At 40.7% G+C, this 283,772-nt stretch overlaps 23 protein-coding genes and 1 long non-coding RNA gene across 32 annotated transcripts in view; 14 read left to right on the forward strand and 10 right to left on the reverse strand.

Annotated features, from left to right (window-relative positions):
- The first annotated feature begins 16,245 nt into the window (after positions 1-16,245).
- Positions 16,246-18,224, forward strand: LOC307259320 (zymogen granule membrane protein 16-like). Its single transcript, XM_080039119.1, has 5 exons — positions 16,246-16,324; positions 16,476-16,602; positions 16,847-16,946; positions 17,558-17,650; positions 17,735-18,224. Exons 1-5 carry the CDS (start codon positions 16,273-16,275, stop codon positions 17,837-17,839), a joined length of 477 nt encoding a protein of 158 aa, XP_079895245.1. The 5' UTR covers positions 16,246-16,272; the 3' UTR covers positions 17,840-18,224.
- A 17,843-nt stretch (positions 18,225-36,067) lies between these two features.
- LOC307259335 (zymogen granule membrane protein 16-like) lies at positions 36,068-37,712 on the forward strand. The gene is made up of 6 exons (XM_080039139.1): positions 36,068-36,089; positions 36,374-36,455; positions 36,589-36,715; positions 36,859-36,958; positions 37,098-37,187; positions 37,276-37,712. The coding sequence occupies exons 2-6, from the start codon at positions 36,404-36,406 to the stop codon at positions 37,417-37,419; spliced, it is 513 nt and encodes a 170-aa protein (XP_079895265.1). The 5' UTR covers positions 36,068-36,089; positions 36,374-36,403; the 3' UTR covers positions 37,420-37,712.
- A 141-nt stretch (positions 37,713-37,853) lies between these two features.
- cmtm8b (CKLF-like MARVEL transmembrane domain containing 8b) lies at positions 37,854-42,454 on the reverse strand (the record flags this gene model as incomplete). The annotated part of the gene is made up of 4 exons (XM_080038842.1): positions 37,854-38,267; positions 40,270-40,389; positions 40,524-40,697; positions 42,323-42,454. 4 exons carry the CDS (start codon positions 42,452-42,454, stop codon positions 38,169-38,171), a joined length of 525 nt encoding a protein of 174 aa, XP_079894968.1. The 3' UTR covers positions 37,854-38,168.
- Positions 42,455-51,469: 9,015 nt separating this feature from the next.
- On the reverse strand, positions 51,470-63,306 carry hpn (hepsin; the record flags this gene model as incomplete). Its single annotated transcript, XM_080039306.1, has 12 exons — positions 51,470-51,514; positions 51,744-51,908; positions 52,141-52,283; positions 52,484-52,579; positions 54,442-54,632; positions 54,920-55,085; positions 55,313-55,353; positions 55,559-55,678; positions 55,764-55,893; positions 56,426-56,467; positions 56,633-56,740; positions 63,270-63,306. The coding sequence occupies 12 exons, from the start codon at positions 63,304-63,306 to the stop codon at positions 51,470-51,472; spliced, it is 1,284 nt and encodes a 427-aa protein (XP_079895432.1).
- Positions 61,645-71,034, forward strand: LOC307259454 (neuronal growth regulator 1-like). 2 transcript variants are annotated; one of them, XM_080039303.1, is made up of 10 exons: positions 61,645-61,801; positions 62,494-62,659; positions 64,613-65,480; positions 66,039-66,181; positions 66,411-66,469; positions 66,570-66,775; positions 67,636-67,899; positions 68,592-68,888; positions 69,193-69,295; positions 69,812-71,034. In XM_080039303.1, exons 3-10 carry the CDS (start codon positions 65,426-65,428, stop codon positions 69,873-69,875), a joined length of 1,191 nt encoding a protein of 396 aa, XP_079895429.1. In that variant the 5' UTR covers positions 61,645-61,801; positions 62,494-62,659; positions 64,613-65,425; the 3' UTR covers positions 69,876-71,034. The 2 variants fall into 2 exon arrangements, with proteins under 2 accessions (XP_079895429.1, XP_079895430.1); XM_080039304.1 differs by lacking the exon at positions 62,494-62,659.
- A 121-nt stretch (positions 71,035-71,155) lies between these two features.
- LOC307259455 (B-cell receptor CD22-like) lies at positions 71,156-74,144 on the reverse strand. Its single transcript, XM_080039305.1, has 7 exons — positions 74,096-74,144; positions 73,349-73,693; positions 73,026-73,250; positions 72,374-72,658; positions 72,025-72,106; positions 71,872-71,908; positions 71,156-71,786 (listed from the first exon to the last, which is right to left on the reverse strand). Exons 1-7 carry the CDS (start codon positions 74,130-74,132, stop codon positions 71,703-71,705), a joined length of 1,095 nt encoding a protein of 364 aa, XP_079895431.1. The 5' UTR covers positions 74,133-74,144; the 3' UTR covers positions 71,156-71,702.
- A 1,134-nt stretch (positions 74,145-75,278) lies between these two features.
- LOC307259481 (uncharacterized protein) lies at positions 75,279-80,179 on the forward strand. Its single transcript, XM_080039345.1, has 6 exons — positions 75,279-75,482; positions 76,199-76,340; positions 77,258-77,475; positions 78,069-78,216; positions 78,742-78,864; positions 78,964-80,179. The coding sequence occupies exons 2-6, from the start codon at positions 76,262-76,264 to the stop codon at positions 79,008-79,010; spliced, it is 615 nt and encodes a 204-aa protein (XP_079895471.1). The 5' UTR covers positions 75,279-75,482; positions 76,199-76,261; the 3' UTR covers positions 79,011-80,179.
- A 3,707-nt stretch (positions 80,180-83,886) lies between these two features.
- On the forward strand, positions 83,887-88,601 carry LOC307260114. The gene is made up of 7 exons (XR_013845177.1): positions 83,887-83,946; positions 85,885-85,928; positions 86,355-86,387; positions 87,267-87,281; positions 87,460-87,534; positions 87,786-87,810; positions 87,993-88,601. It is a non-coding gene; the product is annotated as an uncharacterized lncRNA (long non-coding RNA).
- A 480-nt stretch (positions 88,602-89,081) lies between these two features.
- fxyd3 (FXYD domain containing ion transport regulator 3) lies at positions 89,082-103,436 on the forward strand. The gene is made up of 8 exons (XM_080039331.1): positions 89,082-89,218; positions 100,013-100,068; positions 100,850-100,882; positions 101,206-101,232; positions 101,381-101,455; positions 101,564-101,600; positions 101,745-101,785; positions 103,132-103,436. The coding sequence occupies exons 2-8, from the start codon at positions 100,035-100,037 to the stop codon at positions 103,149-103,151; spliced, it is 267 nt and encodes an 88-aa protein (XP_079895457.1). The 5' UTR covers positions 89,082-89,218; positions 100,013-100,034; the 3' UTR covers positions 103,152-103,436.
- Positions 103,437-107,668: 4,232 nt separating this feature from the next.
- LOC307259420 (uncharacterized protein) lies at positions 107,669-143,971 on the forward strand. 3 transcript variants are annotated; one of them, XM_080039254.1, is made up of 4 exons: positions 107,669-108,037; positions 109,202-109,432; positions 143,050-143,178; positions 143,722-143,971. In XM_080039254.1, exons 1-4 carry the CDS (start codon positions 107,849-107,851, stop codon positions 143,728-143,730), a joined length of 558 nt encoding a protein of 185 aa, XP_079895380.1. In that variant the 5' UTR covers positions 107,669-107,848; the 3' UTR covers positions 143,731-143,971. The 3 variants fall into 3 exon arrangements, with proteins under 3 accessions (XP_079895380.1, XP_079895379.1, XP_079895381.1); XM_080039255.1 differs by having other exon boundaries at positions 107,670-108,037; positions 143,050-143,175; XM_080039253.1 differs by having other exon boundaries at positions 143,050-143,971.
- Positions 143,972-149,168: 5,197 nt separating this feature from the next.
- Positions 149,169-159,994, reverse strand: sdha (succinate dehydrogenase complex, subunit A, flavoprotein (Fp)). The gene is made up of 15 exons (XM_080039049.1): positions 159,886-159,994; positions 159,086-159,169; positions 158,331-158,492; positions 158,017-158,160; positions 156,203-156,367; positions 155,933-156,081; positions 155,611-155,735; positions 154,240-154,408; positions 153,906-154,101; positions 153,627-153,798; positions 152,066-152,184; positions 151,818-151,929; positions 151,561-151,691; positions 151,145-151,258; positions 149,169-150,024 (listed from the first exon to the last, which is right to left on the reverse strand). Exons 1-15 carry the CDS (start codon positions 159,949-159,951, stop codon positions 149,938-149,940), a joined length of 1,995 nt encoding a protein of 664 aa, XP_079895175.1. The 5' UTR covers positions 159,952-159,994; the 3' UTR covers positions 149,169-149,937.
- A 207-nt stretch (positions 159,995-160,201) lies between these two features.
- LOC307259567 (coiled-coil domain-containing protein 127-like) lies at positions 160,202-164,071 on the forward strand. Of its 3 annotated transcripts, none has more exons than XM_080039505.1 (4): positions 160,202-160,299; positions 160,824-160,961; positions 161,639-161,883; positions 162,431-164,071. In XM_080039505.1, the coding sequence occupies exons 2-4, from the start codon at positions 160,832-160,834 to the stop codon at positions 162,875-162,877; spliced, it is 822 nt and encodes a 273-aa protein (XP_079895631.1). In that variant the 5' UTR covers positions 160,202-160,299; positions 160,824-160,831; the 3' UTR covers positions 162,878-164,071. The 3 variants fall into 3 exon arrangements, with proteins under 3 accessions (XP_079895631.1, XP_079895633.1, XP_079895632.1); XM_080039507.1 differs by having other exon boundaries at positions 160,259-160,299; positions 160,827-160,961; XM_080039506.1 differs by having other exon boundaries at positions 160,266-160,377.
- Positions 164,072-164,538: 467 nt separating this feature from the next.
- On the reverse strand, positions 164,539-165,809 carry LOC307259956 (uncharacterized protein). Its single transcript, XM_080040051.1, has 2 exons — positions 165,621-165,809; positions 164,539-165,222 (listed from the first exon to the last, which is right to left on the reverse strand). Exons 1-2 carry the CDS (start codon positions 165,752-165,754, stop codon positions 164,871-164,873), a joined length of 486 nt encoding a protein of 161 aa, XP_079896177.1. The 5' UTR covers positions 165,755-165,809; the 3' UTR covers positions 164,539-164,870.
- Positions 165,810-167,330: 1,521 nt separating this feature from the next.
- Positions 167,331-169,284, reverse strand: mrpl32 (mitochondrial ribosomal protein L32). Its single transcript, XM_080040194.1, has 3 exons — positions 169,133-169,284; positions 168,635-168,831; positions 167,331-167,902 (listed from the first exon to the last, which is right to left on the reverse strand). The coding sequence occupies exons 1-3, from the start codon at positions 169,227-169,229 to the stop codon at positions 167,654-167,656; spliced, it is 543 nt and encodes a 180-aa protein (XP_079896320.1). The 5' UTR covers positions 169,230-169,284; the 3' UTR covers positions 167,331-167,653.
- Positions 169,285-169,987: 703 nt separating this feature from the next.
- Positions 169,988-174,406, forward strand: psma2a (proteasome 20S subunit alpha 2a). The gene is made up of 8 exons (XM_080040024.1): positions 169,988-170,041; positions 170,543-170,619; positions 172,113-172,245; positions 172,485-172,607; positions 172,718-172,799; positions 172,985-173,058; positions 173,396-173,453; positions 173,547-174,406. Exons 1-8 carry the CDS (start codon positions 170,001-170,003, stop codon positions 173,661-173,663), a joined length of 705 nt encoding a protein of 234 aa, XP_079896150.1. The 5' UTR covers positions 169,988-170,000; the 3' UTR covers positions 173,664-174,406.
- Positions 174,407-174,812: 406 nt separating this feature from the next.
- On the forward strand, positions 174,813-190,303 carry atad2 (ATPase family AAA domain containing 2). Of its 4 annotated transcripts, none has more exons than XM_080038864.1 (30): positions 174,813-175,163; positions 175,992-176,149; positions 176,565-176,620; positions 176,746-176,935; positions 177,114-177,195; positions 177,347-177,431; positions 177,720-177,893; positions 178,296-178,416; positions 178,637-178,651; positions 179,051-179,158; positions 180,591-180,699; positions 182,646-182,761; positions 183,028-183,202; positions 183,454-183,542; positions 183,870-184,029; positions 184,217-184,307; positions 184,637-184,814; positions 184,944-185,080; positions 185,252-185,384; positions 185,712-185,898; positions 186,285-186,470; positions 186,602-186,737; positions 186,942-187,138; positions 187,326-187,485; positions 187,617-187,739; positions 188,154-188,321; positions 188,413-189,123; positions 189,316-189,449; positions 189,644-189,772; positions 190,138-190,303. In XM_080038864.1, exons 1-30 carry the CDS (start codon positions 174,960-174,962, stop codon positions 190,168-190,170), a joined length of 4,545 nt encoding a protein of 1,514 aa, XP_079894990.1. In that variant the 5' UTR covers positions 174,813-174,959; the 3' UTR covers positions 190,171-190,303. The 4 variants fall into 4 exon arrangements, with proteins under 4 accessions (XP_079894990.1, XP_079894991.1, XP_079894992.1 ...); XM_080038865.1 differs by having other exon boundaries at positions 177,350-177,431; XM_080038866.1 differs by lacking the exon at positions 178,637-178,651.
- A 1,056-nt stretch (positions 190,304-191,359) lies between these two features.
- Positions 191,360-205,550, forward strand: zhx1 (zinc fingers and homeoboxes 1). Its single transcript, XM_080039793.1, has 8 exons — positions 191,360-191,767; positions 193,313-193,636; positions 194,127-194,575; positions 195,086-195,289; positions 195,563-195,778; positions 196,364-196,528; positions 197,415-198,662; positions 199,959-205,550. Exons 2-8 carry the CDS (start codon positions 193,435-193,437, stop codon positions 200,253-200,255), a joined length of 2,781 nt encoding a protein of 926 aa, XP_079895919.1. The 5' UTR covers positions 191,360-191,767; positions 193,313-193,434; the 3' UTR covers positions 200,256-205,550.
- A 7,379-nt stretch (positions 205,551-212,929) lies between these two features.
- On the forward strand, positions 212,930-218,670 carry LOC307260009 (uncharacterized protein). The gene is made up of 9 exons (XM_080040109.1): positions 212,930-212,998; positions 213,151-213,226; positions 213,555-213,572; positions 213,678-213,939; positions 215,598-215,731; positions 216,519-216,783; positions 216,954-217,099; positions 217,667-218,009; positions 218,452-218,670. Exons 2-9 carry the CDS (start codon positions 213,193-213,195, stop codon positions 218,459-218,461), a joined length of 1,212 nt encoding a protein of 403 aa, XP_079896235.1. The 5' UTR covers positions 212,930-212,998; positions 213,151-213,192; the 3' UTR covers positions 218,462-218,670.
- A 17,455-nt stretch (positions 218,671-236,125) lies between these two features.
- Positions 236,126-240,934, forward strand: cUnh8orf76 (chromosome Un C8orf76 homolog). Its single transcript, XM_080039107.1, has 8 exons — positions 236,126-236,365; positions 237,235-237,336; positions 237,581-237,724; positions 238,228-238,278; positions 238,430-238,574; positions 238,752-238,893; positions 239,311-239,443; positions 240,121-240,934. Exons 1-8 carry the CDS (start codon positions 236,261-236,263, stop codon positions 240,286-240,288), a joined length of 990 nt encoding a protein of 329 aa, XP_079895233.1. The 5' UTR covers positions 236,126-236,260; the 3' UTR covers positions 240,289-240,934.
- A 5,291-nt stretch (positions 240,935-246,225) lies between these two features.
- On the reverse strand, positions 246,226-251,547 carry fam83a (family with sequence similarity 83 member A). The gene is made up of 6 exons (XM_080039153.1): positions 251,137-251,547; positions 250,858-250,995; positions 250,195-250,298; positions 249,791-249,958; positions 248,087-248,211; positions 246,226-247,891 (listed from the first exon to the last, which is right to left on the reverse strand). Exons 1-6 carry the CDS (start codon positions 251,435-251,437, stop codon positions 246,910-246,912), a joined length of 1,818 nt encoding a protein of 605 aa, XP_079895279.1. The 5' UTR covers positions 251,438-251,547; the 3' UTR covers positions 246,226-246,909.
- A 1,038-nt stretch (positions 251,548-252,585) lies between these two features.
- On the reverse strand, positions 252,586-262,614 carry tbc1d31 (TBC1 domain family, member 31). The gene is made up of 23 exons (XM_080039671.1): positions 262,362-262,614; positions 261,180-261,320; positions 260,792-260,907; positions 260,469-260,647; positions 260,163-260,314; positions 259,833-259,992; positions 259,536-259,736; positions 259,243-259,413; positions 259,073-259,152; positions 258,813-258,959; positions 258,499-258,632; positions 258,007-258,140; positions 257,242-257,421; positions 256,928-257,160; positions 256,707-256,779; positions 256,503-256,582; positions 256,268-256,403; positions 255,992-256,084; positions 255,593-255,721; positions 255,207-255,401; positions 254,586-254,655; positions 253,848-254,051; positions 252,586-253,350 (listed from the first exon to the last, which is right to left on the reverse strand). The coding sequence occupies exons 1-23, from the start codon at positions 262,430-262,432 to the stop codon at positions 253,196-253,198; spliced, it is 3,234 nt and encodes a 1,077-aa protein (XP_079895797.1). The 5' UTR covers positions 262,433-262,614; the 3' UTR covers positions 252,586-253,195.
- Positions 262,615-270,456: 7,842 nt separating this feature from the next.
- LOC307259729 (tubulin alpha-1C chain-like) lies at positions 270,457-271,969 on the reverse strand (the record flags this gene model as incomplete). The annotated part of the gene is made up of 3 exons (XM_080039676.1): positions 271,750-271,969; positions 271,511-271,659; positions 270,457-271,431 (listed from the first exon to the last, which is right to left on the reverse strand). Exons 1-3 carry the CDS (start codon positions 271,868-271,870, stop codon positions 270,457-270,459), a joined length of 1,245 nt encoding a protein of 414 aa, XP_079895802.1. The 5' UTR covers positions 271,871-271,969.
- Positions 271,970-275,325: 3,356 nt separating this feature from the next.
- Positions 275,326-277,002, reverse strand: LOC307259727 (tubulin alpha-1C chain-like; the record flags this gene model as incomplete). Its single annotated transcript, XM_080039674.1, has 4 exons — positions 276,952-277,002; positions 276,619-276,841; positions 276,380-276,528; positions 275,326-276,300 (listed from the first exon to the last, which is right to left on the reverse strand). The coding sequence occupies exons 1-4, from the start codon at positions 276,952-276,954 to the stop codon at positions 275,326-275,328; spliced, it is 1,350 nt and encodes a 449-aa protein (XP_079895800.1). The 5' UTR covers positions 276,955-277,002.
- A 4,376-nt stretch (positions 277,003-281,378) lies between these two features.
- derl1 (derlin 1) overlaps positions 281,379-283,772 on the forward strand; it is a 4,637-nt gene continuing 2,243 nt past the window's right edge. Inside the window, exons 1-3 of the mRNA XM_080039675.1 lie at positions 281,379-281,680; positions 282,981-283,092; positions 283,200-283,264. Of these exons, the coding sequence (XP_079895801.1) occupies positions 281,528-281,680; positions 282,981-283,092; positions 283,200-283,264 (330 nt within the window). The 5' untranslated portion in view covers positions 281,379-281,527. The remainder of the gene's footprint in view (positions 281,681-282,980; positions 283,093-283,199; positions 283,265-283,772) is intronic.

Consider the following 283,772-nt stretch of genomic DNA (forward strand, 5'->3'; position numbering starts at 1 on the left):
TGTTTGACCAGATGTTTAAGCATTATTGACGTCCATTCGTCCAAGGGATTACAATTTGCCCTAAGAGACATTTCACTTAAAAAAACCCACAAATGTCCATTTGATGTTGAAGCTTGAGGGAAAGTCAGGAAATCATCGACATCTTAAGAATGCATCTCCAAGGAATCATGCAGGTCTGTACAAAGGATATGCTTCAAGCTATCTTGGGCTGTCTAGAGAGTAAATGTTGAGATATTTGATTGGATAAGTGAAAACTTTCAAACACTGGTGGTGCTTTAAGAATAGTCATGGGATTACAAAAGTGATCCGGGTTCATTCTCTTGGTACCATAGATGTCTGTATCCTTCTTTTAGTTTCGGACACATATATCAGCCAGGGCCTTAACATAGCCATTGAAAGACAGAATTAATTATTCATGAGTAACATCACAGGTAGAGACCAACCTACCTGCTGTGTTCCTCAGTCACTTGAGTCAGGTACATATGCCAAGCACATGTCAGTCTGAATCTACCGGTCCTTCTCCATGTCCATCCTTCGGGAGGCATTCTCTGGGATCTGGTGGCTATTACAACCAGGTGAAGAGCGCTAGAGCCTTCATAAGTATCCCAGGACCTGTTAAAGCTACTCAGCTCTGCACTGCACTGAAACATACTAAAGCTCCGGGGCCTCTGAATGGATTACCAGCTGGACTGTTTACGGTTATGGGTTTTTTCACACACTCACAGGCGGCCATGAGCATAAAGATTTGGTTTTATTGTAGATAGTTATGGTGGGGGCTGTTTAATTTGTATTGTCTGCCTTTGTTTTATTTCGGGGGTTCTTTGTTTATGGTAAAGTGCATGTCAAGAGTGTGGTTTGCTAGTTACTGGAAGAGGAGGTTTATCTGTGGAGAGTAGAATTAGATTGCGCCCCCAACTTAGAGTTCAAAATGACTCTGTCAGTGGTCATGTTGCTTGTTGCTGACCATGCTACAAATTCAAACCACTTTCACTCCGGGATTTGTATCACTTTGTTGACTCCCTAAATGTTATTTACAGCCAGCCCTGTGTGTTAATGTGAATGTATTTTATATTGAATACCTTAACGTGAATGAGGCAGCAATATGTGTATTTGTAACTTGTGTTTAAGTGAGTAAGCCTGTACATGTTCATACATAAAGTGCATTAATTTTCCCCCGTTGGGTCTGAGTCAGTTTGTGGAGCTCATGCCAAACGTCTGTGTAAATAATGGTGATGTTCCTCACAGAGCAATATGGTGTCCTGCCTTAACTAACACCTTCCGTAAGGCGGCAATGTATACAGCCTCGGGCGAATCCCACGCCGCCACAATTATATGGCAATCAAAAGAGCTTTTACTCAAAGTCGTATCTCCATCAGGTTGGAATGAGCCCAGGAACAGAGATGGATGGAGAGATGTCTGGGGAAGGATGAATAGGCTGTTATGAAATAGGCTATTATTATAGAGTAGCGCTATAAGATTCAATTAAAATATATAAACAAAACCTGTATGGACCTACTTGATAAGTAATTCAACCTACATCATAACTGCATGCCAACATAGACTACAGCATATCCGCATCTTTAGGTAAGCTTAGGCTATACAAATTATTAAATACTTTTAGTGCCAAGCGTTTCATAGTGAATATGTGTGGGTTTTTCGGATTACTGAGCTTTATTTCTAAGTGTGACCATCGAGCGCCGCTGATTCCCCAGGTCGAAAAACTTTGCGGGAGCTCTACACATGGGTTAAAGTTGGTGTGGGAATACAGACATTTTTTTGCATAGAATCTTTCTACCAACGTTTCCAGCTTAACCTCAGCATTCAGTGAGTTTTCTGAATAAAGTGCTGACCTTGGGTGGGCAAAGACGTTACATGGGACTGACTCTTTGTTGTAGTAATTTAACATGACTTAAAGAAAATATATATTGTGTTTTTTTTTATTTAGTTTTTATTATTTCTTTTGCTCCCCTCTCTTATCTTTAAAACAGTATTTAAATATTTTTCCCCAGTCTGGTTCTGCAGCTGCATAGCCAGGTCTGTTATTTCATCCAGATTCCTGTTGGACTCCTCCGGTGTGGAGCCCTCACACGGTGTGTCCCTGCACAAAACAGAAGATGGCCATTGTTGAGTACTGGAATACACAATAAGCACTATAGAAATATTTCTCCTCAAAAAACTTCATTACTATGATTTACTAATAAATTGTATTCATTGTGGCAAATTGCACAGGTAATGTGGTCAGAGAAATATCTAAAATACACAATTCTAGGGATATTATTCCTGCACCACACTGTACATTCTTATAACTTATTTAATGCTGGTTGAATGTATATTTAAAAATAAAGAGGTATTTGCTGAATTGACAGCAAATTATTTTCAAAAGATCCGCTATTCGCAGCTAGGGACTAACTAGCTTAATGCTATATCCTTTTTCTTTCAAAGGTTTTTTTATTAAGTGACAGTTGCAAAAAAATTGCAGCACAATGGAATACAAATTTTTTCCCCTTTTTTAACCCCGCACACACCCCACCCACCCTTACACCCAACCACACACAATCCGACACAAAACAAAATACACACTTCCAAGAAACAAAAACAAACAATCAACATGAAACAAAAAACATAAAGAAATAAAATGTTATTAAATAAAAGAGGGGAGGGGGCAGCTACTCTTCTATTGTTGTCGTTGTTTTTTAAAAATAATTTAAGAAGGGGCGCCAAATTCTGTCAAATTTATTCTCAGATCCCTGGGTAGTGTAACGTATCTTCTCTAGATTCATGCATGACATAATGTCTCTAATCCAATGTGAGTGGGAAGGAGGAGCAGGATCTTTCCACTTAAGATAACCCTACGAGCAAGTAATGAAGTAAAGGCCAGTACCTTCAGCTTCACTTTAGGCAAGCCCGGATTTGGAGCAATGCCAAAAATTGCAGTGAAAGGGTTCGGCTCTATTTGATGCTGAAGTACTTCAGAAATTGTTTGAAAAACTGATGTCCAGAACTCAGTCAAGGTGGGACACAACCAGTAAATGTGAAAGAGTGATGCCGGTGCGCTCTTACAGCTATCACAGGTCGGGTCTACATCGGGGAACATACGAGCTAATTTAGTTTTAGATATGTGGATACGATGTACTACTTTAAATTGCACAAGAGCATGTCGGGCGCACATGGAGGTAGAGTGTATCCGATCCAGGACTGAATCCCACATGTGATCTGTGAAGGCAGAACCTAGGTCCTGCTCCCACAGGGTTCTTATAGCTGCTAATGAGGGGCTATGCAACTTTGAAATAAGGTTGAAAAACACAGAAATTTAGCCTTTTAATGTGGGGTTTACAGAAAGAAACAAATCGACATGATTGGCTGGCGGTTTATAAGGGAATTGGGGAATTAACTTCTGCGTAAAATGCCTGATTTGCAGAAATCGGAAAAAATTAGTCTTTTCGATACCAAAATGTTTTGTCAATTGAGAAAAACTAGCAAATAGATCATTAATAAATAAATCACCGATGCATTTTAAGCCTTTTTTATGCCAGATCTTGAATGCACCATCCACCGTCGAGGGAGTAAACAAATGATTAGCTGCAATTGGGCTGAAAAGTGAAAAATTCTGCATTCCAAAATTCTTCCTAAATTGGGTCCAGATTCGAAGGGAGTGCTTAATCACGGGATTACTGTTGGGAATAGCCGAAGAGAGTGGAAGTGCGGCGCTTAAGAGGGCAGATAGAGACAATGGGCTAATAGCGCTGGACTCCATTGTTACCCAGACTGGGGCTGAGTCGTCAAGGTGAAAATGCACCCAATACACTAAAGAACGGATATTAGCAGCCCAGTAATAGTATTGGAAATTAGGGAGGGCCATCCATTGTTTGGGTCTTTGAAGAAAAGCTTTCCGTAACCGAGGGTGTTTACCATTCCAAATATAATGTATCATTAAAGAGTCAAGGGCCTGAAAAAAGGATTTGGGGAGAAAGATGGGGAGACATTGGAATAGATATAGGAACTTTGGGAGTAATGTCATTTTAATTGAATGTATTCTACCTATGAGAGAGAAAGCCAGAGGAGACCACTTCGATAATATTTGCTTCGCCTGATCCAATAATTTGAGGAAGTTCGATTTAAATAGGTTTTTAAAATTTCTGGTAAAACATACCCCAAGGTAACTCAGATGATCTGTCACCACTTTGAGTGGGAGAGCTGTATAATCAAGTTTAAGAGCTTCTTTATTAATCGGAAAGAGTTTGCTCTTACTCAAGTTAAGTTTATAGCCAGAAAACTGACTAAAGACCTCCAACACAGAAAGTGCCTCCGGTAAGGAGGTGGCTGGCTTGGCGACAAACAAAATTAAGTCATCGGCGTATAATGATACCTTATGTTCAATTCTTCCTCTCCATAATGCTATATCCTTTAGAAGATGATGATTGATCATTTAATCAGATTAATCACAGGATTCTGTGGATTATCACGATTAATCATGATTCATTTTACCATTCGAAATATGCCCGAAAAATTCGAATTTTCTCTGTATATTGTTGTATGAACGGAAAGATAAATGACAGAAGGTGGATATGTAGATTTAAAATGAGTATTTTTACTAATTGAAAATCCAAATGATGGTTTTAATAGCCTACTGAAAATACATTTAAATCAAACTAAAATATATACCTACCTCACCATAATTCAATTGGTCTGTCTTTTTACTATGTCTTTGGGCAAATATAGGCTATATAATGGCATTTATTTGGCAAATCTATAGGTTGTGCAGCGGCGGTTCAGGGCAGCGTTCGAGCCTGGCCGAAGGGGGGGGCGCCAAGGAAGCGGGGCTGGCGGTCGGCGCCGGGGGGCCCGTACTTTTAAATCTCCGCGGGACTTTCTAGTATTAATATACTGTATTAGTACAAAGTGCTGCCATTACAGAAACCTCCCTGTGTGCAGCCTGGGAAACACTGATTGGTACAATCTCAAATTACTATATGATTATTACTATCAGCAGGCAAATATCTGTATACCTACCCAAGCAATTTAATAAGATGACGATGCCGAAGCGCCACAGACACTCGCCCCCCTCAGGGCCTGCACTGTCAATCGAATCAATCAATATTGAAGGATTTTCCAGTTGTAAGGCAGACATACTAGCGACATATGCTTTGACATAGCAACCAAGATGGAGAGGAAGTCGAAACCGGGCTCGAGTCGAAACACCTGACCCTGATCCACGATGCCAAACTGCCTAAATCTTTCCACAGCGCCAGATGGAAACGAGGATACAACCCAGACCTTGTTTGTGTGAGCAGCGAACTATCATCCAGAGCTGTGAAAGAGGTCCTGGACCCTATCCCCCACACGCAACACCGGCCAATCACCATAACCATCCGATCCGTTCTCCAAGCAACAACCGTCCCCTTCCGCACCAACTGGATGTCATTCCAAAAGGAGACTGAAGACTCCATCCCAGCCATTTCACCACACCCAAACAACTATACCATGTTCACAGAACTGCTGAAAAGGTCAGCCAGGCGACACATACCAAGAGGATGCCAGACTTTGTACATCCCCCGGGCTGTCGGAAACATCCAGCGATCTACTGGAAGCCTACCACAGGCCATACAACGAGGACCCTTTCTCCTCCACCACCTCCTGAACGCAGTCGGGGAAGAGCGGAGGCAAGTCTGGAAGGAGCCGATAGAAAACACCAACATGACCAATAATAGCAGGAAGGCATGGGCCACAATCCGCCGCCTCGGTTAAGACTATACCGCACCACCCACGCTCACAACAGTCACAGCGAACTCAGTTGCAGCACAGCTGGTGGAAAACGGTCGCAGCCAAGACCGGCGCAGACCCACAGGAGAATACCACCGGACAGCGGTACCAGACTGCCAACAACCAGCCAGCGCTCTCACCAAGCCCTTTGACCTAGAAGAACTCGAAATTGCAATGAGCATGCTGAAACCTGGGAAAGCAGCAGGAATCGATGACATCCTGACGGAAATGATACAGCACCTGGGACCTAAAGCGAAGACCTGGCTCCTGGAAATGCTGAACTCATGCATGGCATAGAAAACCATCCCACCAGTATGGAGAAAGGCCAAGACTGTCGCAATTCCCAAACTTGGAAAGGACCCATCATCCCCAAAGAGCTACAGACCCATCTCCCTCCTCTGCGTCACCTACAAGCTCTACAAGAGGCTATTACTCCAACGCCTTATGCCACTCATAGACCCCAAGCTGACTCAAGACCAAGCTGGCTTCCGCCCTGGCCGCTCCTGTGCTGGGCAGCTATTGAACCCCACCCAACACATCGAGGACGGTTTTAAGCGCAAACTCATCACCGGAGCAGCTTTCATAGACCTCACTGCTGCCTACGACACTGTCCAGCTAAGCACCATGATCAGGAAACTTTTGGACATGACTGGTGACCTCGACCTGTGCCAAGTCATGAAAAGCCTCCTCAACAACAGGCGCTATAAGAAGAGCAAATGGAAAGCTCAAAAGAACGGCCTACCACAATGCAGCGTACTGACCCCCCTCCTCTTCAACATCTACACCAACGACCAACCACTCCCCCCACAAAGCTGCCGTTTCATCTATGCTGATGACCTCTGCATCACCACCCAACCAGATAACTTCCAAAAGATCGAGTCTGTCCTGGAAAGCGCCCTCCAAGAGATGTCAACCTACTACAATAACAACCACCTGAAACCCAACCCTTCAAAAACCCAACTATGCAGCTTCCATCTAAAAAATCGAGATGCAGGAAAAGAACTGAGCATCTCATGGATGGCCACAGCCTCTCAAACCTCTCCCACCCTGTGGACCTCGGAGTCACACTCGACAGGACACTCTCTTCCAAAGCCCACCTCCAGAACACCAAAGCCAAGGTCAACACCCGCAACAACATCCTGCGCAAACTGGTTAACTCCAAGTGGGTGGGGCGCTGATCCACCAACCATTTGTGCAACTGCCCTAGCCATGTGCTTCTCCACAGCTGGATATGCGTGCTCTAGCTGGAGCCGCAGTCATCACACCAAACTTGTTGACACAGCCCTCAACGACACCTGCCGCATTATCACGGGATGCATTAAAGGTGAAGTAAGCGGTTTATTTATGTTAATATAAGTGTTAAATCGCTCTTTATTCATACAGTGATCACTTTCATAATGTGTGCGTTTCATTAAGCCGATCTCTCAGTCAGCTGCTCTGCATGTAATCGGCTAATAAACTTTTCGGGGGATCCCGAAATTAATTTCCAATCATAAGAGAGAACGCTACAAACCGACACCCGTCTCACTCATGATCTCACTGCCGGTGCACGCCAGAGCGACAGATGGGTGAATTTATGCGCCTACAAGGTAAAAATCCTTCCCAATGTCGGTTTTGATGATTTTTATCATGTTTTTAATCACACTTATGGATCCGAGATGATGCTAGATAACTCTCTGCTTGAAGACTGCAGTGCATTAATGTGGTGACGTAGGGACGAGCGAGGGGACTGCTAACTGCAGTAATTGACAGGAAGTTAGCTAAAAGAACCATTCCGCTTACAGCACCTTTAAGCTGGTTGCACCAACTGGGTTTAAGGCCCTTTCCCACCGCCGCGCGGCAACGTGCCGCCTCCATTCATTTCAATGAGGGAAGGGCGGCTGAGGGGAGGCGGCATGGGAGGCGGTACAGCCGCGGCGGTTTGACCAGGAAGTGGTTGCCGCCCACGTGAACGCGCGCAGATTTTTCCCAACCGCTCAGCTTTCCCCGTGTCGAAACATTCAGCGGCAGCCGCCCGGCGGCAAGTCGGTTATACAAGGCATCGTTGCAAACGGAGTATACATTTATATATTTATATACAGACATAAACAACACAGCTCTACCATGTATTAACTCAATGTTAAAGTGTCTGTCATTTAAAAAAGATTGGATATATATTTGACGTTGAACACAAACATGTATAACCAGTGATTGAAGCCGATTTTCTAGGGGAATAATTTTTTATACGGAACTGTATTTTCTCTCTGTACTTTTATTCTTCATAAAAGCTCATATAGAGAGACTATAACATCGTTATACGAGAGAGAAAGAGATAAATAAGTGTGGTGGACTTCTGGTCGGGCTATCCCAACGATACGATCACCGAAGCATCTCGCTGTCATTGCCGCCGAGGCAGCAGCCGCTTTTAAAAACGCCGGGCTCACCGGTGGAGTCCTCCAGCAAGGAGGCGGTTGAGAGGGCGGTTGCCGCGCGGCGGTGGGAAAGGCCCTTTAGCGTTCCCTTCACTGAGACCAGGCTTAAATCTTAGCTTAGTCAGGGGAAAGTGTAAAGTCAAAATTCTAAGCTGTTTCTATACCAATAACATCCAATCCATCCAGCTAGACAATGGCACTGATTTTTCAATGTTGTGTCAACAAAAGCCAAGGTTTGAGATGATATGAGAAGCCTATTGAATGCGCACCGACCAAAATTACGTGCCATATGCAAGTTACCCTTTAATCAGCCTCTCACTCAATCAAAAGATCAAACTGATTAGTAGGCCCGCCTATTGGCCTACAGGTATCTGTCTACGTCACACCATGAGCGCCCCCAGTCATTGCACTATTTAGAATGTGTTTAATGCATATACTACTTATCTCACCCTATTGCATCCTGGGTCAGAGAGAAACATATTTTCGATTCCTCTGTATGTCTGGCACAGGATTGACAATAAAGTTGACTTGATTTAATAACCTGTTTTTGCTGGTGTTTCATGGTTTTACGATGGCATGCCAGACACTTCTTTAGGCAAGCTCTTCAAATAGGCAACGTCTTGCACTTGACAGTGTTGCATAACACCAGGGTGTGGTGACGCAAACCAGGGTGTGGTGACACTAACCACAACATGTCCTGCATTCTCTAATGCCGTAACTTGATATGCTCACCGTCACAGACTATTAATCATAATAGAAAAAACAAAGGGCTCAAAATAGAATAGGGCGAGTGTTATTTTATTAGGCCTTAGAGAACCAATGGAAAACAAACTTTCATTATGCATGATAAATGAATGAAATGAAACAGAGGCATCATCACTTCATTTTAGATAGTAAGAAAGACCTTTGTTGATCATGCAATAGACTTTTAGATTTCATTATTTTCGAACACTCTCAAAGAAGCAGCAGAAACATATATTTGATTTATAATAAAACACCATGATGATCCAGGCCATTTCTTTACATATTAATACAGTAACATTAATGTTATGTACTTTCATTAATGCATGGCACCATCATTTGTACATTGCATCTAACTATATGTATTGTTTTCTGTATTTACTATTATTATTTTTTTTATAATTTATTTTAATAATTTTCAGAAAAACTACTGTGGTGCAATAGTTGTTTAGACTTGCTCATGGCCTATACCAGGGGTGTCAAACTCATTTTCACAAAGGGCCACTCTACGATATGATAATCACACTAAGGGCCAGACTGACATAACTTATTTTTAATCGAAAAATAAAAAGAACATATCTAAGTAAGTATATAAACTGCGGCGTACAATGGCTAGTTTTCGCTTCAGCATTTTCGGGGGACAAATTATAGGTGGGGGGTATGGGGGTGCTCCCCCCGAAATTTTGGAATGTCAAACACTTAATTTCCTGAATTCTGGTGGATTTGTCTTAATTTTTGTAAAGGAAAAGACAACATTCAGGTTCCTGGTGAAACAATTATAAAGGACTATAATGCAGTAAGGCATTCTGGATTGAGCCACAATATTTATTCTGGATTTTTAAAAACTTTCTGCACATTCAAAACATATCACATGTTTTGTTTTTTTAGGAATCATGACGCAGCACCAGTGTTAGCTATTTATGACACTTTACATTGGTAATGAAATACCAAGCCACCATTGGAAACGAAATGGGTGGGCTATCAGCAGCTAGCTAACGTTAGCTAGTTGGCTATATTGTAACTTAAAGCAAAAGTTAGAAACCAGATAATTTTGGCATTAATCCTTAGACACTTGACACAATCAATCATCAATATTATTGGCATGCTATTTAGCCTCATATATTGGCCTATTTACAGCCCTCAGAAAACTGACAGCAAGTTCATCAATTCATGGCTCAAAATCCTGAGCTGTGGAACTTTCAGCAGATATTCCTAGCTGTAAGCCACGTAAGTTTCCAGTTGGGAGCGTATGTGACGTGCGGATATGGCACAGGCTCCATGAAGAATAAAAAAAAAGAAAAAAACTTTTTTTCAGAATTGATTCGCGGGCCAGATCAAAACGTGTCGCGGGCCAGATGAGTTTGACACGTGGCCTATACACATCAGCTATGTATAAAGTACACTGTGTAATGAAACTTATCTAAGACTGGTCCAGTAAAACCAGTTGAGTCAATGCTGTGGAATATTACTATTATGGCATTGTCTTGTTTCCGGTGACGTTGAAGAAAGCCATGTGTTCACAGCAGATCTCCTTCTATTGATTTTTTTATTTGCACATTAGTTACTGGTTTGTATACATTAAAATTCATGATAAAGAGTATATAAAAGTATACAATTCAGAAACAAAACTTTCTGACTCTGATGCATTTTGGGTTTGGAGCCAGTATGAGGTATGAAGCACCTGCAGGGTAGGCCTACAGAGATAATGCATTCCTGAAATTGTATCAAGCATTCAGACAGATGTGGAGATTACATTCATCTAATGTGTGTCTATGTGTTGTTTCTGAAATCTACAATCATGCTCATTTTCTTCACAAACACACCCACAGATCATCCATGGCTTCACTGTGCCACTGCTTAAATGTCCACACCCCTTACAGAGATTACATTTTTTGCATGTAGGGATCAGCTGGGCCATGACATTTTGTACATTTTATAATTTTATATGTTTTTAAAAAGCACTCAGCCAATAGCAGGTTATTATACAGCCTCCTTAGTCCATAGTTAGTGCAGATAAGGAGTCCATTAGCTTAGTTAATATGTCCAGCCATGGTAATCTTCATAGTGCAGACAACCAGACTGATTGTTTGATTTACAACATTAAACCTGTCGCTGCCCCATGCAAATCAAGATAACTTTATTATCATCTCCATCACTGGAAGTGGAAGCGGGTTAAGGTCCCAGAAAGAAAAGATTTGGTGAAGACTTTCAAAATGAAACATCTAAAGTAATCACTACCCTTCACCACGACATATGCCGGCAATATCAATTCAATAAATGTTTTTCCGATTAATACACATATACCTAAACTATTAACTACTACTATTACATTACATTTTAATTATTGACTATTATTCGATACCCTTATGTCCGGCCAAAGGGAATCCTGATCACGCAGGGTCTGGTTGAAAGTCAGAAAATACTTGACTTGACTTGACTTCTTGACCTGACCTGAGGAGAAAAAAGACTACTCTATTTTGAAATATAAAGGTTTGTTTGTTTGTTTGTTTGTTTGTTTGTTTGTTTGTTTGTTTAGGAATTCCTGCCATATAACTAAGCACCCAGAAAAAATATATACAGTAGCTAACTGTATATCCTGTGGACGAACACTTTCAGCTGTTCTGAATATGTAAATCATAACACATGATCTTTGTCTGGTGAAATGTTTTACAGAGTCTATTTCCAAGGATTCCAGGATTGGACTTTGAACCTTCACCTTTCAGCCAATGTGGATAAGAAGTCCTAAAAATTTGACTATAAATCATGTATTATGATAAATGTTCCATTAGCGCTGACCACTCCTCAATTTCTCCCTCCCCTGCAGGTTAGAAGGCTGGGTGTCATCCTTGACAGCATCATTCAAAGCTGACATTAATAATGTCACAAACCACTAACTGCCTCCGGCCATCCCTCACACCCAACAGGAGTGCCAGTATTGTTTACACCCTAGTTACATTGTGCATTGATAACTGCAACTCCCTTCTCTTTGGTCTCCCTCTCAATTCCATAAACTTCAACTGGTCAAGAACTCTGCTGCTCGCATCACCTCCAGAACCCCCTCCATTTTTCACATCACTCATGTCCTTCAAAGGCTTTACTTGCTCACAGTCAAATATCACATTGATTTCAGGATTGTGCTCCTCACCTTAAGGCCATCCACAACATAGCTCCTCTGTACATCTAAAGTCAACGCATCCACCCATACTCAACTGGTTTAGCCATTGTTCAGCTGTCAGAGGAATGTGTGTGTGTGTGTGTGTGTGTGTGTGTGTGTGTGAGGGAGGTATAGATATAAAAGTCTGAGTTTCACCTCATCCTATCCTCATGCCTCAGGACACGAGTGCAGGTGAGTTTGAGCATCTGTATCTGTGGGTTTTAGCTATGTGGGTCGTAACTCCTTTCACAATGACCAACTTTTATATAATTTCTCTGTCATACTGAGGTGCTCTTGGGACGTTTTTGTCCTTTCGCTCTTTCTTTACGCTCTTTTTTGTGTATAACTTTGGCTGTGCTTATGTTAACTGAATACATTTTGGCCAGGGATTTTTTTTTCAAATATTTTGTGAATTTCTACTCAGCAACTTTGTACCATATATATTGTTTTTTTCAATGATTTTATTTATTTATTTATTATTATTCTTCCGGACAATTACACACAATACACAATTTTCTCTTTGCATATTCACACATATTACTTTGTGTTATCGTCTGAAGGGTGGCAGGAGAAGCCAAAGGCTTATCAGGTCCCGCCCCCACTGCCATAAGATTCAGATACACAGATACACAGCTACTGATACAGTTAAAACTGTTTTTTTTTTTTTTTTTTTTTGTTTGTTTTTTAAGAAGATGCATTCCAATACACAGACAATTTTAGGTCTCCTTATTCATTGACAGTGTACAATGCAGATAGTGATATGGCCTTGTCCATTTCTTCTCTGGTAGTCTGAACACATTTGCAAAAGTATTCAAAACAGTCAGTCTGTCTGCTGACCTCGGCTGCAGGCCCATAACATGCAGTGTATTTACAAATTCTTCAGTCAGTGAATGAGGTTTTTAAGTAAATCAATGTTTGTATCCCCACAGATAAATATCTTCTTTTGATTTTATGCATCAAAATTTATAATTTTCAACACCATCGCCATTTTGAGCCATTTCCCTATATTTGGCATTGGGTTGAATTACAAGCAATTTGCCAGGTTGTCGGTCCTGCCCCCCACAGTGCAATAGAAAAAAAAGTGTGTTGGTAGGGATTAGGGTTGCAAAATTCCGGGAATTTTCAAAGTTGGAAACTTTCCATGGGAATTAACGGGAATTTATGGGAATTAACGGGAATTTTGGGAATTAACGGGAATAAACGGGAATTTACCAAATTTAAAGCCACCCAAATGCAATAAATTCTCCTAACTATGTTATTTCAGTCCAGGCAAACGTTCTAGACTGTAAAAAGCTGTTTTTTCAACTAAGTTTTAATACATTTATGAACATTTAATTTCAAATCAGATTTTTTTTAAAGTTTATTGAGACACCCAACTTGATATCATATATTGATTTGACTATACCAGGTTTACAGAGGCTTAAACTGTGATTTTACATATAGTTGGGGACAATATATTTTAGCATAATCTTGACTAAAACAACCAGATTTTATGCAAGTACACTTGGCAAATTGCACTTAGCACACATCCTACTGCAGGGGTAGGGGAGAACGGGGTAATATGTCACACGGGTTGGTTTTCACAATCGTTATATCTTGGAACCAGAAGGCGCTGTCTGTGAAATTTTGGTATGTAAATATCCAGAATTGGGATCATAATCTTCCTTGGAGTTAGACTGCTGAATTTGAGGTGAGAGGACTGTTTGTGTCAAATTGAAAATATTTAGCTCCTCAGTATTTTTCTTCTAGGCTTTTACACAATGGGTTTATAACAAAACACTTGTTACCCATACAAAGTGTGAAGGGTAAACTATAGTTTAGATTGTGGTTAGCAAGCTAATTGGTTGTCAGATGGTTGTTGGCCTTGATGCTAGCAAGAAATTCAAGTTGGGGTTGGTCGTCACATTTTTGGGGGGTTGGTTGTCACATGTTATCCAAAGGCTGCAGCCAGAAAAGGAACCCAATAACGAAAGAAGTTGTCAACCTGTATCCTCACTGGCACCCCAGAGAAGGAAAGAATAGAGCAGGAAAAGGCAGCTAGCATGCAAAAGAAAAAAGGGCAACAAAAAAAAACAGTGCATCCCAAACTAGACCAGCTGCCAAGGCTACAGTAAGTTATGTAGGCCTATTTGTCAACTTGACAATGCAATTAAACTTTCAAATTTAGTTCTACTTTCCTTCTTTTTAAGATTATTCCCATTAAGATAACATTATGAAAAACAACCCCATAGTGTGTGACAACTGACTCCTTGATGGGGTTGGTTGTCACAATGTGTAAGGGTGTCTTTGATGATTAATTTCTTCTTTATTACAATAAGATAGAAAAAGTTAGGGGTACACATTTCAAGCCAACACCTTAAGCTTCAATTTAATGTAGGAATGACTATTGAAAGATCTTTTACGTGATGAGCAATTCTCACTAGAGTAAAAAGTGTGCCTACTTACCCCGTTCTCCCCTACTGAGGCCATGCCCCCTACATGCTCTGTGCATTCCTCCATCACATGGGGGGCATTTGACTTTATTTATTGAATGGTTGGGTTCAGACAGATGAGTAATATTTAACTCAACATTCATCTTTTTGTTGTTCAGTGAAATTATTGATTGTTCATAAAATAATCAAAACTTGATCAGTTCTTCTTACAAATAAATCTGTTCAAATGTAATGTTTTTTTAATTGTATTATTTTGCATGTCTGTCTGCCTATGACCAAACATAGTGTTTAAATGTTTAGATTTATGTTTGGATGTGAAAAAAAAAATTAAATTACCGACATTTAGTTAATTCCTATAATTTCCAATTTTGAATATTCCCAAAATTCCCGAGCGAAAGTTCCCGTGGAAAGTTTCCGGAAACTTTCCGGTAATTTACCGGAAACTTTCCACCCCTTTGCAACCCTAGTAGGGATGCTAGTGTGTGGTGCACATGTGTATATTGAGAAAATATAGTGTGTGTGTTTGTGTACACACAGCCAAACTTTACAAACTCAAACTTGTGTGGAAAATGCCCTAATTTGAAAGCATAAAATCCTGTAAAAACGTTGTTTTTTCAAACCATAGCCATAATGACACACACATGTGAGTTTGATGATATTAGGCAATAATCCAAAACTTAAGACACCAAAATTGCTTTTTTAGCCCTATCTAGCTCAATAATTTATTTCCTCCTGTTTTTAATGAGGATCAAATGTGCTCCTTAAAACCATTTTTGTACTTTTTTGTAATTCTTTAGAGTTGCAGGCCTAAACATAAGGAATAAGAGAAATTAATGGAAAGTGTGGATCCATATGGATACCTTAGGGTTATGTCTGTGTGTGTGTTGTGAAATTACTGTGTGTATGTGTGTGTGTCTTTGTGCGCATGCATATGTGTGCAGCTATAAGGTGCAATTTGTAGGTTTTCAGGTGGCTGCAGGTTCACAGTACTTTGTTGGCATCATCAAAGAAACTGGAATTAAAAGGGTCAAAAGCAACTGACCATGAATGAATATTTGATATACATGTAAAGTGGTCAAGTGGGATAAAAGGTTTTCAAAAAAAAAGAAAAAAATATTACTGTAGGCCTATAATGTTTTTAGGGCAGTTTATAGGGAGGGGACGTTTTTGTCCTCTAGGGTCATGAGAGGGAGTATTTATTTGCATCTGTGACTGCACAAATACTAAACATGTATCAAAAGCAGTTTTAATGCAAATCATTAACATATCGTAGAGTCTAATTATCCCACTCAACAAAATCCACTTTGCATCTATTATATGAGAACTTTTTCAATTATTGTGTTTTTTTTAATAAAAATGGCTCACGTCATCACATAAGTTTGCATGTAAAGGGTTAAAAGCAATTACAAATGAATGAATATTTGATATGTATGTTAAGACGTCAAGTGAGATAAAAGGTTTGTAAAAAAAAAATTAAAAAAATATTACTGTATAATGTTTTTATGGCAGTTTATAAGGAGAGGACGGTTTTGTCCTATGGGTCATGAGAGTAGCACAAAAGTTAAGGTCACACAAGGGTTAAATACTTATGATTGTAATATGTTTAACGCTGACTTTGAATCATGTAGAGAGAGTTGAGTGATTGCTTCAAAAAATCCTGTCAGATTGTTTTCATGTAACCAATAGGGCTGTCGATAATTAGATGCTGATGATAATGTTTAATGAATTGGTTTTCTGATTCCAGTGTTGTCTCCGGACGCCTTCACACACCAGAATGTTTTCCATCCTGTTATTTGCCGTGCTTTGCATCAGTTGCCTGGCAAAACGTAAGAAGTTCAGCCATCTGTTGAGTCTTTCTGACAGCAGTTCTATATTATTTTTGCACAAACATATAGCTTCCGTTAAGGTCAAGTCAAGTTGGGTCAAGAAACCGTATCTCCATCTTGTCCTTCACATTATGAATCTTTTCCTCTGCAGCTGCCTCAGTGAACTACTCCTACTGCATTGCCGTTGGTAAAGGTTCTGGCACGTCCTTCTCCACTGACGGAGAGGGAAGCGTCACAGCTGTCCGGGTCTGGGAGAATGTTAACGCTTACATCATTGGGTCAGTCTCTCCTTCTTCTTGTCCAGATAATTAATAAATAAAAGTGTTCTATGTTATTTGGATAATCCAATATGCAATTTGGTGGATTTTGTGAAAGGTATTGCTTCTTTAACAACTTTAAAAAAGGTATAACATTTTTAAAATATTGCCCTATGTTTTCGGTCAAATAGTTATTCTTTCATTAACTACCTGTGTTCCGTAATTTAACAGGTGTGTTTTCTCTCTCCTGTTTCTGTCTCTGCAGAATCCAGTTGCGCTACCATTTCATTTGGTCTGAAAGGGTTGGCCGCGAAGTTGGCAAAGTGAACGAGATTGAACTGTTTGAGGGAGAGACCATTATTCAGGTCTGAGTTTACATTCTCAAATATTAGTGTTGGAGCCATTATGCTACTTTACTGTTTGGTTTATTTGGTGACATGTTGTTTTATGTTTGACCACTGGGTGGAGCTTTTGGCTCTTCAGAAGTGATAAATGTAATCACCTGGCACGGCCAGGTGTGTGTAATTTGGATAGCAAACAGTTTTGTACCGAGAGCGTGGCGTGACATGTCAGTATATTTGTTTGGACTGCATAGAACCAATGGAAAGGAATGAACTATGTATGAAACTAACTGGATGGTGAGCATGCACCGACAGCAAGAATAATGGGTTACAGCACCCAAAGATACAAATGAATTGGACATTTATTATTGGCACCACAGAACACGCGTACGGCCGAGTTCTCCCACACCACACCAAACAGGCCTAATGCAGAGCCGGTTAGTTGGCTCTACAATTAGTTTGTTATTATGAGACCATTGTGTCTCAGAAAAGCTTTTTTTGGCGCTTAAAAATATCTGATGTATTAGAAAAATTATTGCAGACATACAAGAATATAACTTTAAATATAACATACAGAGTTTGTTTACTTACCTAGTAAACAAAACCATATTAACGTGTTCACTGTCGTCTTTCAGATTTCTGGGAAATATAACAACGCCAACTACATCTATCAGGTGATATTTGTGACCTCCAAGGGACGCTCTCTGATTGTTGGCCAGCCTTCCAAGGTCTTTTACCTTCTTTCTTTTCTGTTTGTTACAATTATCAATACTAGTGATCATTAATTCATTCATTCTTTTGTTTTGTTACAGACCTCCTTTAACTTCTACCCAAAGCATCAGGAAGCAGAGCTCTTAGCACTGAGTGGCCGCTACAATGGCAATGGGATAACTTCACTGGGAGCACACTGGGGATAAGCTAATATGGAACGAAGCAACAGCACCAACATTAGCACATGTTGAACGACTAAAATACTGCTAAATCGTTTAATACTGATTCATAATCATAAACTGTGAACAATCAAGCTTTTTATGTCACAGGTGTGCACACACCCTGAGCTAAACATTTAAACTATAGCCAATAGTCTTTGGTATCAAATGAAGGATCTTTAATTAACAGTATTTTGCACATATGCAGCGCTAATGGAAACTAAGCTATTCATGTATGCCCCCCGGGAGATTTTTTTAACCTTTTTTAAAGTGAAATGCATGAATCTGGTGCAGAAAAATTAAGAGGCTAAATCTGAGAAATGTTGTGTGAACAAATAATTTGGAGACACCGGGTCAGATGAATTAGAAGATATTGAAGGACACATGGATTTTCCATAACAATATTAATATAAAATAAAATATTATGGAGGGTCCTCTGGGTTGGGCTTGGAGCTCTTTTTCTTTTACGGGACAATGAGAGGAACGAAGCTGAAGAACTCTGTTATCCAGCTACTGCATCTTTTTTTCCACAGACGAGGCTGAAATAGGATATAGACTATACACAGTGCATGGGCAACTGAGGGTAGCCCCATTTCCAATTGTTCTTAAATAAACTCAATACACACTGTGCATGGATGTGAACGTGACATGATCAGATAATTTCGGATTACCTCCCAGATGAACTGATTACATTTTTAGGCTATCAATTATCTAGACCAAAACAATGTATTCCTTTTTTTGTATGATAACTTACATTTGCATAATATGATGTTAATATCAAACACACAAACAAAAAATATATATTTTGGAGGGGGCCCCCCTGGCGGACAGGGGCCCTAAGCGACCGCTTAGTTCGCTTATGCATCGGGCCGGCTCGGTACAATGCTACTGCAAACTAACAATGTGTAAGGTCGCACTAACCTTTGACCATGTCTTAAACCTTGAGTCAAAGTTGACATTTGTGTAGGCTTTGAAGAAAATCCCTCAAAGTGTTATTTTTTTTCAATTATGATTTTTTATTATTTCCTTCATAGGCAATCAGAGATTAATCAGCAGTGTTTTACATTTTGTTTACCAAAGAACGAAAACCTCAGCCTAAAAACACAACACCATCATGTGTGGATAAAATTAAATAAAAAAGGCAAGTCCACCTTCAATTAAATGAGCAAATGAGAAAATAAGAAAATAATCAGAGCAATATCAGTACATTGAACATAAACATATTGTATTCATACATTCAGACCCAAACACGCTGACAACATACGTATAACATACATGGTAAACACTTTACCTAGAAGAAAACTATTTTCTCCCCCCCTATAATTCCCTCCCCATCCCGCCCGCCCCGCCAGTCGAACATGGTGCACTGTAGGTTATTTTAAAATATAATGTACATCAGGTTTCTCGTTACTCAAATCTCCCTGCCCTGTGATAGAAATGGTTCCCAGACTTCTGTATATATGTCAATTTTCCCATTTATTTTGTATATTAGTCGCTCGTAAGAGGCAGTTTCGGATAAGGCCGTGAACCATTCAGAGAAAGAAGGGTTGTTACCCAGTGCCTCAATATCACCCTTTTAGCTGTAGTAATTGCGACCTTTAGCCACTGGGCCTTTTTCAGGCTTATTCTCTCGTGTCCTTTTAAGGCCAGGACACACCAGCCCGATAATCGCCGTCGTCAAAAAAAATGGAGTCGCCGTTTCAGGAAGCTCCAGCTTCCCGTCGCTGCTAAAGAACACACCGAGACGACTGTTTATTTTCCGTACGCTCGCGGGACGTAATGTCTCCACAACAGCAGGCGGCGCTAATCTGTATTGTGGCCCGAAAAAATACGAAAGCCGGAAATGATTGGACATCTCTCTAGAGCATAAACATAGATAGAAATACGTATTTATATTTATGGACCATAAGAGCACAATTTTTAGCAGAGAGTGTCGAGCATGGTGTCAAGCAGTCAACAAGGGTTGATGCATGTGAGTACTCTCAAAACGAAACGAACAAACACATTAAAACGATGGCTAGCTGTTGTTAGCTGTTTGTGCTACCCGCCTCACTTCCGGGCTTCACTGATTCGCTAGCCCTCCACCAATCAAATTGCTCCAAATGAAAGACGGTCGGCCGCCGATTGAACATGTTCAATCGGCGGCCGACAGGCTCAAAACAAGCCCGACGACCTCTACGTCGGCCGACGTCACGGCACACACCAAACAGATTCGTCTTTTTTTTTGACGACGGCGATTATCGGGCTGGTGTGTCCTGGCCTTTAGACTGTTCAGGAGGCATAGAGCAGGAGTGAGGTCCACATTCACACCTAGACTGTCAGTGATCTTTTGCATAACCCTCTGCCAATAGGTGGCAAGGCTGGGGCAATTCAAAAACATGTGGACAACATCACATCGTTCAGCCTGGCATCGCCAGCATAGGTCCGAAAGACTCAAACCAGCCCTATGCTTTCTCACCGGTGTCCAATAGAGTCTGTTTAGTATTTTAAATTGAATAAATTTAGACCTTGCATCTCTCATTGGGTTCAACATCTCCTTCACTAATCTATTCCATTCCTCATCTTCAAACAGTACCCCTAAATCTTTCTCCCACACAGCTTTTAGACCCGAGGTAGTGCCCTTAAAACCATCAATGAGATATTTGTACATTTGACCCGACAGGTGTGGAAGTTCACTGAGCAATTTCAATTTAGACCCTATGGGAGATTGAGTAGATAACTCCCTACCTGTTGAGTTCAATTTAGAAAAGCAATCTCTAAACTGGAGAAATTTCCAGAAATCCGTCCTCTGCAAATTGTAAATTTCTCTCAGTTCATCAAAAGTTCTGAAAGTATTATGTGGTAGAGGCATCCAATATGTTTAACACCCTTAATGTACCAGTCTCTCCAAAAGAACAACTTCCCTCCTATTTTCAGTTTTGGATTATTCCATGTTGAGGCTGATGCTACTAGGAATGGGGACAAACCCTCCTTCTTATGCATCTGAAGCCAGATATCCCTAGTGTGAGAGATTATTGGGTTCAGAACATTATTTTTTGGACATTGACTCAAGTAGTCTGCTGCACTAAATGGGGTGTTTAATTCTTCCTCCAAATCTACCCACAAGGGTCTGTCCTCCTTACATGAAAAAAGGGAGGCTAGCTGAGCCCCTGTGAACGCTTCTTGGTAAAGTCTAATATTAGGAAGTCGCAGTCCCCCACATTCTGTTTTAGCCTGTAGTCTTGTTAGCTTCATTCTAGGCCTTTTCCCTGCCCAAATAAATTGACTAAACATTTTATCTATAGTCTGGAATGTGGTTCCTGGAACACCAAGAGGCAACATACTTAGAAGGTAATTCAATTTTGGGGCTATGACCATTTTTATTGCTTGTATTCTTCCCCATAATGAAATCTGCAATTTGTCCCAACCCTTGAGGATAAGTTGTATTTTATTTAAGACAGGGTCAAAATTATCAGGCATCATGTTATCAAGTCCTGGGTTAAGAAGTATCCCCAAATATTTAAGATTTTTTGGAACCCATTGAAATTTCCAATTTTTAAAATGACTTCTAAAACAGCATTTGGAAAGTGGCATCACCTCAGACTTAGTCCAGTTTATTTTGTAACCCGAAATATCAGAGAATGAGTTAACCAAATCCAACATAGGTGGCACAGATGTCTGCGGATCTGACATCAGAACCAAAATATCATCAGCAAATATTAACATTTTGTGTTCGCGGCTGCCCATGGTAATGCTTTTAACAGCTCTATTTACTCTTATAGCCTCTGCAAGCGGCTCCAGTGCAATAATAAACAAAAGCGGTGAGAGTGGACAGCCTTGCTTTGTTCCACGTCCCACGGGAAAAGCAGATGACCTCAGACCATTAGTTGTTACCATGGATTTAGGCTGATTATATATAAGCTTTACAATACTCTGAAATACAGGGACAAATCCAAATTCTTTCAGAGTGCAGATAAGATAACTCCAGCTAACTCGATCAAATGCTTTTTCCGCATCTAAAGACAAAGCAGCTATCGGAGTATTCATGTCTTTTATTTTCCAGATTAAATGTAAAAGGCGCCTGAGATTGTCAGAGGAGGTCCTGTCCTTCACAAACCCAACCTGGTCTGGATGTATAATTGTTCTTATCACATTATTGACTCTCAATGCAAAAATCTTTGTAAAGAGCTTGCCATCACAACACAGAAGGCTAATGGGTCGATAACTTCCACATTCTAGGGGGTCTTTTCCTTTTTTTAATATAAGGGTAATTATTGACTCGGTCATTGAAGTCGGGAGTTTCCCTGTATCTATAGTTGCATTGAATGTTTTTAAAATTTCAGGACTAAGTTCCTCAACAAACTTCTTATAAAATTCGCTAGGAATTCCGTCCACACCTGGGGTTGGTAACAGTTTGATTGTTTTATTCAGTTCCTCAAGAGTTATTGGTCGTTCCAGATTCCTCATGTTCTCCTCCGAGAGCTTAGGGAGGTTTAGTTTAGCAAAAAATTATCTTCCTTTATTTACATCCATCTGCCCCTCTGATCTGTACAGCTCCTCATAAAACTCTTTAAACACGCTGTTAATCTGTTTGTGACTAGTGACCAAATTCCCATTTTTGTCTCTAATTCCCCCAATTTGACTTGCAGCATCTCTGGCAGGCTAGCAGTTTACTAGCTTTGTCCCCTGACTCATACCATTTTTGTTTTAGTCTATATAGAGAATATTCTGCCTTTTTGGTAAAAATAGTGTTTAGTTCGTATTTGATCTTGACTAGCCTCTCTAGGCTCATTTCGTTGGGATTTTCCCAGTATTCCTTTTCCAGTATCTTAAGTTCTTCTTCATATTTAGATATACGTAATTTATCCTGTTTTTTTGTCAATGCAGTTTGTTGGATAAGAATTCCCCGTATATAAGCTTTAAAAGCATCCCACACATTGACCTGAGCAGCTGTTCCATTATTAACTTCAAAAAAAGTGCTAATATGGTCTCTAAAGTTAACAAAAAACCCCTCATTCTGTAGAACACTGGTATTCATCCGCCAACCTTTAGATCTTTCTTGTGCCACTCCCAATGATACAACGAGGTCAATGGGGGCATGATCTGTCATAGCTATTGTGCCTATGCTGCATGCATGTTTTCAATAAGAGCATGTGAGATCAAAAAATAATCAATACGAGAATAGACAGAGTGTCTATTTGAAAAAAAAGTGTAGTCCCGTGAGGAAGGATTTAGAAGCCTCCATGCATCGTATAGTCCCATATTATTGCATAAGACCTTAATAGCATCCAGAGTCCTGGACGGTATAACAGTTCTACGTCCTGATCTATCCAAGAACACATCCAGCACTTGGTTGTAATCACCACCCAGGATCACAGGGAAGTCCCCAAAGTCTAAAATAATTTTGCTGAGATGTAGAAAGAAGTCTGAATCCTCCACATTAGGTGCATAGAGATTTCCTAATATTAGAGTTTGTCCTGATAAATTCACCAAAAGAATAATTATTCGTCCATTTTTGTCCCTGAATTCTTTCTCTACCTTTACATTTAATTTCTTAGAAAATAGTATAGATACCCCCTGTTTTTCTTTGGTTAAAAGTGTTGTGATAGGCCAAGCCAATCCATCTATCATGAATTCTAAGGGTGTCTTTTTCCAAAAGATGTGTTTCCTGAAGCATCACCACGTCTGAGTTCCTTTGTTTCAGGTAGGTTAGCACTTTGCGCCTTTTAACATATGAACCCAGACCATTTACATTCCAGGATGATATTTTGATTATACAGTATTAGTTCCCATAGGTTTCTAATTTGGTATGATAATCCAACATGTGCATCCAGGTCATAACTTTAAGCCGTACAGCTCTCATAATCCCACAGTGCAGAACCGAGCAAACAAAACATGACTGGCGTTCCCTCCCTTTACAAATAACAACAACCCCCACATAACAGTCCCCCCATTTCTGCCCCCCTCCCACCCCCACAAACAAAACCTTAGTCCACATGACGTGTCCCGAGTAGAAGATGGCCTGAGAGAATAAAAAACAACAAAAAATAAGAATTATAAAATGTACCTTAATTTAAGTGCCCTAGTGCAAGACCCAGTGAGATCGACAATTAGAATAATAATGAAATGTATACATTATATTATATACATAAATAAAAACAAAGGAAGGGCGTACAGATCAAGAAAAAATTAAATAAAAGCTAATCATAGCATAAAATTAAAAAAATTAAATCAAGACGTGACTAATCAGCTTGTCATATCAATATATAAATCACCCCATAGCCACATGTATGTAGCCAAATCGAATGAACTCTGTACTTACATAGTGTCCCTTTTTCTTTCCTCTTTTTTTTAAACAACTTTAAGTAGGATGGGCCACAGTGTATGACACTTTCAGAGTCCGCTTAGGTCTATTCAGCTTCCTCGGCTGGATGGTAATTATCGACCCACTTCTTTGCCGCTGCTGCGTCCTCGAACCGTTGCCTTGTTCCGTCCACAGTGACCCAAAACACCACTGGATACTGCATGGAATATTGCAGCCCCCGCTTCATGCATATGCGCCTGACCTCCGTGAATTTGCCTCTCCGATTCTGAACGTCCTTGGTGAAGTCCGGGAAAAAGTCCACCTTAGCACCCTTCCATTGAAATGTGCCAAGTTCCTTAGCTCGGAGTCGTACTTTCTCTCTGTCAGCAAACCGTAGAAATCTCACCAGAATGTGGCGGGGTCCGGTGGCGCGCCGATCTTGTGGGTTGACGTTAAGAGCCAAGGGGGTCCGGTGCGCCCTTTCAATAATCATGTCAGCTACGTCCTCCGAAGCATCGATAAACAGACATTGCAGCATGTCTTTCACGCAGTGTGTCACGTTATGACCCTTTTCTGTGCCTTCGGGCACTCCCTTAATCCTGAGATTGTTTCTTCTGCTGTAGTTTTCCTGATATTCAACGCGGGCCTCTAGCTGTGTGATCTTGCCGTCCATGCTTTGTGTTAAGTTAAGCAGGCGAGTGTTATCGTCTTCCAGATGAGAGATTCTTGTCTCTGCCTCACTGGTTCTGGAACATAGTTTAGCCACATCTGACTTCAGTGAGTCCAGATTGTCTTTAATGGCAGTCACATCGTCTCCCACCTTTTGTATTTTCTGTTGGATATCTTGATTCATGCTGCGGATTTCTTGCAATATCTCAGCGTTGACTCCAGTCGCCGTGCTCTCCATGTCTGCGCTGCTAGCTTCGCTGCTAGTAGCTACTATGCTAGCTGGAGACCGTGTCAGGAATTCGCTAATTGTCGGACCGGGAGTGTTTTTTGCACGCGTCTTTTTCTTGGGGCTCATGAGTTCTATCTCTCAGGCAACATTTACGAGTAGAAAATATCAGATTTGGCGTATATTATTTAGCAAATAAAGTTGAAGCGTCACTGCCTCTTCAGCACGCTGCCGTTCCTCGCCGCATTGTCACTGGAAGTCCCCTCAAAGTGTTCTTGATATATTGCTTTCACAATATGCAAGGTCACAATGACCTTGACCTCCAAGCAATACATTTTTTACTATTCGGAAATCCTTAAAGCGTTGTTAAGATATTACAGTATCTCCATGTGGTCACATTGACCCTGACATTTGACCTCTAAAAAATCTAATCAGTTGAATTAGAGTTGACATTTGTGAAATTTGACACAAGGGCTTTAGAGCAAATCACAGGCTGAAGCAACAAAAATTAAATCACAGAAATTCTACCGAATACGCCTCAAATTTTTCTAACTATCTTGACACAAGTTGACACATATGATAACTAAAACCTGGAGAAGGTCAGGGGAACTTGGGAATCAAATTCACTGTACGTGCTGAAAAGGGTTCAGTTCTTTAAAACATACATGCAATTCGATATAATTTTTAAATTTGGGAAGGTGAAATTGAGATTTGTCATTATAAGCCAGGCCCACATAACCAGAAACTTTAGGAGATTACTTTGGAGACTTAAAAAAAGGCAGACTCAATTTCTCCTCTTGATTTTGTGTCCTGTATCTACTGTTTTTATCCACATCAGGGCCAAAGTGCACACAATTATATATAAAAAGAAAAGATTGTAGACAAACTTGCTGCTCCTTCGTGTATGTGACACCACATTACTTTAGTTTTTCTTCCTGTTGACATTTAGCTCTGTTGAATTCCAAATTTTTTTCACTGATTTGCATGATCAATGAACTCAACTATACTACTGTTAAGTCACAGATTTCACAAAAGCATGTTCAGCTCAAAAGTGTTCCCGCATCTGCCTCTACATCCACCTGCTAAAAATATGACATGCACCTCAGGTATGCCATCATCATCATATTTGCATTTTCTCTATACACCTTTTCATTTTACTGAAGCCTCTTCCTGGTCTGAAGTTAGATCTCCATCACACAAGTTCATCAGAAGTTGTATTAAGACTATGGTTCCTCTTCTGGGCTTTTCAAAGTTCAGTAGCTCAGGTAACTGCTTCGTGCTTGGCACGGTGTGGTCAGAAAGGCAAAGAAGTTGAACTGAAAAGCATAAAACATGAGGTAGTGAAACGATGAGGGGAATAAAGGAGCAGAGGAAAATCGATAGGGACATGGAAACAAGGTCAAGTGGTGAAGTTTAATTTCAATATATTAAAGGCATAATTTATTCTAAACAGCAAAATTCACTCTTAGTATCTTCTCACTACAATTCAAAGCAAAGTGTGTGTATACATAATACACAAGTGATGTATTCACAGTACATGGTAGCCTACTTTAAAACCACTGACCAGGCTGGATAAACCCATACTAGAGCCTTAAAATCAGTTGAAGGTAAATATTGGCCTCTGCTTTGGATAACACGCGTAATTTTGCAAATTTGTTTTTCTGCTCTTATTGTGTGTAGAGTGGACAAACAAACACATTTTTTGGATACGGATGGATAACTAAAAAATATATTTCTTTATGGAAAAACATTTGCCTGAACTGATCATGTTGACAGAAGTGCTCTTACTGAGGATGCCGCCCAGCAGTTGTAGTTGTGTCGCCCCCTAATGGCCTGGTTGACTGAGAGAGCATCTGCTACTACAGTCACCAAGTACAGGTGAGGTCATTTTTGGAAATTGAGGAGAAACGAACCTCACACCTGGAGGAGAGGAACATAAAACCTTATAAATATTGATTTACCTCTGAGTGAAATAAGAAAAAAATAAAATCCATGAAGAAAAGATAAAATTAGAAAAAGCAAGACTAGAGGAGAGACAAATGTGGGTTAGGTTTTTTTATTTTTTTTATTATATAAACATCGATTAAAGAAAGATGTTGGTGTCCAATTGTTATAATTTGAACTTTAAGTCACGTACGGTGTCCTTCTTTATTTGTTTATTTAGCAGGGACAATGCACAGCTCATTAGCAGTACCAGAGAAAAAAAATACCACACAATTTCACAACAGTAAAACACAACATAGCATAGTACGACAATAAAATCACAACATTAGGACACCACAACAACAACCCTTTAAATGTTGACCATCATTCATTCATTTGAGCCATGCTTTTTGGTGTGGCCATAATAGAGAAATAGATATACACTGCAATAGATATCTCAAGGTTTAAAATAAATGCTTAGTCAATTTATTAAGCTTTAACCAATCATTAACTAACAGTTAATGAATGTACCCTTATTGAAAAGCACATATTGTTCCTTTTTTATAATTCAACTCGATACAACATGTGTAATGACTGTGGGGGGGGGGGGGGGGGGGGGGGCGTTGGGACACAGGTGCGGACCCAGGGGTGTCTGAAAGTTATCCCCGCAGGGATAACCACTAAATTCCTAATGCGAATATGGGGAAGGGGCTAAAAAAAAACAGAGCTGTAAAGGGCCACACAGGCTACCTTTTAATATAACACACTAAAACAACAAACTAAACCACCACCTTCAAGCAGCTGAAAGCATACACAAAGAACTCAACAGTTTTCGCTCGAAGTCAAAACTCAGAGAACACTAATGCTGTGTCCACACCAAACGCTCCGCACAAACCGCGTGATAATCACAGCGGGACCACACGCGAATAGATGCGTGAGATGAATATTTCCCGCGAATTTCTCGTGTTTGCGCCACGGCAAGCGCATCATTCACGCAGCGCGAGAAGAATTTGCGTCTATTCGCGTCTGTACATTGACTTTGTATGTAAAGTGAACGCCCCTTCCGCCCCAAACGCGTTTGGTGTGGACGCAGCATAAGAGAGAGAGCCTCTCACAAACCCAGAGGGCGAGACAATGAGCAGCCCAGAGCACTGGGTTCTCAGGGCATATATAACCTCTTCACACCTGGGCTCAATTAGCCAATCAGTGCCACACACACCTGATTGTATTGAGTGAATCAGTCACCATTCTCACAGAGCCAAAATATTCCATGCCCTCACGACTGAAATATTCCGTGTCCTCACAACATGTCTCTTTCTTCACTGAAAATGTCATTCTCCGTGTTCACTGGTGGGTTTATGATCACATCTCACTAGCTGCAAACTACTTATGATGCCATAAATCATACTTATGGGGCAATAAAGAAATCCTCACCCTGTCAAATGTGTGTCCCTGCTGCAGTGCAGTTATGGAGGCAGTGAGTTGCTTTAACCAGTGGGTGGCAGTAGTTAAACATGGAGAAAAAGTTAATATCTTTTAAGAGGAAACAGCAGAGTAGAAGGACAAAAGATACAATGGTTGCGTTCCGAATCGCATACTCTTTCTTTTTTCTATTCTACATACTACATCCGACGATAAAGAGAATCTAGTTAGGATGCAGTAGGCATACTATTGGGACATACTTTACTCTCTTATTTCATCATAACATTGCGCCTGGATCTTGCCTCTTGTTTTTATATCCGTCGCATCCCCGTTTGTTTTCATATGGAGGCTTCGTCGATGTGACGTCACTTCACGTGCGCACTGGATTGTGGGTCAGACTCGCCCCAAATAGGATGCAGTTTTCAACACTAGCAATCTTGGCCGCATGAAGTAGGACATCTGGGTACTAACCCTAACCCTAACCATCCTAAATCTGGCCACAAGAATCGGGACATCCTAAATCTTTTTTCTACATACTATATAGTAGAAAGTATGCGATTCGGAACGCAACCAATGTTAAGGCCAAGAAGATGCACTGTGCTGATCAACTATTGCCACTGTTGGTTTACTTGTTTTTACTCATTTATTCTTTAGATTTAATTTTTAATAAGATGAAGGCAGCATTACGGTCTTGATTCAACTGATTTGCTGAATCCTTATACACAGAACTGGCCCAAGCCTTCATGGGGCCCTAAGCAGAATTTAATTAGGGGGGCCCTGTCCAATGTTAGCGCTGCCCAAATGATTGACTATTGTTAAAGGTAATTCACAGACCCAGTGTTTTCTGCTAGTGCCTCCAATTTCCAGTTGGCTGAAAATAGTAGCCAGCCGAGATCCCTTGAGATTTTTTTTAACCTTTTTTAAAGTGAAATGCATGAATCTGGTGCACTTTGATAGGAAAATTAAGAGGCTAAATCTGAGGAATTTTGTGTAAACAAATAATTTTGAGACACTGGGTTGGATGAATTAGAAGCTATTGAAGAAAGACACATGGATTTTCCATAAAAAGATAAAAAAACAAAATAGAATATTATGCAGGGTCCTCTGGGTTGGACTTGGTGCTCTTTTTCTTTTATGGGACATATTTCTCTGCAATATAATGATGATGCAGTGAAAGGAACAGAGCAGAAGAACTCTGTTGTCCAGCTATCTTTTTTTCACAGACGAGGCTGAAATAGACTATATACAGTGCATGGGCAACTGAGGGCAGCCCCATTTATTTATTTTTTAAATAAACTCAATAATGTCTGAATAGATTAAATCATAGTATATTTCTGACATCAGAATACTGAGGAAAGTTGAAAGAATAAAAAACATGTTCATTATTTCCTCTCCTCTCCTCTATGTCACTGCTAAAGGGAGGAGGGGCTGCTACACTGGTCTCAGTGCCAGTCTATGCATTATTAGGCTATGTTATGATTCGTGGCAAACTAAGCTGATTGATTAGATGACAGACAGCTTTATTTTTTTAGCTAGTTAATTGCTGAGCTAGCTTGCTGACGTAATTCACGTCAACTCTGGTCCTCAAGAAATTAGCGTATTTCACCAAAAAGCTTGTCCACCGTGAGTGATGCACCGCGAGTGCATGCTTGTGTTCGTGTATTTGTGCACCGCTTAGAGACACACAGCTCAGCGTGGAGCGGGCAGATTCTTTAAAGAGGACCTATTATACTACTTTTCTGGTCTTAATTTCTTGTTTTACACTGCTATAGAGCAACCTGACACGAATCACATCACAAAAAACTATGTAGATTTTCGGGAAGCTCTTTCTCTTATTTTGGCGATCCAGCACATCCTGTCAACACTTGAGTATGTGTGCTTCGGCAATCTCCGCTCCCTCCGCCTGTGCATCGGCCATCTCCGCTACCCTCCCCCCCCCTCTTGCAAACCCCACTCCGTTGTGATTGGTTACCTTCCTTCCGGAACACTTTCAGTGGCGGGAAGCGCGAGCATGGACCTATAATGGCGCGAGGCAGACGCAAACAGGGAAGTGACAGCATTACCATACATGGAAACATCCGCGTGGTCACGTCACGAATTTTTATGCGATGTCACGAATTATGAAAGGGTAGACCGCTTTGAAGACGTGACTTCTCGACTGGCTAGAATAGTGTTTAGTGCTCTGCACAGACACCCCAGACGGTCAGCAGGGAATACGTCGAAATGCATGTAAGTCATTATTTGATAATTTAGTATGGTTAAGCATGACTATGAATCATCATAACAACGTTTATAGGTCATAAAAGTCAAAAAGCATCATAGGTCCTCTTCAAAGACGCAAGACCTTATTGCGGAATCCCATTTTTGTCTTCTTTCTTCTCTCCTCTCCTGGGGGATATGTCCTCTTTTGGACATGCCTTCTGCATCTTTTAGTTAACCTCGGATTACTTCCCAGATGAACTGATTCAATTATTAGGCTTATTTACTATCCAGACCAAAACATTGAATTCCTTTTTTTGTGTGATTACTTACATTTGCATGGTAATATCAAACATACAAACTCAAAACAAATGAAAAAATAATATATATTTTTTATTAAACCTTATGCTACTCAATAGACTTCTTTCTCTCCGCTGAGCAGACTCTGCTCACTGCATCAATCTTAACTCTGCATCACTCTCCCCCTTCATGTATTCAACCAACAGTTTGCTTTATTGTCTACCCTGTGACTGCCAGTGGCTACATTTAATACAACAAAAAACAGCAAACCTTTACAAAGTATTGTTGTATGTGGGATAGGCAGCCTTCACCCATAGACATCAGTTTTTCTTCAAGACCAATATATTTTCCATTAGCTGTCTAAAGCCCAGTTCAGACCAAAGATTCGCCTTGCAACTGCTTGCAACTGCAACTCCTTGCGACGAGACCGCCGAAACGTTCTAAAACTGGACCTTGCGATTTGACATGTTAAATCTTCTGCGACGCCTTGCAACGGCTTGCAACGCGCTGCGACGAGCAGTTCACACTGCTGCGATTTATCCCCTGCGACGTTCTAAAACCGTCTCGTCGCAAGCAGTTGCAAGGTGAATCTTTGGTCTGAACTGGGCTTAAGAGTTTATTAGCAAAGATGAACTGTGTTCATTGTACTTTCATTCCATTAATTCAAAATAGAAAAACAGACATATTGAATTTAAGCACCTCCAGAAAGTTTGAGATTACCCATTTTGGAATTGCTGTACTTGTCATACATTTACTTCCTTGTTGTGAATAGAGGTTTGGACAGGGATTCGGACAGTGATCTGAGGGGAAGTTATTAAATTATTTGTGCTTTTTTTTTTTTTTTTTTTTTTTTTTATTCGGTTTTGTTTATTTAGTTAACAGCACAGTCATAAAACTCAACATGATTGCGGCTATTCATTTGTGAGACAGAAAAAAAATACTTTTTACAATTTAAATTGGATTAATTATAGTTTTCAGCCAATGCCCAGCTCATTTTGAATTGCTCTCAAGCAACCATTTCCTCTGTGTTTTTGTACCCCAACAAAGCCCTTAAATGTGTAAAATGAATAATTTTGGAAGGATAACAGATATTAAGAGATGTATAACTTTACTGGGCATTTGAAGCCTCCCTTAAAGCCTCTGGAAAATTAGTCTACAATAATAAAAATCGTAATATTATATTTATGGAGGGCTTCATAAGCTTTTACAAAAATCAGATTGAAAATAAATGTTCATAAATATTATAAAACTTAGTTAAAATAATAGCTTTTTTACTGTCTACATCGTTTGACAGGACTCTGTGGGCGTGTCTGTATAAAACGGTCTGTATAAAACGGCCTCCATGGCAACAACAGTCACTGTTTTTATTTAGAATGCTTGGGCAGAGAACTGCTGTGATTGGTTCAAATACTAAATGTGTCATTGGAACCACAGTTTAGCCCGCCTCATCTTAACTGAATTTCTTTTTTGTGAACAATTGTTTTTTATTTCAAATTCACAAAACAAAACATTGTAATAAACATTTTACCCTTTTTTCTTCCCTCCCCCCACCCCGTTTCCCCCCTCCCGCTGGCGGCCCCTATCCCCCCTCCCTCCCTCCCTTTACCTCGGTTTAGCCTTACACTAAAATGTTAACAAATTATGCAATTTCTACTTTTTAAGTAGGTCTGTTATAACAGAGGCAGCCTCTTTCCACATTTCCAACGTAGTGGCCTTAGCTTTGTTTACCCGGGCTGTGGTTATTTGTGCTTTTAACACTAACAATGTCAGGGCTGCTCTCTTAGAAATGCAGGTTAACAATATTTGACATTTAGGTAAAACATCAAACCAGAGCCCTTTAAACACAACTGTTACGGGCCCTTTGCAAAAGACAATGCATGCCAAGCAATGGCTTTTGTCAAACTGGTTTCCCTGCAAGATAGAAAAAAGGCTCCGACAGTCTTTGGGAATTTGTCACACAACATGTTGAAAGGCCCATTTCCTCCACAGCAAAAAAAATGCACTACACTCATCAACAGCAGTGGTAGATATGTATTTTATAAACAGCTAACCGTTTTGATGTTCATTGATGCACTTGAAACCTGTGTGTCTGAGCGTAACCGTATCACAATTTCAACACAATTAAACACAATGTTACAATAATTACTTAGACAAGAGATTTTCTTTTCATAAATTAATTTCTTTCTTTTTTTGCTGGTGAACAACAAAGTGTTTTAATGGTTTCCTGATGGAGTTCCAGACACTTTGTGCAGGACATTTACACTGTGCAGCTTCTTGGGGTCAACAGGGTTGTCATGGTTTCGGATGGAAATAGCAGGGTGTGATGTTTTCAGGTAACACTATAGCCCGCAAGACTTTCTTCAGAAGGAGATAACAAGGGTGTGACGTTCTCCGGCAACACTATACCCACAAGACTTTCTGCATTCTTTAATGTCTGAGTTTAGATATGTTTCCCGCCACAGAATATTTCCTTTCCTTTACTTACTCGAAGTGACTATGACTACGAGTTACGGTACTTTTAAGTGTTTATGTAACACACTACTTTAAATGTTTACGAAACAGTTATTTTTTTACTCTGATGATCATATATGACCTGTAGCAGCAAACAAGACCATCCTGGCCAACTCAGACAAAATGTTTTACGGAAGGAAGACCCAAAAATCCTGTTTCCCAAACGTTATATATTCAAAGTGATGCTTCACCATCATCATTTCGCCCTCATAATATCAAGGTCTGCTTTTTATCTTGATTTAACGCTGAATTTAATTTCCATAGTTAATCAAGATTAATCTAAAGATTTTATCACATGTTTACATTTCTACTACTTCGGATTTTACAACGGTTTTATGTACATATTAAAAATGTAAAGCAATTCTTACCAGTGTATTTTGATTGGAAATAAAAAGAATGCGAATGAAGATACTTCACGAGCTAAACTTTCAGATTTCTTTCAAATCAAAGTGCAATGAGTCCTTGGTAACACAATGTCTAGTTCAAAAATGTAGCTTGCCTTCATCAACAAATAAATGCTACCACAACAGTGTGGTCTTGAGGTAGGTGATGAAGTGCTAATACTATGAAATAAAGTTTTTGGAAGGATTACACTGTTCTACATTGATAAATATACGGCCATGATAAAAAATGGATGACCAAAAAACATAGAACCGCTGCTTTAATGTAAATAAAACCTGTGTTGATCAATCATGCAGAAGACGTTTTGTAAATGTAATTATTTTCTGACAGCCTTTTGCAAAGAAGTGTAGTACAGCAGAAATGTGTTATTGATTTATCACAAAACACCATTATGATCCTGAGCAGTTATTTTCTTTACATATTTATACAGTAACATTTAGGAAAAGTTCTATATAGTTGCTCGGAATTTGATAAATTCAATGCAGTCTCAGTAATTCATTGCCCCATCATTTGCAAGTTGCACCTTTATTATTGTATAAATTTTTATTCTTTGCTGTTTCATTTAAGTATGTCTAATATATTTTTATAAGTATCAATCGTATCAATAAGTATATTTATCAAGTGTTATATTATCGGCAAAAAACTACTGTGAATGGCAATGTCTGTTTTTCTGCATTCTATCAGCTCATGACAAACATCAGCACAATGTTCCAGTAGAACCAGTTGAATCCACGCTGTGGGACTTTCCTCTCATTTTATTGTTTAGTTCCAGGTGACGTTGAAAGAAAGCCATGTGTTCACATCATATCTTCATTCCACGGTAGTTCAATCATTTCTTTTAACACAACATGGTTGTTCCACTCTGGTGAGGATCCTTTAATTATTTAGGCATAGTTCCTGATATGAGAAACATTAAAAAAAAATAACGAGGAACACTCTTTATTTACTGAAATGACATGACATAAAGGACCGGGTCAGACACAACTGAATGGTCTGCATTCAGTTCTGCACAGTCAAGTATATAGATGGAATATGAATAGAACAAATACAGTCATATCTGTTTTTAGTCTATCTAGTTTGTGCAGGAGAGTGGATAATGTTGGCCAAATGTATGAATGTGAAAGGTTAATGATATCAAGTACAACGAACACGTGCAGGGTAAATAATTCACTCCTGAAAATGTAATGTAAGGCTTTCAGTGTTGAGCAGGTTGTTCTGTCTGCACCAGGTCATCACATCAATCTCCCACCTGTAGGCTGACTCATCCAGAGATTAGTCCTGTAAGGGTTGGTGTAGATGGCAAACTTTAGGAGTTTAGCAGGCTGGTCACTGGAGGTGCAGCTGTTGGTTTGGAGGGAGAACAGTATAAGGGCACAGCCTCGAGGGGAACCAATGAGGAGGCCCGGGAGTCTTAAAAGTTTTTCCCACTTTTTCTTGCAGCTTCCCATCACACAGAAAGTGATGTCATCCACTTACAGGTGGGCAGCTTGTCCTGCAAGTGAGCATAGTACTTTACTAAGGTTCAGGAACTTTCGGGGCCACACAACCTGTGACTACTGCGCTTGTGTCGGCCTTTTTTTATTTATTTTTATTTTATTTTAGAGCAGCAACACAGCGTGCTTTGCTTTAGAAAGACTGTCTTTTTTATAAAAAATGTTAAGGTTGTGTTTGTTGTGTTTTGGGAAATCCTGGCGTGTGTAACTAAGCATCCAGAAAAATGAAAAAATAAATCTCAACTTCCATTTGTTAGATGTTCGGAAGATTTTCTAAAGATCTTGGTGATAGCATTTACACATTGCAGGGACTTCTCAACCATGCTATTTCAAAATTCAGGATTGGACCTTTTGACATCAACTTTTCAGCCAATGTGGATGATAAGTCCTAATAGAACATGTATTATATCGCTCATGTGATATGATAGAACACCTCAATAGCACACCTGTACGCAGTTTAACTTATTGAGGTATAATATGATCACATGCAGATTCATGACAGATGGCATAAACACATTTTTTCAAACTGGTTGAGGCGGTACACTTGTAACAGATATGACTTTCCGCCTTGGTAAGCAGAACTTATGACAAACTTAAAAGTATTTTTTCTTCCTGGTTCAAATTCAGATTCCCAGAAGCATGCCATTGTTCCACTGTCAGAGACTGCCAAGCAGGAATGTACAGTAAGTGTGTCTGTGGTGAGGGAGGGAGGGAGGGAGGGAGGGAGGGAGGGAGGGAAGGAAGGATGGGTATAAAGGTCTCATCCTATGCTCAGGACTCCAAACCTGTCTCAGGAGATCACAAGTCAAGGTGAGTTTGAACATCTCTCAGGCTTTTTCAACTATGTGGGTGGAAACTCCTTTCACAATGACCAACATTTATTTAATCTCTCTGTGTCATACAGAGAGATTAAATACTGATGCTTTTATTTTCTTAAACGCTGAACACGCTGAATTTAAGTCATGTAGAGATAATTGAGTGATTGCTTCTAAAAAAAAATAATTACAGATTAGTTTCATGTATAATGAAAAAAAAGCACTGTTGATAATTATATGTTGATGATCATGTTTAATGAATTGGTTTTCTGATTACAGTGTTGCTTCTGGACGCCTTCACACACCAGAATGTTTTCAGTACTGTTCTTCGCCGTGCTTTTCGTCAGTTGCCTGGCAGGACGTAAGAAGTTCAGCCATCTGTTGAGTCCTTCTGACACCAGATCTATACTTGATGATACAAATATTGAGTTGAGTTGAGTCAACAAGCAGTGGTTTCATAATGTTCTTTACATTATTAATCTTTTCCTCTACAGCTGGCATGGTGAACTACTCCTACTCCGTGGCTGTTGGTACTGGTGCTGGCACGTCCTTCTCCACCGTTGGACAGGGAAGGATCACGGCCGTCCGGGTCTGGGAGGCTAATAACGCTTACATCACTGGGTCAGTCTCTATGTCTTCTTGTTCGGATGTATTTATGTGATTAACGGCCATGAGAGCCGTTTCGTTTACTGCCCTCATCTATTCTGATATAATCTGTGGTATATAACAGCTGTGTTTTCTCTCTCTTGTGTCTGTCTTTGTAGATTCCAGCTGCGCTACGGTTACATTTGGTCGGCAAGGGTTGGCCGTGAACTTGGCCCAGCGAATGAGATTGAACTGTTTGAGGGAGAGAAAATAATTCAGGTCAGAAATTAAACCGATTCTAAAATATTAGTCTGTTATTGATCGGAAGTCTGATAAGACCATTTTGTCTCAGAAAACTAACGATTCCTTTGTCATGACTAAATAAAAAACATTATGTGTTCACACTGTCATATTTTAGATTTCTGGAAAATATCACTCCAACTACATCTATCAGCTGAGATTTGTGACCTCCTTGGGGCGCTCTCTGACTGTCGGCCAGCCAATCACGGTATTTACCTTCTACCTTTTTAGTTTTGGCCTCACAATTATTAATAATCATGATAATTTATAACTTTTTTTTTTTGCATTTGTTACAGACCTCCTTTAACTTCTACCCAAAGCATCAGGACTCAGAGCTCAGACTGCTGAGTGGCCGCTTCAATAGTGCTGGGATCGTTTCACTGGGAGCTCACTGGGGATCAATCTATATCGACCAAGGCAACAGCACCGATAGCTCATAATGGACGTCTGGAAAAACTGATTAAGATGTTGATTCATAAATGTGAATGATCAACCTTTTTATGGCACATGAGCACATATCATGTACTACACTTTTTGGTATCAAATGAAGGTTCTTTAATTAACTGCATTTTGCACATCTGCTGCGTTGAAGGAAACAAGGAGATTTCTCTCACTTGGAATGCTATAGCTCTAAGAATTGCAAGTGAATATACAAATGTCTTTTTGATGTATACTTCTGTATGATTGTAATTGTAATTAAATTGAAATATAAAATAATTTTTCATGCAACAAACTCTTGTATTTCATTAAAGGAAAGATTTTGACTTGTGACCTTGTGGCAAATATGCACAAAAAAAAACAAGAGAGCAAGAGGTACTTGGTTGTATACATTAATAATGAAGAAAAACATTTGAAAATCATTTGATACTCAAACTTTTAAAAAGATTGTAGACACACTGGCTGCTCATTCATGTGGGTGAAACCACAGTTAAACCTGTTTGTCCTGTTGACATTTAGCTTAGTTTTTAAACTGACTTTTTCAATGAACTCGACTTTAGTACAGTTTAGTCACACATTTCACAAAAGCTTGTTCAGAGCAAAAGTGTCCCCCCTCTGCCTCTAGATCTAGCTGCCTGCAAGGCATGACATACAACCATAGTAAAAGTATTTCTATACAAGTTTTCATTTGACTGAAGCCTTGGTCGAAGTTGGATCTCCATCAGACCTGTTCCTCAGATGTTTCATTCCATCAGTATGTACAGGTAGTGTCCCTCTTCTGGGTTTTCCAGATACGGTAGCTCAGGTAACTGCTTCCTGCATAGCACAGTGTGGTCAGAAAGGCAAAGAACTGAAGAGCATGATAGGCGGGGTTGAAAGGATGAGGGGAATAAAATGGAGAGAGGAAAATAGATAGGGACAGAGAAACAAGGTCAAGTGGTGCAGTTTAATGTTAAACTTCACACAGTATCTTCCCACTACAAGTCAAAGCAAAGTGTGTGTATAAATAAAACCCATGTAATGTAGCCACAGTGCATGGTAGCCTACTTTAAAACCACTGACAAGGATGGTGACTCACACATGATCAAAACGTTTTAGTCAGAAGTAACAACAATAAGCCTGAAACTACTGAAGTCTAATATTATGAACTAAAGGACATCACCTTATTTTAGTGACGCTGTATTATTGTTGTATTATATTAAGCGTTTTTTTTTCTTAATAGACGCTCATTAACATTAATAGGCTTTATTTAGACTATTTAACTGTTAATATTATCATAGGTAACTGCACTTAACAATTCACAAAAAGTTAATCATCTTATTTGCAGCTCCCGGATCTAAAGCGAGAACAATGCGTTATTAAAGGTTAAAGGTAACATATTATGCACTTTGCTGTCAATTTTATATGGTCTAAGTAGTCCCTAATACTTATTTTTTTAGATGTTTGCTGAAAAACCCATTCAGATCATTTATTGTAGCAAGCCTCTATACCCTGATTGTCCTCTGGTCTCAGGATGACCTATATTTGTGCGATCTGGCTGGCCCCTCCCACCTCTCTGCCGGGCTTTCTTTATATGGCCATGGGGCTCTCCCACCGTCTCTGCCGTGCTCTCGCGATACTAGAGAGACACTACGTGAGTCGTGACTGCGAGTGTTTACTAGGAGGCTCCGGGCCGGAGCTAAGCTAAGAGAACAGTTTGACATGACCTGACATGATGACATGATTAAAACCAGTGAAAACAGTAGCTTCAAAGTTTGATTTCTAAAAACGAGTCATTTTCAGACTGCTGTGGGGAGTATAAACAGCGTGTTATGAGCAAAACTTGGTGCTACAACAGAAGCTACATGGGCGCTAACGCTAAAAATAAGACTCAGACGATAAAATAAACTAAAAGTACCACACAAATCAGTGAAAAAAATATTTTCAAAATTGACTTCCACACTATTAAGTTACAATCCTTTGTCCTGATAAAAACGAGGCATTTCCAGACTAGTGTGGGTAAAATAATTATGTTTTTATGAGCAAAAGCTGAATGCTTGTCCCAAAGCTAAATAGCTATACACCAGTCAGGGAAAAATACCAATAAAAACATTTCTTTCAGTTTCACTGTTTGCAAAAACCCACAAGTAGCTTCCTATCCGTTGTGTTATTAAAAACGAGGCATAGACTGCTGTGGCTAAGATAAATTAGTGGAGTATGAGCAAAAGCATTCTGTGTTGGTGTATTTAACATTCAGGCTGTAGGCTATGGGCATCTTGTCGCTTAGCGGGGAAAGCAACATGGCTGTCGGTCGGAAAATTTTCCACAAGATCTCATGGGATCTCGGGCACGGGATCTCGGGGCCGTGGACCAATAAGAAATGGGGGGGGGGGGGGTTATCATAGACTACTGCACGGTGGACATTTCTGGTTACTAATGTGGGGGGGATGCATCGGAAGCATGGACATATTTAGAAAATATGGGGATGTGGCTGTGCAGTTTATGACGTCATAAACCGCGAGAATTATGAACGGAGTATATTGGGGGGGAGGGGTGGGGGTTTCAGAGAGGGGGAGAGTGAGAAAAGGAGAGATTGTTTTTTTTTAAATATTTTGGCAGTCTCTAGGCACACCGTGGCCTCATGGATATGTTAGAACACATTTAAAAAGTGCATTTAGCATAATATGTGACCTTTAATACCTCCTGTACTGTGAATTATAATCATTTGACATCTATGTTTTCGCATCTCCCAAACATGCTGAAGCAAGTGTGTCCTTGTTGTGTGTAGTGTGGACTTACAAATACAAATAAAAATAGACAGTTGCAAAATCTTCCTTTTTTGACAAACATTAGCCTGACAGAAGTGCTCTTACTGAGGATGCCGCCCAGCAGTTGTAGTTGTGTCGCCCCCTAATGGCCTGGTTGACTGAGAGAGCATCTGCTACTGCAGTCACCAGGTACAGAGCCGTGGCACTACAGTTAAAACACAGTGACTGGAGGAAAGGAAGACACAAAGTAAATGATGTATACACAATACAAAGCAGTCAGACTATTATGTGTTGAAACACAAAGTTAGATGAAAAAAAGGGTGCATGTGTGTGCGTGTGAGCATGCGTTCGTGTGTTACCAGTGTAGTCCAGGGGACCTGTGGTTTCCTGTTGTGGGCTCCAGTCAGGTAAATTAAAAACAGGCAAATGGTCAGAACCCAGTAGAGGACAGCAACAAACATCACCCAGCAGAGAGCAGACAGATGAAAGTACTCTGTGCCCCCCACCAGAATCCACACCAGCATACCACACACCTGGAGGAGAGGAGAGGAGACTTTAACAAACTACTTCTTTTACTTCTCAATGAGAAAATGGTCTTGGATTTCTCCAATGCCTTTCACACAATCCAGCCTATACGCCGCTGCATGAAAAGCTCCAAGAGAGGCAGGTAGATGCCTCAACAATGTCCTGGATTATGACCTGACGGACAGACCACAGTTTGTGCGGCCGAGGATGCATGTCTGAACAGGTGAATAGCAGCACAAGAGCATCGCAGGGGACCGTCCTCTGTGTGTGTTTGTGTGTGTGTAGGTGTGTGTGTAGGTGTGTGTGTTTGTGTGTGTGTGTAGGTGTGTGTGTGTGTGTGTGTGTGTGTGTGTGTGTGTGTGTGTGTGTGTGTGTGTGTGCGTGCATGCGTTGGGGTATTTTTCCACTGACCGACTCACACACACAGTACATATCTACACTGACTACAACATTATTTTCTTCAATTAAAAACTGACAGAGAAATTCAGGACAAAGTCTGCAATGTTTTCCCTAGTTAAATGTGGTGAGTAGCTTTGTCACTTTCCGCCCCAACACTAATCCCAACACGCCCTTCCTGTTTCACAACAAAAGATTCCTGCCGGATGTTTTATGTCGCAGGAAGACAATTTCTGGTGGTGCGAAATATGACTTGAAGCAGGGTTGGTTTCTTTTCAAATTAAATATTATGGGTTACCAATTTAACATCATAATCTGCCAGGTATTTTCAGAGCAGCTGTCATATTCATTTAACCCCCAAACCAGAATCTGTTAAAGTACCACTTTAAGAATTTGATTTCTATTGTCTCATCATCATCTAATGTGTATGTGGTTTCAAGGAATGCATGGTTTGATCCCATAATCTGTTATTTAAAAGGGGGAAACAGCTTTGTAGAGTGTCTACAAGTACATTCAAATTATTTTAGAACTTGCTGAAATCAGATTAATCCTACTGGGGCCTTCCCAGATTCTGCATGGCAGCCATCCAGACTGTGTTTAGAATAAGCCTGTCCTCACTCCTTCCCTCAGCTGATTTGGGAAGGAAGAGACACAATGAGGGAAATAATTGAGGAAGAGATGCTTTGCTTGCTGTGTTTTGGGTTAACTTCCTATTTTCATAGAAAATAGTTCCTAACACTTTAATTATATTGTATGTAGTCTAAGAATACGACTAATTCATTACTTAGTCATTATGCATTTTAGATGTATTCTATAGAAACAAATAGGTATTGATGAATCTCTTTTGTTCTAACACAAAACCTGCCTTTGTGTGTGTGTGTGTGTGTGTGTGTGTGTATGTGTGTGTGTAGACTCAAAATGGACAAAACAGATTAATTTGTCTTTAGTCTTTACTTATGTGTGTATCTGCATCACTTCAGAAGCACACACCTATCAGCCCAGGAATAACCACTATAACTGTCTGTACGTACTTTTATAATGTATTATTAATGTCTCTCATAAGCATCATAATTGTAACCTTCTGATAATGATAACCACATTTATAATCAGTCATTCTAATGGTAACTTTGTTTTTAACTCTGTGTGATAATAAAAGTTCCATATCAGAACTACTGAGTATTTCCTAATGATACAGTCTTCAAACATTGATCATCCTTAAATCCATATTCACACTTACTATCTCAGTCAGGAGGAGTATTCCTCTGGCTGTTGTGGTGAAGTGCTGGTCGAAGGCCAAGGTGGAGGTTGAGCTGTTGCATTCTGGTCCTGAGGGAGTCCTGCTGGTGGACACCACGGTGGTTCTGTCCATGGTGCACTGACACACACAGCCTGCGTGCTCTCTGTCAGGTTGTCTCTGTTGCAGAGGAAGTTGTGTTCCTGTCCCTGACTCCAACAAGGCCACCCCTCTTTGAGCTGACAAATACTGTACACCAGCTGACTTTTTACCAACGATTTCCAACATTTAAATTGTGCCTGTCTCATTTGCCTTCATTTAGAAATCACTGCCTCAAGAAAAGTTAACTTTTTTTTCTAATCAATATTTAAAAGGTTTACAAATGTACACTGAAGGGCCCATTTGGTACTTATTATTGATGATCTGTGTCCTTTTATGATTAATTAAATTAATTGACATTCATTTTTGTAAAATTTTGAAATGATTTGGTCTGACCTAAATGATTTGGATGAATTTGTGTTCCCCTCTACATAATGAATGGGGGGGAAATAATCACATTTGTTAAGGGTGTCCACTAAAGTGCATGTCCCTATTCTTTCATATCTCATACATACAAATAAAGCAAGCTTTTTTAGGAAGGTGTACTAAAAACACAGAATCTGCACTGAAGTTATAAATAATGTAAGCCACTTGTCGACGGGCGACTGTGGCTCAGTTGGTAGAGCGGGTCGGCTGATGATCAAAGGGTTGGAGGTTTGATCCCCGCCCTGCCACCTGTGTCATGGTTATTGTGTCCTTGGGCAAGACACTTCACCCACTTTGCCTCGTGTAAATGGCGATAGTTAGCCTGCAATCGGTGTATGAATGTGTGTGTGAATGGTAACGTGGGAAAGGAAAACAGGTCTCCCTTGTAAAAGAGTCTTTGGTCTCAATGGGATTTACCTGTATAAATAAAGGTTAAAAAAAAAAAAAAAAAAGATGTGCTCACATCAGACATGACTCTCTCCCCAGCCGCACTTGCGAGCAAAACTTGATTGATGACATGGTCGATTGGAGTTGCTCTAAAGTTATTTGAGAGCTTTTCCTAATCATTGAATACAGCTCCAGCTCCCTCCTACCTTACTCCTGCTAGAGCCAATACAAAACTTTACCATGTCTCCTTTTACATTTCCCATCATTTGGTGCCATTGTTTGTCCCAGCAGTATACTGCCTTCATAAAGCAATTGTGATATTTCAGTTAATCATTTGTGATTTGAATTGCATGTGTCAGTTGCATGGTCCAGTTATGCCACCCTGTGGATAAGTGAGGCCAGCTGTGTTGGCCACCTAGAGAAACATCTATTGTATGGAAGTGACCTCTGTTCAAATGTCTGTCAAATAAGAAAAGATTCAGTTGAAAATAAGTTTTAAGATATTTCTTACTCACTTACTAAATATTTGATGAAATTTAGTTTATAGGGGAGAACGGGGGAATCTGAGGCATCGGGTAATGTGAGCCACCCCCTGTATCTAGGCAACGGAAAACATTTGTTGTCATGTGAGATATATGTTTTCAAGCCCCTCTCATTTCCACATGGCCCTGAAAGAGAGGACCTCATGGTGCTGTGATAAGCATGTTTTTTTCACCAAAATAGGTATTTTGCATGTAAAAGTAAATTATCTTGCTGTCAACTTGATCAACTGTTGTGCCCAAGCAAATGTATTCACGTAGAAAAACTTATATCGTACGTGTTGATGAACTACCAACATATAAAAACCATGTGATTATTAGCTAAAGATTAGCCTGAAATGCTAAGAGAGGTAGTTTTTTCTCAAATTGTGGTGGTGGGGGAAAGTGAGCCAAATGCTGTGGGGGAAAGTGAGACAGTGTCTCACCATGAGGCACAAGTTAAGTTTAGTCTTAAACATATTCTAATGTAATATGACATAACATATATTTTATTTTAATGTCATACACATTGTAGAAAAGCCATCATGCCAAGGAAATACACCAGGAAGACGACCTGGGGCAACCACAAGGAAAGAGCACCTTCTCATCTTTCCCTGTAACCTTCAGGGCTGGAATGTAGAGTAGGCCTAGTTGTAGAGTATGACAGGCTGATGTTATAATCCAGTTGGGTCTTCTCCTGTGTTCTGAGTCCCAGGCTGTTCTCGCTGGTTCTGATTTTCCTATGCTTTGACCCCCAGACACTAGCTGGCTCTAAGGGTCCTGTGTTCTGACCCCCAGACTGTGTTCAATCTAACTGGTTCTATCTTTCATTTGAATCTTATTAAAACCTTTTGAATTATAATATGTTGTATTTGATTTTGTTCAGAGTTATTTTCAAGTGTTTAGAAAATTTGCTTCGCTTAATCGACCAAACCCCATCATTCTTTTACTAGTCCGACAATACCAATTGGACAATTTTTAGACACCTTAGGAATAAGTGCACAGCCATGGTCAGGAAAGCCAAATCTGAATACGACCTTGAATTAATCTCAAACTGCTACTCTAACCCTGCACTATTTTGGAAAGCTGTGAACTATAATAAAAACAATTCTAGCACAGTTCCCACTCAGATCAAATTAAATGGTCATACTCTCAATGATCAAAAAGAGATTGGCTTAGCTTTTAATAAACATTTTGTAGCTACTGGTCAACTCTTTCAGAATGGAGGATATAGGCCTTCTACCACCAGTAGTAACGTACCGCCTGTCTCTCAAACTCCTCTTTTCAGCCTTGATCTTCTTCCCACAAGTGTTGTTGTAGATGCGCTCCTCGCCATCAACCCCAAGAAGTACATGGGAGAGGACAATTTGGACCCGTTTTCAATCAAGCTCTCTACACATATAATATCAAAACAAATTACCCATATTTTTAATCTTTCCATCTCCTCTGGAATAGTTCCTAAAATTTGGAAAAAAGCTCATGTAATTCCTTTACATAAAGGTGGTGACAAAAATAATCTTAATAACTACAGGCCAATTTCCAAACTCCCATGCCTCGCAAAAATTCTAGAATCACTTATTAATAATCAGTTAAAAACATTTCTAACTAGTGCTTCCATTTTGAGCCCATTCCAATCTGGTTTTAGGGCAGGTCACAGTACTGTCTCTGCTGTGACTTTGGTTGTAGACAACATTGTTACAGCATTAGACAAGAAAAAGCACTGTGCAGCACTTTTTATTGATCTTTCAAAGGCCTTTGATACTGTTGACCACCATTTGCTTTTACAGAGGCTGCATGACATTGGCTTTGATCAGTCTGCATGTAGCTGGTTTAGGGATTATCTCTCTGATAGACAGCAGTCAGTTAAACTGGGAAGATACCAGTCTGAGTTTTTAACTGTTACAAATGGTGTCCCACAGGGCTCAATTTTAGGTCCAGTTCTTTTCACAATTTATATAAATAACATTGTTTCATCGCTAATAAACTGTCACGCCCATCTATACGCTGACGACACAGTACTGTATTGCATTTCCGATTCGGTGCACCAATCTATTGAGAACCTACAAAGCTCTTTTAACACCCTGCAGGATTGTCTAGTGGACCTCAGGCTTGTTCTTAATACAGACAAAACCAAATATATGTGTTTCTCCAGAGCAAAAACTATATATTTTAATGATCTTATTATTCACACAAATAATGGATCTCATATTGAAAGAGTCACTGAATATAAATATCTTGGCATCTGGATAGATGAAAAACTCTCTTTTACATTTCACATAAAAAATCTTGTCTGTCGTCTGCGACAAAAGATTGGATATTTTTATAGGAATAAAGCCACCTTCCCGTTGTTCAGTAGGAAAAGGATTATTGAGGCAGTTTTTATGTCTGTCCTTGATTACGGTGATGTGGTCTACCGGCATGCATCACATTCATGTCTAAAACTCCTAGACTCAGTTTTTCACTCTGCTTTAAGGTTCATCACAGGAGATGCTTATGACACACACCATTGTCTTTTATATGAGAAGGTTGGGTGGCCCTCCCTTAAAGAGAGACGTGATGCACATTGGCATGTTTTTATTTACAAAGCCTTGACTGGGAAGCTTCCTCGTTATTTAACAGAAATGCTGCTTGTTTCAGATGGGCTTTATCAGACCCGCTCCACTGACATGCTTATGCTTTATGTCCCACAAGCCCGGTCTGAGCTGGGAAAGACAGCTTTTAGCTTCAGTGCACCTGACTCCTGGAACAACTTACAGCTAAAAATTAAACTAAATACATTCATATCCTTTGGCCAATTTAAACAGACTATCTTGGATCTGCCAAACTCTACTTGTAACTGTTTTAATTAGACTATATTGTACTGTATGCCTTTTAATTGCTGCCACTCTTCCCCACTCTGTAAATGTTTCAATCGTTTTGTTTTTTCTTCTCTTCACTTGTTGTGTATTTGATGTTTTTGCATTGAATATTTTGTTTGTATTGTTGTTTTGAATTTGTTTTGACTCGACGTCATTGAAAATGAGGGTCACCCCTCAATTGGTCTCTCGAGGATAAATAAAAGTCAAATGAAATGAAAATTAAAAATTAGTTCTGGAATGTGTGGCTAGCTTTCAGGATTCTTACTGTTACAATATGTGTTGTTATGGTAGTTTCAGAGTGGAAAAAGTAAGTGGATCAGTTTACTCCACAGCTGGGGTAAAGTGAGCCACATGACAACTTTTTTTAAAACAATCATATTTTCACTGCCCTTTGTCTTGAAAAAATTCTGCTAATGCCCATTTCTAGGAAACATCCTGAATTAATGGGAAATGTGTAAATTTGAGTGATAAATCATTTTAGCTCGCTTAGAGGGGAGCAAATGTAAAAAGTGGCTCAGATTACCCCGTACTCCCCTATATATATATATATATGTTTTAGATCATCAAACTAATTTTAATTTTAATCAAAGATAACCTGAGTAAATACCAAATGCAGTTTTTAAATGATGATTTAATTTATTAAGTGTAAAAATCTATTCAACCGTACCTAGCCCTATGTGAAAAAGTAATTGCCCCCTTTAATAAATCAATCAATTGACCACATATTTTGGAATGTTGGGTTTAATTTAATGACAACACCCAGGCCTGATTACTGCCAGACCTGTAGAATCTATAAATCACATAAATAGAACCTGTCTGACACAGTGAAGTTGACTAAAAGATCTCAAAAAGCAGCACATGATGCCACGATCAAAAGAAATTCAAGAACAGATGAGAAACAAAGTCATTGTTATCTATAAGTCTAGAAAGGATTACAAAACCATTCTAAGGCTTTGGGACTCCAGCAAACCACAGTGAGAGCCATAATTTATGAATGGAGAAAACTTGGAACAGTGGTGAACCTTCCCAGGAGTGGCCAGCCTTCCAAAAACCCTCCAAGAGCTCATCGACGACTCATCCAGGAGGTCAGAAACGAACCCAGACTAAAGAACTGCAGGCCTCACTTGCCTCAGTTAAGATCAGTGTTCATGATTCCACCATAAGACACTTGGCAAAAATGGGATCCATGAGAGAGTTCCAAGGCGAAAGCTTCTGCTGACCAAAAAGAACACAAAGGCTTGTCTCACATTTGTCAAACAACATCTTGATGATCCCCAAGACCTTTGGGGAAATATTCGATGGACTGACGAGTCAAAAGTGGAACTTTTTGGAAGGCCTGGTTCCTGTTACATCTGGGGTAAAGCTAACACAGCATTCCACCATAAGAACATCATACCAACAGTCAAACATGGTGGTGGTGGTGTGATGGTCTGGGGCTGCTTTGCTGCTTCAGGACCTGGATAGCTTGCCATAATTGATGGAACTATGAATTCTGCTCTCTACCAGAACATCATGAAGGAGAATGTCCGGCCATAAGTTTGTCACCTCAAGCTCAAGAGAACTTGGGTGATGCAGAATGGCTCAGAAAAAACAAAATAAAATGTTTGGAGTGGCTTAGTCAAAGTCCGGACTTAAAACCGATTGAGATGCTGTGGTGTGACCTTAAACAGGCAGTTCATGTTTGGAAACCCTCCAATGTGGCCGAATTAAAAAATTCTGCAAAGAAGATAGGGCCAAAATTTCACCAGAGCGATGTAAAAGACTCATTGCCAGTGATCACAAACATTTGGTTGCAGTTGTTGCGGCCAAGGGTGGCAAAACCAGTTATTAGGTCTAGGGGGCAAATACTTTTTCACATGGGTGTAATAGGTTCTGGTTAACAATTTACATTCAATAAAAAGAATGAAAATTCAAAAGCTGTATTCTGATTTCAATTGAGTTGTCTTTGTCTTAAATTACAAATTGTTTGATGATCTGAAACAAATAAGTGTGACAAACAAGCAAAAACAGAAGAATTTAGAAAGGGGGCAAATACTTTTTCACAGCACTGTATATATATATATATATATATATACATATACATATATATATATATATATATATATATATATATATATATATATATATATATATATATATATATATATATATATATATATATAGGGGAAGGTGGGGTGATTTGTGCAACTTTTTACTCAAAGTGATTTTAAAGTCAGGCCTTGACAGTTATGTCTCCAACTCAAATATGTACATATATTTCAGGATGTTGTGCATCCCTGGCAATAAAAACTTTGGATCTGGAATAAACTGTTTAAAAAATATAGCTTTCGGAAAAAAAGTTGTCTTGTCGCACAAATCACCCCACTACGTGGGGTGATTTGTGCGTCATTGTGTCACAATGACAAAGTCACCATCATCATCTTTCTGGCCATCTGAACTCTCATCAGTGGTGTCGTTAAGTGGAATTGAGATGTCACCCTCTTCTGAGCTACTGTAGACAATCACTTTCTTTTGGTGACCAGCGTATACAGCCATGCCACTGGCACAACTCTCAGAAATGTACTTTGCACTAGTTGCTCCGTGCTTGTGGAACCAACTGCCACCTGACAAATGTGATTCCCCCTACATTTCTGCCTTTAAATCAAGGCTCAAAACCCATATGTACACCCTGGTGTTTCCTCCCCATTAACCTCTGCACTACTTACTTACCTCTGCACTACTATCTGTGTTTATGTGGATGTATGGGCTTTACGTCTTTTATTTTGGTTATTGTTATTTTACCTTCATTGTTTACCTACTGAATGCACTATGTACAGCACTTTGGACAGTGCAAACTGTCATAAATGTGCTTTTATAAATACATTTTACTTACTTACTTACTTATAACTCACCCAGGCCCTTGCGCACAAATCACCCCATCCCCAGAATTTTGGATAATAGGCATGATGCAGCAATTTAGGGTTGACATTGTGCTAACTATATAGACTCAAAGTATAGCATACCAAAGCACTAAAACATGTGTCAAATGTTTTCAAACGTGTCTATAATTGTTCAGACACAATAATCAAAAAACCTTGATCATGGAAATTTTACTTTGAAAGGCAAAACACAGTTTTTTGAGCTTAAATGTGCTTATATCTTATTCCTTGTGTCTCCCTTCTTTACAGGATGAGTCAAATGGATGGCTCTTCTTAAATATGTGGTCACATTTCCAATTTCTTCCACGGTTTTCTAGAAACAAGGGGTTTTGCAACTTCCAAAATGCACAAATCACCCCACCTTCCCCTATATATTATATATACTATATATTTATATATATAGAAAAAAATAAAAAGTTATATTATTACACATTGACTGTGGGCAAGTAGCTTTTTTAATTAGGGCTTTATTTCAATACAATACTCTATTGACATTTTACAAAAGGTATTTCTCTTCAACATATCGTACTTGCTGTAAATGTACATGAATTTCATCTCTAAGGGGGGAACTGGTGGTGAGTAATACAAGATACAATTTCAGAGATATCTACAATAACATTATTCTGCATTATATAGTTTGCTTATGTATCTTAATTGTCGGATTGTTAATATTGCATACGTTTACCTAAAGTTGCTTTTGTCTTTTTATTCCAATGTGTGAGTTTATTGCCTTGTAAAAGAAATATACAGTGACACAGCGACCTCTTTGTGTCCACTGGTCACTGTCATCAGAACCATGCGAGCAAAGAAGTAACAATCCAAACTGAAGCATATTAATGTTTTTTGGCTTATGTTGAATATGGTTGACGGAATTTTAGTATACAATACTTTACCTTGGTTACACACTCATTACATGGTGGTTTATGTGATGAGACGTTATTACCGTTTGAAATATGGTAATAAATATGTGCTGCACTAAATATCCATTACTAAGATAGTTATTGCACTCTTGGCTATAAGATCGATCATCAATACATCTGTTAACACATCTCAAATAAACATATACATACACACAGGAAACTAATATTTACAACAAAGTATTTCAATATAAGCTTCATCTTCACCAGTTCATGTAGGAATTTTGATAAAGTAGTCAATGTATGAATCATTATTTTTCATACAAAAGACTGCATATAAAAAAACACGATACGAATCATACAAGTAAGAGTTTAGTTCCCAAGTGAGATGCTTGATGTGAAAGGTTTGATGTAATGTAAAAGAATAAAGCCCACTAGGGAATGTTTGTTATTTTTAGCATAACTGATAAAATACCATAATTTGATATATCTTATTGTTTGTGTGCATTTGTTTTACACAATTTGAAAGTACTTTTCACAAGATCTTTGCTGATGTTTACACTACATCAAAGGTGTAGGCTGCTCTCGTTGCAATCATGCTTTAGATGAACCTACACATTTACACTTGAGTATGTACTGTATGTAAAAAGAAGAAAGAGAAGACAAAAAACTCATTGCAGAAAAATAATCTCATACTTTACAAAACTGGCAATCTTAAAATCTGTTAAAGTGATTCTAACAACATATCACATTTATCAGAATTTAACTTCATAGTAACAAAGCTAAACCTCAGCAATTCGTCGCTGATTAGTTTGAAGCTTCAAGTCTCTTTGAGAGCTTTGTCTGTGTATCCGTGCAAAGATTTAGGCCATATACTCAGAAGTGTGATATTGGTAGACATTGGTAGACAGGATATGGTTCAATCCTCAATGAAAAAAGGGTTTAGGTAAGAATGGTAATCTGGAACTTTGATATGAGAGAAAACAGTCTTTCATCCCACTGTCGAACAGCCCCCGATGACATCTACAAGCTCTTTTGATATTACCATCCAAGAGTAGAAAATGTTGAAATTTTTGATGCAGGAATCTCATGTCCGCGCCATTTTGTGAACCCCTGGTGAGTTGAGATAGTTCTGGATGAGAGAGATGAAAGCAGAGCATTTGGTAAAACACCTTTAATGTCACAAGTTTAAATTATAGACGTAGATTTCTAAAACTTTTCGAAACATGTTTGTTACAATTATTATGTCAATCTGAGCATATAGTATTAGCATACATTAAAGACATGTTGATTCGTTCATATGGCCATTCCATGTTTTATTTGGTAGAGAGAATAAGAACAAAAAGAGTTCAGTATCTCACCCTCATGGCTGTAGATATCCAGGGCAGAAATCGTGAGACTCTGGTGTAGACGCCAGGTTTCTTGGCCATGGCACAGCCTGTCCCCCAGCTCACCACCCCCAGCAGACGATACCGACTGCTCTTAGACAGGCAGTCGTCTGCTACAAACGGGCCACCGCTGTCTCCCTGAAACCACAGAGGATTATACATTCTAACAACCCATTTCAGGCAAGCACATACAGAAAGGCAAGTGAATGGCCATGTAATGACGTATCAAGCAAGCAGGTATATGCATTCAGATTATAGGCATAAACACAGAAGATATATCAGAGAATACAGTTCCCTAATTAGAAACAAAAACAACACAAACACACCAGCTCGTATGCACCAGAAAGCATAAACACAGGCACACCCTGACCTGGCAGGCATCAGTGCCTCCTTTCTCATAGCCAGCACAGAACATACTGGTGGTGATCTGATTGTCATAGTAATCAGGACCGTTACAGACATTGTCACTGATGATGGGGACATTTGCTTCCTGGAGAACATCTGCTAGATGACCTGCAGGTGAGAAATATCAGAGATACATTAAAGTAAAGGGGGTATTGTCTAAAAAGTAGCATTTATGTAGCAACTGCTATCTGTCCTTCTAAATAATGCAATTGTCAAGACTAGAATACTCTATTGTCACCTATAAAAAACATGATCAGAGTGTATACTGGTACTGCAGCTGGTACAGCTGTAATGAACTGTAGACTCACCATAATATCCCACATTTCCCCAGCCTGTCACTGTTCCCATCTGTCCATCTATCAGTCTTTGACCGTGCGCTGGAAGGCAAATAGGCTGGATGTACTCTACACACAAACACATGAGATACAAGCAAAAACTGAATTATATTTCACCATCAAATACACACAATCATCCAAACTTCTTCCCGTCTGTACGCAGGATGAAGCAGAACAAGTCTCAGTGTGCCATGCTGTCTAAGTGAATTGGTGGGAATAAATTGAGTTCATGCTGTGGTTGTAATTATGAATGCCAAACACTAGATGTCAGACATGACCTACTGAAGTAATGCTTGTTCTACCACTAGTTTCTCCTACTGCATAATACCACTTGTAAGTAATCGTCATTGAATACCTGATGAGAACATTACTTTGTGTCACATTTTCAAATGTGATGTTGTCCTGTCGTCCATATGTCTACACAGGAATTGTACGTTCTCTTCTTTGTTAGTACAGATCATGTTAATACATTTCACATACCCCTTTAAGTATGTTGAAAATGTTAGTTAGAAGCTGAGCCCTGTTTCAGGTAGCAGGTTTTACAAACTCTGGGTTTAATCCTGCGCTCTGAGTTGGTCAACTCAGGGCGCAGGGTTGATGAGCAACTCTGGGTTTTCGGTTTCAGAACAGTGGATCAGCGTTGGGTCAATCAACTCTGAGCGTGTTCACTCTGGGTTGAGCGCGTGTCTAAAAGCCATCGTCAATGGATCGCTGATAACATGATTCACCATGGAAACAGGAGAAACAAATGCTTGATCCTCCCACTTCTCCACTTCTCAAAAAAACTACAGTTAGAAATATTAACGAATGGGTTTATGGTATGGAGAAGAATTAACGGGATATTATCTCATAACTCTGATCTAATCACCTCGGCCATTCAGAAAAAAACAGGGGAAAACATTTTTCTCTATAGAATCATTACGCTTCCACATGAGAAGCAATCTATTTTAAGAATTAAGTTACGCATATCAGCAGCAGCAAAAGTAGGCTATTAAGCTTGCGCTGCACATCATTGCTGACAGTGTTTTATATTCGCTGTATTATGTAGGCAAGCTATAATAGCCTACTGTGCAGTAAACAGACTTTCGCTTCTTTTAAATGGGGAGTGAAAGACATTACGTACGTTTACGTTTGACACATTAGATGACAGTTTCCATTGTAGAGCCTGAATGATTTATTACCAGATCCCTTGTCCTCAAGTGATCACAGTTTAAATTATTATATTATTTCTATATATTCATATAAGGCTATTTAACGAAGCTCGTTTAACGAATTACATTTCAACCTGACAGACATCTGTTCAGTTGCATAGACGTTAAAGGTTAGAGCCACGGCGTATGTTGCCGCAGTAACTGACTCTCGGTTGCGCTGAACCTGCTACCTGAAACGGAAAACCGAGAGTTTCCACTAACTCAGAGCGAACAAACTCTGGGTTGCCTCAAAACCAGCTACCTGAAACAGGGCTCTGGACTGTTTAACATGTTTGTAGGGCCTTGACATACAATTTTACACAAAGCTAACGTTTATTTTCTTCTCTTCTTCTTTTCAATGCCTGAACAGTTTAGAATAACATTACAGTAGAGGATAAATTACAATTCTCAGAACTACTGTACTTTACTCATACTGAAAGTGTGGATATTTTACTAGAGGACTCCTGGGCCTCGAGGACAGACAAAAGAAGAACTATTGGTGGCATCCTGTTCAGTGCTGATAAAATGATGTTAAATAAAATAACTTTTGTCCTGCTGACTTGAATCTGGGAAACATGAAACCTGCAGCAGTCAAATTACCATAATGACTGACTGTGTCTTTCTGGCTCTCTTCATTTTGTAACCATTCCTCCTCATCTTTAATCATTGTCATCATGCAATCCAATACTCAGGAGTGTTTAGACAAGAGTGTTTCTCATTTGATGAATATGTGTGTCCTACCGTTGAAAACAAGGGGCTGGCTGAGGGCAAGAACAGCGATGTCCCTGCTGTTGTCATCAATGTTAGCGTCTACAAAGGGCAGGTAGCTGCTGTGGTAAACGATGGTCTTCACCTCCGCCACATTGGCGTTGACTGGTTTATTGTAGATGGAGCCCAGCAGCACACGCCAGCGATTAACAAAACGATAGCGCCTAGCATGGGAGGAAAGAGGGAGACGTGAGGATGTTTCACTCAAGTTTTACTCATTCAGATCATTTAAGCGTTTGTTTCTCAACAAAATAGTGTTTTTTAGTTTTTAATTGTTTTGGGGTTTGTAGTACATTCACAAAATTAATTACAAAGTGAATAATCTAAAAGTGCAAGAATACATTTGGTCTGATCCGCGGATCCTGATGTTCCCTGTTATGAAATGTTAATAAAATCCAATTTGCCCAGCACGTAAAGAGAATTCTATACACATTCAGGGTTGATTATTTACTCGGGGAAGCAGTGTGCTGCGGAGACAATCCAGCGGTCTGAGATGATGGATCCTCCACACTGATGAACCCCATCATACTGCAGGCTGACCTGCCAAGGCCAACTGCCCTGCCTGGCATCCACACCACCCACTATACGGTCTGCTGCAAAACTACGCCTGCCACAGTCTGCAAAGACACAGGAGGCAAGAGTGAGAACGAGTGAATAAAAGAGGACAAAGCCAGAGAAATATAGAAATATGTGACTGTGAGATAAACAGAAAGACGTAGAGAAATAATGACAAAAGAAAAAGCCAAAAGAGAGCATGAAAGAAGAAAAGGCACATAGCAAGGTGTATGGGAGATTGAGAGGTTGGTTAAGGCATCAGAGAATAAAGTGTGAGCTCACACCTTACCTTGGCACACCAGTGTGAGAACCTCCCTGCTCTCACAGTCACTGCAACAAAGACATACAGCGTAAGTAACAGCTTGACACAGGAAAAGAAAACATCCAAAGTTCCTGTCCTACTTTCTCTTCCTCTCTATGTTGATCCAGTAGACAAGTGAAATTAAAGTTAGGAGGAGCAACAGAGAGGACAGTGTAGTAGAAGGTTAGACCGCTGTGAGACAGGTACAGGATCAAACAGACAGGTGTTTATTACCATGGGAACAATGAGTCTTTGATTTTCTTGCCGTGGCTGAGCTCTGCCTCTCTGACACAGTAGAACTCCCCAGCATCTCCACTAGCCTCCGGCACAGATGCCACTGAGTAATTCGCCACACTAAAACAAACACACACACACGCTTTAGACATGTATCACGCTAAGCTGTTGAACACATTAAGTTAATAGTGTTAGACTGTCTCACCTGATGAAGCCCACTTCTTCACAGCTGATGCTGGCCAGCAGCTCATTGGCTGAGGAGGAACACACCTGACTCCACCTCCTCTGGGCGGAGTCAAAGACTCTGAGACGTTGGTCAGCAGAATTAACCTGGACTGCAGGGAATGATGAGTTACTTCTTAAGCATGCTTGGAACAACACATTGCTTACATGTATATCTGTTTTCTTTTCTCACTGATCATTTGTCTAATGTTTTAAGAGTGCAGAGATAGTTGTTTGTTATTTTCCGCTCCTATTGAGCAACATTGACCTAGAAATTACCACAAACCTTTTCAAGGTGGTTTGTTATATCTTGACCTGAATCTGCATTAAAAATCATACAGGTAACTGCAGTATTACCCTGTCACAAAAAGATCCTGGATCTGCATCAAAATCAATCCCTTTTTCTTGGCTCATGGCCAAACTGTAAGGTTTTGTTTTGTTTCACCTGTGACACAAAAAGGTCCCGTATCCTCCTTGGCAGAATTAAAAATATATGTAATTCATGATCTGGTAGCATTTTTTTCTCAATATAATATTGAGAAATAACTTTTGTAGACAATAACACTAGTGAGGTCTCAGTGGTATCTGCCGTTGATTATACCATCCATGAATATAAAAACCATCCCCTATTCCTCTCCGACTCACCATCATACAGTCCTGTGTCTTCTTCCATTGTGCAGTAAGAAACTACATACATGTAACAGAAAACAGCAGTCATATGTTAGTGTATGTCGGGAAATTATGTTAAACTTTTGATCATCAGATGAAAATATTAACAGCTTGAAATCAAAAACTATAGATTAAAGTGACTGATAAAAATGAGTGTTTCTATGTGTAAGAATGTTGTCTGACCCACGGCCCAGACGGCTGTTCCAATGGCTCCCAAGGTCATCAGCATCGCACACACCCCGATCACCCGGCAGGGGGTCAACAGGCAGGTCAGAGAGATTCCCCTGCTCCCTGCAGACACACACACACACATACATGAGTGTCCATGCACTCATTTGACGATACTGTAAACTTGGACACGCACATGATCGCAAACATGCCAGTGCACATACAATAGCACTTAACCGACTGAAGGGATGGCTTGATGGCATCATATATGATCAAATAAAACATGGCAAGAGTTTGAACTGCTTGTATTTTATCTAGGCTCTTTTTTGTGCCCTTAATCGACTTGCAACAAAAATCATCAAAATGAACACTTCCCCCTCACAGTCCCAATGTGAAGGGGCATACAGCACATTCCCTGGCACGGTCTGAAAAGTACAAGGGACATTGATTGGATCAATAGTCTAAAGTCTAGCATTCCCCCAGGAGGCCAGAACAAACTGTTGTACCAGGATATGGTGCCATTTATTTGCCGTGTGCACGGACAGTGTGTCTGTGCACTTGCATGTAAGTGTTGTTCTCACTGTGTCCCTTTCTGCCCCCGTTATCCGCTCTGCTCTGCTCTGAGCAGTTTGTCAACTTGACCCACAGCCTAGAGTTAATACACATTTTTACAAAAAGTGTTCTAGATTACAATCGCTTAGCATGCTTTTCATCTCTTATTCCCTTTTGTCTTTTTTGTGTTTTTGAGATGACGTGTGAGCTAATGTGAGTTTGTATTGTCTTTAACTAACGTGTGTACTAGAAGATGTTTTGAACATACAAACATATTTCTCCAAATTAACTTGAAGCCTGTCATTCACTTCACAGATCATACACTTCTACTCAGCTCATTTCACTTCCCAACACAAACAATTTACACAGGTCCACAGTCAGTCACCATCATCATCGTCAAAGTTAAAGCAACAGTGCAGATGAAAGCAGTAAGAAAGATTACACCTCCTCAGTCAGATTAAACTAGATCACAAATGTAAAAGTTGGTCAGCAACCAGTACTTACTTCACAGGTGTTTGTCCTCAGTTTAGGGATATTTAGGTTCTCATAAGAATGAGGCAGGTGTGAGTTGTCCCAGCCTTAAAGGTGCAACATTTTGACTTGTCCGAGCAATAAAAATAGGTGTTAAACCTATTAAACCTAAAATAGGTGTTAAACCTATTAATATCATTAACGATGGCATTACTACATTTCCGAGCAATAAAAATAGGTGTTAAACCTATTAATATCATTAACGATGGCATTACTGCATTTCTGCACAGCACACACACACACACACACACACACACACACACACACACACACACACACACACACACACACACACACACACACACACACACACACACACACACACACACACACACACACACACACACACACACACACACACAGAGGTGTCTTCAATCACTCTCGCTGATTACCCCTCAAGGGGATGTATGGTGAAGCTATGCTTGAAATAACATGGTTTCACCAAGCTCTATATGAACCAATTAGGTAAGTTGTCTTGTCCGGTTCAACAAAACCACCAGCAGGCTGAGAGGGCTGCCAATCAATTGCAGTTTCATAACAGTCCTGAGAAGAGTGCTGATCAGTCAACAAGTGAAAATAATCTGCTAATGCTCCAAGATGGCTATGGTAGAAATATGGTAGGCTATGGAAGAAATTGGGGAAGATTTGCCTTTTCACCTAACTTTCTCAACAAAAATGTAACACAATTTTCGGGTGTGCCATGCACATTACTTTTGTTCTGTTCAAGTGTAGCCTTCATAACCACGAAACAAGCCATCTGTAAAACAAAACAATGTATCCAACTCACATCTGGTGCGCACCAAGGAAGTGGACTATTAGGTGTAAACACGACACAGGTGTAGACACATGGATAAACTAAATTATCTTCCATACCAAATTTATTTGATTTGTCAATGCTGAAAGGGTAAATGCTATGTCACAGTCAAGTACATTAAAATCACCTATTTAGTGCATTTGTCTGTAGTTATTGTGTCATGATGCCCCTTGGCCCTGTGTGTGTTTTCCCTTTCACCCTTGTCTTTGTGCTGAGCTAATTGTAGGGGTGGAGCCAGGTGTGCTGGAGTCATTACCAACATTCACAGCTGTCATCAATCATCATCAACTGCTCTACATATACCCGGGCCTACCTTCCAGACACTGCCAGATTGTAGCTTCTGTTTTCACACAGTTAGTTCTCTCTCTTGCTCACCTGTTTACAGCTTGGCTTTTTTGCACTTTTTCCTGGCTAACCCCTGTTTCCTCTGCCACAGTTCTCCCGGCCTGACTCCAGCCACCAGTTCCAGCCCTCGCTCACCAGCACTACTCCCCGGACCCCTCCTGCCTGCCTGCTCTAGCCTGCTCCCACTCTGCCCCCTGGACTTGCCCCGTTGCTCTCTCCCTGGACCCCCATGCCAGCCAGTTTCCCTCCCCGGATCACGGTCCTAACACCCTGCTGGTTTCTCCTCAAATAAATCTTCTTTTACTTATACTGTCTCCGCGCCTGTGTCCTCCAGACCCAACCGTTACATATTGGCTATAAAAAATTATTGAAAGTGAACTTTGATCAAGTGGAATTTCATTGCACTACATTGCTTGAGACAGGGCTGTAATAATATGTTCCATCAGTGTGCCAGGAAACAACTGAAGATACTGTAAGTACAGGAGTCTTTCCTATCGAATCAGAGAAATAACATTCCTTATGCCTAATTTCCTTCCTGCCACTGTCTCCCTCCAACATTTTTCCTACTCTTGTACATCTATATTTTTCTAATTTTGTCATGATCAGCAATAACAATTAAAAACAATTGCATTAAAATGTTTTTAACACATTTCGACATGATGTCTACCAACTGTTACCATTCGTGGTGCAACACATCAATTACTAAAGAATCATTTTAGATTGTTTTCTTTGGACATAAAAGCATTTACTGTTCATGGATTAACCAGAATTATCCTGCAGATGTATCAACTCAAAGTCAGTTTCATTGGCTTACAAGTAAACTACTGCATCTTTTGAAGTAAACAACTAGAACAACTAGTGTAGAACAGAACTACTTGCACTGCTTGGAAAAGTGTCTCTATGAAATTACCTGTATGAAAAATAAACATTGATTGTTATCAGGAAATGCGATAGCAGTGTAGACTAACTGCTGCTAACCCAGTGACCTTAACCTCCTTCTCGGCTATCTCCTCACATATGCTACCTCCCATCCTCCACCTGACCAACTCTACATTCACTTTGACTGCAGTTCCATGAAAATTCACTATATTTCCCTACCTCCACCTGTACTAAAGCTTTTTTGTTCTATTGACCCCTCTTTGTGTTTCATGTCTGTCCTTTCATACCTGTCCCCTGCTCCCCCTCCACTCCTCATACTTCCCCTCCAAATGTCCAGTCAGCATAATAATGGTGTTATTGTTCCTCAGGTTGTGAAACAATGTGAACCCAAAAGTCAGAGAGAGATCAAGACAATTCAGGCAGAAAAATGTGAGACACAAAAAGGAGTGAATGTGTATCTGATCAGTAAAACAGGACATTTTATCAGAGGGACATTCCAGGCTAAAGTTCATTCTTCATTCGTTTGTGTTTTCCCGGAAATATTTCCAACGTTTCCTCAATACACCACCTGTTTCATTCCTAAACACAGTCTTCTTCCCATTCCAGGAAAGAACAAGCATTCTATTGTGTCCACTTCTACCTGAGACCACCTTCTCCTCTGTGAATTTGTGACTGTATATGTGTGACTGCATATGTGTGTGTGTGTGTGTGTGTGTGTGTGTGTGTGTGTGTGTGTGTGTGTGTGTGTGTGTGTGTGTGTGTGTGTGTGTGTGTGTGTGTGTGTGTGTGTGGGTGTGTGTGTTGGGGGGGGGGGGTTATGAGGCAGGGTTCCTCTGAAATGGTATTATGTGCTGCAATTGTAGATGTTGGTGGACAGTTGTGAGTGCAGCTATTTTGTTGTATGTGATATTTTAATAATATATTTTTAAAAGTAATAATTTACCCACACTGGTGACGTTAGTTTTAAGTTGGATATTCGACCGAAGTTCATCGGACGGGCAGTCCCCGGTTTCCTTCCCGTATGTATATTTGATTCTGAAATGACATAAAGTGTAAAAATATAGCCCCAAAAAGCACACAGGAGTGTTTAGTGAGTTGTTGTGTTTTTCTTTTGACTGTCAGCAGAGGTATGCTAACGCTACCCTTGACTACCAGTGTTTGAGCTAAGCTAACTAGCGATGAGCAACCATTTGTTCTTCAAAAATGCACGCATAGTTAAAGGAATGGTTTCTATCACCTTGTCTTGAACCCGAGAATGAGAAAACAAGCTAAAAATTTTTTTTTAACTATTCCTTTAACTTTGTGCATAATATGCGATCCCACTGCAGCTCCTCACTGTTTGGTGAAAGAAGCAGCTGTGTACCAGATGAGACGTGTGCCTGTCCACGCCTTTTCTAAGCCGAGATTGAGTTGTCTTCATCCACATCTAACCTTTTAAAGAATCTTTCCAGACAAGCTAATATCTACTTATCTCAAGGTGTTATTGCAATATTTTAACTTTACCAAAGGCTAAAACGCCTGTATAAACAGGACCATCAGATGTATCAGGTCCTTTATTAGAAAGATATACCTTTGGTTGTGTGACAAAATAGCTTGCATTTATATATATATTCATATTTGTGTTTTTTTTTCTTGTTCACACACGTATAGTGCACACAGTATAAGCATGTGACGATTAAGGTAAACACTGCTTGTTTCTTAAAATAGATAATGTCCCATCCCATCTAATTTAAGCAAAGCCATACACAAAATAAACCACACCATATGTGCCACTCCTTGGCTAGACTGTGTTTCTCCTGTAATTACATGCACACACCAAAGACACAGACTGACTCATTGCATCTGGGTGGACTCCCTGCAGTCAGGCAACAGAATCTACAAAACCAACCTCAAGCTAAGCATGTTCACACGCAGTTAGTTACAGCAAGGACGCAATGACCAAGACGAAGGACTGATGAGGACAACAAAGGATGTGGAGATGTCCATTTGTAACTAAAGACTTGACTCAATGGGAAGCTGCTGGCTTCATTTTACTGGCACTTCATTTGTCACTGTAATGTAAGGTAGGTACCGTTATAATTTAATCAGTATCGCTTTAATGACTTTGTGTCTGGGTTGGCTTAAAGTTAGGCATGAAAGGTCATTATTGGCATTCAAAGTAGAAGTACTAGTAGTTTGACAAAATAATCCAGACGCAAAGTCCATATACTTGCTTACTAGCTGACTGTGTAGTCAACATCTATTACATTATCCTTTGTCCTCTCAGAGGTAATGACATTTGAACTACAGTCAAAACCGGAAGATCAGGTTTTTGGTACCTGGTCCATCAAAAACAGGGCTGAGCTTGATTCAACATATTCACTCCAATGTAAATAGGAAAACGTTTTTTTTTTTTTCAAAAATGAATACTGAAGGATAGTGATAAAGCAAAGAAAACAGTGCATGAAGCAGAAGAACACACACACACACACACACACACTCACACAGATAAAGATGCAACAGAAGATATGACATAGACTAGTGGTAGTCATGGCATAAAAGAAACAGCTTAGCGGAAATAGATAGCCTGATAAGAAAGATTTGACTATCCGGTGTGCAAATGCGTATAGTCCCAAAGATAAACCCATGCTTATGAAAACATAAGTGATCAACACTTATGCATTGCATATACAGAGTTTCACAGCTCACACTTACAGGAGTGCTTTCTAGCAACTGTCAAATACAGCAGGTAATCTTATCTTTACTTCCATTACAGCGTCATGTGATTGGCACTGTAAACTCATTAAGAGCCTGGAAACCTGGAAAACATTTGGCTGTTATTCAGTGCCACAAAGATACATCAAAGCTAATGCCCAGAAACAGGGCAGAAGTGGATTATCATGCGGCCGTTTAAATGATGGAAGTGTGTGAGCCGGAATAAGGTAGGAGATCTTCATAATGACAGTGAAGTGGGAAGGTACAGTACAGTCATGTGTTTGTTTATGACTGCCAGGAGTGTGGGTTATAATTTCTGCAACATAATATGTTTCAATTGAATGTAACTGAGCGAAAGGGAAGGTTGTGTCTGGCTTTTGTGATCAACACCACTATCACTTTTCTATTCATATTAGGAGTTCATCACTACGGGATTAAACAAATCTAAATATGTCTTCCAAGCTGAAGGGTGAACCTTAAAAATTAAATTCAGTGAACATCAGAGAGACAACCACACAGCATTTAGCAAAAGTAAGTTAATGGTTAACGTTCAAGTGGACTGATGTCTGGTCCCAAATACAGAAAACAGGCAGTATGACCAGCACAGCATTTTAATATGTACACGTGTGTGTGTGTGTGTGTGTGTGTGTGTGTGTGTGTGTGTGTGTGTGTGTGTGTGTGTGTGTGTGTGTGTGTGCATGCGTGCGTGTGTGTGTGTGTGTGTGTGTGCTTGCGTGCGTGCATGTGTGTGTGTGTGTGTGTGTGTGTTTGTTTGAAGGATAGGAAGGGGGGTGGGAGAATGAAATTCATGACTACGCATGTAATATGTTAACTTACCCATCTTCCCCTCTCTAACAACTTTCTCAGCATACATCTGCATAGAGTAGAACGCAGAGGGCAACAAACACAATGGTCTGTCTCCTTCTTTTTCTTCCTTCTCTTCTTGACTCGTCGGGCCAGGTGGTCTAAGCCCTTGGCAGTCGCCTTTGCCTGGTAATAGTCTTAAGTGAGAAACAAACACCATAAACATTTCAATACAGCCTAGGCTCTGTAAACTGGTATGTTTTAGATATGGTGGCCCCCTTTCACATACACTTTGTTTACAAACAAGTTTAAAGAGCATATGCTGTGTATTACATGTTTTCTTTTAACGTGCACACAGGTTTGTGACTTTACTAACAAACAAATACAGTATATGGCCAACCACAAAGACCCACCAAGTCAAGGGCCCACCTCTCAACATAACTCAGATTCTTACAAAGTTCTTATTGTGTTACTAATGATAACGGAGATGGAGACCGATTACAATATAAATGCAGAGTCTTTATGAAACTTATAATGTTTTTCATATTTGTATCTTTATTTTCCATGTAAACAAGCTACATATAATTTATTTATTGACCCTCACCAAAGGTTGACAGTGTTTACAGTCTTCACTGCCCTGCAAATAGGAGGACATGAAGTCATATGAGAGCACCAAGGAGCACAAAGAGATTGTAATAACAAGCCAAAGTTTACAGCTTCTAGTTAGCCTACCGGTAGTCTACTCCTTTTATAATATCTCTTATTCTATCACTGCGCAAAAAACACAATATGTTTTAACAACTAAAAATCAAATATAAAAATAAATAAAGCATACCACATAACATGAGCTGTGATGTTTGTATCAATCAAGGTGCTGGGACAGAGCCAGGACAAGTTCACCAGACCAATGGGCATTACAACATTTGTCAGCACGATAAACTGTAGGCCTAATGTTGAAATAGCCTAGTTACAATTAGCCTTGATAAATGGCCCACATTTAACTTTTTTTTCAAATAGCAAGGCTAGGCCTACAACTCGTTTTTAGGAAACACAGCCTACAGTAAGTTGTATAATAATTGTATGACACCACTGTCAGGCAACAAGCAAACCGTTTTTTTTAGATAAGCATAAAAACCGCACGGCTGAAATTAATTTATAGAAAGAGAGTGACTCACCTGTCTTTTCGTGCAGCAGGTGGAGCTCCGGCCTTTTTCTAGTGAGTGACAAATATTAGACTATCTATTCCTCTTATTTAAAAATGTAAAATAAAATCTTCTCAAAGCCTCGAAGACAGACGGCAATGCTTCTCAAAAGCCGCAATAGATAAATCCCAGTTTTCAGTCTTTTTTCCTTCTTCTCTTTCTCCCCCTCCACAGGTTACTGACCCCAAAGAAAAAGGAGAAAAAAAAGTTTTCAGCGACAAAAGTTTGTATCAACCAAAACCATCGTCGCCCGCTTCTAATAGACAAAGGCGAAACATTTGGAAAAGTGGACTTGTTATAGGCAAAGTGAGTGGAGGTTAGTCCGGAGTTTGTCGGGTTGTGTGGTCGTCTTGTCCTGTGAGCGGTCAGCCGAGCAGCCGAGAGGGGCTCCAGTGACGTCATCTTACGTATCTGCGTGCATGAACAGAGTACGAGAGCCCTCACACAGTCACAGGTGAACACAGTGTACCACACGCCTGGATAATCTCTCAGACACAGTGATAGCCTGCACAATTTAACATGGATTCAAAGGTAATGTAGGGATGTCAGCTATTGTTTTGGGTGTAGGCCTAACTCTCGGCAAATTGTGTGATGCCTCATATCCCTGTTGTCACAAGTGAGTCAGTAAACGCATAGACTATTGACCCCTAACCACCACTCAGAGACACACACATACACAACCACACAGACACACATAGGCCTATTTATGTTGAGGTTCCCTTTGCTCACATGAAATAACCATCATTACCCCAGTTCCTTGTAAACAGAGCAAATAAAAGGGGAAGCTGGACAATCTGACTCATAAGTCTACCATCTGGAAGTATCCGAAGCACTTCTAGCCTAGGCTTACTTCATTGACTTTACTCAAGAGCAGAGGACGGTATAGATTTGCATCGACGGAGTCACAGAGATCGGGTGAGGACGAGAAGGTCAGGAGGACTCTACAAAACAGTGTAGCAACAACAGCCAAGACAGAGAGGGAAGAAGATGGTTGGAGCCGCTGGACAGAGCTGCTGGCTGCTGATCACACTCTATCTGAGAGGTAAGACCTTGTGTGAAAGAGCCCACAGCTTTTTATAATAGCATTCTATCCACATGTTGCTCTGGGAAGAATCTGAAGATCAGCTGACCCATGTGTTAGTCTGAATACTAATGGAGCATTCTTAAAGTGGCATAATACAAATCATAAAGCTGATGTGTCTCAACTGTTTGGATGCTTGTCTCAGTGGCAAACATGTTGGCAATTTCTGGGGCATAAAGTACACTGCTTCCAGATATTCTATCCTTCTACATGTTGGCAGTGAAACATTTTAATATTCCTCCAGGTTACTTCATTTCTTACTTCTTTTTGTTATACCTCTTTAACCTTTCCTGACTTTGCAACATATTCTATTCACCTCTATGTTTATAACATAGAACAACAGAGAAAGTACACTCTTCCAATTTTTGAAAATGGATTATGCACATTTTGAATCTACAATTTTGAATTAAAATTGGATTTTTGATTAAATTGTGCCTTAAACTAATTATTTGAGAAATTGTTTCACTATTTTAAAGTAACTGGGTTCTAACTTCCTATATTTGAACACAATGTCATCAGGTATTCTTGCTGGTGACTGGTCAGTTCATCTCTCTTCCGGTCCTATCTGTGCTGTGATTGGTTCCTCTGTGGTTCTCCCCTGTTCCTATGACTACCCCCTTAGCTCTAATGTCACCAAGGAAGTGGTACGGCTCTCTGCTCAGGTAATTCAATAAAGAAAGCTTTGTCCACAGGAAGTTGCAATCTTGCCTGCAGCATGTCTTTCACCAGCCTTTCTCTGCAAGAGCTAAAGCCTGTAATCAGAATGAATGGAAACTGTATTAAGTGTAACTAAATGTAAGTATTTTGAGATTACAATTAAAATTGTGGGAGTGATTTTGTGAACATAAGTGATATTTATTTTTTTTACAACTCCTTATATGTTTCTATAAGGGAGGAGATGTTCTGTCTGAGATGTGGTGCCTGGAAGAGAGCCGCTGTGTCACACCAAGGTTTGTGTTAAGACACAGAAATATTGAAGTTCAGACCTGCTTGTATAACTCAGGTTTTCCACAAACATAATATATAATCCTACCTCTCTCTTTGTGTCAGTTATGTCTTCCACAGTGCTGGTATATTTCAGGACCCATCCTACCAGAACAGGGTGGAGTACTTGGGACAACCAGGGACAAAAAACTGCTCTCTGAAAATCTCTGATCTGAGGCAGTCGGACAGCGGAGCGTATGTGTTCTACCTCATCACCAGCCATCCTACACAGAAGATGCCAGAACAGAGGGGTGTCCAGCTGCTGGTGGCAGGTGGGAATATTTCCTTTACTACTGATCAACTGCATCATCATATCGTCAGTATCACAATTTAACTAGTAGCAGCTAAATAAAACAAAAGTAAAAAAAAAGCCAGAATGATATCGAGAGGAGGAGGATTAAGACACATCTTTAAAAAGCTTGCAGTTTTTATCTGGCCCCACAAGCATGAATCTTCGGAGGAGTAATGAGATATGGTGAAATCTGTGTATGTGTTTTGCCCATATGTTGTTTGCACCAATTATCTTGAATACAAACCATGTGCAAATGTTATAGCAATATGCAATGTGCAAACAGTTACAAAAACTTAACAGTGGTGGCTCATTTGTAGTAATTCATCAAGAAACAAACATGAAACCAGAAGTGTCTGTACTTGTATATAGACCGTTTATGATCTCGCCCCATTGCGTTGAGTTTGCACCACTTCCTTTATGCAACCACTCCGTCCGACATTTTGTGCTGTTTATGAGAAGTAAACTGAAAGCAAGCACTGACTCAGTATAGTGTATAAATCCAGCTTGACCTATTACTCAGTAAAATTCATGTCCTTAGCAACACCACATACAGCCAAACATGTTGGGGCAAACTGTAATTTTGCTGCGCAATAAAAGGGGGAGTTTAGAGCAATTTGAGGTTTTAGCCCTTTATGAAAAACACAGATATTCTTAAGTAGTTATTGAGAAATGTTCGTGTGAAGTAACACTTGTCGTTGTGTTTTCTTGTTTTTCCGACTCTGTTGCTATGCTGTGTCATCCATTGTGGGTCAGGAAAGCTACAAAAACATTACAATACGTGTTACACAACATAGTTAATCCAACCACATCTACTTATATTTTCTAAATTGTTTTCTTCAGAGTCGTCCAGGGCCGTCGCAGTGTCAGCAAGTCCCCCCAGTCACATGGCTGAGGGCGGGGCCTTACATCTGGCCTGCTGCAGCCCTGGAGCTGATCCACAGGCCCGGTTCACATGGTACAAGAGCACAAGCACCAGCCCGAGACACACTGGGCAGGTGTGGAGCATCAGTGAAGCTACCTCCGATGACTCCGGCAGCTACTACTGTCAGAAGCAAATTGGAGATACAGTGCAGAACTCAACAATGTTGCCCATTGACGTAGAGTGTGAGTGAGGTTTAATAGCCTACTGATTTTAAGTCATATTAACATGCCATTAAAAAAAGAATACACTGTATATAGAACAACGGCCTTCAAGAAAGGACATCTACAAAGCCATCCAGTCATTTAAAGGTGGAGTCAGCGATTCTGGAGAACACTTGTTGTCAAAATCACTTTTTGTCAAGATCAGTGAATATCTCTCAACCACTTTCTGTCTGTACTTTGTGTGCGCTGTAAATCTTGTGTTGATACACAGCCTAGGCTCTGCAAACTGGCATGTAAACAATGGGTATGTAAACAAAGGGGGCCCGCCATAGCTAGCAACATGCCCATTTACAGAGCCTATAGGCTGTGTATTAGTATAATTAAAACAAGCATTCTCCAGAATCACTGACTACACCTTTAATCATTCATTTGCCATGTCATGTTGTTCTGTCTGTTAGATACAACTCAAAAAAGCCGGAGGTCAGAAGTTACTTAGCCTGTTGCTGTGCTGGACATAAGCATACGATAAGCAAGCTGCTGAGAATTTCAACAGAGAATTTCTTGAGAAAAAGCTTCACCAGTTGAACAAACTTTCCCCACACATTTTGACATCTGCCTTTCAGTTCTGGTCTGATAAGTTTTTTAATATTTCGACAGAACCCCATATGACTTAAAGCCGGGCGTGGCTGACCATTAATATCCTTTCTGTCCAGATTCTCCTCGAAACACAGCTGTCACAGTCACTCCTGCTGTGGAGCAACAGAATGGGCTTCCTCTGACTCTGACCTGCAGCAGTGATGCTAACCCGCCTGTCCACACATACAGCTGGTACCAGGGCCCAGCGTGTCTCCCTACAGCAGACAAAAGCTTTTATCGGGCCAAACAATCTGTGGCTACACCAGCGGGAGGCAGCCCGACACTCAGCAGGACAGACATTACCACCGAGGAATATGGGCTGCACTGCTGTGTGGCACGCAACACACATGGATCACAGACTGTCAGTTTAACAGGTAGGTGGACCAAGAGCCTAACGTTCACAGATTCGGAGATTAGCAGCTTTCATGTCACTGCAGGAAACAATCCCATAACACTTGGCCAAGCTTGAACCAGATATTCACAGTGTTTACAGGTCGTTGTTGTATTTGATTAAATGTGGAATTATTAGTACAACATTTTGAACGTCACATCTTATTCATGTCAGGATTCTTGGACCAAGTTCTAGCTATTGACATGGTCGATGCATTAAAACACACTCGTTGAGACAGTGAGACTAATAGTACATTTTGGCTCTCATCTGTTTTCTGTGCCTTCCAGCAACGACCCCGTCTAACTTTACAGGAGCCAGATTGGTGCTCATCGTTCTGTCCATTGGGATCCTGATTGCTATCATGGCCATAGTTGCCTTTCTCGTCAAAAGGTGAGTTCTTTGCTACTCGCACAGCTGAACAGTTTGATTATCTTCCTCAATTTCCTGTTATATTTCTTTAATCTATCAGCATTTTAGCTTCAGGGATCTTGAGGGGTTATCATCATTGGATTGGTGGACAATAAAAGTAAAATAATGTTATTATTGTTGAAAAATCAAGCACAATAACATCATTTATCCAAAGCTTGTGATCCAACATCTGACATACAGCCTAACAAGAAGTGACACTGTGTCTGACGCCCCCCGACGCATCATTCATAACATTAACTGGTTGCTGCTTCTACTATTTGAATAATCCAAACTAGATGACAGCATGACCCTGCCGCTTAAAGGTGGAGGTGTAGTAGTGTGAATATTAGCTATATACTGTATGTGTATTCAGGTGGCTTATTTAGGTTCAGTGTAGTGTTACATTTCAAGACAAATAAATCAAGCTGAAATGAACTTCATAGCCAAGTAATGTAAATGTCAGTGTCTCCTGATCAGCTCTTTGTCTATCCTTTTCAGGAGACAGCAGTCGTCCAGTCGCCAGTCGTATGTCCTCACAGAGACAACTGCTACTGCACCTTGAAGACTCACCAAGAACAGAATGCATTTTGCACAAAGTACAAACCCCCCAATAACCACCAAAAAACAAGAGAGACCTTTGTTATCATATTCAAGTTATTTAAGAGAGTTTTTACTCAACTGGGACAATCTTGTTTACATTCATGCTTCACACAGCCAAATAAGCCTACATTAATAACACATGTCGTGCTTTAAATGATGGCTTGCTTGAGCACATAGCTGATGTCATGTACACAAAAGAGAGTTTGAATCTAAAGATCGTATTTGACTGCACATGCAAGCAAGCAGTAGGCTGATTTGGGCTTTGAGAGTAACTGCTTTACTTTAAAGTCGATAGTGGTGAAGAAGCAAAGGAAAAGCTGTCGGATTGTCTTTGTTCTGTTTGGCTTGTGGCTTTCTGATCCTTCACTCCATTTGTCTGATTACAATGATGCTGTGGAATTATCTAAATGCTGAACACCCCAAGCAATCTTTAAGAAGAAAAACTCCATCCCCTCAACTTTGTGCTCTAGTCGCTTGAACCGTCGCAGTAACCAATGTGAGTTTGAACACATGAAGAGCACAGGAGGCACTGTATAAGCCATGTCCAGAAACATAACAGTATTACTATGATGACGGAAAATACAGCCATAATGATCCAATTAAAAGCAGTTGGCAGTTGGGACTGGATCACAGCTGTGGGGGTGTTGAGTAAACTATTCAGTGTGATAAGGCTCTGACAGATACTGACCAGAGCATAAGGATGAAAACCTGGAGGACAGTGACTCTGACACCAGGATGTGGGTGTACAAAATGTAATTGGGGTATCAACTTTTCATGTCTTTAGTCTAATTTTAGATCTGTTTTTTTTTCTTTCTGATGTGTCATAGAGAATTGCTGAGTAAAGTAATGTACACATATTACTATTTTTGACGAGCTAACGAAGTAAACAGGGAAGTACAGTGCTTAATTTCCAAAACATTTCAAGAGGAGAGTGTCACGTATGCGCACATCACTTCTAGAGCGTGTTGACTGCTGTTAACCCACTACATCTGACGTTTGGTCCTAATGCGATGTATTTGGAATTATGTTTGGAATCATAAACTTGTTGAACTGCTCAAAAAAAACTTGGCCTTGAATCAAGGGTTTATTGCAATGAAAAACACATGATATTGTTTTAATAACACATTCTTAAAAAAACAGTCCTCAATAATATAATATAAATAACCATAATCTGAGTATGTTGACATTTATGAATTCATAGGAGTACTGCAGGTGGTGTAAAATACTGTTTACATGTGTAAGTAGTTTTCATCAGAGCATGCAGAATGAGGTCAGTAACTATCAGTCACTGATAACTACCATAATGACCAAATGCCATGTCTATGCTACTGTTGATTGGTTTACAGTGTGAAACAAAAAATGTATCCAATAAATGATATTCTGTTCCTGTTGTCGGTTGTTTCAATTTCGGTTTAAACACATAAAATCATAACATCTAGAGAAGTAATAGAGAATATACAGTACTGTAGTTCTCCAGAATATGATGTGCGTGAGTATTTTGAACTCAAGGGGGCAGCATTTCCTGGTCTATGGTTTGACCACACTGATCCTGGATATGTTCTGCTGTACCACAATTGAAGTTCAGCATTAGTAGCATTTGCAAGGCTGGGCGTTCACACATTTGGAAGATGAAGTTGGAGTTGACTGAGAGCTGTTGCTCAATGGGTTATGCCTGCCAATGTGCTACTCAACTGCTCCTGCTGCCGATTGGTTGGAGCTCAGATAAGGCAGGCGGCATGCAAACCATATGAATCCACATGCCAGTGTATCTAAAATATCTCTTGCTTCTTTAAACAGACATTTCCTTCTGTGTAACCATGTTCTTTTCATCCATTAAAGCAGGGCTGATGTAATCATAGTTATGGCTGTTCTCCTGAAACATAACAGGGCGACATTAGACTTTTGTTTGTGAATAAACAACTCATTCATTTATTTAAAGAGAGAGGGTCCCTTCTTACCTCTTCGTCCACAGCAGAATTACATCTGCGCGTCCTCCTAACAACACAATAAGTAAAGTTTGTAGTTTGTACATTGAACTCTTAAACATTCCATGAAACACATAGGCCTACTCAAATGAAATAAGGACGTTGTGTGTAATGTGTCTAACTCACCAAGCCCAGATAATAACCAGTGAAATCACCAGCAAAAAAAACACTTTGATTCCAATTCCAACCAGGAGGATGAAACGGTCAACTGAGGTAGAGATAGAAAAAAAGCATTGTTTAAATGACTAACTGCATTTGGGTAACCTTTGAATCGAAATCAAGATATGTTTGCATATGTAATTAATTAGATTTTTAAATGGAGATTGCTCCCTCACTCCTCTAAGACATCCTCCAATCATTTCAATCCATAATTTCCCATTGGGTGATCACATACTGTATTAATACAATCCATGAGAAACTGTGGTAACTGTTGCTGTATCAATGCTGTATCTGCACATCTTATCTGCACACTCACCATCTGTTTTGTCAAATGTCAGCAGCACCTCAGTTGAGTTGTCTTCCCCCACTGTGTTGCTGGCCCTGCAGAGGTAGAATCCAGCGTGGGACGCCTCCACAGAGGGGAGAGACAGCACCCGTCCTGAGCCCACCTGGAGCAGGGAGCTGGGAGAAGCTGTCCTCTGGTACCAGGTGTAGTTGTCTGCTGCAGGGTTAGCATCACTGCTGCAGGTCAGGTTCACACTGCTGCCCTCTGTCAGGATGCCAGGAATACTCACCTCCACAGAAGTATTCAACGGGAGATCTGTGTTATAAAAAAATAAAAAAATGCTATTCTACGTAGGCATTTTTATAGACTTTTTAAATTTTCAGTTTAAAAAGATATTCATGGATTGCCATGAACATTAATAGTCAACGTGTCAATTGTCAAAGCCTATTTTAATCAGAAATTCAAAGACCCAGTTGGACATTTATGGAAATGTTTTGCAGAGAGTTAGATCAGAAGATTGATACCACTCTTTATCACATATGAATATTCTATAAGTCTTCTTATCCAACTGAAAAATAATAAGCAGTGATAAGGGTTTTCCAAAATGTTGAACTATTTCTTTAAGTACATACAGAACATCACACAAAACCAGCAGTGCCATAAATAATACACATATACTTACACTGAACATCCAGAGCCACAGGGTCAGAAAGAGTCACCGTCGGTCCTTTGACGCCACATGAATAATTCCCAGAATCCTTAGCCTGAGCCCGGAACTCTACTGGTTTGGCTAGTGGTCGTCCATCTTTGTACCAAACTGTGCTGTGAAGAAGGCAGGAGGTCCTACAGTCAAGAGTCACATTCTCTCCTGCTTTCACAACGTCAGGATACACTCTGGCACTCAGCGCTGAACATCAATCCATTAAAGAAACAGGAGCATGACGTTAAGAAAAGCTGAATGTACCATCATTGAATAAAAGCATTACCAATGCAGAATAATTTTACCTGTGACAGACAGATGCACTGAGTTTCTACTACGCCATCCGACCCTTTCCGTATCAAACCTGAAGTAGTAGTATCCCGTGTCATTATCCTGCACGTCATGAATTGCCAGGCTACAGTCGTGCTGCCGGTCCCCAAGATATTCAGAACGATTTTGATATGTAGGGAGGTGCGAGAGCTCAACACGTTTCCATATGCCATCTATCAATTGCCCTTTGTACCACGTAGTCTGTATAACATTCTCCCTATATGTGTAGTTGTATGAGCACCTGAACACCACGGATGATCCCTTTAAAGCACAAGGATTTGGGTTTGCAAATGTCACTGACGTATTGGTGCTCACAGCTCCTGTAGAGAGATCATGACATTAGGATTAAAAGAGGAATCATTAGAGGTACTGTAGTTGCAACAAATTCTTATTATTTTAGGTGTCATAGGTTGGGTCAGATGTGGGGGAAATAATATATAAAAAATCACTCTCTTTTTTGCTCTGTGTTTGGTCTCAAGCAACTCCCAGGGGAAACATCTGGCAATTTAGCTGCTTCATGTGTCCATTTGTGAATTCTTGAGATAAGTACAGTACATACGAACATATCTACATACGTGCAGACGGACAACCCGAAAACATATCATAAGAAATGGCAAAACAAATATGTATCATAGACTTTTAAAGTTACAGTTAGATAATGCTATGTTTACAGCTCTAGCACTTTATCTTGTAATGTAAATTGAAAGCTAATCTCTCCTTACCTGCCCTCAGGATCAGAAGCACCAGCACCGCGATCATCCTGTTCACATATAAAACTTCAAGAGGGATGTGAGAGTTTTAAATTTGACATGATCTTTATAGAAACACAGTCATCTGTAAATGGGGAACTTGTGGTCGAAACCATAAACATCTTGCATCTTGCCTATTGGTCCACCGCGTTTTTGCTTTCCTATTCAAATATATTTTTAATTTTTAACCTTTCTTCTGTGGCAACTTAAACTGTTATCTTTTTTTGTTTTCTCCATTGAAACAAAAGCTGAAAACACAATGCTTCATCAGGCAGAGCGGCTACTTTGATGTGCCCAAAAAGGCTTCATCATCATCATCATCATCATCATCTAATGAGATGACATGACAGTTTGTTACTGTCTGGTTTCCTGTTTATGTTTATCTTTATCAGTTTTGGTACTGCCTGAACAGATGCTTTGAAAACTTGCACTGAGAGTTTGAAGAATATCCCTCTGCAATTGTTACACACGTTTTTTTTCCCTAACAGATTTATTCTAATGATTTATGCAAGCCCCTCAGTTTAAAGTTATCCACCAAAACATTAGTTGTGCTATGTGCATAGTGGTAGTTAGTGTGAGTTAGCATGCTTACTAAACTAAGACAGTGAACCTGCTAAACATGCGCATGTTAACATTGACATTGTGTGTATTTAGTTCAAAGCAACACTGTGTCTTTAGTCTTGTTATGAAGCAGGAAGCAGAGTCTTAATGTAATCCTTCCTCTTTAGACTTCACAATGTCTCACAAGAAAAAACACCCTTACTTCAACCACAGTGCATTCAGCCACCAAAGGGCAAGAATGCGGTGAAAAACGATGCCATTTCTGCCAGGTCAACCTTTCAGTCCTTTGAAAAAAAATGGTTACCCAAGTATTTGAGGCTCATTCTCATATACTTGGAGACAGCAGAGAAAGTATGAGATGCAGGAGGGTCAATGGGGGGGGGGGCATAAAAGATATGTGTGTGATAAAAAGAGTGTAAAAGTATATTGAAAATCAGTAGAGCCGTGCATGATTAGCTGACATTTCTCCCAGCAGCTATTATTGGCTTAGGCCAGGCCTGCTCGACCTGTTTGTTTCACAATCTATCCAGTAAATCAGGTAGATAATATGTCCACGTTCCACCAGGTGTTTGGTTGTTCTTAACTTCACCTGGTTGGAGTGGGAGCATGGAGTGAGGCACAGTCGACTGAGGCAGTGGCAGCAGAGATAGGTCAGACCATTTTGTCCATACAATGTGTTGACCCATCTGAAGAGTTCATTTCAATGCTAAATAGGATTTTTTTTTAAAGAACACCATCACCATTTTCCAACAAAGAAGCTGTCAGCAGGGCTGTTCGGGAATTTCCAGTTCCTCTTGTGGTTAGTGTAAATCTTTCGTTGCATTTCAAGCTACTTTTTTCAGTTAAATTTATTCATCACATTAACAGGAACCTGGACAGATTTTCCAGTCAAAAGAGGCGTATTAGGCGTGACAGAATTACATTACACACACAGATTTGAAAAAAAAAAAAAAAGCAAAAACAAAAACAGTAACAATGGATGACAAAAGGTCATTAAAAAAAAAGTTACGAGCGTTTATTAAGTGTTGATTCTTGTTGATTCTTTATATGTTTCACAAAAGCATATCTGCTCTCTAAACGACGATGAGGCATTGATAAGATACAATACTGTGCTGCAGAAAATATACAACAGAGAAAGACACAATTTCACAAGAATATTAGAGGGGGGAGAATACAATACAGTTGTTTTGCAAATATTGTTGTTAAAAGTGTGACATTCCAATTATCTGTGATTTGATTCGTCTATCTATTAAGACCACATTATCTATGAAGTGAGCCTAAGTGATGGTCATACCTTCTGAAGTCTGTAATACGTATCGAATAGTATAATATGACTCAGAGCAGATCATCTCCCACTACACTAAATCCTTGCAGCTTTTTTAATACGGCAGTGTGTCTGAAATCATTTTAGTGTAAAAAATAACCTCTGTCTGATTAAGGATGTATACCATTACGTGTGTTGTATTGCTTTCCTGCTATATGAAACATAAAGTTGGATTGTTCAAACCTTTGCAGATTATTCTATGGAATAAGAGAGACTGAGTGGAGAAAGGGCTGGAGAAGAGGTGGAGAGCAGAGATGGGCATGAAGATGAATGTTTCTCACGTATACTTGCTGCTGCTGCTGGCTCTTCTCCAAATCACTGCACCCTCTTCTGGTAACTAACCTCAACCATTATACAAAATATGTTTTAATATAACATGTAGTGAAGTTGCAGACAGAAAGGCCTCTCCCTGAATGGAGAATATTTGTAACACAAATCAAACTTTTTCGAGACAACCATTACTTTACATTAATTATTATTATATATTCAAATATGTATGAGGTACTTTGCCTAAGGTCACATATTCAATGTGAGAATAAGCATTTAAGAAAAACTTAACTCAAAAGTTATCTGATCATTGATGTGCACAATGTTGTTGACACTATGACAATGCAAAATTTTTTGGAGGGTGTGTTTCTCAACCACATGCTAATTTAGTTGTTTAAAAAAGGTACATGGCAGTGTTCACAAATCCTTATTGCTTTCTGATGTGGTTCTGTACCAGGTTAATAGCTCCAAACTCCACCATACATGTGTATACAAACCTCTTGAGGGTGAGACGTTTTCTCTTTTAAAGCTACAGTGCCTCACTTTTTTCATTAATGAATGTTTGTTACATTCAAGCCACCTTCATACGAGTTGAAAGTTGATTAAGCCTATATCAGCTCCACACAACTCTCTCTGTATTTCTAAGTGGCAGCATTTAAAAACTGGTGTCGCCCCCTGAACCTGGCGCATGAGCTCAGAAAAATCCCAAGAAGCAGCCAATTGATGTTTCAGTTGTTGATTCTACTGCTTAGAAAAAAACCTGGACGTACAGCAGAAGGAATAAAATCCATGCAGATCATCTTAGGCTTATGTAGATGCACCGACAGTGTTGATGTTATTACTCAGAATTCTTCATGTTGGCCACAGAAGTAACGCACTATAGCTTTAATAATGAGAAGGATTCTAGTTTGCTTTACACTCTCTTAACCTTCCTTGAACCTATCTCTTTCACATATACAATCAACACCCAACCACTGTTCCAGCTCAAAACACTGACAGCAATGAGACCGCCTCAGTATCGAGCCCTGCAGACCTGGTTTACCGCACAGTCCCATCAGTTGTGACAGTGGCTGTGGGGAAACCTGCAGAGTTTAGCTGTGGAGTGCCCAAAGCGTCTCCAAACCTCACCTTCATCTTCTACGGGAGTCACGGCAACTACACCCTCACCTGCCCCGACGGCCACCTGGAATACATCCCCCAGGTCAGCAGACTGTATTTACAATATGTTGTGTCGGTGTTGTATGGTTGTTCATCAGACTAGGTACAAATAAATGCTGCTTGTTATGGATTAGATTTTCCAAATGATTAACATTGATTAGTATTATCTACCGAGGTAAGCGGCACTCAAGAGTCGACAAGGAAGTGTTGAGCCACATTATGCAACAGCTAAACTAACAATTATTTAAAGTATTTTGGGGGAGGAGTGTGAGAAGAAAAGGAACAGAGTATGAGAGCACAAGTGATTCAGGCAACTTGCCAGAGTTATGTTTTCATTCAGTGTTTCTCACCAACTATGTGTGTCCTTGAGGTCAAATAAACCTGATGAATGCCTTACCTTCCTAATAAAAAATGTGCATTGTTTGTGACCATGTTAATACGAGCAAGCACTCTTTCATCCATATCTTAACCTGTTTGTCCTATGCAAGGCTGGGCTAAAGGAGGCTTGAGCATATCCTAACTCATATAATGTTTGTTTCTCTTCTTTTTTTAATATTTTATTCTTTCTTCGCTTTCCATTCTTCTGAACCATACTCACGCTTCTTGCTCTCTCTCTCTCTCGCTCTCTCTCTCTAGGCTCTTTATGGAAGTTGTTATATCAAGAATGAAGAGTCATTGGCTATGTGGACCCTCAAAGGAACTTCTTTCTCCGACAATGGCTCAATAGTTGTGTGCCATCAGCCCATGAACCCTTATGCACCTGTTGCCGTCCTGCATGTTTATGGTGAAGACCTTTATTTTATTCACTTATTAATATTGTAGGATTAAGAGTCTATGGCCTGTTTTTGTTTAGCACTGTTCTTACTTGTCAAAATGATACAGCCATTGTCAACATAACATTTAATTAATGTAATATCTATAGGCCATATATTCATATTTTCCTTCATCACAGCATAAATACATATTTAAATCATACTGTTTCCTTCAACTTGCGTACACGTTGTGGTACATGTGAAAATGCTGCTAGGGGCTTTTTCGGCCATGCTCTCATCTCTAAAATCTTTGGAAATCTTAGAATTAAAAGCAGCCCATAATCGATGAATAACAATTACAATGCATAATAATGAGTGGTCTCACTCTCTATAGAGTTACAGTTTATGACTTTGATTAGATTTTGTACAAGCTGGTCATTACATCCAGCCAATCTCGTCCGGATGTGGGATGTTTTAACGTTATTATTGTAGCCTACTGTACTTTGAGTATTGCTATCAAATTGAATATCCGGTGTCCTTTGCATTCGTCCCCCCAGATAGCGGCTTCCACCATGCCACTCTCATTGGCTGTGTCATCGGGGCCTTCTTCGGCGTCCTGTTGGTGGCCGCTTTATTCTTCGTCACGCTGCAGAGGTCTGAGAGCCTTCAGAAGTGCTTCAGTGAGTGTACACCGCTTTTTGATTTCACTGCTGCGAACCGTAACATGTAAACTACACATTGAATTTGATACATATTTTCTGATGTATCTGTACTTTCAGGGGGAAAGGAAACTGAAGATGACATGACCTGGATAGTAGAAGATTAAAAGGATGCTTTTACAAAACATATCTCTTCATAGGGGCATAGCAGTCTCACTCTACAAGTGGGTAGAGTGCATAACATAAGTCCTTGTTGCATCAGGGAGTTCCAATCTGGCCCACGGTCCTTTGCTGTATGTCTACCCCCTCTCTGCCCTGTTTCCTGCTTCACTTACATTGTTTTATACCCTCCCCCCAAGAACATATTTTTTTATGAAAATGACAAAAAGAAAATAATCTTTAAAAACAAAAATTGAAGTAAAAATCTGGATTGAACCCAGGTCAGGAGATGATGATTACTCAAATACTTCATTCTGTCTATATCCTGATATCTTCACCGTTAATCATCTTTTACATTTGATGAGGTGTTTTGTGCCTAAAACTATTTAGCAGGTGATTAGAAAACAGTAGACAGACAGTGTGCAATATTTTAAGAGTTTGAATCTGTGTAAATTATTGGTTTAAATGAAAGGGGACGGGGTTAGAAAAACAAACTGACCTTTGTGGTCACAGAGATAGAATGAGAGTGCTGAGTAAGCGGTCCCCAGAATGGTGCTGACAGCTGCAATTTGAATGAGGAAGAGAAGAGTAGCAGCTATTTGTGCTCGTATATTTGTTTTACAGCTTTGTACCAACAAACTATGGAAGGTAAGATACTCACTGATGGGGGTAAATGTTGTGTGTGTGATACCAGCTAAAGTAGCTACACTTTCACCGTTTGTCCACTAGAGGGAAGCATTTGTTCCACCACAAGCCGTTACGTGCAGGTAGTTGCTTTAACAAAAGATTAACAGTCATTGTAAAAGGACTGATTGTAAAAACAAAACTCTTATAAAACACAGAAAGATTTTCCACTTCTATTGTATAATTATTCGATGTAAACTCTGAATGAAAAACTCTGAAAAGTGGAATGAAGAAGTTGCTATTCCTTTGTTTGGGATTTTATCATTGAAGTAGCCTACAGTAAGTCAAATGTGATGACGTCGTCCTGTTAAGAGTATTAATATATTTCCACTATGAATTCAATTGTCCAGATGTGTTTTGTGTGGTAAATCAGTGTTGTCTTTTTATGAAGTCAAAGTACAGTATACTTTTTAGTTCTGCAGTTGATGTCTGTAACCTCTGCTCTTATTATTTCTTTAGATATTTTTGTTTCATTACATTACTGCAAAATGCCCATGTTAATGTGTCTTGCTCATTCTCTTATTGGTAATCAACCATGAACACGTACAAAAAAAAACTGTCAAAACAAAAGTTTGCCCTAATGTGCTTTTTGGATCACTCAGGACAATGTTAGCTGACTGGAATCTTTGGAATGTGTTTGTTGATAAGTCAGACCCATGAAGAAGCAACAGGACCGGAGGAGACCAGACCACTTTTCTACTCTCATTGACCCAAGCACAGAGTTTTAAGTCGCAAAGCTCTTAACGGATTTTTTGGAGACACTGCAAATCTTAAGAGTCTATATTAAAAACACTCACACTGCACAGACTTAGCAGCATGCAGCTGGTTCTGACAGTGCGTCGTCTGCCAGTTGGCATTTCAGATGATAAGTGATAAGTCGTGTTACAATTCAGCTCTTTGATGTTTATTTCTGTATGACCTCATTTGTAGAACCTTCCTCTCCTTTGCATTATCACCGACATTGTGCTGTCGCCGGAGGACTTTTGCACTGGTGCTGCCACTGTCCAGGGTTACAGAATAAATGTTATGTAGACTTGCTGCAATTACGGCAATGGCCAACGCCAACGCCATGTGGGAGAGTACTGTAGATATAAGCAAGAAAAGAGACACAGTAATGAACACATGATCATAACTTAGGTATGTCTGCTACATGTCAGCAAAAATACATCTTCCTCACAGAGAAAAATTATTAGCGGCCGTCGTCCACTTTAACATATGGTCTTGCACGCCTCACCCACTGCGTTTGCAGGTTCATTAATTCACTTTACATTAGAATTATATTACTTGAGTCCTTAATAACAATTGGTATTTGACTGCACACTTGACTGAAATCTTCATTCCCCTGACTGAATGTTGTGACACAGCATGAACAGCCAGCAAGACACACACACACACACCAACACACACTCGCAGGGCAATCAGCAGGAGGGAATTCGTCCTCGTCTCTTGGTTGATAGAACAGAGGTAGTATGGAGCAACGTGTTGACACAGCTGCTCAACTACACCTCGTTTCACTCCATGATAGGTTTCCGTCATATTCCAGTTTCTTCCAAGTCTCACAGTGATCACTACTACACAGAATGATTGGCTGAATTTGGTGTTTGCATGACAAAACACTGAATGAGACTGAATAGTTTGTAATGGAATTTACTGTAGGCTATTTGCTGTAGGAGTCAGTGAGGTAACGTTTGCTCTCGTCTCATTACTTGCTCTGGTTGTGTAGGGTTAAAAAGCCCTTTCTTGTAACCCAGTCTAAGTAGGCCTACACAACACTCCTGTCATGTGAGGACCCACCACCAAATGGAAATTGGCTCTACATTTTTTAAATTTAAAGAGATATAACTGTAAGAATTGCTACATATTAGCATACGGCTTATTTAATTTTCACTGGCTCTTTTCAGGTCTAAGTGGTCTCATTGTTGCTCTGTAAGCTTATCTGTTCTTAGACCTTCAGTTTTACTGTTTGTGGACAAACACCCTGTTGAATGCCACCATAACAGAGACGCATGTCTCGCTCTGTGTGTGTGTGTGTGTGTGTGTGTGCGTGCGTGCGTGCGTGCGTGTGTCTGTGTGTGTGTGTCCAACCACTGATAACCTACATTGTTCAGTGTATGTTCTCAAGATGACCTTTAACTGAAGATGAGCCAGTTTAACTTGCTGCACCGATCAATATACCTAAACTATTACAATTGAAGTTAAATAGCAACGAGTTGATCATATTAAGTCAAGTTAGTCGCGGAGCCAACAATAGGCTTTTACAGCTTTAAGAAGCTTTTCAACTGACCTACAACTGACCTCTATTTTTCCCCACTTTCATGGTGGACCAATGAGACAGAAGCAAGATGTCTTGTGATCCACAGTATCGATCTGTTCCTCGGTTAAAAGGCAGATCTCTGTCTCCTTTGTTTGTTCCTCTGTGAGTCTCAATTAGCTTTAATTTTAAAATAATAAGAAAAAGACTACAGCAGAAAAGCATCATTGAATTTAAGAAAACAACAGCCACATTCTGTATATCTCTTCCACATTTGGGTTCTTCGATTAGATTGTAATCCTACTGTAAAATGTTAAATATTAATGTTGTGCTCTCTCCCTGATACTATTGTCATGAATATGCTCCATGAGGGAAACAGTATTGTAATTTTCAATGGAAAGAACCTATCCTACAGATACTGAAAGAAAGACCACATTGAGTATCCTCTCTATGTACCCTAGCTCATTTAATTTAACGCCAAAATGACCTTTACTTAACCTTTAACCATTAACAATATTACAGGCCACCATATGCTTCATGCAGACAGAAACCTGCAACAACACACAAACAAAGAGAAGGGCCCTTCAATCCCTCCCATATTATCGGTATTAGACTAAATCTAAAATGGATAACAAAATCCATTTGAGGTAATTATACATTTAGATTTTGGTATTACTGTAACTGGATATCTCGAAGTGCCAAGATTAATGCCATGAAATGATTTTATGTAATCCAATAAATGAAATCCATGCATGTTCATGTGAGACATTTGATGAGAGTGAATAAGCCACTGTAAATTAGACAGCTACTCTCTTTCTCGCCCCTTTGTCATTGCCACCAGTTGTCACCCTATCTGCTGTCAAATTATAGCATTATCGCTTTATTATCACACACACACACACACACACACACACACACACACACACACACACACACACACACACACACACACACACACACACACACACACACACACACACACAAACTCACAAACACCTTCATCTCTTTGTGTCTGTGTGTCTGTCATATCCCCTCCATTCTGCATCGCTGGTGAAGAGGCCGGTGCATGCCGCAGATTTGTCAGTGTGTGACAGAATAAGGTATAAATAGTCACAGATCACCACTGACACTCATGCATGCACTCACATATTTCTGCACACATGTTGTATACATAGGGACTACACAGATACCCCACCAACTTACATAATAAGATGTACAACACTGCCTTATTACTGTATGGTGTACCAGAAATTCCACCTGTTTGAGAGCAAGCAAAAACTCCTGATTTACCAGAGGAGTTTGTATCAATCCTGATAATTAAAACCCTTCGCTCCTACCATGGTTTGTTAAAAAAAAACCTGGGATACCTGACAGAATCACAGATGGAAGAGGGAAAACAATGGAGGCAGTGGAAGATGAACAGAAATAATTCTCAGTACAACAAGCTAACACCCTCACTCCCGCCTACTGTCTTCGTCTCATCTGAAGCTTTTAAGAACATGCTGGAAAAAGAAAGAAAAACTGAGATTAACTTTGCTGTAAAGATGATTAAACCTACTTATCTTATAGTTTTCCCTCTCCTTATCAGAGAAAATATATCTTCCTGATTTTGCTGCTTTGATATGTTGTTTAAACACAGTGTAAAGGCTTCATGGAAAGTCACTGAAAAATCACAGGAAGTGTGAAGCAGAATGATTCAACATTAAACGAACATTCAAATCGATGTGATTGAGAGTGTAGTGACTATGAGTGTGAGCCTATAGCTAAATATGTTTTAAAAAATTGCTTCTCAGAGGCAAAGGATCACAAATCGCTCTTGCACATACACTAATGTTTATGACATAACATTGCCACCAGTCTCCTGTGTACGTGCGTTGTTATTATCCCAAACAAAGAGGAGGAGCAGGTGCTACATATTCAGGTGAAATAGAAAATACACACTTTTTACCGGACAGTGTCTTGGAACATTCCCGCACACACATTCCTCTGCTCCTGAACCGTCTGCTCAGGTAAGAACAGGTGTATGGTGGAGAGAGGCAGGGTGGGAGGCAGGGTAAAGGGGTCAGGGTCACCTTTCTGTGAAAAGAAATGGATTTGTTAGCACTGTGAATTTAGTTAATCATCATTGAAGGTTTTTGGTGCTTGAGCAGAATCTTGAGCTATCAGACAGAATGAAATATATTTGCTGGGTAGAGGTCACTAGAGGAAAGATGGGCTTTTAAACAGCTGTTAAGAAAAATAAATTGAATAGCAAGCATGCTTGTGATGAAAACGGACAATTTAAATTTTTTTTATTAATTAACTTTTGTATTGGGCATGTGGGGCTTTTGCTTATAAAATATGCCCATGTATGATGAGCCCAATAATGATACACAGGCTGGTGTATGGTTAGATTTCACTGAACAAAAAAAGCATTTTGCCATCTTTTAACAAGTAACATATTTTTTCTTTGACAACAAGGGTACATTTTCGAAACGGATCAGGATTTATAAAACATATAAAGAAGCAAATCACTGCAGTGATATGGTTAACAAAAGAGTAAATAGTGCAGGGGGATGTTGGCAGAAAAGCAGTAATATGTCAAGGACACTGAACCGTCAATTCCAACACCAGAGTGGGCAAACCAAATGATGAAGTAAAAACGTTTATTCTGCTCTATTCCGCCTGCTGCCGTGTTGTCACCAGAGAAGTGGGACGCATCTTAAGATATAGCGAGGTTTGACCTTGATTAATGTCAGGCTGACCGATAGCTACTAAGACGCTTTGAGGACAGAGGCTGAAAGGACTGAAGATAAGTGACAAAGATGAAGAGAAGTCTCTGGATTATCTTTGTTATCAAAAGTTGATGCTAACGGAATATCTCTGCAGGAAGTTAGCAGTCGAAGATTCTTTATAAAAGGAACTGCATCCAGACAACATGTGAGCCTAATGACAGACTTACAAAAAAAATCATTAAGTAAATTTGTTTTTTTTCTGTTGCTAATTTCACTTTGCTGAACAGGGTTTAAATGTCAGACAGGGACACAAACCTGTGAATGTGAAACTAGTACGAGTCAGAGAGAGAAGCAGGGCAACAGGGAGGGAAGGCCCTGAATATCCAAGACGCAGTGGGTCTAACGTCTGTGAAGGCCCAAGGGTGTGCAAGGCCAGTTAGAGGTCACATTGACATTGATAGCTGAAAAGTCCTTTGTGTTCCAACTTTTCCCATACATGTAGTACATATTTTAAATGTGTTCAAAATTTAGTAACACATGTATTAGAATGAGACAAATGTGTTTTACGCTTTAAACAAGGGGGTTAAAGAACAGACTGTTGAGTTTTATCAATCTAAATGATATACATTTTTCAATTTAACATCACTTACTGTAAATGTATGTTGAAAAATATAGTTTTATCTTTACAGTACTATCTCCAAAAGGCTGGGGTTGTCTTCTATGTGTGTATACTATGTGGATGCTATGAAAAGTGAACTAAAGTACATAATACATTTAAGATAGATGTCAGAGAATCTCAGGTTCAGAAAATGACTAAAGATACTGTAAAGCACAAGAGGGTGTTTGGCCCCGATGCAATGAAACATTTCTGCAGTCTAAATGGAGGTCTGAAGGAAAGTTGTCCGGAAAAACCTGCTGGGTTTTGCCCCAAGACAAAAAATTATCCACTGTTTACTCTCCAAACACCCAGAATGCATCCCTGCTGACGAGACACTGACCTCTCACACAACAAGGACATTCTTCCTGTGGAGAGGAGAGGAGTGTGTACCGTATTGCTTGTGTGTGTGTGTGTGGGTGTGTGTGTGTGTGTGTGTGTGTGTGTGTGTGTGTGTGTGTTAAGGGGAAAGAGATGGGAAAAAATCTACCCTTTCCCTCTTTGTCTCTTGTTCTGTCTCTCACAATCATGATCTCTCCCTCTGTCTTTATCTGTTTCTCTTTCTGTCTGACTCTTAGTGTGTTCAAGATGGGACATCTCAATCTTGTGGCTGTAATGGCAGGTAAATATAATACAAAATACATGTCATGAGTGTCCTGCAGAAACAGAGTTGGCCTTTTTCTAAATCAAACCTTGATAAAGACAAACCACTGATTGTCCACTGAAACCAAGGATAACATTCTCATGTAGTCATCCTCTTTTCAATAACACATAAGATTATCCCACACAATTTTGTTTAGTGTATTACAGCACATTATACATACATTGCCTATCATATTAGTTCACATCATGTATGTCTATAAACAGTAAAAGTCAACAAAATCTTCCAGATATTTTTTTCTTAATAATTTTTTTTGCGATCCTAAAAGCTTGTTCCACGACCCTGACGCCATGTTTTTCTTTTCTTTTTTTTATTCTGACTGTATGCAACAAAGAGACAAATTGCTCTTGACGATATTAACATTTGATTTGACCCACTTTCTTGCAGTGCTCTTCTCCCTTTTCGTGGAAACTGAAGCAAGTAAGGTCAAAACTCTCCTGCCACCTTAGCCCCCGTTTCCACTTGGCATTAACATCTGACTTTTGTAATCGGATCACATGAATAAAGCTCTAACTACAGGTGAAAACGTAGTTAGAGCCCTCTAAGCAGTGTTGTGCATCGCTCCTCCTTGTCTAAATGAGACAGTAGCCTATCTCGTCAACCTAGACTTGTAATTATCTTCGCACGTAATACATTTTAATAGCAAATGCGATCAAAACTGTGGCACTGTACAGCCCTGTATGTTTACTTGTTTGAACCCCACCGGTTAAAAACAGCAATGCAAACGGAAATGATGTGCGTGTTGATTTAAATACAGCACGGGTAAATGGAATCGGATCACAAGAAGACAAAGAAGTCACATTTGAAAATACAAGTGGGAACACACGGACTGAGAGCTGGCCACTTGTAACCAGATTCAAAAAGTCAGATGTTAATCCCAGGTGGAAACAGGGTCTTATCTTGTTGTGAGACTGGTTTGTTGAGAAGAAATCAAACACATTAACTTCCTTTGTCTCCCTAACAATAGTCTGATAAAAGCACTTTGTCAAACAAAACTTTTCCTTTGCATTGTTGGAGCAACAAACCTTTAAGTATCTTTGCAGCATGAACTTGTTTGAGGCCATTACAGATGAAGCAGAAACTCTGCCTGTTTCTAACATACAATTCTTATTTTTATAAAAGTTACAAAACCGATGTAACTCAGAAACAAGGACTGGTGAGTTTTTAGGGCCAGCTTGTAAATGTGCATTAGTTTGTTGGGCTATAAAGGTGAAAACGATTTTGAATTCATTCAAATTAAAGTAAGTCTTCTCACGGATTTTCCCATTCTTTTCTCTTTCTCCTGTGCTTGGTCCGCAGATCCATTTTATTACAGTAAGTAAAGACACTCTTAATACATCATAATATTTGAAATCCTCTTATTCACACTCAGTAAAGATTAGATAAAGTTAGGTGATTATTAATTTGAGGATATTTTTGCTTTGGAATTACATTTTTGCTTTTGTCATGTGCACCGGGACCCTCTTTACTTCTAACATTATGGCCTCCGCAGACTATGAGAGGCTACGAATCGCAGGACTGGTCTGTTCCTCCTTGTTGGTGGTTGGAGGACTCATGGTTTTACTTCGTAAGTCATGAAACCACACGGAAAAGTAGGCAGTACGGTTAACAGTTATGGATAAAATGAGATTGAAAGAAAAAAGACTAAATTAGATATGTGGACTGCAATCAAAAAGTTTCGTAAGATACATTTTTTTTAAATTCCAAATGAAGGTGTTAGAGCTGTGCCGTTATGAAAATCAGAACATCAATATACATAGATGTAACTCTGTGTTAAAGTGTATAAGCTCAGTAACAGGTCCTTCTTTGTCTTCACAGAAAACAAATGCACCAGGAAGGGAAAGTAAGTGTTTTTCCCTAGTTTATAACTCCCTAACACATACTGTGCAGCCTATGTGTCTATTTATCTGTATTATAACATTGGACTTGCTCCCCCCGTCTATTATCTCACTCGCATTGTCTCTCTATTTCTTTCCTTCCCAAACTGTCTTGCCAACTGCCACCCCGCCTCTTCTCACCTTGTAGAAAAGTGGAGGATGACAACAGTGAAATCTGATATCGTGCCTGACAAACCAGTTTGGGCCCCGGAAGAAGAGCTGACAGTCAAATGGGGCGGAGAGATTATTTGGTAGTTGGAGGTGTGGAGGAGACACACCAGCACAGGGGATTATACCTGTACAGACCTGTGCATAAAAAAAAACATTAATTGTGAAATAAAGTAGAAAGTAAATTATGCAAGACAGTGAAAGCAGTCTGATAGAATGACCCCATCCTTGTGTTTTTCTGTAACTGTATCCACTGTGCCTGAATGTGTGCTATGGAAATCAGTTTCATTTATATTCACACAAAGACGTTTCTCTCTGTAAACATAGACCTTCACAACATAGCATAGTCCTTCTCACAGTAGTCTCTCCACAGTGATGTTGCATATTAGGTGGTCTACTGAAATAGTGCATAATTAGGAACATTGTGTGATGTTAAGTTGTGTCATTGTCGCCTGCTGTTCATTGCATTGTTTTGCTGTATGATAAACTGTAGAATTAGGTTATCCAAGTGGTCAACCATTTCAATAGGCTATTGACAATATTAGATAAAGAACCTTTGGTGTGCTCATCCAAAATTAAATAAATGTAGGCCTACCAAACCTTTTTTTTCAGTGTTGTTTTTAACAGGTGAACCTAATGTGGGTCAACAGGTTTTACTTGATGACCCTATAGAGAGGGGGGTTCCATTTAGTAGCCTACTACCAATTCATGCAATGGGCAGACAGTATTTAGATTATTATATTATGCTATAATTAGCCTACTATGCATCTTTTCACAGCCGTGGTGTGCTTTAGTTATGTCTCTGAACTGTTAATGGTACAAAACTACATCACCCAACAACTCTACAAACTTCGTTCTCGACCAGCAAGCAAAATAGCGCTCCTCACTCCTCCTCCTCCTCCTCCGGGCTCTCACTGCTGACTCTGGATCAGCTTCCACGCCCCGCTCCCATCCAGCCCTCCATTCTTCGATTGCCAGCCTCGGCCGCTAGAAACCGACCAGGGATCAGGATTTGCAGACAAAAAACCCTTGCATTTTAAACTCAGCCCCCTTTTAACCAAAAACCAAGCCAACCTGTTGAGTGTGACGGCGGAGCGGGCAGGGTGTTGGCGCACAGAGTGGAGAAAAGTCGCTGCTTCTGACACACATATCCGTCCGCTGCTGAGACATTTACTCGCTTTTTGTCTCTGCTTTTACACAACAGAGGTGAGTGCTTGACATCTAAATTCATTTCTTATCATTTCACAGAACATTGTCTCCTTAACTTCAATCGTGGAAATTTGCTCAAGAAGTTCAAATCTTTTACACGCTCGTGACGGTGACGTGAGCATCCTCTTGCTCAACTGTTAAACAAAAGTTAACGGACAATTTAATTCAACCGCAGCTTCTGAGTGAAACAATTGTTAAATAACTGTAGGCCTATTTATCGCCAATTGTGTCATTCAGTTCCTAAAAACTCAAAACGGTTCGAATGAAACCTATAAGGGTACGCCTATCTTTTCAGAGATACAAGAATATTAAAGTTTGAATGCACTATAGCCTACAACATAGCCTATGTCATATCATAAACTGGCTGACAATTATCCTCGAGCCATGACAATGGCATGGCACGCGCCAACGTGCGTAAGGAGCCGAGAAGATAGTGTTCCTTCATTTAAAAAAATAAAAAATAGGTTACACTGCAGGCTTAAAGTGCGCAGTGTAGCCTACTCTAAAATGTTGTAGGCCTACTGTGTCTGCTAAGTATGATATTTTTCACCAGAAAGAAGAGAAAAGGACTCACAATATTTAACATAGTTTAAGAATGTAAATATAGCCAATACGATAGGAGAGTGGACAGGTCACAATTGTCACGGGCCAAATAATTTTAACCAACAGATAGCAGTTTGAGACATTTTACTCCTCAAACACCAAATGCTTCCTGGAATTTTTCCAGTATTGATAGGCTAGGCCTACTGTTGCATGCTTTGTTGAACACACACACACACTGTATTTGTGTGTGTGTGTGTGTGTGTGTGTGTGTGTGTGTGTGTGTGTGTGTGTGTGTGTGTGTGTGTGTGTGTGTGTGTGTGTGTGTGTGTGTGTGTGAGCAGATAAGAGCAGTGGTGATAGCAGTTTGCTACCATGTGGCACAAGGACAGATTGGGACAAGGGCAGATACAGACGCCTTCTTATTCTGCTATTAAATGTCAAACTGTACCGACTGTATTATTGATCATTTGTGGGATAAATCAAGTTAAATATTTAGGTAACATGCATTCAAAACACATCAAAATCTACAACTGTGTGAAAAAATTAAATCAAAATTTGAGAGCTGTAACATGCAGTAGGGGAGAACGGGGTAAGTAGGCACACTTTTTACTCTAGTGAGAATTGCTTATCACCTAAACATCTTTCAATAGTCATTCCTACATTAAATTGAAGCTTAAGGTGTTGGCTTGAAAAGTGTACACCTCACTTTTTCTATCTTATTGTAATAAATAAGAAATTAATCATCAAAGACACCCTTACACATTGTGACAACCAACCCCATCAAGGGGTCGGTTGTCAAACACTATGGGGTTGTTTGTCACCATGTTATCTTAATGGGAATAATCTTAAAAAGAAGGCAAGAAAGTAGAGCTAAATTTGAAAGTTTGGTTTGGGATGCACTGGGTTGTTTTGATTTTGTTGCCCTTTTTTCTTTTGCATGCTAGCTGCCTTTTCCTGCTCTATTCTTTCCTTCTCTGGGGTGTCAGTGAGGATACAGCTTGACATTTTCTTTCGTTATTGGGTTCCTTTTCTGGCTGCAGCCTTGAGATAACATGTGACAACCAACCCCCCAAAAAATGTGACGACCAACCCCAACTTGAATTTCTTGCTAGCATCAAGGCCAACAACCATCTGACAACTAATTAGCTTGCTAACCACAATCTAAACTATAGTTTACCCTTCACACTTTGTATGGGTAACAAGTGTGTTGTTATAAACCCATTGTGTAAAAGCCTAGAAGAAAAATACTGAGGAGCTAAATATTTTCAATTTGACATGAAAAACACAAACAGTCGTCTCACTTCAAATTCAGAAGTCTAACTCCAAGGAAGACTATGTAGGTGACCTCTGATCCCAATTCTGGATATTTAAATACCAAAATTTCACAGACAGCACCTTCTGGTTCCGAGATATAACGACTGTGACAACCAACCCGTGTGACAAATTACCCCGTTCTCCCCTAATCAGGTGTTTTGGCATTAAATTATGTAAGTGATTAATTTGGTTATCAATGTGTCATCCATAAGTAGATCCATTATTGACTTAATCGTTCACTGATTAACATAAAGATTTAAGCAGTTGTTTATGGGGGCACAATACAATAAAAAGCAATAACTGATTATCAATGGATAAGGACACATAAACAGTTATGGTTTGTTTTATTATTATTTTTTATTTATCTTTTTATAATCAAGTGTTTCCGTGACCTAGCAAGGTCTCAGATACAGGCATTGCAATGGTAAACAGCTAACCAAGAAGCTGAACATAAGGTTTCTAAGTCCATGCCATGGATTCACAGAACAAAAGTTAATTTCACACCAAAGTTTGGCCGTTATACAGAGAGGAAAGCAGAGCGACCCCAGGCCAGAATGAGCTGCAGTTTGTAAAGTATAGGTCTATTGTGTTTGTAGCAAGTAGTGTTGCCATGACCATAGACATGCCTAAAGGCTTAAATGCTCTTTGGTGAGCTATCTGCTGCTCTCTGCACCATGTCTACCTCACAACAAATTCATGTCCCTTCCGTGGCGGTAAACAAGCAAATTAGATTTTTCTCAAGGATTTATGGTCCCCAATGTATTTTGGGGGTTATTTTAGTACTCTGACGTGGTTGAAAAGTGAAAATAGTTTTGGCTAAAACTAACATAAATGGAATTGTTGCACTGCAGGATAATCTGTTCTTGGAGTGAAAAAATAGACTAGGTTTTTAAAAGACGAAAAAAAGCCTTATATGGTCCTGCAGTCATACAAATGCACACATGGGGGGAAAGATACAGTTACACATCCAACTCACACACCTGTCGAACTGCAGAATATTTGACAGTGTTTAGCTCAATGCCACTCATATTGAGGAATATAGTCGAAGAGAGATAGAAGAGCTTCCAGAGTGAGAGAGAAGGTGGCGACAGAGTAGTTGTCTGTGCTTTCTCAGGTGAAACAGACTTAGCCCGCTGTTCTCACCTCTCCTCACATGACCACGATTCTTAAAAAAGAAAAAGGGAGAGCGAGGAAGGGAGGGAGGAAAACGGTCCAGAGCATTGTGGGGGAGAAAGAGAGAGCGTTACTTAGGAGAGACACACTTTCTCCTCACAAATGTATCAGCCTCAACAAGAAGACATTGATTTTATAATGCGACTGTGACCTTCAGTGCCTGCCCTATAACTACAAAGCTCTGCAGACACAGCCAACAAGTCCTTAAAGGTGGAGACAGCAATCCTGGAGAGTGCTTGTTGACAAAATAACTTCTTTGTCAAAATCAGTGAATATCTCCTCCCGATCCGCTACCTGTCTGTATTGTGTGCTGGGGGAAAAAATCCAATGTTAATACACAGCCTAGACTCCGTAAACGAGCAGGTTGCAAGCTACGGTGGGCCCCCTTTGATTAAATACCCGTTTACAGAGCCTAGGCTGTGTATTAACACCAGGTTTCTTTCAGTGCACTCTCAGTACCAACAGGTAGTGTATCGTGACGAGATACTCACTGATTTTGGACTCTACCGGATATGTTTATTGACAGCGCCCAGCAAGGTTATAACACTTACAAATACAAAACTGTTTGTATTGAGGCTAAGCATTATGAAAATGAATGTCAGAAGGACAAGCCATGACTAGGATTAACAGTTAATTGCAGAAGGTGAGATGAAAAGATGAAAACGTACTCAGAGTGAGGAGCATGCAGTGTGTTGTTATAGGGGCCACTCACACTAGTGCCGCGGCCCCGTGCCAAAGCTCATTAGCATACTAAAGTCTAGAACGTTTGGCTAGTGTGACCACGCCAACTTGTATTCCAGCACGGAACAGCCCCTTGGCCACGGCACACCTGGGAGAGGTGTGCCGTGGCCAAAGTACAGATGCTAATGAGATGACACGCGCACAAGCAAGCGCACAGGCGGCGTTCCTGACGTGAATTTATTAAGGATGCATAGTCCGTTAACGTCCGCTGCCTTACTAGTCGGCACCAGAATTGCCCACCACTTGGACTTGTAGCTCCATAAAATGTGTGAGAATTAACGTGTGTGTGGGCTAATAAAAGAGGGAGAGAGCTAAATAGGTGAGCGCAGAAAGCAAAGCAAAAAGGTTTTCGTGTTTACTCACGTTCGTCAGATGATTTTTTTCTTTTTCCTCCCGTCAGCTGTCATAACTGCCTTTACGCATAGCGGTGGAGACGCACAAAACAACACACCGCGGCCCGGTGATAAGGAAACAGTAGCCTACACTAAGGTTTAACAATAAACTTTATAAAGACACTTAAAAAAACGATCTCTGCCCATACAAAAAGTTCTGACTTGGATTTGATGGAGCGATGTGTGTGCATAAAACCATCCGGTACGTATGGTCTGATGACGGGCCGTTATATTAATGATAAACAGCGTGCTGCACAAATATGAGACTGTCCACCGCGACCTATTACGCCAAGGCTACATTTAAAAAAAAAAACAATAGCTTAAGGATTCTCGTTGCTCTAATGTGGAAGTGGAATATATGATGCAACTTTAGCCGGATGAAAATATTCACAAACAGTCGTAGCCTATAGCCTACAAGACTACGCTCCAAATCCTAAACGCGCACGGTGACGTAGGCAAGGTGCAAACGTGCCCAGGCCACGAGCAGTGTGACCACGGGCCAGCGGGGGGAGTGGGGAGGGGGGGGGGGGAATCGTGCTGAATCTTCCTGCAGCACGGAACAGGGAAACGGCCCTAGTGTAAGTGGGCCCATAGTCACTCGCTGCTAGCCCTGTGGTTTCCATGTGTGACTCATTGCACATGTATGCTCCACTCCCTCTTACCCTCCTCCTGTCTCTTTGTGTCCCTTCTATTCCCTCTCTTTCCCAACCGCACTCCCCGTCCTCCCTCCCTACCTCCATCCCTTCCCCCTCTCTCATTTCTTCTTCTCCTTGTTTCTCTCCCACTACTTCTCTCCACTCTTGCTAAGTCTTATTTCCAAACTTGATATCTTGTGTGTACATCTGTCTGCCCCTTTCTTCATCAGTCAACTGCCTCCACTGCTGCTTCCCCCAGCCCATGTCTGTCTTTGTGTCTATCTCTATCGCTTTTTTGTGCTTTTACACGTCAACGAATGGAGTCAACCCTTTAAGTTAACATCTGTTGAGGTTGATCTTTTGTCGGGAGCTGTTTGCTGTAAACGTCTAGCCATGGCAGCTGCAGAGACAGAAAGAGTTGTATAATTCAAGAACAGATCTGAGGTCATGTGTTTTATCAATCAAGATGTTCATACTACAATGTTAATATGTCCATAACACTGAGAAATCTAAGCGCAATGTAATGTATAGGGTTAAAAGCTTTTAGCAGTCCTTTAGCCTTACAAATTCTTCTAGAAAATTTGGCCTACCAAGCCATTCATTTACCCTTCTAATGTGCGCCACACCGCTTCTTGATAAGATTATGCACATTATAATACATGACAACTGCCTTAATAAAAGTTAAGAAATAGCATTGAAAAAAAAAAAATTATCCGCTCACAGGTGTGCATCTTTTAGCCATAAAAAAAAAAAAAAACACATTACATCGAGAAAAAATTCACAAAAGTTAACTAAATTAATACCTTATGAACATTGTGCATTATCAAATCAAATCAGTTTTATTTGTATAGCCCAATATCACAAATAGACATTTGCCTCAGTGGGCTATACATTCCATACATTATGACAGGATCTCACTAAATAAAACTTTGAACGACAGTTATCACACCGGCTTCCATCCTGAGTGATAATTACAATTGCTGACTGTGCCTTTCTGCAGCGGTCAAGAAAACCTTTTTGCTCTGCTTTGTGCTCTATCACTTTTTATTTTTCTCTCTCTCTTTTACTAATCTACACATACTTTATAACGTGGGCTGGTGCAGCAGGTGGAGTCTACCAGCGGCGTTTGTTTACCGTAGCAGGAGCTTCGGTCACTCAGTAGGCAACATATGGGGGATTTCTGCACTGCACTATTACAAACATTACAAACACGGTCTCTATGGAACTATATATTATCAGTACATACGTACAAGAACCAGAACACTCACTCGTGGTGGAAAGTGGAGGTGTGTGCTCTCGTTCTTCATTTCCAAGACTACTAAACAAACAAGGCTCCACCTAGTGACGCTAAATCCAATAAAAATCTGTTGCTGTTAAAATACACACGTGCATTCTCACACATTTAATGTTATATGTGCTCTTTTCCACGTGCTGCTGTTTACACTTTGTTTCATCCAATTTTTTCTTTAAAATTAGCAAATTACAGCCAATCAAGCTGCACTATGTGCACGAGGAGCGTGCCCATGAGAGTGGGTGTATTCCCTTCCTGCATGGCTAACCAGGATAATATTCGTTTATCAGAAATAAATCAAGACCAGACCGAGAATCCAGAGTGGATTCCTTGATTTCAACACAACAGAGACTTTACATTGGTCATAGTGTACAATGCAGGTCCACACAGTGTTAGTATTTTTAGTCCACAATGTCAGAGTCTTTCCTGCCTGTGTGTGTGTTTGTGTGTGTGCGTGTGTGCGTGCGTGCATGTGTCATAAAGGATGTGTTGCACGCTGGAATCCAGTGCTGCTAATTTAGGCCTAAAAAATGCCACTGAGAATAGGCAGCTGTCTTTGTAGTCCACCACAGGAACACACACTAGGGTCCAGTCTTCAAAAGGGTAGTGGTGTGTGTGTGTGGGGGGGTTCTATTTCATTAAAATAAAAAAATGGAACTAAGTCACACAGAAATGCTCTTCTACATCCTCATAACACACACAGTCATGAGTCATGTATACAACAATAGAGGAAGAACTAATTCGATCTCAATTGTGTCCTTGTTTTTAGACACAAATACACTTACAGAATCATGTTACCCCTGGCCCTGAAGAAGTTTTAAGAAAGAATGGGTACTGTTTGGCTTTTGAAGTCAAACTCTTCTATGACGCTTTTTATTTCTTAACTATTAAGGGACAAATCTCAGTTATTCGAAGGACGTGACTGTGAGATTGTGTGTATGTGCATGTGTGAGTTTTCTGTATGTGTGTTGTCACCACCTTACCTAGTAACAAGGCAGTAAACAATTGTCTCACGTTAAAGCCTACTGGTGTCCCTGTGTGTGTGTGGGGGGGGGGGGGGGGGGGGGTGCGTGTGTGTGTGTGTATATTTGTTTTTGTGTGGTTAGTTGTTTGGATGAATTGTTGCAGAGGCAGTTTAATTTTTGACATTAGACATCCACAATATTTGTGTTGTCCTGCTAGCTAGCTGCACCACCTTATTAAATAACCTTTGGTTAGCCATATAGCCATACAGATAATGGGAATTAGTGTCTGATATTTCCAACTCAGTGAAATGAAGGTAAAATCATTTTCAATCCCACCATTGACACACGTTAAAGAATTTCAATAGCAACATATCACAAGATTTCTGTGTGAGACATTTTCTATGGGAACCATTCACTAGTGAAAAAGGGCCCTGCAGCTTATTGTGTAACAGTGCGGGTGGATAAGAGAGGAGAAGAAGAGTGGGAGGAAGAAGAGAAGATGACGTGGTGTGTGTGTGTGAGTGTGAGACGGGGCATGGAGTCCTAACACCCTGTGCTCCAGGAATCTGGCAGGGAAGGGACAAGTGAGTGGAAAAGACTCAAAAGGGACGGGTGAAGGAGCTAGGACGTTCAGAAGTGTGTCCCTGAAAAGGGAAGTAGTGGAGGAGAGGTTGAGAGAGGCTGGAGAGGTTTTAAGAAGAAGAGCAGTGTGGAACAGTGCTTTCAAACAAACAGGCGATTAAAGCTTTCCAACATGGGTGGAAATGACTATTAGACAAAGGTGTTTAGAAACAGTATGAGACAAAAAAGTGGAAAAAAAAACCTAAAGAAGGAAAGAGATGCTGCGAGAGCTGATAACAAAACGAGAGGGACGGTCAGAGACAGGCAGAGTGTTGTGACAGAGCCAGAACAGAAAGGTCTTTATTCCTGGACCGGCTGGAGCTGGAACAGTGGCTCCACAGGGAAACAAAGTAGTCCATGGGTCATATAAATCTACACTCATTATTTGGCAACTTCAATTATAAACCTTTATGTGGTATGAGACTACTTTCTAAAAAACAATGTATCACTAAAATCTCCTGCAGATCAATCAATTGCAATAAATCGAGAATGAAAATAATCCACAGTTGCAGGCCTTGGCCAGCGATATTTCACATTGAATGTTGAGTTAAAGGAACACCCAGGTTTTCAAAGCATATGGGACTATGCACCATACTTTCCTTACCCACCAGGGTGCTGTGCCACACACACACACACACACACACACACACACACACACACACACACACACACACACACACACACACACAAGGAGTTGAATACAAACCTCCAGCACTCACCACCTTGCTCCGCCTTATGCAAACATTTGCTTTAGAAATATGATCTTCAAATAGGAAGACGGAGGCACCACCTCTTTTATACTCTCTCTGTTCCCACTCCTCTCTTTCACTCCTCTGCCTCCCCTTTCTAACTGTCTCACCTTCAGTTTGCCCTCTGTAACTTTTTCCTCTTGTCACTGTGTCCATCTCTCTCATGTGTGTGTCTTTGCCCCACGTCTTGTGTCTTTCCCTGGAGGTAAAGCATTCTTTAGGGGTTATTGGCCTGTTTGCCATCCTCTACATTCCCCCTGCCTCGCCACGGGTTGCTATGGAGAGGCACCAGGAGAGAAACGCTCATCCTGCGCTTCTCTCTCTGTCTTTCTGCCAAACTCCAAATACCAACAGCAGAGAAGGGAGACACAATGTCTTACTTAAATCCTGCTTTATAGGGATCCAAGGTAGCTGCGGTATGTGAGTACTTGCACATACTGTACTTAAGAAACAAAACTACCTAAGAGATACCTTTAGAGATGGTTCTTACAGGTGCCCTGCAGCATTTCCTTGTTAACACTCACTCTTACACAACTAAAGGGTTTGTGTGTATCCACGAGGTCTAACAAATGTGTTGATTGAATATTCCTTCTTCATTTAACACTTGCAAAGACAACACTAGTTAAAAGTTTGAATCCTGCATTGTTGCCATTGACTTTATTTTTACTTCCTCCCTGCCTTTGTTGGTGCATTACTGTGTTACTTGGCGCCACCCATGTTCATCACGTGAATGCGCGTCTCCATGTGCGTGCATGAGACAAACACAAAACCAAAAAGGCTCTGTAGCACTATGAGACTTTACAGAACAGAACCATTTTCTCCTGTAGGTTTTTTGTGTGAGTGTATTCTCTTCTCTAAAAGAAAAAAAGCTTTAGATAAAAGATTAAATATGTTTCACATTATCCCCAAAAATAGTCATAAAGCTCAAGTTTGAGCAAACATAGAGTAGAGACAGATCATAGTGCTGTCCTACAGGCTAGCAGGAATTCAGCAGGAATTCAAACCAGTGCAACAGACTACATACTAGAGAGTGTGTGTAAATGCCTGTATTGGCAACGGGCTTGTGTTTGCTCTTCACTATGAGCGGAAAAGTGCAGTAAGTGGAAAATCACTGCTGTGCTACTTAAGGTGTGTCTCCTCTCTCTCCTCCCAGTGCACGTTACCTCTGCTGCTGCTAACATGGCAGCCAACACAGCGTGCATTACACACAGAGCAACTAACACTGTGTGGGGGATGAAACTGCAGCTGTCACGAAACATCACCTGTTCATTAAGGCTGATATAAATGAGATGAATGGAAGTCGTTATTATTGTCTCAGGGTCAGGAAAAAAATCCTGACTGGAAGTACTTAAGACATGAGAGCTTGTTGTCTGTTTTTGACTTTGAGCAGGCATCAGAGAGAAACAAATGTCTCCACTGACTTCCCAAAACTAACCTTCCACTAAGTAATGTATATGCTAGAAATAGGATTTAAACTACATTTCAGGCAGGAATAGCCATGGAATGGTGAGTGCACCCTGATGATATTCTCATGGATTTTTTCATCAGCATTTGTGTGTATAAATGTGGACAGTGGCAGCATGTGACTCCACCTTACTAGCCTACATATAGTAAATGATGTAACGGTAGAATAAACATGTAGAGAATTAACAGGCAACATTGACCACTGACTTGGAAAAGACAATTGAAGAGTTGAAGATTTAACATGGCAACGGCGTAATGCATCACCCAGAGAGAGTTAGCTCTCCTATTAAGGCTCCATTAGAGCCATTTGTTCCCATCAACATCGTATCAAGTTTCTGTGTGCGAAAGAGAGCAAGAGACACCACTTTGTGCATATCTAGAAGTGATCAGCTTTCTATGTGCGTGCTTCACGGTGCACAGATTCATGTGCTGTCCACTGCATGAGTGGAGAGCTGGCCTATGTTAGTTCAAGTCCTTTTAGTGCCTCTCTTAAAAACACAAACCGGCCAAATGTTGCATCAGGCCTCTGTTGACTCTGTTGGCTGGTAACAACCAGTTCAGAGCATTACTGCATAATCAGCTTTCTCACACGCAAACACACATTTCAAATTAGGTTATTTGTGACTAGAGAGATGATGTCATTTACCAGATGTTAATACAACCAGAGCCTCGTTTAAATGGGCCATTAGTGAACCACAGTAGTTCATGCTTACAATCAAAATGCAGGCATGAGTAGAAGTGAAAGTACAGATTTTAAGTAAACAGAATTATTTTTGTGTGTGTGTGTGTGTGTAATGTAAAGCTGCACACAACACAATAACTGGTAACAATCTAAGGACCTTTCTACTTGTTGATGATATAACTTGTTTTGATATCAGTGTGTCTGTATTTCTGTCTCCGCAGATAAACAGCCTCAAGCTTCAAGATGTCAAAGATCTGTGCAGTGGTGTTGATGACACGTGAGTGACACCTTGAATTCAATCAAAGTCTTTATCTCAAAATCTGCCTCAACTCCTTTGTTAGATTAGTCATTTCCTCTTTTTACTATTCTGTATAGTAAATCAATTTCTTTATAATGTTTTTTGGCCATTGTATTGATCTGTTTTGGTCAGCCAGAGAAAGGCTGTTTACGTGACGTCGCTCAGTACTAGTGAACAGTTAGCTCCACTTCCCCTTTACAGAGGAAGGTCTGCACATTACTGAAGTATTTATATTTTTGATGACACAAGTAACATGTCTGAGGTGAGACAATAGGCAGAAGGCTGCTTGAGACATAATATCTTTACTGAAGTTCCCTCTACATTTGTAAGTGTGTGTTAAATGATAGGTCCCTATAGAAATAGGAAACAGTAGGAAAATAAATCCCTAAGGTGCTCTGATGATAAGGTGGCAGCGATAACATCCACAGCTCCTTCAGGTGTTATAAGAGAGTAGCTAGTTGAGAAAGGAGAAGACATTTTTGTGTAACATTTTTAAACAGATCTCGGTTTCTAATAATCATGGCATTATTGATTTATTGACGCAGTTTCATTTGTCAACGACGTCGCATAACAGACATGGCAATTTACCTGTCTTTACTCAAAAGTTCCAAAAAAATTGTAAAACAGTTTGTATAAGTGTCGAGGACATATGAATCTATACGTTTTAAAATGTTTCGCTCCACCCGGATTATTGCTGATACACAAACTGAGATGCCTGTTGATGTTAGTTACGCGGTTCTCTTCTTCTCTACTCTTTCAGTTGTGTCCCTGGTATTTGCAGAAGAACACAGTGGTAAGTACACAAATTACATTATTTTGATGGTTAGGAGGTTTCATCCAATATCTGTATATGATAAGCCACCTCGGAAAGAATAGTACATTTTGTATTCTAATTGAGTGTAATGGTTATTTTAAGTTGAAATGTATTGATTTGACAGTGGGGTATATCAATCATTAGCGAGAGAGTCAAACTGGGCCCTTGTGTTTGGTCATGCCACTTTGTACTTTTGACTGTGTTACGTCACAGTTTGGTGTGTGGATGTTTCTGTATATTCTCATTCATTGGCTGTTCAAACCAACTGTCCATTGACTTGACCCTCTTTATTTCTATTCCAGCAGTGGAAGATGACCCATTCACCTTTGGTAATGCATATTCTTATTAACTTATTTTAACTATGAGAAGATAAGCTTTAAAAAAAGGCTTTGTGTAAAAATCTTTAACGGTTTGTCTAATTTGCTTGTTTCACTCGTTACTGTCTAAACTTTTGATTTGATTTTACTCATTGTGTAGACTACCACAGACTGCGTGTTGGAGGCCTGATTCTAGCTGCCGTCCTTTGTCTCATTGGCATCACCATCCTGTTCAGTAAGATGCAAATGAAACACACACGCCCAAAGTCGTAAACATACTCAGACAACAGTCAAATACACACAGATATCATAAAGTAAGTCAATGTGTCTTTTCTCGTTTCAGGCGGCCACTGCAGGTGCAAGTTCAACCAGGAAAAGAGGTAATCCTTCATACAGTTAAACAAAAAAAAAGCATTTGTATAATTGCAGTGGAATTTCTCAACAAACTATCAGTATCAATGCTGTTGCAAAGGTGGGGTTCCTTTATTTAACAAAGTTACACTCTCTTGTTCTTCTTTGTGCAGGAGGAGGGCAGGCAGCAATGCTCAGAAGATGCTCTCTGAAGGTAACCTTTGTTCACTTAACAGTTACTTTCCAGTAACTCTAAATATTGATGAACGCACAGAAGACACTGTGCTTGAAGTTGTGGCTAAATGTTAATGTCAACAGAAAAGATAATAGATTTTACCAGTCATAACAACGAGGACAGCGCTTCATCTATATGGTGCACATCTTTAGGTAGACCTACAGTGTGCAAGAAGATATACAGCGTCTCTGCCTGTGAAATACTTCAAATTTCATCATGCAGTTGACGTCCCACAGAGGTTTAAAGTTATATTCGCTCTGTCCATCTGTTTCCCTGTAAAAAACCTCATGTCACACATAGTATGGAGAGCTCCCGTAGGTCTGTACTCTGATGCTCGCTGTTCAACAGGTGGTGGGACTCGGGGCGTCTGGCAGCCAGGGCAGGGAGGGTGGGGGAAGGCAGCCATACTCCTGTTGTATCTGTAAAATCTGCCCCCTTGAATGTGAATAGCACACAAATAAAAGGTGTTCTCTCCGCGCAACAGCCACTTTAATCGCTAAAGATGAGCTAACTGCAGTCAAAGCTTTAATGCAGTGAAAAACATTGTGTTTGTGCGTGAAAGCAACACTGCAGGGGCCTACAGGGACATACTGAGAGGCAATTTCCTCTTGAATGGTCAAATGCTCTCTCTCTCCCCTGCGCATTATCTGAGAATGAGCTGCAGTGTGTTAATCCCCATTGCCCATTTACAGAAGAACTATGAATCCTATACTAATAATTATTGATGTGCATATATAGATACATACCGTGGATTTACTAAAGAGATAGTTGAAGCCTGATAGTTTTTATCACTTATGGTTCCCTAGATTGAGATTTGTTTATGTTATTTAGATGTTGAAAATGCTTCCACATAAAGAAACTGTCATATTCAACCTTTTGGAAAAACCTCTCATAATGCTTTTTCCTTAGTTAGATCATTTGGGTTGATTGAGCTGAAAGTCATGTCACACAAAAATATTACCAAAAAAATTCTTTAAGTGTCCACATGCCGTAGTTGGTCTCAATGTCTCGCACTGCTTCTGTCGGCTTAGAAAAAACCTGGATTTACAGCAGAAGGTATAAAATCCATGCGGGATCAACGATGGCTTACCTCATGAAGATGTGCCGACATTGTTGTTGTTATAACTCCGATTTCCTCATGAGGGCGACAGAAGTTACACAATGTAACTTAAAACAGTGGGCTAGTAAAAATTATTTAGCCTAACTTTTGAAAAAGAGGTTAAGCAATATACTACTGTATATGATTGCATGACCCAGTGTGCTATGTAGTATTCACATTTTGAAGCAGAAGATTAACCCTCTTGTTCCTGTCTGTCTGTCTGCAGATCGTGCCTGCGACTGCTAGACGCCATCCAGATCGCACACTGAATTCCCAAACCTGCGAGCAGCAGATGAGACGGAGGAGCAGGAGCGGGGCCTCCATACATCCAACGAGAGGCATTTGTTTTATTGTTAGAGAGCCACAGAAAGTAGTCTTCGTGTACCTGCTGTGAGGTGTGATGCTTTCTGCCTGATAACAGTGCTACTGATATGCAGCCCACACCTTCACACACACCCACACACACACACACACACACACACACACACACACACACACACACTTGGACCTACACACAACTGTACACACATTTTTTTTTATTACTTATGGTTCCCTAGATTGAGATTTGTTAATGTTATTTAGATGTTGAAAATGCTTCCACATAAAGAAACTGTCATATTCAACCTTTTGGAAAAACCTCTCATAATGCTTTTTCCTTAGTTAGATCATTTGGGTTGATTGAGCTGAAAGTCATGTCACACAAAAATATTACCAAAAAAATTCTTTAAGTGTCCACATGCCGTAGTTGGTCTCAATGTCTCGCACTGCTTCTGTCGTCTGTACCATACATATAAGATGAATATTGATGTAGATATTAGTCGCTCACTTTGACCAAGCTAACCCACTGTCCATTCATGTTCCTGTCAACCATATGAATTGAAATATATATATATGATGTAGTCATGAGTGTTTAGAGTGGTGCTGATTATTCATGATAATCTGTTAATTCCCATTTTTAGCTTTATGGAGGAATGTAGTGGATTGCACTGTTCAGAGATACAGAAAGACTGTCATGTTTCTATAAAAAGAATTACTGAAACAAACAAGTATGAGCTGTGGACTTTTATATTGTGTGTGTGTGTGTGTTTGTGTTAATATAAAATGATGCATGTTAACTGTAATACGTATCACATACAGCATTTAAAACATATTTTATTCCTTACTGTTATTATAATTGCACATTTTAACATAATGTGTGTAGTAGTTTAAGGGCAATTGAAACAAACATTTACTATAGGCCTATAAGTTGGTTTCTTTAATATGAGCGGTCCTGAACTACATTATATAGTATTTGGTCATTACATTGTACTAGGGTTGTTTTGGTACTATTTCAATTCAGCCTTCTACACAAAAGTTATCCTTGTTGACGTACACCACCTCAGTGGGCTTCTGCTTCGCTTCGCTTCAAAAGAAATTTGTTGAACTCTCTCCAAAACTATAAGAACAAATCTTTGATTTATAACCAGAACATTAACACTAAATAATGCAGGTGTTTAAAAAATTAGGCCCTACGCACAAATACACAATTTACCTGTTGTGAGCTATAATGACTCTTCTGCTCAGGGGCCACGTGAGGAGGCTGGTGGTGATGAAACATCAGCAGCCGGTGGTTGTTATGGAATTTTCCGTATTTAAGGTTACTTCATATTAATAATAGGCCTACATTTATGCCATTCTGTGTATCTGTCTAGACCAGGGGTGTCCAAACTATGGCCCCGCAGGCCGCCCGCTTTTTATTGGCCCGCGGCCAATTTAAAAAATATAATGTAATATGGCCCTTTTAATTAATTGTATTTATTTTTTTAAATCTATGTGTCCTTCTTCAATAGATTCTAATTCATTCACAGTGTCTCCAAATAATTTTTTCATACAAAATACTTCAGATTAAGTCTCTTAATTTTACTCTCAAAGTGCACTAGATTCATAGCCTGCATTCCCAGACCTGCCACTAGGCGCTGGCAAATTAAATTTGCTGCGCCTGTTGATATCAGGGTCTGGATTTCCAGGCTACCAGATTCATGCATTTCACTTTAAAAAGTTAAAAAAATCTCCCGGGGGGGCATACCCCCAGACCCCTCAAGGAGGCACAGGATCTCGGCTCGCTACTATTTTCACCCAGCTGGACATTGGAGGCAATAGTGTGAATGACATTTAACAACAGGTAATTATTTGGTCAGCCCTAACATCAGAGAGGGGCCCCCCTTATCAAATTCTGCTTAGGGCCCCATGAAGGCTTGGGCCTGTGTCTGTTTAATTTGCAAGGAAAGTGTTGCCGTGAAGAAGGATTAAAATTTACAAAGACACTATGAAACTAAACATCAGAGCAGCTATATGTCCTGATAAATATGTTCTTTTTGCAAAGTGGCCCAGCCGTTCCTAGATTTTTCTGTATGTGGCCCTCAGTGAAAAAAGTTTGGACACCCCTAGTCTAGACAATAGTTGTGTGCTGTTAGAAGACAAGATGATGGATTTCCATAGTTGTTTGCACGTGAATGTTCAGAGTCACACATACTACTAAGACTATAATAATCTTAAGATAAGATAAGATAAGATAAGATAATCCTTTATTAGTCCCTCAGTGGGGAAATTGCGGGAATACAGCAGCCTTGCATACAATAGAGACACATAGTAATAAAATAATATAATATAAATAAAATACAATAAAATAAAATACAAGAAACAGTAAGAAAAGGAAAAAAAAGCTCAGTAGTAAGCAAGAGCTGCTGTAAAGGGCAGCCACTCGTGCGGCGCCGGAAATTTATTATTTCATTATTTGGATATGCTTGTAACTTAATGTGACTTGATTGGGTGACAATGCACTGTTTCACTTGTGTTGCTGTGCTGTTTTTGCTCTGCTGTGCTTCAATGAATAATTCTAATGAAGACATCCAAGTCTCCCGAAACCTTTTCAAGGCCGAGTTGACCAACTTGAGAAAAGTTAACAATAGTGAATGATTGCTGAGTTAATATTTGTTAGGGTCTCTCCCTAACAGCTATTACCACAGCATTCACCAACCTACCATTTTTCATTTCAACTGTTAACAAATTAATAAATACAATAGGCTACATTAAAAGAGTTCTCAACATTAAAAAAGGCTATACTGAGAAAGCATTTCAGGCAAAAAATTAAAGCATGGGTGGGTGTATGACAACCATAGTAGGCCTATATAAAATGATGACAACAGATCCCTGTCATAACAGGAAACGCACACGTCACATGTGCGCTCCTATGGCTGCCTGCCAACTGCCCGTGCCGTTAATAAAGCCTCTGGCTCCATCTAGCGGACATTGTCATCTAGTGATCTCTTTTTTTCATACTCAGTTATCCCGCTTCCACCCGTCTGCATTTCTGCTTGTTTTCTTTGTATACTATCTATGGTTTTTCTCCATACAGTCTGGTTAGCCTGGTCCTTCCATACCATCGTAGCCTACTTCATTTCATTTGTAAAGAACACTACTGAAGGGAAATGAAAATTGAGTCAAAGCATGTAGGCGGGCGGGTGCCAGGCTAGTTTATGGTTATTCCACACGTAGAAATCATATAGGCCTAAGGTATAGCTTGGCAGGCCTTTAGGCATACTAACAGAAAAACGACAGTGACAGCATTTCACAGCAGGGCCCGATGAGCATGACTTGGTTGATTTCTTCACTGAAATGATATTTACCATAGGCTATTTGTTCAAGAGGGCGTGCGGTTATTATTTATCGGGTTTGGACTTCCCGTAAATGTCTGCCTGGAATGGGGGAGAGAGGCCCACTTTCCCCTCCTTCGCCCCTCCCTCATTGGCTAACTGTAATTAGTAGGACAGCAGCATCAAGCCAGCCAATGGGACCGTGAATATGACCGGAAATAAGACGTATCCGCATTAGAAATAAAGGCCTAACATAGGAACAATTACAATGTATAAATTACATAGACTAATACATCTAATTAGGAACATTAATTTAACATTTTTTTTGTTTGTTTTGTAGACAACCTTTCATTTTAATTATTGATATCTGCAGCAGGTGGCGACAGCATGCCTACATAATTTGCATGCAGGAGAACATGCACACTGTCATATTTCTCTGGATAACTTTTTCTCTGGATGACTGGATTTTCTGGCTTTGATTTTTTTTTAAATAGGCCTAAGTATTTGTTGTTGTGTCCTGTTTTTTTCTGTCTGCCAGGGTCTGTCTATGAGTTTTAAAACTTAAAACCTATCCTATTGGAAAATATAATAATTGTTAGTCTCTAAGAGGTTATCCAACAAACCGTATGATACAAATGCCCTTGATTAGATATTGTTTTCCCTGTATGGATTCGATATGGGCAGCAACAGCAGCCTTGCCTGCAAATTGACTTAATCAAAACTCTCATCCCACAAGAATACTGACAAGTAAGATTGACTTTGGGGGTTTTGTGTCATGTTTCTATTTATTTGCATTGGCATAAGGGTAAATCAATTACCAAATGGTTTTGTGTAGGCCTATTTGATCATCTGTGACAAATAGGCCTACATTGTAGTAAAAACATTGGCTAGTAATTTTCCCCTTGTAGCTTGCAGTGAAAAGTATGCTACTTCTTTTGCCAAGCTGATTCCCACAGTAGGCTCTCTAAACTCAATTAATCTTATATTACAGCATGTCGCTTTAGTATCGCTTTATATCCACCACCTTCAGCTCTCTTAACAAGCGGTCAACATGAAAACTCAGTTCACGTTCGACGGTGCTTTTAATTTGAAAGTCTTTGCCGGAGGTGTATCGTTTATCCCGCTCGCTTGACACTAATGAGAACATTTTTAAAAACTTGGGCTCTTGACTTGGTCAATTCGCCTTGTAACGCAGGGGTGCCAAAGAGAAACACGACGACCATTAGACATTAGAGAAGAAAGTGGACCGGGGGAGCAAAGTAACCTAGTTTGTTTTTTATCCAGAGAGCCCAGAGACCAAGCTGTTGCATTATGGACCCCAACAAATCTGAGAGCGGACCTCCCGCGGAATGGGCTGGTGAGAAGTCCCCCATGGGCCAGGCTGCCCCTCCGCCCTACCACGACCAGCCCTACCCGGGATACCCCCAGCCCGGTCCGGGATACCCACAGCCCGGACCGGGATACCCACAACCCGGCCCTGGATACCCACAGCAGCCGCAGGTAAGCACCCCAAAACATATATTTATTCAGGGTGCTTAAGTATTCAGTTTGATGTTGTTTATTTTTATTTTTTTAAATCGATACACTGGTTAATATGATAGCAGGCTATTGATAATGCTTCGTCATGCTAATTTCTTCCCATAAAAAAATATTATAGGAAATAATTGTAGTGTTGGAGGGGAAAAATATGTTGCTAAATGTTGTTAATTAGCCTATAGCCGCTACGCGTTTATACCATAAGAGGTTTATACTCGCGATGTTACATTATTAATTCGACACTTTGAGCTCATCATGAGAACGAAAAAAATGGAATGATAAAAAGTAGGCCCTATAGCTGCTTTCATTTGGATTAGGCTTGGCTACTCTTCAGAAGTTTGGATCGCCTGCCACACAAACAAATACTGTCCGATTGTTGAGAGCACCACTTCTGAATAGTGTTTCATAAAGTCCTCTTTACAAAGGTTATTTTAGTTTGCAAATAAAAGTTGTTTTTGTTTATGTAGCCTAGTGACTATTGAACGTGCAGAAAGACAGAAAGATACATCTGAGCAGCAGTCAAATAACAATATTGGTCGTGGATTCATCAGCTAAACATTGGCCTATACTCACCAATCACAGTTGGGCTTATATTCAATATTACCACCGAAGAAAAAACGGTTAACAAAATGTTGAGAGAAACAAATAAAACATCACCATCATCACCACTGTGGAGATAATAACAAAAGTGTTAAAGTGTTTTAATAATTTAATTCTTCTTATTTTGGGGCCAAAACTATTTCAAATGTATGCTAGAAATGCATTTCCTGCAGAAAATGCGTGTGAATGCTGGAAGCTGAAAAGCTGACACTTATTAGCTAAATGTGCCAGGCCAAGTGTTGAAAGGTGGAAGGATTTAACACAGAATATGGTGGAAGAAGCAGAAACACACTCTTAACGGCCTACTTACATGTTTAAAGTAAGCCTAACCAGGCCACCACTGTTGTTCCACCACCCACGCAACCGTTTACTTTCACATCCTCTGTGCTTTATCTCAAATCCCACACCTGGTCAATGCTTGATCTTAATGTTGCAACATTTAAGTTTCGATTCAGGTGACGCTCCTCCAAACTCCCCCACTTGGTTTCATATCACACTTTTGACTTATATTCCCTGTGTGGTTTGCAGGGCTTTGCAGCCCCGCCTCAGTATGGAGGACAACCGGGATACGGACAGCCGCAGTACCCGGGTCAGCCGCAGTACCCGGGTCAGCCGGCCACTGTCACTGTCCAGCCCACAGTGTACGTGACCCGAGGCCCACTGGCTAACCCTGTCAACGACTACCTGGGCTACTCCATCTTCACCATGCTGTGCTGCTGCCTGCCGCTTGGAATTGCTGCCCTCATCTACTCCATCTCGGTGAGTTTGAGCCATCCACTAATATTTATACGCTTCATGGACGGATCCACCTTCATGGATAGGGCTGTGTATTGGCCTTCACAATACGATACGCATCCCGATACATGAGTCACGATCTGATATATCACGATACATTGCGGTATGATGCGTATTGCTATATATTGCGATATTCCACATATAGTTCCCTGAAAATGTAAAGAGAGAGCTGAAATACAAGTCCTGTGTACAATATGGCTGGTCTTAATACATCAGCGGACAAATTGAGTCAAAAATATTTAATACAGGGAGTCACGTGGGTACGTCGAGCAAGATGGCTGCGCAGTGAAAGAGCTCCGCTAACCCACCAATATATTTACTTAAATATCATATATCATAGTCCACTCATTTTTGTAAAACAGCTTCCAAAGTAACCCTGAGTTCACCCGAACCCCAATGGCTACTTCGAAATATTTTAAAGATCAGGCGACGGGCCGCATGTCGACGAGGAATAGTCCGTCTCCGAATGACGATATGGAAACTGCTAGCTTAACACAACAGAGGGAGAGCGACCAAGCTACACCGAACATGGATAATCTTTATGCCGAGATTGTCAAAATGAGCACCATGCTGCAGGGGATTGCAGGAGATATTTTAACCATCAAGCACACAACCTCTGAGCTGAAGAACACCGTTAACGGGATACAGGAGAAGCTGGATGAAGCAGAGGGACGTATCCACCAGCTGGAGGACACAGCCGAGCGGCTGGTGAGCAACCGAGAGCACGATGAGAAAAGGATGGACGCTATGTGGAACCGTATGCAGGTGCTTGAAAATCACAGTAAGAGACATAATGTGCGACTGGTGGGGCTTAAAGAAACCTACGGGACAAACGGCACTATGGAGAGTTGTGTTAAGAGAGTTCTGGGCGAGGGACTCGGGATTGAAGTTGACGGTGAATTTGAAATCGAAAGAGCGCATCGCTCGCTCGCTCCCGTGCCCAATGACGGACAACCGCCCAGACCAGCGCTGATCAGATTCCTGCGACAGTCGGCGAGGGATAAAGTAGTGAGAGCGGCCAGAGAAAAGCGGGGCATCGAATGGGAAGGCATGCGACTGTCCGTGTTTCCTGACATGACACAGGAGCTTGCCGAGAAAAGAAAAACTTTCACATCCGCGAAGAGATCGCTGCAACGGCTCAACGTGAGATACACGCTGGCACATCCAGCGTCTCTGAGATTCACGTGGAAGGGGAAGAATCGGAGTTTCACAACCGCCAAGGAAGCAGAGCAGTTCATAAAGGCGAACTGCAATACAGATGCGTGAGCTGAGACCATGTCGGATAACACTCGCGTTGAAGACCCATAAGGAAGACTGTCTTGGACAATATAAAGAAAAAAGAGGTTGATTTAAAAGTGGACAATGTGGACAAAGAGGTGGGTGAGTGAGCTTGATATTGTTCTGCCTGAGCAACAAAGCCAGAGAGTGAGTCTCTACTGGTTAGGTGTACATACCCCACGGTCCAAAAAGTTTAGGTTTATTTTCTTTTTTGTTTTTTTTCTGTTTTGTCTTTTATGGCTGGAGAAAAGCCAGAGGTCCCAGGTTTTAGGTGGGCCCCTCCTAAGTTAAAGGTTTTTTCTCTATATGTTTATGTTCTTAGAAACGTTAAGGTTAACATTGATACACATAAGATGTTGTTGAAGCTGCGCTTGGTGATGACAGATAAAAGTACAAATGAGCCAAATGAGACATAGCAACTGCAAGAAGCATGGGGGACATAATTATTGCTGGCCTACAACTGAGTTTCAATATACTACTCATACTTAAATATGGCTAGGCACCACGTTCAATGCATTAGCTGGAATATAAATGGTTGTGGGAATCCGGTTAAGAGAGGGAAGGTATTGACTTATCTGAAGCATAATAAGACAGACATTGCTTTCCTTCAGGAAACACACTTTAAAGGAGAAGAAGCACTGAAACTAAAACGGAGCTGGGTTGGACAGATTTTTCATAGCTCCATTTCTAGTAAGCAGAATGGAGTAATTATATTGATAAACAAAAATTTAAGTTTTATTTTACTTAAAGAGATCAAGGATAAAGAAGGCAGAATGGTGTGTATACAAGCACTGGTTAATGGGTCTAAAATGATACTGTGCAATATTTACGCACCAAATAAAGGTGATCCACACTTTTTTCACAATGTGAATAAGACACTGGGGGAGATGGAGGGTCAAATAATATTGGCAGGAGACTTTAACCAAGTCTTAGATGCCTGCGTAGATAGAAGCAAATTTAGTGCCCCTGTAATGCCTAAGGATAGAGCTGCAATACATATGATAAACGAGGATGTTGGCCTGGTCGATATATGGCGATTAACAAATCCTACTGAAAGGGAATATACTTTTTATTCACACTGCCAAAAATCTTACTCTAGGATCGATATGTTTTTGATTTCAAACACCATTATAAAACATGTTGTGAAGTGTAACATAAATGCAATGGCCCTCTCTGATCATGCGCCAGTAGAGCTTGGCATTGATATAAATACTGATCAAGAGAGAAAAGGTAGATGGCGTATGAACACGTCGTTACTACAGGATGAGAACTTTAAACAACTGTTGAAGGAGGATATTAAATCTTTTTTCGAAATTAATGCTGGCAGCACTAATACAAGAGCAATGGAATGGGAAGCATCTAAGGCTTATGTTAGAGGGAAAATGATTGCACATTCTTCTAAAAAGAAAAAAGAGAATATAAAAAAGATAAAGGAATTGGAAATTGCGATCAAAAATCAGGAAATGGAACTATCAAAACAATTTTCGGATACGTTATATCAAGATATATGTAAGCTCAAGTTCCAGCTGCAGGAAATCTACAATAAAAAAGTTGAATATGCTTTATTCAGGCTTGGGACAACGTTCTATGAAGGAGGAGAGAAAACAGGCAAATTACTGGCCAGGCAACTAAAGAAACAAGACTCATATAATGTGATACCAGCTATTAAAAAAGGCAATAGTATAGTCTCCTCAACAAAGGAAATAAATGAAGTTTTACAACAGTTTTATAAAGAATTATACACTTCGGACATTAATCCCCAACAGGACGAATTGACAGACTTCTTTAATAACTTAAATATGCCTAAACTGTCAACTGATCAGATTGAAGGGCTGGATAGCCCCATATCAGAGAATGAAATTAGGAAGGCTGTTTCGTGCATGAAAGCAGGCAAATCACCAGGCATGGATGGTTTTCCGGTCGAGTATTATAAGCAATATATTGATATCTTTGCCCCAATATTAAAAGAGGTATATAATGAAGCTTTCACTTTAGGTTCTCTCCCTCCAACATTTTACGACGCCTTGATATCCGTTATACCTAAAAAAGACAGAGATCCAACAGACCCTGCTAATTATAGACCTCTGAGTTTGATAAACCTTGATTGTAAAATTTTAACTAAGATCTTGGCCTTACGTCTGGAAAGTGCATTACCTAGCATCATACACCCTGACCAAGTGGGATTTATGAAGAATAGGTCGTCCACGGACAACATGAGAAGACTATTACACCTGATATGGACCAACAGGACAGGAAATGACCCGGTCGTTGGTCTCTCTCTTGATGCTGAGAAGGCATTCGACCGGGTTCAATGGGAATTCTTGTTTGCAGCTCTATCACATTTTGGATTCGGACAAACATTTATTAGTTGGATCAAAACCTTGTATAAAAGCCCGAAGGCAGCTGTGATAACTAACGGGATAATATCACCACTATTCAACCTTACCAGAGGAACTCGTCAGGGTTGCTCTCTATCCCCATTATTGTTTAATATTGTATTGGAGCCGCTAGCTATTTCTATTAGAGCCAATGCAAATATTAAAGGGGTGGATGGAGGCGGGAAAGAGCACAAATTGTTATTGTACGCGGATGATATTTTTATGCTGGTGAAAGACCCACTGAATTCGACGCCCCACTTAATGGACACAATAAAAACATATTCCAAATTATCAGGGTACAAGATTAATTGGTCAAAGTCGGAATCCATGCCTATTACGGGATTACTCAATCCAAACTTAATGACAAATTTTGGGTTTAAATGGGTACCAAAAGGGATGAAATATTTGGGAATAAAACTAAGCCAGGATATTGAAGAAATTCCGGCATTAAACTTTGAACCAGTACTACAAAAAATTAAAGCTAGTCTGGATAAATGGGGGAAAATTAATCTGACATTATGGGGTAAAGTTAATGTTATAAAAATGGTGATTTCACCACAATTCAATTATATTCTCATGATGGTACCAGTAACTACATCCCCTCAGATTTTCAAACGATACGATACAATCATTAAAGACTTTTTATGGGAAGGGAAAAGACCCAGAATTAAGCTTAGCAAAATGTGTTCACCTAGAGATAAAGGAGGACTGGGATTGCCAGACCCAAGATTATATTACATCTCTTTCGAAATGGCCAAAATAACCAGACACTGGAATAAAGATAATACATTAGAATGGGTTGCTATTGAAAATAAGTTGGCACTCCCTTTTTCACCTATTGATAGACTATCCCAGTGTTCGCTTAATTTACCCAATCCTATCATGGCACACTCTAAAGAGATATGGACTAAAATACATAAAATGTTTAAATTGTCACATTGTAAGCAATCCTACTCCTCCTTATGGTATAACTCCATGATTAAAATTGGAAAGACATCGGTATTTTGGAAGAAGTGGCTTAGTAGTGGTATATGTAACATTGCTGATCTATTTGAAGATGATGTGTTTATATCATACTCAGACTTGGTGAGAAAATATAAGCTAAAGGGAAAAGACCATTTTTGGAAGTATCTTCAAATCAGGAGCTGTGTTACCTCCAAGATTCAGTACAGAGATGGGAACCACATCATGGATTACTTCAAACTACCTGGGGAGTGCAAACGAGCTTCTATATTTTATAGGAAAACCAACCAATTGCTTAGCTTTGACTGTCATAACCTAAAAGCAATATGGGAGAAAGATTTAGGATGTATAATGGAGGACAATACTTGGTTGAAAATTATATCTGACAATGGAAAGTACATAAGGGAAGCCAAAGGGAAATTTACCCAATATAAAATTATACACAGGTACTACTTTACACCACTAAGACTATATAGAATGGGAGTAATGAATAACAATTTATGTTGGAAATGTCAGAAAGAAGCAGGTACTTTATTACACTGTATTTGGCAATGCCCATGTATTCAGCCCTTTTGGAGATTTGTTTTGGAGTACTTAGGCAAATGGGCCGCAAGAAAGCTACCAGTATCTCCTAGACTTTGCCTGTTAGGTGACAGAAGTCAACTACATAACATGTCAAGTAAAGATTTTTCTGTCATCATGGTTGGCATTACAGTGGCTGCAAGGACGATTCTTAAACATTGGAAAACAGTTACAACTCCAGGATTTAAAGAATGGGCTAACGCCATGATAAAAACAGCCTCATATGAACATATGCTTAATAAGCTGAATACTATAAACAAGGATAAAGCACCAGCATGGGAGAGTTTCTGGACTTATATCACACTGACCGATAAACCTGTAACGTGAACAAAGTTGATGGAATGTAATGATGCTCCTGAATGTTGTATGGATAACCATTCTAGTCACTCCGATATGATTGTGCCCCTAGAGCTGCTCTTGTTATCTTCTGATTTTACAGATACAAATATTTATATGTATTTCTATTCTTTATAATGGCAAATACTTTAATTGTACTGTAATAACAAATGTCTCTGAATGTGTAACCTTGTACTGTCATGCACCAAAGCGAAAATTTAAATAAAAAAACTTGAATTACAAAAAAAAAAAAAATATTTAATACAAAACCCGTACTGCGACATCTACATGAGCAGAGGTGTAGTTCCAACCTGTTTATAACTTGAATTTTCTTTTTTCAAAACATCGATTCTTGGTGCTCACAATACAATACAAGTGAATTTCAAGATATATTGCCGTATCGATTTTCTTTTAGCTCAATCCTATTCATGGATACACAGAGCAAAGTTCCATCCACACTCACCGAGATCCAAGTAATTCAATTGCTAACATGTGCTAATACAGAGTCCAACCTACAGCTCAGTGGTGCATATTTCCAAATGGAATTAAAGCTAGTATAAAACATTCACACTTGAGTAAGATATCAGAAAAACATTTATTTTTTCAAACTAAATATACCAAACGGAAGAAAAAGATTGCTTTTACAAATGAAAAAAGCACCAACCACAAACTCAGAATATGAATGACTGTTGGTAACCTTTCAAAATTAACCCCTCACCTCTCACATAAATGTTGAGATGAAAAGATGTAATAATACACTGAGTAGTTTGTGTCTCGTGGCAATGACAGTAAATTGCTTCACAATCTAAAATGTAAAGTGGCCTAAAGACTAGCCAGGTGATGGACTTTGTACCTTCTCTGCATCATTAGATCAGATGATGGGGAAAATGGAAAGTCTTATGTTGCAAACATTTAATAATCCAGGAGGATCCAGTCAAAGTTAAATTGTTATTGTGGCCCCCAGAAATGAGCTCCACTGTGATGAAATTGCTGTTTAGTCTTCCAACACTTGTAAATTATTAACTGAGGCAATAGCAGACGTTGTTCGTGTGTGTGTGTGTGTGTGTGTGTGTGTGTGTGTGTGTGTGTGTGTGTGTGTGTGTGTGTGTGTGTGTGTGTGTGTGTGTGTGTGTGTGTGTGTGTGTGTGTGTGTGTGTGTGTGTGTGTGTGTGTGTGTGTGTGTGTGTGTGTGTGTGTGTGTGTGTGTGTGTGTGTGTGTGTGTGTGTGTGTGTGTGTGTGTGTGTGTGTGTGTGTGTGTGTGTGTACACGTGTGCGACTGTGCGTGTGTGTGTTCCAACTTTGGGGAAGTGATTGCGATTTTTTGGAAGCTTCAGAGGGGAGGATGATGTCAACGTGAAAATGGAGAAGATGTTTCGTGCACCTGAATGTTGTATCAGCAGAGAGGAACTCAGGCCTGAAATTCAGTTTTCATCACCTCCTGTTCCCCCTTTAGACATCTTGCCTCCTTCTTGTTCTAAGAGCCATGCTCAGACTGACACAATGGTGACAGACAATTTGACTCTCTGTTGACAAGATTTTGGCAGCCAGCTCTTCTTTTTCTTTTTTTATACTTTAGTTTTTATTGAGTTTTTAGCACATCACATCTTCACATAGTAGATCAACTTACAGATGTTAATTCAGTGCAGATAAAACAAGACATTCAACAATATACATACAATTCAGCTCTTCTTTTTCAAAATCATTTATTTATAATGTTTATAGTTTTTGCCTAGTTTTTATCTGTGTTATTAAATGCTGTCTTTTTGAAAAGTAGTAGTAACATCCAGTGCAATATCTCCTTTTGGTTTAAACAGAAGTACTTTTATCTGCCAGTAATCCCACTTTATGCAATACAAACTAGTGCTGTCATGTATTGTGAAACTCTAATCCAGAGGTACGCAAAATAGAATCAGTGTAATCTAAAATGTGCTTAGTGAAAAGTGCTACTTGGTATCACTGTTGGACAGCTTCTTAGGCTATTGATGTCGTTTGAGGAAACTCAAGAAGTGAATGAGTTTTTGTATACACTGCTTGCTGTTGAAGTGGCACGTCGTAAGGAAAACACACGCATCTTTAGGGGAGAAGTGTGTGGATTCTTTCCACGTGGTTGATATCTAATCCTCAGAGTGGAAAAACCCCTGTGTGACATCCGACACATTTTGTTCAACGAGTTAAAAGCCAAATCTAGCATTTATTTGTCTTTAATACACTTAAGTGGAGACTCCCTTTCACATGGAAAACAAGAGTTTTTTAAGCTGTCTTTGACATGGTAAATTTGTCATGTGACTTGACTTGTTTTTGTGGCTTCGATGGTGAATTTTTAAATATGGACTGCACCTATATAGCGCTTTTTTCCTATTAACTTTACGTCGTTTGGCTCTCATTCACCTATTCACACACTCGCTCATAGCAGCTACCACACAAGTTGCAATTTTGGGTTCAGTGTCTTCCCAAGGGACACTTTGTCATGGGGTCGGAAGCGGGAATAACCCTAAGCGCCAACCCTGTGATCCGTGGGCGACCACTCTCCCTGCTTAGCCACAGCCGTCCCCTATCAATGACTGTTTATAATTATTTTTAATTATTTATTATTTATATTTGTGATGCTTTGCTTGTGTATACACACACTTGTTCATACTGCACTCGCAGTTTACTTGTGAAACTTTCTACACATTGTTTGCACATTTTAAGTCAGTGGTCTATACTGTGTTTTGGCTGTGTGTGTGTGTGTTGTGTGCGGGTGGCAATCCACTTACTACTGTAGCATACCGTGTAAAGCAGCAGTCATAGAACTTTATTTTTAGACCGAGTCCACATTCCAGTATTGGAAGCAACACAGAGAACAGAGTCAGACAGCCGAATTGTTCACATGGCTGTTGTTTCTATGTCTCTGTCCTCTGATAAGTAAGAGCTCAGTCTCTGTTGTTATCCCTACAGTTAAAGGCCTACTTCACCGGTTTGAATATGAAGGTGTATTGAATTCTGAGATCCTATGTAGTATAAATGTGCAAAAAAAATTGAAATTGGTTCATCCTAGCCTGAGAAAAGGCCGAAAGAGTGTTTTTTTTAACCCTATATTAATCTTACTGTGACATCACAGTAAGATAAATATAGGGTTAAAAAAAAACCTTACTTTGTAAATATTACTGTGATTTCTCCTACTGTGACATCACAGTAATATTTACAAAGTAATTTTTTTTTAAACCCTATATTTATCTTACTGTGATGTCACAGTAAGATTAATATAGGGTTAAAAAAAACACTCTTTCTGCCTTTTCTCAGGCTAGGATGAACTGATTTTTTTTTTTTTTGCACATTTATACTACATAGGATCTCAGAATTCAATACACCTTCATATTCAAACCGGTGAAGTAGGCCTTTAAAGCACCTTCCTCTTTTTCTCTTTGCTGAACGGGCTGTTGTTGAAAAGCAAAGTCTGTAATAAAAGCAATCCATTCTTGAATGATTGACGGTGGGCCATTTGGCTGGTGCCAGTCTGCATCTTTCGTGACAGAACACTGTGACAGTGATGAGTAGCAGTCACTTAGCAGACAACCTAATTTAATCTTTGCTTCCAAGGCTTAGGTAAACAGATGCATGAGACCCAAAGCCTCAAAGCTGAGCTTACTGAGCAGTGAAAGCTAAATCAAACTAGTAACAGGTTGGCTCAGTAACAACTGATTGCCATGTTGTAAAGGCACAATGGTTTGTAACGTACTCTGAAAGGAGGCACTTTTATATGATAAAACTAAAGAAAGATGCATTATGTCAATACTAGGTGAAATATTCAAACCCTCTACCATTGCATCGAATGGCAAATTCAAGAGAATTTGTGAAGAATTGTGGATGAATGCTAGCCTGGCATTCCCAGACCTGCCACTAGGCGCTGGCAAATTAAATTTGCTGCGCGTGTTGGTCTGGACACGCTCCGTTGAAGCTTATCAAGAAAGCCAGAAATCTGGCGGGCGCGCCAGAGCCCCTTATATGGTACTCTGGGGAGGACGTAACCGGATGACGACAGTGACGTGCATGCGACGTTGAAGCCGTGATAGTAAACATCAGAGATGGCTGCGGATATGTTGTGTGAGTTTGAGACTGCTTTGGCCTCGACCCTTAACGATTTGGAAGACGGCACTCAAATCTTTCATTAGTAAGTAAGTGGAATGTTCTATTTTGGCGACCGACAACGGCAAACGTTTAATTTAACAGTTTAACAGCTGTTCGCTAAACGAAAGGGGCTTACGTCGCCTTGTGCATCGCTCTGATTGGTTGTAGTGCTATCCAACTGCGTGCAGTGGCATTTGAAATGCACGAGTAGGAGCCGCCCCTTGAGTTGGAAATTATAATTGATCGTCGCCAGACCCTCTATCGTTCAAGATATCAGGGTCTGGATTTCCAGGCTAGATGAATGCAACTATTACTACATATCTTTGACATATGCATCCATCTAACTATTGGTACATCTGCACAGTTAGCAATCTCCAATGACTACATTTCATGAAATGACAACCTTTTCCCAGAAGTGGTAAGTGTGTGAGGCAGCTTCCCGGCCTTAAAAGGAAACAGTTTTGGAAAGTTAAGTTCAGCACGAGGAAAGTTATGTAAGATAATGTCAACAGACTTCACATTTACATTGACCAGCTGGCCAAGTCTATAAGTGTTAATTAAGTAAAAGGTTTCATGTTGGCAAGTGCAAGCTTCCTTTCTAAAAGAGAATGTTTTGCGTTTCTTTACTGCAAGTTCTAATTACTTATTGGTCGACTTACAGTATTCACCAAAACCTTTCTATCTCCAATAAGGTCAAATTGGCTGAACCCCATTGTTGTCAGCCAAAAGTTCTTCACATTCTGACCAATGTGTTTACTGCTTGCACTTCCTGTTTGGACTGATCTCACGGATGTACAGGACCCATAACAATCATGGTTTACTGTCGATACTGGAGAGAAGTATCTCCTCCTGACACCGTAAAAAACTATTCTTCTTTTTAACATTTTACAAAAACTACAATTATTTTAATTTATATTTTGTGTTCTATCTCTCTTCGGTTATGTATTTCACATGTATTATCAGATCGAAAAACTATAACATTAGCGAGCAAAGTTAGGTGTCCCATGATTGTCTAAATGAGGCTTTCCTATCCTGATTTGAATCTGATGAGATTTATTATCCTGGGGGACATAAAGGGGCTGGTTTGCGAAATTTAAAAAAGAAGTAAAAAATCTTACTGTCAACAGTTTCACAACTTCTCTCTTGAAGAAGAAGAAGAACAATTAAACACAGTGAAACATGGAATGGGATGGAATAAGAGTTATTGTTAGTCGAGGAGGTCGGCTGAGGACAGGAGGAAACTGCTCTTCTGGATAACATTGATAGCCTCCTGCCAGAGGGGAGTTTTCTAGGAGTTTGTATCCAGGATGGGGGGGGTCAACCATGGTCTTTCCTATCAACTCAAAGTCCATGGGATGGGTTATCCCAACCTCCCAGTTTAATTATATTTTTACAAATGCAAGGATCTTGTTAACTGCTTGTGTTTGAGACACCATTTAATAAAAAGTATTTACCTGTCAAACATAATCCTTCTCCTCCTGAGAAGTCATTGATCCATGAACAATATTTCCTATGCAAGTGTGGTCACACATGGAAGTACATACGCATAAGCACTGCTGCGTGAATGTCAGCAGCTCTTCCACTAAATAGTGTGATGGGTGTTTAACTCTTTGCAGCATTAGTCTAATCTTTAATTTGCCACTGAGTCATGGCTGTGGAATAGACATGGCAAGCTCCAGCATGATCCTGAAAGGGTTAAAAACAGACCTTTGGAGTTGGTACATTCAGGTTTTCATATAAGCCTTGTGGAAAACCCCAGCATGTTGTTTACCTACCATCTGGATACCGTGACCTCCCAAACATCTTGGTTTCTTTTCTTTCAAACCAGTTACTCAACTGGATCTCATGTATTTTCTAGAGACTCAGGGCAAAATCTCTTCCTGTAACCAACCCTTATTGTCATTTTCCCGCTACTACCCAGGCAGACATTATTCCTCTCCTCCTGCTCTTCAACTTCTAGAGTACTTTACTTCAGATCTTATGATGACACTCAACCTTTATGAGATGACAAAGGGTCATGGTAGAAGGTAATCTTTCATAAAATTTACTTTTAGAGGCAGACATTTCCTTGATCAAATTACTTTACAAGAGAACAGTCCAAACCCTTTAACCACCTTTGGATTGAAACAACATGAATGAATAAATAAGTGTTGACACAGAACCTGCCTCAGTGTCCCAGAGTCATCTCCTCCAAAGTGATTCGTCCTGGTGTGCCTTTAAAATCTAGATACACTCACTAAAAAGGAAAGTGAATGTGGAAATGAATGGGTTCATGCATAGCACACATTGCTAGGGTTGCAAAATTCCGGGGAATTTTCAAAGTTGGGAATTAGTTTATGGGAACAAACGTTAATGTTGGGAATAAACGGGAATCAACTAACTTTAAGACAACCCAAATGCACTAAATCCTTCTACCTCTGTTAAATCAGTCCTGGCAAACGTTCTAGGCAGTAAAAAGCATTTTCTTTGTATTATAATATTTATGAACATTTAATTTCAAATCAGATTTTTTTTAAAGCAGATTGAGACACCTTACTTGATATCATATATTGATTTTTACTAGACCGGGTTTACAGAGGCTTAAACAGTGATTTTAAATGTAGTTGGGGAAAATGTGTTTAAGCATAATCTTCTTTTTTTTTTTAAGATAATTTTTTGGCATTTTCAAGCTTAATTAGATAGTGCAGAGTTGAAATGGGCAGACAGAGAGAGAGGGGGGATGACCTGCAGTAAAGGTCCACGGGTCGGATTTGAACCCGCGACCACTGCAACGAAGGCCGGAGCCAATATGGTATGCACTCTATCCACTACACCACAAGAACCCATTTTAGCATAATCTTGACAAAAAAAGACAGATTTCATACAAGTTGGACATAGCACACTGCTTACTGCAGGGGTACTGAGGCCACCCCCCCTACATGCACTGTGCATTCCTCCATCACATGGGGGAGCATTTTACTTTATTTATTGAATGGGTGGGGTCAAACAGATGAGTAATATTTTACTTGACTTGACTTGACTTAATATTTTACTCAACATTCATAATTTTGTATGGATGTCTGCCTATGACAAAACATAATGTTTATAGGTTTAGATTTAAGTGTGGATATGAAACGGATCATTTAAATTACCGCCATTTAGTTAATTCCTATAATTCCCAATTTTGAATATTCCCAAAATTCCTGAGTGAAACTTTCCACCCCTTTGCAACCCTACTTGTTACCAAGGTCGCAAAGTATGTTTTGGCAGTTAATTTGTTTCGCATATTAAAATAGCGGCCTCCACATGGATCCATGGATTTAATGTAGAGTTCAAACACTGAAGAGGTGACTAAATTAGATTTGCACAAGAACAAACAATACAAAGTCGTTGGTTCTAAGTTGTGTACAAACTGTAACCACTTGGTTTTCATGTCAATAGTTGCAACTGATTGCAGTTTCCATGCTTTATTTACACACTTCCTACTGATTTTTTGGTAGATAAGACTAACGTTATACATTTAAATGTATCTTAATGCTGAGGAGACAGTGTTTTTAAAGGAATAGTTCAACATTTTACATTTTACAAAATGCGTCAGAAACCATTCCTGTAACTGTCCGTGCATTTTTGATATAGTATTAGGCAAAGGTCGCTGATCCAGGTTAGCTTAGCTCAAACACTGGTAGTCAAGGGGAGCAGGTCAAATGATAAACTTTACAATGTCACTAAACCCTCCTGAGTGCTTGTTGGGACTTGTTTACTGTATCACGTCATGTTGTGCTATATTTTTACAGGTCATTTCATTTTAGAATCAAATGCATACGTGACTGTCGTGGGCACGTTCCTGGTTTCCTTCTTGTATGTATTTTGTTTTTAGATAAACATAACGTGTAAAAATATAGAGCGCAACAAAATGTGGTAAATAAACAAGTCCCAACAAGCACACAGGAGCGTTGTTCTTCAGTCAATTGAAAACAGCTTTTTATTCCAATCAGATTTGTTTTAAATCAATCAATTATAAAAATCAAATGTATAACAAATTTAAAATAAAGCAGCACAACTGAAGAGCGTTAATATTGCTGAGAAAACACAGGTCCAAACGTCCAGATATTGCCTGCATCTTGAACCTATAGTAACCCAGGATTGTTTTTCTGGGGTCCAGGCATCTCATTGCAGGCGCCAAGCTTAGAAGGACTATTGTGATCTCATCTCTTTGCAGTGCTCTCTGTCTCTGTCTGCTTCGCTGGCTTTCTTCTTCCTCTTGCAGCACCAGTTATCCCTCACTTTGTGCCTGGTCAGACACCGGCTCTGCTTGCCCTGCATCCTGCCTGCTCTTCCTCAAATCAAATTATATCAAATCAAATTGGTGCTATTTATAAAGTCCAATATCACAAATAGCTATTTGCCTCATTTGGCTGTTACAAGCTGTACTGCAATACCACACGCTTGATTTGGCCAAAGAAATGAGAATAAAGGGGAGACAGAGAGGGAGAGAGACCATACAATAATGAAGGTCTATTTACAACTTAATTGGTCCGAAGCAGCACTATCTGACATGGATAGTGAGGTAATGAAGGAAAGCTAAAATTAGTGTAATGTGATCAAAAGTTCTACTTTTTCTTAGCTGCAGCATTCCTAACCATCTAAATTGCTATAGTGCCATTAAAATCCACTAATTACCGGTAGTACTGTGCCATGTATAGACGTGGTAAAGCTTTTTTTAAATCTAGAATTGTATAAATAGACAGAAAAATCAGGCCCTATGTCTCAATGGCATATGGGTGTGAAACATCACAGCTTGTAGCATTTCTAGAATTAAAGCAATTATCAGGTACAGTATATTCAAATAAATATAGCCTTCCTCCTATATTGGGCTTGTCCAAGAAAGAAAACACCTGATACATTTCCAGCGCGTCTGCCTGCTACCTTTCTGAATACTCTTCGCCTCTCCCTCAATATCCCCTTGTTTATTTCTCAACTAAATACACCTCATATTTTTCCAAGCCTATTCACTACTTAATTTTTAAAATAAAGGAATAGTAGCTTACTGTAGTTATTAAACACAGCACCGGACTGATACGTTCAGTGATGATCTGACCAAACACCAGCACATACATATGTTGAGACTAAACACCAAGAAGAAACCAGGGGGATATTATTATGAAGAATAAAATGGTGAGCAGCTCTGGGGCCGTATTCACAAAACATTTTAAGGCTAAGAGTAGGTCCTAACGTGCTGATTTAGGAGTAACTCTCAAAAATAAGGGGCGTTTCACTCCTAATTTTAGGACTCTTAAGACTTTTAAGTCTTAAGAGTCTTAAAGTCTTAACTTTTTTAACTTTTTAAGATAAGTGTAATTCTCAAAGCATTTTAGCGCTAAAACTAGCTCCTAAATCGATGAAAAGTCCTTGAGAGGACTCCTAAGTCACTAAGAGTAAATCACAGACAACCATTTGATGGTGTTTTTGAGAGATGTAATGCTAGTGAGCTTTATAAAAGGTACCTTTTAATAGCTGTAAGGGTTTAATGATCTTAGTAAAGCTATATTTAGAAAGTATAGACATATTTATTATATAAAAAATAATTTATTTAGTTACTTTTTCCTGCAGTTGCTTTGGGTTTACGATGCAATGAAAGTTACGGTTGGTGTCACGTTTGGGTTTAATTTGTTACTAGAGTAGGCCTATATGTGGCGCTTTGCACCATCTCCTCTGTTCCACAGGTCCGCTACTGTATAGTTGCACGTCTCGCCTTTTTCCTTCCGCATGCACTTTACGATTTCGCCGGCTGTTGTTTCTAAATTGTGAATTTCCTGGTTTGTCGCTGTCTGACTATTGCTGCATAGTCCGCCGTTGAGAGAAATACAGTGAGAGTGCATGGCGTGCAGCTCTTCAATGAGGATATTTTTTCCGATTCAAATCATTGTAAAATTTAAAATTAATAGGCCTGTATGGCGCTATTGTAGGTTAATTGTGAACGAATGTGTGGGAAACCCTGCAGTATCTTGGTTTCATGTTAAATCAGTGTCACTTGTCATTAATTGTATATAAACACTTTTTACTTTAATACAGCGACACAATATGGATATCTCCGACAGTGTTTCTATCATAAATTCACTCTTAGGGACTCATTCCCTCTCAGCCAATCACTGTGGGCATAGAAGGTATGAACATGACGTCATCCATAGCAACAGGGTCAACCCCGCCCTCTAGTTTTAGCTTAGGAGTCCCTCCCATTCCTTAGTAAAAGTTGGTCTTATCAGCTTTGTGAATAGGTTTTAAGAAATTACTCCTTACTAAGAACTTTAGTGCTCCTTAAGAGTACTCTTAGCGCTAAGATAACATGTTTTGTGAATGCGGCCCCTGGTCAGTATCGGCACAGAAAAGGTCTTTGATAGAGTTAAGTGGTATTTTCTGTATAGAATGCAAGAGAGGTTGGGTTTTAATAACCAATTCAGGTATATGCAAGCTTTATATCAGGACCCAACTGCTAGAATAAAGATCAATGGCCATGCGTGACATTGTGAAGCTATTAAAAGGCATTTTGCTGCCTTAATTCCTCCCTTTTTGCAATATTCATTAAGCCTTTGCCTCAAGCAGACAAAACAAAGAACTTAAAGGAATCATTGTAGCAAAAGTGGACTTTTTGCAGATGACATTATCATCTATCTCCAAAATCCAAACTCAAGACTTTTTTAAACAAATGACAATCTTGGAGGACCTCAGTTTGATGTTGGGTACTGCCACGATTGTAGCTCTTTGTATCACTACCAGTCAGAATCCCAGGCCTCAGTTTACATAATTTGATAAACAAATATTCAGATTAATCTAATTTGATTACCCATGTAATCAAATTTGCCGACGACACAACAGTGCTCGGCCTCATCACCGGGAATAAGGAGACTGCATACAGGCGAGAAGTCCAACTGCTGGCAGCATGGTGCAGCAGCAACAACCTGGCCCTCAACACAAAAAAGACAAAGGAAGTAATTGTGGATTTCCGCAAGACCGGACAACTGAGCCACTCCCCACTCTTAATTGGTAATGAGGTGGTGGAGAGGGCCTCTAGTTTTAAGTTTTTGGGTGTGACTGTGTCCGAGTACCTGTCGTGGGGGAAAAACATTGTCTCTGCCACAGCGGAGGCCCAACAACGCCTCTACTTCCTCAGGAAGCTGAGATGGCCGAGACTGCCCCAGAGACTCATGGTCAACTTCTACCACTGTGCAGTGGAGAGAGTGCTGACCTATAGGTTACTGGTGTGGTTTTCCGGCTGCACCAGTGCAGAGAAGGAGGCCATACACAGAGTGGTGAGAGCCGCAGGGAAGATAATTGGGATCATCCTTCCAGACATCACAACTGTGTACAACTCCTACTACACGCACCAAGTGAGAAACATCCTCCAGGACAATCTACACCCAGCACACCACCTTTTTCAACCAATGCCCTCTGGCTCTGGGAGAATATATAGGTCCATCAGGGCTAAAACTAACAGGCTGACCAACAGTCTAAACTAGGGATGGCCATTTAGAATTTTTTCTTTAACCGGTTAACCACCAGAATTAACGGTTATTAACCGGTTAACCGTTAAGATTTAATGTAGCCTATTTATAGTGAAATACATGAAGCATTATAGCAGTGCTCCCGACCTTTTTTTGTTTCAAGGACCGGCATATTAATTTAAAAACAATTCAGGCACCAGTAGCCAATTTAAATGCCTACATTTTGACATTCACACGGCACCTTGTCTGTTGTGAGAAGAGGTCTAGTATGCGAATGTAGGAGCAGAAAGTGCAATAAGTGACTGAAAAGGGAATGGGTAGCCCACCGAAACCCGGTGCTAAGTAGTGCTGAGCACGGGGCAACATTTTGAAAGACCGTAATATTGATAAGCTCCGATGTTATCAGTACTGCATAATGATCCTTAACGCTTTTGTTTATGACGGATTTTCGCTATTGATCCTGGCACACAATCATGGCAGACCTCTCTGGCTGTGTCTTGATTCAGGGGTTGCGGTCTTGGAACCGGCCTCGTAGGCTGCATTTGAAGACCGATTGCGTCATAGCGGCGCGCAAAGGCTGTCCCATTTGCAAGGCTCCTTGCAAGGCTCCTCATATGCGGTCGTGAAATGCAGCCTTCGTTTCACGGTTTTGAAGCAGTTTTGAAGGCTGCATCAGATGTATCCTTCGTGGCCCAACATATCCCAAGATTCATTGCGTTTTTTTCAGAGATTGCATAAAATAAAATAAAAAATAACAAAACAGCAACGTGTTGCTCCATCTTCTTAACTTTTATCTTCCTTTCTTTTTTTCTTGTACTTTTTTTTCTTTTCGTCTGGTAGACAACTTATTTTTCTTTTTTCCTCCGCTGACAGGGCTGTCTCCGTTGGCAGCAATCAGGGTTGCTAGGCAGCACAGGAGCGGCGAGTCGTCACGCAAGGTAACGGCTTGTTACGTAAACCGGAAATGCTCGTAAACGGAGACCTGCGGAGACCGTCCCGTTTAACAAGGCTCGTTGGCCTTAAAACCGGCCTTAAAATCGGCCTTCATAGGCTATAGCCTTCATAGACCGCGAGACTGCGTCCTACCAAGTGCGTGGTCTCTGAATCAAGACACAGCTACAGTGTCTGTGCAGGGGGCGGGCACTCACTGCCTGGCTGTCTGTCACTCCCTCACACACTCTCTGAGACGGTGATAGATGCAGGACAGCATCCACCTCAAGAAGGCTAATGCTAGCGCTATGTTAAGCTAGCGGGAGCCCACGCTGTTAATTAAATTATACAAACATATGACATGGGAGCGTTGTGACCATAAGTTGTGACTGGGAGCGTACCATGGACCTATTATAAAGTTGAGCGTAGCCTACACTACTCGTTTCATTCTTTACCGACAGTTGGCATTCTTACATCCGGTTTAGCGATATCAAAATAAGAGTCCGGATTTCAGAGAAATTAAGATATATATATTTTTTAACCATTTAACCTTTAGTATTAACCGGTTAAAGATCTTCTTAACTGTTAACGGTTAACCATGGACATCCCTAGTCTAAACCCCCAGGCAATCAGGCTGTTAAATGAACAGTCTGCCCCTCCCCCCCACTCCCCATTGGACACCCCTCTGTGACATGATTGCGTACACCTCCATAACTATGAACTGAACTTTGCATTGCTGCAAAACACTCAACAACCCTACCACCATCAGATGCATGCATTATTTATTGCACTAAGCACTTTATGGGTTATGAGGAGTCTTTGAGGTATTTATGACATTTATGAGTAGTTAAATATGTGTAAAGTATTGGGTGATTGATTGATTCACATAGATTAGAAAAATGATGTATACATTGGTGGACAACTAAAACTATATGCATTTTGTTGTTATTCTGTAACAATGACAAAATAAACTGAACTGATCTGAGCAGGAGAATTTTAAGGAATACTATAGCGCTGGCAAAATGAGATACATTCTCTATAGGTGCTAGACATCGTCAGTTCAGGCTAGATGAAAACACATTTATCTAAATCTGAGTTATTTTTCTCCAGTCTATTTTTTACTTGAAAGTTGGAACAGCTTAAAAGGTAAACATTTACAATGATATGTTACAAGATTACTGAAGACATTCAGATTGTGTACATGGGATTGATACCTGGTAATATAAATACAAAGATGAACATCTATCTCTTCAAAATCCTGATAGGGCATTTAAAAAGGTCCTCAAAAGGAAGGATGATTGAAAAATTAAAAGTAAAAGTATATCTTGTTTTTGATCCTAAATCAGTGAACTTCCAGTTATGTTTCCCAGAAGTCAGACTTGGACCATTGTTGATCTGTTTCCATGGCTCCTCCTGTCTCTTTTGTATGTGGCTCTTTCCCTTTTCATTTTGTCTGACACATCTGGCAAACAGACAAGGCCCTCACTGTCCTTCTCGGATCTGAATGAGCTCAATCCCACTCAAACGCATTTACAGGCCAATGAATGCTAAAATTTTCCCCTCAGAAACAGTAACATGGTTTGTTTGATCCTCATGGCTAAGATGTATCCTGTTCCTCGGTTTGTTCTCTGATAAGATTCAACTAAGATTACAAATTCCTCATTTCCAGTAGAGTCTCGGCCATTAATTTGATTTGAATTCCTAAACCATTTATTTTTCTTGGTTTGTTATTGCTCAGGGAATGTGTCCAGTGTTACACTACCAATACATCGTATACAGTTCTGTCTCCACTGCAGTTTTACTGTGCTCACAAACACTGGCTTTTCCGAAATGCCCGGCTTTGTCAATAACATTTTAACTATCTTAAATTATGATGAGTGCTCCTTTCCAGTTATTTAGTTTGTGGGAGCCTCCTCTCCATGTCTCCATCATCCTCATAGGTGGCTAGTTACATAATGAGGGAGCTGGATGAACTTAAAGGAGGTGGAGCCCAGAAAGACGCAGAGGAAAGATACTGAGAAGAGCTGAGAGAAAACGGCAAAGACTTTGAGATGGAGAGAGAAAGGGGAATGGAAATACACAGAGGGACTGCCATGTTGGGGCCGGTGTGTGTATCAAACTGTGTGTGTTCCCATGTCATTTTCAGAGTTTGCATCTGGAAGGCTTAACAGAAAAGAAAGCAGATATGGAAAGAACAAGTGGGAATAACAGGCAAGGACAGATGGAGTGGGAGAGAGATAGTGCTGGAATCTGTCTCACTTAACATTCTCTCTCTCTGGCATTACACCCACAACGGAGTATGGAGCAATGTGACCTTGTCCTTATTTCAAAGTCATAATTTTCTTCTGTAAGGATTTTCTTGCTTAGAAAAATGACTAGTTGATAATGTCTAGAACATTAGAAATCACTTTCTTTTGAAGCCCTTATGACGTGGAGGGTTGCAATGCTGAACCATTGTAGTGGTGTGTGTAGTGGTGTATCACATGTGTTACTGCAAACTACTGAGCTGCTGAGAAAAACATGCAGGGAAACACCTGTTGCCTGCCAGTCAAAGATGGCTGTAAGTGAACTAAGTACTCCACAGCATGGAGCGCTAGAACGGATGTCAACTGACGTCAAATACACTACAACAACAAAAAAAACTGTAGATTTAAGGTGAAATCCATGTTTAGGAAAAGTCTCCTAACCTTGATAGATCTCATAGAAAGCTATATTTAAGTTTGAGACAAGTCCAGCATTTTGCTGATATCTTTATTAAATAGAAATGTATGTTTTCCATGTGACAGTTGAACCTGTAATGAAAAACAACTGAATAAACAGCTTTGACTGTAGTTAATGAAAGTATATCTTAAGAAGGAGTTTTCCTTTCTCATGAAGACTATCACTGCAACAGGATGTCCATGGTTAGCCTAGTTATGCACAATGTGGGTGCTTTGAGGTTGTCACCCACAACTGTTTGTCTGAGCATTTGGCTAAGGTAACGATGATGGGAAAATGTTCATTTCGAAAAGCATCTCTAGACTGACGTCTAACCACTTTCACAGTGTTGGTAATGTAAGCTGGACTACTGCCAATGTATCACACTCACCACCTTATCATATCCCCCTAGACCTAGAGTAAGATCTTAACTCTGCTTACGTGTTAAGACAATTACTATTTACAGTCTTATATTACCAAACCTGGATTCCTTGATTTTTCTGGCTTCTTTGGAGGACGCTGAAACAAGCAGTAAAGACAAAATGTATTATACTTTTTTTTAGGAAGATTTTATTGTGAAAGTGTCAAACAGTTGCTTATATGTACTATGTTCACCAGCAAGTTGCTAACTTTTTTCAGAGCATTTTTTTCGCTGGAATTTGTTTTGATGAGAGCTGGGTTTTTGGGGCCAGGAAAAACAAAACAGTGAGTTTAAGGGCGCTAAGGAAAGCTCCATGTAGCTAATATGAGGGGAATTGATGATATGTCCCAGTGGATTAATCAACATTAGCTTTTCACAACACACAGTAATTTGATCTGCGTCGGTGTAAAACTCTTGAATAGTGTATCTGTGAGGTAAAATGGATAATCCACTAATCCTAGCTCTGAATCATTGACGTCCGGCCTGAACTGGCCAATGATTAAATACACCCTGAGCTTAGCATTCTGTTAATGACATGGAGTGTCTCTTTTCTCTTTTGGGAGTGGGATGCACCAGACTCACACACACACACAGGCGGGTGCCCACCCTTAAATCTCACCCCAGAAAGCCAGACTATAATAAATCCCAGATGGGGAATTTTAAAGACCTACCTAGCGGACCTTTGAAGTTGAGAATCACACAGAGCTCAATTTGAGGTGGCAGGCCTCCCTGTAATAGGCTGTGGCTGTTTAGCCAGCACAAGCAAAAGCAGCCATATGAGCCCCGGTTACCTACAAGTTACCTGCAGAACACAGAGCCTGTGTCATAAGATGGAATGCACTCAGACAAATCAGATCATCTGACACAGGGAGAGAGAGCTTTACACAAAACATGCATACCCTGCATTCAAGTTCTGATATAAAATGATGCAGAAATATTTTGCATATTTAACATTCCATGTCAGTGAGCAGAGCAAACATATCGTTTAAAACAAATTACTTCAAAGAATGCCTTCTTTTTTGGTTCTTGGCTGCCAAGGGGCGAGTAACATTCCGATTTACTGGCCAAGTTGTCTAGTGTGGGGAAAAGTGACGTTGAACCCTGAGATGAATGCTCAGCATTGATTGTGGTGTGTGCCCCTCCTCTCTTTCATCAGCTCTATTCACTTCTTCCTTCTGAGATTTTCTTCTCAAATATCAGCCCCCTGCTCCCCCCTGTCCCTGTCATACATAGGAAGAAGTTAGTAAAAAGCACAGACGGCATACACTGACCACCAGACAGGCCAACTCACAGAGACATTACATGAACAATTATACTGTAGGACAAAGAAGACAGGCAGACATGACTGCTGACTGGCAGCCAACAAGGCAACTGGTGGATCAATGAGCCAATCTTCAAAAACCCGCAAATGCGATTGAAGGACATCAGCATGTAGCACATGAAGATGCATTCGTGCAGAGATTCTAAAGAAGCACTTTAAATTTACCTGAGTCAAGAGCTTTTATTTTCCTTGTACATTTACATGGAATTAAAAGAAATTTGGTCTTTGGGCTTTAGACTTTTTGTTGTTGTTGTTGGTTTTTCCAATAGAAGCCCAATGAAACACTTTTCTTAGAAAACCTCGAGACAGCTATTAGGAAAGTATTGACCGTTTGCTGTTATTGTTATTGAAGCTATTCTTGATTTTTCTAAGCATGATTTTCTGACTTTGGACTATTTATAAAGAAGGTTTGCTCAGCTTAAAATGAAATAGTAAATCTAATAGCATTGGATACATCTACTTTTCTTTTTTTTACTTTGAGAATCAAGATTTCTAGGTTTATTGTCACTATGCACCACAGGATTGCACAATGAAATGCAGTTTGAGAACAAATTTGCGTAGAGCATGGGTCCATATTGGTGAAGTATTTACTTGGTAAAAGGTGGGGGACATGGTTTATTTTGAGCTACAGGCAAAGCTGTGTTGAATGTGTGTCTGATATCAGCTACTTTGGTGTAGAGGATAATGACCACACACATACTCAATCAGATGTTAATTGGCCTTGAGGGAGAAGCCACCCAGTGGAATTGCATAGCTGGGTTTTTTAACCGTTGTAAATGAACTTTCACTTCCTAAAACGATAGTTACGTATGTAACTACGGTTCTATGAGTTCCGGATGACCGCCAGAGGCGGTGCTTATAGCACTGGATGTTCCATCGCGCGCATGCGCAGGTCGAGATCTTTATACCAACAAAGTCACCTGTGACACCTGGGTGACTCCGGGAATGTATATATTCCGGAAGTCACCAGAGGTTCTGTTCCACTGGATCTTCTCGCGGTGTCTGAGAAGTCTGAGTGACAGAGAACTCTGGCGGTCATCCGGAACTCATAGAACCGTAGTTACATACGTAACTATCGTTCTATTTCGTTCCTACTGACCGCCAGAGGCGGTGCTTATAGCACTGGATGACTTATACCAAAAAGGTCACGAAGAGTACTCATCAATTAAGGGCTTGCAGCCATCAACAAGACAGCTGTCATCCCACCGGATGAGGTGGAGCAACATTTACTCTGTAGAGCTGCGCAACGTACATGATGAAGACCATGTAGCCGTGGCGCAAATGTCCTGCCGTGAAATCCGCTTCAAGGCAGCCCAGGTAGAGTGGCACTCAACGGCCAAGGCATGGGGAGCCCCTGTGCTCTATATGCATTCAAAATCACCTCCACAAGTCAGTGGGGGTGTCTCTGTTTGGACAGGGCAGCCCCCTTCCTGCAGCTCCCATAGCAGACAAAGAGGTATTTGTCTTACGCAAGCTGGTTGTTGCCACAACCTATGCCCTAAGCGCCCGCCCCGGGCACAGTGGGTCTGACATTCTTTCTGCATCCCCTGGTGAGCCCAGGGGATTGAAAGCAGCCAACTCGATCGATTGGTCTACATGGTGGGGAGACAATCGTTTGGATAGGAAGGATGGATTGGCGAGAGCACCACTCCTGACCCTTCTGCATGCCAGAGCAAGCACGCCTGGCTCACTGCCGAGGCATGGAGTTCACCGACCGATTGCAGTTGCAATGGCAAGGAGGAATGCCGTCTCATAGACAGCCGCGTCAGGTCTGCCTGACTCAGCGGCCCAAATGGGGGTAGACCTAAGGCCCTCAGGACTACTTGTAAGCCCCCTGATGGTGCCCTCAGGGGTCATGGTGGCTGAATGAAGCCTCTGGCCTGACTAGGTAGTGGGACCCTACCGTCTGGTTGTCCACCCCTGCATGTGCGGCCGATATCGCAGCCACATAGACGCACAGGGTGGAAGCAGCTGTCCTGCTGCCCAACACAGACTGCAGAAGTGTAGTATCACTACCACTGACAAGTCCATGGGACTTCGCCATGTGCCATGCACCACTGTGAAAACAACTTCCACCTGTCTGCATAGCGCCATGTAGTGGCGAGTGCCCCTGAAGTTAAAACGGTATGGACCTCTGACTGGTCGCAATACGTCAACAGTGGGTCCTGGCTACCAGGAGCCCCACGCACAGCTGCAGGCGCCCCGAGTTCGGGTGCCCCATGTGTACGCCTACCTGAGACAGAAGGTCCTGTCTCCCTGGAAGGCACCAAGGCTCTCCTTGAGGAGTTTAGTAACGCTGGGATCCATGGCCTTCCTGGCCAATGTGGAGCCACCAAACGTAGGCTGTAACTGCAATGCTGGACCCCATCCAGTGTTGTCAGTAACAAAGCTACACACATAGTGTGTGGCACGGCTCATGCACTGGCAAGCAATAAGTAAGCTATGCACGCAAGGCTTAGGTGAGAGCCCACGCTGGTGGGACACAGCTCAATACACAGTGAAAGCGACTTCTGCCCGAAGCCGCCCACTTGACGAGCAATTAGTAGCCTATGCAACCGCTCTAGGCGACAATGCTACAAATACTGTGGCGGTGGCTTGGCTCACCCCAAGCCACTCGCTGTCGATTAAATCAAAGTAAGCAACCGGTCTAGGCGAACTTAGCACCCGATCACAGTGCAACAATGCTAGAAAGACAATACATTCGAGCATACAATTAGCAACCGGGCTTTAGTGAAAAACACACAAGCAACGGTGCGAAGGAAATGCACAAAGCAGGATGACTGGCCAAGCATTAGCCAGAGCATCCTGCCTTAGGGGACTGGTCCTCTCCATCTAGGAGAACCCAGGGGGACAGTGGGTCATCTCTTCGGAAGCAAAGAGATATGCCACTGCCCTGCCATACTTGTCCCAATCATGCCCACCACCTCCGGATGGAGTCTCCACTCCCCGGGGGTGGCCCTTTTCTATCGCTGCGTTCCGGACACCTGGAACTTGGACAGCTTGGATAATGATAATTAGATTATGCTGAGGTCAGCATACTTATCAGTCGAAGGAAGAGGCTGTACTCCAGCAGCCTCCATTGCATGGAGTGCTGTAGTAGCTGCTGAACGGTAGCTACGCGCTATGGAGAAAGGCAGGCTCGCATGGCCGCCGACTCGAGCACCAGCTGAGCTGTAATGGTGGCAGGGATGCTGCCACACACTGTTTAATATCCGCAGAGCCAGGGACGGCCCAAACGGAGGAACCCTGAACTGGTACACCCTGCCCAGAAATGCAAAGGGGAGGACCACCTGTGACATTGGGCAGTAGGGACTTGAAAGTAGCATCTTTCAGGGCTATGACACAACCAGTCCGCCTGAGCGATAGACTGGAGGACCCCTGCAACACGCAGCATGGGGAAGGAAGAATCGTGAGGCCCTGATTCCGCCGTCTTAGTCCAGAACGGGGCGACCCCGCCCCAACTCCTGGTACCTGAACTTCGGTTGAGTAGAACCTACCGAGCATCGAGTAGCACCCCCAAGGACTCTGGGGGAGGGCGGAGGCTGGACGCCGACCTCCTGGCGCCTGAAATACAGCTGTAGCGCAGTGTTACGGCGCTGTACAGAATGTGCTGGGAAGCACTGGCCCCTTGATTGTCCACCTGAACGTGGTTGAAGCTATTGGCACGGGGTACCACAGAGGTTCCCGGCCTGGATCAGGCAGAGGTGCACGTCGCAGCGTGCAACTACTGTCTAGCCTGGTCAACCTGGACACTTCGCACCGGGCCTGAAGAGCAGCTGGCCGAACGTCTGGCCTGGGATCACTGGAAGAAAATGGAGGGTCTGTCGACACACCTCCGACTGGGACGACGCCACAGTTGACATCAACCTGCCTAGCTCCCTAAGTCATAATGCAAAGTCTGCAGTGAAGCATCACTGAGGGTCCAAGCTGAGTGACCAGCACCTGACCCCTGTATGGTTTGCGACCGAGCCAGGACTGTGTGAGAAAGCAAATTCCCAGATGGCGGACGGACACTGACCCTCTAGCCGAGCTGCCCACCTGTATAACGTTACAGGACGCAGCTGTGGACAGCATGTCATCCCCTGAGTAGGAAGGATGCACAGCCGCAAGGCTACTCACTGCCGCTGGCACCCTGAGCTGGTTGGAGGCTAGCAGGAGAGCTTCTACCTAGCAAGCCTCAGTGCCTGAGGCATGAAACTACGGTTCATGCATGGGTTATCTGACAGTGCTTCCCTCAGGTGCTCACCCCGAGACCTGCAGGGCACTTGTCATGGCCATTCTCCACTGTAGGGAGGCCATGAAGGCGTCACAATTGCTGGTTGTTTAGCATGTCAGCAATTTAGCAGGCTAGGCTAAATGAATTAGTAGCCTACTCAACCGAGCTTCAGGTGCAAGCACCAGAGCAACGGAGCGACACCCTTAAGTAACAGTGACGGCGACCTTAGGAGGCCTACGAGAACAACCGAATAATACAGTGGCAGCGCTAAACTATGCCGCCCACTTGCGAGCAAATACAGTAGCCTGCGCAGACACGACAACTGTGTGACAGCTACAATAACACAGTGAAGGCGACCTTTGGAAACATAAGACGCTCACTGGCTAGCAACTAATGTATGCAACCGGGCTTTAGGCGACAGCAACCGAGCCTCGGTGCAACACCGCTAGAATAATACAGTGGTGGTGTAAACTATGCCGCCCACTGGCGAGCAAGTTACAGTAGCCTGCACAGACACGACAACCGTGTGACAGCTAAAATAACACAGTGAAGGCGACTCTTGGAAACCCAAGACGCTCCCTGGCGAGCAACCAACGTATGCAACCGGGCTTTAGGCGAGAGCAACCGAGCCCCGGTGCGACACCCATGGACATATAAGAAGGGCGATACCGTTAGAATAATACAGTGGCGGCGTACAACTACGCCCACTGGTGAGCAAGTTACAGTAAACATGCTAGAATTTAGCCAAAAGTCGAGCCAGCTAGAATATGCATCCGACTAAGGCATGCAACCGGGCCTCAGGCGAGAGCAACCGAGCCACGGTGCGACACCGCTAGAATAGCACATTGGCAGTGTAACCCTGCCGCCCACTGGCGAGCAAGTTACAGTAGGCTAGGCAATCGAGCTCTAGGCGAGAGCACACCCAAGCAACGACGCGACCTGTCGAGCCAATTAAAATATGTAATCCGAATAAGGTATGCAACCGGGCTTCAAGCGAGAGCAACCGAACCACGGTGCGACACCGCTAGAATAATACAGTGGCGGTGTAAAACTATCCCGCCCACTGGCGAGCAAGTTACAGTAGGCTAGGCAATCGAGCTCTAGGCGAGAGCACCCAAGCCGAGAGCGCACCCACACAGTTCAAATGAATTCAGTTTACTTAAGAAGGGGACAGTGCAAATCAATAAACCACATGATCATACATGGGTTAAAAAAATGCTAGAATTAGCCAATCAAGCTATTCTCTATCTGTAGTCCCCTGGCAGTGTCAGCGGCTCTTGGTAACCCCAGCCGCCCACTGGCTCTAGAGGCACCGCAACGGTGCGACACGGCTATAATAACACAGCGGTGTGAAACTAAGCTGCCAACTGGCGCCACACTACAGCAGCCTACACACGAGCAACAGTGTGACACGGCTAAATAACACGGTGAAGGCGATTTAGGAAACTAATTCGTCCACCGGCGAGCAATACAGCAGCATACAGTGTATACAACAGCATACCAGTGTGTGGCACGCACACGATTGGTGCGACACAGCTCAAATACAACAGTGAAAGAGACTTCTGCACCCGAAGCCGCCCACCTGACGAGCAAATTAAGTAGCCCATGCAACCGCTCTAGGCTACTCACAGCGACAATGCTACAAAGTAGGCTACTGTGGCGGCGGCTTGGAGCTTCCCAAGCCGCTCGCTGTCGATTAAATCAAAGTAAGCAACCGGTCTAGGCGAACTTATCACCCGATCAACAGTGCAACAATGCTAGAAAGACAACAGCCTACATTCGAGCATACAATTAGCAACCGGGCTTTAGCGAAAAACACGCAAGCAACGGTGCGAACAACAGTGAAAGAGGCTTCTGACCCGAAGCCGCACCTGACGAGCAAATTAAGTAGCCTATGCAACTGCTCTAGGCTACTCACAATGCTACAAAGTAGCCTACTGTGGCGGCGGCTTGGTACCCCCAAGCCGCTCGCTGTCGATAAAATCAAAGTAAGCACCGGTCGGGGCGAACGTAGCCCCCGATCAACAGTGCACAATGCTAGAAAGACAATACATTCGAGCATACAATTAGCAACCGGCTAGCGAAAAACACACAAGCAACGGCGACACTGCTACAAAGTACTGTGGCGGCTCACCTGCCGAGCAAATTAAGTAGCCTATGCAACTGCTCTAGGCCACTCACAATGCTACAAAGTACTGTGGCGGCGGCTTGGTCCCCCAAGCCGCTCGCTGTCGATTAAATCAAAGTACGCACCGGTCGGGGCCCGAACGTAGCCCCCGATCAACAGTGCACAATGCTAGAAAGACAATACCTTCGAGCATACAATTAGCACCCGGGCTTAGCGAAACACATAAGCAACGGTGCGAACGAAGAATAACACGGCGACTGTGAAGCCGCCGCCTGATCTAATCAAAGCAAGGTGGAAAGGTGATACTAGCTTCCGCGGCAGCCTCGGGCTACGCGTAGCCTCACACTTTACTCACCCCTTCCAAGTCGAACGAATTGCAAGTCGCAGCCCTTGGTGGTCGAAGTCAATCGAAGCACCAACCCTTAGGGTACGAGCTACTCGCGACAAGCTAGTGGTATATTAGCACACAACAATGTGTGCGACCTGCTATCCGCGAGAAAATAGAGGAACAGAACCTCTGGTGACTTCCGGAATATATACATTCCCGGAGTCACCCAGGTGTCACAGGTGACTTTGTTGGTATAAAGATCTCGACCTGCGCATGCGCGCGATGGAACATCCAGTGCTATAAGCACCGCCTCTGGCGGTCAGTAGGAACGAAATAGAACTAGCCTTTAAAGAAGAAGGTGTGGTTGCCTAGTCCACAATATTCCCAGCAGTAGGTTGTTCCCCATGGTTTCATGACCTTTACATTTTTAGTACAGTTGTTGTTATTTATACCTTTTTTTCAATTAGCCAGTTCTTGATATAGCCAAATACAAAAATATAGGAATATTTTCATCAAATAAACTGCACGCAGTTTTAAATGTTTTGTCAATCAAATAATTTTTCTGCTGCAGAACTTGTTTATTTTTATTTATTATTTTCGCACAAAATCCCGGAATACAAACATAAACTGGTCTATCTAAAGTTATGTTTTGATTGTTATACTTATCTTCTGCAATCCAACTATGAAGCAATTATGGTTGCTTAATGTTACTCACCATAGTGACTGTTTTGCAAGTGCTTTTTTATATAATTATTATCATTTCCTGTGTCCCAGATTGCGATATTGTAAAACACCCATAAGAACTGGAAGGTGATATTATGCAATATACCCTTACAAAATTCACGTCCGGGGGAATGATTTTTCAGGGAAGTCGAGGGACTTTCCACAACCTCACTGAGTGTTCTGTGCATCACTGCTGCATGAGTGACTGATTCACACATGGTGGTGTAATTGCCCCTGATTATAAATACTTGCTCTGTTGAAAATACCTTTAACCATGCTGTGAATAGCAGCTCTGGCTGCTGCCCTGCCTAGCAGCTGACCTCTGAGCACTCAGTGGGGGGAAGACTCACAGACACAGTTCTTCTGCATGAAATTGTCACTGGCCTCATGACCCTGTGGAATATCTCAATGCTGCCAACAAACTAACACATTTATTTGTTTTTTTATTTTAACTTTGAAGGTAACACAGTTCATCATCTATTCTACTGACATCACTTCAGATATTTACACAATGTAAAAATATTGAGGCTTATATGGAACATCTAATGGAATAGGTTGGTGTAATAGTACGTATTCGAGCTGAGTCAAGGTGTCCGTTACCAAGTTTAATTGACACAGTATATATGATTTTTTTGTTATAAGCTAACTTTTTTACTTGATATTGGGAATATATATTTTTTAACTGTGAAATAATTGTAGGCCTATGTATTAAACAAAGTATACCTTGTAGTAATATGATAGTGCTAAAACTAGAATGCACTGTCTCTCCCTGATTCAGGTAAATGAATAGAGTCGCTCTTGTTTGCACATATTGATTGAGCGGTCCATCCTTGTTGGAACGACACACACTATGTTTAGATTTGTATTTAACTAAGAGCAGCTGGGAGTTTAATAAGATGAGAACAGAGTGGTAATGACAGCCTGTTGTTGATGTTCCCACCCTCAAAGATGCCCTTGTTCCTAGCGCTCATGAGCAATCGAGCTACTCTCAAGTAAACAACACAATCATTGCCCAAAACAGTAACATCATTTTTCATTCATTAACAGGCTAGAGGAAATGAGATAAGAGGAAAGATAAGTGAGTGATGGTTTGACATTTTGGAAAATATGTTTTAAACTAATATGAAGCTTCAGTCAAGAGAGTGTTTGTTTAGCTTAGCATAAACACTGGAAGCAGGGGTAAACAGTTAGCTTGTCTCCGTTCAAAGGATACATCATTTGCACAATCTCATTTTTTCAGTACAAAAAAATAGTAAAAACGAAACATTGTGGTTTTACTGATGGAGTAATGTCCCTCGGATAAACAGTGTCTTGTCACTTTTGGACAGTGACAAGACAGTCGAGCTAGCTGTTTTCACCTTTATGCTAAGCTATGATAAGCATCGCCTTGCCATGGCTTCATGTTTATCGGAAAGAGAAGTTTTCAGTGTATGCTTAAATCTTCAGAAATAATTCTGAAAAATTAAATTAAATACAGATCAAAAGATTAAACGACTACTTGTCTTCACAACATTAAAATAAAAAGGGGCTTAATCTTATTTGAGCTGCCTTTTGAAACAGTAATGGACACAATGTTCGATTGGGAAGTTATCCTGGAGCTTCACAGTGAAGGCAGAGTTGGTCTTTTGGACCAGGACACACAGCCCTGGCAGAGAGGGAGGCAGACAGCTGCTGGTAATCATTACCAGCTGTGCTTTAGCAGACAGGGCCTTCGCACGTCACCTAGAGGAAAACACACACACACACACACACACACACACACACACACATTGAGTTGTTTACACACACTGACAAATGATCAGATACACACGCCAATGTAATAAGGGTATGTAGGGGAGAGTGGGAGTTTGATTTGATTAAGACTGGGCTGGTCTCTTGTTAAAGGCACAGCGCTGCCATATGCTTATACAACTGCAACAGCCTGATGTGCTTTACCAGTGAAACCATTCAAGAAAATCTTCTCTCATCCCTTCTTGGAGTGTTTGCCCAACAAAGACAACCACTTTATTGTTGTCACGAGTCTTAGTTGATCTAAAAAAAACATGTATTCAATCTTTTTTTTCCTTCATTATGTTAATGCTAAGGGGGATTTGAATAGAGGAAATGAATAGGGGATAACGGATAGGGTACTCTGCTCATCTTGTATTGAATTAAAGGGAACAATGTTTTTGATATTTGATGCAACAAATCCTCATTGCAAAAAACGGGTTTTGTTAATCAGAAAATCTCCATAACATTTACACAAAGGAACACGTTACCTGCAGTGATCACTTTCACTTCCTCCTGAGTGGTCGGCAAACTAGTTGGTGGTTGGGTAGCAGGCTGGCGTTCACAGACATGGTTGGATAGTCTGCTAGGTTTCAGAAACATTTCCCACCTTCATTCTACAACATCAAACAGTTTGAAAATGTAGCTGAAGTTCTGTTTCATGTAAAACATAGATTGTTGGCTGTAGTTGAGGCAAAGAGATGCATTTTGAGATCCATATAACTACCTCCTGTCCACTATATTATAGTGCACATGGTCTAAGCTCCGAATGGAATTCTTCTTCTTATCATATCAGTTAAGGAATTTCCCCTTTGCGAGTGAGCACTCTCACGGAAATGTTTGCTGCGCTGGATAAAGCTTTGCTGTAAAAATGAAAACAAGCTGGATGTGTCTTTCTGCCAATACTCTCCATGTTTGCCCCCTTTCCCACTGCCAGGACAATGAAACATGAATCTATTTCTACTGAAAGCTACTGCTTCTGTGATAAAGATGTCATTCAGTATGAATAACCCAACTGTTTGGGGAAGGAAAGAAGATGTAGGACAAATATTGAAAATGAATATGTAAGGAAAACATAGCCTTTCTAGTGCCTAAGGGGTGTCTTCGCTTTCGCCCCGCATGGTCTGGTATATAATCATGCTGACTAATGTTAATGCTAACTCGGTAAATATTTGCATTACTGAGTTGGATTGCTGACTTCATGACCCCTCTCCACTTGTGCTTCTGTAACATTTTGCCACTATACTATGTTACTTTATACATGTGATGCACATGTTTGGTTGTCTTAATTCAATGAAGCAATCTAACCTAGTGATTAAAAAAAACTCAAAGTTAGATTTATTTTATTTATTTATTTATTTACTTTTTTTTTTCAGGATGAATGAGAACAAACAAACAGACAAAGAACACATAGGGCAAGCATGGGCCATACTAGAGTGTGAGATTAAAGGCAAGGCAAGGCAAGGCAAGTTTATTTATATAGCACAATTCAGACACAAGGCCACTCAAAGTGCTTTACAGGGGCAAGATTATAATACATAAAACACATTATAAAACATCCAAACGCGAATAAAAGAAGCAAATAAAATAAAAATTGCAGGTTAAAATAAAAAAGGACAGGAAAAGGAAACAGGCAAATTTACAATTAAAGTAGGTTGCATTCCATACAGGAGTCAGACCATTTTTTCCCAGGCCTTGATATAGCGATAAAATTGTAACCTTAAGGAAAAGGTCAGTCTCTCCATACAGTTTATTTCGTTGACAATTGCAATCCATTCATCTTTAGATGGTGGATGTTCCCTTTGTCACTTCCGGCTGATAGCTTTCTTGCATGCAATAAGAAGGAGGTACTTATCGTGGGCCATAAGGTTAGCATATTCAGTTTTTTAACCTCAATTTTGAAATGATTTTTTTCTCTCTCCTTCAGGCCCGTGAAGCCAACCACTCTGGTGATCAGATGGCGGCCGAGCGGAGCAGCAGGACGGCCAGGACACTGAACCATGTGGGCCTGGGACTGGGCATCGGAGTCATCATCCTCTCCATTATCTACATGGTGGTTGTGGCTTCTCTTATTCATAATTAAATCTCTTTCCCCATTTCCCCATAGTTCTTATCCCCGTTCTCATTCTACGTCACGTAATCAGACCACATCAGGAATGGTACTGCGCTCATCTGGAAAGAGTTTTTATTGAAAATGTGTAATCATTCACAATGTCACCTGATTGGCTTTAAATAACTTCAATAGTAATCTCCACAAACTATCCAAAGATGCATATGTGTAATCAGCTATTTTTGTGTTTGCGGTTTGCTTACTATGTTATTAGACATAATATTAACATAAATTAGTCTGACCAAAGCTTTACAAGTCATTAGTTTAGAGATTTGTCTGATTATACAATGGGAAAAATATCGCTGCCCCTTTCAACAGAATGGTTAACTGTAAATATCTACTAACACCCCTGTTAAAAGCATGCTCACATACAAGTAGTATATACACTATACTAAAAACCAACCTAACAAAGGATGCTCTAAAAAATACTCACAGAAGTAGGGATTTTTTTTTATTTTCTGCGATTTTTTTCTTTCTTTTTTTTCACAGAGTTTCTGAAGTGAGAGTGCACCCTGCAAGTTCTAATCCTTTTTGGGCACAGCTTCTTCAGCCAGTGGAGCCAATATAGCCGACATAGCCAAGCGCTCAAACAGTTGCTCTATTCTATAGCTTGTTTTGTATCTCGGGATGTTGTTTGCCATGCAATGTTTGTATGTTCTTGTCTTCACCAAACCTGAAAGAGTAAGATTTCACTGTATATCAAATGCCTTTATAAATAAACTGCAAGTAAATTGACAGAAAAAAATGCTTGTACTGTCTGTATTTAGATTATTTTTATGTGGCCAGAGCCTGAAAAGGTTTTGACTCAACATACATTTATTGTACTGCTGCAAAACAATGTGGACCTAAAGTTGCAACCCACCTAATCTGCACCTGTCATTCAAATATGTGATGGGCTCCAAAGGCTGGTGTTCTCCAGCTGCCAGACAAAAGTCATATACTGCATAAGGTGACCCACAAGGGTCAACACAACTGCAGAAGCCACAGCACAACTGCCAAACCACAACACAAATGCAAAAGCCACAACAAAATAAAATGCCACAATGGAAGTGACCAGCAGTTCAACTTTATTATAGGATAGGGTTGCCGGGGGACTTTAATTGCCGAGAAACCGCACGAAAGTATGAGGAAGTCAGAAGATCGAGGAGTTTGACGAGTAAGGTTAGTGAAACGATGCCAGATAACAGATTAATCATGCTGTGTGACCTGTGTCACAAATGAGCAATGTTGTTTAATGTGTTTATATTTTCAAAGTTCTGTACTCAACTGGAATCTAACGTTAGGTTATTAGGACGCTATAATACAGTAACATTAGCATTAACTTGTGTAATTTGTATAATCAACAACATTGCTTAAATGTGACAGTCGAATACAGTAGCTTTTGCATTTATGTTTTGGCTTTTTTATTCCTGTTGTGGCTTGTACTGCTGTGCTGTGGCTTTTGCTGTTGTGTTGACCCATCGTACACATCTATTTCCTCCCTTTTATTACCACTAAAGGTTCCCTCAGGACTTATAAGTCAGCCACATGATGACAGAATGACTCAAAAGTAGGAGCCCCGGTTGCAGCGCAGACCGGTTTAGTTATATTACATTCTGTGTGGCATAAAAACTGTCCTGAATTGAACTGGGAAACTCTGTTATGAAAGGAGATCTCAGTTAATGTTGGGTCAACATGAAGCTAGGCGTAAGCTTTGTTTAAGGCATGTTTAGAGTGCAGACTCAACCTCCCCCCATCCCTGCTCATTCCTGGAGATGTGCCAGTGCTGCTGTGGTAAATGCTTTGTCCCGGTCTCCTGCTCTGCCGGCCCCACCCTCACTTCCTCCCTTCTCATGCTCTCCCTTTTTTATCAACCGTTTCTCCTCTTCCATACCCATCGCCCTGCTCATTCCTCCCCACACATGTAACCACAATCTCCCCCCACTTTCTTTGTGCCTCCCCTTTCCCTGTCCTTCTCCTGCCTTCTCATCTTACCGACGTTCTGCATTTGTGAACTAAAATGACCACCTATACCCAGTCTTTGCCTTTTCACATTTCTTTGGCACTTCAAACATTCCCTTTCTATCCTAGCCTACATTCTTATCGCTGACATCTCTCCTACTCCAGTATCTCCTTTTAACAAATCCTTCCATGTTACGTGATAGCTGGCACACATGCTGGCCGAGTCTTCTGGCCCTCATTGTTGCACTGGGGAAAATACTTCTATCCCTCCCACTAACACTGGCCCAACACTTAAGGTGGAGTCAGTGATTCTGGAGTACGCTTGTTGTCAAAATCAAAATCATTGAGTATCCCATCACAATCCACTACCTCTCTGTACTGTGTGAAGGCTGAACAATGAATCCAGTGTTAATACTCAGCCTAGGCTCTGTAAACAGGAATGTAAACAAAGGGAGCAGGGGTGTAGCGAGCAACATGCCTGTAGCTGATTCTGAGGAGATATTCACTCAATTTGACAACAAGCATTCTTCAGAATCACTGACTCCTCCTTTAACTGTCTGTGTTCCGCTTTCCCCCATTGATTTTAAATCATATTATCAATTTACTGCTGTTCAATACTAGACATTTGACTGAGGTCAATTTAATCATATTATGTTTTGGGTAGATACAGTTTTTGCACTCATCATAAAACATGAACAAACATCTGTCCTTCTGACTGCTCAATATGTGTTCTCCTTTAGACGTCTGCCTTTGATTGATTTGTTGGTATGATAAATCAATGCACACTTGTCTCTCTCTATTTAGCTATGGTGACTTTTTTGTCCCTCAAAATTCAAAGTGGATCATAAAGGCATTGTCTGACATTTCGAGGCGTGACCAGACAAGTGTTAATGTGGGATCCATTGGGTTTAACAGTGGATTTATTATAATCACGTTTTCTATTGAATTTGCATTTGTCAGGCTGCATAGGCCTACTGTATGTATAATTGATTCTGCATTCCATGTGGATTTCTAAAGTGCATGCAGGGACATGCAGGGACAAGCATTGTGCGTTAGCTTTAGGCTACAAGTGCCATGATTTGTGGCTTTTAAGTGTTCTACTGGGGACATGATATTTCGTTATTTTTTCTTTCTCTAGCTCAGTGGAAGTGCAGACTGGCATGAGAATGAGCTCCTCTGATGACTAATCTGTCCTAGAAACAGGCCATATGCCAGGAAAGGGTGTAGCTTTCTAAAACCACTGCTGTCCCGTTGATTTGAAGCACTTGTTCGGAGTGGGAGGGAGAGTTAATCTGCAAGGTGCACTCTGTGGTAATAACACTTAACCTTCACACATTCAATACACTTTCTTGTACTGATTCTGAACACTTTCCAACCACCTGTCTATCCATGTGCAGGTACCATCAAAAAAATACTTACATTTTTTTTATCAACAAAAGTTCTTATCTGTTGTTGCTTTATTTGTTGTGGTGAAAGTCAAAGTCACATTTCAGTCATTCGAAGTATGTGCGTCAACTTTGAATAATATATTTGCTCTATTTTTTATCTATTTATCTCAGGATAACCTTATTCACCGGGGTAGTAAAGAACGTTTTTAAACTAATAAATACAAATGTAATCTATTTTTTGATCAGTCAGTCATTTTTAGATAAGGTCAGATGAAGGAAACACATTGATATGTATTATGGAGCCTATATTTATCAAATCATATGCTGAGTATGTTTCAGAAACTGAACTACAATATTCCATTCAGGTTACAGATGGTAAAATAACAGCAGATCCAACACGGGTAGTGTGGCATGAAGGTATAAACATTTTATTGTAGGCTATTTCCCTTTCTTTCCGATTATACTCTCCATTGTGTAAGTAGAGATGATGCCAGCTAGCCTACAGTATACCTTCATCCCTTGTTGTTGTGCTGACCGGTAGACTGGGTTTGGCTTCTTTGACAGCCATACAGGATGCGAGGCGGCTCAAGTTACTGTTTGTTTAGTGGTGGCTGACTTCCCGCAAGAGTTTCGAGTGAGGTAAAGACGCAGTTTACAGTAGGGCTGTTACAGGACAATTGCACCACATCACTGACTGTTACCGGACTGACGTCAAACAGCTCTTGTTCGACTACGGGCTTCTGCTGCCCCCTATTGGCTATATAGTATTATGAAGATAGTTAGTATCTGTACATGATTATCTATTTACAGGTGCAGTATATTTTCGGCCTTTACTCAGAAAAACGGCGTTGGTAGTGGGTTGATGAAAGAAGACGCAGTTTGAGGCAGATGAGGAGGTCTCAGGAACAATTCATTTATTTAAGCAACAAAACTCATCCTGCAGTCAAAACGAAGCCAATAAAAAGTTAAAGTGTTTGTAGCCAAAAAACTAATAGAGGTAGGCTACATGCATAAAACCAAAAGCTATGAAGAGTTCCTGTATACTAAAAGACCTGTCTCTTCCTGAATTGTGGTGGCTTTTAATCTGCAAATCTAAGTGAGTTGATTGGTCCTTAGGTCAGTAAGCTCCACCTCGCCTAACTCCTGATTGATGCTTTTATTCTTCTGTGTAATGAACTGTAGCCTATGTATTGCACATTTATAGCACTTTTCATAACACAAATCAAGGTTGCCTAAGAGGAGGGACCAAGTAACCCAGATGTTTTATTTTAGCCTAGTAGTTTGCATTGGTGTTGAACTGTTCCCTAATTTTTTTCTTCTTTGAATAAAGCCTAATGCTGCTAGTAAAATACCACCAGCCACTCAACCCTCAATAGTAGACATGATATAGAATAATTACCTTTATTACAGTTTAACCAAATGTTTTAACAATAGGCTACAGGAGATATTTGAAAGCACTACACATGCATTGTAGGCTATTCAATTAAATTTGTGTCAGCGAAACCGTGAATGTTCTCTTTTACTTTACATAAACATTAATGCAGAAAAGGCACACATTGCTTCATAAAAATTCACCAGAATGCAGGAAATTAAGTGTTTAATGCTCAAAATTTTCTGGGGGGGGCACCCCCAGACCTCCACTTATAATATGTCCACACCCAATGTTTAATTAAAATCTGTCCTACGACTTTGCAATTCATTAATTCGTTTATTTTAATAACATTTTTGATGTTTTATCACATTTTCCAATTGTCCTTTAGTTCTGATTTATTATGAACAATATGTAAAGGACACTAGCAAAAATGATTGGGTGGGAAAGAGGACATGGTTTTGGGTCCCTTGGCCAAAAAATCTCACTCCAAACTTTTGGTGAAACTTGGCAGCCCTGCCAAGGACCTTCTCGGAGCCCTCTATTGTGTACAATTTGAATGATCTACAGATCAGCCTGCTGGCTTCCTCAACTTAAGCAATCCACTCTGCACACACATATACCCACGAGAGCTGCTCCAGGCTCCCCCTATAGTTAAGTATGTATGTAATTAAACAATCTCCTGATTATCAGTAATCTTAGAATGTGTCATAACGAAATACACTACACAGGTGTCATCATTATTGAAAGACAACCTCAGATATTGTGTTTCTAATGCATCATCTGCACTTTATTGAACAAATTAAAAGAAATACAAATGGCAAAATCTCAAGAAAATTAACTCAAACTCCCTTTCAGCAATTCAGTACATGACACATGAAATGAGCAGAGTACTTTAAGTGTCAACAATGGGCATATCCTTCATAGTCCTGGTTAGTGGCCATCTCACATACACTTCTGTCACAGACATAACACAGCTGTGCTTAACTGGACAGCGCTGTTATGAAAGCCACTCTTGTAGCACTTGGAGAGCTGACATGGTTGTTGGTGCTCTGATACAACTCATAACTTCTGACAGCAGTCGTCAGCATCCCTTAATGCCCAATAACTCAACGGTTCTCTTTACTTGCTTTTATCATTTATCACTTTGAGGTTGCAGAGAAAGCAACAGCTACTCCAAAATGTATACACAAAGCCGATTTATACGACGGAAAGAAGTTACACAGTGGCTGAATATAAACATGCATCAACCTGCTTTATTTAATTAACATTTATATACTATTTACCAATCAAAATGTATAAGGTGAATCAGCTATGTATCTACTGAACAGGAGCTAGAAGCAGTAAATGCTATCCAAGACTGAAGGCCATAGTGAGTGAGAAAAAAACTACCTAATACTTTAACAAGTACATACAGTATATGACTCGCCATGTTTATTGTACATTAAATTCAATATTTACATACTTATAACTTCCCACTGCGGCTTGATGGAGTCGTGTGCATTTTCAGATTACAATCATACCCCACAATCTCTTCACTTCAGGAGAGCCAAAGAAGAGAAGTTATAATTTAAGGAACATTTAATGCAATGCTAGATTAATGGCGTCATCACAAAAGGCCAAGCGCGAGTGTTGCAACACATGTCAACTGTTTTTTTTCTTCTCTTCTTCAGCTGGAGGCTGACATTTCATCAGTCGCCTGCTTGCCTTGGAGTGCCTTATGAAATATATATATACACACAGAAGACCAATGCACACAGAGTGAGAGGTCACAAGAACCATGTTGAAATCTAGCTGCTGCACATAGATCAAATCAAGGCAAAACACAGGTGAAGAAAAGGAACAGGAAGGGATGTTGGCTTAACACAGGTGCAACTGCAAGCATAAAAGTTCTCAAAAGTCTATTACAGGAAAAGCTTCGGCATAAATAGTAGATATTTGGAGGAGAAGAGAGGGAGGAAAAGTGGAGGAGAGGGGGAGGAAGGGGGAGATGAAGGAAAGATGTTCTTAGTAGGAGCGGATGGCGGGAGGGACGGCGGCACATTCCTCCTCATTCAGAGAGTGATCAATAACCGGGCGATAATCAAGGGTCACCTGCGAGCAGACAAAAACAAGAAGGTAAATCATTAATTCCTGACTAAAATGGCCTCTTTACATTCACATTGATACTAAGGGTGTATTCACACATGCCGTGTTTAGTTCAGTTGAAACGAACTCAGATGCACTTCTGCCTTTGGTGCGCATCTTTCAGGCAGGTGTGAATACAGCAATCGCACTCGGGTGCGGACCAAACAAACGCTCCGAGACCCAGCTGAAGAGGTAGTCTCGATGCGTTTCCAAACGCACTCTGCTGCAGTTCGTTTGTGGTGTGAATTTGTTCGGACTCGATCCGACCCAAATGCAGGAGGCACTGTGCCTTTTCTTTCTTTTCTTTTTTAATAAATAGCCGTCAGCTTCACATTATGGGAAAGTGTTGTTGTCACCATTATTAGGAAGATTAGTTGTGGTTTGACCGGGAGCCCAGAACAATATAAATGCTGAATGTGTTTAGCGATCAGATGAAGGAGAGGGGAGCGTCTCTCGCACAGTGCCAACAGGTTCACGCTGCGCAAGAAGTGTGTGTTTTTATTTTGCTTCCCATGTACGGGACCGTCAATACTATCCCCGTGTCAGTTTGGAGCTGAACTGCGCCGACCCAGCTGATACACAGCTTAATCAGCTGAGTGTCAGCTTGAGCCTATTCTTCTCGCGTGACGCGCATCCAGCACCAAAAATACAGTAAAAATGATGTTTCACATCGTAGGCTACAAGCCACATAACGTGGCATTGACATAAGGCTACACATTATGACCATATGAAACAACAATAATTTGATGTTTTTCCTCTTTATTTATAGGTTAGATGTAGGCCCTTTTATTATTTTTAGCCCCATATTATATCAATGATATATATTTCGCAGTTTAAACTTCGTGCTTCCTGTTTCTCTCCACCCCAGAATGTCTGTCCAATGAATGAATGACCTCAGATCACGTGTGGTTTTGCTTCGTAATGCTGGTTCACTTGCAAAAGGGGCAATATGAAAGTGGACCACACCAAACAAAAAAAATCAAAACTCTATTTGGTCTGGACCAAAGCAAGTGCACTAGCGGACTTTCCCAGTGTGAATACACCCTAAGAGTATCCCAACATGTGGCTGTAGGGCGCTGCATTGTACCTTTCCAGTCTTGGGGTCAACAGTGGACAAGGTGTGTTTCCTCCAGTGCTGTTCGAAGGGCAGCTTCACCTGACCGGCCAGGGGCTTTGCGTAGTCGAGCTCATCCATGCGGTCCTGGAGTAATGGTCGAGAAGAAAAAAAAATGTCAGAGGAGAGAGTTTATTTATTTGTTTATTTAACAGGGACAATGCACAGCACATAAGCAGTACCAGAGTTAGCTATAAGCTCATTTTCATCTGTAGTCCCTGGGACTGACTGCTGACTAGTTAGATTAGCTAATTTAGGCAAAAAATAAATACAATATCAGTTTAGAAAAGAACGGATCAAAAGGGGGAGAGAAAAGTCAATAATAAAAGAGAAAAAAGGATAAAGAACAATGGATAAAGAAACACAGCTAAACGTATGATCAAACCGACCTTGAAGTCCTCTCTGGCGTGGGCCCCCCTGCTCTCTTTCCTCTGCTCAGCAGAGTTGATGGTCTGGACAGCGTTCAGCATCAGATTCTGCAGCTCCATCGTCTCCACCAGGTCTGTGTTCCACACAATGCCTGAGGCAGAGGAGAGAGGATGAGACTTATTGTGTTTTACCTTTCATGTCACTAGAGTTACCATGGCACTCTTTAGCAGAAAGGGGGCAGAAGGAAGGCTAACAGGCAGTGGAATTGGCACAGTACCTCTGTCAAAGGTCTTGATGTCTTCCATGGTCTGGTACACTGCGTCCATCTTCTCACATCCCTCCTTCAGAACAGAGCCGGTACGGAACACTGCAGCGTGGGCCTGCATGGTCTGTGAGGAAAGGCAGGAAGAGACACTTAATTTATGTTTGTCTAAATACTTTCCTGTTCACAGGGCATGTGCAAGGCACACCCAAAATACTTTTAATAGCAGTAGAATACAGCTTACTACTGAGAAGTGTGTGTACCTTCTGCATGTTGAGCCTGATCTCGGAGGTTCTCAGGGTTCCGTTGGCATACCTCAGCTTGTCCAGGTTGGCCACAGACTCCTCCCCTGCACTGGCCTTCAGAGGGGACAGTTTCTCTCCTGAAGACAAAACACCACAGTCAGCAGGAAAGCAAGCAGCCGCCAGTGTACCGGAACACTGCTCTCAGATATTATTCAGTCTGCCATGTGACAACGTACAGGCCTTACAGGAGAATGAATGTTTCTCAAATGATGCCACCTGATTATAAGTACAGGGAACTGTTGGGCCGCTTTGTGGCATGGTGTGGGAACAAACATCTCCTCTTAAATGCAACCAAGACTAGATGGTTGTGGATTTTGACAGGAATAAGATGAACACTATTTATGTAGAAGAGGCTGAGGTGGTGGAGGAGGGCTACAGATACCTGGGTGTTCACCTGGTCAACAGACTGGACCAGAAAAGTAACATGGAGGCTGTCTACTGGAAGGGACATAGCGAGTAACCTCATGGGGAAGCTTAGATCCTTCAATCTGTGCAACAAGATGTTGCATATCTTCTACCAGTTTGTTTTGCAGCCATTTCCAAGTCACTAATGGAGGCTTCACACCTGTTAAGGCCAGGACACACCGGCCCGATAATCGCCGTCGTAGAGTCGGGAGGGGGCGGGGACACGAATCTGTTTGGTGTGTGCCGTGACGTCGGTCGTCGTAGGGCTTCTTTTGAGCCGATTGAACATGTTCAATCGGCGGCGGACAGTCTTTCAGTTGGAGCAATTTGATTGGTGGAGGGCTAGCGAATCAGTGAAGCCCGGAAGTCAGGCGGGTAGCACAAACAGCTAACAACAGTTAGCCATTGTTTTAATGTGTTTGTTTGTTTCGTTCAGCGAGTACTCACATGCATCAACCATTGTTGACTGCTCGACACTCTCTGCTAAAAATGGTGCTCTTTATGGTCCATAAATATAAATACGTATTTCTATCTATGTTTATGGTCTAGAGAGTTGTCCCATCATTTCCGGCTTCCGTATTTTTTGGGGCCACAATACAGATTAGCGCCGCCTGCTGTTATGGAGACATTACGTCCCGCGCAAGCGCAGAGCGTACGGAAAGTCAGTAGTCGGCTCGGTGTGTTCTTGGCACTTTTTTGGCCGCGACGGGCAGACTGGAGCTGCCTGAAACGGCAGACTCCATTTTTGGGTAGTCAGACCAGTGTGTCCTGGCCTTAAGTCCACTTTTAAATGTCTTCTAATGTGTTTTATGTATTTTAATCTTGCCCCTGTAAAGCACTTTGAATGGCTTTGTGTTTGAATTGTGCTATATAAATAAACTTGCCTTGCCTTGCCTTAATGTTTGCTTCCTTGGCTCGCACCAGATGTGAGAATGATACATTTACTTGTCAGAATGTCCATGCAGAAAAACAACAGAGAAACCCTTTAGGAAGTAGATCATTTTCCTCAGCATATAACACATCACTACTGCAATGCACCTAAGTACAGGCCTTATTTGATATCAAGAACAGCGGGAGAATTTAATAAATATGCTATCCATCTGATAAAACTCACCAGGTTTGTGCTCCTCAGCAATGGTGAGGGCGCAGGCTCTGCCGAACACCACCAGGTCCAGCAGTGAGTTAGCTCCCAGCCGGTTAGCACCGTGGACGCTAGCAGATGCCGCCTCTCCGCAGGCATACAGGCCAGGAACAATCTTGTCCTTTCCATCTGCATAAGTGATCACCTGAAGGCAAAATATCATATCACTTTGTTGGTGGGGGTCGGCTCACAGTGAAGTACTTCAAAGAGAGACTGTGGAGGGAATGTTAGTGGGTGCACACATTAACCTACCTGTCCCTTGAAGTTTGTAGGTACTCCGCCCATATTGTAATGAACGGTGGGCAGGACAGGGATGGGCTCTTTGGTGACATCGACTCCGGCAAAGATCATGGCCGTCTCAGAGATACCAGGCAGCCTGGTGGCCAGCTGCTGGGGAGGAAGGTGGTGAAGCTGCAGGTATACGTGGTCCTTCTCTGGACCAACACCCCTGAGGGAGACACCAATAAGAGATAAGCAACAGCCGCAGCTTACTCTGTCATTACCGGACAAAGAAACTGAAAATAAAGTGGGAGGGAAATATTACATTTCATTCATGCACACACAAACACACACACTTAGTCCGTACCTGCCCTCTCTGATCTCTATGGTCATGGAGCGGGACACCACGTCTCTGGAGGCCAGGTCTTTGGCGTTGGGTGCGTAGCGCTCCATGAAGCGCTCTCCCTCACTGTTGACGAGGATTCCTCCCTCACCACGGCAACCCTCTGTGATCAGACAACCGGCTCCGTAGATTCCTGTAAAGTATAGTGGAAGAGATACAGTCATCTTGATCCAGAAATCCTCCTAAACACCAGGATAAATGTTGTTACTTTTTACCGTCAAATAGGTTTAGGTGTTCATACTTATTCAATGTATTAGTTTCTTAGAAACAACTGGATTCTCATTTAAACCATTTGACACATTGAGAATATTTTACACAATCCAATCCACCTTGTTAAGCTACTGTTTACTATTCCATTATATTTAAAAAAAACATTTTTGATTATTTATTTTTTTACACTTGTGTGCTTCCAGTGGTCATATTGTTTGTGATCCAACACAAACAGTCTTATCAGTTGGCCCATGAGAAAGTAAATACTCATACACAACAATGTTGACAGTCAAATGCCTTAATAGGCAACCAAAATATTTTAACTAGATAAGAGCAATTGTCTTTCTGTATTTACGGGACCATACACTTTGCAACACAGCTTGCAATGTTGCTGTAAGAATCCACTCTGGCCACTAGCCAAACGATCTAGACTTTAGGGGGCAAACGTGCTCGGGTACGGAACAGATGGCCTAGTGTGAGTGCGCCCTAACTGGATTAGAAGGGGCTCGGCCTCAGTTGACCTTCCAGAGGCCCCAGCGCCGGGCTACTTCAAACACAAGTGAAGGGTCTGGTGTCAAATGTCTCGAAGGAACAAAAATAACGACCACCACTTGTCTTTACATAAGTGTGGCCAACAACCAAGCTCAATGCAAACAACCAAGCCTGAACAAATCCTTTGATCACCCCGATTTTAAAAGTCAGGGACTGTAGATGTTGTTCGTTTGAGTGACAGGGATACAGAACAAGGACGCAGAAATACACACATGCCAGAGTGGCTCATTCATTTGAAAGTTAGAATGTAAATTAACCAGATGCAGTTTCACCTCATATAGTAAATAAGACAAAACAGAAATGAATTAATAGTTAACCAGCAAGTTGTTTAAGTACTGCTGGAGATAATGAGTGCTTACATCAGTGTATCTTTATTTCCCTGTAGTAAAATGTAAACAAGTTTATATTATTCATGCTGTGTATTATCACAACTTACAATAACAGTATGGACTTTGAACAGTCATGATTACTAGGTAATCTAGACCTGTCTTTGCAGTATCCTGTAGTAGCTTCCAGTAAGTAGCTGCTGTGGAGTTTTCTAAATACTTAGTAATGAGTTTATTTTTTCCTCACCAGTGGGGTGGAACTGTACGAACTCCAAATCCTGGCAGGGCAGGCCAGCTCTGGTCACCATTGCATTTCCATCTCCAGTACTGGTGTGGGCAGATGTGCAGCTGAAATAAGCTCTTCCATAACCCCTGAAAAAAAAAAGAAAAAAAAAAAAAAAAAAAAATTTTACTCTTTCAATAAAATGTCATACACTTTTGGTGATTAGCACAGTTTCAGAAACATCTCTTCCTCATATGATCTGTCACACTATTGCTGTTAACTAGATTTAAAACTGTAAATGGTGCCAAATTGTTCTATTTAAGCAAACAGTGAGCATGTGGCCTACCCGGTAGCAATGACGGTATTCTGGGATCTGAAGCGGTGAATAGATCCGTCCTCCATGCAGAGAGCAATCACTCCTTTACACTCTCCATTTTCCATGAGCAGGTCCAGGGCAAAGTACTCCACAAAGTAACTGGTGTCGTAACGAAGAGACTGAACAGGAAGGCAGAGGGAGACAGGACACACAGTCAGTTAAATGATACTGTGCAGAAGAAAAAAAAAAAAGGTTGCTCAGGTACAGACCAAGTAGCGTGTTTAGTGCGTGTATACTCACCCTTCCATAAAGCGTATGCAGCAGAGAGTGTCCAGTCCTGTCTGCCACACAGCAGCAGCGGTGAGCCTGGCCTCCTTTTCCAAACTGGAGACTCTGACCACCAAAGGCCCTCTGGTAGATCTTACCATCGTCAGTGCGGCTGAACGGCATGCCAAAGTTCTCCAGCTGTGAAAAGACGAGGCACAGCAAAATGAGGATGAGATATCCTGTTGTGTCATACATGTATGTGGATAGAGCTATTATAAAAGAGTGACGCACAAATTAAAACCCATTCATTAAAAAGAAAGAAACAACAAAAAACACCTTACCATTTCTTATTCAAATGAAATACATAATCCAAAAGGCAATTACAAGTTACTCAAAAGTGATTGACTAGTTGGTGACAGTGTCAGGAAAGTGCTGATAAATTCCAACTGACATTTGAACTAGAAGCTGGAATTATTTATGAAAATCTGCTTTTGATTGATTCATTATTTTTTTTATTGATTCAATTTATTTCAGACATATCAAAAATCAAAAACAAAATGAAAAGCATGAAAATATAAAAAAAATACATTCAAATGATTTCACAAATTAAAAATAAACAAATTATATTTTGAAGTGATATGCCTGAAAAGGAGTAGGAAGAAGTATACATTTATTTAATCCTACCCCTTTTCCACAGCTCAATAATTCATATTTGTTATATTAGTTTCCTGTGTTCCTTATAATCTCTTATGCAATCTATACAATTTGTTATACTATATTTGATATTTACAATCCATTCAAATATACAACTTGATATAGCATAATTGTTTTATATTTATGCAATCCATATATCTATATCTATTATATACATACAATATATACAAAGATTCAAAATAGCTGAACTAATCCTAATCTTATTAGGATAAATGGGGAAACAGTTTCCCCGTATACTGTTTGTTCCAATAGAGCTGTTAAGCGGAAGTGGCGGAAGTACGGGGCATGGGACCTCTCGGCTGAAAAAAAATGAATGGGAGTCTATGGAAAGTAATCTACTATTTTCTGGTCCCAGTCATTAAATGCCTTGGATTACATATATGTTTTGTATGGGTCTAAATGATAATTTTTCATGTGAAGAGTTTGACGGTATGTTGTATGATTATTCGTCTAACGGCTTTTGAAAAAATGTTACGAGAACAACTACAAGTCTTGTCGCCTCTGGACGTCACCTCAACACATTCCCTCCACGTCTCGACTGACAGTGCTAATGCTAATGCTAATGGCTGGCGTGGACAACGCCAACAATCTCCCCACTCGAGAAATTGAAACTCTCCACATGTCCACTTGTGTAGTGGTTTTCGCCACGCTGAAGACTTTTGTCTTGTCATTGAAAGAAAGCGGTAAAGTGCATTAAAGACACAGCCATGTTTCTGAGCTAAGCGGGTGCGAGTGGTGGTGACGTATATCATAAGTGTCAAGAGCAGCGAAGAGCTGTAGTCCACAAAAGCGCTCTGCACAAAACCTGACCGTATCCAGCTTCTACTCACTAAATTGTTCCATTCTTTGCACGAAAAAATACCATCTAAATCCATACAAAACATATGTGTAATCGAAGGCATTTCATGACTGGGACCAGAAAATAATACATTTCTTTCCATTGACTACCGTTGTAATTTTTCGAGCCGAGAGGTCCCATGTCCCGGAAGTAAGCCACTTCCGCTTAACAGCTCTATAGAATGACCTACTGTCTCTGATTTCCCTCCTTTGTTGTCATAAAGCCGGTAAATGACAGCTAGCGTAACCACTGCATGTGTATGTGTATGTGCGTGCATGCGTGTGTGTGTCTTCACCTCCACCACGGCCGCAGGAGCCTGCTCTGTCATGTAGTGGATAGCGTCCTGGTCTCCCAGCCAATCGGATCCCTTCACTGTGTCGTAGAAATGCCACCTCCAGTCATCCTCCTCCATGTTCCCCAGAGCTGCATTGATCCCACCCTGTGGACAAGATTCATAATCAGCAAAGTTGAAAGTGAGCACTACTGTTGATGGTATAGTATATGAGTTAGCTAAAATCCCTGTATAATGCTTTCAAAAAGGATAGAAATTCTTCAGAAAAAAAACTTTCAAAACAATTATATTATTTCTTCAAAAATATGTGGTAGTACCTGTGCGGCAACAGTGTGAGAGCGGGTGGGGAAGAGCTTGGTGATGCAGGCCGTGTTGAAGCCAGCCTCCGACAGACCAAAGGCTGCCCTGAGTCCTGCTCCTCCAGCTCCTACCACCACAGCATCAAACTCATGATCCACTACAGGGTACTGAGTGGAGATCTGGAAAACCATGAAGGAGATGGGTTACTTCCAATTAAGAGTAGTTTGTACATAGCAGAAACAGAATATCTCGTTATGGTCAGGGATCACTGTGAAAATGTATAGTTAAAGTCCAATTTGAGGCCATACTTGTACATAATTAAAATAAGGGACTGACTTTGATATCGACTTGATGTGTAATCACATTTCTAGCTATGTATCCTATTCTAGCTATGCATCCTATCATGAAACCATACTAATATTGACTATATTGAAGGTGTAGTCAGCAATTCTGTAGACTGCTTGTTGTTGAAATCAGTTTTTGTAAAAATGACTAAATATCTCCTCAATGATTTGCTACCTGTCCGTATTGTGTGCGTGCTGAAAGAAAATCCAGTATTAATCCACAGACTTGGCTCTGTTAACTGATATGTACAACCAGGGTATGTAAACAAAGAGGCCCACCGTAGGTAGACACACAGTACGGACAGGTAGTGGATCGTGAAGAGATATGCAGTCATTTTGACAGAAAGTGATTTTGACAACAACGTTCTCCAGAATCACGGACTCCACCTTTAAATAGGGATCAACATATATGAGCAAAGGTAACTTACATCGTCGGATACTTTGGCACTTGTTTTCTTGCCATAGATGGAGAAGTGAAAGTCCCTGGACCCCTGAACTGCAGTAGCGGGGACCTGGAAGAGAACATTTTTACTTTTTTATTTTAATAAATTTTTCTATTTTTGGACATCAAACAAAGGCAGCCCTATTGCTCTAATAGGAAAACATTTATCATGAAGATAGATTACTGCACACCTATTGAAGTGATACTCTGTTAACAAGCATTCACTGCTATGTTTATTCAGATATTGAAGGCAGGTTTAACTGTATATTCATAATAATAACACTTCCATAACAATCCACAATTAAGTAATAATTTCTTCATTTATCACACATTGTACATGATAGTCGTTTATAAATTACAACTGTGTCATTCTAAGATTACTTAACTCCAAAGTTGACTTGGAAGATAAGTGCATTGTATCCTTAACGTTTTGCATGCTAAGTCAAGACAGTGGCTCAAGCGGTTTTCCACAAGGGCAACTGAAGTAAGTGATAAATGTTGGAAAACCTAAATTATTTTGACATTTCATTGAAAACACGAGTCTCCTTGTAAAGGGTGCATCAATTAGAGATGGCATAGATGTATAAGAAATTATGTTTAACTCGCAAAATAGCTTTTTTCAAGGTGTCACATTGAACCAGCCCAAGCTACATAACCAACACAGCCGAGTTACGCAAGTCAGAGACTGCCGGTTATGAAAGCGGAAAGAGCAGCAAAACAAAGGCACACATAATGGAATCAAATATAGATATGTTAAATATGTACTATGCAGTTATTACTACTCACTGCTTTTGCTGTTTTAGACAACACCCTCTTGGAGAGGAGACGGGACGCTGCGCGGACACTCGCCATGTTTTCGGTTGAAGGACTGATTCTGATTCACTGCCGGAGAGACTCGGCTATTCTGTTGCACTGGACCAAACCACTCCCCGAAAACAGGGGTATCACTACAGTAACATGTAATGGTTATCTCCTAAAACCACTTATTTATATGTTTTTAAACAGTAAACACTGCTTTATTATTAACTTTATATTCGCATAAATACCAAAATACTTACATTTTTACACTAATATGAATTTATATACAAGTGAATTTCCACGAATTACCCACGCTGGCTACGGAGACTGCCAACGCGTTCAATTTGTATAACCTGGGTGTGCAGGAACAAATGTATAAGTGACCTAGACTTTGCATTCAAGGTGAGACGCAGCACCATGTATTTCAGACATTCACCGTCCTGAGAGGTTGGACTTAGAATGCTAGTAATACGCTCCGTGGTATGTTTTTATTCTATAAGTTAGCGAGTATGGGACAGCAAGCTAAAATGAAGACTAGCTTGTTAGCTCTTAGCTAGCCTTGTTTGTGGTTAGCTGGGCTGTCAAACTTTCAAGTCATGGCATGTCAGCCTGGTACTGCTGCTGCATGTAAATGCAAACATGTTAATTGCTAACGACCATTCACATCTAGTGTTTATTTTCAACCCAATTTCTAATTGTTTATCATCTGCATGTCAATAGCTAAGCCACTTTATAGCTGTTTATTATTGGTGCTCGCTGCTTGCAGTGATCTCCCACAACCTGGTGGTTAGTGCATTATCAGTGGGACAGTGCAGGTGCAGTTTCAGGAGCACCTTTCAGCTTGGGCTGCAACTGTCGATCGTTTAACATCGAAATCACCCAGCTATCTCTGATGTTTTGGTCTTCCCACTGTGAACATTAAACAGCAGCCTCCATGAACAACTTGAATGACCCCCCTAGATGGAACATCCAACCAGACCCCAGAGGAAGGGGGGCGGGGGGCGGCGATGGGAACCAATGGAACTATGCCCTGCTGGTCCCTATGCTTGGACTGGCTGCATTTCGTAAGTTACACAACGAGATGTTTCTGTCTGTAAGAGACTCTGTCTGAGGATGAGGTAACAGACAGAGGAGAACATTTGCGTCACCGTGCAATGTAAATTAAACCCATACATGCATCCAAACTGAGTTTGTGTGAGACCCACTCTTCCACCCATAATATTTGAATATTTATTCAGATTTCTTTAGTACTAACTATCTACTGGTGCAGTCAGTTGTCACCAATAACTTAATTAAACATGCTCTAAAACATAGGGTTTTACTAAGGTTATAAGGTATCAATTTTAGCCTACATAACACAGTTTCATCCAGAGCCTTTATTGTCTTCTTAAATGTTATGTGCTGGGCTTCAGGAGATTTCATTGTTTAAGCTGCCATGACAATGCAGGTTCAAGGTCAAGTCAACGATTCTGGTCAAAGTCAGTGAATATCTCCTCTACGGTCCGCTACCTGTCCATACTGTGTGTGCGCCGAAAAAAATATGGTGTTAAAACACAGTCTAGGGGCTCTGTTAAATGGTGTGTAAACAAAGGGGGCTCACCGTAGCTAGCAACATACCCATAGACAGAGCCTAGGCGAGAGGAGATATTCACAGATTTTGACAAGCTTTTTCCAGAATGGCTTCCTCCACCTTTTTAAATATCTTCTCTATCCTGCGTCTTATCTTTGACGGTGCCTTCAGGTTGGATCTGGACCAAGGAGTCTGAGAGGGAGATCCAGGCGGTCAAAGCTCAGTATGACAAAGATGTGTGTACTGTCAGAGGTGAGATGGAGGCCCGGTACAGGGACACACTGACAGAGAGGCGCAGGGCAGCCGCTACACTGGAGCTGGAGCTGGAGAAGGAGAGGCAGAGGGTCACAGGCTACAAGCAGGCCCTGGTCTCACAGAGCCAGCAGCTGATGGAGGAACGGAAACAGTTGCACCAGGTATACATATTTTATTGCTACCGACTTAACTGCTATTGTTATTGCTGTGCTAGTTTCCCTTTCAACCTGTAGTCCCTCCTGCATGTACCATACACTCTCTCAGCAGTCATGACAATCCTGTAAAGGTTCTGAAATTTCAAATCCTGGACTTGAAATGGTTTTGGAATAGTTTGGAAATAACACTCATTTTCACTAGTAGGTGAAACATAATGATTGGAATCCCAATACATGTCTATAGTTATGTGAAATAGTTTTGTGAATGACTATTGTTAGAAATCTAGTGCTGCTCAGCCTACAGCTATAAGTTTGCTAATTCGCAAGCATGCCTGGGAGGAGCGTGTTAAATAATTTCTTGCTTTTGAACAACAAATATAACCCATGGCTCCAAAGAGCCACATTGAGAGCCTCACTATTGAGCCATGTGATTTTGATACAGACCCTACCTACATTAAGTTACTTTAATAAGGTTATGGAAATTGGGTAAAATGTCATGGAAAATCTATTGAAAGTGTACTGATAAACTGATGTGTGGGAGTTCTTGTCTCAGGAGCGTGAGGCCTTGGAGGAAGAGAAGCTAAGGCTGGTGAAGTCTGGCGCTGCAGGAGCCGTGCTGCACCGCGCCCTGGAGCGAGAGGAGGACTGGTACCACCGAGCCACCGCCACGCTGAAGGAGCTGGAGGGGCAGCTGGTGGAGCGACAGAACTCCTACTGTTCCCTCATCCAACCCAGAGACCAGCGCCTGGAGCTGGAGAAGAACCTGCTCATTAAGGTGGTCAAAGAACCCATCGGGGCAGGGATGGACCTGGAGTCAGATCTGAAGGATATTTTTAAGAGAGACACGTACTGCGCCGACCTGCTCAATACGGACAAGAAGAAGAACGGCAGCCTCATGTGGGTGTACCTCAAGTACTGGCAGCTGCAGGTCACTGTCCAGAAACACAAGCGAGCCGAAGAAGCCATATTAGCAGGGGAAATCCAGCATCACGCAAAGTGACAAAAGAACAAACTCTAGCTGTTTTTTTTTCATTTGCTGAAAGTATGGGGATTGGAAAATGCATGTATTCTTTTTTCACTATTGTGTTATAATCGTTACTTGACAGGGATGCTGTGGAATCACACAAGATGGAGCCTCAACAAGATAATGTTCACCTTCTGAAAGATCCTCCCTTTATCCCGGAGCTAAAGGAAAAAAGGCATATTTTGTCAGGTTTCCAGCATGCTGAAACACAACAATACTTCAAGAAACCCCATTTAGGACTCATTAGCTTTAAATGAACCGAAAAAGCACTAAGATCCTTCAAGAGATATCCATATTGGATACACAACTGTTGTTCAATGCATCAAGATGTATTTTCTTCTCCATTTAGTCCACTGGTAAATCACGTCAGAACATTTGTGTCAATTTTACTCCCATTCTCTGAGTGCCATGAATAACTATGAGGTGCTTATATTGAATTTGTTGTTCCATCATCTTGGTACAGATTTAGGGCCTCTAATTACTGTTCCAAAAGTGATGTGATAATACACACGCATTCTCAAGAGGAGGAAAATCATGTTAAAATAAAAATGACTTTCTCTGAGAACAGTTAGGAATCCGCAAGGAATCATAAACACTTTGTTGATAATATATTATCCAGCTTTTTATGATATGGAAAAAGTCATGGCAGTCTTTCTGTGGAGTGTGTTGATACTGTGCGTTAGAATGTTAATGGCTTGTTGTGAGAGATATTTATTATGATACCTGTGGAACTGAATCTGTATCCAGCAAAACTTTTGTCCATAGCTTGGGGTTTCCCTCCACCTGTGACATCTACCTTTATGCTCTGATGTGTGCTGCCATTTATGATATGTGGTCTCAAGCCAATAGGATGTGTTTCAACCGTAATCACTGGTTGTACATTTATTTTTATGTTTCTCCAATGCAGTTGTTTTGGGAACTTTGAGCTACTGTATTAAGTAGACCGGACACTGAAGCTGCACATGCATATAAAGCATGCACCAGAGCACAAAGTAGTGCTCAGTACTTTAACAGTTTATCACAGTAGTGCAACAGAAATAGTCAAACGGCTCCCTTTCACTTCAACCCTGTGGCATTTCCGTAAGGTTACCCGTCCTCTCTGCACTGTTATGTCTCAATAAGTGCTGCATATAATGCCATGGATCCAAATGTACTAACCATTCAATGAAATCCTCCTAATAAATCTTTGGTCTTAGACCTTCATATCCAGACTGTTCTTGTTTTTCCCCCTAGAATCCCTTTTAGAATGGCCATTATTTACCAAGGCATGATACCAGCTTACTGATGGTTCCTTAACAGTGCTGTCATTCGACCACAGGGGGGTGCTGTGACCTTGGAATAGTGAATAGGAGGATGCTCACACTGATGGGACCATGTCTATTGTCCCACAGACCCATGTTCCCATAGCCCTATGTTCCCACATCAGAAAAGTGTGTGTGTGTGTGTCGGTCCCACTCCGACTGATGCATTACCTAACACTCATCTACAGTCCCAACCTTTACATTGTATGTAGGACTATATAATGTAACTCATTGTATTTTTTTTAAATAGGAACAGGAGGCACAATGAGTTTCCACACACTGTTTTATGAAACTTCGAAGAAAGTCTAATTTCTTCCTGGAACATTGTAGACAATCATCTTTAAGAGTAGTTTAAGCTGTGTTCATATCTACAATGAAGTATTTCCTACCAACACCTTTATACATATTAAAATGTCTTAATTCACTCAGGGGATAAAACAACTAGTGTCTTCTTAAATAAGGTAAAACTCCTCAAAAGAAGAATACAAGAGTTTGACATTATAAAGGAGTACATGAAAACAATCATTGTGCAGCTCATCATCTGGTGGCAACCTATTTCTAACAAGTCCCAGTTTAAAACTAAATGTGCTCATATGTCAAATACAATAACAGAGACTACGTTACATTTTCCAAACTACTATTTCAAATCCCCCTCCTCCCTCCTTGCTTCACTCTCTCCTCTGCACCCGATAGGAGGCTTCCCTCGGTGATGACATCAGGCTGGAGGCTCTGAAGTTGATTCTGATTGGCTTGCTGACATCCTGCTTTATAGCTGTCACTTCTTGTTTGCCCACACCATCAGTCCCCTTCACTGGTATGAAAGGCAGTCGCCCGCTTGCCTCTTGCTGCAGGTCCCCGTAGCCGGTGTTGGAGAAGGGCAGCTGGTACTCTGTCATGGCCATGCTGCTGCTGCTGCCCAGCCTCAGTGTCTGGCTGGGACTCCTCTGGACCATGAAGTGGACCACCTGTTGCTGCTTGTAACTCTCTCTGCGAACGCTGTCTGCCTCCGACAACTTTAGCCTGACAACACACACACATCACACACATAAGATGAATGTTTTCTTTTTATTATCCACTTTCTGTAACTGAAGTGGAGTGGTGGAGTGATCATCATCATACCACTTTCAAATTCATATAGCTTATAGACTTGCGGGTGAATCCACAATGAATAACTGAAGGATACACCTGAACTTCTTCACTGCTTTGGTTAGTTGCCTTATTGCATTACTGTTTTCCTATAACAGTCACAATCACATGGATGCTGGTCACACAACACTATACTGAGCACCATAGAAATACACATCTTAACAATGTTCCCATTATCACAATAGAAAACACAGCATGTTTTGCAGTGATCCACACAACTTGGGGGATTTCTTACAATGAATCAGAAGTGCAGTTAAATGAGAACAACTTACTTGTATTGTGGCCTCGTCTCAAGGACCAGGCTCACCCAACACGCTTCGTAGCTCTCCTTCTTCCACTGGTTGTCCTCCTGAAGATCAGAGTAGGAGTTCACCAGGTAGCAACCTCCTCTGCTCACACAATGCATGATGTTGGGATTGTGTCAAGTGTGTGATTGTCCAATATAAATGTTCTATGCTGAGAAGCTCCCACCCACCAAGACAAAAGTCTTACTTCGCCCGTGTCTGACTGGACTGAATAAAAAACTCCAGATGCAAGGAGCAATAGTCATGTGTGTGTGTGTTTGGTAATGTCTTAAATATCCAGTCTTGTTTCTATTTTTACTCTTCAGCATCAGTTATTAGTGAATGTAGTGAATGTTCTCACTTCAGGCATCCTTAAGGTTGGTTTTCATTTGAAAGGGACATTTAGTTCTTTCGATGACATGATGCGACCAGATAAACCCAGATAAATGTTACGAATGCAAAGCCCCCACATATTTCATTAATTAAACTTGTTTGTATTGCATCATGTACCTGGAGCTAAAGAGAGCCCACCTTGAAAATGTACTAGTTATCATGGAGTGCAACTTTGTGTACCGGTGGTTTGGGTTAAATCATGTGCATGTGAGTGTAATAATGTGTGTTTTGCCTCCAAAATAGGTATTCATATGTGTGTTGACAGAAATATTGAATGAACTAATCTGTTTGAATGACGTGAATGCAGTTCTTCATCCAATCAGGTCATAGAAAATACCACCCGACTCCTCAGATGTCTCTCACATAGACAACATGTCACAGATATGAAATGGCCGACAGTCCAAATTCAACTCCTTATCCCAAAACTGTGTCAGTCCCTTTGCCAAAATCGTTTTCAATCTGTGTGAAGGTCAGCCCATAGACATTTGATTTGTAAATCATGTACCTCTCTGTGAGTGTGTGAGAATGAGATCTTAGGTATCTCCCAAGTATCTTTATCCCAGTTATGATTCATAACTGAGAAAATATATCATAATTGTTATGATGGATGGATTGTAAACAAATGTGGCAGTTGCACTTGGAAATTCTTACTAGGACAGATGAACAAAATAAAAAAATAAAACTATGTGGACTTCTGAAAGTGTGACGAGTCCTGACAGTATCGTTTGACCTGGGGCAACATTCTTCCACTCTACATTTATTCGTGACCGTTTAACTACTCTGTCATCACTCCTCTAAACCTCATTTGACCTTCTCACAGAATATCACTTAGACCGTAGACTTGTCTCGCTATCACTGGCAACCCTAGTTTCATCAGGCCGTGAGGGTGAAACTGAATCAGAGAGTACATGACGGAGGCAGGATAGTGGACGATATACTGGACTCACCCCAGCAAAAACAGCCTGTTTCAGCAACACAAGAACTCGTATTACATGACCTCAGTTTAATGCCCAATCCTGACTAATAGGTGTCGCTGTGGCAACGTTGAACCAGAATCCACAAACAATAAACAAGCATCTCATCGTGTTCAGAATTGGCATTGCCAGTGAGTAATACCACAGCTAAGGTATTTAAAGTGGATTTAAATTTAATACGAAGGGTGATGAAAGTTGTCGTGTCAACAAAAAACAATGTGGCTGTATTGTGGAGTACAAGTACAAAATGAACTGAACTAAGACTTTTGTAACTTGTGCATTCACTGCCCTGTATGGTGAATAAAATAGATGCATGATGATGAGGATTTTTCAAATAATTAATTTATTGTCAAACATTCAAACATTATTGCTCATAGTCCAAAAATATGACTTGGCCTCAAATCAGGTGAAAACAAATAAACCATGATTTTTGGTTCCAGAAACCATAAAGTATTATTAAAGAGTTAAGTTTCCACTTATCTCTGGACTAATACTGGGCCAATAGTTATCAAGCAGTGTTGCTGATCAAACAATCGCTTTATGGAATTTGTTTGTGGAAACAAAACTGACACTTCCAACACCTTTATGTATATAAACGCCAAAATATGCTGCTTACGATATCACGTCACACGCAGCCTTAACATGCCAGTGTCATTAGCTGAACCAGTGAGGCCTCTTCCTGGCCCTCTCCACAATCCTCTTGTCTTTGTCCGGCTGGCTTGGTGTCTCTCCGTCGTAGAGGACCACAGTCTCCACAGCCGGGGCCCTCAGCGGCCCGCCCTCCACTCTGTTTATCTCCTGACGAATCAGAGCCGTCTCCCTGCACACCTTGACGTAACAGAAGCCACACATGGCGTGTTTCTGCTTCAAGTGGCCACACTCCAAACACGGCTCAATGTTGTTCTAAGAGAGGGAGAAAGAATGAGACAGAGTGGAGGCTGTGGGTCAAGCAATGCCACAACAACGCTGTCCCTAAAATTAATTCTGATTAATTGTGGCATTTTCTGTACTGCAACATAAAAAATGATATTAAGTTCTTGAACAACTTCAGTAGGTCTCAACTAAACCAAGTTCATGACCAAATGTAAGGATTGTTGTGATTGTTTTAGAGGAATACTGAAGTCTTCTTTCTGAACTCATCTGGGTACTAGGTTCTCATTAGATGAGGAGCAGAAATATTACAGAGGACTATAAAATGAGTCTTTCCCTGCTTTGAATATGAATTGAATAACATTGAGGTGTGTTACATGTCTTCTTTGTTGACTAAGGAATCTCTACAGTTCTTATGTCAATACCTTTAGTCGTAGTATCTAGAAAAAAAGCTAAGTTGGTAACTTATTGCTGACCTGTTGGTACAGCAGCATCCTTTCAACTTCTCTCTGAATAATCATATATATTTCCAAAGAGATGTCTTTGTTCTTGTTGAGTATTGTACATTTATTATTTTAAAGATGTCCATGCCAAAAACCAAATGCTATGATTTTAAATGCTCAGCTAATTGTGAGTCACAGCTTAAATCTCTGAACGTTGGCCAATCACTCCCAGTCAGTAGATAGGCAGCACTGTAAGTGAGATGACAAATTGTTTGAGTTGGACTTTGAGGGGGGGTCCAGGTTAGGACTTAAATGAGTGTACCTTGACTTTCAAGAGATAAGGTTCAGCTCTCCTCCTGGTGCGGTTGATCTCTATGGTACGTCTCTTCTTGGGTGCTGCCATCCACAGGATGCTGTCCAGGAGGCCGGGGGGCTGCTCGGGGCTCTGCTGCTCCTCAAGCTCATTCTGCTCCCCCAGCTGAGGCACCAGGCTAGGGCCATTCACTGCCAGAGCTGGAGCTACACACACGGAGAAAGAAAAACAACAACAACACTGCACTGTTAACTTCTTATCACTGCAACACAAGTCAATCAGCTCAATATGACCATAGAAAAGGATGCACATGTGGAGAGACAACTGAGGTAAGATGACAAACAACCATAGGTCGCACTGGCAGCGGTAGGCCGATGTTGAGAGTTTACACTGCGTGCGTGTGTGTGGGTGTGTGTGTGTGATTGAGACAGGGACAGAGCTTGTTGCCATCGTTAGCAGCATTAAGGTTAGCTCCCGTCCTGATCTCCCGTTAGTAAACTAACTCACCCAGGTGTGTGTCGAGTCCCGCCGCCTGCAGCAGTCTGCTCTCAATGCGCAGCAAAGAGCACCTGAGGCTGTGCACTAAAGCGCCGATATTCATCATTTCTCTGGTCAGCACGCTTCCTCTGCTCCCGACATGCCAAACAGCTACAGCTCACGGTCACACTGAGCCTCAGTACGTCATTAAACAGCGACAAAACGGGTTTCTTCTTCTGTTCAGTTTCCGCCCGACACGGCGACTTAAAAGCGTGTCACTGCCCTCTAGTGGTCAACTCTCTGAACTGCAACACTGGTGATAAGGAGAGAAAGATGGAATAGTATTATTGTAGCAGGGAGAAATGTGATCTTTGAAGATTTGTTTTTCTGGGAGACTTTTAACCATGAAACGTGATTTCACCAAATTAACCATAACGGGAATATACTCATTTAGGCAGAGAAAAGACATGTGAACATTTTAGACATGTTTTTCTTTCATTCATTTCCAGAGTATTGGTCCAACAAAACTGATAATTCAGAATGGTGAATCATCAATACAGTTAATAAGTCTAGCTTTTTATTTTCATTTTATAACATCTGCTACCTTATTTTCTCTGGACTATTTAAAAAAAGAGAGTCCTTTATCGAGATTGTGTGTAGTTTAGGATGCATAGATTGAGATGTTTTACTTTTTTACTTTCCTATACACTTATTACACTTGGTTTACTATTTATTTATTTACATTATTTGGTTTGTTGTATGGCAGTTTGCAGGGTAAATCATTGTGTTCATAGGTAGCAGGTTTAATCAATTTTTTCCATAGAGGGCAGTAGAGAGCTCTAAATTGATCTGCACGTCTCCGTCTCCAGTCGACACAGAGCAGAAGAAGAAGAACAAGATGGCGGAACGAGGCTACAGTTTCTCCCTCACCACATTTAGGTAAACTTTAATAAAACATTGTATTAAAATGTGAAAGGGGTACCTGAACGTACAGCCTGTAGAGACCGTTGTTGAATAACAGCCTGATAAAGTTCAAGCAAAGGTGTCTATATTGAGTAGAAGATAATGTTTTCGCAGCGGCTGTAGTTGATGCACTGTCATCGCCGGGTATCTAGTGTTAGCATGTTGGCTAACGGCTTTTAATGAAACAGTCGACTGCTTGTGGAATCGATAAAGATAAAATAAAAACTTGAGGAATTGTTTTTTTGTGAACCCATTACTAAATAAAACTACGTTGGTCAGTTTTACATGCTAATATATTAGAGACTAGCTTAGCTAAATTAGCTCAAATGAGTCAGTTGTTTTGGCTTTTGCTTTCAGTTTCTTCTTTGTTCATCGTTTTACGCTAAATCTGAGTAGTTTTAGTTTCTGCATATGGTTACGTTCCTTTTACTCCGTCTGAAAGTATAGTAATTCAGCATCACTTGTTTTTTCCTGCAGCCCGTCGGGCAAACTGGTCCAGATTGAGTATGCACTGGCAGCGGTAGCAGCCGGAGCCCCCTCAGTGGGCATCAAAGGTACGGGCTCCTTTAAAACTGGTGTTATTTGAATAGTGCTTTTTTTGTGGTGATGAAATGAGAAGCTTGGGATCATAAACCATGTCAATTTGATGCTAGTTTGTTATCAGAGAGGATGCAACAAAAGTATCTTTCTTGAAAATGAATTGCCAAAGGGTCAATTAACTCAGAAACACGTGACTTTAATGTGGAAAACGACAATTGTACAGGCTAGTCCGACTTCAATTGAATGAATGAATACTTTTATTTCGGTCATACCAATAGGGAACCAACACAACAATTTGTATGAATATGCAACTGACTTCAATAAGAAATGTACTCAACTTGTAATTCATAATTCCGTTTAATCGTAATCCATCATTATTCTAAATTTTTCCGCTTTTGTTTTTTTTATCACAATAGAGGTACTCAATTTCAACTTGTTGCCAAAATAATGAACTCCCAGAAATTCTAATTTATAACTTTACATCTTTGGAAAAATACACAATCCTCTTCAATTTCAAAAAGATGCGATTCACACTACTACTTCTGATTAGCATTCAAAATAAAAGACTGCACTCACTGTTCTGTACAGCATAACTGGATGCACCTCCATAAACTATCTTAATAGATAAAGTACCGGTAGCATATGTCCAGCAGGAGAATGTAACCATCTCTTTAGCCGCAATGATTGCACAGCGGCAGTTATGTTTGTCTGTAGGCAACAATGAAAACGCAACTGACAATTTAATATAAAATGCATCATGGCTTGCACTCTGCATCAATTGTTCCAAACGTATTATTCAATAAACCCAAAAATAGTTAAATACTTACAAATCTGACTCTCTGGCTGTGGAAAAAAAGCAAGCCAATTAATCCAGGCTGACTAATAGCACAGCTAGCCGATCCTTTCGTTCATGTACCTGTCGGTCTGAAACGCTTGTACAATGTTTGTCCTTTTTGCTGCTGTAAAACCGTCCAAGGCTGGCATAGGCCTCCCTCCTGCTATTCATTCTTTTATTTTCCTTTTTCAAATTAAAATCCAACTTGTTAAAATTCCTCAAGTCTGAAATATCTGCAAACAAAGGCACTGCTTATTTTTACGTAACTTACTAACTGCAACATTTCTCATCATAAAAGCTAAACTTTTTTTAAGTAATACGATTACATATACAAATCACAAGAATAAACAGTAATAATACAAATACAAGTTTTTTAAATAAACATATTTTATTTATTCGCTGCCTACCCAGACGGCATGTCTGGGTAGGCAGGTGTAATAAGCTGCTATAGTTTTCCTTTTCCGGCTGCAGTGCTTTTTAATGATAGTGAAGGATGATATTTTTCCAGACAAATCAATAAGGCGAACTAACAATCACTGGTACATCAGCCTCAGCAGCCAGTCCCCGGTATCCTCAAAATCTGTGCATGGCATTACATCGTTTAAGGTGGTTAGAAATTTATTTTATTAGGATCTGAACTAATTAAGATATTCTGCTTCTTTTTTTTTTAAGCTTCTAATGGAGTTGTCCTGGCAACAGAGAAGAAACAAAAGTCCATCCTGTATGATGAGCAGAGTGTCCATAAAGTGGAGCCCATCACAAAACACATAGGCATGGTCTACAGCGGCATGGGGCCTGACTACAGGTGAGGAGTTTGGCTGTGTTAAAAAGAGAACCTACATACATTGACAAACATTGACATTTGACAGTGACACACCACTCTCTTTGTGAATATGGATCATATCCATATCTTATGTGCATATGATTAAATTATTCAGGACTTTGTGCAAGTAGGGTAGAAGGAGTTGCCACCAGAGTTTAGATGACTAAACTAAACTTGACACGTACAGATGAATGAATTAATGAGTTGTGTTGTCCTTGCAGGGTTCTAGTGCGACGAGCCCGGAAGCTGGCACAACAGTACTTCCTGGTTTACCAGGAGCCAATCCCCACAGGCCAGCTTGTCCAGAGAGTCGCCTCTGTCATGCAGGAGTACACACAGTCTGGGTGGGTATACACAAAGACACATTTATAAATACACCGCCTGTGGACTCATCGCCTTATATTTCAGGGAATATTTAGTATTTAAATTCAATTTGTCTTGTTTTCTCCTTCAGTGGCGTGCGTCCGTTTGGCGTTTCATTGCTGATAGCTGGATGGGATGAAGACCAACCCTACCTGTTCCAGTCAGACCCCTCTGTAAGTTATATCACTCATTTGAGTATTTGTTGAATAACAATATTTGTCATGAAATACTTTGCTCTTTCCAGCCCAAAGTTTGAATAATTATTTTATTATAACAAACATTTGAAAGCAGACTAACCCTGCCTTGCTTCAGTAATAATTATACAAGCTGAATTTCTATTCATGTTTCTGACCTGCAGGGTGCATATTTTGCTTGGAAAGCTACGGCCATGGGAAAGAACTACGTTAACGGCAAAACATTCCTTGAAAAAAGGTAAGATTTCATAATTTAAAGGCATGGTTATTGTATTATGAATAGAATAGTGGATGAGCAAGAAGGATATTTGCTACACTGCAATTAAAGGTAAACTTTCGGAACCACATTTTGCATCAGGCCCAGGGTGTAGAACCACATTACTTTCATTCCTGTCCCTGCTTATTATATCATATTAGCACTTGCGGGCATCATTCATCATCATTGTTTGAGAAGTTTGAAAATTGACATAACTGTACACCACAAATGCACATATTTGAGGCGTCTGGTTATGTGGGTCCTCATAGCTCTTCAAGTTTTCAGGTTTGCTACATGACTGACTTGTTTTGTTCTCCAGGTATAACAATGATCTGGAATTGGAAGATGCCATCCACACAGCCATCTTGACATTGAAGGTAAGTTGATTGTTAACAAGATACAATCAAATCTGTATTCACTATTAATGTTTCTTCTTAGGCATTTACACTCTCTTCCCTTTTGTTTTTTAGGAGAGTTTTGAGGGTCAGATGACAGAGGAGAACATTGAGGTGGGGATCTGCAACGAGGCCGGCTTCAAAAGACTCACCCCAGCCGAGGTGAAAGACTACCTGGCAGCCATTGCGTGAACACCCCCTCCCTGATGACGGGGCTTTCAGGCCACATTTCAAGACGAAGACCTTACGGCACAGCAGCCAACAGCCTCATGACACATTTTTGTAAAGATAAGATTTTGGTCTCATTGTGTTTAAGACCAAACTGTTCCAGCTCAGAAAACATAAGAAGATGTCTGCCACAACATTATTATTTAGCTAATTGGCTTTGTTATCAAAAACATTCCCTGGTTCTGTGATATGTTGCTGTTGGCTACTGTGCACATGAAAAGGAATGTGGGCTCTGATAAGTGAAGTCTCAAGTCTTCCATTGAATCCTTCAGTTTTCTCATTTCTGTTGCAAAGACAATGCTGTCGGTTTACAACTCAAGCACTGTTTCTTAATGCATTTATTCAACATTCAGTTGCTTGTTAACATTGTGACAAATGGCTTCTGGTGCTTTAACAGCAACAAATTAAAATGTTAACAAGGTTAACAGTTATTAGGGACTAGAAAAGAGCTTTGGTCTCTTGGTGTGAATTATTTTATTCATCCTAAACATTGATATTTTCCCTAAATCATACTAGGAAGGAAGACAAGCAAACAGGAGCAAGCAAGGAGGATGCACTGGACAGATTTGAGATTTTACTGTCAGGATATAGTTGCCTGTACAGCAGTTTTACACAATGTACTTTTTTTTCAAGCTAGAAACAATTCTAGAGTTTGTATTTTCTCTTCTGGTATCTGTCCCTTATTCAAATAAAAGATGACGAGTTGATGTTGAGTCTGTGTTTTAAATGAATAAGCCTTGGTGGGGAAATGGCAGTCAGAAGTTATTTTACTGTTAAATGTGCAGACATGTCAGCTGTCAGTACATGGTTTGTGTACATAATGAGCGCGCGCTAGTGCACAGTTTGGATCACAGCGCGCTCTAAACCGGAACACCTTTTCTCTTACATATTCATCCGCTAATATGTTTAAAACTAATACAATAGTGGTGGATATAGTAATGACAACCAAGTTAGGAATTAAATGCGCTGCATCGTCGCTGTAATGGAAGTCAATTTACTTTAAAAGCTGTATTTTGCTGAATAACATATTTGCTTAGAGGTCTATCTTTCCTGGCGGTAGCTCATAAGCTGCTTACCTCATATCCTCTGATGACGTTTATGGCGCCAGAAATCAAGGGGTTTAGCGAGGAGCCACTGTCAGCTGGAGAATATTCAACGTTATCGGTGCTATGTTGGCGCACCGTAAACACTAGGCATATTGAGGTAGAGTAGCAGCTTGTTAACCTTCTCGTGCTGGTATAAGGTCGGCTTGGAGTCGATATGGTGATACTACGCAGCAGCAGCGGCGGTGGTGTCGGGGCTGAGCCGATGGCAACTACGCCGAAGAGGAGGTCGATGGAGTTGGATACAAGCTCCGAGTTTCTGTCGCTGCTTCCCGCGTCGCAGAGAAAGTCCGCCCGGCTGTCCCGATCCTCCCGGGCACTGAATGACAGCTTCAGCAGCCCCGAAAACAGCACGGCCAATGTAAGCGTTTTTGCACATAGACAGCTGGTTATGTTGCTGGATAACTATTTATTCACTTTTCTATGAACACAACTTTGCTCTGCTAGTTTGGCTAGCGTGCTAAGCTAACTAGCTGTCTTGTCTTCTTGTCACATAATAACATATGTCATAAATACATTGTCTAGTAAGATGGTGTGTTTTGTTGTGCAGGGTAGATTTTATGGATCGGATGGGGCTTCCGTTCATTCATTTACTCAATCATTCATTAAACTTTTTCTTAGACTACTGTTAATTCATTACTCATCAAATAACTAAATTTGCTCCATGCACTGTAACCCAGTCCTAGGATTAAGCTGGACCTCAGCTAACATGTTGGTCTTAGTTTAATTTACATATACATATTACATGCACACACTACGTTATGTTCATCATATATTAATTTTGAATGTTTATTCTGAGTTTAAATATGTAATTCTTACTTTTATCCTCAAAGACATAACCATCATTTAAACAAAGTGCCTGCAGAGATGGTGGTCAGAAGGAGGACAGACAGTACTTTGGCTGCTATGATAAGCAAGCAGCCTGTATCTTTTTAGTGAATGCCACCCTGCAGTCTTATCCTGGCGGCCATATGATTTTTTCTTTTTCATAGAGGAAAAAGAAAGTATCATACTGTCATCCGAAATGATTAATCTGCAAATGTTTTATTAAGGAAAATTCATGTTTTTCTATCATTATTATTCAGCCCAGACCTTTCTTCTTATTTTTTTTTAACTTAATTTAGTCAAGCAGGCGCTGATTTCTTCTATACACACCGTACATGTTAAACTAATAATATGACTGTCACAGGGGCATGCTGACGATATGAAGCAGGACGATGGAAGTGGTCTCCATCAGACTCCAAGGACCAGAGGACAGAGAGTTAAACTAGAGGTGTCTTTTTCCAAGATGGAACCAAAGACCAGCTCCCCTGGGAACCAAGAGCAGGCCGAAGGATGCAGCACTAGGTATTACACGCCTTCTCACTTAATCATTAGCTCTACTTTATTACTGGCTACTCTAAGGGGTTGGAGTATTGCTGAAAACACTTTAAATGAACTTATCTGCTGTTAAGAGTGATGAGAATTGCAGTGAAGTATTTTTTTACTTTCAATAAAATGTGCACCTACTTCTTCTGCCCGAGTGTATCAGGTTGTTTAATGTGACAGTATGGGTATCATAAGGCCTCAATACTATAAATTGACTGGAATATTTTTTTATCATGTACGTTGGCTGTAGGTGACCTACATCTTATACATTGGCATGGTTAATAAAGCTGTCTATCTCCGAAATAAATTCTTCAAATGTTAACAATATAAAGTTAAAAAAGTGTGAATCAGTTGGGGTTATCACACTCAAACATTGTGTCCTCCCTCCTGTTAGGAAATCATCCAGGCTGCAGAGAGAAGGAAAACCATCCAGTGGAAATCAGCAAGCAGGTAAAGCAGCGTACGCAGTTGTTAATTGCAAATTAAACACATCATGTTGAATGTAGAGCCTCATTTAGTTTTTTTAAAAGGTCTATCCTAGCAAGCTAACAAAAATCATTTTGTTGTTTTCCCAGATGTTCCAGATGAAGTGGAGGGATCGTCCACTCCCAAGAGGAGCCGCCTTAATCTACAGAGCCCAGAGGAGGAAGAAGAAGAAGAAGAAGAAGAGGAGGAGGACCACTCGGTGCGACGTAGCTCCAGAATCACCAGATACAAACGCAACTCCCGTAACCAGTCAGTGCTCTACGACCGCCTCATCACCAAGTGAGTTCAGCAACATTCACTACAAGCCATTTAGGCTCGTAGCTCACTGTTCCAGGGCAAATTAAAGCTGATTGATCACCTCAAGTAGTATCAAACAATTAAATTGACATAAAAAGAGGGCTGTGAATTTTAAGATATTGAGTAATTACATTAGAGATACACTTTGATTGTCCCTCAGCACTGCTGAAGCTGTTCTCCAGAAGATGGATGACATGAAGAAGATGAGACGCAGACTGAGGAGCATGGACACTGAAGAAGAGGTAATAACCTACACAGAAAACTGCCTTTTTTATTTCAAGCTCTAGAATGCATTGTGTATAATATGTTGTCAGTGGGTGATTTTGCCATTTGATCATTTGTAACACGCTTTAAAACAGTGAATTAATCTGCATTTGATCTGGTCCCTCTAAGCAGCTTGGCGTGTACACCAGGGGCAGAATGAGAAGCTCTCTGAGGACCAATGTGGAGAGTAAAGACACAGAGAAGGAGAACCCAGGTGAGTTGGATTTGGTTTAATGACCAATATATAAATATCCATGGATTATACAGTTCTTGGTGAAACTGAATTCAGAGTTTAGTGGCCACAAGGTACTACAAGGCATACTTAGGACAAGACTTTTAACCTGCATAGACAGACGTGTTTTCTCTATCTTCATTTCTAAGGTTTATCTCTATATTGTTATAATGTAGTTCTAGGAATAATATTTTCTGTCCTAGACAGCACAGTTGCTTTTAACCTGTTGAAGGAATCTAATTGCTGTATGTTTGTTACTCTAATTGACAGAAGGGGGCGAGGAGGATCATGATGATGATGAACAGGAGGAGGAGGAGGATGCAGAAGATGAGGAGGAAGAGGAGGAAGATGATGAAGATGGAGAGGATGAGGAAGCGGAGAATCAGAGGCGTTACGACTTCAGACAGCGGAAGACGGTGGTTCGCTACCAGGCCCCTCTGGATGGTACTGCTTTTATTCAATTTGATCGCATATTGTTTAAAAATATTTGAGAGCAATAATAGCAATAAAGGTTTCAAACATCCCAATTTAAAATGGCCCTAAGATGCCAATAAAGGTCATTTCCACCAGTGCCTTTTTTTTTTTGGTCAATGTTTCTACCGATATTACAACTGAAGGCATTCAAATCTCTTCCTTTATTGAAGCTCTTACAGCGTTGCCCTATTTGACAGGTAGCTAAGAAATACACCCACATAGAAATTGGGTGAATTATTAATATCAGCTCAGTCATAGTCATTAACTAGTTATATATTTATTTTGCAAAAGCTGTGTGATTGTTGTTTTAAGCTTATCCTATTAAATACTGTACTTGTGGTGATTGATGAGGTTTGTTATTGTTTTTCTCAGAACCCAGAGAGCCCAGGAAGCGCAGCATGTTCTTCAAGGACCACGGGTCTCCTGCTAGACGCCGGTTCAGATACAGCTCCACGGCCCCCAGGAGCCCCTATAACAGGAGGAGACCTAGCAGGTTAGTGTGACAGCCCAGCCATCACTTAACATTGTATTTTCTCCTTAACACTTTTTATAGTTCTGATCAAAACAGTATGTAACAACTGTTAGAGCTTACTGTAGCAGTCTGAGAATGTGGTCTGACCAATGCTCCAGAAAAGGATCACACCCATAATCATTCCTAAATGTGTATGTTTTTTTTTTTTCTTTTCTTTTGTGATTCTTCATCCCACCCACAGGAGTAGTTCTGAGAGGTAAGACCCTCACTACTTGTTGGGGTTTATTGTCGAGTAGTTTGTTTTTGGGGTCGTTGTCCGTCTTAGTTAACAATGTGGTTGTTGGTGTGTAAGGCACATTTGGGTGACACTATGGTCAAAATATTGAACCAAACCTCCCTGTGCTGTTGTTGGACCTAATGATAATGAAGTACAGCCAAAGAAGATCTATTTATGTTTTCTTACTGTTGTATCTGCAAAGTGTATGTGTGAATTTATAATGTATATGGAAATATATCCTATGGTACTAACTCATTGGTGTGTGGTTATGGTGTTATGTACAGTGTGATTGTTTGTTCGACTTTGTGTGTTTGGTTTAAGTGTAATTAAATTATACAAATAGGATTAGAGATAACGTTGCATTCTCTGCCTTTGCAGGAGGAGACATGCCATCCACAGTAGTGACTCCACCACATCTTCATCATCAGACGATGAGAAATTCCAGAGACGGAGAAGTAAAAACAGGAGCAGGTCAACAGTCAACAGGTGAGAGCAGCAGCAGCTGTCACACAATACAGGTACAGGTACACAAGAGTACCTGTACCTGGTACAGAATTCAATAGTCAATGTTTATTTCTTACAGTTTTTTTTGATTGCTAAACCACAGTGGGCACAACTGGAGCGACATGTGCAAAACTCTAACAACAGTATGCAGCGCAGCGGTTCATTCGGACCAAACTGTAGCTCGTTTTTCATTGATTAAACACAATTTTCAAAACTCTAAACACCTATCTCGTGGCTTAACCACAGCCTGCACAACACTGTGGATTTCCAGCACTTTTTTTCAAACGCTAACACACTACTGCCACAACTGTAAACCACACATTCAAAACAGAATGAATGCCTAGTGCATTTCAGCCACTGCAGATTGCAATTTCAACTGAAACACTAAGAAGGTGTCTTGTTTTAGACTTGTTAGTGAACATATACAATATAAAGGGAAAGCTCAAAAATATATATTTTTTTGTAAATGGACCAATGAAGACAGGTTGTTGGAGGGAGAAGAGTGGCAGTGAGAGTGTGGATGTGTGGAGGAAGAACTAGAAGACATAGAGCTGTAATGTCTGATGAAATACAGTAAGGGCAACACTGATAGACCCTGTTGAGAATCATGGTCTCTCATTGAGAGAGGCAGGGTTGAGAGAGCAACCCGATCTGCAAAAATCTAAAGTTGCATCTGTAATACGAATTTTCCAGCAAACAAACAGCTTAGAGTTGCATCCTTACAGTAAATGACAACATTACAGGATAGATTTCTGTATTACAATTATAGAATATTTACACAGATAAATACTACATTTGGAAATGTTTTCAATAAAATATACAAAATGTGTATCTATTGAAGCAAACTTCTGATTTTCATTCCTTTTTGTTTTCCTAAAAAAACTTATAAAATAAACAATTTCATGTGAAATAATTTCACCCTTTCATCAAAGAAAATATTACGTAATTTGTGTGAAATAACTACAATTATTCAAACTGTAAATATTAAAAGTTTGTAATTTATGTATTGGGGTTTGATGCTAGTGTTTGTACTCTGAGCATATTCTGAGTGACAGTGTGTGTTATCTCAGTGAGGACAATTCATAGTGTTTGCTGCACTGAGCCTGTTTTGCAGGTGAAGTGAACTGTTCAGCTCCAGTGACTGTTGGTAGTGCAGACTGTAGTTAGAGTTTTGCACATTGAGCTACAGTTGTGCCCACTGTGGGTTAGCAATCGAAAAAAACTGTAATTGATAAGATTGGATGAATAGATAACTGTTTTAAGAAATAAATCATGCCCGTATACTGAATGTGTTTAATACCGTATATTTTTATTAACGTAAAAAATCTCTTATGAAGATCCATTATATTTAGCAAAGGAAAACAGACTGAAAATGTATCTGAATATTGTTATTGCTTTGATGTTTTCCCTGAAGATGTCTGCCTATGAACCTTGTGAAAGAAGACCTGCTGGGGATCCAGAAAGACAGGATGAAGATTGGAGCCAGCCTGGCTGATGTGGACCCCATGCAAATAGACAGAACGGTAAGCTGAATAGACAGATGAAAACAGGGACATGTGGTGACGTAATGGTAAATACTACTATAATGCCTAAGTTGCCCATATTACCTAAATATATACACTACCGTTCAAAAGTTTAGGGTCACATTGAAATGTCCTTATTTTTTAAGGAAAAGCACTGTACTTTTCAATGAAGATAACTTTAAACTAGTCTTAACTTTAAAGAAATACACTCTATACATTGCTAATGTGGTAAATGACTATTCTAGCTGCAAATGTCTGGTTTTTGGTGCAATATCTACATAGGTGTATAGAGGCCCATTTCCTGCAACTATCACTCCAGTGTTCTAATGGTACAATGTGTTTGCTCATTGGCTCAGAAGGCTAATTGATGATTAGAAAACCCTTGTGCAATCATGTTCACACATCTGAAAACAGTTTAGCTCCTTACAGAAGCTACAAAACTGACCTTCCTTTGAGCAGATTGAGTTTCTGGAGCATCACATTTGTGGGGTCAATTAAACGCTCAAAATGGCCAGAAAAAGAGAACTTTCATCTGAAACTCGACAGTCTATTCTTGTTCTTAGAAATGAAGGCTATTCCATGCGAGAAATTGCTAAGAAATTGAAGATTTCCTACAACGGTGTGTACTACTCCCTTCAGAGGACAGCACAAACAGGCTCTAACCAGAGTAGAAAAAGAAGTGGGAGGCCGCGTTGCACAACTAAACAAGAAGATAAGTACATTAGAGTCTCTAGTTTGAGAAACAGACGCCTCACAGGTCCCCAACTGGCATCTTCATTAAATAGTACCCGCAAAACACCAGTGTCAACATCTACAGTGAAGAGGCGGCTGCGGGATTCTGGGCTTCAGGGCAGAGTGGCAAAGAAAAAGCCATATCTGAGACTGGCCAATAAAAGAAAAAGATTAAGATGGGCAAAAGAACACAGACATTGGACAGAGGAAGACTGGAAAAAAGTGTTGTGGACGGATGAATCCAAGTTTGAGGTGTTTGGATCACAAAGAAGAACGTTTGTGAGACGCAGAACAAATGAAAAGATGCTGGAAGAATGCCTGACGCCATCTGTTAAGCATGGCGGAGGTAATGTGATGGTCTGGGGTTGCTTTGGTGCTGGTAAGGTGGGAGATTTGTACAGGGTAAAAGGGATTCTGAATAAGGAAGGCTATCACTCCATTTTGCAACGCCATGCCATACCCAGTGGACAGCGCATGATTGGAGCCAATTTCATCCTACAACAGGACAATGACCCTAAACACACCTCCAAATTGTGCAAGAACTATTTAGAGCAGAAGCAGGCAGCTGGTATTCTATCGGTAATGGAGTGGCCAGCGCAGTCACCAGATCTGAACCCCATTGAGCTGTTGTGGGAGCAGCTTGACCGTATGGTACGCAAGAAGTGCCCATCCAACCAATCCAACTTGTGGGAGCTGCTTCTGGAAGTGTGGGGTGCAATTTCTCCAGATTACCTCAACAAATTAACAGCTAGAATGCCAAAGGTCTGCAATGCTGTAATTGCTGCAAATGGAGGATTCTTTGACGAAAGCAAAGTTTGATGTAAAAAAAATCTTATTTCAAATACAAATCATTATTTCTAACCTTGTCAATGTCTTGACTCTATTTTCTATTCATTTCACAACATATGGTAGTGAATAAGTGTGACTTTTCATGGAAAACACAAAATTGTTTGGGTGACCCCAAACTTTTGAACGGTAGTGTAGCTCTAGAAGGGCTTCCTTATGACATTTCAACAAAAGTACAGTAGACTGTTGGTGTACTCCACTTTTTAACTAGTTTCTACCGAGGAGGAAAGCAATCTTTTTATTTCAGCTTATACAATAATAATTAAGCTATTGGACCCTTTGTAGGTCAAAGAAAATTATGAAATATTAATAAGGCGGTAGTAGCGTCAAAAGTAAATTTAAACATCACATGATTTTTTTTAATCCAGGTGCGCTTTGAAAGTATTGGAGGTTTGAGCAGACACATTTCATCGCTGAAGGAGATGGTGGTCTTCCCTCTCCTCTACCCAGAAGTCTTTGAGAGGTTCAAGATACAGCCTCCCAGGTAAACAGTGTGTTTGTTGAGAAGTAAAAAAAAAATGGTTAAGCATTCATTTAACATTCTGTGCTTAAGTATCTTTCCATATCTGTAGTCCTTTAGTGAGAATGCATTCTCTCTGAAGTCCCTCTGGACTGTGCAGTTTTTGTCCCATTCTTCTCAGCTTGTTTAATCTCTTCTATACCGCTGCCTCAGGCTTCAATTGTATTGTAAAGCAAGTTGAACAACCCTATTAAAATCCTTGCCTTTGTCATATTTTCTCTTGTTTTTAGGGGCTGTCTATTTTACGGTCCTCCAGGCACAGGGAAAACCCTTGTTGCCAGAGCGCTGGCAAATGAGTGCAGTCAGGGAGAAAGAAAGGTTTCTTTCTTCATGAGGAAAGGAGCTGACTGCCTCAGTAAATGGGTGGGAGAGTCTGAGAGACAGCTACGACTGCTCTTTGATCAGGTAAACAATACTTATTAATGTTCAATGTGCTTTTTGGGATGGATGGAGATGTGTCTGTTTTGTTGTTCCTGTTGTTAACAAGAGAGAAGCCCAAATCCAAAGAATATCAGAAAAAACGTATTGTAAAGGCTAACCCACTATATATTGACACATTAACATTTTAAATCAGATATAAACAAACAGATGCCTGAACATTATCAAATAGTATGCCTTAAGCTGGTGCTATATAATTCCTACTGATGTGTCTCTAGGCTTACCAAATGCGTCCGGCAATCATCTTCTTCGATGAGATCGATGGTTTGGCTCCAGTCAGATCCAGTCGTCAGGACCAGATCCACAGGTGAGAAGCCCTCCCCTTTTCTTAATTTGTGCAAAGCATGTGTGCTAAAATAATAGTAAGTATCTAGCAATGCCTATCATAAGCCTAGTTCATGCTTCACTCTTGGATGAAGCTACATTTAAAACAAATACTGTACAGAATAAGTCATTTATGGCTTGTCTTTTGACGTACTAAGTGGCCATTTATATAAAAAAAAAGATTTATAGCAGCATGTTTGTTGTCACTTCATAATTACTTTGGCCCAGTGCGCTGCAGTTCTACCTTTTTTTACCAAGAGACGGTCAACCTGTTAGTAAACATAATCCTGCTCTTTTTCTGTCTTTGAAGTTCCATTGTGTCGACCCTGTTGGCTCTCATGGATGGACTAGATGCTAGAGGAGAGGTTGTTGTTATTGGAGCCACAAACAGGCTGGACTCCATCGACCCGGCTCTGAGGAGACCAGGGCGCTTTGACCGAGAGTTCCTCTTTGGCCTGCCAGACCGAGAGGTGAGGACCTGTAGATGCCCCATAATGTTCAGGTTCAGCAGAGATACTTAAAGGGGACATTTTATATACGGTTGCAGTCAAATCTGACCCCAATCAAATGAGTATAGGCCAAAACTGTAGAATACTTTCTGCTCACAAATAATTCACCTGAAATTAAAAATGCTGTGATCTTATTTTTGTATGGCAGGCGAGAAAGGACATTCTGAAGATCCACACCAGACAGTGGACTCCATCACCTTTGGACGTTTTTTTGGAAGAATTGGCAGATAAATGTGTTGGTATGTTGGCATACAATGATTCAAATACAGTGGTCCCAAAGAGCTTTATTAAAAAAAAACACATCTTTTTTTACTTGCCCAGTACACCTATCAAATGCATTTGATAAGTATAACTTGGTTAAAAGTTAAACCTATAAAGAACTATGTTTGCTCTTAAAGTGCAACATCTACTTGAAAGTGATACTGGGTTTAGCACCAAAAAGATCCTTCTATCTCCATTCAAAGAAGTTACACAGGACACACTGGCACAGTGTTTTACACACAACTATCGATTATTTACTGATTGTCTTAGTGAGCGTTATAACAGTCTGTCTCTTTCTGCTTGCCAGGTTATTGTGGAGCAGACATCAAGGCGGTGTGTTCAGAGGCGGCACTGTGTGCACTGCGGCGCCGCTACCCTCAGATCTACGCCTCATCAGAGAAACTGGTGCTTGATGTCAACTCCATCTCTATCACAAACAAAGACTTCATGTCCGCCATGTCCAAGATGGTGCCTGCTGCCCAGAGGTAAAATAAAAGTAACTGCAGTGCATAGTAAATGTTTCTATATTTTAAGTGTAAACTGTCCTTACATTTCCACTGCCTTGTTCTTGCATATAGTTTGTGATTAACTGTGATGCTGATTGTGATCCTTAGGGCTGTAGTGTCACCTGCCAAGGCCTTGATACCTGCCATCCGTCCTCTGTTGAGCGCCGCCCTGCAGAATATCCTCCACACAGTCTGCAGAGTGTTCCCACATGCTGAGCAGGGCTTTAAGAGGAGGAGAGAAAAAGGTGCAGTCTGGTTTTGTTTTTCTCTTTTAGTCTGTTAAGAATTAATTTTTTTTGTCCATACGTTTTAACAGAAAGGGACAAACTTAGGTTGATTGTTCATTTGCCAACCTTTTCTGGGGGCATCAGTCAGGCATAAGGAGTAACAGCTGTACTTTGTCTGTTTGTTTCCAGATGTGGCCTGTGGTTTGTCTGAGGATGATCTGATGTTCAGTGAGGATGATGACTCGGAGGTCATCTGCAATGGACAGACCTCTCTCTCCCAAAACAAAACACCTGCTGCTAAGGGACTCCTCAGCCTCAACAGGTTGGTTATTCAGGAATAAAAGCTTTTCACAGGGTTCATTTGTTTCCTTATTCTTTCAGAAAATGACTGCTTTTGTGAAGAAATATTGATTCACCTATAGTTTTTTTCAATCAAAATTAGTCATGGTTCTTTGAATGGGAAAACACTTCTATCAAGGTAGTTTACATCATTACAGTATCCGTTTTGGCTTTTCTTTAGTTTAGTGCTGGGATCTACCTGGTGTCACAGTTTTCTGAAGTAAATTTACTTCAAAGTTTAATGGAAATAAATATGAACGTTCCCGTTACTTTACCCCTTATAGTGTGTCTGTCCTCTGTCCCTGTGTAGGAGTGTGCTGAGCCAGCCGACCTCCTACCGTCCCAGGCTGCTGTTGGAGGGCAGACCAGGCTCAGGTCAGAGCTCCCACCTGGCTCCTGCCGTCCTCCACGCTCTGGAGAAATTCACCGTGTACACGCTGGACATGGCCGTGCTGTTTGGAGCCAGCGCAACTGCACCAGAAGAAACTTGTGCTCAGGTAAACTAGATACCATTATGCAAAATAAAACGGTGGTAAATGATTATTTGTGTACATATTTAGTAAGGTATTACAAAGTATGAGATGTACAAGATGCACCAAATAATGTAAGACTTACAGAACTGAGGTAGTCTAGATGTGTCGCTCTCTCTATTGCAGCCTTGTCAAATTCAGTGTGTTCTGTTCAGTGGACTTCACTGGCCACAATGGCTGCCACAGAGACTGTAGTTCATGGGCCCCACCTCCTTACATTGTGGGCAGTGGGGATAAATATGTACCACTCACAAATACTTGTGTCCCTTTTCTGTATACTCGTCTGTAGAGTTATATCCAGTTTTGTGTATATGCATGGCAAATATTAATGTTTTATGTCATATGTTCTGCAGATCTTTGTTGAAGCAAAGCGGACCTCTCCCAGTGTCCTGTACATCCCTCACATCGGACAGTGGTGGGAAACTGTGGGTCCGGCCTTAAGAGCCACCTTCCTCAGCCTGCTCAGCTCCATCCCTGCCTTCGCTCCTATTCTGCTTCTGGCTTCATGCAGCCTGCGATACGACCAACTCAGCATGGAGGTATGGAAAGAAGAGTCACACACTATTAAACTAGAGCGGATACATCAGAGCATTTACATTATAGAAAAGGATTTTCACTGGCAGATAGACAGTGCTCATCTAGAAGTCTTCTTTCATTGTTCTTGTCTCAGGTGCAGGAGTTGTTTCGGGTTGAGTACGGAGAGGTTTTCCAGGTCCAGGTGCCCACCACCAGAGAAAGAAGAAACTTCTTTGAGGATGTAATCCTCCATCAGGCTGCTAAAGCCCCTGCCTCAAAAAGGAAATCTGGTATTAAAATTATAATATATAATTTTAATCTAAGCTAGTTTCGTGTGATAGACTGAAACTGAACATGCTCTGCAGCTAGCTACAGGCTAAAAGTTGGATGTTACTAAATCGAATGTAGACCTTACCTCTTGAGGAAGAGCGCAATATATTTGAAGGGGTAATACTTTGCTGGTTAAATTCATTTCTCTCTTGTACCTTTCTCAGTGCTCCATGCGTTGGAGGTTCTCCCTGTGGCCCCAGCGCCTCCCCGACCTCAGCTGACCAAAGAGGAGATTCAGCGATTGGAGGAGCAGGAGGAAGACACCCTCAGGGAGCTCCGCCTCTTCCTGCGCGACGTCACCAACCGCCTGTCCCAGGATAAACGCTTCAAGGCTTTCACAAAGCCTGTGGACATAGAAGAGGTAGTTGTTCCATTATATTCGCTTATGTCATTTCCCTTATAAAGCCTGACTTGAGGCTGACTCACTGTTAGCTAAACTGAGGAGTGTGTGTGTGTGTGTGTGTGTGTGTGCTCCAATGGGGTTTGCTGTTGTACTGTCTTACAAAATTCTATCCAGTGTTCAGCAGCCTCTTTGTCATGTGTTTTAGGTCCCAGATTATGCTGTGGTGATCAAGAAGCCCATGGATCTATCAACACTTCTCTCTAACATCGACCTGCATAGGTACGGGACGGTCAAAGAGTTCCTTCACGACGTGGATCTCATCTGGCAAAATGCCCTAGAATACAACCCAGATAGGGACCCCTCAGGTACAAACAGGGAACAGCCTTTAACTTTCTCACCATGGAGAAAATGCACAGTTTTAAAAGGATAATGCAAGTGTTGGAACATAAAAGTTGCATTGTTGGTTGTTGTTCAGTTTTGATTTTTCTCTCTTCAGACCGTCAGATCCGCCACAGAGCGTGTGCACTGAAAGACACCGTCCACGCTATCATCAGAGATGAACTGGATGAAGATTTTGGGAAGATTTGTGAGGATATCAAGGAGTCACGCAGCAAAAGAGGTAAATGCTGTGTGTATACATATATAGTTAGGAGGTTATTAGGCTAGCTGTCCTAACTTCTGGGATAACACGAACATCATTTGTAGGCACGTTTTAATGTATTTACCATTGTAGATCATTTTACCAAAGACTTATTATTTAATGGGTAATTAAATTAAAAATATATTGTACTATATTCCATTCAGTTACCTATTCACTTATTCTGTCATAAAATCACTTCAGCTCTTGCATTCATCAACCATTTTTCTTGAAGTACAGTTTGTTTGTAATTTAACCAAGACTGCAAAAATGCATCAACTAAACCAGGAACCTCTGTTCACAGAATTGAGTTTGTTTAAGTGGACCAAAGCAGTATTTGGAGGTGTAGAGTGACAAATATGTGTTGTGTTTTTTGTTCTTTTCTTCCTACCCCAGAGGGTTCCACGGTCAGGTTTGCTCCCTCCTACTACCACGTTCTTCCCAAACCGCCCAAATCTCCTGCTGAGGCCCAGATGACAGACGTGACCTCGCAACGAGAGTCATCCGGACCCACAGCTGCTGTTACTCCCAACACAAGTGCCTCTACAACGCCTAAGAACACAGGTAAAGACCACTGAAGATTACAAAAATTAAAAGATTTACTTAAAATAACCCAATCAGAAAAAAATAAACATCTCTTCTTTTGTTCCTCCAGCCCAGAAGAAGAGAAGGCGAAAGAGTCGCTGGTCTTCTGGCGTATTACCAAAGAAGAAGCCTTCGTCATCCCCTCACACACCAAAAGACTTGGGGTCTGATGAGGAAGAGGAGGATGAGGACTACGAAGAGGAGGAGGAGGCTGAGATGGGAGGAGGAGGAGGAGTAGAGTGTGATGAGGGCACCGGAGGAGAGGAGGATCAGATGGTGGTGGATGAAGAGCCAGGGCCAGCACCGGCTCAGGAAGGCAGTTTAACTAAAGAGCAGGACAGTAAGGACCAAGGACAGGAGAGTAGTCAAGCTGCTGAAGACCAGGTTACCAGGCAACCAGAAAATAACAACCAGACACAGAGCCAAGAAGAAACGGTGGATAAAACTGTCACGGCTCAAGTGGGACAGTCTGAGGAAAACAAAGAGTTGACAAAGGCAGCAGAAGAGAACATCGACAGCATTTCAGTGAACACTAACGAGGGCAGCTGTCGGGCTGACACAGAAGCGGAAACCCAGGGACAGTCCACTACACAGGAGAGCGGGGAAACTAACAGCCCAAAGCTGACACTAACCGAGGCTGACAAATGTCACGCTGTAATAGAGTCACAAGACGGGAACAACAAGGTGGTTACTGCAGCCGAAGCAGAGCAGAACAGCACTGCCGAACCAATGGAGATGGAAGCAGCTCAAACCTCTGTCAGAGGAGAGGACTCAGGCCCAGGTTTGATGTTACTACTGTCTCACACTTGTTTAAGCTTGGCTCTTTAAAGTGTAAAGAAGTATTAAAAAAAATAAGAAATGCAGACTTTTAGTCTACTGAATCCCTAGCTAAGTAAAGTATGTGTAGTGTTTCAGAGTGAATGTGTCATCATGCTGTCATCTCTAAACATTGTGTGCGTGTGTTGTGTCTCAGAGCGGAGCGTGAGGCGTATCACTCGAGCACTAAAGCACGCGGTGCTGCAGCAGCAGACCATCGATGTGGACAAAGCTCTGCAGATCCTGGAACAGGAAACTCCTCCTCTGGTGGTGGACAACGACAAGTTAAAGGTGGGGTTCTTCAGTTTTCTTATACTTACTGGTCACATGGGTTTTCTGCATTTTGACTTTACCCATAGAAGCACTAATAAACTGTTGACAAAACTACTCTGCATAATCTTGTTTCCATCCTGGTTCTCTTGGCCTAAGAAATCTAATCTCATTGTCATTGCTCTTTCTTGTGTGTTTCTTGTTCATTTCTTCAGGAGCTCTTAGAGAGAGTTGTGAGCGAGACTGAGGGCTACGAAGTTTACAAGCTGGAGAAGCTCTACGCTCTGCTCTGCCAGAGCATCTATAGACACAGACGAGACTACAACAAAACAGCACTAATACAGGTTGGTATTTGACTGTACTGGTAGGCAGATGTGGCCTTTAGTTTTTACTGTAGATATTCTGACTTGTTAAAGCAGGGAAAGCCCTGGTGTAACTAATAAAACTCTTAAAGGTGCACTAGGCAGTATCAGGGTAGGGGGATTTGTTTACTTATTCGCAGAACCTGCAGTTAGTTCACAAAACATATTTTTCTCTAGATGTCATGCTTTAATATTGGATATTTCTATATTTAAATAATGAATAACTAATTAAATAATTCTGTATTTATTAAGTGTATATGTATTGTTATTAACAGACAATTACGTTTGGCCAAAGTACTGTGATGTTTCTAATCTATTGTCCTTTCCTTGTATTCTCATTTGATTAGGAGTTGGAACAAGAGATTGAAGACTTCTGTTAACTTTTCTACAGGAACAGTGTGACTATTTTATAATAATTATGCTCATCTTGGCTGTGTAAATATACAAACACTGGTTGTATTTTCATAGAAACCTAGATGCACCTCTATTTGTGCATTAGCAAATCTTTTTATAACCCTCTTTTGTTTATATTTCATTAAATGGTTTTCCTCTAGATATCATCGTGTGCCTTTTTTTGTGCTCAGAAAAAAACTTTCATTATAGGGTATGCAACTGGAGAAATGTTTGAGGTAAAACAGAATATTGTGATTCATGTGTCAGATTGACCCACAAACTTTGAAAACCCATTTGAAACTGCCATGTTTATTGTTTAAAGCCCGAACTGGCTGCGAAACCCCAGTGAGGAAAGCATTATCCTGCATCTCTGACTTAACAACAGATTTGTTATTAAAATCAAAATCAGTTCACATGTCAAGAGGAGTTCTATCTGCACAAACATCGCTTGTCTTGTTTTGTGCACAGGGACTGCACATTATAGTGTGCAAATATGTTATATTTATATTTGAAAATATATTATTATTCTGACGCAAAGTTTCATATCACTCTTACTTTATTTAGTATCATAATAGAAAATCTCCTGGTATTTATTCATCTCCTGTGGTAATTTTGTTTATTAACCAACGGTAGCATGATTCTACAAATATGACAACAAAGTCAGCTTTATTTTCACACAGCTTTTAATACATGACCTGTGTTTGAGGCCACTTTGAGTGGCCTTGTGTCTGAATTGTGCTATATACTTGCCTTGCCTTGTACAACAGCGTACCATAGACACGATACAAAGTGACTCAGTGCAGCTAAAGAGGTTAAAATAGTCAACATAGCGACGACAAATATGATCAGGTGTAGACTAGTGAAAGGGCGCTTTGCAGAGTTAGTGGTGTCCTCGTGTAGCTTCTCTTGCTGCCCCTCACAGGTCATGTAAGGACACAGTGGCAGACAGACAGCCGGGGCGGGGAGGGTGTATGGCCCGCTGTGAACAAGCTTTAACGGCGCACTAATTCTCTTCACGGGGTGTTACTAAACCAACCCCATGCATTAATAGATACGTGGCGAAATATTGTATATGTTTTGCAATGTTTACGAGTTTGTTGAGAGCAGTGAGAGTCGCTGAGGAATGACGTCAGGACGTCTCACATTGAATGATGACGCCGTTTGATAATTAAAAAAAAAAAAAAAATCTGCCGTTAAAAAGATATCAAGAGAATTGGGTCAGCAAAATAACACGGCTCCCACGGCGAAAATATACATGTAGAGACCGTTCTTTTGATTGTATCACGTTTACAAAGGCGTAACCTGGACGGAAAATAACCTGCTCCAGCGAGGGAGAGAGACGTCCGGTGTTTCCAGAATCTGCAGACGGGGGCCGTAGCCGTTAAACCGGTCTGTCTGTCTGTCTGGTTTTTGGGAGACCCGCAAACCAACATAACGTTAACGCTGCTGTGGTTCCCCGATCAGCCTGGGTCTGAAGGGTTAGCCGGGGGGGCAAGGAGACTCCACCAGGAAATTACTCCTCTCCTCGCCTCGTCTCGTCTCGACCAGCCTGGCAGCAACACTGTGCACATTTCAGTAGTTCCAGTAAGTTTACCGCCAGACATGATCAATAATAATGACTGCCCCGGCTAACACGGGCTAGTTGGCCCGCCTCCCATGCATGCTACAGAGTACACACGCTGCACAGCTAAGTTGTATGTCATTTTTATGTCAATTTATTGCTTTAGCGGTACTTTAATGAGGAGGAATCGTCTTGCTCACACCTCCTAAGTTATTACTGAGGTGCTAATTGTTAATGCAGATGATCCCATGGTGGCAGTGTGCAGCGCAGCATATACTGTGCACAGACCACAGAATCAGTTAACGTTGCTGTTAACACCATGAACAGCTGGTCCCGGGCATGACATTTCTTATTGCAAAAACCTCTGCAAGTGAATGACCTTGTTGTAAAAAAGGCGGTAACTATCAAGGTAAAACACAACTATCCTAGTGATCGCCATGAACTAACAACTGAGAACTGTTGACAAATATTTGCAGTAACCAGGATGTGCCTCAAAAGTGTTTTGAGAAAATGTAATTGATTTAATATAATTTTGGGCCCTGCGACTATAAGGCAAATCTACTTACTGTGGGTTTAGACTGTGATACACTCCAATGTGTTGTGAATTGAGTGGACTAAGAAATGTATAAATGGACGATTGGTCTACAGTTTTAACTTGGCCTACATTTTGTGTCTTTATTTTGCAATCATATCGTTTTGGGATTTTATAAAACTCTATTGTCATAACAAATAGGACTGCAAATCATATTAGCTCATTACTTGTGAATGTTTTAGTGCATGCTTTATACTGTGGAAAAGGCCCATGATAATTTCCCATAGTTCATTATTTGAGGATGCCTGCTCAAATAGCTTGTTATGTCTGACAAAAAGTTAAAATGTACACAATTGTATTGAATTTAAACGTATAATAATGAATAGGATAAAAGCAGCCAAAGAATAGAAGATAGCACAAGCAGGTGATTTGCATTTTTGCTTTATTACCGAAAACAACAGATACTTATGTCATCAGCTGCATAATTGTGAAATAAAGTTAACTGAATTGGTCCCTAATGTAAATATGTCTTAGAATTATTTGTATGGATTTGTACTCATTATTACTGTTTTCGGTGATGAATGCAAATTGCACTTGTAGACCAGATTTAATGATGCTGAATGAAGTCCTATATAATCTTTTTTTGGACTCAATAAACAATTTACCTTTTAGATATTCTCTATGAATGGATAATGTGTATATTAAATTCAAGTGATAATTGCCTAAATTTGCACATGTACATGTATTTTTACTTTACTTTATTACTGTGTAGGGAGGTAGGAAGGCTAGTAACTTTCACTATTGCTTCCCTTGTCTTAGTAAGCCATAAATCCTAATGCTATTTAGCTTCTATTGATAGGAAGCAAAACAACCTACTAGTAACAGTTCTGTAGCTGCTTTTTAAACAACTTGTAACACTGAAGTAGCTGTGTAATGCCAATTAATTAAGAGTATTTTGAGAATATAACATCCAACAGATTTAACAGTTTACATATTTATATATATCTTATTTTATTTTATTTATTCCCTTCACCAGAAACCACCATAGGTCAAGGACTCTAGCATGTGAACGCAACCTCCTAAGACATGTGAGCCTCCACGCTTCTGTGCCAGATCTTCTTTATCCTGAGTGGAAATAAACAGAGTTTGGGTTTGACGATGTCGAGCCGCCGGAAATCGACCACGCCTTGCATGGTGCTGCCCTCTGATGTGGTGGAGACGGAAGAGGCGGAGGAGAGGACAAAAGAGAAAGAGGAGGAGGAGGAGGATGAGGGGAAGGTAATGGAGGGAGCTGAGGAGGGGCCCACTGCAGAGGAGCTGGGTCAGGCCGTAGTGGTTGTCCCCACCCCTCCAGATACAGGTAACACTCTGTTTGGCCCATTCTCCCACGTGTAGAGGACAATGGTGCCTTGAGGGATAGTTCAGTAATATTGAAATGGGGTCGTGTGAGTTATGCATAGTTAGTCTATTGAGATGGAAATCAGTGCACTAACTATGGAGTTTGTGGGGAGACGTCGCTGTAGCAGCAGTCAGGCTTGTACTGTTGCAGAGGGGACCAGCAGTAAATACATTTTTTCGTAGTTGGTGTAGTTATATATGACTGAACTACGCTAGAAAAAAAGTGCAAAAATGAAACGGTTGTCGTGTGGCAAAAAAATTATAAAAACATTTGGTAAGCATTTATTTAGCAATGTGGTGTAAAAATATATTTTTTCTGCTGGCCCCCTCTGCAACAGTACAAGGCTGATTGCTACTAAGTATGCATAAGAACATCATACATCCCTACTTCAAAAACACTTAAAAGCCCCTTTAACCTGAAATGTGCACAAACTGTATTATTGTTACCACAGATGAGCCTGTTTCTACTGTTGAAGAGATGGAAGTCCTCGGCCCCTCGCTGAAGCGCAGTGCTACCAACCCTGTGGAGGATCCCAGTGGTGACCAGCCTGCCCTGGAACAACCATGTGACACGCCCGAGGAGGAAGGAGCAGACCCGGCCTCTGTCGCTGCTATCTCTCTCAGCAAGACCCCCATCATGAGGATGAAGACCAAATCTGAACCCAAGAGGATCGCTGTGTCCCTGAAATCAGCTGACGACGGACCCGGTGGTGGTGAGGGGGAGGTGGGAGGGGAGCAGGAGCCCATTGAAGCTCCTCTGGGGCCCTTGACGCCCGTGGAGATGCTGCTGCACGACGCCATGAAGCTCGGGGGCAGCGGCCTGCTGGTCAGCCCGCACTCAGAGCAGCAGAGGAAATTATCCACTTTGAATCCAACGATTCTGCCTGCCGGCCTGGCACAGGTATAAAATACTTCAAAACATGAGGCTGATAGGGCTGTGCTAAAAATACGATACGGCAATTTATGTTGGTTATTATTTTCAGGATATCTGTATATCGTATTTTCAGCGCCAAAAATTAAGTTTGCAAAATGCTGTGAACTACAACCTTCACTTCTGTAGATGTTACACTATGGCTTTTTTGACAAAATTAGTCGTTGATTATCAATATAACGCAATGTAATGTACAGTATTGAGATCACCCATAGCAAGTTGTATTTCAGCTTTTTTGTTTTCGTCTTTTTTGGCAGTGAACTACTGTATATGGAATATCGCAATATGCATTAGTTCGCATTGTATCGTGATATATCATATCGTGATTGTGATTTGTATCGTATCGTGAAATCCTGATGCATACCCAGCCCTAACAGCTGATATCCACTGTCTTACTCAAGCTGTTTCTCACCTCTGTCACTATGGAGCCTTGTCAGTCCAGGCATTTCTTATCTCCTCCCTCTCTTCTCTTTACTCCAGGTGCTTTCTGCTTTCCAGGCCCAGCAGAGCGCAGCAGCAGCTCAGCCTCAGCTGCTGATCCCTCTCAGCAGCATCCCCTCCTACAGTGCAGCTATGGACACCAACCCCCTGCTGGGCTGCACATACAAGAAGTTCCCTTACCCCTCCATGGCCGAGATCAGCAGCCTGGCCACACAGACACAGTTCACAGAGGAGCAGATCAAGGTAGATGAGAGTTGGCTGTTGATTTGGGTAAAGTACCTGTGCTGAGAAACTATGTTTAAGTCTCAGCTTTCATACTTGTGTTTCTCTTATACTTTTACTTTTTCTTTATATTGCACTGTTGAAGATGCCCAAGACTTAAGAATGTCATTGCCAGCAACTGCTCTGTAATTGTTGCGCATATGACAATAAGCAATCTTGAATCTATGTTGGTTTTAAATCCTGTTAGGAGACACGATATGTCAAAACTACCTAATGTGTTTGATGCCCCCCCAGGTGTGGTTCTCCGCCCAGCGGCTGAAGCATGGTGTAAGCTGGACCCCAGAGGAAGTGGAGGAGGCCAGGAGGAAACAGTTTAATGGCACGGTGCACACGGTGCCTCAGACCATCACCGTCATACCTGCCCACCAACTCTCAGCCGCTGCCAACGGCCTGCAGTCCATTCTCCAGACCTGCCAGATAGTGGGCCAGCCCGGCCTGGTGTTCACACAGGTAGGTAAGGACAGAAAACAAGCCATATCTAAGCAGACTCATTCAACTTAAACCTGCCTCAGCTTGAACCCTGTCACCCTAAGACTGGTCATATGACAATAATAGGCAGCAGTGCAGAAAGAGGTCACGATAAATCACATATGGTTGATAAGGACTTTGAATCAGGATGTCAAAGAATGCTATATACTCAAGAAACATTTCTATTTTGCGTTGGTGTATTTGTGATGGTGCTGACCATGTCATTGTAACGGATAAAGTATAGTAAATAACTTGTTACACACACACAGTAAAACTGTTCCCATGTCACCACACATTACGTTAAATAATATGTCAAAGAATCATATTTTACAAATTACAGGAGAGATGGAACATAATCTTGCCAAATCCAGTTTACATGTAGTGTATCATGAATACATTACATTATGGCAGTTACACACCTGAGAACCAGATTCATGGCCATATCTTATCCATGCAGTAAAGTGTTACTGCGTAACTCCTGCACTCGCTCTAAACAGCTAATACATGTACTGTACATCTTATGTCTCATCCTCACGTCTTGCGTGCTATTATTTTCTGACTCTGTAGGTCGGCCCAGGGGGGAACCTTCCAGTGAGCAGTCCCATCACTCTGACAGTGGCAGGTCTGCCCAGCCAGTCCCAGAGCTCCAGCCGCGTTTCCTGCCATCCCACCCCAGCAAACAGTGAGCTGAAACGGGCTACCACTGTCCAGCCTCCCTCTCTCTCTCCACAGGTAGGGACAGCACTTGTTGCTGCCTTTCAGACACATTATTTTTTAAGCTCTTGTTCTCTCAATTGCAGGTTTTTATTCTTCTTATTGATTTATTTTCACCTCAGTCAGTGCAGAGAATTACCACAAGGTGTCATCAGTTGTATTTTCTGCACATGGGATGTTGAAAGTAGCAAGCGCTATAAAACATTTAAACAAATCTAAAGTGGACCATGCCATCTTAACCATGCCGACCTCCAACCATGAACTCATTCTCTAAAATATTTTTTATTAAAAAAATAAATAAATTAAAGATTATTTATAGTGCAGAGAGACAGAGATGAAATGGGTCAGAGAGAGGAATGACATGCAGAGAACTGACCACGGGTCGGATTCATACCGGGTCTGCTGCAAGGATTGGGCCTCATGGGACGCTCTAACCACTACACCACGAGCCCCACCCACTAAAAGATCTGTTGTTTAAATGTACATGATTCTCTAAAAAGATATGCAGAAAATCTTGAACAATACAGGAAAATACATATTTCAAATCAGAATGCCTGAGAGCATTACTGCATTATATCCCATTATATCTGTGTGATCGGGTACCTGAATGTTATGTTTTCCTTTACATAAATAAAGATATTTCCGCCAAAAACCGATGTGCAGGAAGGAACAAAATTCACCATAAGAAAGGAAATGGAGTGTTTGACGCTCAACATTTTCTGGGTGGTGACCTATTGACCTCCACAATGTTGTATGAAACCTACTGTACACCCATGAACACACCCAAAGTTAGTTGGTCTTTCTACCAGCAGGTACGTGTATTTGATGCCTCTGTGTGCAAAATGCCACCATAGATATCTGTAATATTAATATACTGTACAACTCTCGGCTTCCTCTCCATTAGGAGAACTCAGCCCTCAGCGCCGACACATTTGGTTTACGGCCCAAGAAGTCCAAAGAGCAGCTGGCGGAGCTGAAAGCCAGCTACCTACAAAACCACTTTGTCACCGACGGGGAAATCGCCCGGCTGATGACGCTCACCAACCTGACCAAGGGCGAGATCAAGAAGTGGTTCAGCGACACCCGGTACAACCAGCGCAACTCCAAGACCAGCCACGTCATTGTGTTCCACGACGGCGGAGGAGGCCGAGGGAGCGGGGGCTGTGGCAGCGCTGGCACCACCATCGTTATCGACTCCAGTGACGAGACACCCACCTCTCCCCTTCCGCCGCGCACTCCTCCCGTCAAGGAGAAGGAGACGCGGCCCAAAACGTGGAACCCTTTCCCAGACTTCACCCTGCAGAAGTTCAAGGAGAAGACCCCTGAGCAGCTGGTGGTGCTGGAGGAAAGCTTCGAGAAGAGCGTCACCCCGTTGGACGAAGAGCTGAGCCGCCTGAGGACAGAGACCAAGCTGACGCGGAGGGAGATCGACGCCTGGTTCACCGAGAGACGGAAAATACCACCCGTCCTCAGTACGTCCTCTCCCGACTCTTCTGAGGGGGGAAAGACGGACACGGACGGCCCGAGAGCGGGTGAAGGAGGGACGGGAGGCAGCTCTTCTTCTCCCTCTGCCTCCTCGTCTCGTAGAGGCAGTCAGACTCCTCCCGGTGCTCGTGCTAAGCAGCTCCCCGGCAGCAGCAGCAGCAGCGGTGGCAACAGAGACACGAAGGACAAGAGTAAAAAGACTCCGGAGCAGCTCCACATTCTGAAGAGTGCCTTTGTGCGGTCCCAGTGGCCCACCACGGAGGAGTACGACCAGCTGGCCCAAGAGAGCGGCCTCTCTCGCTCCTACATCGTCAGCTGGTTCGGGGACTCTCGGTACTCGTGCAAGAACAGTAACCTGAAGTGGTTCCTCCAGTACCAGAGCGGTAACGCAGAGGGCCCAAGCGGAGGAGGAGGAGGAGGCAATAAAGCGGGAAGCAGCGGCGCCGGTCGGAAGAGACGGGGCCGCAACCGTGGCTGGGGGCGCTCACGTACCAGGAAGCAGCCCAGGAGGTCCGCCTCCTTCAGCGCAGACGTGGATCGATCCCCGCCAGCAAAGAAAAGCAAGAGCGGGAGGGAAGTCCTGAAGGAGTACTACATGAAGTACCGTTTCCTCAACGAGCAAGACCTGGATGAGCTCGTCACCAAGACCAACATGAGCTATGAGCAGGTATGGATGTGTTTTTTTTTTTTTTTTTTGGGATGTGAGGAAAATCTCAAGACAATCTTAGGTTATGTAATTTAAGATGCACTGTGGGTTTCAATTCTATATATGGCTACTACAACTCTCTGTTTAGTGTCGTTTGATGTAGAGTAAGTAATGTTTAAAATTGAAAAAATACAACTAATCTTACTGATATAGGTACATCCAAAAATGAATATCAATAAAAAGTTCATTTTTTTCTGTAATTTAATTAAACTAAAACTTTCATATATTGTAGATTCATTACTCATGAAGTTAAAGGAAACTAGAATAAACGTACTTCTCAGAAGGTTGACATTTCTTTATTATATATTGTTGTTTTTGTATTGGTTTTATTTAATATTCTAATATTTAGAGATACTGGATTTATTATTCAATGAGCTGTAAGCCGTAATCATCCAAATTAAAACAAAGAAAGGCCTGACATATTTAAATTTGTTTAATGATTCTATAATATATGAAAGTTTTACTTTTGACTGGACTTTTTTCCATGATAGTCCGATTTTTTTTAGATGCACACAAAAACAATTGAACATTTTCCTTTCAGCAGGTGTTTTTCCCCCTTTCTGTCGTCTTCCTCATCTAATATTTTCATCTCTTCTAGCCCTCGTGCTCGCCTATCTGATGACATGCAGAGAGCGTCTCCTAATTTGTGATTCAGATGTTGTTATTCCAACTGCTCACACGGCATAGTCAAATCAAGTCAAATATTTTAAATATAGCCCAAAAACACACACACATCAAAGGGCTTATTTACATTTGTTCCAATACAGGACAACATCCTATTCCTAACACGCATTTTCATGTAACTTCAGCCATCATCGCTTGATTTAAGTTTTCATTATTATTTTCATTATGAGGGGCATTAAGCTGAAAACTGTGGACTGATTACTGCACCTTAAGCTTGGTTGAATATTAAAGTATTGTGAATGTGTTGAATACATTGCATAGCTTACAGATGGTTAGGTACACCACATTCCCACCAGCAAAACACCCATCATGAAATGTATGACCAACCAAAGTATAGTATTTATTCATTTTTAATAGATTTATTTAACCACATTTCCGATACATTAAAACTCCATGCATTAAGGTCTAAAGTTTAAATCAATGTGGTTAGGTGGAGCATAATTATTGTTATTATTTTTTTGATTTATACATTCTTTTCCCTAATACAGCTAGATTTTAGAGGACATGACAATGGGTGTTGTCAGTGGTCGCTCCTGCCAGCAGTTAAGTTGTTTTTCCTCTCTCTGTCTAAAGGTGAGGGAGTGGTTCGCTGAGGTCCAGAGACGCTTGGAGACGGGTGCAGATCCCTTCCAGGAGGCTGGGGTCGGGGGGACAGAGGGAGGTGGAGAGGGGGAGGGAGGGGAGACCCTGGGGGAGGCGGTGGCTGCATCGTCCTCTGTGGAGACCGGGGAGCAGGCTGACACCGGCATGGGAGAGGAGGAAGAGGAGGAGGAAGGAGATGAAGGGGACGACGGTGACGATACGGACGACAGCGAGGTCTGGGAGCCCTCACGCAGCGTCAGGAAGTCCCTGTCCGTTTCTGAAGACTAGTGGTTATGAAACGCTCCCCTGTCAAGCACTACAGAATGTTACAAGACGTATACTGACGTCACCCATGCTGGAATACTACACCAAGTCTCTTTGCCACAGATTTGCATGAACTCTGTTTTTGTTTTTTTTTGTTTTTTTCCTATTTCCCAATCACGTCTAAACGAGACTTACAGATGGACTATTACCTTCAGCTCACTCGCTCAATACTTGTCTTGTGAACTGTATGTAATGTGTAAGGGTTTATACGAGAATCAGGGTGAAGAAGGAAAAATCCTAAGTGGCACTCCAAACTTTGATCATGATTAAAAAAAGAGTTAGACAGTATTTTGTCAAAAGGAATATCACAAAGTGCAATCTTCAATCTGAGCTGATAATGAAAACTGGTGCAAAATGGTGTATACAGACACACCCATAACGTCTTTCTTTAGAAGCACTTAAAGAATAACGATTACAGATTCTAGCTGCTTCAATGCCCCCAATGTTAAGTTTGCACTCCTTGCTTGCTGCAGTAAAGGAAGATTAATTCACACATGCATGGTGCATTTCCTCCAGAAGGTGTGTTCATTTTGCTGTTAAGAACACATGTATAATTTCAAAGTCCAATCTCAAACCCCCCCAGCACACGCCAAAACAACCAAACAAACAAACAGAAAAAGTACCCATGTTTACAAAAGTGAGCTGAGCTGACACAGATTGATAATGATGCTGAAATTCAGGCATTTCATTTTTGGATGAATAAACGCCTGATACGCTAAGAGACAAGCAGTACTTTGATGCTGAATGAATGCAGATGCCTTGATGCTTTTAACCAACATAGGATGTCTACCCGAGTATTCCCTTCGTAGTTGCTTGTTGTTTCATGAGTAGGCCTATTATAGATTTCTAACTGAACACATACAGATCTGACAGTATGTGTTTAATATGCACTAATATTAATGTTTTTAAACTCATTTTTTTAACCTTTTGATAGAACACATCCTGTGCTGTTATGACCTCTCTTTTTTCTGTCATGTAGATTCAAACCCTGTGAGGCTGTTTTCCCAAAGTTGAATGTTTTGTCTCCTGAGAGCTGTGCCACAGACAGGCTGAATGGATGCACTGAATTCTAGGATGCGTGAGCAGCATTGCAGAGTTTCCCCTAATCCATGTCACCAGCTGCAGCTCCAGTGTAATAGTAACTCAGTCCACAAGTTCTCACCTAAACAATTCTGTAATCGCCACCAAATCACCGGCACCTTTCCTTAAGGTGTAGGCTCATGTCAAACAACAAGGCATGCAAAACCTTTTTTTGGTCACGACCTGTTTTTTTAAGAAACACTGTTTAACAGTATTTCAAATAATAGTTTTGACTCCAGTCTGCACTGAAGAGAAAAACGTAAAGCACCTATACAAAACGTTTTAAAAATTGCACTTTGTCCACTCATATACATAGTGGACTCAATCCTTATTAGGCACCTTAATCTCTTATTACACCATGAAATGGCTCTGAGAGACCAAATCTGTTCTGAATGACTACAAACTGAACCAGTATTTTGCCTTTGAATTTTTTTCTATTCTTTTAAAAAGTGTGTTTGCCCGAGGATAAATCAATGTATCCACTTTTCTAATGATAAGTGTTGTTTAATAGTTGGATGTTTGTAAGGCTAAAAAAAATAGTCGAACAATCCTCCATGCTTTCTTTTGCCAAATTGCACAAAATGAGCCCCATTTTGAACCTTTTCTCCTTTTGAAAATGCACACGTGTTATATTTGTTTGTAATTGTTGATCTAAATCATGTGAAATGTCTCCCGTTTCTCCTTCTCTTGCTGCTCCCTTTACCCGTCCTAAAGTCTACGATGATTGCCTACAGTCTTGATGTGCACTTCCCTAAACATGTTTCTGTAAGTGTTTAGCAGTGTCCGGTTGGTTGTCTGTCTCATTAGAATGTCTAGGACGCAGGGAGACAGACAGGCAGGGCTATAGGGACATCCTCAAAAGACTGAACTAACTTGTCCAGAAAACAGACACTCTTGAAGAATTCGCTTTCTCTCAAGGAATTGTTCTGATTGTCTCAAGAAACAGCACAGGCTTCCCTCTGTGTTACGAGGTCTACCAAATACTGCTCCTCTTGCTTTCTTATTGGTGACCTTGCGCTTTACTGCGTTAAACTGACGGACAGACTGAACACTGTCTCAACTACAGCTCTTCACTACTATGGAAGAGACTTTGATGAAGCTTTGCTGAAAAACCTATGTGCCTACACGGCTTGATTTAACTGAATTTGACCAACTCTCGAGAGATCTTGTCAATGCTTTTTTCGGGAAAGCTTGTTCAAACCAATTGATGCATGACCGAGCTCTGCTTTGTTCTGATGCTAAAAGATGCCTTGATACTCTGAAGTTGACATTGGTAACTTCTGTAAGTCTCTTAAAAAGGTACCTTGGTGTTACAGATGCAGTTTGAAATCAATGTTATTTGCTAGACTTGAGATAGCTAAACTAGCTGAAACCTGGACACATTTTGTCGTGATGTGACAAGTGCCCGGACATGAAAAATAACAAATTCAAGAAGTTAAAGTAAACCCTTTGTCTAATACTGCATGCAATAACCAAGATGAACAACTTCACATGTTGTACATAAAATATGTTGGGCTGGTATACTTGGCACAGTAGAAGCCTAATCTGGGGGTTTAATTATTTGTGTAGTTTTTATAATATACCAGTTACTGCAACCTTCAAACCTTGGACCTGATTTATTTTCAAAATCCTAATTCATGGAAACAGAAAAGTCTGGTCACTGTTAGCTTGGACAGGCTAACCTTGATTAACTATCTTTGCTGTTGCTCAGAGCTATGGTATCGCTACAATTGCCGTCATTATGCGGCAGCCATTTTGTGCACTTTTTGTAACCATTTGAATCCTGGTACTCCATGTGCTAATGCTACATACTTGGCTGCCCGCAACAAACTTTTTTTAGTAAACAGGTCAGGCTTCATCCTACCCCAGGTATCAAGCCCACAGTATTTTACAGTGTGCTCTTTCTTCACTATATCAGTCCGTTGGGAATGGTTTTATATATTTTTTTTTATCTATGAAAACTGTGTAATTGAAACTCTTTCCAGACATCAGTGGGTTGTTTGATAGCAAGCTAGACTCATACAATGTGTACAATGGAGTAGTGCTTATGAAATAGAATCAGTTTTAGAGTACAGCCAGTGTTTCCCAAGTGGCTTTTTTGGTAGTTTGGTTGCTAAAAATATAGAATCAAAACTCAGTAATAAAGGCATACACTAAGGCTTTGCAAAGACTAATGGCACCACAAAAGTTTTGTTTGCGTCGAATTGTGATGATCTGAAACTCAGCTCCAAGATACATTAAAGTAACAATATGTAACTTTTAGGTTTGGTGCACTTTGGCGCCAACTAAAGGTCTCAAACACACATCGAGCTGTTATTCCCAGGTTATGCCTCCCCTTACAGCGTGCATTTGTTGAAAACCGGCTGCAAAGCTAGTAAAGACAGTATTGAGAAGTAAAACAACCATGTCGACTTAGAAGGTACACTAATATTATTGTGTTTGGCGCAAATATGACTAGCATCTAAAGCTCGCTTGCAAAATGTATGCATGTTGAGTAACCTATATATAGAGGCCCTATTTGTAACATAATTCAATTGTTTCCATGTTGATAGGCTTTGGCTAACATTACATTGGAGAAGGTAAGCATCCCACTTTCACAAACCTCGCCAAAGTGTAAAGCCTATCCAATATTCACTCAAGTCCAGCTTCTTGCTTCGTCTGTTTCCATCCTCTTCCATCTCTAAGCCACAGCCATTGAATGATTTTGTAACAACATAGTCTATCAGGCTTCTAGCTGACGGCTGTTGTGTGAACTAAAGCTGCTAGGGCCTTAAAGCACAACACACTTCACCCGAGGGAACCGTGGCCTGCTGCCAAAGTGACAGTGCTGAAAGCAGGCGACCGGGGCACTCTAATGGGACAGACAGACACCCTAAAGTTATTTATGTAGTAGACTGACTTTGAAACTGATTTTCTTTAAGTTAAAAAGTTACATATTGTTCCTTTAAATGTATCAGACAAAATAATAACTTATATAAGATTTTACACATGACGTTTACTCGTAACAAGTGGTACTAGTAACCTCTGATGTAAGAAAGTATGGAGGAAAAAAACAATTCTATTTATAAAATGAATAATGATAATTAAACAGTTTTCCCAGGTCGCTGAGGTGCCATGCCTGCTCCCTGAGTTTTGATTTTATAACCAAACAGTCATATTCCAGTAAACCTTGTGCAGTAGAGCTAAGAGCTAACGTGTTCTGAGTAGTTTACCCGCTGTCCAATTTTGTGTCCTATGTCTATATCTGTATCCTTCGCTAGGGTTGCACTATAGTCCTCACTCATTTTTCTGTATCAGACAGCTAGTTGGTTGAATGTTTCGTAAGCAATCAGAGATTCAGATGTTTTCAATATACCACAGCCAGCTGTATTCTGGCTAAAAAATAAATCCCCCTTGCCAGAATTGTAACATGTGCTATACATAAAACATTTTCAAACTCATTTACAGTGGAATCTTCACCTTCAAGTTTTTATCTTTTGAAAGTTTTTACCCCAACGTATTCTTTCTACAGAGCGTGCTTTACCCGCTGCACGACATCTCATAATTTCAGGCCTATTTTTACTGAATGAGGACAGTGATTTCTCACCTATTGTGTTAAGTAACATTGCAGTTGGTTCTGTGGACACAGATACTGTAGGGCAAATTTGGTGATCTAACTGTACACTGTGCCTGAATAAATGTAGAAGTATTCATGTAAAGACAACATATATGAAGTGTGCCATTTTAAAATGTCCCCCTGACTTGAACTGACCTTTATTTAGGTGTGTGGAGAAGTAAATGATTTACTTTGATTGATGATTTGACCTTTTGCAGGCAATGATGATGTTTGCAGCGCTCATGACCTAATCCTCCTCAGCCAAACAGTTCAGACTGGTGTTACTCTGTGTCTATGGGGCTGACATTCTACACCCTGTCTGTACGCCGGAAATGTGTTAAAACTGAGTGTCTGTCATGAACTCTGATTAAACACGCTATGTGTGCGAATTGGCTTCTGCAGGCTTGCTTTGAAAAGCCTCCAAATTCCTATTGCTGCTCCTGCGATCATGAGCTTGTAGCTATACCAGCTTTGAAGCAGACCATTTGTGCAATGTTAACTTAATATTCCCAGCTGTTCTTAAGGTTCTGGCTTGATTTCTAGCTTGATTTAGAAAATATTTATATTTTATACTTGTTTAAGGACAAAACCCAATAAATTGTGATCAACTTTGTGTGTGTTTTGCTTTGAATAAACAAGATATGAGGCAGCCTGGACTAAATACATTAACAAAAGTACACACAGCAGTAGTACTTGACCCATAACCACATTTGTATATGAAAAAAATAGCTTCGTATACACAGAACCTCCTTTTTCTAAGGTTGTTTGTTTGTTTTGAAACCTTCATGCTCCTGCTGTATTCACATAGAAATATGGACTAGATAAAGTATTGTAGTCATGACTATGTAAATATGACAGACATACTATTTTTTGAGTGCCCACCAAGTGACATAAAGTTGCCTGTTATAAGAGTATTTCCATTCAGGCAGAAGTCACTGAAGGGAGATAAGCTGCATGGTTGGGAGAGGGCATCATATTGAAATCACAGTGAAGAGACAAAGATTTACAAGGTGAGTGAAATACTACAAGGTAAATCGTCAATTTGTCCACTTTTTTAATAATATAAAAATCCTAATAAAGTCAGGGGGATATACAGTATTTGTAAGAAAAATGTAAAGCTTTTCTGTCTGATCTGAATCTATCCGTCTGTGTAGAACATTTAACTTGTTTGGTGGTCATCTGAAGTCGCAGCAAAGATGTTTTGGTGTCTGATGTTCATTTCTCTGATTGGTAATTACTTTACTGCACACACACACACACACACACTTTTAAATGCTTGATTCACTGACTTATATGCCATTGATGGCATAGATAAAGTACTGGAGCTTGAGTATTCAGCTTTATCACCAAGCAATAGTCTCATGATGTGACTAAAAGAAACTAATGATTCTATGAAAATCCTCTGTCTTTTCACAGGAAGCCATGATGGTATGGCTTGATGCATTTATTTACACTCATCAGTTAGATTTTTTCCAAATCGTGTAATAAATAAAAAGGTGTAACAGTATTCTCATTTATTTTCTGTGTTCACATAGCCTACAGAAATACTGAATGGAAAAACATCTCAGTCGACAGGCGATGATGGTAGATTTCCCTCTAAAAATGCTGTGGGTAGAGTTAAGGACTCATGTGCTGTAACCGAGAAACAGGCGAACTCCTGGTGGAGAATTGACCTGGTCTATGATATTTCTTCTGTCAGTATTTACAACAGCGGTACATTGCTTGTTGTTCAGATCTACATCGGGGAATGACGTGAGAACACCGGCACCAAAAACAGAATGTTTCCAGCTTCAAGGTAGGCCTTTCTTTATTATCCCCAACGGGCAATTTTGAATCAGAGCCAAATTATACTTTATGATCATCTTTCTCTCATCCAGGTGTTGGCATAACATCACCACACATGGAACATGGGGCAATGGTAAAATATTTGAATGTAATCCAAGCATGTCGGGGCGCTACGTCACTGTGATCTCAAGAGAAAAAGGGTTAAATTTGTGTGAAGTGGAGATCCTCGGCAGCAAAAAAGGTAGGAATATCTGTTCCCAGGGCCGCCGCTCCCTATACGCAGGGTACGCAGAGTGCGTAGGGCACCAAGTTCCTGGGGGCCCCCCCAAACAATTTTTTTTATAGGCTATATATATTTTTTTTTTCTTTTTTTTTTTTTTAATGAAAAAGGAAAACTATATGATCCGGGGGGCCCCCCAACATTGAGGTTTTTTAAAAAACTTCATGATGATCATTACATTACAAAAAATATATAAATTAGTTATGAACAGGCCCATTGTTGTTTTGTCTTAATTGTGCAACCTATCCAGGGGTGGATTACTGCACAGGCATACCAGGCACAGGCCCAGGGGCCCAAGGGCTCAGGGGGGCCCTTAGCCAGAGATACTGATAGTAACTTTTCATGTTGCATAGTCAAAGAGCACTGTCACTGATATACTATACAGAGAAGCACATTTGTATATGAAAATTAAATAGCGTAGTGTTCACACAGCCTCCTTTGTTTATGGACATGTAGATGTTGTTTGCATGTTTTAACCTGTATGCTCCTGCTGTAGTCATATATAGATGGACCAGATTAAGATAAGATAAGAGATAAGTACAACATACAGTTGTGGCTGAGGGAGGGAATCATATTGACAAGGGGAGTGAGGTTAGTACAACCTAAATTGTAAATTTGTCCACGTTTTATTTCTAATATCAAAGAATCCTGATAAAGTCAGGTGGATACATTTGTATAATTTCAAAGAAATAGAAAGATTTATATCTGATCTGAATCTATCCGTCTGTGTAGAACATTTAACTTGTTTGGTGGTCATCTGAAGTCACAGCAAAGATGTTTTGGTGTCTGATGTTCATCTCTCTGATTGGTAAGTACTTCACTTCACAGACACACACACACACACACACACACACACACACACACACACACACACACACACACAAACACAAACACACTTTTAAATGATTGATTCACAGAGCCAAATGCGTGAACCATGGATAAAGTAAAGAAATAATTAATCTTGTAGGTTGCCTGACAATGTTGATTAGAGATTTTTAAAGACGATCTGATTTATATGCCATAGATGACATAGATTAAGTACTGGAGCTTGAGTATTCCGCTGTATCACCAAGCAATAGTCTCAAAGTTACCAGTAACCCTGATGTGACTAAAAAAACGAATGATTCTATTATAATCCTCTGTCTTTTCACAGGAAGCCATGTTGCTGATGTTGAACCAAGTATGGCTAAATGCATTTCTTTACACTCATCAGTTAGATTCTTTCCAAATCGTGTAATAAAAAGGTGTAGCAGTATTCTCATTTCTTTTCTGTGTTCACATACAGAAATACTGAATGGAAAAACATCTCAGTCGACAGACTTTGATGGTAATCATTCCTCTGACAAAGCTGTGGATGGAAGAGAGAAAAACCCTTGTGCTCGAACCAAGGAACTAGAGAACTCCTGGTGGAGAATTGACCTGGAGGGAGTCTATGACATTTCTTCTGTAATTTTTTACACCTGGGGTCAATGGGATAAAGTTCAGATCTACATCGGGAACTCACGTGAGAACAACGGCACCAACAACCCAATGGTTCAAGCTTCAAGGTATGCCTTTCTTTATTCTCTCCAAAGGGCAATTTGATTCAGAGCCAGAAGTAAAAAGAAACAGCAAACAGACAAATAAATAAGACAACAAATTCCAAAAAACAAAAACAAATCACAGATGCATGTGATCATTAACAAGACTGATAGCAGCAGGTATAAAGGACTTTTTAAATCTATTGGTTCTGCAAAGTGACAGCTTGTATCTGTGTGCTGATGGCAGCAACTCAAATTCCTTGTGCAAGGGATGGGTTGAATCAGCCATGATTGATCAGGCTTTCCTCCTGAACGTATACAGGTCATGGAGGTCAGTCAAGGGAGTGCTAGCAGTTTTACTACACACCTTCACAATAGGCTATCCTTCAATCAATGTTTGTGGTCCAGAAATGGTAAGAACTGATCCAATAAAACAGGAGTAAAACATTTTCATAAAAGTGGTGTCGACATTAACACTGCGAAGCGTTTGATAAAAGTAGGCTTTATACGATGATGTGCTTTCTATAGGCCAACACTACAGTATCGACCAGGAGCTCAAAGCACAGTTTGTTGTTGATCACAGTCCCGAGATATTTATACTGCTGCACCAGTTCAACAGGCTGAACGTCCTTTAAAACAGGGGAGATGACAGTGGGAGTTTTTGTAAAATCAATGCACATCTCCATAGTTTTTTCCACATTAATATTCAAAAAGGATGATTTGCACTATAAGTAAAGTCACTCCTTACAGGACCATGTTCAAAGTTGTCACTGCTGAGGAGGGACACAATACCAGAATCATCAGTAAAATGTAATAATGTGGTAATCATTGATACTTTTCAGCCACACCTGTTGTTTCCTTACTGTGATAAAGTCCATCAGCCAGTACAGAGAGAGATTGGACTAAATAATCAATACATTTTTACCAGGTTTTAGTTATTCTTCTGAATTATTTGCATTTGTACAAGGGCACAGGAAACCCATCCTTCAGTTGCCCCTAGACCCTGGGGAAGGAGCTAGCTGCCTGGGGTCACCTCAAGCCAGTCTTTCACCTTTCTTGAACAACCTCAAGGCCCATCGAGATTAAGTCTGTTCATTTTGGGGCAGATTTATGTTTTTATTTTATTTAGTCATTTATCCTTTATCCATTTGTGTTTATCCATTTACTCCCTTTTCCCTGCATCATCACATTTTTCTTATTTAATATGTATCAAGGTGGATCAGGGAAGAGGGGATTTAAAACCATGTTTAAAAGCGTCCCTGTCACATCATCCACACCTCTTAGAATTGTGTCCTGTTGCATGGGACATATCTACATATGTGGCCTTAACGACTACAATTGACAAATACATTTGAAGTTTTTTCTTTTCTTTTTGGATAATATACTTGAATGTCATTGCTTCCAATATAATTTCTCCAGTGGTGACAATATAAGTGTTAGTGCATAAAGCTGTTCGAACAGTCGCCACAGACACAGGCATAGTACATGTGAGCTGTTTCATTGTGTGGGTGAAAAATCTGCCAGCTGTTTCAGCTTCCAGATCTCCAAAGGAAGCAAATCAGAGATGTCACCCCACTGACCCATTATCTCCACTCTTCCTGCTCTTCTTTTACTTGTTATTTCCCCTGTATGATGATATGTTTCACTCCTCCAGGTGTATACCTAAACCAGCCAACACAGAAGTTAATAAGGAGATTGAATGCAAACCAAACCTGTCGGGGCGCTACGTCACTGTGTTCTCAAGAGAGAAAGTAATCTTCTCTCTGTGTGACGTGGAGATCAACGGCAGCAAAAAAGGTAAAATATCTGTTCTGGTCCACAAAGTGAGTTGAAACGTCTCCTTTACAGTGGACAAAAAGTGTATCCATTCACATTTAGTAGAGTGTAAATTGACATATTGACATGTGTGCATGCTGAAGCAATTCTACCCAGTTTCACACCATAGAAGACAATAACACAATTATTTGATATGTGTAATTCATAAATACCATCACATGGGATCACTGTTGTGTCACACTGTCAGATGTTCACTCTCTGTGTAATCTTTCTCATCTCTTACTCTCCTACATGCTCTCCAAGTATCCAGCCCCTTGTTTTACACCCTGAAACTTAAAAAGAGAATATATTGAAAGACTGAGTGAGGCCCCCGTATCATGATGATGATGATGATGCCATTATGAGTGATGACTCCCAGATGGCTGGGTGCCCTTTTTGGACCTCCGTGCCTCATGTTTTACACCCACCGTTGTAACATTTTTGTTGTGCTTTCACCTAGAATCCCCCTTCCTACTAATCAAAGAGGAAATGAATTGGGAAAACGCCCTGAACTACTGTAGGGAAAAACACATGGACCTGGCTTCCATCCTTGATGATGAGGATCAGGCCTGGGCTGAGTTGGAGGCCAAGAATGCCAGCACTCCCTTTGTGTGGCTGGGCCTTCGCTACACCTGCACCCTGGGGTTCTGGTTCTGGATAGAGGATCACGTTTTAGAGTTCAATCGCTGGGATCTGAAGAATAAAACAGAGGGGTGTGACCAGCTGTGCAATGCAGAGAACAGAGGACCATCTTTGGTACACCAAACCTGACAACCAGAAGTATAATTTCCTCTGTGCAACGTAAGAAGGATCAATGCCTTGTGACAAATTCTCCTCTGATTTGTGTGGATATCACATGCTTTTGAATAGTTTTCTAACAGTTAAAGTTTCAGTCAGCGGTTCTGGAGAATGCTTGTTGTCAAAATCACTTTTTGTTAAAATCAGTGAATATCTACTCTTGATCCGCCACCTGTCCGTATATGTGTGTGCTGAAAAAGAAATCCAGTGTTAATATACAATCTAGGCTCTGTAGACAGGTATGTAAACAAAGGGTATGTAAACAAAGTGGGCCCAGCGTAGCTAGCAACAGAGACTAGGCTGTGCATTAAAACCAGATTTATTTTAAGCACACACACACACAGTAAAGACAGGTAGCTGATTTTGAGGAGATATTTATTGATTTTCACAAAACGTCTTTTGACGACGAGCTTTCTCCAGAATTGCTGACTCCACCTTTAACTTAATGTGCTGTTTTCATGTTCCTCCCCTCCTTTCTCCTCTCGTGCTCTCAGGTGTACCTGATCAGTGCGTGGCTCTAGTGCTATTCAAGGGACGGTCTCCTTTGGTCTCCCTCAGCCTCCAGGCAGCTGGCGTGGTGTCCATTTTTGATTTTGTGTTTCTTTATTTTGAGGATGAAGGACTACAGTTTTCGTAGCTTTATATATTAGTTTGTTTCTTTTGGGTCTTATTTCAGGGGGAAGATTTTTTCGGTATGGTTCTGTTAATTAAAACCTTTTTGGCATAATTTAAACTTTAACTTGGGTACAGCGTCCTTTATGTAGTCAAAGCCATGTTTCTTGGTGTGGCCCTAACATTAATGCCATGCATACACTCAACCTCTGTGCCATTTGTGTTTCGAAATTGTCTATTTCTATCTTCATTTGCAGCTCATGCCTTCTAATGTACTGTAATGAAATGATTTGCTGTTGGAAGAGTTCAGTTGATTTTAGAATTTTACGCTATTTTTTGACAATTCTTTGTTAAAGGTGGTTGCTTGGTATTTGAATAGACTGTCAGTTTTTTGTTTGTTGTGAGTTTATTATAGCATTTTTATACCAGACTGCCATTCATATTAACAACTGGTACATATTGTGTGGCCACATATACACATAGGCCTACACATGTTGAATATATGCCTTAAAGTTTAGTTTATTTTGGTTAACTATGTGGTCTCTATAGGTTGTTTAAAAAAAGCCTTCTGTGGACAGGTGTTGAAAACTAACATCTATGCAAATACACTTAAAACAATGTATCTGGTTCGACCAATGAAATTGTCATGTCCATGTCAAATAAAATCTGCAATCCACAATCTTAAAAAGTTGTTTTTGCCTGCGTTTGTATGAATATAAATAAATAGAGCTTTTAGGCAGATAATTTGTGCAATGTTAACTTAATATCCCCAGCTGTTCATGAGGTTCTGGCTTGATTGAGAAAATATTTATACTTTATTCTTTTTTAAGGACAACACCCAATAAATTGTGATCAGCATGTTGTGTGTTTTGCTTTGAATAAACAAGATATGAAAAAACCCATCAGTAGAACTTTTTAGAGAAGCACATTTGTATATGAAAATGAAATAGCTTGGTGAACACACAGCCTCTCTTGTTTAAGGACAGGTAGATGTTGTTTGCATGTTTTGAAACCTTCACGCTCCAGCTGTATTCATATACAGGTGGACCAGATAAAGCATTGCAGTCATCACTATTTGAATATGACAGACACCAAGAGACCACGTTGCCTGCGATGAGAGTATTACAAGCAGCAGTCAGTGAAGGGCAATAAGTACAAATACAGCTGTGGCTGGGAGAGGGCATCATATTGAAATCACAGTAGAGAGGCAAAGATGTACAAGGTGAGCGGAATACTACAAACTACATTGTCAATTTGTCCACATTTCTTTTTCTAATATCAAAGAATCCTGATAAAGTCAGGATGGATACATTTGTATAATTTCAAAGGAAATAGAAAGCTTTATATCCGATCTGAATCTATCCGTCTGTGTAGAACATTTAACTTGTTTGGTGGTCATCTGAAGTCACAGCAAAGATGTTTTGGTGTCTGATGTTCATCTCTCTGATTGGTAAGTACTTCACTTCACAGACACACACACACACACACACACACACACACACACACACACACACACACACTTTTAAATGATTGATTCACAGACCCAAACGTGTGAACCATGGATAAAGTTATGCAATAGCTCATTCTTGTAAGTTACCTGACAATTTTAAATAGAGATTTTTAAAGAGGATCTGACTTATATGCCATAGATGACATAGATTAAGTACTGGAGCTTGAGTATTCAGCTGTATCACCAAGCAATAGTCTCAAAGTTACCAGTAACCCTGATGTGACTAAAAAAACTAATGATTCTATTATAATCCTCTGTCTTTTCACAGGAAGCCATGTTGCTGATGGTATGGCTAAATGCATTTCTTTACACTCATCAGTTAGATTTTTTCCAAATCGTGTAATAAAAAGGTGTAGCAGTATTCTCATTTCTTTTCTGTGTTCACATACAGAAATACTGAATGGAAAAACATCTCAGTCGACAGACTTTAAGGATAATCGTAACTCTGACAAAGCTGTGGATGGAAAAAAGAAATCCCCATGTGCTCGAACCAAGGCACTAGAGAACTCCTGGTGGAGAATTGACCTGGAGGGAGTGTATAACATTTCTTCTGTCATTTTTTACACCTGGGGTCAATGGGATAAAGTTCAGATCTACATCGGGAACTCACGTGAGAACAACGGCACCAACAACCTAATGGTTCAAGCTTCAAGGTATGCCTTTCTTTATTCTCTCCAAAGGGCAATTTGATTCAGAGCAAGAAGTAAAAAGAAACAGCAAACAGACAAATAAATAAGACAAGAAATACCAAAAAACAAAAACAAATCATGCATGTGATCATTATCAAGACTGATAGCAGCAGGTATAAAGGACTGTTTGAATCTATTGGTTCTGCAAAGTGGCAGCTTGTATCTGTGTGCTTGCAACACAAATTCCTTGTGCAAGGGATGGGTTGAATCAGCCATGATTGATCAGGCTTTCCTCCTGAACGTATACAGGTCATGGAGGTCAGACAAGGGAGTGCTAGCAGTTTTGCTACACACCTTCACAATAGGCTATCCTTCAATCAATGTTTGTGGTCCAGAAATGGTAAGAACTGATCCAATAAAACAGGAGTAAAACATTTTCATAAAAGTGGTGTCGACATTAACACTGCGAAGCGTTTGATAAAAGTAGGCTTTATACGATGATGTGCTTTCTATAGGCCAACACTACAGTATCGACCAGGAGCTCAAAGCACAGTATGTTGTTGATCACAGTCCAGAGATATTTATACTGCTGCACCAGTTCAACAGGCTGAACGTCCTTTAAAACAGGGGAGATGACGGTGGGAGTTTTTCTAATATCAATGCACATCTCCATAGTTTTTTCCACATTAACATTTAAAAAGGATGATTTGCACTATAAGTAAAGTCACTCCTTACAGGACCATGTTCAAAGTTGTCACTGCTGAGGAGGGACACAATACCAGAATCATCAGTAAAATGTAATAATGTGGTAATCATTGATACTTTTCAGCCACACCTGTTGTTTCCTTACTGTGACAAAGGCCATCAGCCAGTACAGAGAGAGATTGGACTAAATAATTGAAAATAAAATCAGAAATTAAAGCAAAAAATGTATATTAAGTCAATACATTTGTACCAGGTTTAAGTTATTCTTCTGAATTATTTGCATTTGTACAAGGCACAGGAAACCCATCCTTCAGTCGTCCCTAGACCCTGGGGAAGGAGCTAGCTGCCTGGGGTCACCTCCTGACAGTTTTTCCCCTTTCTTGAAGAACCTCAAGGCCCATCGAGATTAAGTCTGTTCATTTTGGGGCAGATTTATGATTTTTTTTTATTTAGTAATGTATCCTTTATCCATTTGTCTTTATCCATTTACTCCCTTTTCCCTGCATCATCACATTTTTCTTATTTAATATGTATCAAGGTGGATAAGGGAAGAGGGGATTTAAAACCATGTTTAAAAGCGTCCCTGTCACATCATCCACACCTCTTAGAATTGTGTCCTGTTGCATGGGACATATCTACATATGTGGCCTTACCGACTACAATTGAGAAATACATTTGAAGTTTTTTCTTTTCTTTTTGGATAATGTACTTGAATGTCATTGCTTCCAATATCATTTCTCCAGTGGTGACAATATAAATGTTAGTGCATAAAGCTGTTCGAACAGTTGCCACAGACACAGGCTGAGTAAATGTGAGCTGTTTCATTGTGTGGGTAATAAATCTGCCAGCTGTTTCAGCTTCCAGATCTCCAAAGGAAGCAAATCAGATATCTCACCCACTGACCCATTATCTCCACTCTTCCTGCTCTTCTTTTACTTGTTATTTCTCCTGTATGATGATCTTTTTCACTCCTCCAGGTGTAGTCCTAAACCAGCCAACACAAAGGTGATTACATGCAAACCAAACCTGTCGGGGCGCTACGTCACTGTGTTCTCAAGAGAGAAAATAACATTCTCTCTGTGCGAAGTGGAGATCTACGGCAGCAAAAAAGGTAAAATATCTGTTCTGGTCCACAAAGTGAGTTGAAACGTCTCCTTTACAGTGGACAAAAAGTGTATCAATTCACATTTAGTAGGTTACAGAATTACAAAAGTACACAGTATAAATTGACATATTGACATGTGTGCATGCTGAAGCAATTCTGCCCAGTTTCACACCATAGAAGACAATAACACAATTATTTGATATGTGTAATTCATAAATACCATCACATGGGATCACTGTTGTGTCACACTGTCAGATGTTCACTCTCTGTGTAATCTTTCTCATCTCTTACCCTCCTACATGCTCTCCAAGTGTCCAGCCCCAGCCCTTTGTTTTACACCCTGAAACTTAAAAAGAGAATACATTGAAAGACTGAGTGAGGCCCCCTTATCATGATGATGATGATGATACCATAATGAGTGATGACTCCCAGATGGCTGGGTGCACTTTTTGGGCCTTCGTGCCTCATGTTTTACACACACCGTTGTAACATTTTTGTTCTGTATTACCCCTAGAATCCCCTTTCCTGCTGATCAAAACCCCTAATACTGTACTCTGTATTCTGTATTTACGGCTGTATCACCAAGCAAGTAACCTTGATGTGACTAAAATAAAGAATGATTCTATAATCCTCACAGGGAGGGCACACGTAGCTAACCAATGTAGGGCTAATTGTATTTCTTTACACTCATCAGTTCAATGTTTTCCCAGGTTGTGTAATAAAAAGTATAACAGTATTCCTATATTACTTTGAAGTGAATTCTTCCACATTTCTTTTCTGTGTTCACATACAGAAAAACTGAGTGGGATAACATCTCAGTCGACAGACAAACAGCTTTCTGATAGTACATCCTATTCTGCAAACGCTGTGGATGGGGATGTGAATACGTGTGCTGACGCTATGGCTGACACCGAGCACCACGAGAACCCCTGGTGGAGAATTGATCTGGAGGGTGTTTACGACATTTCTGCTATTGAAATTCAATCCGAAGATGATTTACATGATGTAGAGATCTACATCAGGAACTCACGTGAGAACAACGGCACCAAAAACAGCATGTAATACTTTCATGTTACTTTGAATTGTTTTATTTCAGGCTTTGGGTAAAAAAAAACCCCTGACACCTTTTTATCGTAGTTCTCATCCCACTGGAACACCATCTCCATTCTTCCTGCCCTTTCTGGTCCTCCCTTTTCCTGGTTTATGATAATCTCTTTTTCTCCTCCAGGTGTACCGCAAACAAAATTGACAAAGAGGGCTTTTGGAAAATCTTTGACTGCAATCCAAGCCTAGCGGGGCGCTACGTCACTCTGGTCTCACGGAACAGCACGAGTTTAACTCTGTGTGAAGTGGAGATCTACGGCAGCAAAAGAGGTAAAATATCTGTTCTGGTCCACAAAGTGAGCTGAACCGTCTCCTTTACAGTGGAATAAAGGGTTTCAATACAAGAGCAGATGGTGGTGTGAAGAACAGTAAGCCATTGCACTAAATATTGTAATAGGTTACAGACTTACAAAAGTATACAGTATAAATTGAAACATTGAAGTGTGTCTGCTTGATGAAGAAATTCGACACGGTTTCACACCATATAGAAGACAATAACAAAATCATTTGATATGTGTAATACATATGTGACAAATACCATCACATTTGGTAAAAGGTGTGACATTGTTGTGTCACACCATTCTGCTTTACTCAGCTGTTCATCCTCTGGGAAATCTTTCTCATCTTTAACCCTCTCCAAGTATCCAGCCCCTTGTTTTACACCCTGTAACTTAAGAAGAGAATACATTGAACGACTGAGTGAGGCCCCCTTATCATGATGATGATGATGCTGCCATTATGGGTGATGACTCTCAGATGGTTGGGTGCACTTTTTGGACCTTCGTGCCTCATGTTTTACACACACCGTTGTAACATTTTTGTTGTGTGTTCACCTAGAATCCCCCTTTCTGCTGATCAAAAAGAAAAAGAATTGGGAAGGCGCCCTAAACTACTGCAGGGAAAAACACATGGACCTGGCTTCCATCCTTAATGATGAGGATCAGGCCTGGGCTGAGTTGGAGGCCAGGGATGCCAACACTCCCTTTGTGTGGCTGGGCCTTCGCTACACCTGCACCCTGGGGTTCTGGTTCTGGATAGAGGATCACGTTTTAAAGTTCAATCGCTGGGATGTGAAGAATAAAACAGAAGGGTGTGACACCAGCTGTGCCATGCAGAGAACAGAGGACCATCTTTGGTACACCAAACCTGACAACCAGAAGTTTAATTTCCTCTGCGCAACGTAAGAAGGATCAATGCCTTGTCACTCGCTTTTGAATAGTTTTCTAACAGTTTCTGGAGAATGCTTGTTGTTAAAATCACTTTTTGTTAAAATCAGTGAATATCTACTCTTGATCTGCCACCTGTCCGTATATATGTGTATGCTGAAAAAGAAATCCAGTGTTAATACACAATCTAGGCTCTGTAGACAGGTATGTAAACAAAGTGGGCCCAGCGTAGCTAGCAACATGCTCGTTTACAGAGACTAGGCTGTGCATTAAAACCAGATTTATTTTAAGCACACACACACACAGTAAAGACAGGGAGCTGATTTTGAGGAGATATTTATTGATTTTCACAAAACGTCTTTTGACGATGAGCTTTCTCCAGAATTGCTGACTCCACCTTTAACTTAATGTGCTGTTTTCATGTTCCTCCCCTCCTTTCTCCTCTCGTGCTCTCAGGTGTACCTGATCAGTGCGTGGCTCTAGTGCTATTCAAGGGACGGTCTCCTTTGGTCTCCCTCAGCCTCCAGGCCGCTGGCGTGGTGTCCATTCTTGATTTTGTGTTCCTTTATGTTGAGGATGAAGGACTTGTAGTACAGTTTTCGTAGCTTTATATATTTGTTTGTTTATTTGGGGTCTTATTTCAGGGGGAAGATTTTTCGATATGGTTTTGTTAATTAAATCCCTTTTGGCTTCATTTAAACTGTAACTTGGGTACAGCGTCCTTTATGTTGTCTGTGCCCAGTCGGAGCCATGTTTCTTGGTGTGGCCCTAACATTGATGCCATGCACACACTCAACCTCTGTGACATTTGTGTTTGAAATATTCTATCGAAGTGTAGTCTTCATTTGCTGTTCATGACTTCAAATGTGACAGTTATGTGATACTGAAATGATTCGCAGTTGGTTCAGTTGGTTTTTGAATTTTACGCAATTTTTTGATAATTCTTTGTTAAAGGTGGAGGCATGGTGTTTGAATAGACTGACAGTTTTTAGTTTGTTTTGAGTTTATTGTAGCATTTGTATACCAGACTGCCATTAACAACTGGTACATATTTTGTGGCCACATATACACATAGGCCTACACATTTTGAATATATGCCTTAAAGTTTAGTTTCTTTTGGTTAACTATGTGTGTCTCTATAGATTGTTTAAAAAAAGCCTTCTGTGGACAGGTGTTGAAAACTAACATCTATGCAAATACACTTAAAACAATGCATCTGGTTCGTCCAATGAAATTGTCATGTCCATGTCAAATAAAATCTGCAATCCACAATCTTAAAAAGTTGTTTTTGCCTGCGTTTGTATGAATATAAATATATAGAGCTTTGAGGCAGACAATTTGTGCAATGTTAACTTAATATCCCCAGCTGTTCATGAGGTTCTGGCTTGATTGAGAAAATATTTATACTTTATTCTTTTTTAAGGACAACACCCAATAAATTGTCATCAGCATGTTGTGTGTTTTGCTTTGAATAAACAAGATATGAAGAAACCCAGCAGTGCTTAGCTTTACCTAGAAGCACATTTGTATATGAAAATGAAATAGCTTGGTGAACACACAGCCTCTCTTGTTCAAGGAAATGTAGATATTGTTCGCATGTTTTGAAACCTTCATGCTCCTGCTGTATTCATATATACAGATGGACCAGATAAAGCATTGCAGTCATCACTATTTGAATATGACAGACACCAAGAGACCAAGTTTCCTGTAATAAGAGTATTCCCATACAAGCAGCAGTCAGTAAAGGGAGATAAGTTCAAGTACAGCTGTGGCTGGGAGAGGGCATTATATTGAAGTCATAGTGGAGAGGCAAAGATGTACAAGGTGAGTGAAATACTACAAACTACATTGTCAATTTGTCCACATTTCTTTTTCTAATATCAAAGAATCCTGATAAAGTCAGGATGGATACATTTGTATAATTTCAAAGAAATAGAAAGCTTTATATCTGATATGAATCTATCCGTCTGTGTAGAACATTTCACTTGTTTGGTGGTCATCTGAAGTCACAGCAAATATGTTGTGGTGTCTGATGTTCATTTCTCTGATTGGTAAGTACTTCACTTCACACACACACACACACACACACACACACACACACACACACACACACACACACACACACACACACACACACACACACACACACACACACACACACACACACACACACACACACACTTTTAAATGATTGATTCACAGAGCCAAATGTGTGAACCATGGATAAAGTAAAGAAATAGTTCATCTTGTAGGTTGCCTGACAATGTTGATTAGAGATTTTTAAAGACGATCTGACTTATATGCCATAGACAGGGCTGTGCGCTTATTTTTTTAGGTGGTAGCACTGGTGCTAGCAAGCAAAAAAATTCAGTAGCACAAAAATAAATTTGGTAGCACACAAAGTATGATCGAAAACTTGCATAACCTTAACCCTTGCATTTCGCTCTAATTACCTTTGATCATGTTATCTTGGTCTCATTTGAGATTCTCAATTAATATTATATCCTAGTGTGTGCAGTAATAATTATGGAAAAATGAATAGTGGTGCACTGATTGCAATTTAGACAAAAGAATCTAACCTGCCAATTGCAATTTTTTGCTGATTCAGAATTATTATTATTATAATGTCCTTCTGTTAATTAAAACCAAACTTTAAAACATTAAACATAGCCTATTAAATAAATACGTATACATATTGGTACAATTTAGGATAAATTAAATAGCCTACGTTGTTGTGAATGTGTTGGGAGTAGTTTTTCAGTGGCTTATTTAAAACTTTATAGACTAGGCTACTGTTGACTGCTCGCTGCAGCTGAAGGAGTTGCCTTTCAAGCTAGAAAAAAGCGCTAACTTCCTGTTCTTACCGGCTTCAAAATAAAAGTCAACTCACGTTTGGCTAGTAACAGGCTTTTAATGTGAAGGCGCACAGGAAATGTTCTGTTTGTACACGCGCTAACTTAACTGCGGTAATGTGCCCGTTCTCCTTCCGGTAATTACCGTTGGTGAAGTTTTTATACCTAGAATCGCTGCACGAGCACACATCTTTCACCAGCCAAAGTGGAGGGTGGACTCAATAACGTACTTGCCTAAGTCTACATTTACCCCCATTTGGAGTGTTAATGTAGAGCCCTCTAAGCAGTGTTGTGCATCTCTCCTCATGTGTTTCAAAGACAGCCTCTCCTCATTAGCAGCCTGTCGCAGGAGTGCGAATGGACTTGTATTCATCATCGCACGTGATCAATTTCAGTAGCAAATGCGATCAAAACTGTCGCACTGTACAGCCCTGGCCATAGATGACATAGATTAAGTACTGGAGCATGAGTATTCCGCTGTATCGCCAAGCAATAGTCTCAAAGTTACCAGTAACCCTGATGTGACTAAAAAAACTAATGATTCTATTATAATCCTCTGTCTTTTCACAGGAAGCCATGTTGCTGATGTTGAACCAAGTATGGCTAAATGCATTTCTTTACACTCATCAGTTAGATTTTTTCCAAATCGTGTAATAAAAAGGTGTAGCAGTATTCTCATTTCTTTTCTGTGTTCACATACAGAAATACTGAATGGAAAAACATATCAGTCAACAGACTTTACTGATAGTCATTCCTCTGACAAAGCTGTGGATGAAAATATAGATAAAGGTCACCCTTGTGCCCGAACCAAGAAACTTGAGAACTCCTGGTGGAGAATTGACCTGGAGGGAGTCTATGACATTTCTCTTGTCAGGATTTACACCTGGCATAAATTGGATAAAGTTCAGATCTACATCGGGAACTCACGCGAGAACAACGGCACCAAAAACAAATGTTTTTCAGCTTCAAGGTAGGCCTTTCTTTATTATCCCAAGGGACAATTTGATTCAGAGCCAGCAGTAAATAGAAACAGCAAACAGACAAATACATAAGACAACAAATACCAAAAAAACAAAAACAAACTGTCACCTGTTGGTTCTGCAAAGTGACAGCTTGTATCTGTGTGCTGATGGCAGCAACACAAATTCCTTGCGCAAGGGATGGGTTGAATCAGCCATGATTGATCAGGCTTTCCTTAAGGTCCTGAACCTATACAGGTCATGCAGGTCATTCAAGGGAGTGCCAGCAATTTTGCTACACACCTTCACAATAGGCTATCCTTCAACCAATGTTGGGGGGTGGCAGAGGGAGTTTTTCTAAAATCAATGCACATCTCCTTAGTTTTTGCCACATTAATATTAATAATTGTCTTTTGATTAAGTGAACCGGAAGACTAAATGACAAAACACTGAGAGATATGAAAAAAACATAATTATGAATTTCAGACAAAACAAGCCTGCAAAAACAAGAAGACAAAAACAAAACGAGCAGGAATTCATGGCATATTGTAACATTGCATGTTTAGGGTGTTGAAAGGATGTGTGTGTGTCTGCGTGCGTTTATATGGGAGTGTGTGTGTGGCTCTGTATGGAATTTTGAAGAAAATAATGAAAATGTTTGACTTGTGGGATCCCAGCTTTATGGAGAATGTGTGTGAGTGTGTAGAGGCAGGAAAAGGGAGAACAGGGGGAGGAGGGAGTGTACAGAGAGAGATTGGACTAAATAATTGAAAAAAAAATCTGAAATTAAAGTAAATAAATTAATATCAGACAGCTCTCTCCTCCCTTTCCCAACCCTCTCAAGTCAATACATTTTTACCAGGTTTTAGTTATTCTTGTGAATTATTTGCATTTGTACAAGGCACAGGAAACCCATCCTTCAGTTGCCCCTAGACCCTGGGGAAGGAGTTTGCTGCCTGGGGTCACCTCAAGCCAGTCTTTCACCTTTATTGTACAACGTCAAGTCTCATTGGGATTAGGTCTGCTCATTTTGGGTCAGATTTATGTATTCTTTTCTAATTATTTAGTAATTTATCCTTTATCATTTGTCTTGTCAATTCTCCCCCTTTTCCCTTCAAGTATCATCCTCTTTTTCTTAATTAATATGTATCAAGGTGGATCAGGGAAGAGGGGACTAAAACCATGTTTAAAAGAGTCGTCCCTGTCAATTCATCCACAACTCTTAGAATTGCGTCCTGCTGCATGGGTCCTATGTGGGCTAAAGGCTCATTTATGCTCTACGTTAGATATGCATATTTACGCATATTTACGCACGGAATTGGAGCATAAATGAGCCAAGGCTCATTTATGCTCCAATTCCGTGCGTAAATAGAGACGTACGTTTACAACGTTATATCCGTCACTGCCCTCATACTTCCATGCGTCCTTTATGTTGGAATCGACATTTAACAAATCAACCATTAGCCGGCAGCAGCGCTGCTCAGAGTAAAAAGTTACTCGAATAGGAAGAAGAAGAGTCCAACAGTGAATTAACCACTATCTATGGAATTAACTGGAATACATATTTTATAATAGGTCCATGGAAGAAACAGCTTTAGCGATATACTACCGTAGCAATGGAAGAGGCTAAACTGGAAGTGTTAAAGGAATTTTATCATGAAACAACCCAAGTGTTTGTAATAAAATAATTTGAGTCAGGCTTCTTCAAAAGCAGAATGAATATTTATTTGTAACAGCATACAAGGGAATCAACATGTATCACAAGTGTAGCTTACATGATTGAGACAAAGAAATGAACAGTGTACAGAGATTATATGTAGTGAAGATGGTGTGTGCGCACAAACCAAGTTCGTGTGTCCTAAATTAACCAAAGGCAGATGTTCACAGTTCGCACAATGTCCAGGAAGATCCACACCCCCCCTTTCTCCCAAGGTTGTAATAACTCATACAGTCCAATTAAAAGCACCGGTAGAGTTAGGGAGTTCTTCTTCTGAACTTTTAACCATTGAAGACACATATATCTTCTCTTACGTGTAGTAGCCATAAGTTTAGTTGGACAAAGGTTACAAGCAGAAAATACGTAATGTACCTTAATTAAATGTTATAATATATATAATGAAACAAAGTTTTCAGGAAGCTGTATTATAGACAGCGGGGTCTGAGGACATATCACGACATGTCAAACAGACCAGTCTCGCACGAACCTCCGGTACTTCTCTATTGCTGCCGTCAGCCTGCCGTCTAGCTGACATTATTCCCCGTGCGATCCCTGCTCATGCTGCGCTGTTGTAGTTGTCTGTCCCTGTGCCCGGCCGTGTAACTTCATAGATATATAAATGTGTATGTAATTTCGTACCAACTCACACAAACCTCTCCTCAAAAGTTAAGACCTTTTCTAAAGTATTATGTCTTTCGTTTGTGTTTGTAAACAAATGTACAGTAAGTGAAAGTGAACTGTTGGTTATGCGCCCCCAGTGATCTTCGGTAGTAATGCTCCGTTCTGTCCGTTTGGTACGCATCCGCAAGCTTGCAGGATACGTGCAGATATACGGACGTAATGTACGCAGAGTACGGACAGAAGGCTCCGTCCGTATCCGTATGAGTATCTAACGTAGAGCATAAATGAGCCTTTACTGACTACAATTGAGAAATACTTTTGAAGTTTTTATTTTCTTTCTGGTCATAATAGACTTGAATGTCATTGCTTCCAATATAATTTCTCTAGTGGTGACAATATAAGTGTTGGTGCATGTAGCAATTTGAACAGTCGTCACAGACACAGGCTGAGTAGATGTAACTGTTTCATTGAGTGGGTAAAAAAAATCTGCCACCTTTCTCAGCTTCCAGATCTCCAAAGGAAGCAAATCAGAGATGTCATCTCACAAACTGACCCACCATCTCCACTCTTCCTGCTCTTCTTTTATTTGTTCTTTCTACTATGATGATCTTTTTCACTCCTCCAGGTGTATGCCTGAAACAATCAGCGACAGGATTAAATTTGAATGCAAACCAAGCCTGTCGGGGCGCTACGTCACTGTGATCTCAAGAGAGAAAATGGATTTTGCTCTGTGTGAAGTGGAGATCTACGGCAGCAAAAAAGGTACATTATCTGTTCTTGTCCACAAAGTCAGTTGAAACGTCTCCTTAAAAAGTAGACAAAAAGTGTATCAATACAAGAGCAGATGGTGTTGTGACGAACAGTAAGCATTGCACTAAATATTTCAGTTGGTTACAGCCTTACATAAGTACACAGTATATAAATTGACACATTGACTTATATGTGTTTGATGAAGCAATTCTACCCAGAAGACAATAACATAATGCAATTGAAATTTGTAATTCAGAAATACCATTATGTGGGATCACTGTTGTATCACACCTTTCTGTTTTACTGTCAGCTTCGGTAACACTTTACAATAAGGTACACAACATTGTAGTACCTACTACATACTGTAGATATGTGTTACCTATACATAGGTTTTTTTTTGTGTTACCTACTACATAGGGTTTTTTTTGGTGCTACCTAACACATAGGGTTTTTTTTGGGTGTGTTACCTACTACATAATTTTTTTTTTGTGCTACCTAACACATAGGTTAATTCTCTAAACTGCAGCCTAAAGGCCAGGACACACCGGCCCGATAATTGCCGTCGTAGAGTCGGGAGGGGGCGGGGACACGAATCTGTTTGGTGTGTGCCGTGAAATCGGTCGTCGTAGATGTCGTCGGGCTTCGGCGGGCAGTCTTTCAGTTGGAGCAATTTGATTTGTGGAGGGCTAGCGAATCAGTGAAGCCCGGAAGTGAGGCGGGTAGCACAAACAGCTAACAACAGTTAGCCATCGTTTTAATGTGTTTGTTTGTTTCGTTCAGCGAGTACTCACATGCATCAACCCTTGTTGACTGCTCGACACCATGCTCGACACTCTCTGCTAAAAATGGGAGAGGCACCTATTTGCAGACACATGGGGAAAGTGGAGCTCCACCGGAAGTCACGCCCCAAACTCATTTCATTGGTCAGAATTGTAACCTACTCTGAATTTGTTTTCTTCTTTTTGTTTTACTGCCGGAGTTCACCTAGCGGTGAATAATAATACACAGTTTCCACTGGTTATGGTGCTAGTACACAGTAAAATACGTCAGTTTGTTAAGGGTCCCAAGTGGCCAGGACGGTGGTAAAAAGTAGATGTTGAGGTAGAAGATGAATGAAGCAACGAAGCTTTGTGTACATCTTCTGAAATCCGTCTCTTTAATTCACAATTACCACAAGTAGCCTAGGTCAATCACATACAAATATAAACTCTTATCAATAACACACAAAAAGTGCCACCACATTAAAATAAACAGCTCATTTTAAAAGTGGGGTGAAAGACAGTACACATAAGGTGACAGTTTCCATTCTAGATCCTGATTGATTTACCAGATCCCTTGTCCTCTAGTGATCACAGTTTTAATTTATTATATAATTTCTATATTCATATTAAGCTAACGATCGATGCTCGTCTGTGACTTTGTGATGACGCAATTTGAACAGTAACGATCGCGTGCAGCCGCAGAATTACATTTCAACCATGCATAGCCTAAATAGCCTATGTTCAGTGGCACATACGTTAAAAAAACTCCTGTTAATAAATAAACAAATACATACAATACAATAGGTTTATTAATCTGAATGTAGAGCATGTCACGACGTGTAAGGTGGCCGCACATGAACGGCACGAGGGCTGAGAACTACGCTACTGATCAGATAAATGATCGGTCAAAAGTAAAATCATCAGGAAATGATAAAAACATCCCGCTTTAAACTGTACAGGGACGCGTTGTGGCAGTGACTCTTTCTTCAGTCGGAGCTGCAGCGTGAAGTGAAAACAAACTCAGAGTAGGTTACAATTCTGACCAATGAAATGAGTTCGGGGCGTGGCTTCCAGTGGAGCTCCTTTTCTCCATGGGTCTGCAAATAGGTACTCTTGAAAAATGGTGCTCTTTATGGTCCATAAATATAAATACCTATTTCTATCTATGTTTATGGTCTAGAGAGTCGTCCCATCATTTCCGGCTTCCGTATTTTTTCGGGCCACAATACAGATTAGCGCCGCCTGCTGTTACGGAGACATTATGTCCCGCGCAAGCGCAGAGCGTACGGAAAGTCAGCAGTCGGTTTGGTGTGTTCTTTGCTCTTTTTCGGGCGCGACGGGAAGACTGGAGCTCCCTGAATCGGCATTCTCCATTTTCGGGTAGTCGGACTGGTGTGTCCTGGCCTTAAGATAAGTCAGGATGGTGAATCTTATGTTAGGTAGCACACAAAAAAAAAACCTATGGAGTAGGCAGTGTTGCCACAGTTACTTTGAAAAAGTAATCCGATTACTGATTATTAGTTACTCCTTAAAATAGTAACTTAGTTACTTTACTGATTACTTGATGTTAAAAGTAACTAAGTTAGATTACAAGTTACTTTAAACGTTACTTTACAGGTTTTGAAACCCATATATCTCAATTTAAAACATGCACATATTAAGAATAATTGAAAATATATAAAATAAAGCTTGTAGGCTAGTAGCCTATAGGCATACTGTTTTCAAAATAATAAAAATTATGGTTTAAAACATTTAATAAAAAAAAACGTTTTTCCCCCCATGAGAATAAATGCATTCCTCCAAAGTGCAAAGACAGTAGCAGTGTCTTTAAACTTAACGTGATTGGCCCTTCACTCTCATGCAATAATTTGACTTTTCTCTGCGATGTCTCATGTGTTGATAGACTGGGTGTGTGCGGCCACCGGTCGCCACGTGACTATACGTTTCCAAGTTTTAGGGTGTATTCACACATGAAAAGTCCGTTAGTTCACTTGCTTTGGTCCAGACCAAATAGAATTTGGATTTTATTTTTTTGGTGTGGTCCACTTTCATATTGCCCCTTTTGCAAGTGAACCAGCATTACGAAGCAAAACCACACGTGATCTGAGGTCATTCATTCATTGGACAGACATTCTGGGGTGGAGAGAAGCAGGAAGCACGAAGTAAAAACTGCAAATTTATCATTGATATAATATGGGGTTAAAAATAATAAAAATGCCTACATCTAGCCTATAAATAAAGAAGAAAAACATTACATTATTGTTGTTTCATATGGTTATAATATGAAGCCCTATGACAATGCCACGTTATGTGGCTTCTAGCCTACGATGTGAAACATAATTTTTACTGTATTTTTGCTGCTGGACGCGCGGCTCGAGAGAAGAATAGGCTCAAACTGAAACACAGCTGATTGAGCTGTGTATCAGCTGGGTGTCAGTTCGGTGCAGTTCAGCACCAAACTGACACGGGGACAGTATTGGCGGTCCCGTTGGGAAGAACAATAAAAACACACACTTCATGCAAAGCGCAGCGTGAACCTGTTGGCACTGTAGGCTACGGGAGACGCTCCTCTCCATCTGATCGCTGATCCGCACGCGTCATTATCAAATTTAATATTTTCGCTCGGGGCTCCCGGTCAGGGGCGGAACTACCGGGGTGGCATGGGGTGGCAACTGCCACCCTAAAAAAAAGCCTTGCCACCCCAGCTGCCACCCCAGTTGGCAGCGCCAAATTAAACATTTATTTTTGGCTGTTAAGAGACATTTACGAGCGCGAGTTTCAAATGTCCGACTGCAAGTGAATGTAGCCAGGTAATATTGCCCCACCCCGATCTCCCGCGACCCACTCCCGAGACTCCTAACCGCTCCTAACGGCACTGATTTTGAATACAAGGAAGGCGTGCGAGAGACGGATCCAAACCTCTAGTCTAGACTAACGAAGCAAGCAGCACAGGAGAGACTACACTCTCCAGGTATTACTGATCAACTGTCTATCTATGAAAAAATTACAATAATGAGAAAAGAGCAGGGCTAATGGAGTTGTAGTTTTCCTATACAGTTAATATGCTGCTGTGTGGTGACAATGACTAGAGGTTAATACTAACGTTAGGAACTCGTGAATGCTTCGGAAAAACTACAATAACGTTCACATGAGCGAAGATTGTGCACTACTGTAGGCTACTGATCCAAATTCCACAACTCATTACTTGTGTTACAGTTTAGTACAATATTTATTCATTTATATTTGGTTGCTCCACCTTAAAGAGGACCTATTATACTACTTTTCTGGTCTTAATTTCTTGTTTTACACTGCTATAGAGCAACCTGACACGAATCACATCACAAAAAACTATGTAGATTTTCGGGAAGCTCTTTCTCTTATTTTGGCGATCCAGCACGTCCTGTCAACACTTGAGTGTGTGTGCTTCGGCAATCTCCGCTCCCTCCGCCTGTGCATCGGCCATCTCCGCTACCCTCCCCCCCCTCCTGCAAACCCCACTCCGTTGTGATTGGTTACCTTCCTTCCGGAACACTTTTCCGGAATACCACCACATTTGGTAAAAGGTGTGACATTGTTGTGTCACACCATTCTGCTTTACTCAGCTGTTCATCCTCTGGGAAATCTTTCTCATCTTTAACCCTCTCCAAGTATCCAGCCCCTTGTTATACACCCCGTAACTTAAGAAGAGAATACATTGAACGACTGAGTGAGGCCCCCTTATCACGATGTTAATCATTATGAATGATGACTCCCAGATGGCTGGGTGCACTTTTTGGGCCTTCGTGCCTCATGTTTTACACACACCGTTGTAAAATTTTTGTTGTGTGTTCACCTAGAATCCCCCTTCCTACTGATCAAAAAGAATAAGAATTGGGAAGACGCCCTGAACTACTGCAGGGAAAAACACATGGACCTGGCTTCCATCCTTAATGATGAGGATCAGGCCTGGGCTGAGTTGGAGGCCAGGAATGCCAGCACTCCCTTTGTGTGGCTGGGCCTTCGCTACACCTGCACCCTGGGGTTCTGGTTCTGGGTCCAGGATCACTGTGTAGAGTTCAATCGCTGGGATGTGAAGAATAAAACAGAGGGGTGTGAAACGAGCTGTGCCATGCAGACGAAAGAGGACCATCTTTGGTACACCAAATCTGACAACGAGAAGTTAAATTTCCTCTGCACAACGTAAGAAGGATCAATGCCTTGTTACTCGCTTTTGAATCGTTTTCTAACAGTTAAAGCTTCAGTCAGCGATTCTGGAGAATGCTTGTTGTTAAAATCAGTGAATATCTACTCTTGATCTGCCACCTGTCCATATATGTGTGTGCTGAAAAAGAAATCCAGTCTTAATACACAATCTAGGCTCTGTAGACAGGTATGTAAACAAAGGGTATGTAAACAAAGTAGGCCCAGCGTAGCTAGCACCATGCTCGTTTACAGAGACTAGGCTGTGCATTAAAACCAGATTGATTTTAAGTACACACACAGTAAAGACAGGTAGCTGATTTTGAGGAAATGTATTGATTTTCACAAAACGTCTTTTGACAATGAGCTTTCTCATGAATTGCTGACTCCACCTTTAACTTAATGTGCTGTTTTCATGTTCCTCCCCTCCTTTCTCCTCTCGTGCTCTCAGGTGTACCTGATCAGTGCGTGGCTCTGCTATTCAAGGGGCGGTCTCCTTTGGTCTCCCTCAGCCTCCAGGCCGCTGGCGTGGTGTCCATTCTTAATTTTGAGGATGAAGGACTACAGTTTTCGTAGCTTTATATATTAGTTTGTTTCTTTTGGGTCTTATTTCAGGGGGAAGATTTTTTCGGTATGGTTCTGTTAATTAAAACCTTTTTGGCATCATTTAAACTTTAACTTGGGTACAGCGTCCTTTATGTAGTCGAAGCCATGTTTCTTGGTGTGGCCCTAACATTAATGCCATGCATACACACTCAACCTCTGTGCCATTTGTGTTTCGAAATTGTCTATTTCTATCTTCATTTGCAGCTCATGCCTTCTAATGTACTATAATGAAATTATTTGCTGTTGGAAGAGTTCAGTTGATTTTAGAATTTTACGCTATTTTTTGACAATTCTTTGTTAAAGGTGGTTGCTTGGTATTTGAATAGACTGTCAGTTTTTAGTTTGTTGTGAGTTTATTGTAGCATTTTTATACCAGACTGCCATTCATATTAACAACTGGTACATATTGTGTGGCCACATATACACATAGGCCTACACATTTTGAATATATGCCTTAAAGTTTAGTTTATTTTGGTTAACTATGTGTGTCTCTATAGGTTGTTTAAAAAAAGCCTTCTGTGGACAGGTGTTGAAAACTAACATCTATGCAAATACACTTAAAACAATGCATCTCGTTCGACCAATGAAATTGTCATGTCCATGTCAAATAAAATCTGCAATCCACAATCTTAAAAAGTTGTTTTTGCTTGCGTTTGTATGAATATAAATATATAGAGCTTTGAGGCAGACAATTTGTGCAATGTTAACTTAATATCCCCAGCTGTTCATGAGGTTCTGGCTTGATTGAGAAAATATTTATACTTTATTCTTTTTTAAGGACAACACCCAATAAATTGTGATCTACATGTTGTGTGTTTTGCTTTGAATAAACAAGATATGAAAAAACCCATCAGTAGAACTTTTTAGAGAAGCACATTTGTATATGAAAATGAAATAGCTTGGTTAACACACAGCCTCTCTTGTTTAAGGACAGATAGATGTTGTTTGCATGTTTTGAAACCTTCACGCTCCAGCTGTATTCATATACAGGTGGACCAGATAAAGCATTGCAGTCATCACTATTTGAATATGACAGACACCAAGAGACCAAGTTTCCTGTGATGAGAGTATTACAAGCAGGAGTCAGTTAAGGGCAATAAGTACAAATGCAGCTGTGGCTGAGAGAGGGCATTATATTGAAATCATAGTGGAGAGGCAAAGATGTACAAGGTGAGCGGAATACTACAAACTAAATTGTCAATTTGTCCACATTTCTTTTTCTAATATCAAAGAATCCTGATAAAGTCAGGTGGATACATTTGTATAATTTCAAAGGAAATAAAAAGCTTTATATCTGATCTGAATCTATCCGTCTCCGTAGAACATTTCACTTGTTTGGTGGTCATCTGAAGTCACAGCAAAGATGTTGTGGTGTCTGATGTTCATCCCTCTGATTGGTAAGTACTTTACTTCACACATGCACACACACTTTTAAATGATTGATTCACAGACCCAAACGTGTGAACCATTGATAAAGTAATGAAATAATTAATTGCGTGTTTGACACTGTTGAATGGAGATTTTTAAAGAGGATCTGACATACAATATTTGCCATAGGGGAGGTATTTTTTAGGAGCATGACTATTCTGTAGTTACAGCTGTATCACACTGAGCACTAGTTTTATAGTTATCAGTAACCTTGACTTGACTAAAAGAATAACGTAATTTATAATCCTCTGGTATTTTACAGGCAGTGCTCCTCAGCATACCAATGGTAAAGCATTTCTTTACTCTAATCAGTTCACTTTTTTTTTCTTAAGTCATGCCAAATTAAAGTATTACAGTATTCCTACGATACTTTGAATTAATCCACATCCCTTTTTTCTTGTGTTCACACATACAGGAAAACAGAATGGGACAAGTTGTAATTCGACAGACTATAAAGATGAAGCAATTATATACTCCTCTGAAAGAGCTGTGGATAGGAATGTGCCAGTATATGCTCAAACACAAAACCACAAGAACTGGAGAATTGACCTGGAGGGTTTCTACGGCATTTTTGCTATCAGGATTTACCACAGTGGTCAATACGAGGATTATCTCTGGGCTGACAAGGTTCAGATCTACATCGGAAACTCCCGCAAGAACACAACTGCCAACAAGAGCATGTAATACCTTCACCTAACTTTGAATTGTTTTATTTTAGGATTTGGCTTGTTGATATTTTTTAACTGGGTACCTTCTCCATGAAACTTATCTATAAGTGACTTTAAAGACTAGAATTGACAAATACATTTGAAGAGTTTTCCTTCTGAGCATTATAGACTTGAATGTCCGTGCTTTCAGTATCATTTCTCCAGTGGTGACAATAGCTTCATCACTAGTGATTGATTTCACAGAGTAAGAGTTTAAGATAAAAGTATCCCCTAAAATGATTTAATCTGAGGCAGAGCAGGTGCCAGCTGTTACTGTTTCATTGTGTGGGTAGAACAATATGTTACCTTTTTCAGCTTCCACTACTCCGTAAGAAGCAAATTAGATATCTCATCCCACTGGACCCCTAACACTCTTTCTGCTCATTCTGTTTCTTATTCCTTCTGCCTCATGGTCATCGTTTTCTCTTCTCCAGGTGTTGGCATAATAAAACCAGAGATGACAGAGGGGGAACTGGGAGTACCTTTGAATGCAAACCAAGCTTGTTGGGACGCTACATCACTCTGTTCTCACAGCAAGGATTTTCAAGGCTGTGTGGACTGAAGATCTTTGGCAGAAAAGGTACAATATCTCTTCTGGTACACAATGTGAGTTGAAAAGTATCTATGTCCATTGCAATAGATGTAAAGCTGTTCACTCTCTGTGTAATCTTTCTCATCTCTTACTCTCCTATATGCTCTCCAAGTATTTTACACCCTGAAATAAGAGAATATTTTGAAAGACTGATTGAGGCATCCTTATCATGATGATGATGATTTGATGATGTTATTATGAGTGATATCAGATAGCTGGGTGCACTTTTACACACAACGTTGTAACATTTTTGTTGTGTGTTCACCTCAGAATCCCCCTATCTGCTGATCAAAGACGAAATGAATTGGGAAGATGCCCTGAACTACTGCAGACAAGAACACATGGACCTGGCTTCCATCCTTAATGATGAGGATCAGGCCTGGGCTGAGTTGGAGGCCAGGAATGCCAGCACTCCCTTTGTGTGGCTGGGCCTTCGCTACACCTGCACCCTGGGGTTCTGGTTCTGGGTCCAGAATCACTGTGTAGAGTTCAATCGCTGGGATCTGCAGAATAAAACAGAGGGGTGTGAAACGAGCTGTGCCATGCAGACAGCAGAGGACCATCTTTGGTACACCAAACCTGACAACCAGAAGTATAATTTCCTCTGCGCAAAGTAAGAAGGATCAATGCCTTGTGACCAATTCTTCTCTGATTTGTGTGGATATCACTTGATTTGGATAAGTCTTTCTAACAGTCATAGATAGTAAATAATATGGATGTAGCATCCGGGCTGACCTCAGTTATTCACACGGCATCCAATAATCCTGGTTTGTGCGCATCGCCATTTTGTGAGATTTTTACTCCGCCTCACGTCGGGGGGAGGGAGATAGCTGACGTATACCTCCGAGGCAAAGTGAGGGACAACGGGCGGAGAGCTGTCACTCAAGAGATCGCGCCAATACATTTTAACCTCAGATAAAATAAAAGCTAGCGTGGTCCAAAAAAATTCACCCCCCTCAGTGTTGTCATGGAGATATGACCTAAACATACAGACTAAAATGGTTTTGTGGACCAGGCTGTAAATAGGTTTAATAAGACTTTGAAAACGGCCTGTCTAACAAGTGAGTCAAAGAAAAATTGCTCAGTCTTGGTACCACCCCCAGTGGTACTTCCGGGTTACTACAGTTTTGGTCACTTCCTTATTGGATGCTGTTAAAAATCGCTGAGGTTGGGGCTTGCTAACAGTTAACTTAATGAGCTGTTTTCATGTTAATCCCTCTTGCTTCTTTCTCCTCTTGTGCTCTCAGGTATGCATGATCAGTGGGTGGGCCCTGTTGCTACTAAAAGGGGCAGTCAGCGTTTCTGGAGAATGCTTGTTGTCAAACATTTTTTTTTCAAAATCAGTGAATATCTTCTCATGATCACTACCTTTCCGTACTGTGTATGCGCTGGGAAAAAACAGTGTTAATAAACAGCCTAGGCTCTGTTAACGGGCATGTTGACTAGGGTGGGAACCCTTTTTTTACATACCCATTGTTTAGATAACAGTTTACAGAGCCTAGACTATGTATAACACCATTTTTTTTCAGCTCACACAGTGGATTACGAGGAGATATTCACTGATTATGACAAAAAGTGAATTTCCAAACGTTCTCTAAAATTGCTGACTCCACCTTTAAGGGGCAGTCTTACTCAGATGTGGCGGGTTCCAGGCCGCTGGCGTGGTGTCCATTCATTTACTTGATTTTGTGTTTCTTTATTTTGGGGATGGAGTTCTAGTGGCTTTATTTATTAGTTTTTCTCTTTTGGGACTTGACAATTTAGGAGAAGGATGTTCTGGCTCTGACAACCTAATGCATGGCTGGTCTAGACTTCAATTATCTTTTGTTTGGTCCTCCAGACTTAAATAGTTTGAGGATGATTTTGCTATGGTTATGTTACAACATGTTAATATAATCCCTTTTTGCATTTTAACTTTAACTCAGGTATGCCATCCATCGTAACCTATGTCACCACCAGTCTGAGCCCTTTTTATTGGTGTAGCAGTAAAATTTACACCATACACATACTCATCATTTGTGACATTTTTGTAATGTGTTTGAAGTTGTCTCAGTGTATTCTTTATTTTGCAGTTCATGATTCGTTATTGTAATGATTATATGATAGCCTATGTGTGTCTATTCGGTGTTGGTAATGGAATAGACTGCCTGTTTTTTTAGTTTGTTTGTTTTATAGCATTTGTGTATCATACTTAGCCTGGCATTCCCAGACCTGCCACTAGGCGCTGGCAAATTAAATTTGCTCAAGATATCAGGGTCTGGATTTCCAGGCTATATCAGACATATTAACTACATTTGTGGCCACACATACACATGGCCTACACATTTTAATTTCTTGCCTTCAAGTTGAATTTGTTTTGTTTAACTAGGCCTATAGGCTATTATATGTGTCTTTGTCTAGAATGGTTGTTTTGCATATAGGCAACATGTCGTGTGAATAAATATAAATATATAATTGTACTGTTTTTTTTCTTACTTCCACTGTGTTTTTCTCATCTATGCTATTTCAATTACTACTTCAACACTTCAATTTAAATAAAAAAGTAATCTATCTGCATATATTTTGTATGCTATCTGCTCAGAATACATGCCTAATATAAGAAAATAGGGTACTGCTTATATTCATGTAGCCTATTGGCCCCCCTTATTATTATCATTATTATTATTATTATTATTATTATTATTATTATTATTATTATTATTATTATTATTATTATTATTATTATTATTATTATTATTATTATTATTATTATTATTATTTATTACCATTATTAATATTATCATTCTTACTTTTATTATCATTATTATTGTTTACTTGAAGGATTTCAAGTAGCCTATATAATACTTTGTGTTGTTGTGCGCTGCTTGGGTCGCTGGCTGGCACGTTTCAATCATCGGGCGGAACCTTTCTGCCCGGAACTATTAACCTCGACTACTGTATTAGTCGTGCACCTGAAATTTAAGGACTAACCACGCCGGTGTAAACCACAGTGTAAACAAACATATCGTTAGCTGCAGTTAGCTGTTTGTTCCCTTCTTCATGAACGCGTACCTGTTGTAATAAGGGAATTTTAGTCATACAATCCGGCACCGGATGGAGATTTTTGGAAGCGCGTTTGATGACTCGGTGTTTTTGGAGGCGAAGGACCGAGTCCCCGTGCCTCTGTCGGCTTACAGCGCCAAACTGTGTGAACCGGAGGTGAGAGTCTCTGTATAAACTTCACTAGACTGGACTGATGAACACAGATCTTTTTAAAATATATTTCCTCACTCGCTGTTTTGAGTATGGTGGTGTAGAGCGTGTTCTAACCATGTCGACCCGAAATGTCCAAGGTGTTGAATTGAGTCAATATCTTGTGACTGTGAAGGCCATAGCATATGATTCACATCAATTTCATATCAACCATTAATTGAGCCCTCGTGCCCTATTGATGTGGCATTATCATCCTGGAAGAGACCACCCCCATTAGGATAGAAATGTTTAATCATAGAATAACGTGACCACTCAGAACCACTTTACTATGATGTGCAGTGATCCTTCTCTGGAGCCAAACCTGGCCATCAAAAAGTCAACTTTATTGTCATATTCTGCAAAGGAATTGAAAAAACGTTTCCCTCCAGCCCACGGTGGAATTTGTACAAAGGATAAAAAGACACGTTATATACTTTATATACAGCCTATATCTGTCAACGCTGTCAACCCTATTTTATTTACCATCTCTAACTTTACGGTACTTTAATTACAGTACGAATGCCTAATTTGAGTGTGTAACTGTTCCCATTGAAACACTTGGCCGTTCAACGGACATGATAAGGGGTTGATTGCTTGTTCCATGCAGTGCACCCGTGTGAAAATCATCTGCATTTATTTGTTCATTACACTGATATATTCAGGTTTTAGATGAAACAAAACCAAAAAAAACTGTTTCACCAATTTTGTAATATGTAAATACTTATTTGCTCCGTTAAAAGAAGAGTTGAGTTTCCCCCAGTCATCGATTGAGCCAAATGGCTCAATACAGTGTTTTAAGTTCAAATCAATTCTTCTCTCTCTCTCTCTCTCTGCAGTGGTTTATTGAGAGTTCTGCTCTTGATACAGACGACTTTCTGGAGAAGCAGAAAGTCTATAAGTTTAGAGCTGACTTGGCCTTGAGGCGGGAGGATTATCAGGTAATTAAAACAGTCATCTCTTATTTTAAACACATGAGGGTATACATTGTGATGCTTCAGTAATGCTGACTCTCTGAAAAAACACAAGTGTGTTTTTTCCAGTGTGTCCACAGTAACAACAGCACCAATAGAGAAGCCCAACCGTTTTCTTCTTGCTCTCATTCACACCACTCTCCATTGTCCACTAGGAGGAGATGTGCAATGTTCAATAGACCCTGATGTGTGTCTGTGCTCCTGCTCATAGAAAGCCTTGGACGCATACAGCAGCTGCCTGGAGTTGATCGCTGACAACAACCTGACCATCAAGAGAGATGTGCTGGAGGGAATGGCCCGCTGCTGCACCAGACTGGGACAGAGACACAGGGCCATGGAACTGGTGGACATACTGGTGATTCTTCTTTTCCTGAAAGTGTTTTCTATCATCAGTGTTAAATACTTAAATAATACTATAAAAAGAGCAATTTTGTTGATTTTAAAAGTCAATGTAAATGTGACGTTAATGCTTGCTCTTTGGGACAGTTTTTGTTTTTAATTTTACAAGCTTCTTCAAATGAATTTGTTCTGTGTTTTTATGTGTCATAGGAAGCACAGTAAGGAATATATTTATTACAAAATGATACCAGAGTCCATATTTGCTTATTGTCGACCCATGCAAGTAGCTCATCATTACAGCCTGTGTGGGCAGCTGTTTTTCCAACTGGCAATGTTACTTTATCATTCATGAAATGAGATTAAATTGGATTTAATGTATTTCTGTGATGGATAACCCGTCTGAAGAAGCAAATAGCATTTCTTACTCTTGTAAAAGGACAGCAAGAAGTCAGTCTAACAAAGCTTTGGCTCAGAAAATTGTCAGAACTCGGCGGTAATGTAAATACGATCTTTCTCCAGGGCAAAGACGCCTCCAACACCTGTCACATGACCAGTATCCTGCTGCTAAAGGTCAACACACACACACACACACACACACACACACACACACACACACACACACACACACACACACACACACACACACACACAATCCCCTTTTGTTGGTTGCAGATCATTCTATTGGAAATGTATTAACTTTAATTATAAACCTTTACTGAAGGTCAGCATCTACCACCATTTTGGTCGCGTGGGATCAAAGATGTGTTCCCTGCAGCAGCTGTGCAGTCTGCTGCCCTTCAACCCCTGGCACTGGTACGGCCTGGGGCAAACCTGTCTGCAGCTGCTGGAGAGCGCCACGCCCACGGGTAAGGAGGACGTCATTCACCTGTCTCTACCAGACAACCATATCATTTCTTAAAAGTCATATACCGTACTATTAATGTATTAAGTCACATGTTGTTAATGTATTTTTCTTAGCAATCTGTAACAGACATATAGATGAAAATAAAAGGAGTCTGATCCACTGTGTTTGCCTTTGCCAGAGTTGCGTTGCCCACAGAGGTGTGAGTCAGACGAGGAGCAGAATGATGGAGAGACCAAGGAGCGACAGGAGGAAGAGGAGACAGAGGAGCTGGATAAAGAGCGTATCTGGCTGAAGGCTTGCATCTGTTTCATCAGGACCAGGTACAGCTCAGGTGGTTGTTATCACGGCTGTATGTCACACACACACACACAGCCAACACAAACATCAGCCAAGTTTCCCAATAGACGAAGATAGAAAATGAGATACAGGTAAACACATGCAATTTTTGAAAGCAATGGAAAAGAGAAGCAGATGCAGCAGCATATTGGTTTAAAATCACATGGAAGGGAAGCCGGCCCAGATGTTTTGTAAACAGGAGATTGCATGATAGAAGTGTATAGGGTTATATCATGTACAACTTTAAAATACCTAATATCACCCAGCTGTCCCACACATTATGGAGTTCAGCCATTCAAATCTGTGATTTCACCAACTAATCCAATATAACATAATTGAATAGAGTATTAATTCAATTAAAGAGCTTGGATGTGATCATATTGTCTAATTGTTTCCGTCAGACTCCTGTTGAGATTCCTTCGGCAGCAGCAGTCGTCCTTCGTGTTGCAGCGCAGTGAAAGCACCCTGCAGTCCACCAACGAGGCGCTACAGAGGCTCAGTCCCAAAGAAACAACCCTGCAGCTTCTCAGTGAGGTGAGGACACGCTCCGGTTGCTTTGTGCGTGTACATGCCGTGTCAAGGACAGAACTTCAGCCTGTTTGGAGTCGGTCCAGCTTTGGGGCTCAGTTAAAAGAGCAGAGTTTTATAACGTGTATTTTGGTGTTGTGTAATGGTGATAGTTTGAGATTACAACGCTCCGTGTCTACGTTCGTTGGACAGTGTTCGGAGCATTTACAGAAGCTACAATGGTCTTCAAGGAAAATAAGCTAGTAACGTAGGATGGCATCATTCACCACGGCCTCAAGTCTTTCCACGATATCAAGTGATGACGTGAAGATGTATATAGTTATTCATTCTATAGTAGTACTCAGCATGTCCGGGCGTAAAATGCGTAAGGCCGTTAAGTTTGTCCTTTCTGTGCTACTGTAAAAACATGGCGGTGCAACATGGTAGCACACCGTGCTCTTATGTAGATATAAAATCAACAACTTTTCTGTCAAGCAATTATACACTTAAAAAAACATGCTTATGTGGTATTGAAAATGCCAATACAAATGTAAGTATTAAGAAAAATGCTTAAGAATAATATATTCCATGTCTACCAGGTCTGTTCTGAAAAATGCCAATTCCCCTCACAAACTTCACCTTTAAAGTCATTAAATTGTTTTTATTTTTCACTATGTAAAACACACTTTGGTACCTCTTCCTAGGTGATATCAGAGGACCTGATCCCAGAAAGGCTGAGGGAAGACTGCCAGGATGGGGAGAGCCTTGGCGATGTGTGTGTGCAGGGTTTCAGGGAGCGCTGGTGGAACAAGGTGTTACTGACTGGAGTGCTAGAGAATGACGGCCCTCAACATAACACACAGGCGTCCTGATGCTCCAGAGAGCTAAACAAACAGACTGGATAAACTGAAAAACAAAACCTGCCAACAGAAAAAAAGTTGCTGGAGCTTATTGATATCTCAACAAGTCCCCAATCATTTGGCTATACACAGGTTATCTTAATGCGGGAAATAAAAAAAATACCAAATAGTGGAAATCACACCCTAAAAGTTACAGAATGTTTCATGTTTGCCTCTTCACCTAATTCAAATACAGGGAAAACAGCACAGTGAATGTCAGAGTTAATCCTACAGTTTCAAACAAGCCACACGTGCACGGTCACACAACTATCATCTACTTCATACAGAGCGTAATGATTTATTAAATTTTTTAATTCTGTGAATGTTTTGCTTAAAATATAGCTTGTGCCTTAACGTCTTCACATCTTAAAGATCCTTTTCATTAAACAATCTTATTATTTTTTCTGTGATCTATTCATATATTTTTTTTTGTGGTGTATTCCAAGAGTTGCTGAAAACAAATGAAATTTGAAGCTACATTCTTTTTGTATGTCTGTTCCTGTGCCTTTGCTATCGTGTGTGCTAGCACACAACCCTTTGCTTTAACAAATGCCATCGCAAATGTTGTTATATCCAACTGCACTCCTGCTATGACATGTCACAAATTAACTCCACACTTTGGGAGCTGTCTTCTGACAACATTAGCTGTTCACAGAACGAGCCTCCAGCAAAAATATCAAGAATAAACACTTTAAATACAAATACAAGTTTATTAAATACAATTATTATTATTATTATGGATCTGGAGACGGCACAGTATTTTATGTCTATAAGACATAAATCATTTTTTGACTAAGCCTCTATACTGCCCTCCGTGGCCACAACGAGGTACTACATATTTTATTTATATTTTTTACGAGTCAGTCAAATTGAGGGCATGACTCCTGGCGCCCCCCTGTGGCCATACATAATTCCTACAACAACACTGGTCTCTATGTAGCCTGGCTCCGCCCGCCTACCTACTTCCGCCCAAATTTCATTTTCCCTTCAGTTGTCAGTCTGATGATGGGGCGTATTTGTGAGATTTTTCCGAACAAATTTCTGAGTATCCAATCAGCGAACAGAGGAAGTGGCTGAGAACGATGACGTCGAAGTCGCGCTCCAGTTTCAGTTGAATGCTGCGTTCCATTACGCTCGGAACTCGGAAATTTCCGACTTGGTAGTTCAGAATTCCGACCTGTCTGTGTTCCAGTGCATCTGCTCGGGAAAGTATGGACGCCTACAACCTTTCTTATCCAAATAACTAAACGTTAGGCTCTAGCAAGTTACCGTTGCCAGGTACCGGTAGATCCATAGACTACAATATGTAGTGAAGTCGGAAATTTCCGAGTTCCCTGAACGCACCGTCAAAAGCCGGCTCACGACCAAACGTTATGCTTGGTTGGCTAATCCAGAGTGGCACTGAGCAGATCCAATAGTTTTAAACTTCAACAGACACCCGCCTCCAAGTGAGTGAACGTTTGCCAATTACAGCACTTCCTTCTGTACAAATGAAATGAAGTATGATGGTCTGGTGGCGCCAGGCTAGTCTCTATGTATACTAGGCGTTATTACATTCAAACAATATTTTGGAACAGTGATGGTTGTGTTATTACTGAACTCGCATTGTAAAAATGCATTTACCATTTCAAAGCATCAATGTACCAACCGGTTAATATCTGTGAACGAAAGCGGACAGACCGCTACCTTTATTTCGGCAGAGAGAGCACGCGTTAGAGACTATTTTAGAAAGAGGAAGATAAGCTAACGGTTTATAGCATGGACATTTAAAGAAGGTTTGTAGCAGTTGAATACTAATCAGGTTAAGTGTGGCAAGAAGAACTATTGTCACTCACTTCTTCATAAGCAAGCAGTATACATTACTCTCTTGGAACGACGTTACTTTAAATAACATCCAAGCGAAACTTCAGATCGAGTTCAAAAAGCAGAAGAGAAGTTAATTCAGTATCCTATTCAAAGCACGGGTGTTGTCGCCCCCCTGTGGCCACATACCATAACTACAACCGCATATAAAGCTAGACGTAATCACATACAAGTAATACTCCCGGTCAAACCTTTCAAAATAAAACACTATAAAACTAGACACATTTACAAACAAGAAATACTTCCGATAGAAAGGCTAACACACTAATTCACCTACAATTGGCAAGATACACCTGTGGTCCCTCTTTAGTGTCTAAAGCAACTGCTGAGACTCCTGTGTGTGTGTGTGTGTGTGTGTGTGTGTGAGAGAGCTTGTAAACGTGCATTTACTGTTATTTGTGCTATTTGTACATTGTGCACAAAATGCCTTAAATATTCTGACTGATCATCGAAAAATAAGAATAAAAAATATAATAAAAACAAAACATGTCTAAAATTTAATTTTAATTTCTCTTTAATTAATCTCTACGAAACAATATAACATTATATGTATATTTGCTGGATGTTTAAGAACTGTTTATTGTTTATTTTCAGTGAGGAACTTGTTTCAATAAGACATAAATCTCTTTATAATGATGGCTCTTTACTGCCCCCATGTGGCCACAATGAGGTACTACACCCACGGACATTTATGGAGTCAGTCCAATAGTTCTTAATCAGTTAAATCCATGGTTGCGTTCCGAATCGCATACTCTTTCTTTTTTCTATTCTACATACTACATCCGACGATACAAATAATCTAGTTAGGATGCAGTAGGCATACTATTGGGACATACTTTTCTCTCTTATTTCATCATAACATTGCGCCTTGATCTTGCCTCTTGCTTTTATATCCGTCGCATCCCCGTTTGTTTTCATATGGAGGCTTCGTCGATGTTACGTCACTTCACGTGCGCACTGGATTGTGGGTCAGAATCGCCCAAATAGGATGCACTTTTCAACACTAACAATCTTGGCCGCATGAAGTAGGACATCCGGGTACTTCTAACCATCCTAAATCTGGCCACAAGAATCGGGACATCCTAAATCTTTTTTCTACATACTATATAGTAGAAAGTATGCGATTCGGAACGCAACCCATATATAGCAGTGGTTCTCAATTATCTTCTGTCATGCCCCCCCTAGGGGACAGAATTTCTTTCGCCGACCCCCCCATTCCCCCCTTAATTGAAATACTATTGAGGACCTGCTAATATTTACTTATTTATTTATCTGTACAAAACCACTGTATGAGTTTCTGGCACGAGCATTCTGCATACAATCACCTTATTATATAACAAAAATTAGCTGAGATAACTTCTGCAGCAAAACAATTCAAAGTTCAGTTTATTAGCTCAATTTGTAACATTTAAACAAGACTGCTCAGTCTGTGTGAATCTCAGGACAGAGAAACAAGAGCAAATGATTCACTGAGGTTTGCATTTAATTAAAACAAAATTAAACTGTAAACATAACGAGGTACTACATCTTTTATTTTTATTTTTTACGAGTCAGTCAAATTGAACCCATTGAGGGCATGACTCCTGGCGCCCCCCTGTGGCCATACATAATTCCTACAACAACACTGGTCTCTATGTATACTAGGCGTTATTACATTCAAACAATATTTTAGAACAGTGATGGTTGTGTTATTACTGAACTCGCATTGTAAAAATGCATTTACCATTTCAAAGCATCAATGTACCAACCGGTTAATATCTGTGAACGAAAGCGGACAGACCGCTACCTTTATTTCGGCAGAGAGAGCACGCGTTAGAAAATAGAGACTATTTTAGAAAGAGGAAGATAGGCTACATGTAATTAGCTTCACTAGCTTAAGCTAACGGTTTATAGCATGGACATTTAAAGAAGGTTTGTAGCAGTTGAATACTAATCAGGTTAAGTGTGGCAAGAAGAACTATTGTCTCTCACTTCTTCATAAGCAAGCAGTATACATTACTCTCTTGGAACAACGTTCTAAATAACATCCAAGCAAAACTTCAGATCGAGTTCAAAAAGCAGAAGAGAAGTTAATTCAGTATTCAAAGCACGGGTGTTGTCGCCCCCCTGTGGCCACATACCATAACTACAACCGCATATAAAGCTAGACGTAATCACATACAAGTAATACTCCCGGTCAGACCTTTCAAAATAAAACACTATAAAACTAGACACATTTACATACAAGAAATACTTCCGATAGATAGGCTAACGCATTAATTCACCTGCAATTGGCAAGATACACCTGTGGTCCCTCTTTAGTGTCTAAAGCAACTGCTGACACTCCTGTGTGTGTGTGTGTGTGTGTGTGTGTGTGTGTGTGTGTGTGTGTGTGTGTGAGAGAGCTTGTAAACGTGCATTTACTGTTATTTGTGCTATTTGTACATTGTGCACAAAATGCCTTAAATATTCTGACTGATCATCGAAAAATAAGAATAAAAAATATAATAAAAACAAAACATGTCTAAAATCTAGTAAATTATTATGTTATTATAAATTTGATCACAAATACCATATCTGAAGTATTAGTAGTTCACGCGTGCACACCTGCAAACACTCACACACAATACACTTGATAAATGTAATAAAAATTTAAAAAATCACTTTGTAATTTCTATTTAATTAATCTCTACGAAAAAATTAAGGAAAAATTAAAGGTTATATTTATAAATTATATTATATGTATATTTGCTGGATGTTTAAGAACTGTTTATTGTTTATTTTCAGTGAGGAACTTGTTTCAATAAGACATAAATCTCTTTTTGATGGCTCTTTACTGCCCCCATGTGGCCACAATGAGGTACTACACCCACGGACATGGAGTCAGTCCAATAGTTCTTAATTAATCAGTTAAATCCATATTACCTAGGGGGCAAAACCCCTTTTTTTGGAAAAACAGACATGGAGCGTTGTAAAAGGTTGTTCACCTGAAATGATATCCAGGACCTTCCAGGATCCCAACCTGGGTGGACAACCTGGTCAACTAGCTGCTGGAAAGCTACAGGGGGCCGACATAGAGCAAATCAGAACCACTGTTTAAGTGAATGGGGATGGGCTAATAGGGAATTTTTTAACCTTATAGATATCATTATGAAACTTTGCAAGTTGATTACTGACATTAAAACAACAACTTTTTGTATTACAGTATTTTCCAAAAAGTTTGAATAAATATGAAAAATCATCAATATCTTACTAACTCGACACCATTGAAAATGAGGGTCACCCCTCAATTGGTCTCTCGAGGATAAATAAAAGTTAAATGAAATGAAATGAAAATAATGATGCGTAAATTTGCATATCTGCAAAGCCCCAAAATCTAGATGTTGGACAAAAGCAGAGTCAATTTCTTTTTACATTTTTTAAACAAAACAAGTGTCCAACTGCCTGAAGCTTTTCATAATCACAGTTCAAATTTGATCAATAACCCATTAAAAATGAATTTTTTACACTGTTTTTTCCAAGGGAATGTCTAGCCGTTTCCTAAAATACCAGCTGGAGACTCCAAAAGGACAGTTTTGGTCCATAGCACATGAAATGTAACTGTGTAAAAAATTTATTTTCTATGAGTTATTGATCAAATTTGAACTGTGATTAGGAAAGGCTTCAGGCAGTTGGACACATGTTTTGTTTTCAAAATTTAAAAACAAATTGACTTTGTTTTCTTCCAACATCTAGATTTTGGGGCTTTGCAGATATGCAATGTACGCATGGGTATATAGTAGCCTGGTCCAAGGGAAAATGAAATTTGTCCGGAAGTAGGCGGGCGGGCGGAGCCAGGCTAGCTATATAGTATAATAGGTTAAATCCTATTCAGAGCGTGAGTGCAGGCGCCCTCCTGTGGCCATCAATCATTACTACAACCACACTGGTCGCTAGGCGTAATTACATACAAGCAACATGTTTGTTTGAAAAAAAGTGTTGTGGTTGTTATTTAACTCGCGTTGTAAAAATGTATTCACCGTTTCATAGCATCAGTGCACTAAATCAGTTAATATCTGAGAATGAAAGCGAACAAAACACCACCTTTATTACGACACAGCACACGAAAAACCTTGTGTTATTAGGAGGAGTATGCTACATTGTGTTAGCTTCACACCTACACAAAGATATTCAGCTAAAATACCATCTCTTTAAATGACATTGTATGAGAACATTCTCCAGCCTTTCCATGGGTTGTCCTTCATCCGTTTGAAAATGTTGCAGGGAAAAAAACCCCCACTAGTTTAATTCTATAGTATTTAACCTCTGTTGACAAAAATTTGGAATTCTGAGTTAACAACACTGTTGGCGAATCTACATCGGGTAAGCCCTAGGTGATCGAGCATGGATTTTATATCTTCGTCTGTACGACCAGGTTTTTTATTAGCAGTAAAATGAACTGAAACATTTCTTGGGCTCTTCCTGGGATTTCTCTGAGCTCCTGCGCCAGTGTCACGGAGTGATACCAGTTAATAAACGCTGCTGAGAAAGTTTTGTGCAGCTGATCGGCTTAATCAACTTTGTGTCATCTCGTTTGGCCATGGCTTGAATGTAACCGACATTCATTTATATGAAAAAGTCACTATAGCTTTAATATGAATCAATACGCTTTATACAGTAGAATAAACAGTATATTTCACATGAAGTGATAAGAACACACATCTCAGTGACCTGTATGATTATTTGTCCTTTGTGTGTAAGGCTCAACTCCAGTCAGATCCTGGTTTTGTTTGGGTTATAGCCTACTGTGTGTCTTTCAGTCATGCTCTTGCTCCTTATCAAAGCCATGTTGTTGTGAAACGCTCCCCAGTCCATATGTGCGCTTTTCTGCCCGTAGGCGGCGCTGAGGGAGCTCTGGCGGACCACGGGTCTGGGTCTGGCTCCGTTACTCTGGGGCATGACGTTGAATCTAGAAGGGGGCCTCTGGGACTGATCCTGCCTCCATGTGCCCTGAGAGGACATGTTCACTTGCAGCCCAGGTGTTTGACCTCTTGGACCGGCTGAAGGGAACCACAGGCCCAGATTCGAATTGGTCTTGACGGTTGATTGATAACGGACAGTGCTGGGCTGTCCTTGTGTGGGGGAAGCATCATTTAGAAGTTTTGTCTCCTGATTGCTCATGGCTACAGTGGTGGTATGGCTGTTTGTCTGACTGAGGGGGTTTGAGAGACTCTGGATCTGGTTTGCATGCTGGTCCAAAGGTTCACCATTTGTTTGTGTCTCATGCTGGGTGCAGACATCTCCCTCTGTATGCTTTGGCTTTTCCACAGGTACACTCTGAAGGAATCCTGGTTGAACCACAGGTTCTGGGCACGGTGGAGGAGCTTTTTCATGCATTGATGAACCAGTGCCTGCTGCGTTTAGAGACTGGGTGTTTTCTCTATTGCACTCCAGCTCATTGCTCTGCAGGTTGGGTAAAAGCGCCATATTGTCCTTTGTCTGAGCATCTCCATTCAAATCACTTTGGCCTGTTGTTCTGGTTTGGCTTGATTTCAACCGACTGGCATCAGTGTTGGGGTTTTTAACCTCATGTACTGTAGGCAGAGAGTGAGGGTCAGTGATATTAGTGACAAAGCCGGCGACTGGCTTGGAGCTGCAGTACAGCCTCTGGAATTCCTGTTGGAAGTGTGTGACCGTGCTGCCCTTAAAGAGAACAGCAAGGCTACGATGGACCTGCCAGGACAACCAGGAGAAACTGAGGAAACATAAACACACATATAAGAGCATTAATGGTAGACTGAAAACAAGGAATACACATTGGTCAAGTGGACAAAGTAGACAAGTACATAATATATACACTTAGAAGAACACAACAATTTATATTACAAGATTTGCTATAGAAATGTGTGTTATGCGCATATATTCAGGGTGTGTATGTTTGTGTGTGTACCTGTATGAGCCAGTCAGCACCTCAGTCCAGTCAGTGATGATAAAGTTCTCAGCAATCTGACCAGTCATCTTCCTGCCTGTCTTAGCACAGTATGTTTGTCCACTGACACTGCGTACTGACAGTTTCTGTATGCACACACACACACACACACACACACACACACACACACACACACACACACACACACACACACACACACACACACACACACACACACACACACACACACACACACACACACACACACACACACACACACACACACACACACACACACACACACACATAACCAAGTTTAGGGATTTTGCAGAAGTAGGTGGTGGTGACGGCATAATTTTAAACAGTGCAAAAAAATGAATGAACATGGAATATCACCATTATTTCTTGTTCTGTATTTTTATAAAGATAATTATAGGGGCATTTGTCATGCTTTCTTTGACAATGCCAATCTGGACTCATCAGACCACACAACCTTTTTCCATTGTTCCAGAGTCTAATCTGTATGCTCCCTGGCAAATTGAAGCATTTTATCCTGATAAACCCCACTGATAAGTGGTTTACTTACGGCTAAACATCTGCATAGTCCATATCCCTTATGAAATGCTCTTACTTTCACTATTAAACATAGCCGGGAGTTCTACTGCCGATATTTTAAATTTTGATGCCACCAAATCATGGTTGTTTAAGAAATAAGAAGCTATTCACTGCATCAGTTAGGGTTAAATAACTTGTTGCCAACTGAAACATATTAATCACTGCAGTTTCTGACCCATGGAGGACTCTTGCCTATTTGCTTAGTAAAATGGAGGTGGTGACTTGTTTTTGGGCCGGGCAGTGTATGACACATGCCAAACTACTCTACATTTTGATAGGCTGTTGTGTCATGGTGCTTTACAAAGATCAGGGGCCTATATTGAGCCAGTAAAAAAATATTTTATTTTGTTTTTGTTTTTTTGATGGGCCCCTGATCTTCGTAGGCCCTGGGGCTTCACACCAGGTCAGCCTGTGCATTGAGGCGGCCTTGGGTGGAGCTTGTGGTGTAGTGGTTAGAGCGCCCGCCAATAGTGGCTCAGTCCTCAGAAGCAGCAGACCACGGGTTCACATACGGCCCGTGGTCATTCTCTGCATGTCATTCCCCTCTCTGACCTATTTCACCTCTGACTATAAAAGCATAAAACTTATTTTAAATAAAAAAAAAGTTTGTGACAGATAACTAAAAACGGAGACGTCTACTGAGAGAGATAAGCACCAACATGGTCGTTGTACAGTCTGACTACAGTTCTCTCCATGTATAGTGTATTTGTGCTGCTGCAGCAGGGACTTTGTGGCTGTCTGGTTAGGGGTCAGAAGATTAAGATGATGTGACAATACCTTGTGTGGATGGAGGGCTTTGGCCAATGTAGGCAGGTTGTATTTGACCTTTTGAATTGTTGTAGAAGAACGCGTGAGGCTTTAGACTTGAGTGAGTTTCTAAACTAGTGTATGCTTGTATATCGGTATGTGGGGGAGGCAAGCAAGAACTGTAGCTGAATCACCTAAAATCCAGATGATGATGATGATGAGGACCTCCCACTGTATGATTTAGTGCTTTGCTGCAGAGAAAATGGTCCAGGGCTCTTCAAGCTAAGGCAATAGGCTTTGTTCAAAAAGTAAAGAACAGTCAGGCTCCGACATGCAGGGAAAGAGAATGACGAATGGACTCACGGGAAAGGTTTTGCCGCTGAGTCCGAGGTCCTGCCACATGTTGACGAACAGGTCCAGGTTGTGGTGGTCCAGGAGCAGGTGAACAGCCACTCCCCTCTTCTTACTCGCTTCCAGAAGGTCACACAGCAGCTCCACATCACTGAAGCTGTCCATCACTATGGCCAAGGCCTACACACACACACACACAGTACATATTTCATCACAAAGGCATGCCACTAAAGCTGTCAATCACAATACCTAACACCTGCACAAACAATGACTCTATCCGACATGTCATACGCCGGTTGCCAAGTTTTACCTCATCTCACATGTACGGGCGTGCAAGAAATGCCCCCTTTTGGATTCAATCACCTGCACGTGCATATGGAGAAAACACGTGTACACAGACAAACACACACACCTACCACTGTAGCTGTTCTGATGAATTCTCTTACGATGTCTTTCATGCCTGCTGGCTTGCTGTCGGATTGAAAATAAATTGCAATTTTGTGCCCATTCGTATTTGCACCTGAAAATGAAAAAAACATGGAAAACGAGAAGATTAAACACTGATTTGCCAAGAAAGTGCATTTGGCATAGTCTGATTTTAACACCCAAAATAAATTGTTAAAACATTGTACTTAAAAAGGTGGAGTCAGCAATTCAGGAAAACGCAAGTTGTCAAAATCCCTTTATGTCAAAATCAGTGAATATCTCCTCACAATCCACTACCTGTCCGTAGGCCTACTATGTGTGCACTGAAAAGAAATCCAGTGTTAATACACAGCCAAGGCTCTGTAAACGGGCATGTTGCTAGCTAGGGTATTCCAACTTTGTTTATTGCATACCCTTTGTTTTCATACCAGTTCACAGTACAGAGGCTCGGCTCTCCTTTGTATTAACATCAAATTTGTTTTATGTGCATACAATTACAGTTAAGATACAGGTAGTATATTGTGAGGAGATATTCACTGACATTTATTTTGACAACAAGCACTCTCCAGAATTGCTGAGTCACCGTTAAGCTCAAGTATAGTTTTTTGTGGGAAATAAATGCCTTTCAATAAAGTTTCCCGTTTCAGTATTACCTTTAGGCCCAAGGCTGCTTGGGTCCAAACGTGCCACGTTAGGATCACTGTCTGTGGACAACCCTGGACGTTGTGTGGCGGACTGGGAGCCAGAGGACTCTAACTCTTTGTCATCATCATCAGATGCATCAGGATCAGCTGCACAGAGCACAAAACACTGCATGAAGCTATGAATAATAAAAAGCAATACAGCGTGCAATCATTTCCTTATTTCATTCAATGAATACATCCCATGTTTTCAATCACACATGAGGGACAGAGTGTGAAAAAGATACGTACAACCGGTACTGCCACCCCACATGTTCTCCATGATGTAATTCTTCTCTGGCCGAGACAGAAAGTCCACCTCTCCCTCTGCCTTCAGCACCTGGTGGTAACCCTCTAAGCCCCGGCTGAGCAGGGAGTCCGCCGCCAGCCGAGCGCTCTCATTGTGACTCAGGTCCAGCGAGGGGCTGCTGGATACACGGTCCCTTGACGAGGAGGAAGGGACACGGACGTCTTGCACCCGTTGCTTCACCTTCCCCAGGGGTTGGTACCTCTTGTTCCACACTAAAGACACACTGCTGCTGCTGGCATCCATTGGAGGACAAAGGCAAGTTTACTCAAAAGACCGCAAGCACCGTCAATCCTGATGCTACAGCTGTGCACGATCGTTAAAAAGCTCTGAATGAGACAATTGCCTGCACCTCTTCCAACACCAATGAAAAAAAACTAGTGTACACAATGTACAGGAGCACTGCCTGAGGCCAACGAATGGAGCAGTGAAGGGGAAACGTCAGACACGCCCCCCGCTCAAGGGCAAACTGATTTCATAACTAATAGGATGTGACAGGTGAGAGCGTAACCATGTAATTAGATGAATATGTGAACCTCCTGTTGACAATGCACAAAGTGAAGACACAGGACAGTTGGTCTATTCATAAATGTAGCAAATACTCAGGTACAGGTATGCATGGCGTCATTTGATTCGAGTGAAACTTGGGTTCAAGACATGTTCATATAGTTCTAATGAGGAAGTGTGTGTTTCAGTTGGATAATGAATCCGGTGAGGATTAGAACAGAATATTATGATATGACTGATTAAGCCTCAAGGGCTTGAGAAAGAGTGATTGACAAAAGGTGAGCCCGGATAAAGGCAGAGCTGAGGGAAAGAAAAAAAATGAGTGACAGGAACTGGGATGGCTGTCGTTTCGGCTGACATCAATCAACACCTCGCTGCTTGAAGGTAAAGACAGGCAGGTATAGACACACCCAGAGCATGAACACAGATCCTCATATAGTGGGGTACAAAGTGTCCTTTCCCTACATCTTTGAAGGAGGGGGAAAAACAGTCTCACCTTGAGAAGAAATAAAGTAAAAAATATCCGATCAAAACACAACTCCCCTCGTCAAAATCTTAAAAAGGAAGGCTGTATAGTGGAATGCACTACATATATTTTTAATCTATGCTTTCTGTATACAGGAGATGGCACCTGAAACTTTGAATGGCCATTTTAAATTTGAAATGGTATATTTGAATGGATCCCGAAAGAGTTTGGAGGGCTGCATTACCAAACAATGACTGCAACAATCACTGTCCTGTTGCTCAGCAACAATAACAGAGATGAAATCACAAGTATGGAATGTATGAAACAGAAGGAGGAATCGGGATTTAAAAAAACTTTTTTTTATATCCAAAGAGGTTTTAAATAAGACAAAACTATTATAAAAAATAAATAAAAGGGCAGAGGCGCAAATATTTGAAAACATTACAACTTTGAAATACAGTATACAATACAACTGAACATTAAATGGAAAGGTGGTATGATGGACTCAGAGGTGTCCCACTGTTACAGGGTGTAATGCACAATCGACATTAGAGAATCATGTTTCATCAAAAAGTCAGCTGAGTTACATGTTATATTAGTTTGTCCCTTTGGTCACAGAGTATGGTTCATCACCTATAGACAGACTGTATTAACACAGGTTGGGCCTTGCTATGTCGCTGTACATTGCCTGTGTGTGGAGAAGCCACAGACCGAAATGAGTTCAAATGAATGAAATGTCATGGCTTGGATCATAACCTATGCAATTCAAGGTCGACTAGGATCCCAGAGCACTGACCCAACCGTGTGCATATATCACATGAAGCAACACCACAGCCACAACCCAGAAGCATTCAACAGTTCATTTCCTCACGGGGGTTTTCAATGGCAGAGGTGGTTTGTCTTGAGAGAAATAGTTGTTTTGACTCCAATTGCATTAATAACTTATATCTAAAGTTGTTGTTGGTCTTGCTCATCATTTGAGACAAGAAGAGGTTTTTTTTCTGACAGTGTAAACACATAGCAGTGTGTGTTCACTGTGGGAGCGCGGACAGTGTGTGCACAGACTGTGAGGAAGCAGAACTGCCCCCTCTGGCTCTGGCCGCCAGCTTCCGTCTCAGCTCTCGGATTTCCTTCAGCAGTTCTCTCTCACTGCTGTCCAACTGGGCCCGGCCTCGGTCCAGGGAAACTGAGGACAAGGCAAAGAAAAGGAGGACATTAAGAGCATACGTATTTTCCTTAAAAACAAAGCATTGAGTCACATAAAAGTAATCCCTTTCAATGATCACCTCTGCCCCACTAGAATGTGTAGTGATGTGTTTATCCCCCCCCCCTTTGGCTGTATTTTGCATAGAGAGCATTTGTTGGTTTTGTTTTGTAAACATAAGATTCAGACTTCGCTCCACCCCTGTTCCTCCCCGATCTTACTGGAGGGTGTTTGTCTATGGTGAGTGATAATTACCTTGCAACAACATTCATTTGGTACTTTCCAAAAAACAAACATTATCATGCTGTGGTGGCTCCAGTGAGACAACATGCAAATGTGTCACACATTCCCTCTCTTGCAAAACCGCCCAAACGCTGATTCCACAACATGCACCCTGCACGCTACTGTGGCTGTGCTGATTTGCATTTACTTTTGAGCATTAGCCTCTATAAAACAGGATGGTATCTACAGTGACTTACAGTGGGTGGAGGTGCTCTCTGAAGGGGAGTTGCTATTCAGACACACCATGTTGCTTCCAGCCTGCTTTGGGGAGGGTGCAGAGTTGGGTCTGACTGCAGGACTGGCTGCATAGGTTCCAACAGAAACAGCAGTGGTGGCACCGGGTCTGTGAGGAAGACCTCTGCTCGGACATTGTGGCCTTGTCCTCTCCTGTCTCTGCCCGTCTGGAATAAAGCAAAGAGTACAACACTGAATTAAGGATGGTGGTATTATTGTAAACTGTATTTATTTAAAAATAGCAATGGTATTCCCATAATAAAGGTAAATCTGCCGCATTATGTGCGCATGTTTTTGATAAATGCCTCAAGAGTGTGTGTTCATGTTCGGCAGATAACCCAATGCCTTAGTTTGAAGACTCAATAAAAGACAAGTGATGACAGACCTACTGTTTATGATGTAGGCCTAATTTGTCAAATAAAGACCTTGTCATAAAAAGACAAAGCTATTTAGACGCGCCCATACTCGCTATGCGTCACGTGACATCCTCTTCTCAGAAGGGGTCATTAGACAGAAAAGAGCCAACGAGTTGGTCCACCAATAAAAGCTGCTTCATTGTTCAGAGCATCTTTATAAGAATGAGGAAGATTTAAAGGTATCAAAAATTGGATACTGTCAAACCCTATACTAAATTCATTGTTTGGATACTAATGGAAAGTTCAACTCCAAGGCACAAACTGAAACAGTGCGTGTAGTAATACCTGTGTGTGTTGAAGACATGGGCTGTCGCTGCTCCTGTAGCTGGGCTCGAGCACTCATCACTTCATCCCACTGCAAATTCAGAGATGGTTTATAATTATTATTTTATCAAGATTATTATATATATTTTTTGCATTTTTCATGCTTTAATGACAGTGTTGGAGGGACAGGGGTAGAGAGGGGATTGAAATGCAGAGAACCACCCGTTCCCGATTAGAAACCAAGGCATGAGCCTAATGGGGTGGACGCTCTAACCACTAGATGGTCTTAATACATCACATTGCATACTATTGATAATTCATTAGACAAATTGAGTAAAACCTATTCATTAATTTAAAACTTTTATTCAAATTCAAAACCTGGCAACCTCAGCCAACTAGCCGTTGCGACATCTACAGGAGGGGACATTGTAGTTAACAACTCAATTAAAACTTGATTTTTTTTCCACTTCAAAATATTGATTTTTTTAGCTGAAGAAACGAAGCAGAAATCATGAAAAGAAGTTATTATATCACAATATAATACCGTTTCAATTTTTTAGCACAGCCGTAGAAATGTCACATAGACGAGCCAACGCATCATGTGTATTGATGTGTTGACAGTCATACTCTTGTTGGTCTCACCTTCCTTCCCGCCATGTCTCTCACGGTGTCAGCCAGCCTCTCCTCCTCTGCCAGGGTCTGTGTGTGAAGCTCTGCCAGTCTGTCCCTCTGCCTCTCTCTCTCACAATCCACCTGCTGCAGGCGCTGCGTCACCTCTCTCTGCCAGTCCAACTCCAAGCCCAGCTGGCACGCCTCAGCCAGGGACTCCTCAAGGGCCTGTGAGTGTGTGTGTGTGAACAGAGAGCAAGTTAACAGATACAAGAGGAGGAGATCACAGGGGCCGGTGCCAAATACAGAGCTTGGTCGGCTGTGTGGCTTTGATGCTTACTTGTAAAGTTTATGTACGACTGTATCAAGACAGGGTGCTGACATATGTGGATATTTTTAGACAGGAGTGTGTCACTGACCTGCATGTTGGTGTCTGTGGTGTGTAGCAGCTCTGTGTAGCCCTCGTCCTCTCCGTCTGCCATTTTCATCCTTATGTCCACTTCTTTCTCAATCTCCTGTCCCATGCACTCCTGCTCCTTCAACAGGTGCTGAACAAATAAAATAAAAAAAGCATTAAAAATTAATAAAAACACCTTCAAAACTCACAATCAATCGAGAAAGTGACATTGATGTCATTACATAGTGGAAATCACTGTGTTTGACTATTATATCAGCTAAATATTTCTTGTTTTAGTGGTTGTCATGACCGATGTTTGGGAGGGAGAAAAAAGTCCCAGGGAGAGAGGAAGGGAGAGAGACATTAATTAATAGTAGGGGCCGGGAGAGATGAGGGACGGATCAATACGCCGTGTTGTCACCTGTTCAAGTCGCCTCCTCTGAGCCTCCAGCTCCATTTGTCTGATTTCTAGATCCTGGACCGCTGCAGAGGTTTCTCGCTCCCGGAGATCCATCTTAAAACACAACGTAAAGGTCATTGCTGGGTTGGTACTAAAACATACATAGAGTCTATTTACTCCATGACAGGTAAAAAAAAAGGCAAATTATCAACAAAAAAAATTTGACCAGCACATTAATGATGATGATATATATTTTTTGCTGTTTGCAGCTCATCATAATCATCAGGTTATGCTTACCTTCCTGGTGATCTCCTGGTCCAGCCCGTGGATCTGGTTGGCCCTCAGGTCTTGTTGGTGTTGGAGGAAACGTCTTCTCGTGGTGTCCAGCAGCTGTAACTCCTTCACCTTCAGCTCTCTCTTCATGGCTGCCAACCTTCAAAGGATCGGAGCGGCGTCAACAATCAACTCATCAATTCTTGCTTGATTCTTCCCCTCATAACGTTCCTATGGAGGTGTGTGAAGTGTGTTTTACTTTGCTCTCTGCTGCGTTAGCTTTTCCTCTTCTTGTGCCAGGAGGTTTCTGCGCTGTTCCTCTGCCTGCTTCAGCTGCTCCTGTGTTAGTCAATGAAAGTACTATGATTCAGTTGTCTTAGTTCCGGTTCCGGTCCAGGCTTTTATGAACAACTCGGTAATATACACAACTACAAAATGTATGCATATAAATGAATCTGGAAACCTGTTGGGTGAAGTAGGCCTCCTCTTCAGCTTGCCGACGGCCAAAATCTACACGCAGGGCTGACACCTCCTGCCTGAAGAGACAAACACACACACATTAACTGCTGCATCTTCTCTCACTAATGACTTTGAAATTGTATCACCTCAAATTCACTGTAGCTAATTAATATGGATTATTCTACCCATCTCATGAACATTGTAATAACTTTTTTGTAAACTCACCTCTCGCGGAGATACTCCATCTCCTGCAGTCGTATCTTCTCCCTCTCCCGGCTCTGGTATTCCACTATGAATTCTGGGTAATGGTTGAACACGGGGTACTGGCCTTTGGTCAGTGGTGTGAAGGCAGAAAGAAAAGTCTTGGGATGGATGTCAGCTGGTGTGCTGTCCATGAATCGGTAAGCCTCCTTTATCATGGCAGCCACGTCCAGGTTGTTACGATGGTGGAAAAAATACTGAAAGGAAGAATAAAAGGAAAAGTTTACTGACTGACTTTGGGGCTGACTTTATTTTTAAAGAGACGAAAGGGTGGTTACCTCAAAGTCCTGTTTCTGGGAGCAGAGCAGCAGAGGTTCACGGCAGGAGGTGACGTAGGCCACACAGGCCATGAGCAGGAATGATGGATGGTTGGAGAAGACGCTGTCAAAGAGTCGGAGCCACTCGTCACGGGTCAAAACCTCAGAGAACAGGGTCTCCAGCAGGGGCCACACATAGAGCTGCCACATACATAGAGATGAAGGGTAGAATGTGAAAGAGAGATGTGTTAGTACATGGGGATAAAACTGTGAGCCCGTCCCTGCCCGTCTGACCAATCGCCTCTGTCAGGATTTACATTTTAAAATATTAATGATGTTATAGCCAACTATATAATATTAACATTATGTTTATATAATCAACACATTCATAACATGTGATCTAAATGTCCTTATTCAGATACAAACCCAAGGAGAGAAATACCCTTGCGAGAGGAGTATATTCCCAGCATTAGGGAGAGTTTTGTATCTATCTTAACAAAGGACTACTGTTATTAACTGAATCATCTGACTCAGCTAAGGAAGATAACAAGTTACAGTCAAGGCTCAAGACAAGAAGAAAATGATTGGTCAAGAAGACGCAAGACAACAAGATCAACCAATCATTACACATTTTCAATATATGTTATAAGACTCTGCTGTCGAAAGAGCTCTTCACCTCTTCTGTCACTGACTCCTGCATAAGCTGTCCTGTGATCTCACTTCAATCAACAACAAACAAACACGACTTTATAGTTATTACCTCCTTGTGTGTGTGGTCGTTGTTACCTGTGAGGTGATGCCACAGTCCACCAGGTGCTGCAGCAGTTCTTTGTCGTAATGAGCCAGCACGTTCTCCACCATGCTCAGGATGTTCAGAGGAGGGTTGGGGAAGTACTCAAACCAATGCTGACACCAATTCACTGAGAGAGAAAAAACAACTCACTGAGAACAAATTGACTTTAACCTAAAGATGTTCAGATGTCTAGTCAACAGAGCCAAGACAGAACAAGCTTGAAGTTTTAGAATAAAAATAGTACATATACTTGTTTGTTTGGTTGTCTGCGAATGAATGAAGCTCTACACAAAACGTTTAGTAATTAAAGATACTGGACTCCAAGCAGCAGCCCAAAACACTGTAAAGCTTCAAATGTTGAGCTTTTCAAAAGCCTTCATAAGGCAATGATGAGGTGAGCAGCAATGCTTAAAACCCTCCATTTTCATAATGTCCTATTAATTGGGATGACATTTCAGAAAACAACAACAACAACCATGAAGCACCTATGACTGTGGCCACCACCTCGAAGCAGAGCATGGGGTTGTTCTGGAAGAGCTTGACGAAAGGGAAGGCTACCAGGGGAAGGTACTCCACCTCTCCAAAGATGGCAGACCAGTGGGCTAAGGCCGACAAAACCCTGTGGAGCAGACGAAATACTAATTAATTGATCGGTTAAAAAATCATTTGATTCACGGTAAGATTTTTTATTTTTATAAATCGTTCAATCGTCAAAATTCTGCAATCAAAATATGTTTAAAAAAAAACGTGTTTACTTAAAATGAGCTGCAAGTGTGCGTGTGTGTGAGATAGAGTGTACCTCTGCAGTCCCCTCTGCAGCTTCTGACTCTTGATGGGGTATTTGTCATTCAGAGTGAGGTAGGCTGTATGCAGGCCTTTGTCAGTCAGACTGCTGTACGCCGCATGGTTCTCTGGGAGACACAACAAAGACCGCCACACAAACATCCTGCAACACAAATGATTCACAAATGAAGCCTATGCACATATTTATCAGAGTTTTTAGTGTTTAAGTGCAAAAAAAATTGGCATGAATGTTAGATACATGAAAGTGATCTTAACCTGTACTTAGCAGGATATTCTCCAAACCCCTTGAGCAGAGCCACCAGTCTCTTCTTATTCAGACCGTCAGGTAGTTCATTCTATTGATAAAAAAAGAATAGTGATGTATTTGAACATCTCAATGGTAATACTTCACTTAACAGAAAGACATAGCTGTGTGTTGTTCCCACCTCTTTATCCTCGGCTGTGTACACAGCAGGGGGTCGAAGTACCTTCATCTGTGTCCTCCTACCTGAGGTCTTAGCTGGTCTCTGAACAACCTCTGACCTCACCTTCACCTTCAGTTTAGACACGTCCTCAGAGTCCCCATCAGAGACTACTGCCACCTGGGAGGGAGGGTGCTGGGCGAAGGCCAGATAGAGACACACACACACGTACACACTCAATGTTAATACACAAACAGAACTATATCTTAACATTAACAAAGCAGATAACACCTGGTTGTCACACAAGCGATCATCACCTTGTTTAATTCCTGTGTGAGACTCTGAACACTGTAGATATTGATGCTGCCGTTATCCATGATGGCCACGACGTGTCGGCCGTTAGGGCTGACCGCCGCTGAGGTGATGGCGTCGTCGTGGGAACCGAAGTGGAAAAGCAGCTTGCAGGTGTGAATGTTGATGAATCGCATCACCCCGTCCTGGCTCAGCACACTGAGTGTCTACAGAGACAAAAAGGAAAACACAAAAGGATGAGTAAATTAAACATTTTAAAACAAAAAAACAAGATGACAGGAAAAGTCCTGTTGTCCGTCTACCTGGCTGGCTCCACCGTCAAAGCTGTCGGGCAGGAATTCCAGCTGTCGGACGGTTCGGACCTGCGTGGGCATCTGGATCACCCTGACCAGCTGTTTGCTCTCCAGACTCCACAAGTGCAGCAGGTTGGAGCGTCCCCCAGCAGCAAGGTTCCTACCATCACTGCCAACACAAGTCAGGTGATGATATTAGCATGTAATGAGGCCTTCTGACCCATAATTACTTTCACCTTTATTGCGCTCATTAAGTGTTTTAAAGCTGGGCTGGGTGGGGATTTAGTTATGAAGAATTACCCTTAAAAACAACACAATGGTTGAGATAGTTCGACCCACCGTGTGACAGCGAAGGCCCTGTAGGAGATTTTGGGTCCGCAGTCGGGGACGGGGAGCTGGTATCTGCAGAACAGTGTGTCGCTCTCCCAAGCAAAGATGGAGTCATCGCTGAAACAGCTGAGGATGGTGTTACTGAGAGGCAGGAAAAACACCTGCAACACAAACCGTGTGGCACGACAACAATGGAAAGAAAGAACATTCAATAGACATTTTTTTTTTCATTCATCCTGAGATTGACTGCCTTCATGAAGGGATCCAAACTAGTACTTGCTGTTGTTTGATTAATCCGACAGTGTGCTTGTTTACCCTCTGAATGCCCACAGACTGTCTGATGTTGAGCTTCCTCTTCCTCTGAAAGGTGTCCATGTCCCAGAGCTGAGCCGTGTCTGAAGACGTGCTGATGGCGTAGCGACCTGAGCTGTGCACAGAGATGGAAGAAACCGCACCCTCGTGGCCTCGCATCCAACTGACCAGCTGCTTGGTGTCTGTGCAGAGAAACACAAGGCAAATGGTGAAACCTGATTAATCATCAACTTGTATGAGGGTGAAGCGTATGACACACTGGCCCCCCCTAGCTAAAAGAATTACTCATAAAAGAATGAAGCAATGTGAGAATATGTCCATCATACCTTTGTCAAAGCACTTGATTGTGTAGTCTGCCAGGGCCACAAGGAACTCTGTGGTCCTGCGCAGGCTGAATGCCAGAGCAGTGCACGCCTGTCCCGTCTTCTGCACCAGGCGAAATCTGCCCCAAGAAAAATAAAAACAAATGAGAAACCACAAGATGAGAAAAAATTTGAAACCATGAAGTTTACGGTTAAGGCCTACTCACTCTGAGGTCTGCTCTAGGGCTATTGGTTGAAACATGTCAGAACAGAAAAATGAGGAACAACATAGAATTGTGCAACACGTATCCTTTTCTCTAAATAGGGGATAGAAGAGACTGATCAGCCAGCCAACTTTACTGTTGTGAAGAAACTTCACATTGGTAAAAGAGTCACTCCATGATTCAGTCACCTGTTTCTGCTGATGTCAAACACATAGATGTTGCCATGTTGATCTCCAGCCAGGAAGGAATCTCCAGTGGTGTCAAAGGTCACGTGGAGGAAACGCACAGTCTTGGCCTGCTGAGTAGTGCGGACCACCGTCACCAACACACTGAGAAAGACAAACAAAGAACCTTAAATTGGGAAATGCAGGCTCACACAGTAACACATTTCAGTGCAGCATGGCTGCTCTCTAGTGGTTACAAAACAAAGTAAAAAAAAAGTGAGAACTAGGAGATGCCCTTTCCCTGCATCAACAAACTGTGAGGCTGAGGGAGGGTATTACTTTGTGTAATGTCCCAAATATTTCTTGATTTCTGGAATAAAACATATCACATGATAAGAAAACTCATCATATGAACACAATTGTTGATATATTGTATTATACTCTGGTTGGTTGCAAAATAAATTAAAAACTTAAACTTCCCAAATTTGCACCTAAAATGTTGTTTGATATAGAAAAATCTGCTGCGTTCGGATTTGCTTTTGTTTTCCTGATCAGTGCATCATTTTCTGGACTTGATTAGACTTTTTCAGCCTTTTATCAACATTTAATCACCACCCTACAACTCAAATCAGACTGGTGACAGTGAAAGGTATACCTTAAATAATCACAATTCCGAAATTCAGGTAGTGAGAATATTACAGTATATTGTTTTTTTTGTTATTGGACAGTACCCTGTCCCCAAAAGCATCTTAAGACCAATAGGATTTCAGACATACATTTACATTGAGACTTAGTTTTTGGTAACAAGGGATGATAAGGTGGGTGATAAACAAAGCTGTGATATTACCCATCTTTATCCCCCCACCTAAAATCTAGATAGTTAGCCGAAAGTAATGCCAATACTTTGGATGAAATTTAAAAAACTATATCGTGTAAAAGATAGCCAACAACAACAATGTAAAGTAAGGGAGAAGTTAACTATTATTAAAAGGTATAGCGTTTGGATTATTTAGTGAATGAAACGTGCAACAAGTGTGACTGATCCAAACTAAAAAGCAAGCAGTCTCTCAGAAGTATGTGTCACAGAGACATTTTAATTCATAATTCAGATACATGTGTGACTCCCAACAGCCGCACCAGGTGCAACCTATTTAGTGTGCAGTAGCCTTATAATATTGGTGCACCTGAGCACTGACCCACACCTACCCTTTGCCTGGTACTGGTTTCCGATGCCACACTTTGCCGTCTTCTTTGTTTCCGATGTCCGTCACCTCCATTTAGACGTCCAATGGCGAAACTCAGAGCAAACGCCAGAAAATGAGAAGAATATCTCCCCTTTCTTACAGAAACGCGGCTAGCTAGCGGGCTAATCTGTGTAAAGGCGGAGCAAGCAGCGCGAAATTTGAAAGAGCGACATTCAGTGTAGTTTAGGTCACGAGCCGTATATCTCAGAAATACTTAGTAATGTTTAGGTTTCAAATGCCACTAAACGCTTAACACACACACAACGCTGACAATTAGCTTTAACTTCGGTATTTAAAAAAAACTTTTTGGGTTTGTTTTGAGGACGGTTATTTTGTCGCCCACAGTTGACGTCAAAGGTAAATAGAAGCGTGTATTGTGGGAGTTGTAGTTCACAACGCGAGCAAATCAACGAGGGCGTAAACCCTGATTTTTGACGTATACTCTAAAGCAGGGGTGTCCAAACTACGGCCCGCGGGCCAACTGCGGCCCGCGGCCCGCTTTTTATTGGCCCGCGGCCGATTTTAAAGATATAATGTAATATGGCCCTTTGAAAAAAAAAAAAAAAAAAAAAAAAAAATATGTTTTTTTGCATTTCTTAGTTAACCCACTAGTGCAGGGGTGTCAAAACTGATTGATTGGCCCGTGGCACATTTTAAAAATATAATGTAATATGGTCCTTTTAATTTTTAAATAATTTAAATGCACTCATTATATTACAGAGAAATATGTCCCATAAAAGAAAAAGAGCACCAAGCCCATCCCAGAGGACCCTGCATAATATTTTATTTTAAATTAATATTATTATGGAAAATCCATGTGTCCTTCTCCAATAGCTTCTAATGCATCTGGCACAGTGTCTCCATTTTTTTTCATACAAAATTCTTCAGCTTTAGCCTCTTAATTTCCCTCTCAAAGTGCACCAGATTCATGTATTTCACTTTAAAAACTTAAAAAAAATCTCCCGGGGGGGGCATACCCCCGGACTCCCCTTGGAGGGGCGGGATCTCGGCTGGCTACTATATTCACCCAGCTGGACATTGGACGCAAAAGCAGAAAACACTGGGTGTATCAATGGCATTTAACAAGAGGGGGAATGTATCTGTTTAATGTGCAAGTAAAGTGTTGCCGTGAAGAAGGATTACAATTTACGAAAACACTATGAAACTAAACATCAGAGCAGCTACATGTCCTGATAAATGTATTATTTTTGCAAAGTGGCCCGGCCCTTCGTAGATTTTTCTGTATGTGGCCCTCAGCAGTGACGTGCGGTGAGGTCAGTGAGTGGGTAGGCACTGAGTTCTGAAAGCCAGATTTCTCTAAACCTATATATTGTTAAATCAAAAACAATAAACAACAAACAGGCACGCACGGCCGATTTCAAATAAGTTCCTCCCTTTCTTTCTTTCTTTCTTTCTCTCTCACTCACTCACACACACACACACACACACAGACAGACGGGACGTAGCCTATATGAAATGTCACGACGGTGACTTCAGGTTTTCCCGTAGCCTACTGTAGTTTGGTCTAAATGATTAAACATCGCATCCATCGACTTAACGGACCCGTCCCTCACACCGAGGGCCGAAAAAACGTAAGGCAACAAGTCAAACCTTCGCCGATTCAAACTACCGGTACTACTTCTATTCAACTTAAAAATAAAAGACAGACTTCATCATTATGTAGGACTACAGCATAACTGATGGCAACTCCACTCCATAAACTTTATCTTAATAGATAAAGTACCAGTAGCATATGCCCCATGGTCCTGTCCAGCATCAGAATGTAACCATTTATCCACATTGCAGAGCTTAGGTTTGTCCGTCAGTAACAATGAAAACACAACTGCTCAATTGAATATAAAATGCAGAATGGATTGCACTCGGTATCAATTCATCCAACTTTATTATTAAATAAACCCCAAAAAAGTTTCTGACTCACCAATCTGACTCCCTGGCTGTAGAAATAAGCAAGACGATAGTAATCCAGTGACAGTCTGACTGACAGCACAGCTAGCTAGCTAGCATCCTTCCGTTCATGTAGGCTACCTGTCCGTTTGAAATGCTCGAACATTGTTTGTCCCTGTTGCTGCTGTACACCGTCCAAGGCTGGCGCAGGCCTTTCTCTTGCTATTCATTCTGTTCCTTTTTAAATTATAATCCAATTTGTTAAAATTCCTCCAGTCTGAAATATCTGCGGGCACGGCAGCTGCAATGTTGACTTAAAAATCCGCGGGGGTAACAACGTAATGACGTTGGCCTAAGCTGCGTAAATGTCTAGTAATATCTCGATTTTAATTGGTCCATGAATGATATGTAACGTAAAGGCTTATGTGGCATACCATTTACGTAAAAAAGGCACAAAGAATTATGCTTATTTGCGTACATGTTAAATAATACAGAATCAAGTGCGCATGCGCGAAAACTTTTTTTTTCTTGCCGTCCACAATGAATAGGCGCAAAGGCACTGATTCTTTGCCGTACACAATGAATGGGAAACAGCAAAGGCACAATATTTTTTTGGCGTAACTTACTAACTGCCACGTTTCTAATCAAAACGTCTACACTTTTTTAAAGTAATCGCGGATTACATGTAAAGATCGAAATAATTAACAGTAATAATACAAATATAAGTTTATTAAATAAAAAAAATATTTTATTTTATTTTATTTTTTATTTTATTTTTTGCACACGGCGCCAGGGTAGGCACTGCCTACCCTGCCTACCCTGACCGCACGTCACTGGCCCTCAGTGAAAAAAGTTTGGACACCCCTGCTCTAAAGGCTGTTACATACTCCGCGAGAAGAAAGAACAAAGTTCTCGGTGACAGAGCTGCGAGAAGAAAATGACGTCATTTTCTTCTCTCAGCTCTTGTTTAGCTGTTCTCGTAGCTTGTTCTCGACACATCACCCGGGCCGAACTTTCTTCTTGCAGCTTGTCCGAGAACTATTGTGTGATTGGTCAGTCTGAAGTCAATGAGGAAAGCGAAGTGAAATCAGCTGGCGCTACTGAGTCAATTACCATGGTAACAATGCGCCGCGGTGAGGAGTTCGGCAGTTGAGTTCTCGTGAAGTATGTAATGTCAGACCAGAAAGAACTTCTCGCAGCTCTGTCACCGAGAACTTTGTTCTTTCTTCTCGCGGAGTATGTAACAGCCTTAATGTCAGACCAGAAAGAACTTCTCGCAGCTCTGTCACCGAGAACTTTGTTCTTTCTTCTCGCGGAGTATGTAACAGCCTTAATGCTGGGGCGGCCAAGGACACAGACCTAGAATGGGATGGCCATCGCAAACCTGAATGAATGGCATATGCATTATAATTCACTCAACAGGCGGACATCCACATATTTGTAACTACATAGGCCTACACTTTTGTTGTTGTTTTGAAGATTGGTCTTTTTGGGACCTCGACATCTCTGTTCCATGTTATCATTTAAATGTCTTATTTTATTCATAATATTTATTTTAAATCTGTCTTACTGTAACCCCCCCTAGGCATTAATTGTTTTGCATTTTCCCTTGACTAGTTCAAGGTATGTTGTGTTAAATGGCAAATTGTGTAGGCCTATCTGAATGTATGTCATCTACTAGCAATTGTATGTTTATAATTGTTCTGCCCTTAAATAAAAATAATAAATTTCTGGTTTCCAAAACAGGTTTTATTTTCAGCATAACAACAAAGTGATGTTGAAAGTTCTGTTGGCTTGCATCATCCATCTTACTGAAATTGTATTTAACATTATACAAGGCTGTGTTAACACAGTAGCCTATAGTAGGCCTACTTCACTGCATGTTTTGCCAGTTAATTTCCCCTTTCCAATAGGCCACTACAGTATTTAAAAAAAATGTAGGCCTACCTGTGAGTGTATGCAGTATACGCAAATGCACACTTAAACAAGGTAGAGCAAAAAACCAAAACGTTTTCATATTTATGAGCTTTAATTGTTTGATGGCTGAACATATTCTGCTAGAATAAGCTATGTGTAATGTGACAAGATAGATCAAAGTATTGAAGAAAATAATACTGCCCAAGATAGCAGCAGGCTTTTAGAATGACACAAGTGCAGTGAAGGAATAATAAACTTTTATGTATTAAGTTGAACACAAAAAGAAAAGGTAGCCTATATCTCAATGTCTGCCTGTTTAATACTCATCTTAGTCTTGTTCTTCGTCTCACACACCATCAGCTCCAACCTCCTCATAATCCTTCTCCAGAGCTGCCATGCCATGTCCAGCATTACTGCAGTAAACTATTTCATTAAGACAAACAATGCAAATGCATCATACACCGAAAGATGGATGATAGAGACAGTGAGAACAGGAAGCCCCATACAAATTACAACAGCACTTGATAACAGCTGATCTCTCACAGAGTCTCAAGTTCAGATATTTGGAGACATGGTCAGTTCCACATGAGATGTAGTCCAATCCAATTTTGGCACAGAGGAGCAGGTCCTCCAATTCATCTTTTGCAGACAGTCTAATCCTGAATTCATGGCATTTGGTGGCAAGCGGACCAGAAGGCCCATCGTTGGTATGCGATAGGTATGCAAGAGCCTTCCTCCATTTTATCCATGACCTCAGCCTTCAGTGTTTACGACTGCGAGGGGAGCAGTATCCCGGGCAGTCTGTTGAGATGGCTTTGAAGTTGGTCCCTATCACGTGGCAATGTTTCCCAAACTGTTGGTAGGTTTTTGACATCTTTGACAGTTCAGGAACAGACCATTCCTATGTCTTTTTTCCTTTTTCAGAGCGTACTTACTTACTAACGTATGCCTCTTCTTCCCCCATGGGAAATAAGGCCGATACAGTGCGTCTCAATTTGTTTCTGTCTTTGGCAACATCTTGTGCCTCGCCCCAGGTAAGGTTCATTTCAGCCAGCTCAGCTGTAATTGTTCTCCTCCAAGTGGTTTTTGGCCTTCCACGCGTTCTCTTTCCTGTTGGTGACTTCCCAGGTAGGTAAATTTGTCTACCCTCTCAAGTGGTGTGCCGTCTGCTGTGATGGGTGTTTCTGAAGTTGGGTTGATAATATACATGATTTTAGATTTGGAGGTGTTGATATTTAAGCCTGTCTGCTTTGCAAAGTTATGCAGTCTTTCAGTCTTCTCCTGCAGATGGTTATGATTGGAGGACAGAACAGCTAGATCATCTGCAAAGTCTAGGTCTTCTAATTGGGAGTACATAGAAAGCTGTCTGAGTGGTTCCCTGCAGTCTGGCGTACGACAGGGCTGCATCCTCTCACCTATGCTTTTTCTACTTACCATTGATTGGATAATGCGTAAAACCACTGCAGACAAGCCAAGAGGTATCCAATGGACTATGTTTTTCAGAGCGTAGGCCTACATAAAGCACATAGCGACGTAACAACCTTGTTTCCAGTCCAGCCTTTTTTCCAAAGTCTTATTCAATAAAAATGCACACGGTTCCTGTTATAACAGTTGGAACGTTGTGGATACCTGGCGTGACGGCCCGAGCCTCTCTGTATTCCAGCCCAGGCTTCCTACCCGTGATCTTGGCAATCCCAGCAGAGCTCTCCCTATCGTTCCTCGCCCCCAAGTTCCTCAGTTATTTCTTCATCCTGTTCCTTACGCCAAATGTGGTGGCCGAATTGATCCCCATGTATGGCTTGAAATAAAACTCGAACAGAACTGGACTTGCCTCATTGTGTTTCAGGTTTATGGAGGAGATCCAGACAGGACATAAAAGGTCGGTAGAAGCATTGAAGCAGCAGGTAGTGAGAGGCAGCATAGCTCCCTCTCTCTCTTAAGGCTACAGTAGGCTACAGTGTTTTATATCCATGTGTATCATGTTTTGTTAATATCTACAAATAGACATATCATTCCCGCAACAAGTCAAACACATGTCCATTTAGGTGCTTTCATTTCTTCCTCAGTGACTGCAACCTTCAAAAGTGTTAAGCCTGCAACCTCTAATTTCCACCACACTAGCTTTATGGATAGCCCTTTTTGTGTATTTAAAAAAATATAGGGGTATGTATGTAGCCTATTGGTTATTGTTATTGTGCAGTTGTGGCTGTACCGATGCTCAGCAACAGGTTATTGGCTGCTGTTTGTCTCCATCTATCGGCTGCCTCAGGTACAACAGCCTTTTTTTCTCTGCAGAACACGGAAGGGGCGGGGTCGGACAGCCAGCACAGGCCGACGCTTCACTCATTAAAAAAAAAGAATCCAACATGTTTTTTATGCCCTTTATCCCAAGTATTTTGGTCAAATATCTTCATTGCTACACGTGGAGCAATAGGAAACTCTCCTTTAATTGTTTTAAACTAATTTAAGTTGTTTTTCTTGTCCTTAAAAAAGCACTCTAGCAGGATTGCAAAAAAGATTAGTGTAGACTTTTCAAATTTTTTGTTTTGAAGATTGACGTATCTTATAGATATGTTAAAATTTAATTGTTTTAATTTATATTGTCTTATTTTATTTATAAGATTTGAAATCTGTCTACTGTAACTCCCCCTAGGCCTTCATTGTTTTTCCCTTTTCCCTTGACTAGTTCAAGGTATATTTTTTGTTTACTTGCATATTGTGCATATGAATGCATGTCCTCTATGAGAAATGGTATGTTTATAATTGTTCTGCCCTTAATTTTCAATAAAGTAAAAATACATTTTTGGTTTCCAAAACCAGTTTTATTTTCAGCATAACCACCAAGTGATGTTGAAAGTTCTGTTGGCTTGCATCATATCCTACTGAAATTGTCTTTAAGCATATTTAACATGATACAAATAGCCAAGGCCAGGGCTATTCAATAGGCGGCCCGCGGGCCAGTTCCGGCCCGAGAAGGACTATGTACTGGCCCCCGCCTTGACTACCGACCGACCCAAAAAAAAAAAAAAAAAAAAAATGATTTTTTTATTTTATTTATTTTTTTAAGTGGTGCACAATTAATGTACTAGCACGCGCGAAGTGTGCTTTTGCATGGTCATAACTGCGCGAAAGGCCGCGATCTGCAGTAAATAAATATGCATATGTGTCTCCAAGCGTTTCTCTATCAGCTGCTCTGTGTATGAGGCTTTGCGCGCGCGATTGTACAGCAGTGTAAGTGCATGGTCCATTATTTGTATTTAGTGTGTCTGCATAATATTGCACCAGTAGAACTTTGCATGGTATTGTCTGCATGTTTGCACAACATTTGTACCTTCACATAGCAAACAAAATTGCACAACTGTAAAGTCAGTGTCTGTAGTTTTTTTGTATTCAAATAAGCAGTTGTTTATTTCTGTACTGTGCATTGGCAACTTTGAGCAAAATACAGCCAAAATTTTCGCCTCCCATGACCCTGGACAGTGACCCCTTGACAAACACATGGGGGGGGGGGGGGGGGGGCACTGTTGAAGAGTTAACCTATTGTGTTTTCCTGAACTGATAAGATTGTTAAACACTTAAACAACAGGCAGCCTATGTTAATCAAATAGGGATTTTTTTTGATAAGCTGGTGAACTCTATTTGATAAAATAAAGACAATATATGCACTCCTATGTCGTTGTAGTGTTTTACAGTATATGTAGCTATTGATGTGATGCTCATCAATTTTAGGCATTTTTTTCTGGCCCCTCATTTCGGATCATTTCCCAACCGGCCCCCATTCAAAACTAATTGAATAGCCCTGGCCTAGGCTATCAGGGTTAACTCAGTAGCATATAGTACTTCACTGACATGTTGTGCAATTGAATCTGCCCCTAGGCCACTACAGTATTTAAAAATATGTAGGCTTACCTGTGAGTGAACGCATTGTACAAATGCCCACTTTAACAAGGTACAGGGAGAAAAAACAAAGCGTTTTTATATTTATTAGCCTGGGCCAATGGCTGAACATATGCTAGAATAGGCTACTATACAGTGTAATGTGACAAGAGACACAGAAGATCCAAGTATCACAGAAAAAAACTGCCTAAGATAGCAGCAGTCTTTTGGAATGAGTGAGAGCTGCTCTAAACAGTATTTCTGACCTGTGGAATTACAGAGACACAAGTGCAGTGAAGGAATATTAAACTTTTATTTATTGAAAAAAAAAAAAAAAAAGTATAGCTCTGTCTGCCTGTTTAATACTCGTCTTCGTGTTCTTCTTCTTCTAGACTATCAGCTCCAACCTCCTCATAATCCTTCTCCAGAGCTGCCATGTCTTCTCTGGCCTCAGAGAACTCTCCCTCCTCCATCCCCTCACCCACATACCAGTGAACAAAGGCCCGCTTAGCGTACATCAGATCGAACTTGTGGTCGAGTCGAGCCCAGGCCTCTGCAATAGCAGTGGTGTTGCTCAGCATGCACACAGCCCTCTGGACCTTGGCCAGGTCTCCACCAGGAACTACAGTGGGCGGCTGGTAGTTGATTCCGACCTTGAAACCGGTAGGGCACCAGTCCACAAACTGGATGGAGCGCTTGCTCTTGATGGTGGAAATGGCAGCATTTACATCTTTGGGCACCACATCACCACGATACAAGAGGCAACATGCCATGTATTTGCCATGGCGAGGATCACATTTAACCATTTGATTGGCTGGCTCGAAGCAAGAGTTGGTGATTTCTGCTACCGTTAACTGCTCATGGTAAGCCTTATCAGCAGAGATGACGGGGGCATAGGTGGCCAGGGGGAAGTGGATTCGGGGATATGGCACCAAGTTGGTCTGGAACTCTGTCAGATCAACATTGAGGGCGCCATCAAAACGAAGGGAGGCAGTGACGGAGGATACAATCTGACTCATCAACCTGTTTAGGTTGGTGAAACCAGGACGCTCGATATCGAGGTTTCTACGGCAGATGTCATAGATGGCTTCGTTATCTACCATGAAGGCACAGTCAGAGTGCTCCAGGGTGGTGTGGGTGGTCAGGATGGAGTTGTAGGGCTCCACCACAGCGCTGGACATCTGAGGAGCTGGGTAGACTGAGAACTCAAGCTTGGACTTCTTGCCGTAGTCGACAGACAAACGCTCCATCAGCAGGGAGGTGAAACCAGAGCCGGTGCCACCTCCGAAGCTGTGGAAAATCAGGAAGCCCTGAAGGCCAGTGCACGAGTCGGACTGAGGACAGAAGAGGGAGAGCCACTGATCAGATATGCTTAAAAGGTTATGTCATTTAATTTGATCTCAAGTTACCCACCAGTTTACGGATCCTGTCCATCACCAGGTCAATGATCTCTTTGCCAATGGTATAGTGTCCACGGGCGTAGTTGTTGGCAGCATCCTCCTTACCGGTGATCATCTGCTCAGGGTGGAACAGCTGGCGGTAGGTCCCAGTGCGCACCTCATCTGAAGATATTCAACCAGTATCTCATTACTTGAGAATTTGACTTAATGAAATCAAACTAAACTGCAGCATCTGTATTAAATTAAATTTACCGATAACAGTGGGCTCCAGGTCCACAAAAATTGCTCTGGGGACGTATTTTCCGGCTCCAGTCTCACTGAAGAAGGTGTTAAAGGAATCATCTCCACCTGCGCGGATCTTGTCACTGGGCATCTGTCCATCAGGCTGGATCCCATGTTCCAGGCAGTAAAGCTCCCAGCAGGAATTGCCAATCTGGACACCAGCCTGACCAACATGCACGGAGATACACTCACGCTGTTGAAAGCAGAAACACTTTTTACGCAAGAAACTTCAGAGCTTTGATTTTGCTTGATTCAGCACATGACAAGGAAATAAAAAGCCCTTAATGTCATTTTCATACTCACCATGTTTGCTAAACCTGAAGATTGAAGATTGAAGGAGGATGGGATGAAGTAGATGAAGAGGCTGAAATATCTCTTACAGCTCCAGCATAAAAGAAGTAACTGATGATTTTTGCCCCTCACGCAGGGTTTGTTTATAGCCTATCCTTTACCTGGTGAAACTTTGCCACTGATTGTGATTGGTTAACGCTCACATGTGCTCCTTTTCTATTGGTCAAAATCAGTCACATTCCACTTTGAGTTTGATAACTGGTAATAAGAATCAGGTGTGTTAGCGTGGGGCGATACCACTGACTTAAGTGAAGTGGACACAGATGCTTTCTTTCTTTCTTTCTTTCTTTCTTTCTTTCTTTCTTTCTTTCTTTCTTTCTTTCTTAATGATTTTAAACATATCTTTCTCATTTCTGATACAAATTAACTGCAACAAATTAATATCAGCCAATGTAATTTGCCTATATCTGTCTAAATATGCAAACAATGTGACACATGAGCCTTTTGAGTTGCAGATAAATCATGGATATGAAATAAAGGTTTTCAGTTAAACCTTTGTGAGCTGTTCAGATGTTTTATGGTGTTACATTACAGTGCCTCTTACAATTTAACGTGCTCAGTAAATTAAATTGATGCTGATCATTACTCTCAAAAATGTACTCATAACTCACTGACTGTCTGCGTAAGTGCCCTTTAATTCCTGTTTGTCTCATGATATCTGACAGCTGCACTATACAGTATACATACGTTTATACATTTTATACGGGTGCTGCACTGTGGAACAGGTTACCGGGAGCACTCAAGGTGGTCGGGAGTTTAGGCAATTTTAAAAAGGCCCTAAAAAAATGGCTTAGGCATAATTAGGCTTGCCTTAGTGGGGGTCATTGTTGTGTGTGTGATTTTTATGTATGTGTATATTTTGTGTATGTTTTGTGTACAGGGACCACAATGGAAATAAGCCTTCGGGCTTTTTTGTGTCTATCCCTGGCTATTTTATGTATTTTAATGTGTGACAGAGTGCTGTTCATGTTTTTATATCAAAATGGTCAAATAAAATCATTAATTCATTCACATATGTTTATCATCATTTAGAAACAGTGTTTCCATTAAATAGTTGTCCACCAGAGAGAAGAGACAAGTTTATTTTTCAACTGTAAAATGTTTGACTCAGTACATGTCTCCATATATAGGCCGGTATATCTTATCTTAGTCTGACTAATATTGGTATTGACTTAAACAAATCCGTTATCAATCAGACATTTCTTGCACAATGGGGGATAGATGAGCAGGTGGAGAGGAAATCACAGTACAGTGGTGGGCTATATCCTCGCCATGTGTTCTGGGCATAGGCTACACCTCTGCCTCATGAAGGCTATTGTTCAAGCCATTCTAGATGGGAGTGTCTTATCTTAAGTGGGGCTGGTTGCCTTCTTTGCCCCATGATGCAACCCATTTTAGTGTTCATATTAACGTCTGAGGCTGGAACAACACACAGTCCTCTCCCGCTGCGACATCACTGCATGCTCAAGCCCATCAGGACTTTGGACCCACCTCCAGTTTTTCAAATATTTTATTTTAACAACTGCTTTTTGTTCTAAAAGCAGCATTATATGATTCCCTGCCACTCAAAAACACAAGTTTTTATTCTCAAATAATTTAAATTGAAGTATTTTGAGTTGTGCCACAAAAAGGCAAAGAAAAAGTTAAAGGTGCTGTAAGCGGAATGGTTATTCTAGCAAATTTCCTGTCAGTTACTGCAGTTAGCAGTCCCCTCGCTCGTCCCTACGTCACCACATTAATGCACTGCGGGGCCTATTAGAAACATATTCGTAGGAGAGCTACACATGCTACAACCGATTAGAAGCAGAACAAAAAACAAAGAGGAGTAATTACTTCAAAAGCGAGGGACATTTTCAAAACAAGAAACGTGTTTTATATCCATGTGTATCATGTTTTGTTAATATCTACAAATCGACATATCATTCCCGCAACAAGTCAAACACATGTCCATTTATAGGTGCTTTCATTTCTTCTTCAGTGACTGCAACCTTCAAAAGTGTTAAGCCTGCAACCTCTAATTTCCACCACACTAGCTTTATGGATAGCCCTTTTTGTGTATTTAAAAAAATATAGGGGTATGTAGCCTATTGGTTATTGTTATTGTGCAGTTGTGACTGTGCCGATGCTCAGCAACAGGTCATTGGCTGCTGTTTGTCTCCATCTATCGGCTGCTGTTTGTCTCCATCTATCGGCTGCCTCAGGTACAACAGCCTTTTTTTCTCTGCAGAACACAGGGTCGGACAGCCTATAGCACAGGCCGACTTTTCACTCATTAAAAAAAAAGAATCCAACATGTTTTTTATGCCCTTTATCCCAAGTATTTTGGTCAAATATCTTCTTTGCTGCAAGTGGAGAAATAGGAAACTCTCCTTTAATTGGTTTTTAAACTAATTTAAGCTGTTTTTCTTGTCCTTAAAAAAGCACTCTAGCAGGATTGCAAAAAAGACAAGTGTAGACTTTTCAAATGTGTTGTTTTGAAGATTGACGCATCTTATAGATATGTTAAAATGTAATTGTTTTAATTTATATTGTCTTATTTTATTTATAAGATTTGAAATCTGTCTACTGTAACTCCCCCTAGGCCTTCATTGTTTTTCCTTTTCCCTTGACTAGTTCAAGGTATATGTTTTGTTTAATTGCATATTGTGCATATGAATGCATGTCCTCTATGAGAAATGGTATGTTTATAATTGTTCTGCCCTTCATTTTCAATAAAGTAAAAATACATTTTTGGTTTCCAAAACCAGTTTTATTTTCAGCATAACCACCAAGTGATGTTGAAAGTTCTGTTGGCTTGCATCATATCCTACTGAAATTGTCTTTAAGCATATTTAACATGATACAAATAGCCTAGGCTATCAGGGTTAACTCAGTAGCATATAGTACTTCACTGACATGTTGTGCAATTGAATCTGCCCCTAGGCCACTACAGTATTTAAAAATATGTAGGCTTACCTGTGAGTGAACGCATTGTACAAATGCCCACTTTAACAAGGTAGAGGGAGAAAAAACAAAGCGTTTTTATATTTATTAGATTGGGCCGATGGCTGAACATATTCTGCTAGAATAGGCTACTATACAGTGTAATGTGACAAGAGCCATAGAAGATGAATTACAGAGACACAAGTGCAGTGAAGGAATATTAAACTTTTATTTATTGAAAAAAAATAAATAAGTATAGCTCTGTCTGCCTGTTTAATACTCGTCTTCGTGTTCTTCTTCTTCTAGACTATCAGCTCCAACCTCCTCATAATCCTTCTCCAGAGCTGCCATGTCTTCTCTGGCCTCAGAGAACTCTCCCTCCTCCATCCCCTCACCCACATACCAGTGAACAAAGGCCCGCTTAGCGTACATCAGATCGAACTTGTGGTCGAGTCGAGCCCAGGCCTCTGCAATAGCAGTGGTGTTGCTCAGCATGCACACAGCCCTCTGGACCTTGGCCAGGTCTCCACCAGGAACTACAGTGGGCGGCTGGTAGTTGATTCCGACCTTGAAACCGGTAGGGCACCAGTCCACAAACTGGATGGAGCGCTTGCTCTTGATGGTGGAAATGGCAGCATTTACATCTTTGGGCACCACATCACCACGATACAAGAGGCAACATGCCATGTATTTGCCATGGCGAGGATCACATTTAACCATTTGATTGGCTGGCTCGAAGCAAGAGTTGGTGATTTCTGCTACCGTTAACTGCTCATGGTAGGCCTTATCAGCAGAGATGACGGGGGCATAGGTGGCCAGGGGGAAGTGGATTCGGGGATATGGCACCAAGTTGGTCTGGAACTCGGTCAGATCAACATTGAGGGCGCCATCAAAACGAAGGGAGGCAGTGACGGAGGATACAATCTGACTCATCAACCTGTTTAGGTTGGTGAAACCAGGACGCTCGATATCGAGGTTTCTACGGCAGATGTCATAGATGGCTTCGTTATCTACCATGAAGGCACAGTCAGAGTGCTCCAGGGTGGTGTGGGTGGTCAGGATGGAGTTGTAGGGCTCCACCACAGCGCTGGACATCTGAGGAGCTGGGTAGACTGAGAACTCAAGCTTGGACTTCTTGCCGTAGTCGACAGACAAACGCTCCATCAGCAGGGAGGTGAAACCAGAGCCGGTGCCACCTCCGAAGCTGTGGAAAATCAGGAAGCCCTGAAGGCCAGTGCACGAGTCGGACTGAGGACAGAAGAGGGAGAGCCACTGATCAGATATGATTAAAAGGTTATGTCATTTAATTTGATCTCAAGTTACCCACCAGTTTACGGATCCTGTCCATCACCAGGTCAATGATCTCTTTGCCAATGGTATAGTGTCCACGGGCGTAGTTGTTGGCAGCATCCTCCTTACCAGTGATCATCTGCTCAGGGTGGAACAGCTGGCGGTAGGTCCCAGTGCGCACCTCATCTGAAGATATTCAACCAGTATCTCATTACTTGAGAATTTGACTTAATGAAATCAAACTAAACTGCAGCATCTGTATTAAATTAAATTTACCGATAACAGTGGGCTCCAGGTCCACAAAAATTGCTCTGGGGACGTATTTTCCGGCTCCAGTCTCACTGAAGAAGGTGTTAAAGGAATCATCTCCACCTGCGCGGATCTTCTCACTGGGCATCTGTCCATCAGGCTGGATCCCATGTTCCAGGCAGTAAAGCTCCCAGCAGGAATTGCCAATCTGGACACCAGCCTGACCAACATGCACGGAGATACACTCACGCTGTGGAAAGCAGAAACACTTTTTACGCAAGAAACTTCAGAGCTTTGATTTTGCTTGATTCAGCACATGACAAGGAAATAAAAAGCCCTTAATGTCATTTTCATACTCACCATGTTTGCTAAACCTGAAGATTGAAGGAGGATGGGATGAAGTAGATGAAGAGGCTGAAATATCTCTTACAGCTCCAGCATAAAAGAAGTAACTGATGATTTTTGCCCCTCACGCAGGGTTTGTTTATAGCCTATCCTTTACCTGGTGAAACTTTGCCACTGATTGTGATTGGTTAACGCTCACATGTGCTCCTTTTCTATTGGTCAAAATCAGTCACATTCCACTTTGAGTTTGATAACTGGTAATAAGAATCAGGTGTGTTAGCGTGGGGCGATACCACTGACTTAAGTGAAGTGGACACAGATGCTTTCTTTCTTTCTTTCTTTCTTTCTTTCTTTCTTTCTTTCTTTCTTTCTTTCTTTCTTTCTTTCTTTCTTTCTTAATGATTTTAAACATATCTTTCTCATTTCTGATACAAATTAACTGCAACAAATTAATATCAGCCAATGTAATTTGCCTATATCTGTCTAAATATGCAAACAATGTGACACATGAGCCTTTTGAGTTGCAGATAAATCATGGATATGAAATAAAGGTTTTCAGTTAAACCTTTGTGAGCTGTTCAGATGTTTTATGGTGTTACATTACAGTGCCTCTTACAATTTAACGTGCTCAGTAAATTAAGTTGATGCTGATCATTACTCTCAAAAATGTACTCATAACTCACTGACTGTCTGCGTAAGTGCCCTTTAATTCCTGTTTGTCTCATGATATCTGACAGCTGCACTATACAGTATACATACGTTTATACATTTTATACGGGTGCTGCACTGTGGAACAGGTTACCGGGAGCACTCAAGGTGGTCGGGAGTTTAGGCAATTTTAAAAAGGCCCTAAAAAAATGGCTTAGGCATAATTAGGCTTGCCTTAGTGGGGGTCATTGTTGTGTGTGTGATTTTTATGTATGTGTATATTTTGTGTACAGGGACCACAATGGAAATAAGCCTTCGGGCTTTTTTGTGTCTATCCCTGGCTATTTTATGTATTTTAATGTGTGACAGAGTGCTGTTCATGTTTTTATATCAAAATGGTCAAATAAAATCATTCTTTCATTCATTCATATTCACATATGCTTATCATCATTTAGAAACAGTGTTTCCATTAAATAGTTGTCCACCAGAGAGAAGAGACAAGTTTATTTTTCAACTGTAAAATGTTTGACTCAGTACATGTCTCCATATATAGGCCGGTATATCTTATCTTAGTCTGACTAATATTGGTATTGACTTAAACAAATCCGTTATCAATCAGACATTTCTTGCACAATGGGGGATAGATGAGCAGGTGGAGAGGAAATCACAGTACAGTGGTGGGCTATATCCTCGCCATGTGTTCTGGGCATAGGCTACACCTCTGCCTCATGAAGGCTATTGTTCAAGCCATTCTAGATGGGAGTGTCTTATCTTAAGTGGGGCTGGTTGCCTTCTTTGCCCCATGATGCAACCCATTTTAGTGTTCATATTAACGTCTGAGGCTGGAACAACACACAGTCCTCTCCCGCTGCGACGTCACTGCATGCTCAAGCCCCTCAGGACTTTGGACCCACCTCCAGTTTTTCAAATATTTTATTTTAACAACTGCTTTTTGTTCTAAAAGCAGCATTATATGATTCCCTGCCACTCAAAAACACAAGTTTTTATTCTCAAATAATTTAAATTGAAGTATTTTGAGTTGTGCCACAAAAAGGCAAAAAAAAAGTTAAAGGTGCTGTAAGCGGAATGGTTATTCTAGCTAATTTCCTGTCAGTTACTGCAGTTAGCAGTCCCCTCGCTCGTCCCTACGTCACCACATTAATGCACTGCGGGGCCTATTAGAAACATATTCGTAGGAGAGCTACACATGCTACAACCGATTAGAAGCAGAACAAAAAACAAAGAGGAGTAAACACTTCAAAAGCGAGGGACATTTTCAAAACAAGAAACGAGATTTACCCCCAATCCCTACACATCTTTATCTTTCTTGTTATTTCACTACAAAACCTACTTTTAAGTGATATAAATCATTTACAAATCCGAATAAAGGTGGTTTAATATTTCTCCCTTAACAAAACGAATATGATCGGCCTAATAAAAGATCCCTTATTATTACTGTAGAGATGGCTATTATGAACTTTATTATGATGTGTAACATGTAACATACAATTCCCAGACCATTTAGATCACTGGAAATAAGGCTATGATTTAATCTTAATGGTATAAAGATATCACTTCACCACGAATTGAGACTCAAGCTTGTGTTCACTTAATAAATCTATACAGGAGAGTTAAACCTGCATGCTAATTATTGCTTTCCAAATTATTTCTCTGTCAAGGGTTCAGATCAGTGGAGGTTTAACTCTGATTAAATATATGTCTGCTTAAATGCATACACTGTGGAGTAGGCCTAATGATTAAACATAAATTAAAATCATGGATTATAATTTAATTTTGAGCGGTGATGTCAGACTTTTGCGTAACCAATTGGGGAAACGCATCGAAGGCACGGGGTTCAGGACTGTACGCTTGCTTTTTTAGGTGGTAGCACTGGTGCTAGCAAGCAAAAAAAATCAGTAGCACAAAAATACATTTGGTAGCACACAAAGTATCAGATAGCTTTCCTATTACAATATATATATATATATATATATATATATATATATATATATATATATATATATATATATATATATATATATAAAGCAAAACAGAATTAATTTAATTGAAATTAAATATTAAGACCTTATGAGAAAAATACTGTAGATTTTATTATTTACTTTCGTACCTCAGAAACGTGTTTTTTCTAAAAAAATATTTTAAAAAGGGAATATCAATTTTCCCTTTGGTATGCAGAGAGACATCATCAAAATACATGTGCAAAATACATTTTCTGTATCTGCTTTATTTCTTATTGGTGCAATTTGATGTGTTACAATTGCCCCCTGTTACAATTTTCCCCGGTCTTCCCTATGTGGGAAGATGTCTATTTAATTAGCTGAACAAATATTTTACATCTCTGCATTCTCTTCCCCCCAAAACTGAAACCTAACATCAGATTCATAAAGTAGCCTACAAGGTGAACATGTGTTGCTATTCAGTTATACTTAGCCTAATTGTGCTTCCTCCCATTTATCTTCACTCCTTCGCTCTCAGATTCGGCTGCCATGCCAACCATAGACATTATAAAGGATTTATAATGTCTATGATGCCAACACTATGCCATGCCTCTTCTCCTCCACAGATGGCTGCTGCCGAGTCTGGTCTGGCACGCCTCTTTCTGTTGCTGGCTGGTTCTGGATGATCAAGTAGGAACTGTTTGCAAATTTCACAGGAAGTACTATGATAATGCAAAGAAACCCCAAAAGATGTTGGTGTAAGATAATATATTACATCCGGCTATAACATTTCTCCTTCAAACTAAGAGCAAATAAAAAAATAAATAACGAGGTAAATAACTAGACAAATAAATTAATATTAAAGGTGCTGTAAGCGGAATGGTTCCTGACTTCCTGTCAGTTACTACAGTTAGCAGTCCCCTCGCTACGTCCCTAGACATTGGGAAGGATTTTTACCTGCTCCGCCATTGTAGGCGCATAAACATTCACCCATCTGTTGCGCTGGCATGCACCAGCAGTGAGACCATGAGTGAGACGGGTGTCGGTTTGTAGCGTTCTCTCTTGTGATTGGACATTAATTTCGGGATCCTCCAATAAGTTAATTTGCCGATTAGGCTACATGCGGAGCAGCTGACTGAGATTTTTCATTTATTTTTTCATTTAACTTTTATTTATCCTCGAGAGACCAATTGAGGGGTGACCCTCATTTACAATGATATCGGCTTTATGAAGCGCGCACATTATGTAAGTGATCACTGTATGAATAAATAGCGATTTAACACTTATATTTACATAAATAAACCGCTTACTTCACCTTTAATGCCCAGAGCTTGAAAACACAAGTAATACAAAGGGAGTATATGGGCCTTCATTGGTTTGCATGCATTTATTGTCAAGTTAGTCCTAAATGTCATAATTTTTAGGAAAAACACAATATTGATTATTTTTACAAGTTTAATATCTCATAAGATAGGGTTAAAAATGTAAAGACAAATGTATCTACAAACTTACTCTAGGTGTGATTATATTCTCTTAACATTATCTAAACGAAATATTTTAGATTGTGTTACACAAAGTGTTTGTAACATGTTTAAATCAATCAACATTATAAAAGAAGTCCTCTTAGCCTAACATCAAGTTATAATATTAAAGGCCTCCAAAAAAGTAGTGATTCTTCTTTAATTATTATTAATTTTTATTTTTTTCATAGTATTAGGTTATCTGCCCCGGGGAATAATGAAGGTAGGCTATTTGTGTTTCTGACGGACCATTTGGTTTTACTTTGAAAAGCTGAATCGGATGTGTTAGTAACTAAAGCTAGTTCGCTGTGATTAGCCACGTCATGTAAACTTAGCAGTGGAGCAGTTCTGATATAAAGGCAGCCAGGGGACGCAGGTTTAGGGGGGATATTTTGGATTTTTTTTTGTTTTTTAAAGAGGGGCGCTTATTTCAGAGTTATAACTAGGCAGTAATCGTATCGAAAGATGTCAGACCTCGGGGACTGGTTCAAAAGCATCCCGTTCATCACCCGGTCATGGTTCGCTGCCTCTATTGCTGTTCCCTTGATCGGGAAACTAGGCTTGGTGGATTTCAGGAACTTCATGCTGTTTCCGGAGCTGGTTTTCTATAGATTCCATGTGAGTTTTCCCCCCGGCTCTGTTCGCCTGTATGTTTTGGAGTGTCTGATAATGGCTGGGGTTGTTGTGTTTTGGATGTGGTTGGTTAGCAGGTGGCTAACAGGGCTAACTCAGCAGGCCTGGCCTGCGTGACAGCCAATGAGAGGGCGAGACGTCGGAGGCTACGACTTCCGGATGCTGTCAAAATGCTATTTTAGCAACACTGTAATAATCAATAAGATGCGAATATAAACATCAGCACAAAATAGTAGGCTATTTTAACTACCAGACATTGTAATGTTACCGAAATGTTGCCTTTTAGGTATTTGGTTGAATTAATAGTTTCGGTTTAACATCTGGGAGGTAGGCATACTACACTGAAAGAAGCCCTTGAGGCAGTGTTTTTACTGCATCACCCCCTGCAGCAAGTTTCACTTTCACTGACGTTACACAAGGTGAGGAGGCTACAGGTGAATATGGCAAAATGACGTCATGAAACTACTTTCAAAGGTGGAAATAAGTAGCCTAACTAAGCACACTAAATCAAGTATTCCTAGTACATGTTTAAGGTGACATATTTTGATAACAGTTTGAACATATTTTACAACTATAATTACTGTTTACGTTGAAGAGATTCATGTATTGCCTACTTACAGAATATATGTATATTAAATGTATAAAATGTTCATAGATGAAACTATGCACCATTATATGAAGAAGTTAAAATAAGCCACAACAGTAAGATACTACTTCGACATTAACACGTCAATAACTGTTTTATGATATAATAATATATAGTATAATATCAAATTGAAATGCATGGGAGCAGTATTGCAGAATTAGTGTCGATAATAACTATAAAAGTTTTACTAGTATAAGATTTTGAATGGAAGACTTTATATGTATTAGACTAATTTTGACTTTTAAAAGGTCTGCATACTTTGTCCATTTCTGGTAATTGGAATCGTCATTACACTTTCAGTAGTGTTGAATGACACAGTAAGCTGGTGTGACAGTTATAATAGGTCACTGATATCACAGACAATAACAGGCAGTGCTGCAACAGCCTATTATTGTGTTACTATTGACATGTACAAAACAGTAGTTTTGTCACCTGGCAACCACATAAGAGATTTAATCTCAGCCTTGTCACAAAGTGCAGCCTATTAATCTTAAAGTAAGGAATAAGAAAATGTCAAACACATAATGAAAAACTGTGTATGTAACTGTGTTCAGCTTTTGAAAGTCTGGGTCAGTGAACAAACGTCGTAGCTGTGTGGACATACTGTTAAACTGATGTCTCTTCTTCTTTTTGTTTCAGCTGTGGAGACCAGTGACATCCACTCTGTATTTCCCAATAACTCCTAACACTGGGTTTCTCTACCTGGTCAACCTCTATTTCCTCTACCACTACTCCTCTCGGCTAGAGACAGGTCAGACTGCTTGCCTCAGACACATACACACACACACAAGGCCACACACACTCAAATGTAATGCTTTTTTGTGTCATGCTAATCTGTGTCTTGCTATTGTTTTCCAGGTGCGTTCGATAGCAGACCTGCAGACTATATCTTCATGCTCCTTTTCAACTGGATCTGCATCGTTGTATCCTTTTGGACTGGCATCACAAACTACCAAACCCTTCCGTTTCAATGATAAACCTTCTACCTTTAGTAAATCGACCCCTTCAGCATCATGTGAGGTTACGTCCTTGTTATTACGCCTTCCACTCCACCATTGATTCTAGCTCTCTGCTGCCTTCTTTGCCCCCCAAACCCTCCCATATTACTCTTTCATCCATCTTTACTGTACCACTCTCGCTCTCTCTGCAGCAGCACTGTGCCAGGTCAGTGTGGCTCTGTGCCAGTGGCCCACTGTCAGTCTACCCCTGCACAGCAGAGAAACCTAATCTAGGTCGCATGCAGAACCAGCAGTACAGCCCGGCCCACACACTTTTTTTCTATAGTTCCATTCAGTTCTGAGTGACTCTCAGCTCCTCTGGCTTTTCACAGGCATTTTTTTGTTCATAAGACACATTGAAGTGCTCGCTTTTTTTTTTAACCACAAAAAAATATTTGGAATGGGGGAAAAAGTGTTTGAGTTTAGCCAAGGT

The sequence above is a fragment of the Ammodytes marinus genome (genome assembly GCF_949987685.1).
Source record: "Ammodytes marinus genome assembly, chromosome: 13".
Lineage (NCBI taxonomy): Eukaryota > Metazoa > Chordata > Actinopteri > Uranoscopiformes > Ammodytidae > Ammodytes > Ammodytes marinus.

Excerpts from the sequence above, each read along its gene's own strand:
- LOC307259320 (XM_080039119.1), top strand. The coding sequence starts at position 16,273 with ATGTTTTCCATCCTGTTATTTGCCGTGCTTTGCATCAGTTGCCTGGCA. Across the intron at positions 16,947-17,557 it reads AGGGAGAGACCATTATTCAG|ATTTCTGGGAAATATAACAA; the intron begins GTCTGAGTTTAC and ends GTCGTCTTTCAG. Across the intron at positions 17,651-17,734 it reads TTGTTGGCCAGCCTTCCAAG|ACCTCCTTTAACTTCTACCC; the intron begins GTCTTTTACCTT and ends GTTTTGTTACAG.
- LOC307259335 (XM_080039139.1), top strand. The coding sequence starts at position 36,404 with ATGTTTTCAGTACTGTTCTTCGCCGTGCTTTTCGTCAGTTGCCTGGCA. Across the intron at positions 36,456-36,588 it reads CGTCAGTTGCCTGGCAGGAC|CTGGCATGGTGAACTACTCC; the intron begins GTAAGAAGTTCA and ends TTTCCTCTACAG. Across the intron at positions 36,959-37,097 it reads AGGGAGAGAAAATAATTCAG|ATTTCTGGAAAATATCACTC; the intron begins GTCAGAAATTAA and ends GTCATATTTTAG.
- LOC307259454 (XM_080039303.1), top strand. The coding sequence starts at position 65,426 with ATGGTTGGAGCCGCTGGACAGAGCTGCTGGCTGCTGATCACACTCTAT. Across the intron at positions 66,182-66,410 it reads TGGTACGGCTCTCTGCTCAG|GGAGGAGATGTTCTGTCTGA; the intron begins GTAATTCAATAA and ends TGTTTCTATAAG. Across the intron at positions 69,296-69,811 it reads GTTGCCTTTCTCGTCAAAAG|GAGACAGCAGTCGTCCAGTC; the intron begins GTGAGTTCTTTG and ends TATCCTTTTCAG.
- LOC307259455 (XM_080039305.1), bottom strand. The coding sequence starts at position 74,132 with ATGATCGCGGTGCTGGTGCTTCTGATCCTGAGGGCAG. Across the intron at positions 72,107-72,373 it reads GACATTTGACAAAACAGATG|TTGACCGTTTCATCCTCCTG; the intron begins GTGAGTGTGCAG and ends TCTCTACCTCAG. Across the intron at positions 71,787-71,871 it reads ATTCTGCTGTGGACGAAGAG|GAGAACAGCCATAACTATGA; the intron begins GTAAGAAGGGAC and ends GTTATGTTTCAG.
- LOC307259481 (XM_080039345.1), top strand. The coding sequence starts at position 76,262 with ATGGGCATGAAGATGAATGTTTCTCACGTATACTTGCTGCTGCTGCTG. Across the intron at positions 78,217-78,741 it reads TGCCGTCCTGCATGTTTATG|ATAGCGGCTTCCACCATGCC; the intron begins GTGAAGACCTTT and ends TCGTCCCCCCAG. Across the intron at positions 78,865-78,963 it reads GAGCCTTCAGAAGTGCTTCA|GGGGAAAGGAAACTGAAGAT; the intron begins GTGAGTGTACAC and ends CTGTACTTTCAG.
- fxyd3 (XM_080039331.1), top strand. The coding sequence starts at position 100,035 with ATGTCAAAGATCTGTGCAGTGGTGTTGATGACAC. Across the intron at positions 101,233-101,380 it reads AGATGACCCATTCACCTTTG|ACTACCACAGACTGCGTGTT; the intron begins GTAATGCATATT and ends CTCATTGTGTAG. Across the intron at positions 101,786-103,131 it reads TCAGAAGATGCTCTCTGAAG|ATCGTGCCTGCGACTGCTAG; the intron begins GTAACCTTTGTT and ends GTCTGTCTGCAG.
- LOC307259420 (XM_080039253.1), top strand. The coding sequence starts at position 107,849 with ATGGACCCCAACAAATCTGAGAGCGGACCTCCCGCGGAATGGGCTGGT. Across the intron at positions 108,038-109,201 it reads GATACCCACAGCAGCCGCAG|GGCTTTGCAGCCCCGCCTCA; the intron begins GTAAGCACCCCA and ends TGTGGTTTGCAG. Across the intron at positions 109,433-143,049 it reads CCCTCATCTACTCCATCTCG|GCCCGTGAAGCCAACCACTC; the intron begins GTGAGTTTGAGC and ends TCTCTCCTTCAG.
- sdha (XM_080039049.1), bottom strand. The coding sequence starts at position 159,951 with ATGGCGAGTGTCCGCGCAGCGTCCCGTCTCCTCTCCAAGAGGGTGTTG. Across the intron at positions 158,161-158,330 it reads CTCACACTGTTGCCGCACAG|GGTGGGATCAATGCAGCTCT; the intron begins GTACTACCACAT and ends TCTTGTCCACAG. Across the intron at positions 153,799-153,905 it reads CTACAAACTTCAAGGGACAG|GTGATCACTTATGCAGATGG; the intron begins GTAGGTTAATGT and ends TTTTGCCTTCAG.
- LOC307259567 (XM_080039505.1), top strand. The coding sequence starts at position 160,832 with ATGAACAACTTGAATGACCCCCCTAGATGGAACATCCAACCAGACCCC. Across the intron at positions 160,962-161,638 it reads GCTTGGACTGGCTGCATTTC|GTTGGATCTGGACCAAGGAG; the intron begins GTAAGTTACACA and ends CGGTGCCTTCAG. Across the intron at positions 161,884-162,430 it reads AACGGAAACAGTTGCACCAG|GAGCGTGAGGCCTTGGAGGA; the intron begins GTATACATATTT and ends TTCTTGTCTCAG.
- LOC307259956 (XM_080040051.1), bottom strand. The coding sequence starts at position 165,754 with ATGCATTGTGTGAGCAGAGGAGGTTGCTACCTGGTGAACTCCTACTCT. Across the intron at positions 165,223-165,620 it reads GAGACGAGGCCACAATACAA|GCTAAAGTTGTCGGAGGCAG; the intron begins GTAAGTTGTTCT and ends GTGTGTTGTCAG.
- mrpl32 (XM_080040194.1), bottom strand. The coding sequence starts at position 169,229 with ATGATGAATATCGGCGCTTTAGTGCACAGCCTCAGGTGCTCTTTGCTG. Across the intron at positions 168,832-169,132 it reads GGGACTCGACACACACCTGG|CTCCAGCTCTGGCAGTGAAT; the intron begins GTGAGTTAGTTT and ends CCGTGTGTGTAG. Across the intron at positions 167,903-168,634 it reads CTTATCTCTTGAAAGTCAAG|AACAACATTGAGCCGTGTTT; the intron begins GTACACTCATTT and ends TCCCTCTCTTAG.
- psma2a (XM_080040024.1), top strand. The coding sequence starts at position 170,001 with ATGGCGGAACGAGGCTACAGTTTCTCCCTCACCACATTTAG. Across the intron at positions 172,246-172,484 it reads GGCATGGGGCCTGACTACAG|GGTTCTAGTGCGACGAGCCC; the intron begins GTGAGGAGTTTG and ends TTGTCCTTGCAG. Across the intron at positions 172,608-172,717 it reads CAGGAGTACACACAGTCTGG|TGGCGTGCGTCCGTTTGGCG; the intron begins GTGGGTATACAC and ends TTTCTCCTTCAG.
- atad2 (XM_080038864.1), top strand. The coding sequence starts at position 174,960 with ATGGTGATACTACGCAGCAGCAGCGGCGGTGGTGTCGGGGCTGAGCCG. Across the intron at positions 176,621-176,745 it reads CAGTGGAAATCAGCAAGCAG|ATGTTCCAGATGAAGTGGAG; the intron begins GTAAAGCAGCGT and ends TTGTTTTCCCAG. Across the intron at positions 185,899-186,284 it reads CAGAAGAAACTTGTGCTCAG|ATCTTTGTTGAAGCAAAGCG; the intron begins GTAAACTAGATA and ends TATGTTCTGCAG.
- zhx1 (XM_080039793.1), top strand. The coding sequence starts at position 193,435 with ATGTCGAGCCGCCGGAAATCGACCACGCCTTGCATGGTGCTGCCCTCT. Across the intron at positions 193,637-194,126 it reads CCCCACCCCTCCAGATACAG|ATGAGCCTGTTTCTACTGTT; the intron begins GTAACACTCTGT and ends TTGTTACCACAG. Across the intron at positions 196,529-197,414 it reads CTCCCTCTCTCTCTCCACAG|GAGAACTCAGCCCTCAGCGC; the intron begins GTAGGGACAGCA and ends CCTCTCCATTAG.
- LOC307260009 (XM_080040109.1), top strand. The coding sequence starts at position 213,193 with ATGTTTTGGTGTCTGATGTTCATCTCTCTGATTG. Across the intron at positions 213,940-215,597 it reads CTAATGGTTCAAGCTTCAAG|GTGTAGTCCTAAACCAGCCA; the intron begins GTATGCCTTTCT and ends TCACTCCTCCAG. Across the intron at positions 216,784-216,953 it reads AACGGCACCAAAAACAGCAT|GTGTACCGCAAACAAAATTG; the intron begins GTAATACTTTCA and ends TTTCTCCTCCAG.
- cUnh8orf76 (XM_080039107.1), top strand. The coding sequence starts at position 236,261 with ATGGAGATTTTTGGAAGCGCGTTTGATGACTCGGTGTTTTTGGAGGCG. Across the intron at positions 238,894-239,310 it reads ATCTGTTTCATCAGGACCAG|ACTCCTGTTGAGATTCCTTC; the intron begins GTACAGCTCAGG and ends TGTTTCCGTCAG. Across the intron at positions 239,444-240,120 it reads CCCTGCAGCTTCTCAGTGAG|GTGATATCAGAGGACCTGAT; the intron begins GTGAGGACACGC and ends ACCTCTTCCTAG.
- fam83a (XM_080039153.1), bottom strand. The coding sequence starts at position 251,437 with ATGGATGCCAGCAGCAGCAGTGTGTCTTTAGTGTGGAACAAGAGGTAC. Across the intron at positions 250,996-251,136 it reads GTGGGGTGGCAGTACCGGTT|CTGATCCTGATGCATCTGAT; the intron begins GTACGTATCTTT and ends TGCTCTGTGCAG. Across the intron at positions 247,892-248,086 it reads GTGCTGACTGGCTCATACAG|TTTCTCCTGGTTGTCCTGGC; the intron begins GTACACACACAA and ends ATGTTTCCTCAG.
- tbc1d31 (XM_080039671.1), bottom strand. The coding sequence starts at position 262,432 with ATGGAGGTGACGGACATCGGAAACAAAGAAGACGGCAAAGTGTGGCAT. Across the intron at positions 260,908-261,179 it reads TTTGACATCAGCAGAAACAG|ATTTCGCCTGGTGCAGAAGA; the intron begins GTGACTGAATCA and ends TTCTTGGGGCAG. Across the intron at positions 256,583-256,706 it reads AGGCCTACTTCACCCAACAG|GAGCAGCTGAAGCAGGCAGA; the intron begins GTTTCCAGATTC and ends TGACTAACACAG.